At 40.3% G+C, this 288358-nt stretch overlaps 7 protein-coding genes across 18 annotated transcripts in view; 6 read left to right on the top strand and 1 right to left on the bottom strand.

The window, feature by feature from the left end:
- The window catches only part of cdh24a (cadherin 24, type 2a), a 62048-nt gene extending 28081 nt beyond the window's left edge, over positions 1 to 33967 (top strand). Inside the window, exons 3-14 of the mRNA XM_088348935.1 lie at positions 4765 to 5059; positions 7512 to 7631; positions 8602 to 8769; positions 16127 to 16308; positions 22514 to 22770; positions 22853 to 22989; positions 23125 to 23246; positions 23334 to 23451; positions 27581 to 27892; positions 29044 to 29230; positions 29306 to 29684; positions 32139 to 33967. Coding sequence (XP_088205061.1) covers positions 4765 to 5059; positions 7512 to 7631; positions 8602 to 8769; positions 16127 to 16308; positions 22514 to 22770; positions 22853 to 22989; positions 23125 to 23246; positions 23334 to 23451; positions 27581 to 27892; positions 29044 to 29230; positions 29306 to 29684; positions 32139 to 32819 — 2958 coding nt within the window. The 3' untranslated portion in view covers positions 32820 to 33967. The remainder of the gene's footprint in view (positions 1 to 4764; positions 5060 to 7511; positions 7632 to 8601; positions 8770 to 16126; positions 16309 to 22513; positions 22771 to 22852; positions 22990 to 23124; positions 23247 to 23333; positions 23452 to 27580; positions 27893 to 29043; positions 29231 to 29305; positions 29685 to 32138) is intronic.
- A 6906-nt stretch (positions 33968 to 40873) lies between these two features.
- On the bottom strand, positions 40874 to 51378 carry cltrn (collectrin, amino acid transport regulator). The gene is made up of 6 exons (XM_088349446.1): positions 51075 to 51378; positions 47714 to 47772; positions 47512 to 47597; positions 43990 to 44106; positions 43641 to 43835; positions 40874 to 42841 (listed from the first exon to the last, which is right to left on the bottom strand). Exons 1-6 carry the CDS (start codon positions 51139 to 51141, stop codon positions 42694 to 42696), a joined length of 672 nt encoding a protein of 223 aa, XP_088205572.1. The 5' UTR covers positions 51142 to 51378; the 3' UTR covers positions 40874 to 42693.
- A 3972-nt stretch (positions 51379 to 55350) lies between these two features.
- reps2 (RALBP1 associated Eps domain containing 2) lies at positions 55351 to 91328 on the top strand. 4 transcript variants are annotated; one of them, XM_088350287.1, is made up of 18 exons: positions 55351 to 55661; positions 64787 to 64910; positions 66504 to 66631; positions 70015 to 70126; positions 73049 to 73168; positions 73240 to 73303; positions 76318 to 76480; positions 77753 to 77806; positions 78115 to 78145; positions 78242 to 78316; positions 78435 to 78483; positions 78564 to 78703; positions 78781 to 78842; positions 80402 to 80461; positions 84961 to 85047; positions 85122 to 85237; positions 87977 to 88094; positions 90382 to 91328. In XM_088350287.1, the coding sequence occupies exons 1-18, from the start codon at positions 55455 to 55457 to the stop codon at positions 90448 to 90450; spliced, it is 1779 nt and encodes a 592-aa protein (XP_088206413.1). In that variant the 5' UTR covers positions 55351 to 55454; the 3' UTR covers positions 90451 to 91328. The 4 variants fall into 4 exon arrangements, with proteins under 4 accessions (XP_088206413.1, XP_088206414.1, XP_088206415.1 ...); XM_088350288.1 differs by having other exon boundaries at positions 55352 to 55661; positions 70018 to 70126; XM_088350289.1 differs by having other exon boundaries at positions 55352 to 55661; positions 87977 to 88082.
- Positions 91329 to 98569: 7241 nt separating this feature from the next.
- On the top strand, positions 98570 to 187538 carry LOC148354936 (actin remodeling regulator NHS-like). 3 transcript variants are annotated; one of them, XM_088349978.1, is made up of 9 exons: positions 98570 to 99013; positions 160741 to 160887; positions 163898 to 164010; positions 169522 to 169720; positions 173751 to 173885; positions 175227 to 177428; positions 178104 to 178169; positions 181113 to 181215; positions 185255 to 187538. In XM_088349978.1, the coding sequence occupies exons 1-9, from the start codon at positions 98710 to 98712 to the stop codon at positions 185817 to 185819; spliced, it is 3834 nt and encodes a 1277-aa protein (XP_088206104.1). In that variant the 5' UTR covers positions 98570 to 98709; the 3' UTR covers positions 185820 to 187538. The 3 variants fall into 3 exon arrangements, with proteins under 3 accessions (XP_088206104.1, XP_088206106.1, XP_088206105.1); XM_088349980.1 differs by lacking the exon at positions 178104 to 178169 and adding an exon at positions 164495 to 164557; XM_088349979.1 differs by lacking the exon at positions 178104 to 178169.
- Positions 187539 to 194079: 6541 nt separating this feature from the next.
- Positions 194080 to 204255, top strand: rai2 (retinoic acid induced 2). Of its 2 annotated transcripts, XM_088350266.1 has the most exons (3): positions 194080 to 194254; positions 197240 to 197349; positions 201436 to 204255. In XM_088350266.1, exon 3 carries the CDS (start codon positions 201480 to 201482, stop codon positions 202860 to 202862), a length of 1383 nt encoding a protein of 460 aa, XP_088206392.1. In that variant the 5' UTR covers positions 194080 to 194254; positions 197240 to 197349; positions 201436 to 201479; the 3' UTR covers positions 202863 to 204255. The 2 variants fall into 2 exon arrangements, with proteins under 2 accessions (XP_088206392.1, XP_088206391.1); XM_088350265.1 differs by lacking the exon at positions 197240 to 197349.
- A 7596-nt stretch (positions 204256 to 211851) lies between these two features.
- Positions 211852 to 232683, top strand: LOC148354934 (sex comb on midleg-like protein 2). Its single transcript, XM_088349950.1, has 15 exons — positions 211852 to 211992; positions 213581 to 213681; positions 213788 to 213847; positions 213970 to 214040; positions 215531 to 215765; positions 216789 to 216877; positions 216954 to 217197; positions 217812 to 218083; positions 219276 to 219375; positions 219452 to 219655; positions 220631 to 220795; positions 221847 to 221975; positions 225703 to 225909; positions 226135 to 226295; positions 230112 to 232683. The coding sequence occupies exons 2-15, from the start codon at positions 213660 to 213662 to the stop codon at positions 230235 to 230237; spliced, it is 2085 nt and encodes a 694-aa protein (XP_088206076.1). The 5' UTR covers positions 211852 to 211992; positions 213581 to 213659; the 3' UTR covers positions 230238 to 232683.
- Positions 232684 to 238221: 5538 nt separating this feature from the next.
- LOC148354933 (cyclin-dependent kinase-like 5) lies at positions 238222 to 286470 on the top strand. 6 transcript variants are annotated; one of them, XM_088349050.1, is made up of 18 exons: positions 238222 to 238368; positions 247354 to 247509; positions 251818 to 251852; positions 260928 to 260973; positions 261548 to 261684; positions 261767 to 261887; positions 264102 to 264161; positions 267159 to 267249; positions 267441 to 267630; positions 268246 to 268326; positions 268389 to 268552; positions 270044 to 271031; positions 272104 to 272199; positions 273569 to 273677; positions 274960 to 275065; positions 275145 to 275250; positions 282609 to 282746; positions 284013 to 286470. In XM_088349050.1, the coding sequence occupies exons 2-18, from the start codon at positions 247473 to 247475 to the stop codon at positions 284334 to 284336; spliced, it is 2829 nt and encodes a 942-aa protein (XP_088205176.1). In that variant the 5' UTR covers positions 238222 to 238368; positions 247354 to 247472; the 3' UTR covers positions 284337 to 286470. The 6 variants fall into 6 exon arrangements, with proteins under 6 accessions (XP_088205176.1, XP_088205175.1, XP_088205174.1 ...); XM_088349049.1 differs by having other exon boundaries at positions 274942 to 275065; positions 282612 to 282746; XM_088349048.1 differs by having other exon boundaries at positions 274942 to 275065.
- Positions 286471 to 288358: the final 1888 nt, after the last annotated feature.

The raw sequence follows: 288358 nt of genomic DNA, 5'->3' as shown, positions 1-288358 counted from the left end.
AATATTTCTGTAATAATAAAATAAATGTATTTTATATATATATATATATATATATATATATATATATATAAAATCTCTTTTGCATTCCTCCAATGGTAATAAACTTTTCAGGAGTCCAAATACGCAAAATAATCCACTTTATTGGTTTAAAATAAATGTAAAATTTAAATACCTGTAAGTAAAAAAAGTCATCTAAGTTACATTTTCAAGCTCTACTGGAAAATAACCTTTTTGATTTTAAGGCTCATTATTTTCATTTTTGTCCAGAACGGAATCAGGACCCAATTGCGTAACGTTTTATTGAAAGAAAGGGGAAGGGCTGCGCCCACCATCCGGTGTTTGTTGGACGCGGAAAAAAGAGTTGCTCTTGCACTCGGATTGTGATCCGAGTACGGAAGTGGATCTTCCGTATCGAGCGATGGCGGTGTAAGGGACGGAAAACAGGTCGGTATCCGGGACAGGGAGAGCAAAAATGTGGTCGGGGTCGGAAATGAGTCGTAAGCCAGGACGGGAGAGTAGACGTGGTCGGGATCAAAACAGGTCGTAGCCGGAGACAAACAGGAGACAGGCAGGAGCAAAAACGGGACAGGCGGGAGTCAGGGTCAAAAAAGGCTTGCCTTGTATAAACAGAGGTTCGCAGACGGACTGACAACAGGGGATGACAGGACTGGGTTTGAATAGGGACAGGGAGCCAATCAGGGCTTGCAGCGGTTGGCGCCAATTGAGCAGGCATAAGTGAATCACATCGGTAATCATGCCAATAAATTAGACGAGCAAGTTATGAAATAGAGCTACCTTGGAAAAAAAGTCCCCCTATAGGGACACTGTGTATTTTTTAGCGAATTGTAATTCTACAAAAAACTTTCTTCATTAGAATAATAAGCAAAAATACATGAATCATCACAGAAGCATGCATTTTATAAATAGTCATAGTTCGATACTTTTCTATATAGTTTACAAATTACAAGGCTCACCTAGAGCGACCTGACATAATTGCTTTGCATCTTGCTGCTACAGGTGCCCCCAAACCTTGAGAAAAGGTGGATCCCAAAAAAAATCGTGTTCAATTATTACATAGTGTACCTTTTAGGGCCCGGTCACACAGCCATTTGCATCTCTATCGAGGCTGAATCACGGCCAGATATTTCTGCCTGTGAAGCGGACGCTGTTGGACGCTTTGAGATCGCCATACAGACGAGATACAGCAGTGCTTTGCACGCAGTCGGAAATTCACACGCGGTTGGCAGCGCGAAAAAGTTTTGTGCTGCTCAAAACTTTAGGGCCCGGTCACCCAGCCTTTCACGGGCGTATCGAGGCTGAATCACGGCCAGAAATTTCTGCCCGTGAAGCAGACGCTGTTGGACGCTTTGAGATCGCCATATAGACGAGATACAGCAGTGCTTTACACGCGGTCGGAAATTCACACGCGGTTGGCCGCGCGAAAAAGTTTTGTGCTGCTCAAAACTTTAGACCACGTGTTAACCGCGGGCGGCGCACGAGGTAATGACGCGGAAATGACGCGGAACGACGTGCTATGGCCGCGGCCAGGGCGTGGTTACACATGGGTAGGACGCGAAATTTCAACGGGTAATCGTGGGTGGAGCACGGTCATAGCATGTTCTGCGCCTGTATCGCGGTGTTATTACGTGAAATTAGCGTGTCACGCGTGTGACGGTCAAATGCCTTTCTCCGCGTATATTCAGCGCGATTTGCCGAGCACACGTCAGTTGTGCTCGAGACGTCAAGGGGTGAACATGGATCCCCGTCACCGTAGTGACCTCGTCTTAATCCATTTTTATTTCTTTTCATTTCATAACAAGATAATAAAATAAAAATGAAAAACTATTACAATAATAACATATTGGCTTCTTCTTCGGTGCCATAGCTTGAAATCTTGATCTTCACGGGACTGTGTCTTGAGCAGTTATTATTTCTACAGCCCGGTGTTATGCCGAGAAATGCATCCCTGCTGAGATTTGCATCCCCTCGCTACTACAACCACTTTTACCTCGTTTTATCTCTTTTTTAGGGAATGTAATGGCGAACATATAACCAAATCCACTTCGTCTTGCATTTGTTGGGAATGTAATACAACATAAACCATTCCGTCTTTGTTTTTGTTGTGAACGTAATCGAACGGTAATGCACACCATATATAAATCACTTTTGAGAACTGTTATGCACTCTACCGTAAAGCTTATTATGCAGAAATAAGCTTTATGGTAGAGTGCATAACAGTTTCAATACGAGCGATTTGAATAGAAAAAGGCAAAATAAACATGTTACCTGCTCAAAAGTGATTTGTATACGGCGTGCATTACCGTTCGATTACATTCACAACAAATACAAAGACGGAATGGTTTAAGTTGTATTACATTCCCAACAAATGCAAGACGAAGTGGTTTTGGTTATATGTTCGCCATTAAATTCCCTAAAAGTGATATAAAAGTGAAATAAAACGAGGTAAAAGTGGTTGTTGTAGCGAAGGGATGAAAATCTCGGCAAGGATGCATTTCTCGGCATAACGCCGGCTCGGCAGCTTTTATACCCGTGGTCCACACGAGAAAATGACGCGGAAATGACGCGATGAGGAAGCGGAACAGTCGCCGGCGTCTGTTTTGAGGGCATACCACCGATGAACAGCGGGTTGGCCAATTTTGCGCATTTTCCATCGCGGGAAACCACGGGCAAAAAAAAATTAATACCCGCGATACAGACGCAAACGGCTGTGTGACCGGGCCCTTAAATAAACAGAAACCCCAGTTTTCTTCCTAAAGAATACTGCTTCCTTTTTTTGTACAGTTTGCATTGGAAACGATCAGCAACCTGCCGGTTTTCACCACTATTTCTCACCGAACCCTCAGACAGTTCACTTTGCCTTACGTCCAGTCTTGTTCCGTACAGGGAACACAGATGATAAATGTCATCCACAGGATGCAGGAAAAAGCTAGCAGATGGATGTTTGCAACTTTGTTGTCGGTTACACGCGGGATCCCTGGGTGGGGTCCACATTGCAGAGACCTCCTCCGGCTTGTGTTTGTGTGGAGTTAACGAGCAGCGTGCATCAGTACACTTCCATTAGTTTCGCCCGTATGCACTTGCACACTCAGACACCTGGTACCATCGGGTTCTCATTGAGCGACTGAGCATGTCACACTTAACATAAATCAGGTTGGATGTGCGCTACGAGCTCCGCATGACATATCGCTGTCCTATTCGTAACGATCATACCGTGTCATGTAAGCCATTTTTATGACTGCTTTTACATTTATACATTTACATACAGTCGCCCTTTAACAGCAATAAAAATGACACAAATGTCAGATGCATGATGAATATTGATGAAAAGATTTCAAGAAGCGCATTTATTTTCTGTCAAGAACCCGCTTGGCATAGTGCCGAAGCACAGTGCAGAAACACAGATTAATATGGATTTGGACAAGGTTCGGTAAAAGGAAAGTCAGGTAACAAAGCAACATAATCTATGACACATGAGGTAACAATTGTGATCCAAGAGGCAAACAACGGGTCAGCGTTCAAGTAAACCCAAGCAGCCAAGTTAATCAGGCAGCGCTCGTGAGCCAGAAGGGCAGGCATGTCAAAGTTGCCCTTTCCCCCCAATTGGCACCTTCCGTTTGGCACCAGCTGCGGCTCGTTGCCCGATTGGCTTTCCTCCTATTTAAGCTCAGTGCTCTCACTCACCCGTGGTCAGTCCGTCAACAAACATCTGCACCCGCAAGACGTGTGTTTTGACTCTGTCTGGTATCCTGCTTGTGTATCCTGTCCGGTATCGATCCCGTCTGTCTCGTCCTGTTTGATATCTGACTCCAGTCTCCGGTATCAGGTATCGATCCCTTCTATCTCGTCCTGTTTGTTATCTGACTCAAGTCTCCAGTGTCTGGTATCGATTACGTCTGTCTCGTCCTGTCTGATACCTTGCTACGATCTCCAGTATCAGGTATCGTTTCCGTCTATCTCGTCCTGTTTGATATCGGACTCCAGTCTCCAGTGTCTGGTATCGATCCCATCTGTCTCGTTCTGTCTGATACTTTACTACAATCTCCAGTTTCGGGTATCGTTTCCGTCTATCTTGTCCTGTTTGATATCGGACTCCAGTCTCCAGTGTCTGGTATCGATCCCATCTGTCTCGTTATGTCTGATATCTGTCTCCAGTCTCCTGTATCTGATATTGATCCTGTCTGTCCCGTCCTGTCCGGTATCGATCCCGTCTGTCCGGTATCTGTTTGTGTATCTGGTATGAATGCTGCCTCTCCCGGCCTGTCGGGTATCGACCCCGTCTGTCTGGTATCGATCTCGTCGGCCTCTGGCTTCCTGGTTGTTCCACTCCTTACTTCTTCCGCCCAGTGATCGCCAAATTACTGGTGTTTGTGTTAACGTGCATGACTGCCCCATACCTGCAAAATAAAGCTTGTGTGGAAAACCTTACGCAACTGGGTCCTCCTTCTGTTCTGGTTCTGACAAGGCAGGGATGGTCAAATAATTCACATTGTCCGTTTAACAGGGAAAATTCTGCTATGGTTTTAAAATAACTCCAAGACTGTTAGAGTGTTTGCAGACAGAATCCTGACCTGACTTCAATGAAAGAGCAAATGATGATTTCCACAACATTAGACCCGATTGTGATTTGCATAAAACGTGTCCGTAACACAATAGAAATGTTATGTGACCATTTTAATCTTTTATTTGGACTTGCCTTGAATGAGCCCTCGGTGCTAAAGCTGTTTGTTTTTCTCCGCTTACCAGTTGCACACAGACATGGACCGAGGGGACGGTCACACCAAGTACACGCTGGAGGGCGAAGGGGTTGGTTCGGTCTTCGTCATCGACAGCCGCACTGGCAACATCCACGTCACCAAGTCTCTAGACCGGGAGGAAAAGGACCAGTACCGTCTGACCGCCACCGCTACCGACCGGCTGACGGGCCGAGCCCTCGAGCCGTCCTCGCAGTTTATAATCAGGGTGCAGGACATCAATGACAACCCGCCCATCTTCCCCGCCGAGCCCTACATTGCCACCGTGCCCGAAATGGCCCACATTGGTAGGATTCACCCAAGTCTGTTTCTATTTTCCGGAACAATAGTGAAATAAACAAGTGCATTAACATGTTGCTGCGATAAAATTCCTGAAATAATTTGATAAACACCCATCTTTCCATACATTTTTTGGAAAGTCTTGTGCGCTTGTTTAGGGTGGTGATGGCCCTGGGGAAGAAACTGTCCCAGAGCCTGTTAGTCCTTGTTTTAAAGGACCTATAGCGCCTACTATGGGTAAAAGGAGGTTACCGGGGTGAGAGGAGTAGATTTTTCCTTCGCTGCGGTATCGCAATCTGGCAATGTCATCCAAACAGGGCAGAGACCAGCCAATACTGTTCTGGGCTGTGTTGATAAGGGTATTCTTTCTACTTACATCACATACAAAGATTGTCATGTTGTTTGAATTTCTTTGAGATAATCATCATTTTAATTTGTTTTTGTTTCAGTCAAAAATCTACTAACAGTATAAATAGTACAAATAGTACATGGTTTTGTTTTCAAGAAACATGAGATCTTCATATCCAAAATGTGTACAATCTTATGAAGTACTATAATATTTCCTGTTACATTTTCTGCCAATGTGGCTCCTTTAGTGTATTTACTTTTAAGAGTAGTTTTTTATTTTTTAATATACTGTGGTAAAATGTATTTATCATAAACATATATCTGACACCATGCAAACCTGCTAAGGATATGTCTTAGTTATTGGAAAAAATAATACCTAATATGAGCAAAACAATCCGTCATCTGTTATATCAAACACATTTGCTCATTTTAAGTAGTATTTTCTAGGGTAGTATTTCATTTTCCTTATTTTATTCCCCCAAAAAGTTTATAATATGGTAAAATAAAAAATATAAATTAAAATCAAACATATTATTTGCCATCATAAATGTCACAGTTGCCATGGTGCCCAATTGGCCCCGCCCACGTGCTGCCAGCTGCGGCTCATTGACAGACTTTGGCTTTCCTTCTATATAAGCTCAGTGCTCTCACTCACTTTTGGTCAGTCCGTCAACGAACCTCTGCCCCGCAAGACGTGGGTTTTGACTCTGTTCGGTTTCCTGTTGGTATTTCCTGTCCGGTATGGTTCCCGTTTATTTTGTCCTGTTTATTATCGGTTTCCAGTTTCGTTCCCGTCTAGTTTGTCCAGTTTCATTTCGATATCCTGTTTTGATATCAATCCTGTCTGTCCCGTCCTGTCCGATATCTGCTCGCGCAATTGGTATCGATCTCATCGGCCTCTGGCTTGCTGTCATTCCACGCCAGACTGCTGCCTAACGTGCCTGACTCCCCATTTCCCGTAAAATAAAAGGCTTGTGTGAGAAACCTCACGCATTTGGGTCCTGATCCTGTTCCAGTTCATGACGATGTGTACCAACCAAATTTGATCATTTTAGGTTTCAATTTATATACATACTATTTTTTTGTTTTTTTCATTTTTTTCAAAAAACAAGTTTTAAAAAAAGACCAATATCAATTGAAATGAGCAAGCCTATTTGCCATCTGATAAATCAAACAAAGTTGCTTATTTTAGGCATCATTGAAAACTAATTTAAAACATGGTAAAAAAAAGATCAATGTGGAAAATGTTTTTTTTATTGTTTATATTTATTTGTTTTCATATTTTCCTTTTTCTTGACTGAAACAAATGAGCTGCCTTTCATTTAATTGATGGGCCAAATTACCTACTTTTGTATAAATGTGTAGGTCCTGACACAAGTTCTGTTTTCGTAACAATATTTTAATCACAAATATAATAAATATAAATATAATATTGCAGAGAGGCTAAAGGAAAGCATGCACTCGTGTTCTACCGTGATCTCGGGGTGTCTTCATTGACCACCTAAATTCGTACGGAGAAAGTTCAGATCACAATTCTATTTTTTTTGTGTGGTTTCAAATTTCAAATTCCTATTCAAGGCAGGGATAGTATTTTTCCCCAGGGCTCGGAATAACAATAGAATACTTCAAAGTGTATTAAAATGATTAAATGAATCAATCAAGCAAAGACAAATATCTCGAAACACCATTCGTGAGTTACCTCACACCAAAACCCTAAGGAGTTAGGCGATGGTTACATCTTTGAAATGCACCACCAGGGCTTCCCGATTTTATATTCTCTGGAAAAAACCTTTGTGAGGATTGGCATATTCTTGCATACCACACAAAACAATGACCAAAGACTGTCTTCGGGGGGCCATAATCTTTCCCAGATTATTTCCCAGAAATCCATCCAATGATCCAGCAAACATAATGTAGCCGCATTGACGTCCGCTTTTGCATAATCCACTTCCCCGCTGTTCATAAAGACTCAAAACGTAAATGCTCCAAACAATCTGTCGGCAGGTGTGGAATGCTCTCTTCGCATACCCAAACATCATTTTTTCCGTTTTTATCGTTCGCATGCGGCGGCACATTCAAGTTCATCCCGTAATAATACAGTTGAACTGGCAGGTACGTCTATCATCCAAGTGACGGCCAGGGATGCCGACGACCCCACGTATGGCAACAGCGCCCAACTGGTTTACGCCGTCACCGACGGGCAAGATTACTTCTCTGTGGACCCTCAAACAGGTCAGGAGGGGTCCGTTTGGCTTTTGGGGTCATTAAAGTGTTTTTGGGGTGTTTTTTACTTAAAAATAACTCAAAGCATGGGTGTGTGTTATACATGAGGTTTTATGGTAGTGTATTACTGTATTTGTACAATGGTTGATCTATCAAACTGGATAAAAAAACCAGGTCATGGCAGTGATAGCGCCAAATCCTAACCACTGGACCATTGTTTCTTAACTTGTGGGTCAGGACCTAAAAGTGGGTCGCAGACTCGTTTTCAGTGAATCTCGGGCCTTGTTGTTGTCAAAATAATGCTAAGAAGAAGAAAAGACAGAGGGTAAATTCCACTCCTTAACAGTAGATGGCAGTCAATTTGCTCGATTTAGAGGGACCACATCTTATTTTATTGTGATTTTGCTGTTTTTTTTTACATTTTCCGCCCATAATAATAGATCCCCAAGAAGTCAGTGATAGGGGAAAGGAAAAGTGGAAAACATCGACGACAAATGATTTTAATCATAGCCCAATGTTTTTAACAATGTGTTACTGCAAGTAAAAGTAGTGTGATGATGAGATTATATATTTACTTTTCCTATGTATCCCGCATCCCTGGTGATCTGGTGGTTGGGATTCAACGCTCTCACCGCTGCGATCCGGTTTCTATTTCTTTTGCTTTCAATGTCGCGCAAATGTGGTCAGCAATATTTTTCGACTGATTGGTCAAATACTGTAGTAACGTACTGTAAGACCTTGTATTCGATGAAACATTTTTCTTCTAAATTAAAGCCTGGTACTGGTCCGCCGTCCAGGGGTTGCTGACCACTATTTTAGACCGCTCATCATATTGTCATTACGATTTGATGATGTTCCACAAGCATTGTTTCTTTTTGTTATCTCAGCTGACAGTTTGACATTAATTTTGAGTGACAGTGGAACGCTGATTAGGCTCTTTTGTCTCCCGTCCCCTGTTGCCCCTCTCTCATTTTTTCAGGCATCCTGAGAACCGCCAAGCCAAACATGGACCGGGAGACCCAAGAGGAGTATGTGGTGGTCCTCCAGGCTAGGGACATGGGTGGCCACCTGGGGGGACTTTCAGGGACCACCACGGTCACCGTCAGGCTGAGCGATGTCAACGACAACCCGCCTCACTTCAGACGCAGTCAGTAGTAAAAGGAATTGATTTGGGCTGGTCCAGGGGTGTCAACATGCAGCCCCCGGCCGGGTCAAGTCCGCAATTGGGTTATAATCCGGCATACGACTCAACACAGAAAGAAGCGCAAGATAAAAAAATGAGCTGTGATTTTAAACATGTCCACTGGATAACGCCAAAGCCAGACGCCACTCATAAAGCAACTGTAGCTGTATTCTTTGTCTCTGTCGCTTTCTTTCTTCTCTCTGTTTCTTTCTGTCCTTGTTTCTTTTTCTCTCTCATTCCTTCATTCTATGTTTCTCCTCTTGCTCTCTATTATTTTCTTTGTCTCTAGTTCTTTTTTTTTCTGCTTCTCTCTTTCTCTTTTTGTGTGTCTCTCTTTCTCAATTTCATGTTGTCTCTCTCTTTCTGTTTCTTTCCCTCATCTATCTTGTCTTTCTCTTTCTTTCTTTTTCTATTCATTTTATCTATTTTCTCCCTCTCAATCTCTCTTTCTCTCTCCCACCTCTATTTTGTCTCTCTTTCTTTCTTTAGTTCCCCCACTCGCTCTCTGTCTGTCTGTCTGTCTGTCTGTCTCTGTTTCTGTCTCCGTCTCGGTCTCTCTCTCTCTCTCTATCTCTCTCTCTTTCTTTATCTCACCCCCTCTCCCTTATTCTATTTAATTCTCCTTTTTCTTTCTTTTTTCCCTCACTCTCTCTCATTATATATTTCTCTCTCTCGCTGTTTCTTTCTTTCTTTTTCTTTAACCTACTATTTCGGTCCCTGCGGGAGTGCTTTTTTAACCATTTGGCTCCTGAGCCGAAACTAGTTTGACACCCCTGGGCAGGTCAAAATGTTAATAATGTTTTTTGTCTCTTGTTGAGTTAAATTGTCTTTAATGTCATTGATAACAACGTAGTGAACATTGTTTGTTACAAGAATAGAAATGGCACTTCGGGATAAACATTTAAAAGGGCAAGTAAGAGACAAGTAAGATAAAATAACCTCAGGATAAATAGGCAAAATATTTGCAAGTTCTAATAATAGTGCAAAGAAAAAAGTAGTTCATCGTATCAAAAGTACGAAGAAACGTATTGCAATTCAGCAGCAACAGAATATCCCAAATAAGTCGATAAATAACTTATGGATACCTATATTTCAATGCAACTCGCAAGATCAATATGTTTTTACAGTTTTGCTCATATGTTTAGGCCGTACGTACAGCCCTCCAATTGTTTTCTCTCCCAACGCTTTCCGGATCCCCTAACTATCCACAGAGCACTTGTTGATGACCAGCATTTTTTTTCCGCTCTACTGAGTTTCCTCAGAGTCCAAATCAATTGATGAATATCTTTTCAATGTAATGAGCTGCTAAAATGCTTCACAGTTTGTTTTGGTAGACGTCAACCCCGTTGTATGAATGACAGCATGCATCAGCCTATCGTAATTGCATAGACAGTGATGCCCACCCAACACACAAAGCCCTCCATAACCTGCCCCTGTGATAGCATTTGCCGTGTGTTGTCTGCTGCAGAACACAACACACGATAAGTTAATGTCAATGACAAAAGAGACAATTCAATTCAAAATCTGAAAAGTATTGAAACAGTGAAAGTAAACTGCGATACAGCGAGGGTTTACTGTACTCTGGGTATGTAGAAACTTGCTAAATACACATTTTCATCTGCATTTCAGAGGCTTCAAGTATTATTACAATATCAATACTAGTTTCTTTAGCTCGTCTATGGCTGTTAAGCCAGCAGACATAAGGTAAAAGTTATCCTTTGGATGAACACACAAAGTGCAATTCAATTGGACACTAAAATCTTTCTGCCCTAAATTTATTTTATGGTTTCTAGCGCACCTGCAGCAAAGTGACACTTGTCCTTTCAGAAACGCAGTTTGCTGTCCGTCTTTCAGCCCACGACGGGCACAAGAGCAAAATGGCACGTCGGCCCCCTCCCCTGTGCTGCGCTCTTAATATTTCACATTAAAGTTCAACGCTTTGCGCTCCAGCGGGCAGCCAAATCTGCGGTAGGACCAGCGAGACGTATGCGGCACTCGGTATATCATCTTTCGGCACACGCCGGGCGGCCATTTGTCATCTCGTTTAAAGACGCCGCTGCCGGCTCGTCCCTGTGATATATTTTCCCGTCGCACGTTGCTTTATAGAAGCTGTTTAATATTAACGTGCCGCCAGTGTGTTATTTATTCACTTTTAATCTGACTGCTATGACCCCCCCACACCCGCCTCCAACCCTCTGTCCTTTGCCAGTAGCAAAGCCGAGCCCGGGGTCATTAATTTCTCTTAGAGAGATAATTAAACCAAATGTACCCGTTTGGGACGCCGTCTGAATGTGAAGGGTGTGTGTGTGTTTTTTTTCTCCCCTTCCATTTTATGTGTGTTGTTTTTCTTTTGAAACTTCATTATGATACAGCGCAGCCTATTTGCGTCATTAACCATCACCAAGGACGCTGGCTTTGATTAAATCGAAGCCAAGGTGTGTGACTTTGCGGGCGAACCATGAGATAAACCAGCAACAGGCCACAAAACTGTTTTAAAATGACAAATATTGCTGTGCCTTAACCCGAGAGTTTGACTTTCTCTATGGCAAAGCTTGTAACTCAAAATAGACCCATCTCGAATCATTTTCACATGATTGAAACTGGCCCTAAAAACTCAAACAAATATTTCTGTGAAGCGCTTCAAGTACGAAATATGCTATGGCATTGTGCTTTAGAAAGATGATAAAAGTTTTTCCAAGTGGACACTCCCCAGTGTTGTCACGATTCTGTCACTTGCCTGCTAATTGCCCTCACCGACGCTCACTCTGCCACTCGTTTCCTAAGTGTCCCTATCCCTATTTAAGCTCTTCATTCTTGGTCACCCTTTGTCAGTCGGTCAGCGAACCCCAGCACATGCAAGGCAAGCACTTTTTGACTATCGCTCCCGTTTTGATTCCCACCTGTTCCTGTTTCCCGCCTGATTCCGTCCCCTGTTTTCGGTATCGATCACCTGTCCTTGGCTTCCTGATCATCTCCTGTTACCTGACTTGCTTCCGATCCCCGACCACGCTTCGTTCTCCTGTCCCAGCTACGTGAGTTGCTTCCGATCCCTGAACACACTTCGTTCTCCTGTCCCGGCTACCCGACTTGCTTCCAATCCTCGACCACGCTTCGTTCTCCTGTCTTGCCACCTGTCACCGGCCGCGAGGGCTTCCTGCTCCTCCTACCTAGCGAGCAGATTGCTGTATTTTTCATCTCGCCCTGACTTTCCTGATAACTTAATAAAGCATTGTGTGAAATGTTTCACATTTGGGTCCACTGCTTCTTCCAGTCGTAACTAGTGTAGTGTCTATTACATTTATGACCTAAAAAGCTACAAGATTTTTTAGTTTTCCTCCTTGCACTTTTGGCACATTTCTGTTTACTTCAGTAGACTACGCATTCTAAACTCGGAAGCAGAACAACAGAGCCAGCCTTCAGATCAGCAATCCCAAACTGTTCTAAACGCCTTTCTCTGAGCCCTTTCTTGATAAGAAATCTCAAAGGTTACTAAAGCAACCGCCCCTCAAGAGCAGAAATAAAAGAACATTGACATGATTTGCCGATAGTGCCAATGAAATGTTTATAGTAGCCAAACTAACAAACTGGCATCCTATGCAATATCTTTTGCAGCGCTTCATTTCCATTTTCTCCTAAATTTCCCTCTTTTATCCTCTTACTATCCTAAGCAAAATTTGGTAGTCAATGAGTTATTTTAACAAATAATCGTGTGAACGATTAAATGAAAGGTGCGAGTTTATTCTTTTTTAAACTCGTCTAGCCTTATGGGAACACCACATACATTTTAAGATACTTATATAAGGAAAACTGATTAAAAAAAACATTTTTAGGTTATCTGAAGGATTAGCTACACAACTATTTTGAATTAATTATATTTTTTACTGTTTTTGATAGTTCACCATACTTTAATCAAGAGACACACTTGGATTTATAGATGTGTTTCTACTAATAACCTAAAGAGGAAAATTAAGTGGAACACAAAATCAAACAAGAATAAGATAATGAAACCAATAAAGATAGAAGTTGGGATGACAAACTGGTACATTTGTGTGACAAGATCTGCTTGTGCGTTTAAGCAGATAAAGTTTTAACATTGTGGAATCCAGCTGGGGGAGAAAGGGGAAGGAAAGGACAGGAGGGGGGGGGGGGCTTCCCCCAATGCAAATCAGAATGCTGAACTTCTCTTCCTACTTTCATTAAAATACGGGTTGTGCGACGCAACGGGCAAAACAAACGCAGTTCCATCAAGGTTTTTACTATAATAAAACACATATAAACAGATCAATCAGAATGTCTGGACTTGTGAGTAGAGAACAAGTGCACGGCTTTGACAAAAACTATCATAACTCATTAGGAAATTCACACCAGTCCTTTGAATCTTGCAGGTGGTTTGATAAGACTCAAGGCAAGACTGAAGGCCTACCCCACAACATTAATTCAAAACATCACTTTGAATAGGGCTGGGGAAACTTTTTAAGTCATGGCCCGGATTGGAGTCTAAGATTTGGCACACTCTCGAATCTGATACCTGGCCAATACATAATGAAAAATATAATGTAGGTCTAGCCACGGGCAGCACAGCGGTGCAGTGGTTAGCGCGTGTGCTGCACAGTTTTGAGGTCATTAGATGTGGAGTTTGCATGTTCTCTCCGTGCTTGCGTGGCTTTCCTCCGGGCACTCCGGTTTCCTCCAACATTCCAAAAACATGCATGTTAGGTTAATTGGCCGGTCAAAATTGTCCTTAGGTGTGAATGAGCGAGTGAGTTGTCTGTCTCTGTGTCTCCCGCGACTGGCTGCCAACCAGTTCAGGGTGTCCCCTGCCCACTCCCCGAAGACAGCTGGGATGGGCTCCAGCACCCCCGCGACCCTACTGAGGATAAGCGGTGCAGATAATGGATGGATGGATGGATGGATGGATGGGTCTAGCCACTTGCATTTCTGAATAAATATACATGCAGACATCTACCTCTACATGTATATAGTATGTGTCATTTTATATTTGTTTATAAATGGTATTTTATAAAACACTCAGAAAATAATTAAGTAATATGTTGTTTACCTTATTTTAAAGACTACTTTTGATAATACGGATTGAAAAACTAAGAATAGGGCCTGCTCAGAGTTTATTTTCTTGCATGAAATATGATACATATTTTCATTAGAAAAAATACATTCTTAAAAAAAATAGCAAGTACAGAAAAATGTAGCCAGCTATTTGAATGATGGCCTTGAGTACAACACACATTATTGCTTCATGAAAGATACAGTACTTATTTTTTATGGGGGCACACGAAGAGACCCTGGAGACAAAAGTGGCAGAAAATCAAAACATTTTTATTAGTAGTAGAGTACTTTATTTACTGATATAAATATTGTCTTTATATTGTTAAGGTTTTTGTTTGGCGGGCCACATTAATAAGCCTGACTTGTCGCAGTTTGCTCAACCCTGACTTAGAATAATGTTGAGACTTTGTAACGATTAGGTAAATTGATACATTGAGAGGTCAAGTGGATAAAACAAGAAGTAAATAAGTAAATAACTATATTCATAGATGATCATAAGGAGCAATTATTACCAATCAATGATTAACTTGTTTGAAACATTGAGGTGATTATTAAGATAATGAGACGAATATAAATCAGTGTTCATTTTACCTCTGAAAAGTGATGGGTCCCGGGGACTCGCATGCTCAAAAATCGATGGGTCCCAACAGAGGGCTATGGGTCTCCAAAATTTTGTGTTATCGGGGTTGAAATTTTAAATCAGCAACAAATATATAATATAAATCTATATATTCATTCAGTTTTAATCATCACAGTTTATTGGTAATACAAATCAGTTATCACTTCAAGATTTTTCAGTTCACAAAAATATTGTACATTACACAAAATAATATAGCTGAAATAAGTAGATTAATCTATATTTTCATTCAGTTTTAATCATCACAGTTAATTGGTAATACAAAGCAATTATCACTTCAGATTTTTCAGTTCATATATTTTTCGTGGTTCGCTGTCCCGCCACAGTTGTAATGCTTTCTCAAGGTCCAATCCATTATCATCCTCCTCATAGCGTAACCAGGAATATAATTTAGTCAATTTTGGCAGAAAAGTCCTTTTCTTGCGAGAAGTATTCTTTTGTTTATTTTCTTTCGTCGAATCGTTCGCTTCAACACACGTGTTTTCCTGCCTTCGCGATCTTCCGAAGAATTTCTCCAACGTTTTTTCGTGCCGAAATTATTGCCGTTGTTATCACTTTCTGCATTATGTTTCGACTTAATACTGACACTGAAGAAATTACCAATTTTGTGTTGATTTTACCTAACCTTCACCTTCCCTCAACGACAACCACCACAACAATGACGTAATTTTGAAGCAACGAGATCTCGTTTGCCGAGATCGGCGTGCAGATGAGAACTCAAAACGCGAAACCAAAACAACAATGGCGGATCTGCCTGACGAAAGTTTGGAATGCGGTAAATCTTTGTTAAAAAAAAGGAATCGGATAATAATGACAATTTTGTGCCGAAAAAGTTGCGGCCCGGGGACGCACGTTGATTTGACACTATGCGTCCCCAACAAAAATGATGCGTCTAGGACGCAGGGACGTGGGCAAAGGAGAACACTGATAAATGCAATTATGACGGTATATGCAGTGACACATACTGCAGCATGGCAGTGCAGTGGTTAGCACGTGTGCGGCACAGTTCTGAGGTAATGAGATCGAAATTTCCGGTAAAGTGTTTGCATGTTCTCCCCATGCTTGCGTGGGTTTCCTCCGGGCACTCACTCTGGTTTCCTCCCACGTTCCTAAAACATGCATGTCAGGTTAATTGGCTGGGCCAAATTGTCCCTTAGTGTGAATGAGCGAGTGAGTTGTCTGTCTCTGTGTGCCCTGTAACTGGCTGGCAACCAGGTTAGAGCGTTCTGTGCCTACTGCTTGAAGATAGCTGGGATGGGCTCCAGCACGCCCGCGAACCGACTGAAGATAAGTGGTGCAGATAATGAATGGATGGATGGATGCAGTGACACATTTGATATTACAACAGAGTTTACATCACAGAATCTCTTTTTATTCTGTATGGTTCACTCACACAGTTACCTCAATGTTGTGAGACTGCCTCTTATTTTTTAGTCGTTTGAACAGTTACCACCCCACAATGTTGCGGCAGAGTTGATAATAATTCTTTTGGGATGAGCCATGATGGATCCATAATAATGTTTGTGATGATTGTCATCTTGCCCTCGCTCTCCCCTGGTGTGTCATCATCATTAACGTCTCATTAAATGTCGCTATTTTGTTTGTTTTGCTCTCTGGCAGGTGCGTGGTCATTCTCCGTTTCAGAGCTGGCGGCACCGGGCGTGGAAGTGGGCCGTCTCACAGCCACAGACGCTGATGTGGGCGACAACGCACTGCTGGAGTTTACCATCATGGACGCAGAGGAAGCGCAAACGTTCAACGTCAGCGCCAGGGAGCGAGAAGCCATCATCGTGCTCAATAAAGTGAGCTGGCTTTAGTTGCTACTGTCAGGATATCTTTCAGGACAGCGCGCTAGCAAAATTCAGACTGTTGTCCTTATAAGGACAGAGTTCGTCACTAGGAAAGGAATGCGGTAAGGCGACCGTGTCCAGAGCACCAGAGGCAAAAGAGTCCAAGCAGTCAAGTCGACAGTCCAAAGATCATCAGGCGTGTAGCGTTTTTATCATGTGTATAGGAGGAAACAGTTTTATGATTTCTTTCTGCAGATTGCAGTTACCCCACTTTACCAAAATAAGACGCCAAAGGTCCACCCTATACCATAACCACCAGTCACACTAATTCAGTTGCGGTTCATAGATTTGACAATATATTACTAAATCTGTCAAAGACTCAAACATTGAATGATAAAAACACAATTAAATGTATTCAGACTATAGTCAATAATTAAACATGTCAACAAGATGGATTTAGATTGGATTTAGATGGCTTTTTTGGAGTGTTTGAAAAAGTTTTGGGTATATTGAGGAAAATGAAAATTCCTAATGAAAGAAATGAGCAGACATTCTATGACGAGTTATAAGCATTTGACCCAAGTTATGTTTTTTTTCTGTTGCGTTCAAATACCTTGAGAGAAAGAAAGAGAGAAACGTGCGTGCTTCGGTTTGGGGTCAACTGGAGCTTTCGTCTTCAAAAGAGAAAAAGGCGTAGTTGCTTCTGTGCATTTTTTTTATGCCCATTGACATGATTGTTGGCATTTGCAGTCCTGCTGTCATGGGAAAGAGACCAAGACTGTGCTCGCCGCCTGCTTTTAAAGCAACCTTGTGACATCAGTGACACCCAGAAGTGTGTTGTTTGAACCTCCATTGTAACTTACCCTTAAAGCAAAAGACTTGAAGCTTTTTTATTGAAAACAAAGCTCTCATCTGGAGGGCGTCACTGCGATAAAGGTGCTTGGAATGTGACAAGAAAGTCAACAGACTAGCAAGGAACCAAGGGGGACAGAGCGCTAATAAAGACAACAGCTGTGAAGAGGGAAACAGAACCCAGAAGTGAGTGAGAAAGCAAAAGAGAGCTAAAGAGTTGGAGAGAGAGGACACACCGAGAAGCAAAACTAAGAGTTCAGGATCGTGACAGCTACTGCCCTTTGCAAAATACAGTCAGTAGAAGGCCGTCCCAAAGCATTGTGTGATGCAGGCTCAATGGTTTATTTGTCACAAAAGGTTTTGCACATCCCTACTCATGTTGCTCATCACACAAATGTCTTTTAGCAATAATTGACCGAAATTATCGTTGAGGCAGAGGAAAAATCGTCTGAAGGCACGTTTTATGTTTGGCCATTAAAAGTGTCTGCGTCACTCCGTCTGTGATCCGTGGAATCGAGTATTAAAATTAGCAGGTAAGTGCGTCTCTGTGCTCAGGGAGCCTCCTAACGACATTGGCAGATAATGACCGTACAGCCCATGTTAAATTAAGTGTGCAAATCAAGTCCCTAATGAGAATTAAGCCACCTCATTAGAGCCATACGGAGAGATAAAAGAAAATTCAAATTTAGGTAAAAGTATCTGCTAAACATTTTTAACATCCATAGTAATTAGCATCAATCTTCCCATAAACCTTGTGTGATATAACAAGCAGTAAGTCACCAATATTAGAGTAACATAAAAACCTTGTTCATATGTATTCGCACCAATGAGTGTTGATTTTACAATTTTCATTTTGTTACTTCGCGTTTTTTTGCACAGAATGGACGTTGCTCGTAAAATTGCCGTCTTCCATGTAAACACGGTTTTAAAAAAAATAAAGTTATATGACGGCAGCACGGTGGCGCAGTGGTTAGCGCATGTGCGGCACAGTTCATGTCATTGGAACCTCCTGCGTGGGTTCAAATCCAGCTCCAGACTTCCTGTGCAGAGTTTGTATGTTCTCCCCGTGCTTGCGTGGGTTTCCTCCAGGCACTCCGGTTTCCTCCCACATTCCAAAAACATGCATTTCAGGTGAATTGGCCGGTCCAAATTGTCCCTGTGTGCCCTGTGACTGGCTGGCAACCAGTTCAGGGTGTCCCCTGCCCACTGCCCGATGATTGCTGGGATGGGCTCCAGCACCCCCGCGACCCTACTGAGGAAAGCGGTGCAGCCAATGAGATGAGATGAGATAGGAAGTTATATGACTTGCAAACATATTACCACTCTTATATTGTTAAAGGGACACTGTGTAATATTTAAACTCAGAATGGCCAAACCACCCCAATTTTCTTCATTTACTTGCCAAGCCTTTTTGAGTTTTTTTTTTTTGGTACACATCGCAGCAAGATGGCGTACAATCATTTGCTGTCCTGCACTTTCCGGACATCTTCAACATCTTACCTAGTGTTCACTAATCTGTGTACAGTAATGCTAATTGTGATTCACCCTGGTCAATCCTGGAAAAGGGATGACCATCCTGTGCAGTCCTTTGAGACATTTTTGTGATTAAGGGCTATATAAATAAATGTGACTTGACTTGACTTGACTTAAAATCCCTTAGGTGAGGCTCATGTGATATACTGTTAAAGGGACACTAAGTAATATTTAAACTCAAAATCTGTATGTATTTGCCAAGCCTTTTCAAGGTTTTTGGTTACTCGTAGCAGCAAGATGGAGTACAATTACGTAAGATCCCCAAGGTGAGGCTCATGTTATATAAAAGGAATGCAAATATATTGATCTACAAGTATTTTTAAGAATGCATGTTAATGTGTAAGTTCGAGTACTTTTGCATGTTATTAGTTGTGATTGCTTCAGCAAGGCACGACTACATTGCCAAGTGCTGTAAGCACAGGGCAATGTAGTTGTGCTTGCGAGATATTATTCTTATTATATCTATCTTCTTCCGCCCAAATTCCGTGGGGAACTCCTCCCAGAGCTTTGGGAGTAGCCCAACGATCCATATACCAAAAATTCCGGCCCGATCAGGACTCTCGTGCGACAAGATGGATAAGCGATACGAGACCAAAAAAATTCCCCGCCCGGAATAATGGGTTTTGAGAATCTCCCATCCGGAATACATGGGCCCATACAAATCAATGGGTAGCCATGGCAACCAGGGCTTTCCTGAGGGTAGTCATGGTAATCAGGGACTGTCCAGAGTGGCTTGAGGGGGCCCGACCCACATTACCTTTAACCATGGGTAAATTGTGAATTCCAAAGAGTGGATGCTCGTGAGAGGATGCTAACAGCTATGTGCGCCGCTAGCAAGTATTAGCGATGAGAGGTTGAAGCTATGCTTACTCATGCTAGCTCTAGAAACTATTGGTGACGAGTTGGGCCAGCTCACGTATTAGCGCAAGCTAGCTGTGAACGCTATCAGCAATAGGTTGGGCTGGCACAGCCAGCCCAAGTATTAGCGCAAGCTAGCTGTAAACACTGTGGGCAATGCTAACTTTTTCATGCCCAAAAATTTTGGGAATGGATATATTGTAACAACTTCATATTTACAAATTATGCTAATGGATTCATGTTAATGAGTTACGCTAATGGGTACATACTAAAGAGTGATGCTAACAGCTAAATACTAACTTCTTTTTGCTAAAGAATTTTGGGAATGGAAATATTTTAACGACTTCATATTTTCAATTTATGATAATGGGTACATGTTGATGAGTTATGCTAACGGATACATGCTAAAAAGTGATGCTATCAGCTAAATGCTAACTCCTTCATGTTAAAAAATGTTGGTAATGGCTATATTTTAGCGACTTTATATTTACAAATTATAATAATGGCTTCATGTTGATGAGTTATGCTAATGGGTACATGCTAAAAAGTAATGCTAATGGTTAAATGCTAACTTTTCAATGCTAAAAATTTTTGGTAATGGCAATATTGCTAGGACATCATATTTACAAATTGTGCTAATGGACTCGTGTTGATGAGTTATGCTAATGGGTACATGCTATAAAGTGATGCTAACGGCTAAATGCTAAGTGCTTCATGTAAAAAAGTTTTGGTGATGGCTTTTTATTAACAACTTCATATTTACTAATTATGCTAATGGGTACATGTTGATGAGTTATGCTAATGGATACAGGCTTAAAAGTGATGCTAATGGTTAAATGCTAACTGCTTCATGCTAAAAATTTATGCTGATGGCCACATGCTAACGAATCAGCAAAATGAATAGGCTCAATGGATTCCGGGTGGAACAATTCAAATCGAACGGCCCATTCTATTTGAACATGTATATTTTAGATGTTTTCAAGTGTATTAACAGTGTTATTACTATGTTATTACCAAGAATGTAATTTTTAGACCTCTACGAGGCATATCATTGTTGCTAACGATTATGGGCCAATCTGAAATTAAATTGCCAGTACCGGGGGGGGGGTGTGGGGGGGCGGAGTCCCCCCACAGAACCAAGTTAAAAATTACAAATACATCTCTCTGAGTTAAAAGCGTTATGCTAACTCATAATGCTAACAACTCAACGCTACCGGTTCTCTATCAACATCTGCCAAATCAATCACAACTCTTACAATTGCCGCGGGAATTGTCTAGTGTTTACTTAAAATCCCGCTGAATAAAACTTTAACTCGCTTCTCCTTCAAGGTTTTTTAGAGTACCATGACGAATTATACATCAAAAATTCCCGCTCGACCGGGAGTAACATTTTGTCTTCTGGGTTACCTATATCCGTCACCACGACGACAACACTGACGATTTAAAAACCCAGAATTTCCCATTCAATTTGAATGGGACCATCTCAAATCATCTTTCCAAAACCGGGGTTGGTTGGGTGGGCAGAGACTCCCGCACAGAATCAAGTAAAAATGTACAAATACATCTCTCCCAGTTAAAAACTTTATGTTTGATCCCCGTATCATCTTCCAGATCAATCACAACTCTTAAAATTGAGTTTAAATTAATGTTGTCCTTTTTTTGATTGAGTATGTTTTTTTGGAACAGTAGGAGACGCTAAATATTAAACATTGTCCCTTTAAATTGAAGCTGGAGATTTTGCTTTCAGGGTGTCAGGTACAACACTCAATCTACGGTAGCTCTCACTAGTTATCTGTATTCTAACCAGGGCTGCACCTAACGACTATTTTAATAATTGAATAATCACTGACATTTGAAACGATTAGTCAAAATAATCGGATCATTATTCTTTGTGTTTCTTACGTTTAGCAAGATGATGATTTAGTTACGTGGCAACTGATAATAAACAAAAAAAAAATTGGTACGATGAAAAAAAAGACATCTTATTAAACACACTGCGGATTCGTACGTAAAAAAATCTAGAACCAATTAGGCACAGTGCTCAGTCAGTAGAAACCCATGAAAAACCCTTGTCCCTCCTTTTAGGGACAGTCAAAAAAATAATAAATTATAATCTATTAAACATTGTTGTATACCTGTAAAAAGAAAATGTTGTGAGGGTCAAACAGAGTTCCCGAATATTTGATCTTACATTACACAGTCCAGCGTTTTCCGAATTGCTCAGTCCAGCGTTTTTCCGAATTGCTCAGTCCACAATTAGTAGATTTGGGAGTCCACAATTGAAAGGATACTCCAAATAATAATAAATAATATGCTCTATAAAGATAAATAAAGTGAGGTTTAACTTACTTTTGGAAGATGAGCTTCAACAGTTAGGCGACTTCTCCTCCGTGGTAAAAAGTAGGCGAAAAAAAGCGGTTCAACCATTTTCTCAACCGCATTAAACTTTCTTATTCCACTTTTGTTTCAAAAGAAACTGCTCCCCTCTTCTTCACACCAACAAGTTCGTAGCACGCTGGAGCTAGTATAGACATAGTATAGATAGTAGAGAATATTTAAACACGAACTAGGAAGAAGAAGCAGATTTTTTTTCTTCCGGGTGGATGCTGGGTGACCTCTCACAGCGCTACACCCCGAAAGAACCACTACAGTAATGTCCTGTACTCGGAAAAAGGTGCACACAATACAACATCTAACTTACAGCAATGTCCAGATATTTTTCGAAATCCCCCAAAAAATGTTCGTATGTAGCGTTTTACGTAAGCCGAAAGGTCGGAAATAGGGGAGTGTCTGTAGTTTCAGCCCTTTTGGTCACTTTGAGTGTCCTTAATTTGTAATCTTTGTTTTGCTTTGTGGTACTCGTTTTCGGTTACCCTACACAATACAGTGCCATCTAGTGGTCAAATATTACAAACTGTCTCTATCAAAAAGTCCCAGTCCTACTTATGGAAAAAAAAAACTGTCTTGTCTTTAGCTGCTGGACTACGAGACCCGCAATTCTTACTCGTTCACGGTGGAGGTGGCGAATCCCTTGGTAGACCCCCGCCACCTGAAAGACGGCCCCTTCAAGGACCAGGCCATGGTCCGGGTGATGGTCCTGAATGCGGACGAGCCGCCTCGCTTCTCCCAAGCCCGCTACCACCTGGATGTGTCTGAGAATTGCCCACCCGTCTGCTCTGTAGGACGTGTTCACGCTGTGGATCCCGACACCGGGCAGAGTGGCAACATCAGGTGTTAATTACGGCTCCATCACGACACCCCCGTGGCACGCCCCTGCCCGTTTACTCTTTTGTTGTTTTTCCCACCCCCGCAGGTACTCCATCGATCCTCAGTCGGACCCGGAGGCCCTGTTCCGCATTGCCTCCGACACAGGATTCATCAGCACCGTGATGGAGCTGGACCGCGAGCAGGAGCAGTGGCACAACATCACAGTCATTGCCACACAAAGGGGTGCGTTTCTTCAGAGAGCGGGGGCTCCGTCCCTCGTATATCAGCTCGAGCGCCGTCTGCAAAGTGCACGGTGGAATAATGGAACTCTGGGGATGACTTGATGAACATTTATAGCTTTTTTCCATTTGTGTTTAGACAACCCCAATCTTGTGTCAAGGGTGGTGGTTGCCATAGAAACTCTAGACCAAAACGACAATGCGCCAGAGTTGGATAGACAATACACCACTTCGGTTTGTGACTCCACCGCCCCGGGACAGGTCTGTTCCATGTCTTTTTCCGTAAAATCCATCTGCTAGCACCCGCGTACTGTCACACGCGAGTCACAGTCCGTCAACACCCGGCAGGTTGTTCAGGTTCTACGTGCTGTCGACCGGGACGCGGGGGGCCAGGACGCTCCGGTCCACTTTAGTATCGCACCCGGATCAAGTTCCGCCCTCAATCTCTCCATAAAGGACAGCGGCGGTAAGACTTGATTGTCTAACACTCGTAAGGGGCTTCTCTCCATAGGGGAAATCTATTTTTTTAATACCTGTTTTGACTTATGAACAAAAATAGTTTAAATGGGAGACCTTTGTAGTGTGTCCAAATGACCACCAATTTAGTTATCATGAGTTAAGCTGTTTTGGGAAACCTGCAGTTGTGGTTGGTCACTTAAGACATTGGTGCTCCATTAAAAGGTAATTGTCTACTATTTAGTAAGTTGCTTCCAGGAGATGTTTCTTTCAAGTTGTACTATTTAGTGCCTCCCAGAAAAAAAAAACTTTATTCGTTAAAAAAAATGATATGGGTTCAAATAAAGAGCAAAATACATGAACTATTGTACAAGCATGCATTTTTTAAACTACGTGTTGGTTTACACAACATGACGTTCACCGAGACGGAGCTGACATTGTTGTCGACCATCTTGATGTTACTGGTACCGCCAAAAAACAAAATCATGCACAAGGCTAGGCAAAAGAAGTAGAACAATGGTGCAGTTGGGTTATTTTGAGTATCCATGTTTGTATTTTTTTGGTGTGCTTGGTAGCACTCGCTTTTGGTTGCAAAACACAATACAAGACATGAAGTAGTCAAATTTAGACAAATCTGTGTTCATTTTCAGTTGAAAGTTATGGATAAAAAGAAATAAATTAATCAATAAACAAATGAAAATGTATATGCAGTATTCAAAGTCAAGGAATAGAGAATATATATGTAATGAATAGAAATTTAAAATAACTCTAAGATAAGCATTGGGTTGCCTTAAAACAGGGGTCGGGAACCTATGGCTCTTTTCATGAATACGTATGGCTCTCAGATAAAACCGGAATTCAGCCATCACTTTATATATTTTTTAGATAATTGGTTTACCGTCCAAGATATAAGATGAAGGTCACATGTGCAAAAACAAGACTTTACTGACTGGTGAAAGGGTTCAGTCCAGTATGTATATGACACAATTTTAACTAGTTTACGGTCAAAGTGCCACACCAACAGACCTCATTAAACAATCTATTTTGAATGTTGAGACACTTATTGATTAAAAGCCACATAACAAACTTTAAATACCCAGAGGCTTTAGCAAAGCACCTAGAGCAATTTAATTCTCGCCCAGCGCCGTCTGCACTAAAAGTACATAAATTGGTATCCTCGATTAAATTTTCAAAAAAAAAAAGGAAAATATAATACTCTCATCTCATCTCATTAGCCGTACCGCTTATCCTCATTAGGGTCGCGGGGGGGCTGGAGCCCATCCCAGCCATCTGCGGGCAGTGGAGTATAATACATCAAAATATAATACTGATAAACAAAATAATCGACAAGTACTCTCATAAAGTCTTGATTTTCATTATGGGGCCTGATACTTTCAAGTTATAATATCTAGTCCAAAAATAAGAACAACAATCTTATTATAAACCAAAATTAATGGCAAATAATCTATAATTACTAAAATTGTCTTATCATTTTTTGGGGGTAAATTGGTATCATCACTAATAAAAAAATGAATGAAAAATGAATCAGGAAATATACTGTAAATTGAAAGCTGACCAGGATCTTTAGCGTTGAAGCTGAGTTACTGTTTTAGGTAGTTTCACCTTTTAAAACAAAGGTCTGAAAGACGATGCCTGAGGTTGAGTTGCGGCCCGCATGAGTATACACCTAGGCCCCGGCCGTAATTTGTACGTTTGGTATAGGAGTTTGATATGGATTAGCTCTACGGTAAGGAACTGGTTGCCGCTGTTGAAATGAAGCTTAAAGGCAAGTGGATTCATCTTGCTTGTAACTTTAGGTGAGTTTCTGGCTTTGAGACTGTGTCAAACAGTGTTTTATTTGCTTGAGCATGGTTATAAAATACAGCTGTATTTGCTTTGTCATCAGAGGTCACAAGAGTTAAATGTTACATTAAATTATTTTGCAATAAGCCAAGTTGAGGGCAGTTCATGTTTAGGAAAATTCATGGTTAAAAACACAAATTCAAATCCGAATGATGATCATTTAACTTTCTACGTATGTAGTTTTTCTCATTTGCAGTATTGTTTTATTAATGACTGACTTTTCTTTAATAATGAATCTTGATACGGGCAGCATAGCGGCGCAGTGGTTAGCGCGTGTGCAGTACAGTTCTGAGGTCATGAGATCGAACCTTCCTGTGTGAAGTTTGCATGTTCTCCCCGTGCTGGCGTGGCTTTCCTCCGGGCACTCCCTTTTTTTTCACATTCCAAAAACATGTCAGGTTAATTGGCCGGTCCAAATTGTCCCTAGGTGAGAATGAGCGAGTGAGTTGTCTGTCTCTAGGTGCCCTGCGACAGGCTGGCAACCAGTTCAGGGTGTCCCCTGCCCACTGCCCAAAGATAGCTGGGATGGGCTCCGGCACCACCGCGACCCTACTAAGGATAAGCGGTGCAGACAATGGATGGATGGAATCTTGATTACTTTTTATTAAAAGAGCTTATTTTGTGTTAAAATGCGGCCTGATGATCGCAGCAAGGCTTTAAGGCTAGGACCTTGGCTTGGCCTTTTGGCTGAGATTAAGAGTCCCGGCTCCTAGGCTTTGCAGCGTATTATGAACTGACCGATAACGTATGATGGATAATGAATAAAGTAGACAAAACAATAACCCTTAAAAAAATCGACACAGAATTTATTTTAGGATGTGTATATGTTAAAATGTTAAAGCAGTTTTAGGGAAAGGCTTAAATGCTATGTAAGCTTATATTTGAGTAATGTATTTTCCGGACTATTAGTCACACCTGGAGTTTTAGTCGCATTTTGGGGGAAAATGTGTTTGATAAAATCCAACACTAAAAACATACATGTCATTGTGAAAAGAAAAACAGGCTGAATAAGTGTTTGGTATATTAACGTTTTGTCACGGTTGCCCATGGTGCCCAACTATGCCCGTTTGGCGCCAGCTGCGGATCGTTGACTGATTGGCTTCTCTCCTATTTAAGCTCAGTGCTCTCACTCACCCTTTGTCAGTCCGATCACGAACCTCTGCACCCGAAAAACGTGTGTTTTCTTGTTCGGTTTCCTGCTTGTGTTTCCTGTCCTGTTTAATATCTATCTCCAGTATCGTTCCCGGCTATTTTGTTCTGTTTGATATAGATCTCCAGTGTCTGGTAGCGTTCCTGTCGAGTTTGTCCTGTTTGATTTCGATCTCCAGTGTCTGGTATCGTTTCTGCCTATCTCGTCCTGCTTGTTATCGGACTCCAATCTCCAGTGCCTGATATAAATCCTGTCTGTCCCGTCCTGTACGGTATCGACCCCATCTGTCGGATATCTGCTCGTGCAATTGGTATTGATCTCGTCGGCCTCTGGCTTCCTATCATTCCCTGCCAGACTGCTGCCTAACGTGCCTGACTCCCCATTTCCCGTAAAATAAAAGGCTTGTGTGAGAAACGTCACGCATCTGGGTCCTCCTCCTATTCCGGTTCTTGACACGTTACATGACTGACATACCTGCTAATGTCAATAACGACGTAACATATTAAGAGTTATTTGGAAAATGTAGCATAAAGAGCATGCTTACCAAACTATTAGCTTCACTCCAAATCACTAGATCCAAATATTCATCCATGGTGTCACTTTTAACAACCCCCCGCCCAATTTGGGAGGTAGACGATGCGGCACTTCCTCTTTCACATCGCTTATGTGAGACTTGTTGTCACCTCCGCTTTTTTCCAGTACCTTAAAAGTTTCTCGCTAACTCAAAACTTTTTTTCTGCTGCTCGATTACCATTTTTGGCTGCATATTTCACTATTTTCAGTTTGTAATCTGCAGAATATGATTTTATTTTCGGTGCAGTTGTATTTCAGCTCTTCTCAGTTATTTTTATGTGTTACCAGCAATGTTGAAATTATCAACACAGGTCTAGAGCGCGTGCTAACAATTTGACACGTAAGGTTTAGTGTGAAAATATGTAATAATGTGTTAATAGTTTCACACATAAGTCGCACCCCCAGCCAAACTATGAAATAAACTGCGACTTTTAGCTTGAAAAATATGATAGTCGAAGTCATTTTGGTTAGGCTGGTCTTTCTTTTTCAAATGTGAATATATTCAACTATCTCTGCTTTAAATTGCCCAACCCGTTATGGTTGTTCTCCTCAGGCGTGACGGCGAGCCTGGTGTTGCAGTCGCCCTTGGAGCCGTCAACCGGCTACTCGACGTCCTTAGTCAGCCTGTATGTGCCGGTGGTGCTACGGGACGGCGGTTCGGGTCTGGCCAACACGGCCACGGTCACCGTGACCGTCTGTCCGTGCCTGCGGGGCGGCATGCGTACGGAGGAGCGTAGCCCCCGTACGCGAGGCCGGCGCTGGGAGCGCCGCGCCGTTTGTCGCTCGGCGCCGTCCGCGTCACCCTCCGTCGTTTTCACCCTGGTCATTCTCATGGCGGGGCTGGCCTGTATCACCACTCTGCTGGGTAGGTCGTGGTTCAGGGACACGCAATCCTTTCTTTCGCATTCATGTTTTTGTCTTCAGGAAAATGTTTACTTAAAAAAAGAAATCTGCATAAATCATCTCAAAGATCAAAAGTTTAAACTATATTGTCCACTCTATATAAGGCAAAAACACATTATGCATTTTGATTTTGCAAGGAGAGCCAGGAAAAGTGCCCTCAGATAAGAAAAATCAATCCCTTCCCAAAGCTCTCTTTCGAGCACTTTTTTTTTTAAATTAAATCTTCAAAAACAGACCCACCCTAATGGGTGTGGTATTCAAAGAGCGGGACAATTTAGACCAGCCAATTAACCAGACATGCATGTTTTTGGAATGTGGGAGGAAACTGGAGTGCCTGGAGGAAACCAACACAAGCGCAGGGAGAACATGCAAACTCTGCACAGGAAGGCTGGTAGCTAGATTTGATCCCATGACCTCAGAACTGTGCCGCGGACGCGCTACCCACTCATCCGATGTGCCGCCCTGAACTATCATATACATTTTATTTATTTTTTTAAATACTCGTACGTTAAAAAAAATTGCATTTATTCAACATTATGTAAGCCTCACCTATAGGTATCAATCTATTTACTCAGGGGCCACCAGAGCTAGGGCCTGGGTGAGGTAGAACCAAACTGGGTTTTCCACAAGAAAATCTCTAATAAAAACATTCTACTGTTCTCAAATATCGTTTAAATATTTTCCAGACATAATCCAAATATAAGAATATCAGGATTTACATAAAAATGAATCAATCCGTCATAAATCTATAATAAACATAAACTTTCAAAGTTGAGAGGCTGTCCTTCCGCTATCATTCCGAGGGCCGTAAATGGCATTCAGGCCGTGAGTTTGAGACCCCTGCCTTATATGGAGCTAGCATAATAGTAGGCCAATTTTCTGCATCGGGTACCTGAAAACACAACACATGCGCTAATTGGGTTCCAGTGTGTAAAAGAAATACACATTTCTCGACCAATGATTTTTTTGTCTAAAAAATAATATTGGTATGATATGCCTAGTATTCAAACCAATATTTGTTTTTTAATGAATAAAAGTTTTTGTACCACAAGGAGCCACTAAATAGTACACACTGTCCCTTTAAAAATAATATGTGTCTGCTTTGCCCGCCAGTGGTGTGTGCACTGTCCCTGTCACTGAGCCATCAGAAACGGGACGCCCAGTCATCTTTGGAGGACGACGACATCCGGGAGAACATAATTTCTTACGACGACGAAGGCGGTGGCGAGGCGGACACGGCCGCCTTTGACATGGCAGCCCTGCAAAGCATGCACCGTTTGCAGAACGTGCACAGAAACATGTGAGTCTTGGGGCAGAACTTGAACTCGGGTTTGCAGATAAAGCATTTGTACTCGGTTGCTTCCTGCCTGTGCAGATGGTACACGCAACAGAGCGCGCCACCACCACGGACCAGAACCTACAGTATGACGCGTAACCCCTACCCGGGCACGGATCCCGACCAGCGACCTGGTTCAGCCCCCCTTTACGGCCGGTTGTGCTACAACATCCACACGCTGCCCGCTCTCCGAGACTACTATTATCAGACCGGGCCTCTGAAAGGAGCCGTGCAGCATCCTCTGATGGGCCTGCGCCAGCCCTCTACCACACCCGTGATCCTGACCCAGCCGACACAGCAGTTCCCTCCCGAGGCTGGAAGAACCAGCATATTGGCGGCACAAACACTTAGCAGGTTGATGAGCAGGACGGAAGACGGAACAAAGATTCATGACGCACAGAAGCAGGACAATGTTAAGGTAAAATTTGGGATGTTTGAGAATTGATCCCACCTATTGCTTTATTATATACCTTAATCTGACGTAGCAGTTTGATTTTAAGACAATCGACAGTTGTCAGAGCGAATTATTCTGTGGCTGTTTTACAGATTGGTGAGCCATTAATTCATACCTGAGCTACAAGGCACCATGGCCACACGAACCGTTGTAGTTTTTTTATTACAGAACACATAAAAATCTGACATTTTTTTCAACTGCGTTTATCCATGCACATAGTTGGACATTATTTATTATGATACTTTAACATTATATACTTGTTTCGTCAATTCTATGCATGCGAAGTACAGGCTTAATAATATATGTTATCAAGTAGAGATTTAACTCCTACTGCGCTCTTTGTTGTATGTTCATATTGATTTCTTTGCTAAAACTCGCACAGCATGTTTTTGCAAGAAATCTAAAACGATCAGGAACAGTTGGAGGTGAAATAACAAAACATCACTTCTTGATCTGTTCAAAATAAACATCCATTGGCCCTCTGCCCTCTGGGCTTGGCTCTTTGTATCAAAATGTCCGTTTAAATCATAAAAACTGAAAACAGTTCCTTTCATGACTTTTTCAATGGGCGGTATGTGATAAATTCAGCCATTGGTTGAAAGGAAGACACTTTACCACGTGGACCGACAATAACCCACTTACATACATTTTGACCAAACCAAGACTTGATGCGTGTGAACAGCGGTGGGTAGCGAAGCTAGCTGCATACAATTTTGACCTGAAGTACATTCCCGGACCAAAGAACATCGTAGCCGACGCTCTGAGCCTTGAGCCATTTGTACGGTCATGTGTGGGTCATCGCCTTGTTACCGAGCCCTATACTTCGCTCTTGGACCAAGTCAACAGGGTGAACAACAGTACTGTGCAAGAGGTGTTCAGAGTATCCAACAATTGTCACGCTGTTGTAGACGAGAGTGCTGGGACATCAGACGAGTCAGTAAAAAGGGCAATTCCATCAGGCTCCAATGGTTCTGTGACATCAGAAGAGGTTGCTGCTGTCTTCAGTGCTCAGTCCACTGGTGGCGTGGGTCAAGTGATGGGAACAGACGCCAACTTCAATCTTCTGCAGAAGGGAGATCAGTCAACGGCACTCCCACAGAGTCAGCTTGTTGGTTTACAAGAACAGGACAACACAATAAGCAGGACCATGTAGAAATGTTTAAATCTAAACTTAAAACTCACTTCTACTCCATTGCATACGAATAACCTACTCCTCTTGTCGGTTGAAAATAGTTTGTGTAATATAGTGTAACAATCTGTGAAGCCCTTTGAGACTCTTCGTGATTTAGGGCTATACAAATAAAAATGACTTGACTTGACTTGACTTCCTTCAAAGCTTGTATCAATCTCTCCATTGTATTGACAATTGCTCGCACTCTTGGTTATGTTTGCCTCTTATATCTAACTAACAGCATTTTAATTCAGGTTCTGACATAGCAGCTTGATGATTGTGTCCCAAAAAAGTGTGAAACGATGTTGTACTGTGCTTTGGTTCCGTTCACACTGGATAAGAAAGATGCTATGGGATATATATATATCAGCGGCACATGGATGTCCACAGTAGAATCAAACCCCTTGTTTTGTTAGCAAAAAAAAAAAAAAAAAACACAGATTGGAGGTTAACACAGCAAACTCATTCGATTTGCTGTTTCTTGATATTCAATGCTTACCGGAAAATATCCACAATTGGCAGATTTGTGTTTTTTCATACAGATTTTCTTTACCAAACATGGTTAAAATGCATAAAAAACATACTTTGTATAGCAAAAACATGCTCATTGAATAGTATGTTATTTGAGTCAGATCTTATAATATATTTATGTGGTCATTCATCTACTTATTTACATTAATTTACAAATCGATTTGCTCCAAAAAGTAGTATAGTATCACATTTCTACACAGACTTATTCTTCCATTTTCTTAAATTAAATAAAATGTACTTTTTCCACCCCAGACATTCTTTAAATTATTTTTTATTATATTCACACTGATATTTTTCTAAAGTTAAACATTGAGAAAACTATTTCCTTTTGACATAGCATTAAATACATTTTTAAATGGCTCTAAACGCATATACCGCTCTTTTCAAATGCTCCTAGCAAATGCAGCAGATATCTTTCCTCTTATTGAATAGGGCTGCAGCTATTTCCTATTTTGCTAGATACCAATTGCCATTATAATATAAGTGATAAATACCGAGAACGTTTTTAATACAGAGGAAAAACAAATTGGACTTGACTTGAGCTACCATCTGAGTTTTGTTTTTAAATCATCAGCATATACAACTACATTTGAAAAGGTGTAGTTTGTATGCTTTGGCACTATCTGATCAGTCATAATTCTAGCCTCCACTTCAGCAAAGTTGGTTGCTAATTCTGGCGTCCACAATGTTGACTTGGTGTTCTGGTTTTCCCGCAGATAACCCCAACAGAGGTACAGTCGGCTCCAATGAGCGGGCCAGCTAGTCTGAGCTGCTCTGACCCCACTGGTTCTTCCTGCCAGAGTCCCAGCAGCTCATCCGCTAACCAGACTCTCATCAGCACCGGCGCCACAAGCTGCACCGTAGAGGACACGGACACAGACTATTCGCTACCTTCCATTTCCGAGCGGAGTTACCCCAACTCCAAGCTTCCCGTTTTTCCCATGATGGACACTTACAGTATTGTGGGGTCAATGAATGGAACAGCGGTGGCAACAACAGTACCGAGGGCAGTTCCTGAGAAACACCAACCCTTAGGAATGGAGGACCTGCTCAACTTCCGGTTGAACCGGGTGACGGCCGACCAATCGCAGCCTCCCTACGACTCACTGCAGACTTACGAGTTTGAGGGCCGTGACTCCAGGGCCGAATCGCTGAGCTCGCTAGGAAGCGACAACGAGAAGGACGGTGACCGGGGGGAGAACGGAAAAGACCCAACGGTGGGAGGAATGGAGGAGCTTAATGTCAAGTTCCAGCGATTGGTGGCGCTTATAAGGGAGAGGAAGGGCGTAAGGGAGCAAGAGGTGGGCGAGGATCCCATCCAGACTACCCAGATCCAGCCAGCTCCTTCTCAAACCAGCCAAGGCCAAAAGAAAACTGTGCTGAAGTGGGACTTTTAAAGGATTTTTTTTTTATTTCTGTGAAAAGCATATGGCGAAGTCTAAAGGCTGGACATACGAAAAAGCAAAATAGCTTTGGAGCCAAGTGTTACTGGTTTTGTGCTTTTCAACATAGTACAGTGGTACCTCTTATAAGAGCACCTCTAAATACCGGTATATCGGTATACGAGTTTTAATTAAAACAAAAATCTTGCTTGCAATATGAACAAAAATATTGTTCATGAGCAGTCCCAGAGGCTACCACTAGAGACCGTGAAGACTGCTTACGGCTTGTGACGGCTCACTACCAGCATCAGTTCATTCCAGTTTGCAAATGCAAACGACTACAGGCAAGAATAAAAAATGTGCTGTAAAATGTTTTGTGCGTATATTAATTCAAAATTAATCATAATTTTAAGTGTTCAGTTAGTGCTTACGTATTATCAACAGTCTCCATCTCATACTGGTCAACCTCTGCCAACTGCTCCCCCGCTCATAATAAACTCGCATTTTATTTCATTAATATTGTTTATCTAATTACTTTATTTTTTGATTTTTATTTACTATTTGAACGTGTTGAAGTGATCAGGAAGATGTGTTTTATAACTGTTTATAGCTTTGATGGTTTTAGGAAAATTTGTTTGTTACAAAAACAATTTGAGCACCATAACGAACGTATTAAGCTCATATAAAGAGGTATCACTGTATATTACCGCAAAAATGATGCCTGATGCAATGGAAATGAAGGTGTTAGTGGGAGAGGTGAAATATCATTACTGAGGAATTTGAGTCATTTTTGCAAAGCCAGCAACCACAGAGTGCTCAGATGCAAAATGATGCAAAGTTCACGTCGAGTTTCATCATAAATGATACGGCTTGACTCCTTTTTATGATTGGCATAATGTCTGCCCTTAGATTGCTGCTGAATTAGAGGATGGAGCTCAATCATCTTCATTTCTGGCATTTAAAACATGATGCACGAGCCGTAAAAGTTTTTCAAAAGTCGAAATAAGTCAGTGTCTCTTTTGTATAAAACTTTGGGAAACTAGAGCCAAACTCCCTCTGCTAGCCTGGAAACCTGATGGGCACAGCATGAATGGATGGATGGATGGATGGATGGATGGATGGATGGATGGATGGATGGATGGATGGATGGATGGATGGATGGATGGATGGATGGATGGATGGACGGATGGACGGACGGATGGACGGATGGGCGGACAGATGGGCGGGCAGATGGGCTGGCAGATGGATGGACCAGTTAAAAGGTGATGGGATAAATGTTCAGATGAACAGATGGACTTATGGTTGGATGGATGGATGGATGGATGGATGGATAAATGGATGAATGGATGGAAGGATGGGTGGACAGACGTGAGAACCGGCTAAAAGATAATAAAATTCATGTTCAGATGTAGAGATGGACCAATGGTCGGATGAATGGAGTCTGGGATTCCTAGACACTTCACTGGCATCTTAGTGTCATTTCACACCCACCGTAATTGTATACGCACAAAAAATGTTTCACTATACACAGTGGCTATTTAATAATGCACTTGTGCTTTCAACACCAAACTTATGAAAAATTCACTTTCATTGAAATATTAATTTCAAGCACAGTCTCATGTCTGCGTTGTTGGAAAAAAAGAGGCCCTCATGCAATATTGAGCAGAGTATGATACGGCATCAGGCCAATGAGACGGGTGTAATTGGATGTCGCCAAGAAGGCCTGTTGTGTTGTTTCATTTTGTCCGAGTTCTAACAAGCAACATCTTGTGCAAATAAACAACAACTCTGCTGTGGCGGATTCTGGCTCCGAGTCATGGAACTTCAAATCCAACTTTTTCAATTCATGTTTGTGAGGCTAGCTTACCTACTGGTCAGCATATTTATTGTTTGACATGCTTATTACCTTGCTTACCTTGCAACAAGTCTGCCTTTCTTGCAACCCATCTTATCCGATGGTCTGGGAGAAAGAAAGAAAATGCACTCTGCAACTCTTTGTGGAGAATAAAGATAATGCCTTTTTTCATATTTTTTAGCTCACCTTTGCAATGAAAAAAGAAAATAATGCATATGAAAAATAATTCTCAACACATTGACAGTTTAGGTGTTATATTTCCTTAATTTACTCTGTTCTTACCTTTTTATTTAGTTTTATTATTATTATTATCATTATTATTATTATTATTATTGTATTATTATTATTATTATTATTATTATTAATACTCAGTTTTTAAGAGGCATTGTGTAATACTTGCAAACATTTTGACTCATTTCCAGGATTGTCATTCTTAGTTTACCATACTTTTAACTTTTTTTAATTTTTAACGTTTTTCATTACAACCTTAAGAACAATACACAGATAGGCAAAGATTTAGCTCGTTTTAAATCTTGTTTTTCATTATTTCATTTTACAAAAACAAACACATCTTTAAATGAGCAAAATGATCATGTTGATATCAGAATGTTGATTTTCAACTTTTTTTTATAATTTTTACTCTAAAGCCAAGGTAAATACAGTATACCTAAATTTTCTAAAAAAAAGGCACAAGCCTTTTTTTCATATGATAAATAACAGAGCGTAGAATTTGAACACTAGATGTTGCTGCATTGTGTCATGCAACTGTAACCGAGTGCTAAAATGCACAAGGAAGAATACAGACTACGGAGACTAAAAGTGACCAAATTGCACAATTTTTTCTCAGTTTTTATCCAAGCCTTTCACAAGCTTTTTGTTTTTTCGGGCAGCCGTAGGAGCAAGATGGCCGACAATCGTGTCAGCCCCCTCCAAGTGAGACTCATGTCATGTGAAGTAAATGCTAATTTTACGAGTACTTAAAAAAAATCACGTTCATATAGAAGTTCTTGTTTTATTGCTTATCATTTAAATACTTTTTAACAAATAAAAAAAATAACAGCTAGAGGGCACTAAATCAGGGGTTTCAAACTCAATTTTCTAGTAAGCCAGCACAGAATGTGTCTGGCTAACGTTGGGCCCAAAATAAGCCCTTAAAAAATACATCAAGAATGAAATGAAAGCTGAGTGAAGATATAAAACAGAGAAATCAACAAATCAAATAGGAATAACTTAAACTATGCGTGTACAAAAAATGAATCATTATTCAAATTCTTCACTTTCTCAACACTAACTTTTGTGAACATGGCCTCTTGCATTCCATGACAATTAAATCCTGTGACTTATGACGACAAAACACATGCATATACTGCCAAGTTGTGTTTTATAACCATGCTTAGGCAGATAAAACATTTTTACCGCACGTGGCTCAAAGGCAGAAACTCACTGAAAGTTACATGCAAGGAGGATCCCCTTTCTTTTAAGCTTCAGTTCAACGGCAGTCACAATCTTCATGGAGGATCCACATCAAACTCTTATATTATACGTAAACTCTTCTATGTATTTAGGTGGAGGCCTCACAATATCCTCGTGTTGGCTGCAACTTGCCCTCTCGTTGCTTGTTTGAGACCTTTCCACTAAATTATATAAGCTGTCCTTTTAAATAATTCCTTACTTAATAATAAAATTGAGGTTTTTTTTTTTTTTTATATTTTACCTTTTTTTTAAGTTCAGAATTTATATTTGTTATAACAATACATATAATCATTATTATTTTTTTCTATTTTGCAATGTAGAGTCCCCTGGGTTGACTTGTAACTGGTCTGCACATCCCTTTTAGGAGTTTGGATTAAAGGAAATACCTTAAGCTTTAGCCCGACACAAGCCCGACCAGAAATTCGGGCTGAGTCTGGCTTAACTTGTCAATTGCTACATCCCAGCCAGGCTCTGCTCTCGCTGACTTTTTCTTGTATTTAAATTATCCACCCATCAGCGTTCTTTGTTTCTTTTTTTTTTTTTTGCGCAGTGGAGGATCAGCTCGGCGAGGCGCTCCGCGAGGGCCCCGCGATGCGCTCAGCGGCACACTCCACACTGCACAGGAGGGGGACTGAATCCATTGCGCAGATCCACACAAGACATAGTAAAAGAAACCAATAACAATGACAGGTGGCTAACTTTTTTTTTTTTTTTTTTTTTTTTTTTTTAAGGCAGCGAGAGAAAAGCCTGGCCCACTACTCATAATTAAAATATGAACATTCGGGTTTCCTTCGGGCTCAAATCAGTCGGTCTGGCTGGATTTTTTTATGCCTGATCTTACCTTTATTTGTTATATATTAAACATTGCATCATGATAAATTACTTCTCAGGAAACTAGATCCACCATTAATACAACCTAAAACATGTACAACTAAACGTATTACTATCTTTAATATTCTATCTCTAAAGTACAACTGTACCTACCTCTTGTTCAGGACTCTCATAGGCCAGAATAAGCAGAATGAAACAAGTATTAGAGTAAGTTCTTGCCTGGAAAAGATGTGCAAATTTTTTGATCAAACATCTGCGTTACCCTAATGAGTTTTCTCAACAGCAGAAACACTGAAGACATGTGACTCGTTTCTGCAGCTGCTTGGAAAGAAACCCGTTTGTTTTTCCTCCGGCTTTCGGGCCAACTGTCAGGATAAAAGCTCACATTCTCACTTCTAATGTAATTATTCTTCCCCGCCGCAAAGGGACTCGGCGTCTCTTCATCAAGCGCAAATGCGGGGCGTTCAAAGCAAATTGGAGAGTTCCCGGTGGCATACAAGAAGAATTAAGGTGGAGAGCTGCCAGGTTTTTAAGTGTGGCTACATTTCTACTGTAGGTTCACCTTAGGTGTTTTTTATTTGTATTTGTTTGTAAATGAGTAGAGGTAAAATATACATATGAAGAGACATTTGCAGCTCATTTCCATTACGGTAATCGTTCCAGGGGGTTATGTTCCAAAATTAACTTGTGATAGGTGAAATCCGGGAAGCAGAAACCTTCCTATTTTTACAATTATTATAAAATTGAATACTCTATTATACACTGAAACCAAACAACAACCATTTTTTACAGGCTCAGGCGTTTGTATAACAACTAAAAGTATTGTATCAAGCAATGTTTCCAAACTGGTTTCTAAACAGACCCGTTTTCAGTGGGTCGCGGGCTTTGGCCCTGGCAAAATAATGCCAAGAGGACAAAAATGGAGGGTCGATTACACAGTAAAGGACGATAATGCCCTGCTCGACCTTTATCCTTTTCAGGCAATCGCCCCCATCTTTAAGAGGAACCACATCACATTTTTGTGATTTGGTTAGTTTAATTTCCCTTCTATGCTCATTATTATGGGTCTTATGAAAGTTAGAGATAAGGGGAAGGAAAAGTGGAAAATATAGACAAGTATTAAGTCGAAGAAGGAAATGATTGCGAAATACGAGTGTCTGCCCCTGAACCACTGCTTGAAGGTACAGTAAAAGGTTTAAAAATGTGATATTTACAGGTTTTTTTTACCAGTGTATCGATCGTTATTATCTACATGATTGAGTGTCAGAACCCGAACAGACGGTGGACCCAGATGCGTAACGTTTTCACACAAGCTTTATTTTAAGGGAACGGGGCAGTCATGCGCGGGAACACAAACGCAGCGATTCGGCGATCGCTGGGCTGAAGAGATCGAAACTGGACAGACAGTATCTATACTAGATACATGATATACGAGCAGATACCGGACAGGGCGCTATAGACGGCATCGATACTGGATACTGGGTACACGAGCAAGATACTGGACAGGACGGGACAGACGGAAAAGATACCGGATACTGGTAAAAAGAGCAGGATACCGGACAGGACAAGACAGACGGGATCGATATTGGATACACGAGCAAGATACCGGACAGGACGGGACAGACGGGATCGATACCGGATACTGGAGCAAGATACCGGACAGGATGGGACAGACGGGATCGATACACGAGCAAGATACTGGACAGGGCAAGACAGACAGAATCGACACCAGATACTGGAGCAAGATATCGGACAGGATGGGATAGACAGGTTCGTTACCGGATACTGGAGCAAGATACCGGACAGAGTCAAAATACAAGTCTCGCAAGTGCAGAGGTTCATTGACGGACTGACAAGAAGTGAATTAGAGCACTGAGTTTAAATATGAGGGAAGCGAATCAGGCACCGAGCAGCAGCTGGCGCCATATGCGCTGGCCCAAGTGAGGGCAATGGGCAACCGTGACATTGAGTGATTATTGCTGTTCAGGTTTATGTTTTAATAATATTTGGGGTAAGAACTTCTTTTAGTATGTGGGTATTGTGTTAACTTCTTGTAGTATGTGTCTATTTTAAAGCAGGTTTAGGGCTAATATACAAATATAAGTGGCATTTAAAGTTGTTATGGTTTTTCTGATTATTTTGTTTTTCGAAAACAAAAAAAAAGGAAAAGGTTGAATATATTTTACTACCTCTGTTTTAAACGGCACAATCCTTTCATTCAATATATTTTGGTAAAAAAGTTTGGGTCGCTGCCTGTCATCAGAGTGGAATGGTGCGTCCTCAAGTCGACCATTTGTGAACCACTGCCAATTGTGAACCACTGCTATAAATATAATTATTTATTCTTTGATTTTTCCTAATAGCAATAAGACTGTTTCGCCAATCAGAATGCAGAACACCATGCCCAATGCAAATCTATAAAGTAGCCAAAGTGTAAAAAGTAAACTGCATTATTCAAGCAAGGTATATTAGTTTAGCTTCAACTGCACAGTAAAACATTAAAAGGCCATATTTGGTCAGACAACCAGAAAGGGAATGATATTTTTGGCCTTTGTCCCCTCAAAGTTTGCATTAAATGCATGTCACTCTGTTTGGAGCGTCAAGGATCTTGAGGGTTGCGCCACATTTCTAATGAGATCATAATCTCGTGTTGTGTTCATCCTGGTTGAGATGGGTCACCTCCCTCGCTGTCACTTCCCAATCTGGCACGTCACAGAGATAAAAGGCAAAGAGTCGGGTGGCAGGGGTGGTGGGGGGATATGATTCTCAAACGGATCGTTTCATTCTGACACAACATTGAAGCCTTTTAAATAATTTACGTCGTCTCCTCGTTTCTGTCATCATGATGCAAACGCTGCTTTGCTCTTGCATTCGAACAATACTATTGTGATTTTTCCTGACCAATTGCTGAAGTATCATATCAAATTGTTGACAAATGTAAAAGCAAAAAGATGCACCTACATTGATTCAAAACACAACGAGTTTAACATGATAATAACTATGATAAACAGAAGTAAAAACAACAATATACAATGGCCTTTGTGGAAGAGTGGCAAGAAGGAAGCCATTTTTTAAAGATATCCATAAAAAGTGTTGTTAAAAGTTTTCCACAAGCCACCTGGGAGACACACCAAACATGGAAACAGGTGCTCTGGTCAGATGAGACCAAAATCAAACTTTTTGGCAACAATGCAAAATTGGCACAAAAGCAGCACAGCTCATCACCCTCAACACACCATTCCCACAGTCAAACATGGTGGTGGCAGCATCATGGTTTGGGCCTGCTTTTCTTCAGCAGGGGACAGGGAAGATGGTTAAAATTGATGGGAAGATGGATGGAGCCAAATACAGGACCATTCTGGAAGAAAATCTGATGGAGGTCCGCAAAAGACCTGAGACTGGGACGGAGATTTGTCTTCCAACAAGACAATGATCTAAAACATAAAGCAAAAGCTACAATGGAATGGTTCACCAAAAAACATATCAAGGTGTTAGAATGGCCAAGTCAAAGTCCAGACCTCAATCCAATTGAGAATCTGCGGAAAGAACTGAAAACTGCTGTTCACAAACGCTTTACATCCAACCTCACTGAGCTCGAGCTGTTTTGCAAAGAGGAATGGGCAAAAATATCAAAAATACATACCCCAAGCGACTTGCAGCTGCAATCGCAGCAAAAGGTGGCGCGACAATGTATTCATTCAATGGGGCTGAATAATTTTGCACACCCACTTTTTCGGGGTTTTTTTTGTTAAAAAAGTTTAAAATATCCAATAAAGAGTGTTTCACTTCATGATTCTGTCCCACTTATTGTTGATTCTTCACAAGAAATTACAGTTTTATATTTTTATGTTTGAAGTCTGAAACGTGGCAAAAAGTGACAGAAAAAAAAGTGAGTTCAAAGGGGCCAAATAGTTTCGCAAGCCACTGTAACCGGATGAAAACGCTAATATTGAAGTTCCAATTTTACTTGAATGAGATGAGTATAACCTCCTTTGTCTGAGTGAACATGATATCATGACATGCAAGAAGGCGTGTGTCTGCTGAGGCACGATCAGATTTACAAATGAATAAACCTACATTATATTCATCATTTTATCAGCGGAGCAAAAAAGCGATATACAATATAATCCGTAGCACGGGAAAACAAACGTTTTATTGTCTTATATTAACTTTTAAATGAAGTCGATGCGCTGCTCCTTCTGAATAAATGCATCAATAGATAGCTTATCCTCCATTATGAAAAACAAAACGAAATAAATATTACTGTGAGGTTTGACGTGCTCTTAGTATGCTAATACTATCACTAATTCTATTTTTGTGGTTTAGATGTGCACTATATTTCAATCCTTGGTCTCACGATTGCCCCCCTGCCACGAGGCAGGAGTATTGAGTGCCTCACTTGGTTTCTGCAGATACTCAGCACAGTCATATGTTACAATACTGTAACATACGTTCAATACCGTCTCAGTCGGATGCGGAAAATATAATTCATGCGTTTGGTACCTCCCGTCTCGATTACTGTAATGCACTACTCTCTGTTCTCCCGAAGTCTAGAATCAAGTCTCTTCAGCTGGTACAAAATGCCGCAGCGAGGCTTTTAACTGGGACAAAAAAGTCCGATCACATAACACCAATTTTGGCTAACCTGCATTGGCTCCCAGTTAGCCTAAGATGTGATTTCAAGGTTCTCTTAGTATTACATGGACTTGCTCCCTCTTATCTTTCAGATCCGGTCTAAAGCCTACGATCTGAGAGTGCCGGTCTTCTGGTGATCCCAAGAGCAAAGAAGTGTTCTGCTGGCTCGAGAGCGTTCTCCATCCGGGCACCGGTGCTGTGGAATGCTCTTCCCCCTGAGATCCGATCTGCAACCTCAGTGGAAATGTTTAAATCTAAGCTTAAAACTCACTTCTACTCCATAGCATATGAATAACCTACTCTTCTCGTCGGCTGAAAAATAGTCTGTAATATAGTGTAATAATCTGTGAAGCCCTTTGAGACTCTTTGTGATTTAGTGCTATACAAATAAAAATGACTAAACTTGACTTGACATAGTGCTTGCTCCTTTTGAGTAAAAGCTTCAATAGATAGTTAATCTAAATAGTTAACTAAAAAGTAAAATGGATGGCCTGACTTGTTTGGGGCTGAGTTGTGCGTAAAATCGAAATACTTGGTCTCTCTGTTGCCCCAAGCCATGAGGCAAGACAATTGCATGCCTCACCGAGGATCTGCAGACACGTAGTAGAGTGATACAAATTGTATTAATGATTTTCATAGGAATGAATGTGAAAAATCTGCGATTTTGAAGAAGAAAATCCAAAAGATGTGAAGTGAGAAAGTACTTAAATACAGAAAAAATATAAACATTTTATATTTTTTAATGTATTTTATATTTATACTTTCATGATGGCAGGTAAGGCACAGCTTTACCTGCTTCACCTGACTTCACGTCACTGTTACACACTGTCCCTTTTGTTGTCCTTCCTCTTCCTCATAACTTCTCACCCCACCGTTTATCAGCTCCCAAAGAAGGAGCAGCCCTGATTAACTTGAAAGTCGTGGCTCATTTGCCTGTCTATTAATGAAGATAATAAAACACATTATCAGTGATAGAAGTATTAGCGGTTCTAAAAATGGAAGATTTTAGAGCCGCGGTGAACTGGAGAAAAAAAAAAACTATATATTATATCCGATTGTTTTCCAAGTGTATTGCGCGTTTCGCTATTTGGTCAACTACATCTGCGTGACTCCCTCTTCGTCTGAAAAGGCCACGTTGGAGATGCCGGCCTGATCCCGGCCGGCTCTGCCGTTTAGCGCTTTTGGCGGCTCCAAGTCTCCGTCTTCGTTCTCGGCAATGTCCTCAAACGGCTCCTTCTTCTTTCTGAGGGGTATAAAGGAACTTTTTTTCTCATTTTTTTAATTCAGGAGAGAGAGAGAGACAGAGAGAGAGAGAGAGAGAGAGAGAGAGAGAGAGAGAGAGAGAGGGAGAGAGAGAGAGACATAAAGAGATACACAAAATGTGTGAAATACAGAAAGAGAAAGAGAGAGAAAAGGACACACAGAGAGAGGACACAGAGAGAAAGACAAAGAGAGAGAGCGAGAGAAAGACAGAGACAAAACTGAAAGAAAGAGTAAAGAGAAACGAAAGAGAGGGAGAGAAAGAAAGACGGAGTTTGTGAGAGAGAAAGACAGAGAATGAGAGAGATAAAAAGGGAGAAACAGGGAGAGAAAGGTAGTGATAGAAACAAAGAAAGAAATAGAGAGAGACAAAGAGAGAAAGAGAGTAAGAGAGAGGGGGTTACTAGTCAGAAAGATGAATAGATGAATAGAAAAAGAGAGAAAGGAAAAAGAAAAAGGAGGGATAGAGAATAAAAAGAGATAGAGAAGAAGAAAGAGTAAATGGGTAAATGGGTAGGTACGTAGGTAGGTAGGTAAGTAGGTAAGTAGGTAGGTAGGATGGTCGGTAGGAAGTTAGGTAGGAATGCAAGGTAGGTCGGTAGGTAGGTAGGTAGCCAGGTGGGTAGGTAGGTAGGTAGGTAGGTAGGTAGATAGCCAGGTGGGTAGGTAGGTAGGTAGGTAGGTAGGTAGGTAGGTAGGTAGGTAGGTAGGTAGGTGGGTAGGTAGGTAGGTTGATACGTAGGTAAATATTCTGAGGCAATTTCATGTAAACCTTGACTTACCGCCTCTTCTGTAGCGTTGAGGAAATGACCAGGACGATGAAGCCGGCCCCGACGGCGCCCATCACGACCCCGAAGGCAATGAGCCATTGAGGCGTGGTGGGCAGCACAGGGGCCACCAGGGTGGGCTCAATGCCCAGGAACTCCAGAGTGCGGTCCGTCAGCAGAAAGGCACTGTTAATGCGCTGCCGAGACTTCCTGAGAGTCAATAAGTGAATCGACAGCTCATTGAGTGACATATGGTCGATAACAGTTTTTAGGAGTGAAGGATCGTTTAAAGACTCTTCTCGTTGCAATCACATTCGAAAGCGGGTCGATTGGGAAAGTGGGTCGATCGGTAGAAGGAGGTCACCTGACTGCCAGCTCCACTTGGTCTCGGTCCACCAAGCGGTTTGGGTCTTTTGGCCAAGTGACCACGAACCAGAAGGACACTCGAGGTGTCTCCTCACAGACCACGATGTTAGACACTCTGAGAAAAAAAACACATTTAAAACGTCAAAATTCATAGCAAAAAATTCAAAGTGAGGACCATAATACCGCTTTACATGAGCACCTCTAAACAAGAGAATATCGGTTTACGAGTTACACACATACAATCACATCAGGACTAGCTTGTCCCAGTTTGCCAATGCAGGTATTTTTCTATGTTTATTTAAAGCTACAGTGTCTTTAATCATAAGTGTATTGTAATTGCTTACGATCATCATCAGTCACTACAGTAGTTGGAATTGATCCTTGGACCGCTGCACAGTGGTGCTACGGTACTAGACATTCAGCTGCCGTGCCGCCCATAAATCATAGATTATTGTTGTCATTAATTATTTCATACAGAGACATTCGCTCGTTTCGCGAGCAATTCGAGTTACGAGCATGATCCTGGAATGAATTAAGCTTGTATGAAGAGGTTCCATTGTACTTTACATTGCTCCTATTAGGTGCGCTTTGGCCACTTGAGGGCAGTATACCAGCTAAACTTAATTGTTGTATTTGCATAAGGAGTCCTCATTCCTCATTTATAGATTTTTACAAGGCTTCCTAAAGAGGCAGTGTGTAATATTTAATGACTCTTGGTGGTATTAAAAACCTTCATTCAGTTAAAAAAAACATGGATTTGAATAATAGGCAAAACACATGAGCTATGGTAATTTTTATAAATATTTAGAGGTCAAGAAATTTGGATTTCTTCTACATAGGGGATCTCATACTTAGTAGTTGCCGCCATGTTTGTCTGCCATTCTGTTGCTACGCTGTGCTCATTGACACAGTTTGCCTTGGACCAGGTTCTCCAACCTTTTTCGAGCGGATAGCTATTTTTTCTTACTTATTAGCAAAAAGGGCAGCCAGTTTTATATGCATTTCTAAAAAATAAAGACTCGGTTTTATATGTTGTTACTATTTTATCACCAGGTTAATTGTGGAAAGTGGGGTCAAATAAACTCTGTCAACCACTGAATAAATTTAAGGGCTTAAACCTTAGTTTCAAACCCTAACTCTAGCCCCAACCTTATTTCAGAACCCTATAATTGGTTTAAAACCTTAATTTGCAGACCAAACATTTTCTCCTAACCCTAGCCCTATACTTAACTCTAGCTGGAATCCTAAACTCGACCCTGTTTTAAACTGTAACCGTAGCTCTAAACCTATTTTTGAAACCAACATACAGTTTAACACCCTAATAGGGAGCGCCAACCCTAGTTCCTCACCCTAAACCTATACCTGAATCTCATGGTAATCCTATTTTGGAAAAATAAAATTAAGTTTAAAACCCTTATTCGAAGTCTAAACACTAGCTCCTAAGCCTAGCCCAACACATAACCAAAGAAACATGGCAACAATTTCAAGCATGTACAAGCACTTCACCTAAAATGTTTCAAACCCAGCACTGGTGAGAGTTTTTCTGAACAGGTTTTCGGGCATCTCAGCTGTCCTCTGGGGGAACCACTTTGGAGACCCCTGCCTTAGACAATACAGTGTCATCTAGTGGTCAAATATTACAGAATGTACGGTACCTTTAAATCTACGTTACATATATGCGTCTTTTTTTACCTTAGTGTTGATTTAAAATGTTAAAAAACTTTATCAGCCTTAGTATATATATTTTAAAATATTTTTTAAGTTTTGCCATTGAGTAACAGAATAGACGTAACGACGTTATGTAATCATGAATTTAAAAATATGTAATTGTTTTCCGTTACAGTTACATGAGCAAAAACATAATCAAATTACTGATATATTTTGTAAAAATAAGGATTACTTTGCAGGAATATAGTTTTATTTAAAAGCCGTTTTATGTTGCACACTACAGGGGACAATATTGAAGTGTGGTTTGTCTTTTTATTCTCCGCCTGACTACCAAACATGAATGTTGCAAAGCTAACAGAAACATGCCGCGTAATTAGAGTGTAACTAACGAAATAACATCAACAAACAAATATGAACAAATGAAATAGAATGAAATACATTGATGAATGCAATTTAATGCCTGGAAGCATGTGCCTTCTTTCACAGCATCCTTTCAAGGATCTATCACTCACTTGCACTCATTCATGTGCATCTTGGATTTACATAATGCACTCATAGATGAATTGTGTCTATCAGAATTTCAATAACTAACAGTAGAGGCAGTGAGAGGGGAAAAGAAGTCCCAGGGTGTGTTGGAAATGTAGAAGCTGAACCATGTGTGTTTCAAACAATATTGGTCTTGATGTGCTCTTATGTGAACTAAAGGTAAATTTGGGCCTAACATATCCAGCCCGACCCGACCCGTGGGTTTATAAGCCCAAACCAGCCCGAACCCCGAGCGATTACCTTGATTTGAGGGGCCCGAAGTAAACCGAAGCTTTATTTCAGCACCGTAGTGAGCGCTTCGGTTGAAGAACGCAGCTTCAGGCTTACTTTGGGCCTAGTCTCTTTAAATCAATTGCGCACTTAAGTGCAGCTCCACAATGAAGACTTTGGTGCCGAAATGTGTATATCTGATGTAATGGCACCAAAAAGAAAATAGTGTTCTGCAGATTACAACATCCCAAAAGTGAAATATCTGGCCAAAAAGCAGAACATTTGTAAAGCTTGTAAGCTATTGGCGAGAAACAAAAATTACGTCTGACGTAAGGGAGGTGGAAAGAGGAAGTGGCGCACCTTTTACCGTGGCACCGAGAATGAAAACTTCTCTGGATTTTCCGATTTGGAGTTAAACTGATAGTTTGGTAGGTATGTTCTTTTTTAATAGAGTTATCTGAATAACATAACTTCGGCACCAAAGTGCGAATTTAGGCGCCGAACGGCAGCGTCGAAGTGTGTTACTCAGGTAAAAGTACTCTGACTTCGGAAAAATATGACTCAAATTGAGGTAAAAAGCAGTCATCTAAATAATTGCTTGAGTAAAAGTCAGTGCAAGCTGTGCAGATCCTGCACAAAGAGGGGACAAGCCTGACTTACTGATTTACACAAGATCTTACATATATTGTGAACTAAAACAAAGCATATCTCATCCGCCAAGTGAAAGATACAATATACAGTACTATGCTATCTAGTTAAAATGTGAGCACTTTTTTCTTGGACTACAAGCTACAACCTGATCTTGGTTTCCTCAATTTCATTTTCAAGGTTACATTGTTCATTCATCTCAAACAAAACACAGTCATTTTGTTTATATCTATTTTTTTTGTATTTGGTATTGCAGTCATCCAGAAGTAATCCAAAGTAATCCCGTCACATTACTTTAATACTATAGGATTCGGACTATGTTACTGATTGCATTCTTCAACAGTTAATATGTGACTGTATTGGATTTTTAAAAGTAATCCTCCTAACTCTGCTATATCAATGAAGGTCACATGTGAAGGTTGTAAGTAGCAAAAATCGTCTCCCTTACTGAAAGTCGTGCTCGTCCAAGTGATTCCTCATGGCAAACGCCAAGGTGGCTCGGAAGAGGAACATTTCATTTTGGTTCCAGACGTACTGCAATAAACAAAAACAAAAAAGACAGAATGGCATCAAATGGCTGCGGAGGGTCACCAGATGGGCCCCATCGCCATGGCAACAGAGGATGTTATCTTCCATTAGCAAGCACTCACGGCATCCTCTCCCAAAGCCGTTTGGATGCTCAGACGAACTTTGTGGCCGTTTGACGATTCTGTGATGAAGAAAAAATAATTTGGAAATCGTTAGCTGAGCTACATGTAGATAGTTATTTGATCCGTTTAGAGTAGGGGTCTCCAACATTGTGCCTGCAGGCACCAGGGTGCCCTCTAAGGGCAGATGATGTGCCTGCGGACCTGAAAATAGCTCACCAGAGCTGGGTCGTTGTGATTTCCCCCAAAAATGTTTTAGTGGTTTACTGAGTCTATCTAACCCTGTTTTCAATTATTAACCTGGTAATAACATGGTAACAACATAGTAATAACATAATGAATTGTTACTTTAGAAAGGCATATCAGACTGGTTGCGTAATTAGTAACAAAAAGTAGCTGTCAGCTTGGAAAGGGTTGGAGACCCCAGGTTTAGAGGTGCAAAAACAAGTCCAGGAATCGACAATAGATCCATTATTAAATTCATCGCCAAATAGTTGTTTCATCAATTAATCTGTTGGAATTTTGGGAGATTCAAGCCGAACCCTTTCACTTCAAAAAGGTCTTTAATAAGAGCCCAAACATAATTTTTATATGATGTTGTTTGCTGAGCAAGGATCCTTACAAATTAAAAAGAAAATCACGTTATAACAAAATGTAATATTCACCAAATTTAGATTTACACTTGAAATAACTAAAAGGTGATTCATTTTGTCAAGTGGCTGCATGAAATTAATTTACTTAGCGCTAAATATTTTCTATATTATATAAGGGGTATATACAGTCAACATTTTCAAACGTTCAACGAAACACGAAAAATACTTTCATTTTTGTTTTGAAAATAATTAATTTTTTCTTTGACTTCAACAGATTTCAAACAAATCAATTTTATAGATATTGTACTGTAAGCACTTTGATCATTTTAGTCATTTAGTTAAGTATTTTATAAGGTTAAAAAAAATAATAATTGTCCCCTTTCAGGATAAAAAAAAAAAAAAAGGACCTTCAAGCACAATTATTGACAGTCTGCCATGTGACACACATTTGTTGACTTTAAGGGACATTGTGTATTATTTATCACCCCCTAATGGTTAAAAAACACAACAATGATTTGAAAAATCGGCAAACATACATGTTTTGAACTATCGTATAAATGTGTCTTTTTTAAAATACTCATAGGTCAAGAAATTTGCAGTTATTTCATATATCCAGAGACTCACTTAGAGGGAATTGACATAATTGTCCTTCAACTAGCTGCTAAGGGTACCCCCTCACATAAAAACCTTGTTAAAGGCTGGGCAAAAAAAAGAGAATTAAAATGGTGAGGATTGAACACTTTGAGCCTCCGTAGTTGTACCATTAGGCCACCAGTAGTACAGTTAACATATGAAAAGGCAATTATTTTCATCTCAATGTCACACTTTTTTACTCAGGGTGCCAGATACAAATGTCAATTCTTCCTGAAATATAAAAATACTGTTCAGGTAAAATAGCACAACAAGGAAAAAACTTCTTTGGTGTATCTGATAATGAATTGGACTCAGTGTTTACTTCTTTAAGTATGAGTTTTTGTTGACTCAATTTTGGCACCATGAAAATATTGTGGTCATAAGATAAGACCTATTGCACAGAGGCCAAACTAACTTTGTCTGTGGGGCCTGGTCCAGACTTTTCTATTCATAAAGAATGTCCATCCACCTGTTATCTGCACCGCTTATCCCCAGTAGGGTTGCGGGGGTGCTGGAGCCCATCCCAGCTATCTTTGGGCAGTAGGCACGGGACACCCTGAACTGGTTGCCTGACAGTCGCAGGGCACACAGAGACAGACAACTCACTCACTCCTTTTCACCTAGGGACAATTTGGACCGGCCAATTAACCTGACATGCATGTGGGAGGAATGTGGGAGGAAACCGGAGAGCCCAGAGGAAATCCACGCACGCATGGGGACAACATGCAAACTCCACACAGCTGGAATTGAACCCTGACTATGGGGCTGCGTGCTAACCACCCACCCACCGTGCTGCCCATGTTCTAAACACCAATCATTTAAACACAAAAAATGTCTGAAGCAAATTTTCCCGTTTGGCATTGAATATGTTGTCTGGTTTATTTTATCAGTTGAGTGAATGAAGTTTTACACCTGAACCAACTCACCACACTATACAAACTCGACACTGCTCTTTGGGACCGCAGAGAGCACTTGGTATGCATTTATGTAAAAATAATAACTTTTGATGTAAGTGACCTATGGCAGGGGTCTGCAAACTTGAAAAGTTGAAAATGTGTGCTGGTCGACTATTCAGCCTGACATTCTTCGAACAATCTTTAATTCACCCTCTGTGAAAGGTTTGCACTGCTTGCCGATCGGCGTCGCGACCTCGCAGCTCACCTTTGTAGCATTTTCATTTGACTCGCAGGGTCTTGAAAAAAAGTGCTGCAGTTAAATATGTTTCACTTGCTTCACCAGCGATCCTAAATAGCTTTAAAGCCACAGAGTATAAAATTTCACTACTAAATGGCACAGTATTGTTTATCCATCCATCCATTATCTGCACTGCTTATCCTCAGTAGGGTCACGGGGGTGCTGGAGCCCATCCTAGCTATCTTAGGGCAGTGGGCAGGGGAGACCCTGAACTGGTTGCCAGCCAGTCACAGGGCACACAGAGACAGGCAACTCACTCGCTCATTCAGACCTAGGGACAATTTATAACATTTAACCTAGCCAATTAACCTGAAACACATGTTTTTCGAATGTGGGAGAAACCGGAGTGCCCGGAGGAAACCCACGCAGGCACGGGGAGAACATGCAAACTCCACACAGGAAGGTTCGATCTCATTACCTCAGAACTGTGCCGCACACGTGCTACCTACTGCATCGCCCTGCTGCCCCAGTATTGTCTAATGCGGACAAAAACCAGTGGCACAGAGCAGCAAGATCCCAGACAAACATGGCGGCGACCGTTGTATAGGGAATTTACTATAAAAGAAGATCACATTTCTCCACCTGTGTTTTTTTTTTGATAAGAATTAAGTCAAGTCAAGTCATTTTTATTTGTAGAGCCCTTAATCACAAAGAGTCTCAAAGGGCTTCACAGGTTATTACACATGAGGAGTTTAGGTTATTCATGTGCTGACTGTCCCTTTAAGTGAAATGGAAAAAGGAAAAGTCAACCAGCCAGACACTCTGGGTGCTCGGCACCCCCAATGCTCTGAACCTAAAATTGCTCCTGGACAGCAAGACCAAGTTTAGCATTTCACGGCCGGCCGACATAAAAACTGCCGCAAGCTCACAAAATTTTGACCAACTCAACTTGTAAAATAGAAAGACATAAAAACTCCAGTCAAAAAAAAGAGTTTTTTTCCTACCTGGCGCGCAGAGGCGCTGAGCCGACGAAAGCGCCAAGGACAGCAGAAAAATGACCTTTCCTGACATTTTCCCAAGTCGCACTCGAGTCTTGTGTTTAAGCCACCTGAATTCACCTGCCTACCCTCTTTTCCAGTCTGGGCAAAGCGTTAAATGCGGAAAAATGTGTTTTTTCAGACTTCGGCGTGGGAGAACCGACCTCCCCGGTGGCAAGAAGAAGAAAAAAACTGCCTTTGAGTCTTGTTTACTAAGAGCAGAACAATGCGAGAGCAACTCGGTGCCAGCCGTGCACTCAATGTTCTGACCTGACGCGTGCAGCGGACGTAATAAGAACTAGATTTTTTTTTTCTTTTTTTTTCTTTTTTTTTCTTTTCTTACACATGCGTTGCTGCCGTGTCCTCGTAAACGCTCCTTGAGCAAAGGTGAACTACTTTGGCCGGGAAATTGCCGTGCAAAGCTGTGCCAAATGGGATGCGCGCTTTCGGTTAATCATCCATTACACCACCGGTTAATTGTTGAAAGGCCATTGAGGCCTGAAGCTGAAAAGATCAGTAAATACCTGGGACAAAAATAACTCCGATTGGAGGAAAAACAAGGAAAGATAACAATTTGTATCAATTCGATTTAACATTTCTGGTCAACAAATGAGCCGTTTTTCGTTAAAAACATTTAAGTTAAAGTGAAACTGTCGTATTTGACCACAAGATGTCACTGTGTTGTGTAGTGCAACCAAAGAAGAGTACTGTAGTCCCTTGGTTATTACGGTTAGTGAGAGCCCTGACCAATGTTCCCTCTAATTTTCCACGGGTATGAGCGTTCACTCAAAGTCGGTGAGCAACAGCAATCCCAAGTGTGGCAACTAAGTCATTATCAAACATGTCCAAAACTTGACATCACGTTACATTTGGCTGAGTTTCCGGCAATGCAAAAAAAAATTCACTTTTGAATTAATTGACTAATGTATTATAGGGCCTACAAACGTCATTTGTTTTTCCAACAATTCTTTCACAAGATTTCCATTTCTTTTTTTCCTGGTATTTTTGGTTGCATAATACTAACATTTTAGGGGCCTTATTTAGTCAGTTGCACGATACACATATGTATTTAATCGCATTTTTGAGTGGAAGTACAATGTTGGCAACAAGATTGACTTGGTATAATTGGAAATTATTTGAATGCAAGACAAACTTTTTCTTCTTTGTCCCTGTTTTTTTTTCTAATTTTATTTAATTCCTTTAAAAAAAATCTCATTGTGTTTATTTTTTCCTGGCTGTTACTTTTTCTTTTTGTTCTCTATTTACTTTTTTACTTATTTTCTTTCTTTTCTTTTTTTCTGGCTTTTTTTCTGAAATGTTCCTTCTTTTTTTCTCTTCCTTTTGTTTCTTTTTCCTCAGCTTTACACTACTTCTTCATTTCGGTATTGTTTTCTTTTTTTCTATTCCCGCTTCCTTTAAGTCATTCTGTGCATAACTTTACATAATATTTGGTCATATAGGGATGAAAGAAGCAAAAACAACCTGAAGAGCCATTTACGACCCGAAAGAGCCGGTTCCTTTGAGTGAGCTGAGCCGGAGAAGCCGGTTCTATAACAACTACTGACTTTAGTCAACTTTGTTCTACTTCGACCTTGACTTCAAAATATTGCATTTAGAACACAACGTCAGGGGAACCCTTGAATTTTTACCTTCATGCACTGTAATTTTGACTTAATTCGCTTTTTTCGATTTCGCTTTTTTTTTTGTATTTTGAGCCCTCAGTTTCCCAATAAAACAGTTAACCGGCGAGATACTATGTAGACTAGACTACGCGACAATAGAATGAGTAATATAAATTGTCACGAAAATTAATTTGAACATATTTACATGGGGTGAGAGTATGGCAATATTCTTGCTACTCATGACATTGTCATTTTTGGCATTTCATATCACTCAGTTGAAAAAGAACAACATTTCGTGCGGGTCGAGTACCCGAGTAGGAGCAAACCAATTTCAAAAGGCTGTCATATTGTCATTCGAGCCATTGTGAGGCTGTTAATCATTGTCAACAAATGAAAGAGGCCACATTTGCGTCCAACAAACATAACAACAAAACAGCAAAACGGGCTTCCTTCTTGCGTACACATGGTACATCTTTTCTCTCATTACTTGTTTTTATAGCAGCCAGATTGTGCAAGACGACCACTATAAAATCATATTTACAATCAAGCTGACACCCGCTTAAACTTTGAGATCCCTCGTGACCAAAAACAATAAACAGCAATGAATAGTGTCTAGTGTTTTTCCATTCGATTTTAGTGAAGTCAGTGACATCATAAGTAAGTTATTGTCGAAATAAAAGGAGGACGGGCCTGCAGTTTCTTCACTGAACGCATGAGAGCAGCAGTCTTTTACAGAAGACTCAGGACAAAATCATCATCACATCCATATGCCTTTGGCCTTTATCAGTTGCAGATTCTGATGATGCACAATTTAAGGGACAATGTGTATATTTAGTGCCTCCTAGTGGTTGAAAAAACTTTAATTCAGTAAAAAAAAAAAACATTGATTTGAATACTGGGCACAAATACATAAACGTTTATACCAATAAGTTCTATTAAATAATCATAAATCGACAACTTATATTTCTCTTACATGGTGTAATCCCTACCTAAGGTCGCTGCCATATTTGTCTTGCAACTTGCTGCTTCGCTGTGCTCAAATAATACACACTTAGGCCTTACGCATAAATCATCATTTAAAGTGGAGGATAATTCTATTTTTTGTGTGAGTATCCAAAAAGAGAAAATAAAATACAGTGCTTTTGTTATGATAGATTAATTAATTAATTGATTGGTTGATTGATTGATTCATCCATTCATTCATTCAATCATTGATCCATTTGATAGCTAATCTGTTAGAAAGTAAAATGCATGAATTGTTATGTAACATTTGAGTGCTTTGGTCATGTTTTGGTAAACACTCCGATTTTTTAAAGGGACATTGTGTATAATTTTAGCACCTAGCATTAAAAAATAATAATAATTCTAATCATAATAATAAAAGATACAAATAGTAAGCAAAGTTACATGAAATATCGTAGTAACGTGCATTTTTAGAAATATTCTTAGGTCTGGAAATTTAGATTTTTTTCTACATAATATGAGGTTCACCTGTAGAAGCTAACATGATGGTCCAGGACATTTTGCCTCTACTGGTAGCCCCCAAAACTGAAAACCTTAAAAAAAACCTTGGCCAGAAAATGAGAAGCAAGATGGTGCGGTTTGGTCTCTGAGTCTTGGCAGATTTTTTTCTTGCAACTTTGGTTGCACTCATCAATACAGCAACATGTAAGGGTTAAACGTAACATAGTGTCTTTTTAAACCAGGGGTCCCAAACTTTCTGCCCAGGGGCCATTTCCGGACCCTGGGATGATATTTTTAGGCCCCCACCTTGATATGGATTTTTGTATATTCAACTCACTCAAGTTATGGGTTCATTCATTACTAGTTTATTCTCACAGGATTTTCTCCATTGCAGAATTTTAAAATGTTGGAATTGTTGGCATTTTCTATCTTCATTACCACCACAATTTTTTTTTTTTTCCTTTATAATTCCGTTCGTTTAATCCAAGTTGGTGTGCATCATCATCTACTTCCCAATTTGAAATGAAGTAAGTCCATCTATTTTCTGCACCGCTTATCCTCACTCGCAGGGGTGCTGGAGCCCATCCCAGCTATCCTCGGGCAGAGGGAAGGGGACACCCTGAACTGGTTGCCAGCCAGTTGCAGGGCACACAGGGACAGAAAACCATTCACTCGGCCATTCACACCTAGGGACAATGTGAACTAGCTATTTACCCTGACATGCATGTTTTTGGAATGTGGGAGGAAACCTAGAGGAAAACCTACACAAGCACGGGGAGAACATGCAAACTCCACACGGGGAGGCTGCTGTAGTCGGTATTGAATCCTAGACCTCTGCACCATGGAGTTGCGAGCCAACCACCCATTCACCATTCTGCCCATGGAGTAATTCATTTTATTAAATGATTCCATCGTCCTTTTTTTGAAGATCTTATTATTGTGTGTAAACAAGAAAAAAAATCTTTGATAACAGTAGAATTCCTTGACTGGATATTTTCTTGTGGAAAGGCTGTTTTGGCCTAATCTCACCCAGACCTGAACTCCAACGTCCCCCAAATAAATGAAGTTCCACACCCCCCGGATTACAAAATCGGTCTAAGAACAAAAAAATGGGTTGCAGCGTCCCCTGCGGCTGTAGTGGGGCACTGCAGCTTTATTTCATCATGCTGGCCAACAGGCGGTGATTGATCGTCAGCTTGACTTGTATGCAGCATGAAGTCTCGGTTGTAGCCCGGCTGTGTTGGTGGTCAGGAGCCGGCAAATGGAGCAGGAAGGCGGCGGCTGGGACGACGGTCCAGTGGCTGCAGCGGTATTTACCGGAGGCGTGATTCCGGTGCAAGAGCACGAACAACGGTTCTATTCGAGTCTGCACGGGCTGTGCCTGGATCCCTCCAGGAAGCAGCTATCCTCCTCCAAGGTAGCAGAACTCTTCAAGGCGTCCCAGCTGCCTCCAGACGTGCTGCACAAGGTGAGCTCGCATTTGGAGGGTGGTGGGGGGGGGGGGGGGGGGGGGGGGGACCTCCGTGCAGAGAGGCACTCCTCAAACCTCAAAAACGGCGCTTCCAACCGCTTACCTTGAAGAAAAATGGTAACTCGGATATTCTGCAAAAAGGTTCTGTTAGAAGCATTGTAGTGAAATTATTAGGAAAATATTCTTTGGACAATTCCTACTTTATATATTGTGTTTATTACTTTAAAGGCGGGGTGCGTGGTTTGAGGTGTCCCTGAAAAGTTGAGGGGTAAATATTTTCTCGATTATTTATGTGTTAACAATGCCAAAACTGGGCTCCTTATGCTTCATTTTCCACTGTGCCTCTCTACTTTTATCTTACTTTCAGCAAAGTTGTTCGGGGCAGAACCCATTAGGCAGGAGGAATAAGGGGTAGGGAGGATGCTGGAGTGTCAAGTCATGATCATCCCTGAAAATGGTGAAAGTAAACAAATGTGCTTCAAATACAGTTTAAAAGCCAACTCAAACCCGCCAAAAGATGTATAGTTTATTCGAGCGGGTCTTAGAAATGCACGTTCTTGCATGTTAACGAGATGACTGTGGCTGCAATGATGACACAAGACTCCCAAAGCGACCCAACTCCACACAGTGTTCACCTAATGCTTTTATCAATCCAACAATTTCCATGTGTGTACTTCAAACAATATATCGCAAAAATATATTCAGTCCCATTGTAATTGTAAAATTTTCATGTGTCACTCCATATATCCGGTCAGGGTTGTATATTTCTTTATTTGTCACCTGTTATTTCAGTCATATCTCCATACCTGGCAACTTAAGCCAATAACTCCCTCATAATGATTGCAATTACCCTTATTGAGCGATATTAAACGTTACAAACACAACGCGGCACCTTTTTACTCACAGCAAGCCAGATTATGTAGAATACTGCGAGATTATTAGCAATCTACGATGACGTTGGCTTCTGCTACTAGTGACCGATACAATCCAGTTTGCAGCCTAAATGGGCAAAGCAGTATCAGTTGAAAAAACATATATATCATTTTTTTCTAATTTGCCGTAAATCGTATAAGACACGAGAAAAATGTATAAATTAATAGATTGGTAACTTCTTTATCTTTTTTTTAGATATCGTTAATTAACTTCTTCATTTATTCATTTATTAGGTCATAATGATTTGACTTTTTAATTTATAAATTTATTCAGTCGATATTATTTAGGTTCTCCATCGTTTCAGTTGAGTTTTATTTTGTAGCTCGAAAAGGGATGTTTAAATGGAAAAAATTCCCCTTACACTTTATTTATGTTTCATTTCCCTCAAAGCTTAGATTTTTCGGATAACGATATCAATGAAAGAGTGTTTGACCGCCATTTGCTATTTCCTTAAAGTTTCGTTTTGACTCATGGACTATTCTTTCAGTATAAAAGTAATTGACAGCCATTTTGAATGTGCACTCACACACACTTACAGCCGTTGTTCTGTACCTCATTTGTGCCCAGAATATTCTGCTATAAAAACATCAACTTGATTTGCCTTAAAACTTAGATATAAATGCACACACGGGGTAAGGTAAAAGCGGATTCCTCTTCATAACATAAATGTTAGATATTCATTTCCCCTCAATACCAATTCATAAATAAACCATCCAAATCTATGGCAAAAGTTTAAAGGGCCAGTGTGTGTGATATTTTTGCACCATGAGATGGAAAAAAAAACGTTAATTTCAATATTGTTTCCCCTAAAGTATATTCTATCACCGCAACAGATATAGTATAATAAAAGGTTAAGCAAAATCACATTTTATTATACTAGCTGACTTCTACTACAGAATCTTCAAGAAGAACATTTGCCCCCAAAATAAAGTGTTGCCTGCATGAGTTTTTTTTGTGCCTGCAGGTGATCTTGATCACCACATTTTCTCTCCCTTTTTCTTTGCTCTTGCTAGCTTGTACTAGTTCCCACTGCAAGCCGATCTGGTTAGCTTTCCCAGCTAAATCTTCTATGCTGCTTCAGCTAATCTCTCAACAGAGTTCTTTTCAGCCTTTCGTGCTCACCACGCAAGGTAGCTTAAGCTAAATGTGATGTTTGATCACTGTATTTGGTTATACCTTTTATCACGCACCATAAAACAGCTTAGAATTGCTATCAGGCTAGCCATTGTACAGAGTGTTTGAAAACATTTTATAGCTTTTGAGATGTAGATATCAGAGAAAGTACATGAAAAGACAAATTAACTTAAGGGTAATAATTTTGAAGATCCTAAGGTTTATGATTCGAAATAGGAGTGAAAAATCCAAAAGCATGTGGATTATGTGAATGATTTCACAAATATTCAGTACGTTGGTAATCCAGCGCTTTCCAAACATGCTAGAGCATATCTTGGTTAACAGTCTGTACCAGGTTACTTTTTTCATTATATATAAAGACTATATGCTTGTGGGTTAGTACAGGGAAATGCATTCATTTATAATAGTTAATTACTTATATTCATTCCATGTCCCAAAAGCTAGTTTTTGTAGCCGGGGATCGGCACCCCAAGGACCCTGTCGGTCGTGGTGAAGAGGAAGCTGAGCCGAAAGGCAAAGCTCTCGATTTACTGGTCGATCTACATTTCTATCTTCACCTGTGGTCATGAACTGTGGGTTATGACAGATAGAATATGATCTCTGATACAAGTGGCTGAAATGAGTTTCCTCCGCAGGGTTGCTGGGCTCTCCCTTAGATATAAGGTGAGGAGTTCAGTCATCCGGGACGGACTCAATGTAGAGCCACTGCTCCTCCGCATGGAGAGGAGCCAGTTCACGTGGCTCGGCCATCTGATAAGAATGTCTCTTGGGCGCCTCCCTTGGGAGGTGTTCCGGGCATGTCCCCCCAGGCAGGAGGCCCCGGGCACGACAAGACACGCTGGAGAGACTATGTCTCTAGGCTGGTCTGGGAGCGCCTCAGGAACCAAGCAGATGAGCTGGATGAAGTGGCTGGGGATAAAGAGTTCTGGGCTTCCCAGCTGTCGCTCTCGCAACCCAATCCCAGAATAAGTGGAAGATAATGGATGGATGGATGGATGGATACTTATATTCAAATTATACCACATGTTTCGAAACACTGTATTTTGTTAATACAGTATACTCATTTTTTTAAACTAAATTCCTCTGATTGTATTTTTGACTGATTGGTAGCATTTTTTTTCTCATAAAGGCTTTGCTAGGTGAAGCGTGTCGTCACTGTTTTTGGAGTTTTTTAGCTAAGGCATCAGGATGCATGAACACATTTGTACGCTATTATGTCGTTAGGCTTCCTCCTGCACGGTATTTTGGCACGGAGCTTATGCGGCTTCCTTCCTGCTTTCTGCAGTCCGAAAGTTGATTGACAGCGGGCCAGTCGGGCCTCAGACAGGAAGCGTGCTACTTGACTCTTGCTCTCCCAATTGCAAATGCGGCTTTTCCGTCACAGTTTTTCCATTTTGGCGACCTGCACGATGACTTTAAAGTGACTGTTTGTATTATTTGACCACTGGATGTCGTATTGAGTAGCGCAATCAAAAACAGGTGGAAAATCACAAGAGGAATACAAACTACGGAGACTCAAAGTGACCATACTGCACCATTTTCTTCTCCTTTACTGGGCCGCCCTTTCAAACGGTTTGGGGATTTGGGGGCTACCCATAGCAGCAAGATGGCAGACTGACAGATTCATTAATGCAACATTCTTCTTGCAAGTTTTTACAATTACATGTTTATATAATAGTTAATGTATTTTCGCCTATCTTTAAATCTATTTTTTTTAGTGGAAGGAATTAATAAATCTTTTCAGCACTGAGAGGCACTAAACCAGGGGTTTAACTCATTTATTTCGGCGGCCACGTTGTAAATTAACGTCATAAAAAGATTGCCTTACCCGAAAGGCTACGGGTCTTTTGGTAGGCAAACAATTAAATTATGATTCAGGGTTGTAAAATTTGATTATAAAACAATTATTGAGCTTCTTTGTCCTCAATATCGTTTTCCTTCACTAAGATTTAACGTTGTGTAGTTTTTATAAACGTGCATTAGAAAAAAAATAAAAAAGCAAAACAACAATTGAATTAATTTCCCTTTAATTTTGATTTAACTGGAAAGTGATAAAAATATCACACAAATACTTATTTAATTGATTTGATTTAATGATTTAAAAGTCATTCGGCTTTTCATTTCTTCATTATAATATTCGCCTGAATATGGTAACTTCGGTGTTGGATTTAAATGAAGGAATGAATGAATAGATGAATAAATAAATTAATGAATGATGGTTTCGAACATGATAAAACTGTCACGGTTGCCATGGCGCACAATTGGCCCCACTGTGCTGCAGCTGCGGCTCGTTGACAGATTGGCTTCCCTTCTATTTAAGCTCAGTGCTCTCACTCACCCATGGTCAGTCCGTCAACGAACCTCTGCTCCCGCAAGACGTGGGTTTTGTCTCTGTCCGGTTCCCTGTTGGTATTTCCTGTCCGGTATTGTTCCTGTCTATTTTGTCCTGTTTAATATTGGTCTCCAGTTTTGATATCAACCCTGTCTTTTCAGTCCTGTCCGGTATCGACCCCATCTGTGTGATATCTGCTCGTGCAATTGGTATCGATCTTGTCGGCCTTTGGCTTCCTGTCATTCCATGCCAGACTGTTGCCTTACGTCTTCCGCCCAATGATCGCCGGATCACTGGCGTTTGGGTTAACCTGCATGACTGCCCCATTTTCCGTAAAATAAAAGGTTGTGTGAGAAACATCACGCATTTGGGTTCTCCTCCAGTTCCGGTCCAAGTAAAAAAAAAAAAACAAAAACCATGTTGATGTTTATGTCCGAAAAATAATAGGAAGACGCATATACCTATTTAATCCTTTCCCCAGACTTTCCTAACAATTGTGTCTTACAGCTAGATCTCTTGTGTACCGTATTTATATGTAACAAACACCTCATGAATATACATATTTACATTAGTTCTGTGGATGCAGAGTCACTTCATCATCATTGTCATCACCATTACTATTTTTACCTTTATCAATATCATCCTTGCTGTCTCCATACATTTTCAGCATACTATAGTATTATAGTAACTATAATTTTCAACGTGTGTGTTGTCCATCATACAAAGTATATTTGGACCTGCTGATGTAGGGCGTGCACCCCCAGGTAGCAGGGCCACCCATTGCTAAGCGTCCTGATCTGTTCATTAAAAAGATAAGGCATGGGAGCTTGAGCCAGATGCCTCCAGCATCAAGCTCCCACTTGTCTGCCCTAACTATGATATGTTCAGAACATGTCTGTTTTGTATTCTTATGTGATTATATAACCCTTTATTTAGGTTTTGTTTGGTTTTCACCATCATCACCAACATTTTGAGTCACCTCATTGTTTTGTTTATAAACGAGATAAACCAATACATTGGTGATCATAGTGAAAAGCAAACAATTAACAATTCATATCTATACAAAGGCGCTAATGCTTCCTTAAATTTCAGCAAAGACACCCACGAAGGTTTTTTTTTTTAATGTCCTTTTTTTTTACATTTTTCGTATTGACTCTTATTTGAAGTAAAACAACAACAGAATGGGGTTCTTCAACGTTATCTTGTTGATTAATGGTAGTCAACAAATAGAGTTTTAAGAATGGCACATAGATTTTGTGACATCTTATGGACATATTTTAAACTGAAAGTCATTGTTCGATGCTTATGTTTCTCTTGGGCTTCTCTCAGAATTGTTTTGTCGACAACATAATAAAGTTTGACATACATGTGTTAAATTTTACACACCATTTAGCGGTCAATTTTTTTCAGTTAATTTCAATCCATTTCCCAATTTTGCACAAGACAAAAATGACGGTCCACTGCTTATTCTGCATAGAATTAAGCAATTCTGATACAATTCGAAGTCTCCGTCGCATGATTTAAAGCACCACCCCGGATTTGGGCATCATGACCTGTTGTGTAAATCCAGTCTTAAAGTCTTCAGCGACAAATCCCACTTCCCGAATCACATTCCAGTTGAGAGGATGAACTTTATTAACCTTTCATGAGCGGACATAATGAAGTTATTGTGACCCTGTAGCCGGACAGAGCAGTGGCTTGGTGGGCTCCATGTTGTCTGTATCCTAATCATGTTAGAAAACAGGTTGTGGAAATTGTTTTTGTTGATGGCGTTAGCTCTGGTAATAGCTTGGTCTTCAGGTAAAAAGTGTTGTGTTTCAAATGAAAATTACACTAGTGCCTCTGTAAGTTATATCATACGCAGCGGCAATTATTAAATAATGGTAATGTTTTTTTAAATAGATTATACAGATCGTTTGTAACATTAGTCGTTCTTTTTTAAATTCTCATATTATAATATTATCAAATTTTAAAAGAAAACTATTACGGATTTGGGTGAACTTCTTTGATGTCCGTTTAAAAATGACAATGTTTTTTTTCTCCTTTTTGTTAATTTTTCCTGTATTGTGTCGTGCAACTGAAAAGTAAAAAAACAAGGGAAATACAAAAAACTCAAAAGTGACCAAGCGGCACCATTTGTCTTTTCATTTTTTGGTCTTTCGTGAATTTTTTGGTCTTTAAGATGGCGGACAATCATGTCAGCTCCCTCTAGGTGAGTCTCAAGTTATCTAAAATAAAATAGTAATTCCTCAATCTACTCGTTTATTATAAAATGCAGATTTGTGTGATAGTTTATGTATTTTTTGCATAGTATTCAAATCAATCAGCTCTTTAATGTATTATGGTTTTTATTAAACACTTGCGAGTGCTTAATAAGGGCTGCAGTAGCTCAGGAGGTAGAGCGGTCGTCTTGGGATCAAGGGATCCCAGTTCGAATCCCGGCTTGTCCGTGTTACATGTCGAAGTGTCCTTGGGTAAGACACTGAACCCCTAATACCCCCAATAAGCAGGTTAGCGCCTTACATGGCTGCAAGGCCGCTATTGGGAAATGTGGAGCACATTGTAAAGCGCTTTGGGAAGTCATTGACTTGAAAAGCGCTATATAAATGCAGATCATTTCATTTCATTTCAAAATACAGAATGTCCCTTTATTATCTGTCTGAAAATCACAAGGTTTTCTTTTTTTTCTTCCAAAATTGAATTCTTCAGAAAAGTATAATTTGAAAATCACAATTTGAGAATCTTAAAATTCCACCATGTCTTTTAATTTGTGATGTTTGATTTGGCGCCAACCGACTGTCCTGTCAATCCCCTGTTGTCAGTCCGTCTGCGAATCTCCGTGTATACTAGGCAAGCCTTTTTTTGACCCTAACTCACGCCTGTCCTGTTTTTTTGCTCCTGTTTGTCTCCCGCTACGACAGGGGTCTAACGCGGTCCTGGAGAGCCGCACGTCCTGCATGTTTTGGAGATTTCTCTGCTCCAACACAGGTGACCCCAATTTTCAGCTTGTTAGCAGGCTTTGTGAGAGCTTCATAACAACCCAGGTGATTTGAATCACCTGTATTGGAGGAGAGAAACCACCAAAACATGCAGGACGTGCGGCTCTCCAGGACCCGGTTAACCACCCCTGCGCTACGACCTGTTTTGATCCCGACCACGTCTGCTCTCCCGTCTCGACTTACGACCCGTTTTTGATCCCGACCACGTCTGCTCTCTCGTCCTGACTTACAACTTGTTTCCGACCCCTACCACGTCTTGCTCTCCCAGTCCTGGCTACCGACCAGTTTTCCGCGTATGTACTGGGAGGTCATGCATCCAAGTGTTAAGTACTCACCAAAAAAAAAAATCAAATTCAACCCCCTAAGGCAGCAAGTTCACGTATGACGGAAAACACACACCACATCGCAGTCAATTGTCACCATAAGCACCAATGAGAATTATTACTATTATAGTAGATACTGTTCGTATATAGCAGGGGTCGGGAACCTATGGCTCGCGAGCCATATATGGCTCTTTCTATGAGTATCTGTGGCTCAGAGACCAATTTGATTGCATGCAAAATTTCTCCATCTTGTTCAAAACCGAAGGTGTCTATCCTAATCAGGTACACGTAAAGCCAAACAAAAGCTAAAATTAAAGGTAACACTTCGCAGTATATATAGGGCACGTTTTTCACTACAATTTACAGTCAAGGTGTCACACAAAAAAAGCGGAAAAAAAAAACTCGTTTTGGCTGTACAACGCTAAAGAATCCTTTATTTAAAAGTTCACTAAATAATCTGTGTTCAGTGTTCAGATACTTTATGATGAATCCACAGAACTGTAAATACGCCAAAACACCGGAAGAGAACTTAGTCATTTGATTGGGTGAGTGGGAGGGATGGGTGGAGCTATGCAAAATGTACAAGCATTCCCTCCCATCTCTCGCCAAAGGTAAGCACATAAGGCTCCCTATTCTCAGAATGTTGTGACGTTTTTACAAAATAAATGCTTGCATCTGGTTTTGAAACCAATATGTATGAAAAAAAAGGTCAAAAGGAGTTTAACCGATCTTGAGTAATTGCAAGAAAGAGACAAGTTTAAAGTGGTCTGTTTGTTGAATTTGGGACAGGGGCTCTGGCATTATTCTCTTTTCATAATTTTTATCAAATCATCAAAAATAAATGTGCTGAAGACAGCTTTTGTCTGGGGCGCCGGTTTAGCAATTTAGTAAATTTGTCTCATAATTTATGGTGTGGCTCTTTCCCAAAATAAAATTAATATTTTTTGCTTTTATGGCTCTTTGAGTCAAAAAGGTTCCCGACCCCTGGTATATAGTATGCTGAGAATGGATGGAGACAGTAATTGTAATGACGGTGAAGGTGGTGTCGGCTATTATAATGATGATAATGACGGAGTGACTGTGTATCCACAAAACTTATGTAAATATGTATATTTCTGAGGTGATTGTTATATGTAAATAGACAGTAAAAGACACAATTATTAAGGATGTGGGGTAGGATCAAATAAGCATATGCTTTTTCCTATTCCTTTTTGACATTGTTTTTGTTTTTTGACTTTTTTTTTTTTGTTTTGTTTTCTCGTGTTGGAACTAAAGTTTCATTCATTCATTTGAAAAAAAATGCATAGAAATTGCAATACTGGTCTGGAAAATCGCAATTAGGTTTTTAACAAAACCGTGCATCCCTAGCTAGTAACGTGGATTTTTTCGTCTTGTTGGCAGGTGACGGAAGTGTGTGGCGCCAAGCGTGCCGGCTATTTCGGCACCGCTCAGTTCTACACGGCGCTCAAGCTGCTGGCCGCAGCCCAGGCTGGTCTACCCGTCCACCTGCGTAGCACGGCCACCAGTAAGTCTTTTTGGTAGATCAAGAGATTACTTACTACTTTAAGCATAATCTGGAGGCGGAACCTGGTTACACAACTTAGAGGCGCTCCGGTTGATCAGGGCTGTCACCAATTAGTTTAAAAACGCAATTGAAGGCATTGGTTGGCCAGTCACACTTCAACTTCAAATTTACTGTCAGCTATACTATCTGAACAACATACAGCACAGATGAATTTACTTCTTCTTCCCCACATGCAAATATACAATAGATTCAGCACAATACAAATAAAAAGTAGCAGCAAGGTCAAATAAAGGGAAAAGCATGCGTTTAAGAACATATAATGTTTCGAATAGAATGTAGAGATCCCTCGGTTCCATCCATCCATCCATTATCTGCACCGCTTATCCTCAGTAGGGTCGCGGGGGTGCTGGAGCCAATCCCAGCTATCTTCGGGCAGTGGGCAGGGGACACCCTGAACTGGTTGCCAGTTGCCAGAGACATACAATTCACTCGCTCATTCACATCTAGGGACAATTTGGACCGGCCAATTAACCTGACATGCATGTTTTTGGAATGTGGGAGGAAATCGGAGTGCCCGAAGGAAACCCACGCAAGCATGGGGAGAACAAGCAAACTCCACACAGAAAAATTCAATCTCATGACTTCAGAACTGTGCCGCACACGCGCTAACCACTGCGCTGCCGTGCTGCCCGATCCCTCGGTCGTCGCGGTTAATGTTTTGTGGGGCTAGCAGCACGATGACTGACAGTAATGTCAGCACCCTCAAGTAATATTTAATTTCAAACTTGTTAAGGACACCTCAAACTAAGCTTTATTACTTCACTTTTTTAAATATTTTTGAAAATTACAAAAATATAAGGTCAAGGTTTTTAGATAGTCATTAATGTCGTCAGTAAAAAAGGCATATATAACTAGGATTTTGTACCTACTGTCTGTCTCAGGGTTTCCGCAGATCTTTGAAAAGTCTTAAAAGGCATTGAATTCATTATTCTAAAAATAAGGCCTTAATTGGCATTAAAATGTCTTAAATCTATTTTTCAAAGTTTAAAAATTGTGAACACACTAATAAGATTTATTTAATTTATAATTTATTAATTTACCGATTTACTTTCGTGGCAACATCGCGTGACCACAATACCAAAACTATCAAATCGGTGATGTGGTTTCAGTCGGGCCTTTCAGGGCAGATGCATCTCTTGGGTCTACCCACAGTACACATAGCAACTTCAGACAGAGCAATTACTTTGGACCATGGGAGGGAGTCAATTTAATTAGAAGTGGCTACCAACAAACGTTTTTGGCCATGGCTATAAGCAGTGCTATGTGTACGAGGCACGATGTATTGTGTGCAAGGAATATTTGTGTCTTTTATAATTGGTTTCAATTTTGTTTTTTGTGGACTTGGTCTTAAATTTGATTTCAAAAGGCATTGAAAAATATTAAAAGGTCTTACTTGCCGTAAGCTCTAGGAACCCTGGTGTCTGTGCACCCTATGATGTCACTACTATTACATGGTGGTTTTCAAAAACTCAAAGTGCAGCCAACTCTCAGACACAAATACTAAGTCTTCCTATTTTTTTTTGTATGTTGCAGATCTACCTCTTCCTAGATTTGTGGGGATCAAAGTTGAACCAGAGATGAGATACGCCGCCAATGTGCCTGGGGGCATGGAGGCCCAAATTGAAAAGGTCCGAAATTTGGACCTGGGTATTGAGCAGAAGGTAATTTGAATTCCTTGCAGCACAGTCTTATGATCACAGCTCTGTTTTTATACAAGAATTTTCATTTAAACTACACCCTCCAATATTGAGATTTTATGAATCTGAAGTTATTAGCTGAATTGGTTCTTTTAATTTTTTTGTAACAGTTGTATACAGAGGTCATTTGGCCTTGACCATAGATTCCGTTAAACAATTTCACACATAAATTATGACAAAGTGAGGTAGATATTAATGACTGTAAGGATAAACTATTATAAATGGAAAAACTCAAGAAATTAAAAAAAAACATCTAGTGACAAATTTTAGTATTACAGCAGTACATAATCAAGTTTTTAAGTAGCTGTAACAAAGTAAACATAACTAATTACTTCCGAACTTTGACTGTTACACGTGTCAGTGGTTTTATCCGATTTTTTCCATGCTCAGCCATAAAACGGCATAGTTCTAGCATGTCAGCCAATTTTTGCGTCAAAAACAAAGATTAACAACACAAATGGGATTCCCTGTTGGCAAGACCATGAAAGCAAAAAGCGTTTCCGTTTGTAGCGGTTAGACGAGGACAAAATGTTTCGCTTGTGAAGCGTTGCGAAAACGGTTTGAGTGTTAATAAGCTGTCGTGACTTCACATGGATTCGTACCTTGCAAATAGATGTCATGCTATACGATTTTATTTTCAATCCGAAGGTATTAAGAAATGAATGTGTATTCCTTTTTTTGCTTTCCTTAGATACCCGAATTCTAAAACATACAAAATGTGAGAAAATGTTTTTTGCATTATATCTGTACATATGTCATTAGTATATTCCAATTATTTTCAGAGATAGTGCATTTTATAGACACTCGTCTTTGACTTCCTGAACTCTGAAGAACACCAGCACCCTCGCAAGACAATCACCATTTGGTTTTCATGTTATTTAGTGAGTTTTGGTAGTTTTTGTGGAGAATGCCGCAGGTGGGTGCGCAATGGTACAATAAATGGGGAGCAGCCAAAATGAGGCAAACTGTCAAAAAGAGCTAACAGGGACTAAACCAGTCGGGACACGGCAGGCCAGCCGGCGTCTAAAAAAGGTCAACCGGGACTGATCGGCAGAAAAAAGGAGGCTGGCTGACCAAAAGCATTCCGTAGGCAGCCAGGATAACAGGGAACAAACAACCAAAAATTACCACGGCAACAAACACGGCAGGCTAGCCGGGTGCTATAAATGACCAAAAAGGACCGATCGGTGGAAAAAATGGGAGTGTAGCTGACCAAAAACACGCAGTAAGCAGCCATGATTAGTGTGAGCCAACTGCGAAAAACTACCACAAACCTTACCACGAACCAACACGAACCCAGCCTGTAGATAGATAAAACAATGAGCTCTGCAGGCTGGCCGCCCAGCTAGCTGACTGCTAATAGGGCTAACCTAAACCAGAAAAAACTGGAAGCTTTTGGGAGCCCGCTCAGTAATGGGTAACCATATGGACAATATTATATTAATTGCAAGACACGCAGTGAAAAACACTAAATGAAAAGTCACAATCAAATACTTAAAAAGAGGCGAAGGTAAAAAAGGAACGCACACTGTACAAGATGGCAGGTAAAATTACCCTTTGATGATCAAAGCGCGCAACTTGGACAAAACAGTCAAAAGTCCTCTAGCGACACGCTAAGCAAAGTTCCAATTACTCCAAGCGGAATTGGGTGCTTTGCATTCACTAATTACTACACTTGCCCTTTTGTTTTTTAACGGGATGTGCTTTGTTTGTGTTCTCATTGTCATCCAATGACGTCACAGCTCTAAGGAATGTGAGGTCAAACTGTTTACTTTGAAATTTAATTTCTCCATATTAAAGGCGCGTGGAATATTTTGGAACATATCTCCATGATTGTGGGGAGAAGCACTACACGTTCTGTGCCCAATTGAAAAAAAGGGTTTTTGTAATCCTTTTAAGAGATATCTTATTTTGTTTCATTGAAGGTTTACTTACTCACTCATGCACATTGGTTCGTTTCTATGATGACTAAAGCTGAGTTTGGACATTGTTGCAAAAACTTGAAACATGGCACATGGCACAATCAACTGTCAAAAAAAGACACATTGTAGATCTTTATCTTGCAAATTGGAAAGTACAGTATCTTTAGAAAGCGAGCAATGATTACAAAGACCCTAAACAACCCTAACCCTAATGACAAGAAGTTTCACAAAGTGTAGGAATACTTAAAATATAACAATCCTTGCACGAAGACAAGTGAATGGGTTTCTAACACTTTCAGTTCCGTTTTACAATAAGTATTTTTAACCTAGTTAGTAAAATCACTTAACAAAATGCTCATATTTCTTTAGTTTTACCTCTACGCATTTTAGTCACTTAGGGTTGACATGTATGTCTTACTGATTCAGACCCTTTAAGGCTAGACTTTCATTTTTACATTTATTTAAATAGTGTTTCTCATTTGACCATCAGATGTCCCTGTATCGTTTAGTCCAACCGAAAACGAGCAGTACAAAGCACGAGTAAGATACCAAACTACGGAGATTCAAAGAGACCAAACCGCACCTTTTTTTGCCATTTTTATGCTGTTTTTCAAAAGGTTGTTTTTTTGGGGGGTATTGTAAGCAGCAAGATGGCGGATGTGTATTACTCCAATTGATATTGTTGGGTTTTTTTGTTTTTTTTTTAAATGAAAATGGCTTTTTCTTACCACTAGAAGACGCTGCTGTCACTGTCTTGTACCACGGACAGACTGAAGAGATATTTTCTTCCTCATGCCATGAGGCTCTTTAACTCCACCAGGCAGAGTAAAGGCCCACATTAAACCACACCCCCTACATTGCATATTACCGAATTTTATTGCAATATGTATTCGGTGTAGCACTATCTAGATACTCTATAGAACACGCTACAGTGGGTATAAGCCTGTCACATTCGGTATTTGTATATTGTATTCTTCTTGCTTTATTATTGTATTGTTTCTCAGCACAGGGATGCTGCTGGAAATGTGAATTTCCCCGCGGGGATGAATAAAGTATCTATCTATCTATCTCTCTATCCATCTATCTATCTATCTATCTATCTATCTATCTATCTATCTATCTATCTATCTATCTATCTATCTATCTATCTATCTATCTATCTATCTATCTATCTATCTATCTATCTATCTATCTATCTATCTATCTATCTATCTATCTATCTATCTATCTATCTATCTATCTATCTATCCATCTAAATAATACACAATGCCTCTCTAATAAAATCCCCAAAGAAAATGATAATGATTATATGATTTTTAGGGAGAAATACGTTCTTTGGGTTTTTTGGGGTGTAGTTCTTGAAGATGAGTTTCAAAAATATGACTTTATATTCAAGTTTGTGAATTTATGTTGTTTCTGTTTGAGAAGGAGGTGCCAGCGCCACTGCCAGCTAGCTCGCCGCCTCGATCCCCATTGGCATATAACACCTACCAGCACTCCACACCGAAAGAAAGACAGATGGCTGAATCTTACATGGGTAAGCGAAGTTCTTATAAATTTTACATTGGCTCCGACTAAGGGCGTTGGTTTGGTCTTGGCATTGGAGGGGAAATTGAGCATTTAATTATATTTTATATATTTTGAGTGATTATGTGATATTTGGTGGGGACACAACAATAATTTCTCTACATTGGTAGAGACATAGTGCCTTTTTTAGTGATCTGATAATACAAGGTTTGTACGGGATACTTATTTTCTAATGTTGTGTTTTCAAGGTATGGAAAATGCTTGAATTTTGGGTGAAGTGCCTGTAAATGCCCAAAATTGTTGCCATGTTTCTCGACAGACTGACTTCATAGACCATAAAATACATGAATAAAAGAAAAAACAAGTTTGCTTCAAATGTCATTGACACACTTAATCTGGTGGCTTCGCTTTGCCATTGCATTTTGTCTTTCTTAGTGATTAATTGGAGCTGACATTTGTTTTATGGTGTTGTCCTATGAGGCACAATCGCCCTCTACGGGTCACACCAAAGACGGCAGGTGCATCGTACACCTCAACAGGGCAATGTGTTTAAGTGCAAGGATTATGTATTGATTATAGCAGTGTCTGAACAAACGCTTGCCCAGACGCCCGGGGCATGCATCTTTTACGTCGGGCGTACAACATTCAAAGCGTCTCCGTACGGGTGGCCGAAAACTTTTTCAAGAAAAAAAAAAGCGTTATTTTTTTATTTCAAATCAAATAAAACGTTTGCTTTATTACGATTTCGAAATCTTTGTTCGGTTTGGAAATTTCGGAATTTCTGTTCGTTTGGCAATTTGCATAGCCAATCAGAAGCCTGCATTAAATAACTTCGTGCTTCCGGATTTTCCCGAGCGTTATAAGGTTGTGCATTTGCATATCATTTTCCAAAGTAGACGTACAGAGAACACAAGAAAAAATGGATAATTGGTTAGGAATTAAGCCAAAAGCTCAGCCCCAGAAGAAATATTCAAAAGGAGCTAACAAGATTTATGACGCTACAAAACCTAAACGTACATTCAAAGCGGAATTCACTTGGCTTGAAGCAGACGCTTGAAGAATTGCATTGATGAAGATGAGAACATACTAATGGCAGATGGAAAACACTATGTCATGTACATGCAATGAATGTTATAAGTAGATTTATAATAAACTTGATTTTAAAGAGTTGTTCTGTTATATATTCTGATTATCAATCTTTATTACGTTGCAACAATTGTATTTTTTTTGTATTAGTCCTCTTATTGTGTTTCAAGTTGTGAAAAATGGGGCAGGCAACTTTATGGCTAGGCAGGCAACTTTTCAGAGTTGCAAAAAATGGAGTGAGAATTTTCCAGTGGTAAATTGTAATGGGAATAACTTCCTGCAACTGAAAATGTAGGTTACAATTATGTCTACCCAATACCTATATGGAGAGAGATTAGTCCCAAAAATATCTACACACATTATTATCAGATCCACAAATCTATTGTCATTCACTTAAGATCTAAAAATCATGTTGTTTTAAATGTACCCCCAAGGTTGGAAATCGCATATGTGAATAGTAAATTTATTTGTGGATCTGCAAAATACTTTGGTACATTGGTACACTTATGGTACTGGAGAAATTGGCATTAAAAGTCCATTAAAATCATCGCTCCATGTCGGTTTGGACCACATCCCATTCGTCCATTCCAAAACGATGCCCTTGGCTCCAGGGAGTGTAATTTGGTAATTTAATCTATTGATAACTTTCTGTTTACTTTTTGTTGATTTATTTGATCCCCGTTAAGATTGCAATCAATCGAATAATCCTCTGACGCTGTACAAAATCATTAATCAAACGTTAAAGCTCCAGAGTGTAATATTTAATGGCACTGTATCGTCTAATGTGAACGAAAACCAGTGCCACAGGGCCCAGCGTGGCAGCAAGTCACTGGACAATTATGACGGCAACCCAAGGTAGGGATTCCACTATGTAAAAGAAATACAAATTTGTCGACCTAAGATTTTTTAATAAACATTAACATCGATATGGTAGTTGATTTTCATTTTGACCTATTATTTAAATCATTGTTTTTTTATTTAACTACATTTTTTTAAAAGTACCATTGGGAGGCACAAAATCGGGGGTGTCGAACTCATTTTAACTCTGGGGCCACACGATAGAACAAACATTTTCTTGGGGGACGGACTAGTAGATTAGAGAGGAAGTGAAAGAGAGAGAAGTCAAGTAAAGTCATGTTTATTTGTATAGCCTTTAATCACAAAGAGTCTCAAAGGGCTGCACGGACCACAGATTATTGCAAACCACAGACTATTATTATACCATCCCCTGATCTAAAACCTTCATGAGGGCAATGAAAAACTCAAAAACCTCAACATGGGGAAAATGAAGAAACCTTCCAGAAACAAATAAGAGATTAAGAGGGAGAGAAAAAGAGAGGGTGGAGCAAACAAAGAGAGAGAGAGAGAGAAAGAGACCGTGACAAAACAAAAAGAAATTAAAAAAAATAATAATAAGAGGGGGAAAGAGAGAGTTACAAAAAAATCCAAAGAGAAGTAAAAAGAGAGAACTAGAGAAGGAGGGAAAGAGGGAAGGGGAAAGCATAAGAGAGTGAGAGGAGAGAAACAGAGAGAGTAAATGGAAAAAGGAAGAGAGAGAAAGAGGCAAAGTGGAACAAAGAAAGAGAAAAAGAGAGAAAGAGAGAGTGAAAGAGAAAGATAGGTAGGGAGATAGATAGAGAGAAATACAAGTACAACATTTGTGAGAGGCACCTGGCTTTGGTAACATCAAGTGGAGATATTTCAACCTGCACCTCGTTTTTCTCTTGCGCTTCCCTCAGCGTTGTCTCACGGGCCGGATATAATCCCTTAGCGGGCCTGATCCGGCCCGCGGGTTGCCTGTTTGACACCCCTGCATTAAATACTACACACCGCCCCTTTACCACAGTCAGGGGAGACGAACAGGAGTGTGACGATGATGACCCCTGGAGGATTACAGAGGAACAGCGGGAGTATTACACTCACCAGTTTAAAAGTCTGCAACCTGACTTGGGGTCTCTCATTCTGGGTATACAGTATAATCATTATATTTATTAAAATGTAAATGGACTTTACTTACTTCTATTTTTTTTTTCTCAGGTGCCGTGGCAAAGAACTTTTTCACAAAATCGAAGCTTCCTATTCCGGAACTGTCACACATTTGGCAGGTTTAATTACTAACTGTAATAATAATTTCAACATTTATAGAAATGCATACATTAGTAAGAGCCAGGTTTTAATTTACACAGCAATGCTTTAATCAGGCACGGTGGCGCAGTGGTTAGCGCGTGTGCGGCACAGTTCTGAGGCCATGAGATCAAACCTCTTGTGTGGAGTTTGCATGTTCTCCGCGTGCTTGCGTGGACACTCCGGTTTCCTCCCACATTCCAAAAAATTGGCTGGTCCAAATTGTCCCTAGGTGTGAATGAGCAAGTAAATGGTTGTCCGTCCCTGTGTGCCCTGCGACTAGCTGGCAACCAGTTCAGGGTGTCCCCTGCCCAATGCCCAAAGACAGCTGGGATGGGCTCCAGCACCCCCGCGACCCTACTGAGGATAAGCGGTGCAGATAATGGATGGATGGATAGATGGATGGATGTTTTAATCAGAATAAAACCAGAGAGTCGTTGGCCATGTTATCAATGCCACATGGTGAATTGTTTTATTTTCCTTTATCCCAAATTATGATAAGGTTGACTTAAAAATGGTACACCATGATTTCCTCACTGCCACATTTTACTAGGTTCTTTGATTTTGGTGCAAATCATGACGAAATGCTTGAAGATGTCTGCTGCACATTCTACATCAGGCGTGGACAATCATTTTGAGTCGCAAGCCGCATTGGCTTAAAAGATTTGGCCAAAAAGGCTGGGAAGAATATAATTATTGATTTTATTTTTTGTATCTATTGATAAAGTCTCGAATCAGATACATGAGTGAAAAAATAATGTAGGCCAGTCCCTTTTTTGGCATTTAAAACCTCCATCCATCCATAATCTGCACTGCTTATCCTCAGTGAGGTCGCGAGGGTGCTGGAGCCCATCCCAGCCATCCTCGGGCAGTGGGCAGGGGACACCCTGAACTGGTTGCCAACCAGTCACAGCATTTATACAATATTTTTTTCAATTTCTTTCACATTCCATTCAGGCGAAAATAACAATGACCCAAGATCAGAGTAGCAGCAATGATATGCATTTATAAATAAACAAACATGCACATATTTACTTGTAAATGTTATGTTTTCCTTATTTTTTGTATTTAAATAAACCACAAAATTGGTTTTGAAACGCTCATAATTGACCCCTTAACGTTTCTGGAAAATTCGCCCTAGAATCCCAATCCAAGACTCACACAAAGTAAATTGAATCTTTTGGTCTCTTTAAAAAGGTAAGACTCTAAAGTTTGGTCTCAAAATGAAATAATTACTACTTACAACGAATAATCTGAGCTGGAACTCACATAAATATAAGGTTTAGCCTATATAAGCCTGGTTTTCGCCTTATTTTTTGTTTTTTGCAACCAAATTCCTGATGAGTGTAGCATGGGCGTCTTAGCTGGAAAACAGATGAGACAATGGCTTGAAGTCTTACTCTGTACCTAGTCAAATTTGATCACAATCTGAAAGCAGTAAACATTGTATTTTAAACATTTTTCTATGGGTAGGTTTAGGCGATTCCAAAAGTGGCTATTTGGAGACAACAAGTGCTCAACTCAAAAATATATTTTACCGTGTACAGACACCGCCTTGTATAAGTAACCTGTATTGTTTTGTAAAAAAGCGTTCCGACCAATTTCTCAACCGCATCAAGCTTTCATATTCCACTTTCATTACAAAAGAAACAACTCGCCTCTTCTTTACACTTTACACCATTTATACGGAATGAAGACACGAGATATTAAACAATAAAAACGTCAAAGTTCTCAAAATTGGAGAGATACATTACATGTGGTATGTTAACACACGAACTAGGAAGTAGAAACCAGATTTCTTCTTCCGGGTGGAGGCTGGGGGACCTCTCACAGCGCCACGTGGCGGAAAGAAGCACTACAGTGCTGTCCTGCACTCTGAAAAAGGTGCACAAAATACAAAATCTAACTTACAGCAACGTCCGGATATTTTTCGACATCCCCAAAAAATGTTCGTATCTACCGTTTTGCACAAGTCGAATGATCGTAAGTAGGAGAGCGTCTGTATTTGACGTTGGCCAATTCTTAGGCATTGTGAAAAAGAGTTGTAAATGTTTGGTTTTACTCTCCGTGTCTCTATCACTATCGTGCACACTTTACTTAATGATACGTCAAAATGGATCCTGAGATGCATTTACGCAAGTTTCCATTTCTAATTTGAAAACTATTAAAACAAATTATATATTTATGTTGGGAATTTTATTGACTAATCCACGTGTCAGTCATCATTTAATTCGGTTACTACTCGCTAAAGATATTCGAAACTAAAATAAAAAAAGTGATCTTGTTTTTATCAATATAGACCTTTTTAGGCTATTGTGGTACTGTGAAATAAAGCCTGCTATTGGCCAAGAGTGGTGTCAATCAAAAGGGAGAGGCGAACGGCCATATTGGGAATAATTTTACAAGTCTGTTTATTTGCAAACGGAAGTTATGTGGTGAGACGGAACAGATTACGACAAGGAGCTTGCTCTGGGAAAGAAATGTTTGTAAGCGGATTTTTAAAAATCATTTTTTCTGTGGGCATTTTTGTGTGTTTTGGAGTAAGTATTTTACACGGTTAGATTCACTGGACGATCCTGGAAGTAGCGACTCCATGTTTGCCTTTTTTATGCATTTTAAGACGAGTACGATGTACCAAAAAATTTGTACGGAAAAACGCAAATTATTCAATCGCATGCGTCTGCCGCCTGGGAATTTCCCATCATGCATCATTCCGAAAAAGAAGATGGTGTACGATTATTTTCTATTTTGTACGGGAAAATACGAAAGTTTGTATGGGCATGGAGCCGTGGAGGTTGACAGGTATGAGCTACTAAGGCAGCCTAGAAGACGTTTTAATTGTGTGTTCTCAGTAGTATATTTTCGACTAAGTTACATTCCATTGTTTGGTCTTAAATTTTTATTTATTCAGCATAAAAATGAATTGTCTACAATTGAGACTTTCTCCACTTTAAAGTTTCTCAACCTTTCCCAAATATTTGTCTGTCATAGGCAACTGAGCGATGTGGACCGGGACGGAGCATTAACCTTCTCGGAGTTCTGCGCAGCTTTTCACCTTATCGTGGCCCGCAAGAACGGCTACCCACTTCCCGAGAGCCTTCCGCCTGGCCTTCATCCCGGATTCCCCCAGTTGGATAACAACACAGTACCTCAGGTAGGAGAGGATGAGTTATAATAATTTGTTTGTAAATCCAAATTCCAATAAAGTTGGTCTGTTTAACTGTAAACTAATAAAGGCTGCAGAACAATAAAGACCGGTTAATGCCTTGCAATACAGTGAATTACCTGTATTCAACCATAATCAGTTCAGCAACATGTTTGGGTTTCTTTTGGGTTTGTTTAAGTTCCGATTTTTCGTTCGAATACCAATTCATTCAAATACAGAGCAGTTTTAGTACGGAGTCATTATAAGCGAATCTGTTTTGGTATACTAGTGTTATTATTGTTGCATCAATGGCTATTTGAATAATGGAGGAGTCGCTAAAGCACTGGCAGGTATCTTTTTTTATCCTCTGCGACGAATGTCTGATGTTACAGTGATGCAGATTACAGACCTTGCCCTACTTACGATCGTTTGTAAGTTGAATTTGTTCGGAAGTTGATTCAGTGTTATATTTTGTATGTTTAAGGTTTATATATTTATGTTTAAGGCTTGTATAAGTAACCTGTATTGTTTTGCACTAAAAAATAAACATTTCATAACATAACATGCTCTATAAAGATAAATAAAGTTGAGCTTAACTTACTTTTGGAAGGTGCACTTCAAAAAGTTCTCTTCCATGGTAAAAAGTGGCCGAAAAAAAGTCTTCCGATTATTTTCTCAACGGCATCAAGCTTTCTTATTTCACTTTAATTTCAAAAGAAATAGCTCCGCTCTTCTTTACACCAACTATTAAACAATAAAAATGTTCTTAGCACACTGGAGATACAGTATGGAATGTTTACACTTGAACTAGGAAGAGGAAATGGATTTCTTCTTCGGGATGGATGCTGGGTGCCCTCTCACAGCGGCAGTAGCAGCGGAAAGAAGCAGTAATGCCCTCTACTGGGAAAAAGGTGCACACAATACAAAACCTAACTTACTGCAGTGTCCCAATATTTTTCGACATCCCGAAAAAAAATGTTCAAATGTTCGTATCTACCGTTTTTCGTAAGTGGAACGGTCGTAAGTAGGTGAGCGTCTCGTACTTGATTGTTTTACTGGCTTAATGTATGTCTATCTGGGTTTACAATAGTGTTAGGCGAACATATTCATTTTTAAATATTTTTTATTTTATCGACGATCATGATGTGTTTCAGCTATCCCAAAAAATGAATGCAATGGAGATGGGTATCAGACAAGCATTGGTTCACTGTTGATTTGATCACGTGTTGTTGTTGTATTTGTCTAAAGTAAAAATGTTTTGTGTTTGTTTGTTTTCCTCAGCATGAACAGCTCCTGATTGTCCTTGAGGACGGCGAAAAAGGGCTCCGTCGTTCGGTAAACCCACATGCATTGGTTGTCCTTTGATGTGCAGTGTCTCGTCTTTCCCAGAAGGGGGTGGTAATAACATTAATATAACCAATAGGCGATGATTCGCTTTGCGTGGGTGGGTGCCACTTTCAATCAATGTCTTGTTGAATACTACTTACACTTTAATACTCTCCTTTGCGGTGTACATTCTTAAAAACTATTGCACTGATTTTTATAGTATTTCTCAATAGGCTGTACCGACTAAAATTTTGAGAACAACATTATGACCTTTACTGTATTTCCTGACATTTCTGTTGACATTTGTTGTGTCTTAGGAAACCAAAGATGATACCTGTAAAAAACAAGGTACTGTTTTCACCTTAAGAATTAATAATATAAAATAGGCCAAATCGCTCACAACCTTTGCAATAGATGATATAACTGACAATTTTAATGTCACAGAATGTAGTTTCAGAAATGTGGAGACCTTAAAAGAAGGAGCCACTCTTCAGTTACCTACTTTTTCCTGCAGGACAGGTAATGCAAATTAAGGATTTTATCTGAAAGTTAAAAACAACATCGTTTTTTTAGATTGTTAAAGTTTCAGTTTGGCCCATGTTTAGAAATGTATCAACCAAATGTTTTCCTCCGACAGAGTCGTCTCAGGATCTTGACCCACAAAACAAGACGAAAACCCGGCCAAGGTTCGGCAACTGTATAACCGTATTTATGGTCAATGCTAGTTTCAAAATGCTTGATGTGCGGTCACGATTTTCATTTGCAGGTCTTTCTCGAGCACCTCCATTGAAGACGCCATTAGGAAGGCTGAGGTGCCTCCCACGCCCCCACCTCGACCTCAGAAGAAAAGCCACTCGAGGGCCTCTTCGCTGGATCTAAACAAGCTCTTCCAGCAGGGGGCGCCAGGTTCGTATCACTATTTCCAACTTCTAAAGAGTGTCTTTCTGTTTTTTTTAATGGCATCTATCGCTTGATTTACAAAGGAGTGAAAAGTGGATGGTTAGCCCCGCCCCCAGCTCTCCCACCCAGACCATCCACCTTGCAGGTTTGATTCAAACCATGTGAATTTAAGAAATTCAAAATATGTAGAAACCTCGATTCACGGGTTTAAAGTGCGTAATTTTGAAAGTTTTACTTGTGGCTGCTGCCTTTGTCTGCACGTTCATGATGCACGTGCAAGTACGTGCGTGTTGACAGACTCTACCTCGATGGAAAATTAAAACAAAAACTAGGCTGTTGGACAGGTATCTTAGGGCACCAAATTCAAGGATTTTTTTTTTCCACATAATAAATGCAAGAGGTAGACTGGATTACCCAACCAAGCGTGCATTGATTTGGTCAAATACCTAAAGGTTACCTAACAACATTTTGAATAATTGTGGATATATTCGGCCAATTAGCAGAATTAACTGCGTTACAAGGCCAATTGGAATCAAGCACGGGCATTTGATGGATATTTCCTCCCTGTAAAATAAGGTACCGGGTACTTGCTATTATTGTTATGAAATCACTTTATTTTTTGGTCATTTTTGTTCAGTGCCGTTGGGTTGCACCAAAAGTAATCAACTTAGTAATGTACTTGTGGCAGGCCTCTTCTTATTTTCAGCATTTTTGATGTTTGTTTTGGAAGTTGGTTGTGTATTTTTCTATACAGTGTAGAATGCTGCACTAACAAATTGGGGCAAGTATGGTGTCATTGTCTACAACTTCCCAATGTCTCCCATACCCCCTACCTTATGTCTTCTGCCCCGAACAGCCTTGATAAAAAGTAAGATAAAAGAAGATGGGAGTGGTGGTAAAGAAGCATAATCGCTCTTTGAACACAGCTGGACATTATGAGAACATACTCAATAGAGAAAATATTTGGTTTTTAACTTTTTTAAGGAAGCTTCAAACGATTGACCTCACCTTAAGGTCACAATCATCATATAGTTCAAATCACTCTAAAAAATGTTTTTCTTTTAAAATATAAATTCAATGTTTTTTTTGTTTTTTGTTTTTTTAAGAAAAACGCAAAAAAATGTTGCTGTGCTTGTAAGTCAAGGTACTATTGTTTTTCTAGTCATATTATACATTTATAATATAATTGACCTCAACACCTTTAAGATAAGTTCGCAAAAAACACTGAACTTGGTGCACGACGGCGCAGTGGTTAGCGCATGTGCGGCACAGTTCTGAGGTCATGAAATTGAACCTTACTGTGTGGAGTTTGCATGTTCTCCCCGTGCTTGCGTGGGTTTCCTCCGGGCACTCCGGTTTCCTCCCACATTCCAAAAAAACATGCATTTCAGGTTTATTGGCCTGTCCAAATTGTCCCGTCTCTGTGTGCCCTGCGACTGGCTGGCAACCAGTTCAGGATGTCCCCTGCCCACTGCCCGAAAATGGCTGGGATGGGCTCCAGCACCCTCGCGACCCTACTAAGGATGAGCGGTGGAGATAATGGATGGATGGATGGATGAACTTGGTACATATTAGATTAACTTCTTATCTTTTTTATCAGTGCTGTGAATTTCATAGTTGCTGGTAAGAGTCGCTGTAGTTTTTCCCTTTTTAAATTGCATAAAAGTAGTGACTCCTCATCAGTTTGTTTCTTCTTTGTTTCAGGTTCTTCCAGCCAAAGTTCAGCAGCCCAACTTTGCTGACTTCAGCTGCTTCAGAAAAGAGGTGAACAGGAATCAGGGTTGGCACATTGTGGCCAGCAATTTTCTTGTTTTGTTTACATAATTCAAACATAATCTTACTCTTAATATAACTTGATCCACATAGTCCTATTAAGCATCAGAGCGAAAAAAGCGCTTTCAACCCCTGTTCCGGCCGGCTCCTGTGGGACGAAATCTTTCCGAGTAGTGTTTGAAGTCGCAGGGCTCTTGCTCAACCTGAGCTAACATCACATTTTATTAGCACTGGCTTTGACCCTTTTTATTCCCATTTGCCACCGGGAAAGCCTTCATTAAAAATTAGCAGCCCTTTAATATGTTATGTATTAACAGTGTCTTTAGAAATTTCTTCCCTTATGCGTTGAATCTTCTTATGAAAGAAGACCATAAAGTCATGGGCTGAATGGGTAGAACTATCTGGGATAATCTGTTGCCTCGTTAGCATTGCTACAGTGTCGAAAAGGATTTTGGGGTTATTCTTTTGTGCCGCAATCACCTTCGAAAAATAGGCTGATTTTGCAGAGGCAAGGGCTGCTTTATACTTTAACAAGTTGTCACACCGAGTTTGAGGATTTTTTCAGAAATTCGCGCAACACCGGATCCTTTTGTATCTCTTGTGGGATATCAAAGGTGGTATGAGAAGTGCCCAAAAATTCGAAATTTAGACGCACTGACTCGTCAATATCATTATTAAAATATTCTTTTGGAATCAGATTTTTTGGACCTAATTTTTAAAATAAATACATTTTATCTAAGAAGTCCAAGATGATTATTATTATCCACTTATGTCGAGTAGGTGATTGACCAGATATGCTAGCAATGTTTTTATTTAAATCACTGTATCCTAAGCTAAATATTATTTCAGCTCTCCATTTTGCTTAGTGTCTGCTATTTAGCACCTCCTAGTGGTAAAAAATACTTCAGTCATTTGATTTACATGTAAATAATAAACACATATGTCAAGTCATGTTTATTTGTATAGCCCTTAATCACAAGGAGTCTTAAAGGGCTGCACAGACCACAGACTATTATTACACCATTCCCTGATCTAAAGCCTACATGCGGGCAAGGAAAAACTCAAAAACCTCAAACGTTTTCCTTGTGTTGGTTTTAGACCAGGGGATGGTGTAATAAAAGTCTGTAATAATAGTCTGCGGTTTGTAATAACCTGTGCAGCCCTTTGAGACTCTTTGTGATTAAGGGTTATACAAATAAAAATGACTTGACTTGACTTGAGAAGGGACTGCACATGAGGTAATCCCCCTTCCAGGATGACCAGGCTGCACCGGATTTTGCAATAACAAATAATACACATATATTGTCAACATTGAATATAGATCATTTATAAGCTATTCAATAGAAGTGTGTGTTTTAAGCCTAGATTTAAACAGTTCCACAGAGGTTGCAGATCGAATCTCATTGGGCAGAGCATTCCACAGCACCGGGGCCTGAACGGAGAACGCTCTTGAACCTGCGGATCTCTTCTTGGCTCTTATGATCACTAGTAGACAAACATTTTCAGAGAGAAGGCACCATCATCTAAACATGTATTTTTGAAAATGGAAGAAAGCAATTGGAAGAAAAACGATGCTTTATGGGTCACTTAGAGTCACCATAGTTTGTTTTCTTCCTTGTGCTTTTTAGCTCTTTTTTGTTGCACTACACAATAGAACTATATCTAGTGGTCAAATAATACACACTGTCTCTCTAATTTAAATCATTAATAAATTATTAATGAATTTGCCCTGTCATATTTGAGATTATTATATATTAAGAAAATATTTTCCAGAGTGAAACCTTATTGCAACCATTGAAACCTACCTTCAAAATGGCCAATTTTAAAGAGAGGTGAATAATGTTTTTTGACCAAATACTTTTGCATTTCCTTACTTTAGATTGATCAGTATTTTGAAAGATGAAAGTCAAGATTATCCCCCATTCCATTAGGCTATTATGATATTTTAATTGGTCTGCATTTGTATAGCGTGTTTCAAGTCAATGTAGACCCCCAAAGCGCTTTACAATGTGCTTCACACTTTTCCCTTTTACACACTCACACACCAATAGCATCATCAGCCATGCAAGGCAACGACCTGCTATCGGGGGCAATAGGGATTCAGTGTCTTGCCCAAAGACACTTTGACATATAAAACAAATCTTACCTCATCTTAAATGTATTTTAAATGATAATTCTGAAAATAATTGGCAATAACTTTGTTGAATTATTGGTCAATCCATTTTTTGTTTGGTATTTGGTGTTTAATATTTGGTCTGGTGGCATCTGTCCACAAGTAGTCTTAATGGCTTAACCATTCTTTACAGATCCGCCCTAGTTTTTCATATCTTAGAATTAGTGAACAGAGTTTAAAACAACATCAGACGTGGCACTTCAGAATGAACATGTAATGAGACTTAAAATGGAAACATTGTTGTGAACATTGTTTGCAATGAGATTAGATATGGCACTCCTGGATGAACGCGTAAAAAAGACATGAAAGTGAAAAATACGATAAAAGAATATAAGGATAAATAGGCAAACATATTTATAAGTTAGTGCTTGGAGTATTAATAATACAGACGCTGCCCGACCTACGAACGAGTTAGGTTCCGGACAATCGTTCGTAAAATGAATTTGTTTGTAAGTTGCTTCAGTGCTATATTTTTTATGTTTAAGACTTGTATAAGTATGCTGTATTGTTTTGTACTAAAAAACAAATATTTAATGATAATGATACGCTCTATAAAAATAGATTAAGTGAGGTTTTACTTACTTTTGGGGCTTGCGCTTCAAGAGGTCCTCCTCCGTGGTAAAAAGTGGCCGAAAAAAGCGTTCTGACCATTGTCCTCAACCGCATCAAGCTTTCTTATTCCACTTTCGTTTGAAAAGAAACGGCTCGCCTCTTCCTTAGACTTTACACCAACAATATTGATTGGATGCATGAGATGTTAAACTGTTAAATGTAGGGGATCGTCTGTAGTGAAATGAAAAGTTGTCTAATAATTTATAGCTGCAACATAAATCACCAAATAAGATGAGAAATAAGATATGAGTACCCGATTTCCTATAGGCAAGATATAAAATTATTCACAGTCATGCGTCCTTGTTTAGGGTGATGATGGCCCTGGTGAAGATACTTCTGAGATGGTTAGGCCTTCTCTTAAAGGACCTGTGGCACCAACCATAGAGCAACACGTCAAAAAGGTGGTGGTCAGGTTGAGACGCCTGCACTCCAGCAAACAAAAATGGTTCCCAAGCTTTTGCAGACTGGCGCCCCCTTGGCTCCCCAGTGTATTACTAGCACTAGATGCACCTTCTTCGTCTTTTACTTGTAAACCTTTTTGACATGCTGGTATTTTATTATGTGATCATTTTTAAGGTGCTGGTAAAAATTACTCGTGTTTCTCTGCAACGGGCGTTTTCTTCTGTTCCACGTCCGCTTCGTCAAAACCAAAATAGGTCCAAACAAGTGATGTACCGCCTTTCTTCGGTGCAAGATTAGTTTCCTTCACGTTAGTTGACTGTGCGACAATGTTTACGGAGTTCACCATAACACTCAATGAGCTCACACGGTGGGTGTGGCATGCTTGCAAACTTTGAATCGCATTTATTGGCTTGTGCTATTATAAAAACTTGCCTCTGATTGGTCGTCGCTTTTAAAACTCGAACAGTAACAATTGTGGTTGGCCAAAACTCCATCACTCACTACAAAACGTTAAAAAAAAAACGCAGTGCTTTTCGGTTTCACAACCGCACTACGTTCAAACTTCTTAATTTGACTTCGGACTGCCGCCCCCCTACTGCCCCCCTAACGCCTTCTTCTTCCTCACCGCCCCCCAGACCTTTCCACCGCCCAATTTTGAAACCACTGCTTTAAAATATTTTCTCTGAGTCCATTGGTGCAGCAATTGGGAGCTAATTCCATTCCACACTTTTTCCATCCTCTGGTACAATCAGCGTCTGCACCGTGTGCCTGTTGAAGTCATCAGTGTCAGTGAGAAGCCATCTAAGTGTGACACAGCATCGAGGTCAGCTGATGCTTTCTTCAGACACCAGCGAGTTCAATCCGCCCGATCTCGGTGGATGAGGAAGAAACTGAGCTCATGAGAACTAATCTTTCCATCTATGAGAAGAAATTCACATGCAGAGGTCTTTCGGTTGAGACTAAAGCGCTTAAGGGTAGCAATTAGGGCTTACGTCACGCTTTTTGAGATAAAGGTTAAAGCTCTGGATCTGAAGCACCTTTCTTAAATGTTTGAACAGCTTTTTTAAATCTTTAATCTTCTTTCAATAGTGCTAGTTCTTTTCAGGGTTGCAGAAGTGTTGGAACTTATCCTAGCTGTCTTTGGGCTGGACTAAATACAAATAGTAATTATAATTTCCCATTCAACCAACTCATTTACCGGATGCCGGATAAAAAAAATGTTATTTTCATGTTAAAGCTGTGAGTGGCAGTCAACGACTTTACAATCAAGTCGTGTTTTTTTTCGGTTTGGTACATTTTGTAGGAGGAGAAGACTGCAAAAGCAGAAGAACTAGCCCTACGCTCAGGATATAATCAAATGGCCGAGGACTTGTCCAACACCTCTCAACAGGTTGAAAAACATTCAACAGGTTTACTTAACGCCGTGTGTGAGATTCATTATAGCTGTGAAACATTTGTGCGCAGGAGCTAAGTCAGACTCATGTGCTGCAGAAGCCCAGTCGAAGGAAGTCACGGCCAGATGGTCACATTGTGGAGTTTTTGGCGCCACCTACTGGCAGTTATATGAAAGCCACTCAAAAGTGAGTATAGACGCTCCCCTACTTACGACCATTTGACTTACAAAAAACTGTAGACACAAACATTCTTTTTTCGGGATTTCAAAAAATATCCGAACATTGCTGTAAGTTAGATTTTGCATTGTGTGCACCTTTTTCCGAGTAGAGGTCAGTACTGTAGTGCTTCTTTCCGCCGCGTGGCCCTGTGAGAGGTCACCCAGCATCCAGCCCGACGAAGAAATCTGGCTTCTACTTCCTAGTTGGTGTGTAAACATACTACGTGTACTGTAGCTTTAGTGCACTAAGAACTTTCACATTTTAATTGTTTAATATCTCGTGCATCCATTCAATATGGTTGGTTTAAAGTGTAAAGGAGAGACGAGCTGCTTCTTTTGAAATTAAAGTGGAATAAGAAACATTGATGCGGTTGAGAAAACGGTTGGATCGCTTTTTCTCGCTTACTTCTTACCACGGAGGAGGAAGTCACCTAACTCTTGAAGCTTATCTCCCAAAAGTAAGTTTAAATTTACTTAATTTATCTTTATAGAGCATGTTATTTTATAATATTTTTATTTTTTTAGTACACAACTATACAGGTTACTTATACTAGCCTTAAACATACTTATAATAAACCTTGATATAGAAAATATAGCAATGAAAAACTTACGAACAAATTCAACTTACGAACGATCGTCCGCATCGTTCGTAAGTATGGCACGGTTGTCAAGGTCATTTTAGCTGAGGAGCCACATCGTAGAAAATCACAGGGGCCAGACTTGTAAATGAATGGCATAAAAACGTTGCCTTAGCGCTATAGCTTGGGATCTTTCAGAGGCTCACAATTAAAATACGATTATGATCCAGGGGTATAAGATTCGATTCTTGATGCTTTTTCCTCAATATTTGTTTTCCTTTACTAAGCTTTATTCTCTTGCTGTTTTTATCAACTCTGTATTTGTAACAAAATAATTAAAATAATTTCTACCAAAGTTTGTTTAACTCGGGGAAACTCATCCAAACTACGAATTGACAAAAAATAGCACACCAACACATGTTGTGTACAAATGATTTTAATTGATTTAATGATAGTGAAATCTCTATCTGGTAGTTTATTATTATTATTATTATTATTATTTTATGAAAATGTTTACCTGAATTTTGGGGTCTTTGCTGTAAGACTTGATATATATTATAGCAGGGGTGTCAAACAGGTGGCCCGTGGGCCGGATCAGGCCCACTTTTGGATTAGATCCGGCCCGCGAGACAACGCTGAGGGAAGCGCAAGAGACAAACGAGCTGCAGGTTGAAATATGTCCATTCGATGTTGACAAAGCCAGCTGCCTCTCACAAACGCTGTACTTGTATTTATTTCTTAATCTCTCTCTCACTCTCTTTCTCTTCCTTTTTCTGTTACTCTCTATCCCTCTCTCTTTCACTCTCTGTCTCTCTTTTTCTCTGTTCCTCTTTGTCTATTTTTCTCTCTCTGTCTTTTTACCTTCTTTTGCTCTCTTCCTTTTTTCCCTTTCTCTCCTTCTCTCACTCTCTTTTGCTTTCCCCTTCTATCTTTCTCCCCTTCTCACTTTCCCTCTTTCTCTTTTCTCTCCTCTTTCTATTTCTCTTTGAATTTCTTTCTTTCTCCCTCTTTCTTTCCCCCTCTCTCATTATTTATCTTTTTATCTCTTGTTTCTCATATTCTCTCTTTCCACCCCTCTCTCTCTTTTCTCTCTCTCTCTCTCTCTCTCTCTCTCTCTCTCTCACACGTTCTCTCTTTCCTTTTCCCACCCTCTCTCTTTTTCTTTTGATCTGTTTCTCTTATTTCTTTCTCTCTAATCTACTAGTCCGGCCCTGAGAGAATGTTTGTTCTTTTGTACCGGTAATCAAGATGCTAAGCAATAAATTCCAATCACTGGGGATAAAAAGTGTAGTTTAGTAGGATATATTGCGGTTAAGAGAGGCATCCATGCACTACACTTGAGTGCAAACGTATTGCCTTGATCAGCGAGTCCATTACTTTTTAAAAATATATTATCGGTTTCTTGAAATGCTCTCTGGTTGACAAATGGTATAGCCAGCAATTACAGCTACCTTTCGTGGTCTGCTTTTGAAGTGTCACTTGGCTTTGGCGACATCCAGTGGGCATATTTTAAAAAGTGCAGGTCATTGATGAGATGCGGCTCATTTTTTCTCTTGTGCTTCTCTCAGCATTGTCTCGCGGCTCAGTTTAAATCCATCGGCTGGCCTGATACAGCTTGTGGGCTGTATGTTTGACAGCCATGAAGTAGGACTTTTTAAAGCAGGCTGCACAATGCAGCTTTAAAGTCTTTTTTTATAATTTAAAAAAACAAATACGGCAATAAGTGTCCAACTGCAAAAATCTATTAGAATTTCATCATAAATTGAACAATTAACAGCCCAAATAGACCCTGGATATTTTATTTGACATGAAAATATACGTTACTATATATTGAGTCCTGAAGCCGAGTTAACTGCGAGCTGTTTATGAGCCTCACAGTTTTTAGTTATTAGGGCCCACTCGCTCCAAGCGACCATAACATATGCACTTGCGTCTCCAGACAGCTCATTAAAAATGTCGTTTTTCACGGTATGAAATCATCACTTTAAATCGTTATTTTCCCCCATCTGGAAGTCAAATCCCGCACAGAGACAGACGCTCAAACAAACACAGATTGAGGGTTTATATGTTACTTATTTGCACATCTCAATTTGTTGTTTGCACTGGATTATGTTTTTTTTCTGTCACAGAACGCAGTCTAGGCAGAAGAAGCAGATCCAGATGGCAATCCGCAAAAACAAGGAAACCAACGCGGTGTTGACACGACTCAACAGTGAGCTTCAGCAGCAGCTCAAAGTGAGCAGAAATGTATCCTCATTTATTTTTCATCACTAGATAACGATGCTCGAGAAAAATGACTGTTTTGTTGTCGGTGAAGATGGGGATTCCATTCGAGGTTATAAAAGTGCATAGGTTTCTGCCTTTTAGCCATGATGATTAAACACAGCTGATTTTTTCACTTTGAAACATTTTTCGGCCAAACGGAATAAAGCCTGTCTAACGCTCCATCATGTCGGTCACAAAAACACAAAAGGTGTTCGGCGCTGTTGCCTCACCAACATGGGGCCAAATGGAGGTTAAAGTCAACAACTGAACAGTCTCCATTGAAAGGCGTAGTGTTATATAAATTGAATTGTTTTTATTGTCCCTGAAAGTGAATGTTAAGATTGTAGTAGAATGAAGAAAAGAGCACACTCTTGAGTTGGAGAATTAGGTTTTTGAGAGCTCCTTCCATCGGAGGTGCATTTTTCTAGGATCGACTCGAGGAAGAACCCGCTCCTCCCTTAGCAAAAGGCTCGTTTATTGTAAAACACAAGAAGGAAACTACCTATCTAATTGGTTTATATTAACACAGGAAATAAATTTGATTGGTTTGGACAGGAATCACATATTTAATTGCAGTGTAAAATGTTGGTCACTAGATGGCTCGGAGTATAATAAATGAGCAATAGGGATAGTGAAACTTTGTAAACACAATGCGTCTCTGTAAGAAGAATGGAATTTGGGAGGCAAGGCCATCTTAATTTGAGTCAAAGCCATATCTGATTAACCAGCTAGCAAGCCTCATAGTGGCCTTCAAGTTGTAACCTTTTTAATCAGAGGCATATTCCCTTAGGATCCTGAGAACTTATCCTCCTGACCTTGAAGCTGTTCTCGAAATCGTAAAACCACAAACTTATTGAGCACTATAAAAATATAAACGTATAAAGATATAATAGTATAAAAGGAGCATTTAGACCATAATTTCTCTTACAGTGAACATTGTTTGCAACAAGATGGTATACATGGCACTCCAGCGTAAACACGTTATATAGACTTGAAAGAGAAATATGATAAAGGAATGTCAGGATGAATAAGTTAGTGCATCGTAACATTAGTGCAATGAAAAGTAGCTCAATAACATTCATTAGCAACAAAAAATACAAAATTAATTTTATAAATAAGTGTCATGATTTCTCATTGTACTCACCTGTGCCCGCTCGTTTGGCGCCAGCTTCTCCTAGTTGCTTGATTGATTCCCCTCCTATTAATACCCAGTACCCCAGTCACTCCTTGTCAGTCCGTGAGCGAACCTCTGCATAGACAAGGCAAGCACTTTGACTCTGGCTCCCGTCAGTCCCGTTTTTCAGCCGTATACCACTCGTCTGTTCCTGATTCCCCGTTTGTCTCCGGTTAACGACCCATTTTTGACCATCGACCACGTTCTCATCTCCCGCTCCGGCTATCGACCCGTGCTCTGATCTTCTGTCCCGGCAAATCACTTCTGCATTCCGATCACGTTCCGATCCCGTGACCTGCTCGCTCCTCCTATCCAGCGATCACTAGATCGCTGGCGTTTGTTGCAATAACTTTTTATTTTTTATTTTGACTGGGTTAAAGAAGCGTTAAGCTTAAGCTGAGGTAAAGCTTAAAAGCATTCATCTTTTACAGCGCTTGCAAGCGCTTACCTCAAGACTTATAGCAGCTTTAGAGCGTTCATTGCTTTTATTTTTAATGCACACACAACTGCACTTAATTCATTTTTGCCCAAAAATTACATTTTAGTGCAGTAACAAAATACGAAATTGCAATTTAGTCAGTAACCCCTGCGGTCATTGCACCTGTCACGCGCCCGCCATTTCTCCCGAAAACAATCCAGCGTGAGAACGTCAAAGCTTGCGTAAAAGCGACTTCAGCAGCGTTTGACAAGGTTGGAACGACATAAACTACCTCATGCGGCCTCAGGGCCCAATCCCGCAGCATTCAGCTAGACACGCTTGGAATTTCAGGGAATAGCAAGTGTGCGTCTTTATATAGAGATGCGGCCCTGCGAGGGATACCAACGCCGGCCGCCGGCATTCTCAACTGTCCGCTTGAAAATGGGTGACAGCTCGTGATTCAAATTCAACAAATAACTTGTCGGAAACAAGAGAGCGCCAGAAGATGACCTGCGCCAAGGCTTTGTCACCTGTTCGAATGAGGAGTGAGGAGTGAGAGGTTCAAAGTGCAAGCTAAGGAGCGGTTGCAGATTTATTTATTAGCTTGGCATTTGACCAAATAATAAAATAAACAAAAATCAGGAGGTCATTTGATCTACTCTTCCTTTTTGTTACAGGTGATCCACCACCAGAGGGTCACTTTGGAGACGCAGCTCGACCTTTTGCGCCCTGTTGCCTCGACGTGACCAAGTGGCTGTTCAGAAACTGCAAAAAGTGACCGCAGTCCCTCAATAATGTTTTTGCAAAAAAGTCGCGTACTGTAGCTCGGTTTTAATACTTTGACCCAGATCTGGCTTCTGTCGCAAACATTTGTTTTTCTCAAATTTCTACGTTCAACATTGTTTACTTGTCGTTTGTCCACTTAAAATCCTACTGAACAGATCATTTAGCAAATTGGACTTCTGAATCACATTTTGGGTTGCGTTTCATTGATAATAGCTTAAGATTCAGTGTGGACTGCTACAAACCATAAAAAGTCTTGTTGATTTTGCGAATAGTTCACTAACAACATCAGCAAATCCATTGTTTTAGAACATATAAGGTAAGTTATGGCTATTGCCTGACTTGTATGACTACAGTACTTCTGTAGGGACACTTTGATGCGCCATCCAGTGTAAAGCACATTTAGTAAGTATTTTTCTACTGATATGTGTACAGAAAGTACTGTGAATTTGGAGAGGTTATAGATCTATAAAATGAACTGGGAGAGTGTGCCAATATTTTCATCGGAAACCGTATAATGTTTTAATTTCAATTTCTTTATCACATGTTTATGTAAGAACATATTTGCATTTACAAACCGTTACTATGCATGTATCTGCCAAACTATGCCCGGAATTAGCATGAAGAAAAAAAGTTGTCATAACCTGTAGAAAACTCGAATGTGAAGGCAACAAAAGTGCTATGACATTTCTAGGTGCTGCTTTGTACTGTCCTACACTGTCGTCTCATAAATTTATTGTATGCACAAATGAGATTATGCATGGGCTGCATGCTTATCGTGTCATGATGCTCGCGGTGTCTTTCATATCGAGTGATTAAAAGTAGCTTATTTTTCACTTTTGTCAAGTCTGTTTTATTGTTTTTTTAAAATGACATTATAAATGATTTAGTGGTGTCTAGTGGTAAAAAAAAACTAAAAAAGCAACATTGACTTGAATAACATGAACAATGAAAGATGCATGTTTTATACTTGTAGGTTCATACATTTTGTTTATTTTACTTAACATGAGCTTAATGTGGGAGGAAACCCGAGTGCCTGGAGGAAATCCCAGCAAACACGGGGACAACATGCAAACTCCACTCAGGAAGGTTTGATCTCATGACCTCAGAACTGTGCCGCGGACGCGCTAACCACTCAGCCGCTTTACCCCTGTGAAAATAAAACCCTAATAATTGAAGGACATATTTTTTTCACCGCATGTCAGAACCAACATTCAGTTTGCGAGACAAGAAGGGTAAAACTAGCGCTGGGTTGAGCAGTTCTGTGAAAGTTTTTCATTAAGATAAAAAAAGACAACGAACAAAGCTTTAATGGTTTCACATTTATGCTCTCAAAATGTCTGACAAGCATTTATATACAAAAGGGACAGAACACAGAGGGTAGTGGAAAATTCCCAAAGCGCTAGTTTCACACCCGTCCTTCGTCCACACTGAATACTGCAGGTGGCTTGGTGAGACCCTAGGTCTCACTCCCAACAGTAAATCCAAACACCATTTAGAACAATGTAGAGATTGTATAACGACTTAATAAATTTATATTTTGTGAGAAAAGTGAATAAAACAAGAAGTGAATAAGTACATTTGAATACATGGATAATCATAGGGTGCATTTGATATCACTAAATGGCAAACTTGCCAAACACAAAGAATATAACTGGAAAACCCATATAATTATGTCAGTAGATGTTGTCCTGATTACTGATTTGAATCACCTGTGCCCGCTCCTTTGGCGCCAACTGCCTCAGACTCTGATCGGCTCCCTGTCCAGATTCAAACCCACTCCTATCCGTCCTGTTTTGTCAGTCCGTCTGCGAACCTCAGCGTATACTAGGCAAGCCTTTTTCGACACTAACTTCCATCGAGCCCGTTTTTGCCCCTGTCTGTCTCTGGCTACGACTCGTTTTGATTCTGACCATGTCCGTTCACCTGACCCGACTTACGACTTGTTTCTGACCGTGACCACGTTTTTGCTCTTCTGTCCCGGCTATCGACCTGTTTTTCCGTCCTTGACACCGCCATCACTCACTACAGAAGATCCACTTCTGTGTTTGGATCCCAAACTGTGTAGCAGAGGGACTTGCTTCCCGCGCCTAGCGTACGCCGGATCGTGGGCATAGCCCTTCCCCTTTCCTTTAATAAAACGTGTGAGAAACGTAATGCAATTGGGTCCTGTTTCCGTTCTGGTACTGACAGATGTAGTGGAAACATTTCAATATTACAGCTTTACAAATCCAAAATCAACTCATTCTTCCAGCTGGATATTTAAACTTAATTTGGTTGCAACTGTTAATTATCAGAGGTAGTTGTACTGCTCAGTCGAGTATCAAATCCTGGTCAGTCCCATTAGACCACTTTTTAAAACTCAGGACTCCATTAAATCAATTAACACAAAATGGCTCGCATTCTGACAGCTAATTTTTTTTCCAGCTCTATCCCGTTCGTTTGGAACCCTGACTGATGACAAATCAGGCGTCTTCACGGCTCAGTGGGTGGCTTCCCTTTTGTCAGAGATGGGGGGGGGATATAACCCTTTGCAGAGATAGTATCTGTTTTTAACACCATTTTAGAACCGCTGCTAAAAATTGGAACCCTATATTGAAACTCAATTTGATCGTCTTGAGTATAGGCACATCACCCAAAGAAAGAAGGCCAAGAACATTCTTTTTTTAATTCGAGTTGACATCCATCACATGGAGAGACGCTTCACGCTTGGGTGCTTGCTTTAGAACGCCTCATTGTCCACTATGAGTGCAACACATCACGCAGGGAAGGAATGATGGTAAGGTTGCTCAAAGGCGACTCGTCTTAGCATCGTACTTTACAAGTCGAACGTGATAGCTAGGAGTAGCGTTTAGCACGTTTAACGAGCAAGTTTGAGAGTTGTGGCTCCTTGATCCGTCATGGTTTTTACTCTACATTTGGAACAAAAATTTCCTCCCATCCGGGTCAGCATACATTTATCCATCAACTTTCAAATTTCTGTTGACTTTACAGTGACCAACCAATTGCGAAGTTCCACCAGCATTTTGGCGTGATGGCGTCTTTAACAGCAGTCAGCTGGACTATAAATATCACCTCAAAGTGTGTGCTTGGCATTGCACCAGAACAGCTGGGCTGAAATGTGACGCCCATTTGTCAGCTTAAACCATATACGGGATGCAGCACGGCTGATGGATTTGTCATCTTAGTTACTTCTTTGACTTTTGTTTTTCCAATGGGTTGGTTAATTTTAATTAGGCTTGAATGCACTTCCTCCAAAAGATTAACTCTAGGTCTTTTTTATTGGTCTAAGCATTATTATCATTTATCTTTATTTTTCAATTTTTTTGAGGACATTTGTGAAGCGTGAGATAATAAAGGTAATAACAAATATAACAGTGGCCCCTCTACATACGACATGAATTCATTCTCAGAGCAAGGTCGTATACAATATCTCTTATCTCAAACACATTTTCTCCATACGAAATAACTGAAAACCAATTAATCCGTTTTCAGCCTCCCAAAATTGTTCACGGGAACCCTAGATAACTCTGAAATACATCATCCTGATCCATAACAACACATTCAAATAATAATTGAACATACACGTACAATGATAAAATAGATAAGATGATATTAACAAAATAAAATGCAAGTTCATATTCGAACCAAGGAGGTGGTTGCTAACAAAACCGTATGCGTGATGGAGGAGGGTTGAGGTAGCACGAGAGACTGTTGATGATACATAAGCAATGTGATATAAAAGAAACGCAACAATAGGTCTGTATCGAGGGAAACATATGTTTACAGGGACGAGCTTATGCTGTGGTGAGCGGTCTTGAGCATTCGACCCTCTAGTGGTAGTGTCTGGAAATTGTTGTTGCGCTAAGAGGATCCAAATGCAGAATCATGTGCCAGATTGTATCATCTTTAATGAAGAGAAGGAAGCAACACAGAATGCTCCATAAAGGAAGGGAATGGAAAACTGGGAACAAAAAGACAGTCCATAAAACAGGCGGCGGGAATAATTATGAAGTCTTATTAAAAAGCAGTGAGGCGTTAAGGGCTTTCTTGAGGGCAGTTCAGGTGGGATTTTCATTCAACGATCTGACAGTTAGTGTCTTTCACGTTACCCATAAATACCACAGTACCAGGTGTGCCCAGTTAGGCCATCAGTGTCATAGCGCTCTCTGGCTGGCGGTGGCTAGCTGCTACATACATTTTCAAAACTTTTGTTTTTAATTTCATATGTCTGGCAAGATTTGTACTTAAAAGACGTCTCATATTTCAAATTTTTCGTACCTAGAGTAGCTTGTATGTAGATTGGCCACTGTATTTAAGAATAGGTGCGTTTATTGAAAAAAAAAAAACAAGATCACAAAATTTAGTTACGATTTATCCCATTAAAAACATTTTGCTCCTTATTAGCTGTTTAAGTCCCTGATGAGATATTTCTATAGAATGAATAAATTAATGAATTAACGAATTGATCAATGAACGAATGAATCAATTAATTAATTAATTTACTGAACAATTATTATTCATGGGCGTAACCATCCCATTTTTTGGGGGTTCTCACGCACTCCCCAATTTAACCCAAGCACCCCACAAAATTACAGCATTTCAAAACTTTCTTTTCCTTAACAAAGGACAGGATAGGCTTAAATGTGATGAAAAACACTAGATATTTTTTTTCTTTAAAAAAATTAAAAAATGTGAATAACGCAGCGTCAGAAATACTAAACTGCCTTGAAGTGGTTCACTCCATTCGATTCCTAGCACCGCACTTGCCTCCCTGGTCCTCTTTCGCCCAGCTAGTCTCACTTGCAGCAAAGCGGCGGAGTCTGTGGAGGCTTCTGTGTATTACAGTGTATACAGTGGTTATGTTTACGACTTTGTTATCCGGATGTGTGTGTGTGTACTCTCTAAGAAAGAAATGAGTAAAAACTGGACATGGTGTCATATTAGTGTTTCTGCTAACCACAATGTGTAATGTGATGGGAAGTGATACTCATGATTAGTGTTGAATGATTCTAAATCACTTTAGGTAAAATAGAAAAATGTTTAAACTAGCCAGACTGTCTGGATGCTCAGCAGCCTCAAAGGTCTGAGCCTAAAATCGCCCCAGGAATGAATGAATTAATTCTGATTTAAACGTGATGTCCTTTTCCTATGATCTCATTGTGGAAGTAACTCTTTTTGTATCAAAAGTCAAAGCAAAAAAAAAGAAAATTAAAAATGCAAAGAAAAAGCAAAACATGCTAATGAGTCCCTCGCTACACAGTGAGCCAAGCACTCAGATTATCGTCTTTTGTCCATCATAGCATGACAACATGGCGTCTCTCTGCAAAGCGTAATGGTGGCCTTTGTCCCGAACAGGGCTTTGCAAAGGTTGCACTACTGGGCTAGCGCTAGCAGCAGACGCGAGCGCAGTGACAGGAAGAGCTTTGGTCCGTCAGCCGGTCGGGATTTAGATAAAACACGTATTCAGCACATCTGAATGAAGAGGCCGCGACGGAAGATTAACCTCCACATGCGCGCACACGCCCGCTACAGCATTGACGCGTGTGTTGAGATCCTGCTGCTATTGTTAACAATTTTTAAGTCGGGGTTATTTTAATACATAGGCGTGTTTTATTATCCAAACTTGATGTCACACATCAGTGGAGAGCATTCTGGCACATGGTGTCATGGTGAGGTATGGAGACATAATAAACATATGGAGAGTCATCAACACAGCCCAGAAAATCATCGGCTGCTCTCTGCCCAGTCTGAAGGACATCACTGGCTTCCAATACCGCTGCAGAGCCAGCAACATTATTAAGAACTCCTTTCACCCTGGCCACCACCTCTTGACCCTGTGGTAAGCGCCACAAGTCCCTGAAAACAAGGACTAAGAGGCACAGAGACAGTTTCTTCCCCAAGGCCATCACCACACTAAACAATCACACAAGACTATATATATATACATATATTGTCATGATTAGTGATGCGAGGCACCTGTGCCCGTTCCTTGGCGCCAACAGTCCTGGGTGCTGATTGGTTCCCTGCCACTGTTTAAACCCCCAGGTCCCCGATTGCCGGCGTCAGACCGTCTGTGAACCTTCAGCTCCCGCTAAGGCAAGCCTTCCGACCCTGACTCCCTCCTGTTTTTGGTTCTGGTACGTTTCCCGGCGTCGACCTTTTTCTGTTTGACCACATCTTTGCTCCTCCACCCCGGCAACCCGACCTATTTTCCTGCCTTCGACACCGCTATCGCTCGCCACAGAAGTGCCACTTCCGCGTTCTGAGCGATCTGCTCCCCGCAACCAACGATCACTGGGTTGTGGGTGCCAGCCTTCGTCTCCTTCTCAATAAGACTAAGAAACTAATGCAATTGGGTTCTGTCTCCGTTTCTGGTGCCTGACATAAATATATATATATATATATATTATATACAGTATATATATATATATATATATATATATATATATATATATATATATATATATATATATATATATATATATATATATATATATATATATAGCTTATGCACATAAAAATAGGTACTCATATCTTATCCATCCATCCATCAATTATCTGCACCGCTTATCCTCAGTAGGGTCGCTGGGGTGCTGGAGCCCATTCCAGCTATCTTCGGGCAGTGCCAGTCAGTCGCAGGTCACAAAGAGACAGACAACTGACTCGCTTATTCACACCTAGGGACAATTTGGACCAACCAATTAACCTGAAATGCATGTTTTTGGAATGCGGTAGAAAACCAGAGTGCCCGGAGGAAACCCACACAAGCACGGGGAGAACATGCAAACTCCACACAGGAGGTTCGATCTCATGACAACAGAACTGTGCTGCACACGCGCTAACCATTGCGCCGCCGTGCTGCTCATATCTTATTTATCGACTTATTTTGGAATTATATTGCTGCTTATAGTCATTGCACTACTTGTATATTGCACTATTGCTCTGATAAACTAATACCTTAGGACTGCCCCAAGCACTACCTTGTAAATATTTCCATCCATTATCTCCATCGCTTATCATTGGTTGGGTCGCAGGGGTGCCGGAACCTATCCGAGCTATCCTAGGGCAGTGGGTAGGGGACACTGTCAACTGGTGGTCAGCCAGTCACAGGGCACACAGAAAATCACTCGCTTATTCACGCCTAGGGAAAATTCCGACCAGCCAATTAACCTGACATGCATGTTTTTAGGATGCAGGAGGAAACTGGAGTGCACGGAGGAAACCCACGCTGGCACGGGGAGAACATGCAAATTCCGCACAGGAAGTTTGGTAGCTGGATTTGATCCCATGACCTTAAAACTGTGCCGCAGACGCGCTAACCACTCATCCGCTGTGCCACCAAAATATATTATACACATTGTAAAAACAATAAGTATGTCACGTGTAACTGTGAGGTACACATTTATCTTATTTCATGACAGAGGGTGGATAGTGAGACCAAGTATTCTGATTTGGCGTACACCTCAGCTCAGACAATAGACTTCGTGGTAGTACAGCAAGTCGATTCGTCCAGGATTTTTTTCCCATTGCTTGGACTTCATTTTAAAATTAGGAGTACCTAACTATCCATACTTGTATTCAAACAGAGAGCATTCATAATTAAAGGTAAGACAATAAATGGTATTTTTCTATGCTAAAGCAAATGAAGGTTCATTTATTTGTAAATCTGACTGTGCCTCACCAGACGCAGACCTCATCACACGTCACAGATGTCCGTCCGTCCGCCCGCCCATCTGTCTTTCTGTCTTTCTGTCTGTCTGTCTTGTTGTTTTATTAATGAGTAATTCGGCCCCCCGCCATTCTCCCATCTAGAAATCAAAAATCAGATCCGATGATGTTTGTTTTTGAAAGCTAATATCAAAGACAACAACTTTCGCCGATACACTTTGGCTTGTTTTCCCAGTGTCGGTGAAAGCACCGCGGTAGTCCCATTGTACAGTCCATAATTCCCGGTCCACGCGCTCCTTTGGCTCCGCTCCGTCTTTTACCGCCGCCTCCACTTTTAGTTTTTTTAAAAAACACCTCTCGTTACTGTGGAGCTGTTGTGTTGGGGAGGGGAAGAAAAAAGAGAAACAGAAAGTCAGGCAGTCGGCATCGGTGGCAGCCAGACGAGCGGAGTGTCCCAGTCCGCCCACCCAGATGCAACAATTATGGGGTGCATCTGAAGTGTGGGCCGAGGGGTGGTTCGTCGCACTGTTGCCGGACTTAGGCTAAGCGACATGCCGTTCTTCAAGCGGCTGGTGGAGCCGCGGTCCCTGTGCCGCTTTGAGACGGGCGAGGAGGAGGTTGATGGGGAAGAGAGTACGGCGACCACCGGATTCCACGACCTGTTGTCCGTCAGCCATGTGGCGCTGGCCCGGACCCTGCGCCAACTTTCCGACCTGGCCAAGCACGCCTGCTCCGTCTTCCACGAACTGGAGGGCGACCTGGCCGCCACCGGGCACCGGCTCTGCGGGCTGCAGAGGAAAGTTGGATGCCTTCTGGAGACTTGCGGGGAGTTGGACCCCAAACAGGAGCCAGTCCGTGAGTACACACCTTTTACTACTTCTACTACAACTTCTATCATCAGCTACTACTACGTTACTATAACAACAACACCAACAACTATCAACACCATAACTTCCCACTTTTACCGTAAAGACCACATCCTTATCATCCATTTAAAATAACTGTGTGTGCTGAAAAGTTGTTTTATATCTTTAACCTTTCGGGTTTATCAGACAAAATTAGATGTATACATGCCATAAATATATTCACATTTCTGTTATATTTGTATTTGCACATAAAATAAAAAAATGCTTATTTGTATCTTGACCAAGACTAAAATACACCAATACAGTCTTGGTTTCATCATGTCATTTAACCCTTGTGTTGTCTTCATTTTAAGGACCATCTTTGTACTTTTTTGTACCCGAAGACAACAGGAGGGTTTGACTTTAATTTTACCGGGAGCTCAGTTAATCTGAGCCAAGATAATTCATTTTGGCATTATTACTCCATTTTTTCCATAGTGCATGTGCATGATGGGCCATTAGTACTCTCCACCATAGATCTTTATAGAAGTGTGCCAATTCTTGGATTTTTTTCTCAACTTCTAGCTGACACAAGTAGTCAGGAAACCAGAAGAGTTAAAAGGCAGATGTAGCAGTGTGATACCTCCCATTCTCATCAACTCAGCATTCTGAGAAAAGGCACAAAAGAATTAGAGGCTGGAGTAGTTCATATAATGTGATACTATGAAAGTAATAAAAACATCTTAAACGGTGCGTTAAAAATCTATGTAAATCAACTAATAAGTCTTACACCCGAATCCGTTAGAGACTTGCAGTAAGTAATTTTGTTCAAACAGTGGTAATGTGTCCACTTGGGCTGCACAATTTAAAAAAAAAAAATAAAAAAATAAAACAATAACTAATTGCAATCTTCAGACCCTAAAGATGTGACATGCAAACTTACCTTGAGACGACGTCTTTAGTGACTGAGAATATACGACTAACAATATGATAACTGTAGATCTACAAATAAAAACATAATTGCAGTTGAATAAAAGGTATTTATTGTTATTACACAGAAATAAAACAGAATTGGAAGGTTACTCCTTTCAGTGTAAGACAGCGATTTGGAGAGCGGATGGCTAGCTACATGCAAGTGACAGGTAACTGCGACTTCTGCAAGGTCTTTGTGATGATTAAAATACAAGAGTCACAAATGTAGCAGTTTTCCATGATTGGTAGCTCCATGTCTTCCGTTTCTTTGGTAATGGATCAGGCATTTGTGACTAGCCACGTTCGACAGTCGTGGCTTAAGAGCTGCGAGCCTAGCTGTTAGCTTTCCCTTCTAACGCCATGTCAATTCCCGGACCCGTTAAAATCCAGGGAGCACCCGCTGGTGATCAGCTTTTTTTGAGCTCTTCGTGACTTTCCGATCTAATTGATCCATTAATTTTCAACGTAACGAGACGCTAAAGTTATGAGCTGTTGTGTTTTTTTGGTGGCCAGTTGTGCGCCTGGCTGCTTGACTGAGCTCTTAGATCAGTCATACACACACGTCTTGCAAATTTTGCCTCGCCTTTATTCGCTGGTGCCATTTAAACCTGCTTCTGATTGGCCGGCAGTCTCAAACCCCAAAATGTGAGAATTCTTGTTGGCCCACAATCCATCACTAAGACATCAAACTGGATCCATAAATCCTTAAAAAATGCATTGTTTTTTGCTTACACTTAATTGTGCAGCCCTAATGTCTACCATACCCTTATTTCTTACCCTGACAAACAACCACATATACTTCAATGTTAAAAATTTGCAATATTGAAATGTGCATAGCAGTTTCACTAAACTTTTTTGTCTAAGTGCTGTACAGGGATACTGAGATTTGTTGTTCAAAAACAAGAAGACACTGAGTGTCTCTGTCCTTGATTGTGAACGCACCTCACAGAAATTGAAATATACAATTCATTGAAATAATGAGGACGTATTTTTAGAAATAATGCTTTTTACGATAGTAGTTGTGATGTTTGTAAGAGTATTAGCTCTTTCTAATGACGTGAGATAACAGCCCGTTGTGATCTACTACTGTCATAAGTGTGCATGCACTAAAGTGTGCACACAAAAAGGATACTAGTGCTGAAGGGTGTGTGACTTTTTGTAGAGGCGTGTTCAGTCTATGGCTGACCGGCTCTTGTTTGTGGCATTCTTGCAAGTAAACAGTTTGAACTCTGTGTGGCTGCTGGTTAAGAATTCATGACCCAGATAACACAGCATGTGGTCATGCCTGGCTCTTTTAAAACCAATTCCTCCCCTACTAGTGACAGTAAGGGGGTGGGGGTTGTGTTAGAGGAGAGTTTATTTATGTATGCTGGACCCCCTAATACCTCCTGCCCCCAACACACACAGCAGGAAACACTCTTCCATCTCCTACTTTTAGTTAAGAAGACACACATGCACCTGAAATTCCAGGAACTTGCCGGTTCCTGGATGTCTCGGAATCACCGATTACCTCCCAGTCCCCCCGGGCAAGTAGGATCTTCATTTGATTGATCCCTAGAAACAAAGGTGGCCTAAGTAAATAGTATGAAGCACAGATATCTGGCTAAAACAATACTTTGGTAAATGTACTGTTGTGCTTAAGGAAATCTACTCTAGGTCGTACTTAATTACACAAGCAAATATTTGGAGCCACAATTAGGAAAAAAGTTATTTCCCTCTCTAGAAAAATCCTGATTGACTTGGCTATTATGCTCTGTTTAAATAAAACATGTTTCTGTAGCCTTACCAACGTTCAGACATTGACTTATGTATTACAATTAATCAATAATTTCACATTAGTTTTTCTGCTTTGGCTGCTAAAAAACAAACTTTTTACAAATCAATACCATTTTGCTCTATATTTTAAACATCATCATCTTGAAGACGTAAACAGCGTGTTTTACAAAGTCAAGAAATACATAGTTTTTCCAAACATGGTTTAAAATCATATGGTCACCATAAAATTAATACTTAATTCAAATAGATGCCTGAAATTATGACCTATGATCTGCAACCGAGAACATGCACCGTAGAACTCGGACTATATGGCGCACCTAATTATGAGCCGCACCCAGTACATTTTAAATAAAAATCAATTTTGTACATACATAAGCTGCACCTGACTATAAGCTGCATTTGCCCACGTTGAAGCAATTAAAAAAGAAATACGGTACACAGAATGTGTATTAATAACATACGGTACCTTAACCCCTCAACGTTCTGACTGCCCGTTGCTGGGCCGCTAGACGTTTGATTAAAAAAAAACATGTCTGTACAATGTCACCAGTCACTGAAATACGTCATGCCACATATCATTGGAAAGCTTAAACTCTTGGGATTCATGTCAAAGTATTCTCACCAGAAAAACATCACAATCAGTCTGAAACAGGATACCCAAAAACTATAAAGCCGCCAATATTCATCCCCATGTCCCCTGGCTGTCTTCTACTTCTTTTGAATGTCTGTGAAAGCACAATAATGCAAACAGATAAATGGTAATCCCTGAAACATATCTGCTTTGTTGGATGTTGCTTCTTGTAATACATTCGTTTTGCCATATTACTTCTGTTTACAAATAAACAGACTCTTAAAATGATTCAGAATATGGTAGTTAGGCCTCCCTGATTGACGCATTTTCCATGATGAGGGTCTTTCATGCTATTTTAATTCATGCACAAACCGCAAAGTTACATTAAGCTTGCGTCTTCCTTGATACTTATATTCCACGCGTCTCTTTCTTACCTTTACTGCTTGGGCGTTTCAAAGTATCGATACTTTGATGAGCATCAATACTTACATTACATATCCAAATGCAACATTAATATCTCATAGTATCAATATTACTGATTTTATCTGGTTCGTTTTCTGTCTTTCTGTTATTCATGTTGGTAAAATAAAGTCAAGTCATGTTTATTTGTATAGCCCTTAATCACAAGGAGTCTCAAAAGGCTGCACAGACCATACATTATTGCAAACCACAGACTATTATGACACCATCCCCTGACCTAAAACCTACATGAAGGCAAGGAAAAACTCAAAAATCTCAGGTTGAGGAAAATGAAGAAACCTTGAGAAGGGACTGCACATGAGGTCATCCCCCTTCCAGGATGACCAGGCTGCAATGGATGTTGTAATAACAATTAATACTCATATATCGTCAACAGGAAATATAGGTCATTCATATGTCACAGAATAGAAGTGTGTTTTAAGCCGAGATTTAAATAGTTCCACCGAGATTGCAGATCGAATATCAGGGGGCAGGGCATTCCACAACATTGTGGCCCGAATGGAGAATGCTTTCGAACCTGCAGTTTTCTTCTTGACTCTTGGGATCACTAGTGGACCAGCATTTTCAGAGCGAAGGCTCCGGACCGGAACATAGGGGGAAATTCAATCTGACAGATATGAGGGAGAAAGTCCATGCATGAATTTGTATAATACCAACAGAACCTTAAAATCACATCTTAAGCTAACAGCGAGCCAATGCAGGTTAGCTAAAAATCGGGGTAATGTGATCAAAATTTCTTGTCCTAAATAAATGTAATAAAAACAAAACAAAAAAGTTGTTATTTTTATTTTTTAAAGCCTGCATTTTCAACAATTCAATAGATAGTGGAGCATTTCTCTGTCTATCCATATAATCTTTTGATTTTTTTTTGCCCATGCTACTTGCCACCAGTTCCAAATACAAAGTTTGGAGTTCCCTATCCAAACAGTCCCTGTGGTCAAAATGTAAACTTGAATCGGGCAAGCTCTGGCATGCCCCTTGCAGACCCTTGCACGTGTTTGCGTCCTTCGTTTGCCTCCAAGTGAATTTTTTCATCACAATTTTAGGACAATTATACTGATATCAATATTTTGTAAGTTGGCTTACAACATAAATGTGGGATCAAGCAAATGTAAATATGTGAGTGTGAAATTGGACACCCTTTTCTGTTGCCTTGAGCAAATGTTGCATGAGAACCTTTCCGCCATTCTCGCCAAGCATTTTTGGTTGTCGGACTTCCTCTTGGCTTTTTTGTGCTTCCTTTGTTTTTATTATCAGGTTTGCAGATTAAGTCAGCAACTTGATCAAAAACAAATCACAGACGTGACAGCAAAAGGGCTAACGCTCAGTGCCACATGTTGTCGCTTACGTGTCAGCCTAACACATAAATGCCTAAAAAAAGTCGCCTAATTAACCTGAATTGTTCCTTTTACATTAATGGTGTTGTGTGCGTGTGTTTGTGGTGGGTAGGGGGAGTGTTGGTGGGTGTTAAGGTTTTATATCCTCAAAAACAGGGCTGTGCCTCATCTGCATGACAATTGGTGTAAATCAGGACACTGGGGTCAGGGGGCTTTTAGGACTGCTCTTATTTATCAACATAGTTAAAAAGAAAAGGCGATCTATCTATCTACCTTGGTCATATCCCTCAAGAGGGGTGACCGACAGCAAGACAAACACACACAAAAAACAAAGAAAATAAAAAAGGGAAAAAGTAGCAAAAAAACACACACAAAAATCTTTGGACCATGGCCAACCCAAATGCTCAAACACCCAAACAGGTTAAGCACCCCGGCACCCAAGTTGGTCATGCTTTCGTCCCTCCAGATGAAACGGGACACAAGAAAGCGGCCATGTTACTCGGGTTAGGGTGACACAACACAATCTTCTGTTAAACAACAGGGCCCGACAGTTTTCACTGGTTTACCCCTGCCGCATCATACAGGTGTCCTGCCCATCCCTTAGAACGCGTCTAAACATCCCACTATCTTTTTACAACACATCTCCATTCATTCCTATCACCAACAAGAGCTCTAGCTTCCACTATATTTAGACCTCATTGCTGCAGTGCACTCATAACATCATCCATCCCCGTCAATAACGGCCTTCCTCTTGGTCTCCTTCCATTTAAAAAAAGACAGTTTTGTCATTATTGTCTGGAATAAAGTCCTTCAATTATTGCTTTTTGACACAGACGAATTATACGTGAACACATTTGTCGTACACAATATTTATGTTTCCTGGTAATGAAAAAAAAACCCACATAGCATCAACTCACGGGATATTGACAGCTTTTTATTGTGGTTTGGATTTCATTCTGCTAAATTCTAATATACTTGAATGCAAGGGCATCACGGCGGATGAGTGGTTAGAGCGTGTGCGGCACAGTTCTAAGGTCATGAGATCGAACCTCCTGTGTTGAGTTTGCATGTTCTCCCCGTGCTTGCGTGGGTTTCCTCCGGGCACTCCGGTTTCCTCCCACATTCCAAAAACATGCATGTTAGGTTAACTGGCCGGTCCAAATGGTCCCTAGGTGTGAATAAGCGAGCGAATTGTCTGTCCCTGTGTGCCCTGCGACTGGCTGGCAACCAGTTCAGGGTGTCCCCTGCCCGCTGCCCGAAGATAACTGGGATAGGCTCCAGCACCCCCGCGACCCTACTGAAGATAAGTGGTGCAGATACTGGATGGATGGATGGACTTGAATGCAACAATGCTAGCTGTGTTTCCATTTCCTTTGTTATCGTTCAAATTTACTAATTACTCCTTTCCGAAAATGTTTGATTTTAGTTGATTTGACTAGTGATTATTATAATGCAGATCTTGATTCCATTGTGCCAATCGTAAGTTTAGAATCCTCCAAATACCAAATGCATCAATTATTGCATTTGTTCTAGCAATGAGATAACCTGATACTTTATAATCTGTTTTTCAAGATGAACTTCCTTATTTTCTCCTTTGGTCATTCTTTGCCATTCTTCTTGTTTTACATCCTGAATGTTTAAAAGTGACCGCAAAAGGCTCTCCAAAAATGTCTTACTGTACATTTGCCTTTAATGAACGTAGGACTGGGATCAAGCAAATGTTTCCCTTGAGGAAACACCAAAACGCTTCTACTCTGAACGATCTCCGGGAAGGCGTCTGGCAAACGTCCAATCAGGCACGTGTTTGGACAGATCCAGGAACGTGGCACTGGCCAGACGGCGTTCGGCCGGCCATCCCGGGGTTTAAGTTACGCGGCTTCTCCCAAACTCAGCACATGGCTGGCAGCTCAACACATTCCAGTCCCAAAACTGAGCGTCTTCTCGAGTGGGCCATAGATCAAGAGACGTTAAGAGTTTAGCATTCCGAACAGTCCTAAAAGCTGAGTATTTTTTTTTTTAATAATAATAATAATTAGGAATTATGAGTGCCAATTAGTTCATATGTATGTTTCTATGTTTTGGATCATGTGCTTTCCAGAAAATCAATAGATTTGAGACAGTCTGTATGATTCAGTATGCTTTGGATCATTGATGCATAGCTCTTTGACATTGGAGAATGTTTATAATGTGGTGTTCAATGATGTTAATAGTGAAATTTCATGCCCCCGAGATAATCATTGGAAATGTTTGTTTTCCGAAGATATGTTGACATATGTATGGTATACTTTGGATAATTACATTTTGATATGAAGTGGCAGACAAATGTCATGTCAAGTGGTATGCTTTGGATCCTAGGGTATTACATTATTTTCCATAAATCCATGTCATGCTTTGCATCATGAGTTGTGACTCATAGTGTGGCATGCCTACAAATAGATCATGACTGATTGTTTTGGTAAAATGTAATTATAGACTACATTTTAAAAATGTGTTTAAAAATGGTTTAATGCGGTTTTCAATTGTAAAATGTACCTAGTCTTACAAAAGATCAAATAAGTATTGTACCGACAAAAGATGTAATGCAACTTGGGAGTGCTATTTTTTGTAAGTGTGGCTGTAGTCCTAATTTTTGGACCTTTTTGTTACATTCTCGCGGTTGTGGTAAAAATAACGGGCGTGGCTCAACCTTGGTGGAGATTTTGGAACACGCATGTTGTGTGTTACGCAACAGTATCGTACAGTTTTCCACTGGTTTGAGCGAGCGTGCCGCTTCATTGATTCCGCTGTGCAGTCGCGACATTCCCTCGCGTCTTTTCCGGGATGATACAGACGAGGAGCTTGGCTCATCGTTTATACGCTGCCTGGAAAAGCGCATCAGCCGCTCTTAAATTTTTATCATGTCTGATTGACCTGGCTTGGGTCTTGGCGTGGCTTTGAGATTCCAAATGAGGTTATGCACATCATTTACAGTGTAAGGAGGAGAATATGATCTGGTATGCAAAAGTCTTTCTTTAGATCGATTGGTAGATAATGTTGCTGTGATATGTTTGAAAAGCCCCCAGGAAATAGTTGTGGTATACTTTAGATTATATACTGTTTCCTCTGATTGATCAATTTTAGAAGTATAATGTGGAATTTTGACATTCCCTTTTAAAGACAGAGTGATAAACGATTGAGCCTAAGATGTGGTATGCTTTGGATCACAACTGTTCCTTTCCAGATGTAAGCGACAAATTATACTGTAAGTTATGGTTATTGAAATGTTCTTTTCCATACATTGATATATACATTCTTCTTATGATGCAGTATGCTTTGGATTATACATGTTCTTTTTATTGTTTGTTTGGGATGGTGAGATGTTTCTTTCTATATAGATAAATATTATTTATTTAATTCCTAATGTGATTTGCCTTGGGTAAGCTGGTCTTTATTTCTTGACAGTAAAAGTGTGTAGATATGAATTGATGCTCCTTACAATTAATATTAAGATTTTGGGCGGACAGTATGAATTGTTTGTGTTATGATTAAACACTTATTGTCATAGACAGTGTTTGGCTTATGACTTGTTATGCTTAGGGTCCCGAGTTGGCTTTTCATTCACCCATCAATAAACATATCTATACATATATACTATATGATATGTTTTAGGGAATTAAGTGAATGCATACAGCCACTATAAGGAGTATGTCAGTAGAAATGTGGATTGAACGTCAAAAAATGAAATCAAGGCACGACATCTGAATCAACCTTTTGGAGTTATAGAGCAAATTGTCCTGTGAAGATAAAGTATATTCACAAGTATGTGTTTCACTTATGCTAAAAATGGCTTTGCTTACACACAAGCGGTGCAAACGCTCCCCTTGCGCCTGTGACGACATCTTAGAAGCTTTTTGTCTTTCATTATCTCAGACATTTTTCTGCAGGTCCGGACAACCTGCCGTTCAAATAGTGGCCCTGCTAATTATAGTGCGCCTTACAAAGGCTCGCCTTCCCCCCGGCCTGCCTTTCGTTTTACTTCTCAGACGTTGACATGGGCCCAGACAGCCTTCATTCTTGTTTTTATTATTACAATATTTTACATATTATTGATGTCATGTCTACTCCTTTGTGATTCTGACAACATTGTGACAGTGCAGCTTCAGTGTTTTTCAGTCAATTGTATTTCACTGATAGGTATTGTAAGACAACATTTTGAGTGATGACCCCTTTAGTATACTATTACCACATTTCGGCAAAACATGCCAAGCAGCAGTGGAATCACCTGAAATCTAGTTAAGAAGCTCAAATGGGCAAAGAAGGGCCCCATCTAGCATTGTAATGCATGGTGAATGTTTTGTTTGCTTGTTTTCTCATGTAAAAGTTTTGCATTTTCTGAAGGCTTAACATAACTCGAACATTATTCTCAATTGTAGTTGTTTATGTTGCTTTAGATTATATGTTTGCATTACGTTGGCATGACTTTGTTTTAGACAAAAGTTCATGGCCCGGTTGATACTTGTTTGTTTGAAATCAGAAATTGTGTGAGGGGTTTTACAGAGACCGATACATAATATTTATTTACGTTATGATGTTTAAATGGGTAATGATTCCTTGTTTTGGATATTTTTGGGGGGGGAATGTTGTGTTTTTTTTTTTGTAAATTTTGAAAGAGAAATATGAACAGTTAGAGGTGAACATCATTTTGTTCTTTTTATTCTCCAAGATATCAACAGCAAGTGTGAGAAAATCCATATAAAAACATTGTATGTTTTTTGTTTAAGTTCAAAGTGTATGAAGGTGGGTCTGGGGCGGAACGTAGGTTCATGTGCCAAAGAAACCCTTTGACCTCCTGAAGTGTTTGCTACTGAAGCGTTCCTGTCAAGTCAAGCATCCCCCCAAAATATTGACTGAGAAACCCCTGAGGTTTCTACTTCAAGGACTTTGCTTATGCGCACGCTCCCAAAATTTGCAAAGTGGTCTTTTTGTGTGATCGGAGTGAGATACCTCTACAGGGCCTGAGAGTGTTCTTCGAAAAGCCAAGGTTCAATAATTGACTTGTGCCGTGGTGGGGATTGGTAGAGAAATGTGCGATTGATTACACTTAACATTCCTGCGGCAGAACCCTCCGCTGGAGCAAGTGCTTCTGAGATGGAGCCTGAACCTGAAATCCCTCTGAGAGCCTTTATTGTATATGTTTGGCTGTGTAGGCTAACATCAGCGTTTTAAAGCTCTCTGGGCCTCTCCTTAGGAATGCAGGTGGGAAGAAAGGTCTTTGTTCTTCTAAAGAAAGCACTAAAAGAAAAAAACAAACAAAAACCAAACCAGCATGGGATGAGAAACCTAGCATAACTATATTATCCTTGAACCGACCTCTGGCGACTCCATTAAACTCAAACATGCTTTTTTAATGTATTGACTCTGGAATCGTTGTACATGAGACGACCTTTTTCTTGTTTAATCATCAGCTGAGTGAGTCTCTCTTTAATTGATTTAAAAATCCAAAATAAATATGGTACAAAAGTAAGAAAAGTTATCACCTTTGCGATTGAACCAATCCAAAGCCGATCATAATTCCAAGCAACCGGAGGACAAAGGTAAAATGTCAAGGAAGTCATGATCCTATACACCCAAAATCTTAATCAGTCACTAACTTGGAAATGTATCTGAATTTATCAACATTTTGCTGAACATTTAAATGAAAGTCTTAAATTTTGAAAATGCAAGATTTAGAAATTAACTTAAATCCCTAAAAAACAATGAAAAATTAGAAGCGAATAACTCTCAATTTGGCCAAACATATTGACAAACAATTTCACATGTGATACATTACTCTTGATAAATATATTACCAAGGAGGGAATAGTCCAAAGTGTGTGCATTCTAGCACCTCCGAAAATGGACGCAAAGAGGCTGAAAAAAAGCTGTACCGAGTCTTCCTCTCTCAACACTCAAATATGTACCTGAACTTCCAATCCTTACATAGACAGTCTCCAAAAGTTGTAAAAAAGTCACTCATGTGGGCAGTTCCTACACTTTTAGCCTTGAACCAACACAAGAAATGTATTCACCCCTGTTAAAAACTTTGCAGGTGCTTTGGATGCGCCGAGGGCAGAATGATTGATGATAAAAGCTTCCCCCCCCCCTCCGGCGTGTCCGGCAGATCCAGGTTCACATTCCAGTAAGATCGCAGTCTAAACACCTGCGAAGTGAAGGCCATGTATTCACACGGGCTTCCTTCCTGTTGAAAACGCCGTGGTGGCATGTTTGCTTGCATCCAGCGCCCACCCGGCTTGTTCAACAGAATCTCTCTCAAACTTTTGAGGATCAGAAATTGAAGACGCATAGCACTGATTGATGTCATAACCTTGAAAGGAAGTACCATGCTGCATCTTTATCTGTAGATGCCTAGGTGCGATTATCTCCAATTTCCGCCTAATCTTTCGTGACAGATAAGAGTCATAAAACTCAACCCTTTTTTAAAAGTCACCTTAAGCATTTTTTGTGATCATCTCAAGGAAGGTTTTAGTATTATTGCTTAAAAGACATTCTCCCTGCAGGTGGCTTAATTTTGCTCTCGGCTGCAGGCGGCAAAAGAATTAATAAAAATAAAATAAATAAATAAAAACAAGAGCAACAGGGCCCACAATAGTTTTATTACCGAACTAAGCTGTCAATATTTTCCTCAGTCGCCACGGAAAAGAATGTGGGTGTGAAACATCATAAATGGTGCGCAGATGAGCAAGGCCAAACAAGAGCAGGATTTACAAAAGAGGCCGCAGACAAAACGCTGTGCCAGGTTACCCTGCTGTGAGACGAAAACGTTTAATTTTCAGACTAAACCAAGTACAGTGGTCGTATTTAACGTCTGTTTCCCACTTTTCTGACTGGACAGAATAAGGACTATTGTTCTGCACGTTTTCTTTTTAATTGTAGTCTATTTCTACCTTTCCTGGAATTTGTACTTATATTCTTCGACTGGTTTCATGTTTTAATTTTATATTATGGCCTATTTCTTGCATTTATCAACAGGTAGAAATTCTTGTTCTACCTTTGGACTATGTTTAAAAGAGCCGACAGAATTTTGAACTTTTTAACTCGTGGCTGCCAACTCCTTGCTTTTGTCATTATTGCAGGCTCTTTCAGCCGTACATTTAGTAGATGCGTATGTATAACCTCTGTTTTTTTCTTCTTTATTGGGGTTTGTATTGATGTTGGGACATTATTTGAAGAAGGCCTCTTCTTACTTCCACCATTTTAATGCTTCACTAACTACAAAAATAAAAACTTCTTTCTAGCACTCCCCCCATTCTTGATGTTCTCCGCCCCAAACAGCTTTGCTAAAAGTAAAATAAGAGCAGATTGGCGCGTTAGCAAATGAAGCATAAGGGCACTTTCAACTTCGTTGGGCATTGTTAACACATACTTGATGGAGAAAATATCCAACTTGAACTTTTTAAAGAACCCCTCAAACAATGCACTCCTTCTTCACGTTATAATTTTGTTTTATTTTTTTGTTGCTCTATCAACCAGATCCCGATATTTTACTGTAATTGTTCAACTCGCAAGATTGTTTCTTCTTCATCCACATTTGTTTTCCTTGTTTTACATTTACTGTACAGACGCTCACCTACTTATGACCATTTGACTTAAGTAAAACGGTAGATACAAACATTATTTTCGGAATGTCGAAAAATATTCTGACATTGCTGTAAGTTAGATTTTGTTTTGTGTACACCTTTTACAGGGTACAGGATCTTACTGCAGTGCTTCTTTCCACCGCTATTGGCATGTGGCACTGTCAGAGGTCACCCCGCATCCACCCGGAAGTAAAAAAAAAGCTTCCTCTTCTTAGTTCGTGTGTAAACATTCTATACTGTATTTCCAGCGCGCTCAGAACTTTGACACTTTTATTGTTTAGTATCTCGTCCATCCATTCAATATGGTTGGTGTAAAGTGTAAAGAAGAGGCGAGCCGTTTCTTTTGAAATGAAAGTGGAATAAAAAAAGCTTGATGTGGTTGAGAGAATGGTCGGAACGTTTCGGCCACTTCCTCTTGAAGTGCATCTAAGGGCCCGGTCACACAGCCGTTTGCGTCTGAATCCCGGCCAGAAATTTCTGCCCGTGAAGCAGACGATGTTAGACGCTTTGAGATCGCCATATAGACGAGATACAGCAATGCTTTACACGCGGTCGGAAATTCACACGTGGTTGGCCGCGCGAAAAAGTTTTGCGCTGCTCAAAACTTTAGACCACGTGTTAACCGCAGGCGGCACACGAGGTAATGACGCGGAAATGACGCGGAACGACGTGCTCTGGCCGCGGCCAGGGCGTGGTTACACATGGGTAGGACGCGAAATTTCAGCGGGTAATCGTGGGTGGAGCACGGTCATAGCATGTTCTGCGCCTGTATCGCGGTGTTATTACGTGAAATTAGCGTGTTACGCGTGTGACGGTCAAACGCCGTTCTCCACGTATATACAGCGCGATTTGCCGAGCACACGTCAGTTGTGCTCGAGACGTCAAGGGGTGGACATGGATCCCCGTCACCGTAGTGACCTCGTCTTAATCCATTTTTATTTCTTGACATTTCTTTTCATTCATAACAAGATAATAAAATAAAAATGAAAAACTATTACAATAATAACATATTGTCTTCTTCGGTGCCATAGCTTGAAATCTTGATCTTCACGGGACTGTGTCTTGAGCGGTTATGATTTCTACAGCCGGGTGTTATGCCGAGAAATGCATCCCTGCCGAGATTTGCATCCCTTCGCTACTACAACCACTTTTACCTCGTTTGATCTCACTTTTATCTCACTTTTAGGGAATGTAATGGCGAACATATAACCAAATCCACTTCGTCTTGCATTTGTTGGGAATGTTATACAACATAAACCATTCCGTCTTTGTTTTTGTTGTGAACGTAATCGAACGGTAATGCACACTGTATATAAATCACTTTTGAGAACTGTTATACACTCTACCGTAAAGCTTATTATGCAGAAATAAGCTTTATGGTAGAGTGCATAACAGTTTCAATACGAGCGATTTGAATAGAAAAAGGCAAAATAAACATGTTACCTGCTCAAAAGTGATTTGTATACAGCGTGCGTTCGATTACATTCACAACAAATACAAAAGATGGAATGGTTTAAGTTGTATTACATTCCCAACAGTTGTATTACATTCCCAACAAATGCAAGACGAAGTGGTTTTGGTTATATGTTCGCCATTAAATTCCCTAAAAGTGATATAAAAGTGAGATAAAACGAGGTAAAAGTGGTTGTAGTAGCGACGGGATGCAAATCTCGGCAAGGATGCATTTCTCAGCATAACGCCGGCTCGGCAGCTTTTATACCCGTGGTCCACACGAGAAAAAAACGCGGAAATGACGCGATGAGGAAGCGGAACAGTCGCCGGCGTCTGTTTTGCGGGCATACCACCGATGAACAGCGGGTTGGCCAATTTTGCGCATTTTCCATCGCGGGCAGCCACGGGCAAAAAAAACACGCAAAATTTTACCCGCGATATAGACGCAAACGGCTGTGTGACCGGGCCCTTACAAAGGTAAGATAAACTCAACTTTATTTATCTTTAGAGAGCATATTATTTTATAAAATATTTAATTTTTAGTACAAAACAATACCGGTTACTTATACAAACCATAAACATACAAAATATAGCACTGAAGCAACTTACGAACAAATTCAATTTCTGAACGATCGTCCCGAACCTCTTTCGTAAGTAGGGCAGTGTGTGTAGGTTGTTGGATTGTATGGCAATTTTTTTTTCATATATTTGTTGATGAAGTTGTCGAGAGGTCGACCACCTTTGGGATGAATTCATCAACAAATATATGAAAATAGAAAACTTGTAGTTTTACTTAGCACCTTAACTTCAAAAGATTGAAGAGAAAATCCCTCTTAACCGTTAAGAAACTGAAAACGGGAACTAGAGTGGCTCAACTCTGGTACTGGGAACGACTCGGACACACCAGTGAAAACACTTTCCAAAGTAAAATGAAAGCTTTGTCCCTGGGCAGTTGAACAACTGGGAAGGAAATATGTCCAAAAAGTGTAACAACAGTACAAAATCTGGGCAGCTGTACAACTTTCAAACTGACCTTAAATTCAAAAGAACTTATGGTCTGACAAAGAAACAATGGTCGAGAATCTGTGAAGTCGAGCAATTCTAAATTCGACCTTTTGTTCAAATTAACTGGCTAATCGAGTTTCAATCGTGATCACAAACAGGCACACTTTTTCTATACACTTCCCTTGAAGTTTTCCCCGCTGCTACCGGCTTATCAAAGCTTAACCATGATCTTGTTGAAGTCATTGACTTGACAGTTTAATGACGTGGCCTCTCGCCCTGGCGTTTGACGCCCTGCTGACCTGTCAGCTATTCACCGTTTTGTCAAAAGCCAAATCCACTCTAATTGCCCGCTTCGCAAGATGGAGGACATCCATGTTTGCTTTTTAGTGTATTGAGAGGAGGGGAGTGAGCAATCTTTCGAGGTCATGGGTCAAGTCATTGTGCCCTACAAACACCACCCCCTACCTCTTCATCAAGGCCAAAAAAAAAGCTTCACATATATCCTGATAAACACAGCCCCTTAAAACAAATGGCAGGTTCAAATTTGATAACAAACGGTTTCAATAATACTATAAAGCAGGGGTTGGGAACCTTTTTGACCCAAAGAGCCGTAAAAGAAAAATTTATAAAACAACTTTTTGAGAGAGCCACGCCATATATTTTAAGACAAAATTAAACAGAACCCCAAAAAGCTAATTTTTCAGCACATTTTTTTTCACTGTATGTCATTTGATGATTTGTTCAAATCTATAAAATAATAATAATGCCAGAGCTTGTGTCCCATATCAATATAAATATACCCCTTAAAATGTGTCTTCCGCCCTCAGTTACTTAACAGTGTTGAGGCTCATTTTGTTTTTGTCCTAAATAATAGTTTCAAAGGAGGGGGGGATTTTTTAAGGGGTATTGTTCTATTTTCTTTATTACTTATCCATTATCCGTTATCGGTCAGTTCATAATACGCTACAAAGCCAAGGTGCCGGTACACTTACTCTCAGCCAAAAGGCCGAGCTAAGGTCCTAGCCTCAAAGCCTTGCTGGAAGTTGAAGCAAAATTATTTAATAAAAATGTCACCAAATACTGCAAAAGATAATGAGTTGGTCTTATTTACCTTCAGCACAGACTGCACTTAGCGAGGGATAGAAGGGAGTGCCTTGCGCTCTGTGCAAAGATTCAAGATTCAAAGTGATTATTGTCATAAGCACTGTAAAGAACCACGATTCCCTGCACAATGAAAATCTTACTTTGCTGTCTACACAATTTTCAGCATAATAAAACTAAGAAACTATATACATGTATACATAAAATAATATTATGAACATTTGAAAAAAAAACAATTTTTAAGATTAACTCAAGATGAGTTAAGGCAATAAAATAAAAATAATATAATAATATAAATAAGATAAAACACAGTTGAAAGTGACTCTACTGCTCACCCAATCAAATTACTTTAAGGGGTTTGATGACATTTTATTTATTTACAGTTTTATCCTTTGGTTTTCATCATAAAGTATCTCAACATGGAATAGTTTCATGACCTTCCATTTAAGGGGTTTCTTAGTGACTTACTGCCAAAACGCGGTACTTCGGTTTGTAAACTGTAGTTGAAAATGTGCCCTACAAATACTAGACTGAACCATTGATCTTATTAGTGTTGTACCAAAATCAGGATGAAGTGTCTCGACTTTGGAACGCCAAAGAGAAATGAAAAGAGCCATATAGGCTCGCAAGCCGTATGCTGCTGTGCCCTGCTATAAAGTGTGCCTTGTGGATAGGATCCTGCACTTTTACCGCTCCGATCTGGGTTTGAATCCTGTTGCATACACCCATCCATCCATTATCTGCACCGCTTATCCTCAGTAGGGTCGCGGGGGTGCTGGAGCCTATCCCAGCTATCTTCGGGCAGCGGGTAGGGGACACCCTGAACTGGTTGCCAGCCAGTTGCTGGGCACATAGAGACGGACAACTTACTCATTCACACCAAGGGACAATTCTAACCGGCCAATTAACCTGACATGCATGTTTTTGGAATGTGGGAGGAAACCGGAGTGCCCGGAGGAAACCCACGCAAGCACGGGTAGAACATGCAAACTCCACACAGGTGGTTTGATCTCATGACCTCAGAACTGTGCCGCACACGCACTAACCACTCATCCGCCGTGCTGCCTGTTGCATACAATGTTACGCAATTGTGAACAACCATCATTGTCCCAGGCGGCCTTGTGGTTAGGATTCGGTGCTCTTACCATTGCAATCGAGTTTGATCCCCACTGTCACCATTGTCATAAAATTGTGAACAACAATAAAATGTATTTACTGATCAATAATTGCCCAAATATTGTAACGCATCCAATTTTGTTCGCATATAAGGCGCATGTTAACAATTTTGGTTAATTTGTGGTATTTTGGGTGCGCCTTGTAGTCTGGAAATAATGTAGATGATAAGATTGTCCACCTAATTAATAACCAAAACAAATGTCATTTGGTCTCCTCGAACCTAAATGTGTGATTTTCCGGCCTGAGTCCTTGAGAGTCTTTTGTGGTTGTCCTCATGCAAGACATTCCCACCAAAACTCAAAGTGATTTGCAGGTGGTCACGAAAGAATTATACTCAAAACCCTATTCAGTAGTAACTGGACAGGAATACCTTGCACCGACAATAAACATTATTTGCTTTGTGACTTTATCTGGGGCTGGTTCTTAATTTTCCCGGTCCTGCGATGGTTGTTATCAGTCGCATGTTCCTGTTCTACCTCACTTGTCAAGCCAACACGAGTGGGAGTCGAGTAGTGTTTATGTAGCCGCGTCTCAAAACCTCATAGGAACGTTTGCAGCCTCGCTCTGCTTCTCGTCACCGCAGTAGGCCGCCGGAAGCCTTTGAAAGTTTCGTGCTTCCAAGGCTTCACGCGGTTCACAATTTTGATGGCTCACCATTAAACACAAGAATTCAGCTCTGGCACTTTCTAGATTCACGTTTTTGTAATCAGTAGAACAAGTTGTACCTAGAGACGACAGAGTTGATTGGCTTGTCTATTGTAAGCCAAATCACAGTCTAACTATAGGAAAGACACGGAAAACCAGTCATTTTTGCAACATGGTGGCAACATTTTAAAGGTGATTTTGGATATTTCTTATAAATAAATATTGCTGCTAGGTCTAATTGTTTGCAAAGTTCATGTTTTTATACCAGACAAATGCATGATGCTAATCTTCAATGTAAAACGAGTAGCGCCCCGGTGCTATATTTTCTGAGCAAATAACACATTTGAAATATTGCTGAGGAATGCAGAAATAAGAAGGTTGGTTTGTTTTTTTGGTTCATAATGACAAACGTTTAAGGTCATTTTGACCACTTCCTGGTGTCCTTGGTATCTTGATCATGATTGCTACCAACTGAACCAATTTTAATTGATAACTATTCATGCTACATTGTGCATTAGATTAGTAATAGCATGTGGGCAGAGCAAAAAGGCAATGTGACCTTTAATTATTTAAAAGTATTGTGTGGAATTTTAATGTGTTACTTTCTACCTGACAACTCCTGGCTTAATGTCATGATCGTAGCCCATTTATCAAGTATGTGCAGTTCTTAGACACTCTCCAATAAACTTTTCGTTTTTCATCATTGTTGGGGTTTGGGTTGGCGTTTGGACTGTTTTTGAAACAGGCCTTTTCTTACTTTCGCCATATTCATGCTACACTAAGAATGAATGTGGTAACGAGCATGAATCACTTCCCCTACCCCGTTCTCTGCTTTCTAATGTGTTGCGCGTCACAAACACCTCTGATAAAGGTAACATAGAAATAGATGGCCTCGGTGGAAAAAATATCAAAGGCTTTTTGAACTCGGCCGGCCATTGTTAACACATACTTAATAGAAAAAAATAATCTATTTTAAACTTTTTAAGATAAGGCCTTGGTTTTACCTCCAGGCAACAGGTGTATAAGTGTCCTTTGTGATTAAACCCACAGAAAAAAAGGCTCCTGTAAGAACCCATTGCCAAACAGGCAGTTTTACATCTTGTTGATTTGGAGTCTTGTGGAGATTTCTCCTAATTGATCAAATATTAACTTAGTATACTAGATCTCATACAGATGATGATGAATTTCCTGCTTGCGGACGCAATAAAAGTTGGGGATTAACCTGAGGTCACCATGAGAGTACGCCATTTGGGTTTGTTGTGCAGCCAAGCGCACGCAAGGAGGCCGCGGCGCCAACCACTTGGGCTTTTGTTGCTTCCTTTCACCCTCCTCTTTCATCTTTTATTCTGTTGGCCCCCTCGGGCATGCAAGTTCTTTTTCCTCTGACCGGCATGCATGCTTTCGGGTCGCTCTTCTTTCTCTGGCTATCCCACGACCCCCCCGTTTTTGGGATTGGGCCAGGCTCAATCACAGGACTGAAAATAATGGATGACCTGCTCACTATTATGTTCGCTGTTAGCCAAATGCCTTGTGGTCTGACAATCACTTTAGAGTTAATATTTGATAAGACGTCTGAGGAATAAATGGACAAAAATATTGCCTGCCGTGTTTTGGGAAACAAAACACCCCTGGTGTCCTGAGAGCAATCAAATGTTTACTTTCAGTTTCTGTGATCTGAGGCAAATTTCACAGAATGTTAAGATCCAGTTACCGGCGCAAAGGTCGCCCTCGCAGGGAACTTCCACTTCTGACATTCGAGCATCGAACAAGACGTCTTATTGTTCCTCCCAAAGAACGTTTAGAATGGACTTTGACTCTATAGATTCTAATGGCCGTTGAATTTACTGTCTCACTGTGGCAAACAAGGTTTATAGCCTCAATTTTCCGCAGGGCTTTTGAGATTATTCTGTCAGCCTGTTTTGGCAATCTGACTAAAGGGGCTTTTTCCCCTCTGTTGGTCGAAATCATGACAAATCTTTCTAAATATATTGTCCCTAAGTTGGAATGTTTGGATATTTTCTGAAATATATCCCAAAAAAGTAAGATAAAAGGGTCAATTTAGTGTTTATATGCTGCTTATCCATTTTACGCTGGACAACCGAAGGAAATGCTGGCCAGTAAATAGGTTTTAGGGAGTGGATCTTTTTTAAGTTCTATTCTATCATGTCCATCCTGTCGATTGCTCGGTCTCGGGAGTTACATGCAAAGTTTTTCAGGTGTCTTCGGGACGTTTTTGGCATACATAAAAAGCACGCTTTTGAAATAAGTTGATTTTTGAATGTTGCCCCAAAAACATAAATACATTTTTTTTCCTTCCAATATTGAATGGTGAATCGACTTAAATTGTATACTACTTTTAATATCATATCGTAGTGCTTAAAGTTTTATTTTCTGATCCACATGTCAGATATAGGACGTACGTCTAATTTTTCATTAAAGAAAATCGGTATTAAATCTTTTTTCACTTTTTCTCAGCTCATCAGACTAAAAACCCACACGGTGGCCGGCAGGTGGCATGGTGCGGCGCAACGGGTGAAAGGCGGCATCGGTTTATGTATATCTTTCAGGACAAGTTTCTGTATTCTCTCTAACATTTGACTCTGGTACCATTAATAAATATAATGTCATCAAGAGATAAAATCCAATGCCTTTTGTATTTCATGTTGTAGTTTCTGTGATTTGGCACTCTCTCTGCTGCGACCCGGGTTTGATTCTTGTCGCATTGCATGATCAATCCTTGCAGGAATATGTAGTGTAAACCACTTGCATAATGCGCACCCAAACTTTGAGTTCTTTTTTTAGGTAAAAAAAAAAGGTCCCAGAAAAGTACGGTGTATATTACATTCAATGAGGCTTTTCACTTTACCAGCTTGCGTCTGTCAATAAAACTCCCTATAATGAGGTTTCTTTGGCTTAATTCTGTCCAAAACAGTACCTCAAGCAGGTATTTGAAATCAATGTGGCCAACTTTCTGTTAATTGCACAAAATAGGTTGAATTTCAAAATCGACATTTCCTTCACCTTGTCTCTGGGCGAAACTATTGTCAGGGGTGAATTTTCCTAAGCTTCCACACGAAATTCCCAAGGAATCATGTGCCGAATGAGTTTTGTGGGTACTATTTATACCTAGATTTTCAAAATGTGAAGCACGCTTCAATATACAACTTAGGAAAATATCAAATAATCGCCGCAATTCCTAAAGGGCTAAAACCAAACTTTCTCTGTATTTCTGTGAAATTGGGGGCCAAAGCCATCCTTCTCTGCCGGTAATGTTTACCCTGCAGCCAAGTGAGGAATAAATCCTGTGGGACAGGAAGAAGTTATTCCGGTAGAGTTATGAAGAAGGCTTTGGGCGACAGCGAAAAGCAAGGGAATCATCAACTATTACTAAAGAACAAAGGTGACTTCAATCCCAAACTAGTAGCTGAATAATCCTTTGATGGCACAGCACAAGGTGTATTACCCCCCTTGAAAAAAAGGTTTCCCCTCATAATCTCTAGTATTAGATCTGCACGATTGAGGTGCAATTTTAGTTGCTGTAAAACCCTGTAGAGTTTCATCTTATAAGAAAATCCAAAAAGGTAAATGTGAGAGAGCAAAGTTGCGTCACTGGACTAATGGAAGGTCATTGTGCTTAGTCTGAATGGGAAAAAGAGATGCCTTCCCACCACTCTGTGAGGAAAGTACCTGAAGTTTCAGCCGAGCAGGCGGGGCCTTCATCTGTTGGCCCCCAACCTACAGCTGGCTTTCATTATACAATTTCACTTTCTGTGCACACAAATATAGTACGACCCCCAAAGTTTAAGCCCTCAAACAAAACTTGGAATTTGACCATCAAGTTATAAGGAGGGGGGCAGGGTAGGGTTTTTTTTTTTTAGTCGGTTCATTTGAAACCTTGGGGAGTTAAGTTATTACATTTTCAACTTTTATGGTGAGCCATCAAGCTTCACTGCCTGACTCTGCCCACAAGTAATGAAGAATTTAAATTATTCCCTATTTAAGATTAAGCGTCCATCTTGATGGCATAGAGTCCAAATTTGGTTCTTTTTTTGGGGGGGTGAAGTCCAACTCTAAAAGCTGCGGGATCAAAGGAAAGTGGTACCTTGTGTCTTTCTCAGGGACGGCTTACAGATAACTTTTTAAACTACCCAAAAAGGACTAAATGTCATGATGCTCAATGGAACTGACTATAAGGCCTAACTTGAAACGGTAATGATTCCCAAAGCGCTGCTAGTGTAACCAGCTTTTGTTAATGACTTCTACTGTTCTGCCAGAGTAAAACCAGATGTCCATGACTATTTCCAATGTATTGCCAGAACATATTAAGATTGTTGCAGTGTTTTATACACTGATATAAGAATTGCTACCAGAGTAAGCAGATAGTGGAAGGAGTTACGTATATCGTTCTGCCAAAGCATACGCTCTGTTACTTAAGTAACACCAGACATTACTTCCGACTGTTTTTCATAACAAAACCAAGCATCTTGTCCATATTATTTCATTTCTACAAATCTTGACTGGTCTGCCAATGTTCAGCCCATTGGTTGCTTCTTTGGCCCATTTACTGAATACATGTTCTGCCAGAAAGTCACTTCCACGTTCAAAATGTCTTTCGACGGGGGAATGTGCACACTTAAGAGCTCCTGATTTCAACATGTGTGGTCAGCTTTGGTGTGGTTTCTGTGTCTATCCCGTTGTTGGGAGCATTCTTTGTGTATTTAGCATGTGTCATTCCTGAAGGCTTTTTGCTTGTAATCTGATCAGCCGAGCCGGATTTTACTCCACCAGAACTACCTCGATGCTGGCAAAAGAGAGTCCAAAAAAACAAACTTGACTCTCATCAGGCAAGGCAGACCAGGCCAACCTTGGCGGATTTCTCTGTATGTGCCAGCTGGCTTGAGGTTTTCGCGTTGAAAGTTAGTGTGCGTCTTGTAACTTTACCTCTCCATTTACGGACATAAAGCTCTCTCCTTCTCTTGTTTTCACCTTCAATGTAAATGGGAGGCTTACCTGCTGTGATAGGGGCCAAAATTTTTGCTGAGCAGTTGAAGTTGTAAACGTCGTTTGAATGAGCCGCTGGCTTGTAATTCTTCCCATTCACGTTTGTGTCTGGAGTGTTACCTTGGAAGCATTTGGTTTGAAAAAAGAAATGTTCTATTTGGTGAAAGAAATGTGGCCTCCCATTTGGATTATTTGACTCTCAAGAGTTTTTCGAGTGTGTCCCGGTCTTTTATAGCTTCACCGTTTGCATACTGTCTAGCAAAATGCCAAGGTGGCATCATCTCGTTTAGTGGTTGTCAACTGGTCTGACTTCAGGACCTATCTTTACACCCGAATGAATAGCTCTGGCCCAAATCAATACAACATTTCAACTTCCCAAATGTATCAAATGAAAGGATTGTGCGGTTTAAAGCAAACATAGAATATTTTCACATTTTTTCAAAAAACGAAATGACCTACAAAACCAAAACGACTTCAAGTACAGTATAAACGTCATATAAGCCTACATCCCATATAAGCCTACATCCCATATAAGCAACCCTCTGAAACTGCTTTAACCCCTTAACGTGAACTGTTGAGAAGCAAATGCGTGTCTGTACGATGTCACTGAAATACGTCATGCCACATATCATTGGAAACCTTAAACTCTGGGAAACATTTCAAAATGTTTTGATCACAGAAATATCATGATCAGTCTTAAACAAGATACCAAAAAACTGTAAAGACAGGAGAGCTCACCAAAAACTTCTCCTGGTAGTCAGCTAATGAGATAATTCTCTGCAAACATGGGCCCGTTAGTGAATCCAACCGTGTAAAAAATTTACTCCAAAACACGCAATATTGCCTAAAAGCATTTCTGCATTGTTGGATGTTCCTTTTTGCAATCCGTTTGTTTTGCCCTATAAATTCTGTTTACAAGTAAACAGACTCGGAAAACAATTTCCAATATGGCCGTTAGCCTCTGACCTTCCGATTGGCACCACTCTAGTCCAAATGCAGAGTTTTTTTCACGCTACCAGCCCACATTGATAAAACAAACATTGCCTTCTTTAGCTATGAATATCTTTGGCCAATAGTGACCGATTCAAATGATTCTTGATACAATTAAATTCTAAAAAGAATGATAATCAGATGTGCCACTCATGATTTACTTTTACGCACCATTATCACTCGCCAGTGTGCACAATAGTGATAAGAGATACGGAAAGAGAAGTCAAACATTTACAACTTTTTCAAAATGTGTAAAAAAATGCCCAAAGTAAAATACACAGTTGCAGAGGTTTTAGTGCTGTAATCTGGTCGTCTCCAAATGGCCACTTTTGGAAACGCCCATACCTACGATTAAAAAATGTTTTTCAGATTGCGATCAAATTTGACAAAGTGCTAGGTAATGTTTCAAGCTATTGTCTTCCCTGCTTTCTAGCTAAGATGCCCATGCTACATTTATTTGCAGGCATTTGATTGCGTATAAATAAATTGCAGTTATTATTTTATTTTGAGACGAAACATAAGTGGGTTATCCTTTAAAAGAGACTAAAACTGTCCATATTCTGCAAACGGTGAGAGAACAGCATTCAATTTACTTTGGATTGGGATTTTAGGTGAATTTTACAGGAATTTTAAGGGGTTAAAATAGCCACACCATGGGATTCCCAACACGGTATTAACTCCATGAATTTGGAAAAGTTACACCCAGAGCATCTGACTACAAAAATAGCCCTGTAAGATTCCAGTTTTATTAATGTTATTATATACTTTAGCTCCTTAATTCTCACAAAAGCAGGTTCAATATACCCACTGACTTAATCTTTGACAAGGCAGCAACGAAAATTCCCTAAAACAAAACACATGTGACCACGATCCAGGAGATCCAGGTTGTATTTTCACTATGTTTGAAACACAGCCTCTCTGTTATTCCAGATTTAGAGGCATCACAAATACCCAAGCGCATACCAAGAAGGATTATTCGGGGTGCTTGGACGGCGAAAGCAATTTCCCCGCCTTGGCTCGGGCCCTCTCCCTCGCATGTTAGTGTGCGCTTGTGGATATCCCGTCCGGTGCCACTGCCATCTGTGACTCTGCAGATGGCTTTGCCGGCTAAAGTGGGCCATGGTTGGGATGGGGACCCCATCTCCTGTGTGGGATGGGACAATGGAGATTATCAGTGTCTGATCTCCTTTGCTTTAAACACTGAGGATGGAGGAGGGGCTTCGGATATGCATCGCAAAGTCAATAAATCACAAGACTGATGAAGGATTGTGAAGTTGACATCAGGCACCAGTGACTGAAATTAAGTAAATATTCTGGTTTAGGTCAGATTCAGAATTCCCATTTTTGAAACGTTCTAGTGTACTCGTTTACGTTCAAAGTTACTCTAGAATATGTATTCCGATGTAAAGCATTTTTTGCTTATTACTTTTGAAAGTTAATAAGAAATCTCATTTATTTAAATCACCCTGCTAAGAGAGTAATAGGGTCTGAGCTTGCAGATTTTGTGATGTAGGTGGGGCGATACGTTTATTTTGTTTTTAATATCAAACACCTGCAAAGCAGATTGCACAGGGTACCAGTTTCTAATTCTGACTATTATTACGGATTGTTGTTCATTGTTTTGACTATTATCAACAGTTTGAACCATTATCATTATCGGCCAAACCTCTTGCAGTTCTCTGAGTACCACACCCTTTAAGGCCAAATCTGCTTGTAACCCAGGAGATTTAATAAAAACTAATGGTTTAAGGGAGGGCCTTTAGAACAGATTGGAATTTATTATCTCAAGTTTCAGGACTCTCCAGTTCAAAATCCGTTGATGTCTTCACTCCTTATTTTGTGTGTCTATTAAACTATAAACTTATCAGGTGGCAACATAAGATGACTGCCACTCTTTAAAGTTGCTAAGAAACTAAATGTGTCCAAATTGGGCATGCTCAGAAAGTTTTGCTCAAAGGAGATAATATTATTTAAATTGTTTAGAGCAGATCAGAAAAGGTGGAATGCAGAAGCAGTATTCAGTTTTTTCACATTATTGTATGGCCTTTCAAAATCCATGAATGAATACATGTCTTTTTTCATATTCTCACATTGTAGTTGCCTAGCTTGCAACATCAGCTAATGTTTAATGATTATTGTAAGGTAATAAAAGAAAGGGTGTGAGAGTACGTTTTTATTAGCTTCATTTCATTTCCTTTTTTGGTGCTCGTCTTAGGTTTCTTAGTGGTTGCGAAATATACTTCTCCCACAAGGAATCTTTTGTTCAACCTGTTTAGCTGCTTCAACTAATTGTTTGCCAACGATACGCTTAACACTCATGTTATGTTCGGAATTGGCACCACTAACTGTTGTTAGCGTGTCAATTTTGACCTGGGATCTAACTCAGTCTTTGACCACCAAAAAGAAAGGGGTACGGCTCAGTATAGTTAATCGATAGATAGATAGATAGATAGATAGATAGATAGATAGATAGATAGATAGATAGATAGATAGATAGATAGATAGATAGATAGATAGATAGATAGATAGATAGATAGATAGATAGATAGATAGATAGATAGATAGATAGATAGATAGATAGATAGATAGATAGATAGATAGATAGATAGATAGATAGATAGATAGATAGATAGATAGATAGATAGATAGATAGATAGATAGATAGATAGATAGATAGATAGATAGATAGATAGATAGATAGATAGATAGATAGATAGATAGATAGATAGATAGATAGATAGATAGATGTCTAGATAGATAGATAGATGTCTAGATAGATAGATAGATAGATACTTTAGTCATCCCCGAAGGGAAATTCACATTTCCAGCAGCATCCCTGAGCTGACAACAATAAAATAATAAAGCAAAAAGAATACAATATACAAATACCCAGTGTGACGTGCAAATGCCCACTGTAGCATGTTATATAGAATAACTAAATAGTGCTACACAGAATACATATTGCAATAAGATTCGGTAATATGCAATGGAGGTGGTGTGGTTTACTGTGGGCTTTTACTCTGCAGGGTAGAGGTAAAGAGCCTCATGGCATGAGGAAGAAAATATCTCTTCAGTCTGTCCGTAGTACAAGACAGTGACAGCAGACAACATCCTTACAAGCATTATATGCACCCATAACCATATATTCTCATTGTAATTTAATTTTATGGCCCCTTAGACCCATCAGTTATTACATTTTATAACCTTGAAACGGGTCATCGGAGACACTAAAAATTTCATATTCCTGAGTCAGAGCCATTTCAAATGTAAAAAAAAAATCCATATACATTTTACGGGAGGAATTTTTAAAAATGTAATTGTTGTGTTTTTAGTAGGGCTTTGTAAGTTAACTGTTAATAGGCTTCTATAAATGTCACTGAGTTGAATTTACCTTTTTGAACTGGAATGTATTCAGTTGCTTTTCAAGTTGCATTTTCACATTGAAATGTTTTCTGATGGTGTACAGCATGACCAATATAGAATTCAGAAGAGGAAAATGAAAAAAAGAGCAGCAATCTTCTACATAGCAATAAAAAGGCCCACATGTGCGGTCTTAAACGTGCAGGCTTCTTCTCGACTTATCCACTGGCCAGCATTCAGTCCCGTGGCGTCTTTTCTCTTTTTCTCCCTCCACTTTTCTTTCAACCTTAGGAACAGACCAAGGCGCTCAGCGGTGGAATTGATTTACCGTTGCGGTTAATTCATCTTTATCTGTGGAACACATAGTAATTTATGACCACACCTTGTCAAAGGGAGGCCAACTGTCTGTTTTACCGGCAAATATTAGACAAAGTGAGAGGCTCTGCAGGAAGAATTTACTGGCAGCAGCATTAGGCTAATAAATTGTATTAATATCTCTTTCACTTTCTCTCTCTCTATAAACAATCATTTATGGATCATTGGAGGATAATCTAAAGTTTTACATTTCTTAAAACGGGAAATTTTTAGGCCATTTTTAATGCTTAATACCAAACATTTTCTTAAATGTGTACTTTGTTTTGTCTTGCTAGCAAAAGAATAGCTCACAAACAAAACTAACACACTTAAAATGTTGCAATAGAAAAATACTCATGGATATGTATACAGTATTGTTTATCCTCTGTATGGTTTGTTTGCTGGTCGTATGGATCCCTTAACCACCAGGGTTATAGGGGCACCATCTCCTGTGGTGGCACCGATGCCTCTCCAGGCCAACATATGTTTCCACCCGGTCTCGACCTTTCGTGTCATACGCGAATGTGCTAACCCACTGTATAGAAGAAGATAAAAGATAGGATATCACTGTACTTCACTGTAAATCATGAGTGCTATCTTACACGACCCAAAACGTGGGAAGGGGTGCTTTTGTTGGCTGATAAAAATGATTTGTAATGCAAGCATTTTGGGTCACAATTTAACTTGTATCTTAAGAAACCACTGTATCTCCAATTTTGGGTACGTGTTTAACATTTATTCAAAGTCCTTAGATTACTTGAAAATATAATTAAGGTACAATATGTATTGGCCAAAAAAGACTCGAGAATCATTTCCCCATGGTTACACTTCAATTGTGTCTTGAGACAACAACAGCTTTCACATATATTGAGCATTTTTGCATATTTTTTTGCGTGCAATTTTATAAACTTTCCTTCCGTTGTAGTCCAAGACTACAAACACTGTATTACTCCCACTTATGGCATATTTGCAGCTGGAAAGAGCATCTGGTCTGCATCATTGCATTAAAATACCGATCGCTTGTATATTTTTACAATTGTTCGCCACAGTAGGATTGGCACCCTCGACCCCGAGGGGCTCTCGCCGACGAGCAACAGAACCCCCTCATGGTGCGCACCTTTATACTTTGCAGATTGAGATCCAGAAAGCAGCTGGCCGCGCCCTGCCTGAGAAACAAGAGTATTTGGGGTTAATTTATTTGAGGCATAATGCCGTGAATGATATAATCTGCATTTATTGCATCATTAGTCTCACATACTCCAACATCGAAAGTGAACCCAGGTCTCGACGCTGTACTAGACCACAAAAACTCAAACTATAAATCATTAAAAAAAAAGATTTTTTGGGAAATATCACATTTATTTGAATATAAGGCACATTTTCTAACCTATTAAAGAACTCAAAAGCGTGGGTGCGCATTATAAACGAGAGCTGCGTTGACATAATAGTGTTACTGTAATCGTGCAATGATTTATTAGTTGAAGATATCGCTGGCTAATATGGCAAAACATTCGATGCAACCATATTTCTCAACCCACAAAACACCTAAAATCTATTTAACACAGTAACATTATCCAAATCACAGCCTGCTGCAGGCGGGCACGAGGGGAAAGAAACTATCTGGGTTGGCGCGGCAGGACTCAACAGTTAGACGGCACTGAGGTGACCCCGTGACACTACCCGCCTATTGTGCCCCCCTGCCCTGGCATTTGTGCTTGTATGAGCTGTAATAATAATAACGAGGCAGAGAACCCCAGCGTAAACATGACGTCACACAATACTGCCGCTGGGGCATACCATTGCACTCAAAAGAATCTCACACTCATACCCGGCCGCCTCGTCAAAATGTTTTCCGCTTGCAGTGCTTAGTTTGAGCCGAGAAAAAGTCAAACAAAATGATATGCCGATTTTAAGTAACAAAATATGGGTGTGTGTTCTACACGTGTGCGAACTATACAGACGCTGCCCGTCCTACGAACGAGTTAGGTTCTGGATGGTCGTTCGTAAGTTGAATTTGTTCGTAAGTTGCTTCAGTGCTATATTTTGTATGTTTATGGTTTATATATAAGTATGTTTAAGGCTTGTATAAGTAACCTGTATTGTTTTGTACCAAAAAATAAACATTTTATAAAATAATATGCTCTATGAAAACAAATAAAGTTATGCTCTACAAAGATAAAAAAAAAGTGAGGTTTTACTTACTTTTGGAAGATGCGCTTCCGTGGTAAAAAGTGGCCGAAAAAAAGGGTTCTGATCGTTTTCTCAAACGCATCAAGCCTTCTTATTCCACTTTCGTTTCAAAAGAAAAGGCTCGCCTCTTCCTTACACTTTACACCAACCACATTGAATGCATGCACGGGATATTAAACAATAAAAACGTCAAAGTTCTTAGCACGCTAAAGATACTGTACAGTGTGTTTGCATTACACACAAACCAGGAAGTAGAAACCGCATTTCTTATTTGGGGTGGATGTTGTGTGACCTCTCACAGCGCCACGCGGCGGGAAGAAGCACTACAGTACAGTCCTTTACTTGGAAAAAGGTGCACACAATACAAAATCTAACTTGCAGCAATGTCCGGATATTTTTCGACATCCCGAAAAAATGATCGTAGGTGCCGGAATCCGTAAGTCAAATGTACGTAAGTTGGGAGGCGTCTGTACTTAAATAAATACGTTTTTTCCATTGGTGAATGGTAATATTCCACCTTTCAAACATGGTTATTCCATATCCGCAATTTGCCTTTTTGTCGTCAAAACATGGTTTTGTTCATGCCATTATTCTTTGGACAAGATTAAAGAAATATGTACTTAGTGCTGTCTGGCATAATGACAGTTCGGCACCTACAGAATGACATATTTCTAATTTTTGCCGACAAAACGGGGTTGTACTGCTTGCAAACGCACACAGTAGAACATTAGTGACTCGGGAAAGTACAGCAATTTCCAACATACTAGTTTTGTTAAGCCTTGTTAGCACCAATGTGTAATTAACCGAGTTTATTATCAGAAGAGATGAGAAAGCATTCCTTATTTGTTAAGATTATTGGTGTTTGTTAACACTGCTCGAGACCGAAACATACACTCCACGTACGTCATGACGGTTGTGTTTACAACCGCGGGAGTTTGCTTTTGCACGTGGGCACATAATGAAACCATCCCTTCCCACACAAAAACATGAAAGTACTCGATGGTCAAAAATGTTCTACGAGCACGGTAACCATCTTGAAAACATTATATCTCCGCATCTGGACTTACAAAGTATGACGATGGAGGGGCGGGATGTTAACGTGCAACTGACAGTTGACATGCTTTGAAGTCCATATTGAATGTACCGTTTGTGACATATGCGTTTCTTTATAGTAGACACTTAATATTTATTTTAAGTACTTATTGGAAACCACTGCAGTTGGCTACAAACCAGGTTTTAAAGTTTTTCAAAGTTAGCTGGGGGAGGAAGGATCAATATATTAAATTAGATTGAAACGTGAACTGATTATATTCACCCCCAAAAATGTTTTTTGTACACATAGCAATACCTTTATTCAATTTGTCAAAAAATAATAACGCATTAGGTCAAACAGGAAATGATTAAACTTTGGTCATCATCAGCAAATTTGCTTTGTTAGTTTTTGTTGCTGCGGTCATAGCACCTGGCTAACGTTGGTCACAGTCTGGAAGGAATCCGACCGGGAATGCCATCCGTTGGCTAATCAGACCTCGGAGTTGCCCGTTTTGAATCAGTACACCAAATGCAGATGTAAACCCAAGACAATATTCCCTTTAAGCTGTGCGCTTGCGCAGATGAACACTGCCCAGACCTTCTTAGCGCACAAGAAAAGCAATACTGCTCCATAAAAATCAGGATTTGAATTTATGAAATTATTTCACGAGCAAATTCCGAGCGATTTACAATGCATGAAGGCAAAAACAATGCAGGTTCCCTCTGTCGTGTTTTATGCACAGTCTTTTAGTCGATTTCAGCACGAGATTGAGAAAAATCAAGCAAGTGTGTGTGGGGTTGAGTTATTGCGAGAGAGGGAGAGGCAGCTGGGTGGGGTGTGTGGATGAGTGGGTTTCAGGGGGGTTGTATCCAGTGTTCCCTCTAAGCTACGCGTGTGCGCAATTGCGCACTGCTCGCGCAATTGCGCACTGCTCGCGCAATTGCGCACTGCTCGCGCATTCTCAGCGCACAAGAAAATCTAGCCAGCGCACAAAAATGAGGGCTCAAAATTACAAATTAAGACGCGACTTAAGTCAAAGTTACAGTGTATGAAGGTAAAAATACACGGGTTCCCCTGACGTTGTGTCCTTAACACGGTATTTTGATGTCGAGTCGAAGTAGAACGAAGTTAAGTAAAGTTAGTTGAGTTTGTCGAGAACTGGGTTCTTAGGCTCGGCTCTCTTTCCTAAACGGCTCCTCAGGTTCTTTTTGCTTCTTTAATCCCAACATGACCAAATATTATGTAAAGTTATGCACAAAATGACTTGAAAGGAAGGGGGAATAGAACAAAAAAGAAAAAAATACCATAATGAAAAAGTAGTGAAAAGCTGAGAAAAAAAGAAAAGAAAGAAATGTTGGAAAAAAGTAAATAGAGAACAAAAAGAAAAAAGTAACAGCTCGGAAGAAATAAACACAATGAGATTTTTTTAAAGGAATTTTTCAAAAAGTAGAAAAAAAACACGGGAAAAAAAAGAAAGTTTGTTTTGCATTCAAATAATTTCCAATTATATCATGTGAATCTTGTTGCCAACATTGTACTTCCAATAAAAAATGTGATTAAGTACAGTTCTGTATATTACAACCGACTAAATAAGCCCCCCAAAATGTTAATATTATGCGACAAAATATATCAGGAAATAAAAATAAATGGATATCTTGTGAAAGAACTGTAAGAACAAACGACGTTTGTAGGCCGTACAACCTTTGCATTAGTACATGAGTCAATTCATTCAAAAGAGAAAAATAATTTTGCATTGCCGGAAACTCAGCAAAATGGAACTTGATGTCAAGTTTTGGACATCAAACTTGGGATTATGGTTGCTCACTTTTGTTTCAAGCGTTGCTCACTGACTTTGTGTGAACGCTCACACCCGTGGGAAATTAGAGGGAACGTTGGTTGTATCAGTTTTCTATTTTCTTAAAAAAAGTATTATTGTATCATTTTTGTTATCACTAAGACATTGAAATATAGAGAGACAAGTGTGGTTTACTTTATGTATCGCCTGCGCAGTTAGACAACCTAGCTACGAGACCTTTCTTACTAACGTGACTATGTCAATGCTGTTGTGAAAGTCCCCGTCATTTTTTAGAAGCGGGTCTTTTGGCTCGGCTCACTAAAAAGAGCTGGCCCTAGGCACCCAATCGGCTTTTTAGATTGTTTTATTTTGTATTATTGTTCCATTTCAGACATTATCTGCCATGTTTTTGCTCATTATGGTCTTGGGGGTGCTGGAGCCAATGCCAGCTATCCTCAGGGCACACCCTGAACTGGTTGCCAGCCAGTCGCAGGGCACACAGAGACATACAACCATTCACACGGTCATTCACACCTAGGGACAATTAACCTGACATGCATGTTTTGGAATGTGGGAGGAAACCCACGCAAGCATGGGAGAGCATGCAAAGCACAGGGAGGCTGGTAGCTAGATTTGAACCCATGACCTCAGAACTGTGCTGCAAACACGCTAACCAGTCAGCCGTTGTGCCGCCCTCCCATTATCCATATATTACTAATTATTATGTCACATCATGCACAAAATGACTTAAAAAGGGAAAAAATAAAGCATAAGACAGGAGAAAACTAGATTGAAATGAAACATCAAAAACAAGTAAAAAGCCAGGAAAAAAAGAGAAACAACGGTAAATAATGAAAGAAAAGGGAAAGTAGAGAACAAAAGAAGAAAATAGGCAAGAAAAATAAGGACAAATCTAGGAATAAAGAAACAAAATATTAAGGATTAACAAACAAAAGAAGAAGAAGATTAAAGAAAAAAGGGTAAAAAAATAAAGAAGAAGAAAAAGCTGGAAATTGTCGGAACCAGAACAGATGGTAGACCCAAACGTGTAACGTCTCACACAAAGCTTTATTGGAGAAAAGAGGAAGTCAGGTGCGGGGAAAACAAACAACAGCGATCCAGTGCTTGCTGGGAAGAAAGAGCAAGGAGCTCACGGGATCGGAGCATGGTCGGAATGCGGAAACGAGTGAAGTTGCCGGGACGGGTGATCGGAGCGTGGTTGATGTGCAAAAACGGATCAAGTAGCCGGAGCGGGAGATTGGCGCGTAGTTGGTGGGCAAAAACGGGTGAAGGAGCTGGAGCGGGAGATCGGAGCATGGTCGGTGGGCAAAAACAGGTCAAGTAACCGAAGACGATCAGGAAGACAGGGACAGACTAGCAGCATACAGGTGAGGACGGGACAGATGAGAGCCACAGTCAAATAGTGCTTGCCTTGCGTACGCGGAGGTTCACTGACAGACTGACCAGGAGTGAATGGAGTACTGAGTTTAAATAGGATGGGAACCAATCAGGCAACGAGGAATGGCTGGAGCCTAACGAGCGGGCACAGGTGAGGGCAATGGGTAATCGTGACAGAAATAGAACATGTTTTTTTGTGATCTCTTTGCTCATCTGTCACATTCAAATAATTTGCAAATGATCTGAATGTAACGTCAATCTGTGCTTGACATCCTTCTACTTCTACTAAAAAGGTGTGATTAAATACAGTCTGTATTGTGCAACCAACTAAATACATCCACAAAATGTTAGTATTATGTAACAAAAAATACTTTCTTAAAAAGGGAAAATGTTATGTAGTTGTTGTAAAAACAACTGACATTTGGTCTGTGCAAAATTTACAATATTACATTAAACTTTTTTTTTTTTTCAAATTTGAAAAACTAACTAGTGTTGCTAAAAGGCCAGCTGCCCGATGATTGCTGGGATGGCTTAGGTTTTAGGTTTTAATAGTGATTTGGTTGCCACATGCAGGATTTATGTTGCTCACCATTATTCCAAGTGACACTCACAGTCTTTGCATGATTGTTCAGACCTGTGGAAACTTAGAGGGAACATTGCCCAAGACCCAACCTGACTAAGGAGGAATAAATACAAGGTACTCAGTTTTTTTTTTTTTTTTTTTTTTTTTTTTTTTTTTTTCCCGGACGTCGCACAGTTAGTGCGTTCATTTTCGCGCCCAGGCTGGTAACAAGTGTTGAGCTGGAGCCTCATTTCCTTGCGTCAACAAAGCACGGAGGGAACGCTGAGGGATGTGTCTGCTCCAGCATTACTCATTGTTTGCAAATGTATGCAATGTGGCGAACAAGCACAACGTGCCATTTAGAAGCTCACAAACACAACACGTCAGTCGGACGCCCGATGACAGAACAAAACGTCGGCTCCAAAGCACTGAAGAAAAATACATTTTTGCACCTATTTCACGAGAGACTCTCCAACTCAATGGTCTAAATGATCTATTTAAGGCTTTTGTTTTTATGTAACTGGTTAAAGTGTTTAATTAAAATAGTTTGCCCTTATAATCCTGGTTTTAATAAAGATTACTTCTTCATACAAGCTTGATTCGTTCAAGGATCCTGCTTTTAGTTCAAAGTACTCGCGTAACGAGCGAATTTCTGGGGTATGAAACAATTCAAAACTACTTGGCCGGTACAGACCTCGCGAAACGATCAGAGAGAATCGTGAATTGCTATAAAACACATCTTCCTGATAACTAAAACCACATTCAAATAGCAATCAAACAGAAAAAATGCAGTAATATAATGAATAATACATTCATCCATCCATTATCTGCACTGCTTACCAGTGATCCTAAAGAGCTTTGAAGCCACAGAGTATAAAATGTCACTACTAAATGGCACAATATTGTTTATCCATCCAGCCATCCATTATCTGCACCACTTATCCTTAGTTGGGTCGTGGGGGTGCCGGAGCCCCTCCCAGCTATCTTCGGGCAGGGGGCACCCTGAACTGGTTGCCAGCAGGTCACAGGGCACATAGAGACAGACAATTCTCTCGCTCATTCACCCCTAGGGACAATTTAGACTGACCAATTAACCTAACATGCATGTTTTTGGTATGTGGGAGGAAACTGGAGTGCCCGGAGGAAACCCACGCAAGCACGGGGAGAACATGCAAACTCAAAACAGGAAGGTTCGATCCATGACCCAAAAAACTGTGCCACACACGCGCTAAACACTGCGCCGCCGTGCTGGCCTCTGAATAATACAATATTTATGAAATAAAATGCAACTTTATTATGAGGTAGTCTCCGTAACAAAGGTGTGTGTTTGGTATGGAGGTATAGGAGTAGGCGCGGGACTTGAGGGTGCAGTGACAGTGCACAACTTTTGATGATGATGACACATACACACAAACATTTTTACAACATACTGATTTTATTTTATTTTAATGTAGCGAAGCGCTGCAAAAACTCTTCCGCTGCTTTGTGACCTGCACTCGCTGTTTTCTCATTCCAAACCACAGTCACAAAGCCAGTCGTCTTCTTGAATTTATCAGACCAGCCAGGGGCATTGAAATCCATTCCAGTTGTACTAAATGCTGCTTCAAGTTGTAGGGCTTTGGAATTAGACAGTGACTTTTGCTCCCCGTGTTGCTATCTTTTGCTAACTCTTTGTCGCATATCCACTAAAACAAGTCCATCTCGGCATGAAGAGTGGTTTGCAATTTTGAAAAACGGTCACACTGCTGGTCGATTTTATCGCCTTGATGGCATATCTCTGTTTCAATAGCTTACTGATAGGAGATGCTGACTGTGTGTGGTCCCGAGCAGTCTCTTGATTTAGCCTGTGCTCGTAGCTTGGATTTCCCTTCACACGTAAGTTTTTGTTTAAGAAAAAACAAACTCTCATATTGAAATTCTTGTGTTTAGAGGTGCTCAAATAAAGAGAATACCTCTGTACTACATATAGTGTAATTGTGTGTACTCGAAAAGGCCAACGTGACTGAGCTGGTCATATCGTCACCGTGTTGCCAGATGTCAGGGATGTCATCCTTCTGCATTGACATTATAATATGTAGTAGCTACATATTGGGCGTGACTGTTGTTATTGTATTGGTTAAGTGTCACCTGACCCTTTTTATGTGGGTCGCCACCCCTAATCTGCGGTCCTCACTGTCACTGCTGCTCGGCTGTACAAAAAACAAGCATACGTGCATTCGCTCCTCATTAAAATTCAGTCTCGGGCCACGCCTACCCCTGCTGACATCTGGACCAGTGTCATCGCTGTTATTTTGTGTGCACGTATATCCCACATGCTCTACTAGATTCCCAAGCGGTTATTTGCTGAGATCTGCAGCCACAATTTAAAAATATAAATTTTTGTCATCTTGAATTTGATTAATTCTTCACACATTGAAACTGCTGTCAGTCAGTCTGTTTTGTGAATGGCAGGACTATTTTACTAGCTTGTGATGTGGCGGTGGAAAAGTTTAAATGAAATATTTTATGTTGGCCCACATAGTCTTTCAGTAGGCCGAGTGTGAAGATCAAAGACACAATGCCTCATGTGTTTCTGTTCAGGGTCTCATCTCCTGGGGCCCAAAGCACGGCTGAAGGTAGATTTGACTACTTTGGGAAAATAAAGCCTGTTACATGGGAGCGACTGGTTATGGTTTCCTAAGAGTGGCTAGCAAGCTGGCGGTTCTTCACTTTTGGGTGCAATGGCAATTTATGATCTGTTCTTTTCTTTTTTAATGTTGGTAAAACGGTCATCATAATCATCAATTGAAAATAAAAAAAGAAATTATGCTATAAAATCAATCGGTTTTGGATTCTATATATAAAGAAAGTCCCATCAGATTCTGTGACTGCAAAATGTCCCCCGAATGCAATCGATATATTAAAGATTAATCAGAAATTTTACTTTATACATACTTTGAATTCTAGAAATCCCTTGTTATTTTTCAAGGTTCCCAGTTACCTAACATCCTGGGTCGTCTGTAAGTACAGCCTGGCAGCGCCCATCCCTCTCCAGGTCATTTTTTGGGTTGGGGTTTGCTCACCCTCATGAAACAGAGTATTTGTTTCCATTGTTACCGGTATTAGGGAAAGCCTTTTGATCTAACTCAGATACAGCACCTTTCTCACCTGGTCACCGCTGTTGTCAGTGTAAAGCATCCTCCCACTCTTCAGAGATGAGCCGGACCTCAGCATTGACGGGAGGCAGCACATGTATTTTTGCTTGTTATATGATGTATACTGTTTAATTTAAATTATTGAAAAATTTTACACCACAAGGGGTCACTCTATAATTCACACTGATAATATTTAGTGCCTCCTAGTGGTACAAAAAAACGTTCTATCCATCCATTATCTGCACCGCTTATTCTTAGTAGGCTCGCTGGGATACTGGAGCACATCCTCAAATAATCAGTGACATATCTGTTAGTTTATAAAAAAAGTTAAAAAGCTTAATGTTGACTGCAGTATATAATAAATTTGTACCGAAAAAAATTAAAATCACCATTTCACCAGATGATGGCGGTAGCCCTTTGGCAATCTTGCCCTTGGTTTTCTGTGAAAATTTTAGCCCACCCCATTTCCGACACAGTGACTGTAAACACAAAAAAGGAAAGTTGAGTGTGAGGGTCGCCACTTCCAGGACAAGTGGAAATTGTAGTCTAATTTTCCAAGGGCTGGAGGCTGTATTTAAAGAAAATAATATCAAGAGGCACTGCCAGACAAAACATGCCGACTACAAAAGCTAACTGGAAACAAACGCTGTGAAAAGATGAAGCAACTGGAGTCTGTTTTAACTGCACAGCAGTCCTTAATGAGACCCTGCGAGTCAAACGGAAATGCTACAAAAGCAAGCTATGAGGTACCGACGCTGATCACCAAGCAAGGTAAACCTTTCATGGAGGGTGAATTTATTAAAGACTGTTCAAAGAATCCAAGGCTGCATAGTCGCCCAGTTTATGTCAAGTTAAGTCATGTTTTGTTATATAGCACTTAATCACAAGAAGTCTCAAGGGGCTGCACAGACAAAACACCATTTTAGACTACAGGCTATTATTACACCATCCCTTGATCTAAGACCTACATGAGGGCAAGGAAAAACTACAAACCTCAGCTTGAGGAAAATTAAACGGACTGCACATAAGGGAATCCATGTTCCAGGAACACATTTTTAGCTTACCCAATCCAGCCCGCTTTATGAAAAGTTTAGTCAACCCGGCTGTAAGGTAACCCCAACGCTTTATCTAGGTAACTCTTCCAACACTAGTGCATTTAAAAGGCCTCAATTGTATGAAACTAGAGAGCTGTATGTAATGAGGAGGAAGCCATTTGATAAAATATTAAATAATGACTTGTTTTACTTAGGATAGTGATAGTGTTAGTTGTTTTGACACTCCCTGTAAAAACAAATGACCATTGATTGAATCCAAAAAGTTACTGAAGTCATTACTGTGGCATAAGCATCATCCGTCTGGAATTATGAAACGGAAACAACAGCAAATGTTTCGCATTTGACCTCGCAGGCAAAATGTTTCCACCGCACCAGGCTCAAAGTGTGAAGTTGGACACGCCCCCATGCTGTCTCTCCCTACATCTAATGACGTGATTGCAGCGCGTTAAAGCGCACGCCGTGGCGTTTGCGTCCCGTAAACGCCATCAATTGACCGACAAATTGTGGCCATAATAGCAGCCAGCTTGCAACGACGCCGATGGTGCTACTTTCCTGAAAACCTGTCTTTGGTTAACTCTGCCTGGTGGGGTAGACTCCCGGAAAGACAGAAAGTGTGGTCAGGATTCGTAGATTGGAGTGTGTGTGGTGTTGCCAAAAGTGTGTATTTGTGTGTGTTTTATTTAATCATAACTCGCCTGCTCCCGCCTGTTTATTCAACAAATTACATCCCTAAAGGGGGAAGGCCAATAAAAAGAGTGGGGGAAGGCAATGACTTACCCCATCCTTTCCCCCCAACCCGCTGAGATCCCTCCTTCTGTCAGACGAAGCTGTGGGCCACCATTGGCCGGCAGCCCACACTCGTATCCAATAGCATCCGACCCACTCCAGGTTTGTTTTCATTCAAAAAACATGTTTCAAACCATCCAATCGTGCTGTTTTTGTTGTTAGGGGATTTTTGCCCTTCCCCTGCAACAAGCAGGCGGCACGTGAACCCCCTTACGTAACGAGGACAGAGAAGGATAGCGATGACTTCACAGGCTCTCGGCGAAGCGTGTCCGCCTTCCAGCTGAGGGATTTTATTCTTGGAAGTTGCAGCGGCGCGTGTAACTGGAGAACAACGCGGGCTGGAAGAGGGGCTGGGATGGGGTGGGGGGGGGGGGTATTATGTCCTAATTGATGAACATACTGGTCTATGTTGGTCTTGTAACATCATCTTGTTGGAGGATTCCTTACAAGTTCAAAGACAAACAGGGAGAAACTCTCTGAGTAAACATTTTAAAATATCATGGTTCACGTTTTTGTTTGACAGAAAAAAGACTTACTTGTCTCATCCCTGATTTGATATTCTCAATCCCCTTTATCCCTTCCTTTCCTCTACAGTTTCTACTTTTTAAATGCACTGAACCAAAAGTGAGATTTAGACAATGTCAAATGACAGTTTCCGGGTTTCAGAACCCTCTGAACCAGGGGTTGGGAACCTTAATGTCTCAAAGAAGAACCTTGAAAGCAAAATATTTCAAATACTTTTTTTTGTTTGAGAGTTATCCCATCTATTTTCAGACAAAATTTAACAAAACTGCTGATTCCACTCTCCAGACAAAAGGTAAATCTTCAGAACATTTTATTTCACTCGGTGACGTTGTAATAAGAATCAATAAAATAATAATAATGCCAAAGCCTCCATCTCATATCAACAAATGTAATATTTTAAATGTGTCTCTCTCCCGCAGTGACTTAAGATAGTTGAAGCTTATTTTGACTGTCATTTTTGTTTGGAAGCAAGGTGCGAGCGGAGTTCTTTTGTAAAAAATGTGACAAATTACTCCAAACGACAGCTATGTGACCGCCCACCCAATCAAATTGCGCTGGGTGCTTGGCTGGCGTTTCCGGGTGTTTACAGTTTGTTCTGTGGGTTTTCATCACAAAGTGTCTCAACATTGAACATACATGGTTTGTTGAGCTCATACAGGACTCCATGAAGACGTATAGCCAAAACGGGGTCTGTCGGTGTCACACTGTAACTGTAAACTGTAATTGGGACTCTGCCCTATATATTCTAGACCGAGCCATGTACTTTCTGTGTTGCTCTGCTTCACATATGCAGTCGCTGCCCTACTTAGGAACAAAATAGGTTCCTGACAATTGCTCGTAAATTGAATTTGTTCGTGAGTTGGTTCAGTGCTATATTTTGTATGTTTAAGGTTTATATAAGTATGTTTAAGGCTTGTATAAGTATACTGTATTGTTTTGTACTAAAAATTAAACATTCATAAAATAATATGCTCTATGAAAACCAATAAAGTTAAGTATAACTTACTTTTGGAAGATGGGCTTCAAGAGGGCCTCATCCATGGTAGAGAGTGGACGAAAAAGAAGAGTTCCGACCATTTCCTCAACCGCACCAAGCTTTCTTATTCCATTTTCGTTTCAAAAGAAAGGGGTCGCCTCTTCTTTACACTTAACACCAACCACATTGAATGGATGCACGAGATATCAAACACTAAAAGCGTCAAAGTTCTAGCGCGCTAAAGATACAGTACACCTAGTCTGTTTACACACGAACTAGGAAGTAGAAGCCTGATTTCTTCTTCAGGGTGGATGATGGGTGACCTCTTACAGCGCCACGCGGCGAAAAGAAGCACTACAGTACTGCCCTGTACTCGGAAAAAGTGGCGCACAATACAAAATCCAACTTACAGCAATGTCTGGATATTTTTCGACATCCTCTAAAAATTATATTAGCATCTACCGTTTATCGTAAATTGAATGGTCGTAAGTGGGGGAGCTTCCGTACCAAAATTGGAACAATACAGATATGAACAACATGACTGTATTTTATCTCCAAGCCAAGTTTACTCCTGAAAAGAGCCATATATGGCTCGCGAGTTCCCGGCCCTTGGTATAAACAGAGGGCAGTGCTGTGCTGCCGTTTAAAGTTTGAACCATGACCTGCTTTGCTGAGCTCCGTGTGAAAGCCATCTACAGATAAATGCCTGTCCCTCAATCACATCTCAGATGTCATTGTTTTGCTGGAAATATCATGCTTTGATGTGTTCCGTTTGAAAGCGCTTGAATGCCTGTTCAGCTAGGACTTTCTTGCCGTTTTATATGCTTAATCTATTGAGACGTTTGAAGATGCTAAGAGAGTAATGAAGAAATTCCACTCGGCCTTCAGAAGATGCCCCCTCGTTGAATATCCCACCCAAGGCATTTTTTTCTTTCCTCAATGTTTGAAGGCTTAGAGCGTGGACTACAGAGGGGGCGTGTGCCCAGAACATAAGCCAGGAGGGATGTCCATATATGGTCACAAGGTGCCAGAGGATAGACTGTGAGGCGCAAAATGAAAGTAAACAGCAGCGGGAGGTTGACAATGCAGATCCGCTCAACTGTCAAACAGGGAAGATAATGTTACTGCTGTTAAGTGTTTTTGTCATAATTTATTTTGTGGGTAATTGTTAAAAAAAATAGGTGACCTTTTTAATGATTTAATTTTTTATCATTTTCATTATTTTTACCAATTTCTCCACCAAAATACCGTATTTTCCGCACTATAAGGCGCACCTAAAAGTCTTATTTTTTTTTCAAAAGCTGACCATGCGCCTTACAATACAGTGCGCCTTATATATGGCTCAATATTAAACCGCAAGGTCTCGCAACTTACGCAACAGCCGCCGACTCGATTTTTCCCCCGAACGTGGAGTAGTTCGCGGTGTATGCTGGGATTTATATACCGGCGTTTCATTGGCTAACCAATGTGTCAATCATCATTTGAATCGATCGCTATTGGCTAAAGTTTTTCGGAGCCTCGGATTGGCTAGAGGGACAAAACAAACCCTGCAATTGGCCGAAAAAGATGTGTCAATCATCCGTTAAATCGATCGCTTTTGGCTGAAGTTATTCGAAGCCTCGGATAGGCTAGAGGGCCAAAACAAACCCTGCAATTGGCCGAAAAAGATGACTGAATAGCAAGCTTGCTAAAGTATGCCATAAAGAAACATGTTTCATTAGTCTGTATTTGTAAACATTTTACTCTCCTGGAGTTTACTACACTCACGGTTGTAAGAAGACCATGATTGCGTATCATTATTGAACGTGAGAACTTAGGTGAGCTATGCAGCTTTATATTTTCCCGGTATCTTGTTTTAGAACGATCTTGATGTTGCTGTGATGAGTTGAGTGTATTAAACTCAATTCCAAGTGTTTATTGTCATATGCACAGTAAAGTTGCGAGCGGAAAAGAAAATAGAAACTAAGGAATGGTTGGCATTTCTTGAATCCCAAGACTTTAACCTTCCGAATGATATTTGAAATGATGCATTTGAGTGACATCGTACAGACACCGCATCCGCACGTGTCTACGACACGTATTTGCTTCTTTGCAAGCTTTGGGAATGTTAAGGGGGTAATCAGTTTGACTGAATCATCTGACTGTTTTGTCACCGTTCCCATTGTAGCGCCTTATAATCCGGTGCGCCTTATCTATGGAAGATATAGGACCAAAAACTATATATGATCAGATTTACGAGCGGCTGCCTTTGCCGCAGGGATGTCGAACTTTTGGACTAGCGTGACGTCATCCACTCCGCTACAAGCACCCCTAGGGCATCATGTTAATCTGTTCATAAACAACGGGGTAGACTGCTGGAAGTGTGAATTTCCCTACGGGGATGAATAAAGTATCTATCTATCCATCTATCTCTATCTATTTATTTATTTGGTATCATACTTTTATTGTAGTCTCTTTTTTTGGTGTTTTATTTTCAAGATTGTAGTAATTATTTTCATGAGGTAGAAATAATCAGCTCAATCAAATTTTAGGAGTTTTGGTAATTTTGTATTACCAATTCCTTACTAAAAACACGCCCCAATCACCGTGCCATGATCCAGCACGCCACTGTTTGACCCAGGGCCACAACGGACGATGGGACTGGAGAATGCCCACACACACCTCCAATCATCCACACCTGACTCTTAAGGACCCAGTATAAATAGACTGCACCTATCACTCTCTTTCTCCGGTCATCAACAATATTACCATTTCACTGATTTCCAGTTCCATCCTAATTTATGAGGTTAGTTTTTTGTTTCTAGTTTGGACACTTGTGACCACTTGTTCATTATTTTCATCTTTATTGTCTAATTACTTTTGGATTACTCCAACACCAAATATGCTAATAAAAAGACAAAAGGAACTAAATATGAATAAAATTATGACTCACAACACGTGGTAAGCTTTCTCTCCTCGCTTGATCTCTTTGATCTCCGGTAAAACTAACATAAAATGCGACAGAAACAAAATGAAAATAAATCCGAACAGCTTGCCAACATCATTTCCATGTATTCCGTTACTCCCCAAGCCTGCACAAAATTTAGTAATTTTATTTATATTTAGTTTCTTTTGTCTTTTATTAGCATATTTGGTATTGGAGTAATCCAAAAGTAATTGAAAGTAATCGAGTTAAAGTTACCCTACCCAACCCTGGACGCAACATAAATAACAAATAGCAGCATTGGTAGAAAAGTGTATGCGTATAAAATATATATAAAGTTTAGAATAAAAAATGTGCAAAGCATAGCCGGAAATTTAAATAGAGCAGTTTTGCATTTATTTGGCAGAAGGAAAAAGGGGTGGGAGGAGGTACGCTAAAAAGAGAGTTCAAAGCCCTGACAGCCTAATAGAAGTAGTTGTCCTTGAGCGTGCTGATTCTGGCTCTGAGACTCTGCAGATTTTTTCCTGATGGCAACAGGTTGAAGAGGTTCTGTGATGGGTCAGGTCACCTGCAATCCTGGTGACTGTGTTGGAGGCGGGAGTTGTAGATGTCCACTAGGGGCGTGAGGAGGACACCAATGACCTCTCACCCTCTTCACAGCATCATTGATCGTGATTGGGTCATGCTCAGTGTGCACACTCCTGAAATTGACAACAATTTCCTTGGTCTTCTACACTTCTACCTTTTGTTAATAAATAAAACCATATTTTGAGCACCCTGCCATGGTTACTGCTTCACTGATTTTGGGTATACCCACCAAAACGTAACACATAATTATCAAAAGCTAGTTGGCATTTCAGCTCCTCACTAGGGTGTTGTGATTAGTTTGAAAGGCAGCTGAGTGAAACGTGAGCCTTCTGGGAATGAAGCTCATCGAGTATAGAAACACAATACTTTGCAAAATGCAATGCAGCTGCTAACATCCTATTGGCTGCCTGGCAGCTCCTGGGCTTCCTGGGTGACTTTTAAATATTTGGGCAGGGAGCCAGCGAGGATGCCCGAGGTGACGTTTAAAGCAAATATTCAGTATTTTCTAGTATAAGAGTCGCTTTTTGTTCACAGGGTTTGCTTTTTAACAGCAAGAGTGAACCTCTTTAAGGGGAATGTGAGTGGCCTTTTCCCGATTATCACATACATAGCAGTAAAATAAAATGCCATACATTGTCAGGGTGGAATTTATGGGGTGCAAATTACAAAGAATAGGAGCCCCAAAATTGACCCCTGCGGCACAGCACAGTAGAGCACAGCACAGTTGGGAGTAACTGAGACTAACACACTCACTAACGGACAATAAAAGGAACATTTATTAATTGTGTTGTTGGTGGACGGCTACATTAGCTTCGTTTTCCCATCTCAAAAGTCTCACAGGTGTGCCGAACGAACGAGCGCACCACGTTTGTTATGATAAAGTTTTCCTGAAACGGATCCATTGTTTCACGCAAACATGCTCAGACGGGAAATATATGAAGCGTTTCCACTCGGGAGACGCCGGAGAGGCCGATAACAGTCCGCCTGTGCTGAGGGCCGTTTATTATCATGGAGAAATGTTTTTGCTGTGTGATTTATTTGGGAGAACCAGCCTCGGTGGGACTTTCCTGGTGAGAACAGCACATCTGCTGGAATCAGGGTGACTTTGTTTTTCTTTTTACCCCCCTTTTTACAATTTTCTACTCGTGCTGTTGGTATGAAGGATAAGCATAGTGTAAAACCCCCATTTAATTTCGTTGATACACATAACTTTTGAAAATGTTCTCTCTTCTACAATGAGAACAAGCACAGCATTGTATTTGTTTATTTATTTATTTATTTTTAATTTCAAAAACTGATTAGGGACTCAAGCAAAATGCGTAAAGTCTAAAAGCAACCGTCTGTTAAATGCTAAAATGTAATACGGTAAACTAAGAAGAGGCGACATAGCTTTAACGCTAATGCTAATTCTATAAAAATAAATGCTCGACTCATTTACTGTAATAACTGTTGATCTTTTATTCATCAGCGAGGTTGAATTTCATCATCTTCGACATTGTGGCTGTCAGCAATGTGACCATCTTTGTCTGGGATCAATGACTTTTTAACTGTGTTTGCACATTTCGTCAATGTGGCCGTGTTTTCGTACGTCACTCTGGTTGACACTAATGCTGATTTGTCACCTCGTCCGTCTTGGACGTTTGTTTTTTCTTTGTCTTAGTAACACTGGAGGTTCATTTCCCATGTCTTGCCCTCGGTTTAAGTCCGTTCAAGATTCTGACATGTGAATTCTGAGTAACCGAAACAAATCCGGTTCATACTTTAACTATGCCGGGCATGATAGCTTATTTTATGTCTTGATTTGAGTTTTAGTTCATTTTACATGAATGGCCTTCTCTTTGACATGTCATTGGTAAACGGCAAGTGTTTTACTAGTTATAATGAAGGTTACATATACAATACATATGTTTCATGTTTTTATTTTTTCTCAATTCAAGTTTTTGGTTTTCTTTTTGGGAGGATCAATATTTTTTAGGAAAGGACAACAGCTTTTTTTTTTTTCAGGAAGTGTATTTACTTTAAAAAGTACATAAATAAATAAACTGAAAACAACACAATAAGTTATCCTATATTTTTTGGATAAAAGTGTTTTTTCCTTAATCAAAATAAAAACAACAACAAAAGCAATATAGTTTACCTCAAGGTCAATAGTAGACGCTGCCCGACTTACGAACGAGATAGGTCACGGACGATTGTTCGTAAGTTGGATTTTTTTTTAAGTTGCTTCAGTGCTATATTTTGTATGGAATGTATGTTTGTTTATATAAGTATGTTTAGGCTTGTACAAGTAACCTTTACTGTTTTGTACAAAAAATAATAATTTCATAAAATAATATGCTCTATAAACATAAATAAAGTTAGTGTAACTTTCTTTTGGAAGATGTGCTTCAAGAGGTCCTCCTCCGTGGTCAAAAGTGGCAGAAAAAAAGCGTTCCGACCATTTTGTCAACCGCATCAAGCTTTCTTATGCCACTTTTATTTCAAAAGAAATGGCTCGCCTCTTCTTTACATTTTACACCAAGCATATTAAATGGATGCACGCGATATTAAACAATAAAAACTTCAAAGTTCTGAGCACGCTAGAGTTATAGTACACGTAGTATGTTAACACACAAACTAGGAAGTAGAAGCCGGATTTCTTTTTCGGGGTGTATGCTCTGTGACCTCTCACAGAGCCAACACAGGCCTGTAGCAAAGGAAGGAAGCACTACAATACTGTCCTCTCGGAAAAAAGGTGCACACAATAAAAATACTCACTTACAGTACTGTCCGGATATTTTTTGTAAAAAAATGTTCGTATCTAACGTTTTACGTCTGTATGCTAATCGTGTACTGATTTCAAATTGTTTGCTTTCATTTTTGAGCGTGCATAAAAAATGTTTTTTGATTTAGGGGAATTAATAATATGGGGGGGGGGGGGGGGTGGGGGGGCATGTGGGGGGTGTTTCGTCATTTATTCTCTGCTTTCTTTTATGGAATTGCAGTTTAGTTAAAATTGAACTGTAGCGCTTGTGATTTGAGGGCATACACGATTTGCGACCTAGAGCATGACCTGCATTGTGTTTGTTCACATAAGACACTTAATATTGATCTCTATCTCCTGAAGAGAATAATTAAAGCAAATTTATGATTTTCTTTGATCCCTTCATACATAACTAAGTCTCTGAATGAATGATTGTCATTGATAACAACATATTGTACATTGTTAACAACAAGATTAGATGTGGCACTCTGGGATTAACATGTTATTAAGACTTGAAAAAGAAAGATAAAGATAGTAGAAAAAAAGGATGTTAGGATAAAAAGGCAAAACTATTTCCAAGACACTGCTAGGATACATGCCCAAGTTGTAAGTGCGTCAGAACTGTAGTGCAATAAAAAGTTTTGCAAAAACATTTAGGAGAGACATAATTCCAAAATAACTCAAGATATAAGATATCTCTAACCATTTATTTATACGTATGTTAGATGTATATTTTTGACACTTTTGTTCTCTTGTTTAAGTTGGTGATAGCCCTGCAAAAGAAACTGTTAGCCTGTTGTCATGATTACTGATGTGACTTACCTGTGCCCGCTCATTTGGCGCCAACTGCCGCGGATTCTGATTGGCTCCCTGTCAGTATTTGAACCCAGTCCTGTCTGTCCCCAGTTGTCAGTCCGTCTGCCAACCTCAGTGAATAGCCTTTTTCTACTCTGACTCCCAACTGTCCCGTTTTTGCTCCCCTCTGTCTCAGGCTACGACCTGTTTTGATCCTGACCACGTCTGCTCTTTCGTCCCGGCTTACGACCTCTTTTTGTCCCCGACTACGTCTACTCTCCCGTTCTGGCTTATGAATAGGTTTCCGACCCCGACTACGCCTGGCTCTCGCAGTCCCGGCTACCGACCCGTTTTTCCGTCCCTCGCTACGGAAGATCCACTTCCGTGTTCAGATCATAATCCGAATACAAGAGTGACTTACTTCGCGCATCCAGCGAACACCGGATTGTGGGCGCAGCCCTTCTTCTTTCCTTCAATAAAACTTGTGAGAAACGTAACACAATTGGGTCCTGTTTCCGTTCTGGACCTGACACCTGTTAGTCCTTATTTTGAGGGACCTGTAGCCTACAAATAATTTTACTTTAAAATTAATCCAAAAATCCTGTTTCCATGTTTGGACGAAAGATTACCATTAGGGGCGTGCCTACTTGTGCCGGTATGGCATGTTGTACAAAACTCCTCATTTCTTGCGTTGACTCGGCTTTGGCAACTGTCATGATGCCGACACACAGACACACACTCGGCAAGTGCTAATTCGGGATTCAATGCGTACAAGCTTTATTACTATATATTGTTACCAAACTAAAGAAAAGACTTAAACCGGTTCTGAGTTGTACCAGTTTATCTGAGGACGTAGCCCATTTTCGCAGCACTATGTCAAAATATGATTTCTGTCCTTGCAGTCATCGTCTACTTGTCAAGACTTTTTCCCCATCGTGCCGTGAGATTTTTGCGCCGCTGAAAAATACTTTCCCACAAGCAGGTCAGCGGCATGACATGACCGCCGCCCGTTTTCATTTATAGCATCTGCGTTACTCTAGCTAAAAGGTTGCTGGTCATTGTGTCTCTTCCAACCGCAGGGACATCCTTTTTTTCATCGCGGGCTCACATTTTCTTTGCTTTGGCTTCCACGCTCTGTCTGCTGGCCCTGCACAAAGCAGAGGCAGACGTTTATATAAGGACTTCTCTGTCTGTCCACTTGAGTACACGTGTTGACTTCAGGGTCATTTGTCAAATGTTTCCGATAGACAAGGAAAAAATTGTGACCCCTCAGCCGTTTTAGGTATCCTGATAAATAAACTTCTTTAGGGTTGACATTTTTCTTCTTTCCATGACAGAAAACATTGCAAGATCACAGGGAGTTGCACTTTTTAAATACCTTACCTTAATAACATTTGTTCAGACGATATGTCAAGAACCAGAACAGGATCAAGACCCAAACTTGTGAGGTTCTCACACAAGCCTTTTATTTTATGGGAAATGGTGAGTCATGCACGTTAGGCAGCGGTCTGGCGTGGAAAGACAGGAAGAGAGACCGACGACATCGATTCCAATTGAACGAGTTGATATCGGACAGATGGGGTCGATACCGGACAGGACAGGACAGACAGGATAGATAATGAATCAGGATATCGAAAATAAACATGAAAAACTAGACGGGAACAAAAACTGGAGAAGATAATAAACAGGACATAAATAGACGGAAACAAAACTGAAAACCGAAATTAAACAGGACAAATTAAACAGGAACAATACCGTACAGGCGGCAGTGGCTCAGGAGGTAGAGCGTTCCTCTTGGGATCAAGAGATCCCAGTTCAAATCCCGGCTCCTTCGTGTTACATGTCGAAGTGTCCTTGGGTAAGACACTGAACCCCCAATACCCCCAATAAGCAGGTTAGCGCCATACATGGCTGCACGGCCGCTATTGGGAAATGTGAAGCACACTGTCAAGCGCTTTGGGAAGTCATTGACTTGAAAAGCGCTATAGAAATGCAGATCATTTCATTTCATAACAGGACCGAGTCAAAACCCACGTCTTGTGGGGCAAAGGTTCGTTGACAGGCTGACAAAGGAAGCCTGAGAGCGATGAGCTTAAAATAGACAGAAAGCCAATCCCTAAACGAGCCGCAGCAGGCGCCGCATGGGTGGGGTCAATTGGGCGCCATGGCAACCGTGACACTCTCCAGGTGATATAGAGACCAATGTTGAGTTTGTATAATGTGGTGAGTTATTACAGAGGTAAAGCTGCAATGACTAAACTGTTAGAATAAACCAGTTACCACATTCAATGCCAAACACAAAAATCTCTTCTTCCCATTTGTCGGCAAATGAATGTGTTGTGTTGTCATCCATGATTATAATATGCAGGGTAGGATACTCTTGTAGACAAAATAATACAGCATACTACTGAAAATCAAAGCCAAAAATATGGACTTGACTTTCTTTTACTTATCCAGCAAGCGTGAGAACAGAGTCTGGATCAGCACCAGAGCCAAACTAAGTTCACATACCGGCCCTACATTGTATGTTTCTGCTTACATACATAAAAATAGGGCAGAATAGAGGTCTGTGATATGTTTCATGGTGGACTACATGTACTGTCCATGCAAGCAGGTGTGAATTCTTCAGTCCCGCGGGAGCATATTTCGGAAACGAAGGCTGCCAATCATTACAGACTTGCAGAGAGCAACCCCGGTCCAAATCCCGGGCGGGCCTCAAAAGTTTATTGCAGGAGATGAAGTGCCTGTTTGGAGAGGCTGGAATGGCCTTACCCTGCCCTCACCTGATTCTTTGATGTGGGAGAGGAGGTGGGCGGCGTGACCTCTGAAATGTGATGCCGAAACCTGGGAAAATTGACTGTGAGAGGGTTCTGACGCCAGTGCAAAGCTACAATCAAGCACTTAGCTTCCTCTAAACAAGGTATTTAATCACCTGCTTGACAGGTTGAAGGAGTCAATGGACTGATTAAAAAAGGTTTATCTTTTTAGCTTCAAATTACTTTAAACCTTCAGAATCATAGTCCCCTAGGCCTGCAAAGATTAGTCAACGTTATCAACAAAAATCAATAATGTAGGCGACAATGAATTCCAATGTCGATTATTGTAGCCAGACACGCTTTTCCAAGAGAGTGACGCATATCTGCATTAGTATAATCTTTATAGAGTCGCTCGTGTGCAATAGCGTCTCTGTCTCGAGCGATAACTTAAACATACAGAAATAGCGGTGTCAACATCAAAACTACCAAATATTTTAAGGTTTTGGAGCATTTTAGCCTGGATACGGTAAAAAAAAAGGCTACTAGCAGAGTTTGCAGTAAAGACCTTGCGTATCATGGCAGTAGCTTGGTGATGGACGCCGGCCAGTTGAACGAGATGGAGTCTGACTCACCTCGGTAAGATTCAAGTAAAGTTCAAGCCAAACAAGACAAGACAATCGTATCGGAAATTAAATGCATGAAGTCTGTAGAACAAACGTCACTTGATAAAACCCTTTAAAACAACGAACGTCAGTTGTTAAAACTGATTCCAAACAGAGGAGAATTGTCAAGCCCTTTTGTCACAAACTTTGCAGTTGACCACCAAATATACTTCACAAAATGCACATCATATTTGTTTTATTCACTGTACTACTGCTCCTATTGAGCCTGTTTTTTGATTGCGGGGATAAAAACAATGTTTACTTGATTTAAATTCATTATGCACTTACCTGAGTCTAAAAAATGGATAGAGGTTTATTTTTGGTTCTCTCTCTGTACTGACCAAGCTCTGTGCCGAATTGGTTCAAGATTTTTATTTGATTTTTGTATGAATTGCTACATTTCAAATTTAACTCGTTATAGGATGAATCCGTAAAGTTAAAACCTCTTATTGTTTTACAATTATCATACAATTAGATACTCTATTATACACTGAAACCAAAGAACAAACCCTCTTTAAAGGCTTAAGCATTTGTTTAACAGATCAAAGTTTCTCTATTATTTTATTTTTACGAATAAATACTTTACCATCATATGATAATTAGCAAGGAGACTGTTCAGCCAATGAGCATGGAGAACACACTGCTCTATGAAAATCCATACAGTAGCGAAACCGTGACAAGTAGTGAGTGATATTTTTTTTTCATTGAATTATTATAACTTAGGCCAGTACTACGTTATATTTGTTTGTTTTACCTATCCATCTGTAATTCTCTTCAAGGTATGAATTAATTGTTTTACCCTGGATTGCCAAATTTAACCTCATTGCATACAATGTTTACAATGTATCAATCACAATCAAGATATATCAATATAATGATCACAATGGTTTAACCCTCACAGCATAATAAATTAGTCAATGAATCTTGGTATAATCAGAATAGTAATATAAAATCACACCCACACAAAAAAGTTTGACCATCTGAGACTCTTTTATTGGCTCTCTCACCAAACTTAGCTCAAGCCACCCACAGGAAACGAGGAGGTCTTGTGAATGGAGTGCCTCAGGGCTCGTATATTGTCCCTTTCTTTTTCCTGGTAATCAATTTCACAAGCCCGTAGTCAAATTTATGGCATAGGAAATGTGTTCCGTTACGACCGCCAATCGCCCACTAAAGCCGCATGGAGGCATTAACATGACTTTAAGTTTTGTCGAATACACTGACGGGCTTGTAAATATCCGCACCCGAGTCGTATACCATGCAGATGGGCTGCAGGGTGTATGTACACCCTTTTTATGCAAATTATCTTGCCACATAGTCCGAACCGCATGACATCATTGTATCAGATATGCACGCCTATTACTTTTTGGGGAGATTTCCGTACACAATCATCTACCTTCACTTGACTGGGTGTGAGCTCAAAGCGGATTAGAGGGCCAACGGGGTATTTTTGTTATCATTCCACCAGACTCTGCTGCTCTTTACATTTTACTAATCAGACCTCGGAAAGACTTTTGCTAGCTTTTCGGCGATATGGGAAGCGAGTCCTGATGAAAATCTTTAAGCTCTGACCGTTTAGCGCTGCCAATGAGTCACTTTTCGTCGGCTTCAGTCTTGACATTTAAGCACAGGATGATGTCACATCAGCCAGGAAAAATACTCAAAGCTAAGAACAAGCTAAGTAGTACAATGCTGAAAGTTCAAGTAAAAAAATTGTTTAAAAATAAAATTATTATCTTTTTGAGTATATTTTCTTTTTCCACTGACTGATGTTTTTTTCTTATTTTAAATTTGACTACCTTTTATGATTTACTTTAAGATATACTTTAAAGACAGCTTAAACTTAACTTTTTTATGATTTGCCATAAGAATTATATAAAAGAGAGTTTTGCTACATTATTTAACATATTTCATCATTTATTAGAATATGTATTTCTATTAAGATAAGAAAATCTTGTCAGATAAACGGCTATTCTTTTTATTATAAATGAAAAAATGGTTAAGCACGTAGCAATGCGTCATATAAAGATTTATCAAAATTATTATTAGATTTTTATTATTTTTTGTTGATTATTTATTCAATTATTTAAATAGGAAAATAACTAATTACGATAAGATAATAATTGTTTTTGAAATAGATTAGTTTCATTAAAAATAACCCTTGAAAAGAAGGGTACAATAAGCAAAATTGTATTTTAAGTAAAAACAATATGTCCAGCATAAAAAAAATATGCTTTTTGTTTGTGTGTTTGTTGCAATGCAAAACGTGGATAAACACAGAAGATAAAACCATTCAAATATTTGATATTTCACCATAAACATTTCAACTAAAACTATTTTATAAATAAATACATATAGCAGTGTTAACGCTGAATATAGCACCTACTTTAATGACAATGTCGTTTCTTGGCACCAATATGTTGTAAGAGCTTTAACTCACTGCCCCTGCATAAGATAAAGCCCATAATACTGGATTGATGAGTTTAATAAAGGAAGGAAGGAAATGTTTGTTGTTTTATCCTAATATAGCCTCAAATCAGTTAAATTTAAATTTAGCTCAGCTCAGTTATACGGTGATTTATTCTCTACAGACCAGGCTAACAACCAGGCTAACATCTGCAGAGATAATTCTGGTACTTGTGAAAAATAAAGTTTTATAGTATTCCCATGGTCTTTCTTGATATGATGCATTATTTTAATTCTCCTGCATTACAGTTTTACATACAGGTAATATTTTCAACTCTTGAAAGTCTGTTGACTATAAAATTGCAGCAGTCATTTTACAGTCATTCAAGTAGTAAATTTATTGCTGTTAGGCCATGTGTTTTATTGCTACGCCAATGAAGAATGCTTGTCTAAGGGGCGGACACGTGGGCCTTTGGAGATGACCATCTCATTTAGAGGTTCAGATTCTCTGGTAATGGGCTGAGATATTTACGGGACCAGAAATACAGCACCAGACAGTCTCTCCTCTAGTCTCCTTATATCTCCTATGCTGGGGTCATAGCCTGCCTTGGTGGGCCACTGCTAATGCCAGTTGTGTATTCCTTTTTTTGTTTTACTGCTACAAATCATACAAGACAGACACATTATGTATTCCCATCATTTGTTCACCGTCATCCAAACAAGTCAATCAACAGCTTGCAGATTGTTCTTATATATATTTTATATTGTTCTTTATGGAGGATCAATGTAAAGCAATAAACAGATAACACGGACACACTGGGATACTTCTTTGCACTTAGAAAATTCCCGGAGTAGCATTTACTTTCACTTGCCACATTTAAAACAGAATGTAAACATTTCTGTGGTCCTGCTTGGGAAGTAACATTTTTAGTCCTTTAATCATTATTATGGAATTTGTAGGAAGGCAGGGTGTGAAAGAAATTTTTTGTAATACTTTCATAGTAAGCTGGTCCGCAATAATCTCCCTGGCTTTCTTCCTTTTCCTAATAACGTGATCTTTTTATTTTATAATATCTTTCACATCTTCAGAAAACTCCATGAGGAGCTGTTGTTCAGCGGCCGTCAGAATCAATGCGCAACATGTTTCTATTTTCCGATCTGTGATTCTTAGATTGAGCTTATTCATAATTATCACAACTATCTACATAGCCGTGCCTTTTCATCCCGCTCTGCAAAAGTGCGACCGGCTTAACCGTCAGTTGACCATCAGTTTTTCTGGAGCCGCATGCTCTTTGACACTCCCTAGTGGCTCTTTGGCCCATCTTCAAAAATAATTGATGGAAAATTATGTTGTTTCTGTAAGAGGAAAAACATGACACAAACATTTTTAACGTTTTCTAATATAGATATAACAATATACAGTATAATCATACAGTTAGTAATGCCTTCGTTCTAAGGCTTATATAAATGTTTACATTTCTTGTAACTCCAAACTTGTTTTTCTCTTTTTTGGGTCCAATATGGCTCTTACATCATTTTGCGTTTCCATCTCCTGGGTTGAACCAGGATGCACTGGCCAGAAAAGATCAAGTTGCACATATTCAGTTAGCCTGGATTTCTTTATTCCTCTTTTGTGCAATAACCCCCCGGGAAAACAGTGGAAATGATGATAATTATAATAATAACAACAACAAATATTTCGACTTGTGTTACTAATCATTGTTTAGAGATGGTTGTAGATTTGAGATTTGAGGAATATCGTTTTGGTAGAAGAAAAAATAAAGGAAGTTAATTAAATTAACTCAATCCATGCGGCGAGTCTCTATATTTTTACAAGAAAAGCCCTTTCTTGGTCATGTTTTTGTTGTTTTAAAATTGGACCTTCGACTGAAGCAATTTTAACATTAATACCAATCTTTATCTTCATGATTGTCCCTGCTGAAAAATTCACATCTGAAAGTTTTCGCTTTGATATTGAAAGGCAAACAATAGATAAATTGCGCACAAGTAATCATCACCGATGAAGCCTTTGGTGGTCCTCCATTGCGGTGCGAGCACCGTTTTGGATTAACTCCTGCAAACAGATTAGGGAGGGCGAGGTCAGAGGGGGAGCGGCAGCAGATGTTGCAGCATTGTTGAGCTCGGGGGAGGTCGCACGGGACGAGCACAGGATGGGCAGGGTGGGAGGTGCATTGGAGTTCAAAGCCTGACTCCGACCTCAAGGTAATTGCGCACCTTTCTTTTTTTCTACTCAACTCCCGAGACGACTCCCCGCTGCGTGCGTATATGCCTAGCACAGCTCGTCTTTTTCCCGGCATGCCGGCGCCCGGTAAAAAATGTCGGTGCGCGCCGGTGTCGGGGGGTTTGGCCCCGCTCCCATCGGGGAAAATTACAAGGCTGAGGTGCAGCCTGACGTCCCGCCTCCTCCTCCAGGCCCTTATCTTCCTCAATGCCAGGCAAATGAGGAAGAGGAGCCAAGATCATCTCAGGACGGGGCTTGAGATTATAGCTCATGTGGGTGTCAAACAACTACTGTTGGCAACATAAAGTCATTACCGTGTTTACCAGCACACCTAAAAACACGAATTATTCCAGAAATGTAAAAGTGCGTCCTATAACCCGGTGCTCCTGGATAAGATTAGAAATGCATACAGTATTGTTCGTGTGCATTACTACACGAGGTTTTATGGCATACTACCGTATTTGTGCAGTGATTTATCAATTGATGAACATTGCTGTCTTCAATCGCAAAAATGAATATGCAACGCCAATCGGTAAAAGCGCCGGACCGCCAGTGATTCCGATGACTTATGAAAAGCTATTCGATTTTATATCATTATAACAGTATTTTTACTCACAGTGCCAGAAACTAATGTTAAAGAATGGAGAAAGTCTCCTGAAAGTCCGATTCATCATCAGGGGCGGGAACCTATGGCCCGCAAGCTATATATGGCTCTTTTCATGAGTACATACATAGAAGTTGTGCAACAATTTATTGTAGATTTACAGAGATCTTATAATTGCATGTGCATAGCTGAGGCAATAACCATTAAAAGGAGGGTGTGTTCCAATATATATATATATATATAGGATACAATTTTCTCTACAGTTAACGGTAAAGGTGTGACACCCACATGCCACGTTTTGGCTGTAAATCGCTAACTAATCCTGTATATGGAAGCTCACTCAGCATATAATGTTCATAATTTAGAAAATTTTAGAATGAAAAGCAAGAGAACAAACTGAAAACACCCAGAAGCTCTGGCAAAGCATTTAGAGCACTTTGTTTGGGTGAGCGGTAGGAATTGTTGGAACTATACATAGGATAGGACACATTCAATCTTTCTCCTTGCCCAGAGCCGTCTGCACTAAAGGTAAACACATTGGTATCCTCGTTTGCAGTATTTTGTGACATTTTTATGAAATAACTTTGCTCGCATTTGGTTTTGAAAACATTATTTAGAAAACATGTCAAAATGAGCCTCAACACTCTTCACTTGCGGGGGGAGGCACATTTTAAGTGATATATTTATATTGCCATGGGACACAGGCTCTGGCATGACTATTATTTCATAAATTTGATCAACTTATCAAACGTCACATTCTAAAAGTGAAAAAATGTGCTTTAGTCTGTAGAGTGGGTTTGGTGGTTTTGTTGTAGTTTGTCGTAAAATATATTGTGTGGCTCTCTTAAAAAAAATTAAATATATTTGCTTTTATGGGTCTTTGGGGCGGGCGGCACGGTAGATGAGTGGTTAGCAGTTCTGAGGTCATGGGTTCAAATCCAGCTACCAGCCTTCCTGTGCGAATTTTGCATTTTCTCCCCTTGCTTGCGTGGCTTTTCTCAGGGCCTTCATGTTTCCTCCCACATTCCAAAAACATGCAAGTCAGGTTAATTGTCCCTCTGTGCTAATGTGCAAGTGAGTTGTCTGTCTCCGTGTGCCTTTCGATTGTCTGGCATCCAGTTCAGGGTGTCCCCTGCCCACTGCCCGAAGATGGCTGGAATGGGCTCTAGCACCCCCGCAACCCTACTGAGGATAAGCGGTGCAGATAATGGATGGATGAGTGGCTCTTTGGGTCAAAAAGGTTCCTGACTCCTGAGATACACCAAAGAGTTGTTCCCCTTCTCGTGCTTTTTTTGTGTTTCTTTATTTCTTTAAGGGCAACTTTCTGTTTTTTATACACCCTAATGTTAGTTTTTGTCACTGCGGGAAAAACGTATTGTGATAATGAGATAAAAATTAAGGCCTTTTCATATGTCATTCCTATCACTCGTGGTCTTGTGTTTAGGTTTTGGTGCTCTCGCTGTCGTGGCCCGAATGTGATTCCCATTGCATACAATGTTTGTTGATTCTGGTCTGCGACACTTATCAACTGATCAATAATTGCACTAATTTGGTGAGCCTTATAGGCCGGAAAATACGGCTACTTCAATTCAACTCAATGAGAACAAAGCACTTACTTTTGACTGGATGACCAAGATGTCAGTACGCTGATATGCTGTTGTTGTTTTTTTGCAGCTAAAAACAGCTGACCGTAAAAGCTAGCAAAAATATTTCAGGACGTCACACTCTTTTCACCGTTGATAACATTGGATTTTTAGGACCATAATGGAAGTGAAAAACACTGCTCATGTCGAAAATCACTTGTGCGGGCATGAGCGAGAGTCAAAAGGTCAACTCCCGGCAGGGAGGCCAGATGTGCTGTTACAACAACATTAACCACGTGAGCAGTCATGTGCAAAAGCCAACAAAAAAACAACATCACGCTGACGCCTGTTTATGTTGTCTTGTGCAGTAGCCGCACTGTCCAGAGGGTGGCAGCAGCATCATTTTAGTGCAGGGGTCTCCAGTGTGGTGCACGCAGGCACCAGGTAGTCCCTTAAGATCACCTGAGTACCCCACGGACTGGTTCTGAAAATATATCATGGGTTATTGTGATTTTCCAGGAAATTTGATTTCTAACTGGCATGATGATAAGGGGTTGACTGAGCCTGTTTTAACCTCTAATAATTAAAACCTGGAAATAACACAATACAAATACAAGTACCGTATTTTCCGCACTATAAGGCGCACCTAAAAGTCTTAATTTTTTTCAAAAGCTGACCATGCGCCTTATAATACAGTGCGCCTTATATATGGCTCAATATTAAATTTGCAAGGTCTCGCAACTTACGCAACAGCCGCCGACTCGATTTTCCCCCGAAGGCGAAGTCGTTCGCGGTGTATGCTGGGATTTATATACCGGCGTTTCATTGGCTAACCAATGTGTCAATCATCATTTGAATCGATCGCTATTGGCTAAAGTTATTCGGAGCCTCGGATTGGCTAGAGGGCCAAAACAAACCCTGCAATTGGCCGAAAAAGATGTGTCAATCATCCGTTAAATCGATCGCTATTGGCTGAGGTTATTCGGAGCCTCGGATACGCTAGAGGGCCAAAACAAACCCTGCAATTGGCCGAAAAAGATGACTGAATGGCAAGCTTGCTAATCTACGCCATAAAGAAACATGTTTCATTAGTCTGTATTTATAAATATTTTACTCTCCTGGATTTACTACACTCACGGTTGTAAGAAGACCATGATTGCGTATCATTATTGAACGTGAGAACTTAGGTGAGCTATGCGGCTTTATATTTTCCCGGTATCTTGTTTTAGAACGATCTTGATGTTGCTGTGATGAGTTGAGTGAATTAAACTCAATTCCAAGTGTTTATTGTCATATGCACAGTAAAGTTGCGAGCGAAAAAGAAAATAGAAACTAAGGAATGGTTGGCATTTCTTGAATTCCAAGACTTTAACCTTCCGAATGATATTTGAAATGACGCATTTAAGTGACATCGTACGGAAACCGCATCCGCACGTGTCCACGACACGTATTTGCTTCTTTGCAAGCTTTGGGAATGTTAAGGGGGTAATCAGTTGGACTGAATCATCTGACTGTTTTGTCGACGTTCCCATTGTAGCGCCTTATAATCCGGTGCGCCTTATCTATGGAAGATATAGGACCAAAAACTATTTTTTGGGGGTGCGCCCTATAACCCGGTGCGCCCTATAGTGCGGAAAATACGGTACCATTCTAGCAATTAGATGCAAATTGGTAGCCTTTTGTGCTACTCAGTACCAAAAAGTATCTCTTAGCTTAAAAAATGTTGGGGACCTCTGTTTTAGTGGGTCAAAAAGTATGGAGGACCAATTCTGCCGTATGTAGAAAAATGTGTAATAAATACAAACGATGCAATTTATTCATTATTAGTAGTTTTTTTTCATGAATTTTGTTGTGAATCTGATCGTGTATATTTTAACAACAGAATGTTATTCAAATAAGGAGGCTGCTTAGTTGCCTGAAATTTTCACGTATTGTTTCATTCGTGATGAAGATAGGCATTGCAGTTGATTGGTGCACTTGTCCATCCACCAATAAGTAAAAATTTCAGCCAGTTTGACCCGCCCCCTATTTGAATAACATTTTGTTGCGTTAAAATACAAAAAAAAAACACAAAAAATACACGACTACATATTCACCAAAATACATGATAAAATACAAGAAAAAATACATAAAAAATAAAAGACACAACAAAATACATGACAAATTATATGACAAAATACACACAAATAATACATGATAAAATACGGGACACAATATGCATCAAAATAACCGACAAAGTACACCAAAAATACATGAGGAAGTAAGTAACTGACAAAATACCCGAGAAAATAAATGACCAAATATACAATAAAATACTGATGAATAACATAAAAAATACACGAAAAATTCATGACTAAAAGCATGACAAAATACACGAAAAAAAATATGCCGTAATGTATTAAAAATATGTATATTTGAACAAATTGTGTTGATTCATATACCGTATTCAGGTATCATGTGAATTATTTATGTGTTCATTTCTAAGTATTGAGAACCCAAATGCGTGACGTTTCTCACTCAAGCCTTTTATTTTAAATGAGGAGTCATGCACGTTAGGCTGCAGTATGGCGTGGACTTACAGGAAGTCAGATACCGATGAGATCGATACCAATTGCCCGAGCAGATATCGGACAGATGTCGTCGATAACGGACAGGACGGGACAGACAGGATTGATATCGAAACAGGATATCAAAATTAAACAGGACAAACTAGACGGGAATGAAAACTGGAGAGAATAATAAACAGGACGAAAATAGACGGGAACGATACCGGACAGGAAACGCAGGCAGGAAACCGGACAGAGTCAAAACCCACGTCTTGCGGGGCAGAGGTTCGTTGATAGACTGACAAAGGGAGAGTGAGTGCATTGAGCTTAAATAGAAGTGAAACCAATCTGTCAACGAGCCGCAGCTGGTGCCACACGGGCGGGGCCAATTGGGCGCCATGGCAACCGTGAGAATATTTGTAGGTATTTAACTTTTCTACATTTACTTCTACAATAGATAGGATCGGTCCTCCATACGAAAGTAGTTCCTGATGTCGTTGTAAATCAGGCAATCCATCAACTTATTTTTAATTGTTTTTCTTTCATTGAAAATCTCCGGTGTAGAAGATGACCTAATATTCGTATTCTTATTCTTTTCAGCCGTGTCGGACTTGGACGTGGAGAGTAAGCTGACGTGTCACTTCCGGGCGCCCTGGCACAAGCAGAGAAACATCCTACGCCCGGCCACACGCCCGCCATGTCTGCAAGACATGCACAAGGAAGCCCATCTCTGGCAAATGCGCGCAGGTAACAACCATACACTAATACTAAACAGTCTATCCCAACCTTCAGACATTTTGGTTTTAAATGGACACTGAAAAGATCTTTCGCCATTGTTGTATCATACACCAGGAATTATTATGTATTTCTTTCACTTTCCGTAACTTCTTAAAAAAAATGTCTTGTTCATAGTAAATAGAAGTTTGCACTTTATTCTAGTGTAGTTCATGGCAATGATGTTTTAAAAATATTTTTTTCGAGTCGATGTTATAAAGTTGCATTTTTCCCCCTTTGAAGTGAAATTAGCCTTCTTTTCTTAAAATGTTAATTATAGGCTTCTGGCACCTGAATAATCCCAACTTTTCATTTAATGTTTATATAAGGTTCGTCTTTTGTACCGTTGGGATTTAAAGACCCATAAGAAAATATTATTGCAGTCATATTATGTTCGTCACGTACAATTATATTCCCTTGATTGTATGTGCGATTCAACATATTTGGCGCGTAGCATTAGCTCAGGAGGTAGTGCGCTCGTCTTGGGATCAAAAGGTTGTAGGTTCGATTCCTGGCTCTTACATGTTGAATGAATCTCTAATGCCTCTTATAGCAGGTAATTGCCTTGCATGCCTGATTCTGCTATCAGTTAGTTAGTGTGTAAAAGGGAAACATGTGATGAAAATTGTTAAGTACTTTGACTTGAAAAGCCCTAAATAAATGCAGACAATTTACATTTATACATTGCCCTGAGTTTTGCCCCACTCCCCTGCTTTAGGGTGGTTCTTTCCAAAAATGGTGAGCAACCGCCTCTTGACTAGCTGATCTTTAATGCCACCTAGCGGGCACAGTGACTACTGCAGTCTTTATCCCAAAATGTGGGAAAACTTTAAAACTCCGTTGATATATTGAAGATTAAAAATAATGTTCTAATTAAAATGTTCTGCGTACATTTAAATGTTATTTTCCCATTTTTCTTGTTAATCATGTTTCAACAAACATCTCGTGAAAAAGAACACCTAGAAAGGATCACTGGTTAAAACTAAATATTTATCAAAGACCCATTCCCAAAACATCTGCGTATGCTTTTGTAAATTTAATTTCTGTAATTATAAAAAGTTTATTCACATTTTTTTTTATGCTGTATTCTGATTTTGTGGCCTTGGGGTTAGGGCACCCCAGGACTGGGAGGTTGCTGGTTCGAGCCTCGGCTGGGTCATACCTAAGACTTACAACATTGGTACTCATTGCCTCCCTACTTGGCGCTCTGCATTAGGGGTTGGAATTGGGGGGTTTGGTCGCCCCAACGAGATGTTCCAACACATCAGTTGGGTTGAGCGAGGGGGCTGGGAATCCCCTCTTCTGTATCAATCTCCCAGAAAGAGTCAAAAATGTGAATGTTTTATTGACTCTAGCCACTTCCTACTAGGGGGTAATACTGTAATACTTTTGGTTTCAAGTGTATTTATTTTAGAATTTATTAATGTGCAATGTATTTTTCTTAAGTTTTAAAAACATTTTGCTTTTTTTATTTATGGTTTTAATTTGTGTGTGTGTACATCCTGTCATTACACAACAGTGATCGATTTTTTTTTTTTAAAGGTGGGGTGCGGAATTTGAAAACTTAAGGCTGTAATCATGACTTTAAGCCACAGGATGGAAGCAGAGTAACACATGATTTGCGTGCATTTCTTAGACATGCTCGGATAAATTCGTCTTGATTTTCATCTTTTTGGGGAATTGTTCTGCCCTAAAAAGGCCTGATAAACAGGTGAACTCAGTTGTGCATTATTATTATTATTATTACTACTTCTTAGAGAAAATATTTAATTTTAAACTTTTTATGGACACCTTAAATGACGCACCCTACTTTTAAATATTTAATCTCATGTTTTGTTTCATGGCCAAGTATTTCATGCTTTGTATTTCAAATAGGTAGTGTTATAATTTTATATTTTCAATCATTAAATTCCAAATGACAAAACCAAAATTTAAACAGATGACACAATCTTTTATAGAAAAATTGTGGAATATTTAACCACCGGATAATGTTGTAAATGGTGTAGTGCAACTGAAAACAAGTGCTACAAAGCACAAGTAAATATAAATGGTAAATGTTAAATGGACTGCATTTATATAATGCTTTACCATTTACTGAGGACATCCAAAGTGCCATCCTATCGGAGGCATTGGGGGTTCCGTGCCTTGCCCAAGGACATTTCAACATTTTGACCCAAAGGAGCTGGGAATAGAACCTGCGATCTCTTTGGTGGCAAACCAACTGCTCTACCTCTCGTGCACCCCTGACTCTCGTGCTTCTCTTTTTCTCGTTATGTTTACAATTTTAAGCAAATCCAGTAGTTTTGTGGTGCACAAAGGCATGGAAGGCAAGGAAGAATACAAACTACGGTGATTCAAAATGACCAAGCTGCACCTTTTTTTTTCTAGTTACTTGCACAACATAGTGCAACTTCTCAAGCGAGAATAAGGGTTTTGGTTTTGGAGTGTCAACTCCCGTTAGCTCAAGCTCATCCATCCATCCATTATCTGCACCGCCTCCCCTCCGTAAGGTCGCGGGGATGCTGGAGCCCATCTTTGGGCAGGGGACACCCTGAACTGGTTGCCAGCCAGTCACAGGGCACACGGAGACCGACAACTCACTCGTTCATTCACACCTAGGGACAATTCGGACCGACCAATTAACCTGACACGCATGTTTTTGGAATGTGGGATGATACCGGAGTGCCCGGAGGAAACCCCCGCAAGCACGGGGAGCACATGCAAGCTCTACACAGGGGGTTCGATCTCATGACCTCAGAACTGTGCCGCACACGCGCTAACCACTGCGCCGCTGTGGTGCCCTAGTTGAAGCTCATGATTTGTAAAATTAATTCAAATTTCTTAACCTACAAATATTAAATGAAATACAAGTTTACATATTAGATTATGTGTTTTTGCTCATTATTCAAATCATTTCATATTATTCTTTAACTTGAAAAGATAAACAAAAAACAAGTTGTTTTCATGTCTTTGTCTTTGGCAGAAGGTCAGAGGCGGAGAGTGAGCGTGTCCATCTCGGCCCTGCCGCCTATGCCCATGTACCCATCCACGCCCGGGTCCACCAGAGAAGCCAGGAATGGGTTACGCTTGACGGCGGTGAGAAGAATTACCACTACAACTCCCACTCCTAACAATCACAGAAACACAAACACACCCACCATAAACCTGCTCAGTTCGCCATTTGTGTCCTGTCATCTCCCTTTGTTGATGGATGTGTCTGTGTTAGTGCTCCCCCTGCTGGCCTAAAACAGTGTACCATTAGCAAAACAATCCTGCCTTGACGTAAACGTTTGATTTGGAACTCCAAACGCTCGATACTGAAATCATCTTTCCTACCCTTGAGAACAGAAATGCCATGAATTAATTCAAGTGACTAAAATAAACTTTTTCATGGAAAAGTCACAGTTACAAGTTACTGTTAAAAAAGCTAGAAAGTGATGCTGACTTTCTTCATTAAGAATAGGAAACAATTCACAAAACCAGCAAGGCTCGCCTGTCTTGTCACGTTTGATACATGCTTCTTATTTATTTTCTTTCTTTGTACTTTTTTGTTGTCATTGTCATTGTTGGTTTCATTCAGCTCCCCAGTTCCCGCCCGCCCTCTCCCACCGAATGTTGCCACTTCTCCCCCTGGAACAGAAAGGTAACACAGTACACCTCCCTACCCGTGCACCCCTGACTCACTCGCCTCTCACTTTCTCGTTATGTTCACAATTTCGGGTAAATCCAGCAGTTTTGTGGTGCACAAAGGCATGCCGCCCACTTCCTGTCCACTCAGCTGTCCCTTCTCCTCCTCCTCCTCCTCCTCCTTTTTTCAATCTCGTACAATCGGCCGCAGTTGCTCCCCGTCTGACTCTTTTTAAGTCGGGAGAAGTTTCCAAGGAGATCTTTTGTTGCGTTTGAGTTTTTGTGTGCGGGTGTTGTCGGGAAGCACAAAAAGGGGGCAGGGCTGGCATCCAAGTGTGTGTGGGGGCGTGATGTATTGGGGAGCAAGAAGCTCTTGGACCTTTTGGGAATGGCTCGAGGTAAGTACTTGCAAATGTGAGGAAATAATTCTTCCAGTTGGTTAAATTGAATTGAATGGTCTTTATTGTCATTGATATCAACATAGTGTACAATGAGATAAGACATGGCACTCCAGGGTAAACATGTATTAAAGACTTTCAATAGAAAAATAAGATAAAAGACTATCAGGTTAAATAGTCAAATATATTCACTAAGTAGTGCTTAGAGGCTAACCTAAGTTCTATTAATATAGCGCAATGAAAAGTGTGTGCATCGATAGTGCTATAAAAGGTAGTGCAATAACATTATGCAGCAACAAAACAAATCCCAAATAAGCCCCAAGATAGCTTTTTTTACAGGTCTGTGCACTCATTTAGCGTGGTGATGGCCCTGGGGAAAAAAACTGTCTCTTAACATGTTAGTCCTTGTTTTAAGGGACCTGTTACGCCTACCAGAGGGTACCAGCTAAAAGTGGTGGCGGCCAGGGTGAGAAAAGTCTTTTATAATGTCGATGGCTCTGCTGCGGTATCACAAGCCGGCAATGTCTTCTGGGCAGTGTTGATTACTTTCCGTATGTTTTTCTTGTTCGTTGCCAAATGGCACCTAACAATTTATTTATTTATTTAAAACAACTGACACATTTGTCTTTATTTCTGAAATTGAGTCTAAAAGTGTGCCTCTTTTCTATTATTTTAACATTTTTGAAATATTTAGCGATAATTGTTAATTATATTTGGATAATATTTTTTATTTTTTCAGGATTCAAGATTGTCTTTATTGTCAATAACATAAATATGCCACTCCACATTTTCTTTACAACCCTGCTGATAAAAGAAGTTTAAAATAGGATACAATAAAAAGCAAATGTGTATATAAAAATATATATTTTTATGCATTTTAATCATGTGTATTAATTACAGTTTTTACACAATACAGTATTTAATTAAGTATTTTTCACATTTTTTCATATAATACTTGTTTGTATTAATATTCATTTTCTGTCTTTAAATTATGCATTCATTTTTTACGTTACATTTTTTGATAAAACGCCTCAACTGACACATTGATGTCGATACCGTTTTAGTCAAATAGTTTTACTCTTTTTCAATAATTGTAGTTTTAGTTTTCTACTGAAACTGTGTATTTTTTACTTATTTATACTATTTTCATGCATGCTGTTAATATTTATTAATTTTGTGTTTTTTTTTTCAATGCTGTATTAAAAAAAATGTGTTTTTCACAGTATTTTACTTTAATAATTGTTACTATTCTAATTCTGTCTTTAGTTTTTTTCCTGCATATTTGATGCTATGTTTACATTTAATTCTTAAATGTTAAGATTTTGGGCGGCATGCTTGGCGCGTCCACGGCACACTTCTAAGGTCATGGGTCTAAATCCAGCTACCGGCCCTCCTGTGTGGAGTTTGCATGTTCTTCCCGTACTCTCATGGGTTCTTTCCCACATTCCAAAAACATACATGTCAGGTTAATTGGCCGGTCGAAATTGTCCCTAGGTGTGAGTGAGCGAGTGAGTGGTCTGTCTGTGCCCTGCGACTGACTGGCAACCAGTGCAGGATGTCCCCTGCCCATTGCCCGAAGATTGCTGGGATGGGCTCCAGCCCCCCCGTGACCTTACTGAAGATAAGATGTGCAGTTAATGGATGGAGGGATGTTTAGATTTTTATTCTGATACAATTTTTTTCACTTCTGGTGGGAAAATATTCAAGTACAGCCTCTTGACTCTTTTGAATTGAGGAGAGATGGAGGGGAGGGGAAGGTTTTTTTTGTCCCAGATGGTCTTGGCGTGACCAAGACATTCCTTAGCTGCATGTTGCCATGCTGAATGCGCATTTGCGGCTTGTTAGCGTGTCAACAAGAAAACAGGACGTCTTCCACACTCGTATTAAGTTCTGGCCAACAGACTGCCAAAGCTCTAATTTTTGTTTCTGCGCATTTGATTCATGCATGAAAAATTTCAAATAGACACAGCCCTTTGTTACGATTCTAGATGAAAAAAAAATCTCCAGGGCAGGATGAAAACAGAAATCAACTGGAGACAGTTGAAAAAACATGAAAAGAGGAGTGAACTTTTGTGCTAAACACAGCTCTTTTTAACATTGTCGTTAAAATTACAATTGTCTTTATTGTCGTGGATAACAACTCAATACAACGAGATTAAATGTGGCACTCAAGGATAAACACGTAATAAAATACTATAAAGATAAAGAAACAAGTCAAAGATAATGTCGATATAAATAGGCAAAAATGTTTGTAAGGTAGTGCTTGAAGACTGGCCAAAGTTGAACAACAGTGCAATAAAATAGTGCTTGAGTTGTTGTAAGCGCTTTACATACTATACCTTTCCTCAGTTTTGTTTTTATGATAAATGTTCTGGTGAATTGAAATACCTTTTTTAGTATTACATGTACATTATTAGTATTACAGTAAAGATACTAGGTTTGTTTTTAAGCTAATATTTTGATTTGCGTTAGTTAAACAGCGTTTGTGTAGTTTTTTTGTTTTGTTTACATATTCAACAAAATAATCTCAAGTATTATTTTTGACCAGATTATTGTACTGATTGTACTTTGTCTTTAATGGTACATTTGAAGTTTGTGAATTTTTGTCAGGCCTTAAAGCAGGGGTGTCATACTTTTCACCAAGGACCACATCAATGTTATGGCTGTCCTAAAAAGGGCTGGATTCAATTAATAAACATAACAAAATGTAATTGGTATGTAAAATATATGCAAGTCCTCCTTTTGTCATGAACTGGAACAGGATCAGGTCCCAAATGCTTGACGTTTTTCACACAAGCCTTTTATTTTACGGGAAATGGGGAGTCATGCACGTTAGGCAGCAGTCTGGCGTGGAATGACAGGAAGCCAGAGGCCGACAAGATCGATACCAATTGCCCGGGTAGATATCGGACAGATGGGGTCGATACCGGACAGGAAGGGACAGACAGGATTGATGTCAAAACAGGATATCGTAATATAAACAGGACAAACTAGACGGGAACAAAACTGTAGATCGATATTAAACAGGACAAAACTAGACGGGAACGAAACTTGAGATCGATATTAAACAGGACAAAATAAACGGACAGGAATTACCATCAGGAAACTGGACCGAGTCAAAACCCACGTCTTGCGGGGCAGAGGTTCGTTGACAGACTGACAAAGGAAGAGTGAGAGCACTGAGCTTAAATAGATGAAAAACCAATCTGTCAATGAGCCGCAGCTTGCGGCATATGGGCGGGGCCAATTGGGCGCCATGGCAACCGTGAAACCTTTTGTGTAAAGTAACTCTTAATGTATTATTCAAGTCACAAACATTACAGTTGCTGGGGAAAAAAATCACTACACATCTATAATTTGTCACCAACTAAGTATAACAAAATAACTTTAATTTTTATTTCTCAATTTCACTCATTGGCATTGATATGGAGAGACTAGTGTGTAGTGGCACTGAGCCATTACTTCACAGGAATCATATTTGATAGGCATTTTGGTAAATGTAGTTTTGGGTGAAAGCACTCTTCTAATCCGTTTATTTTTTGACGCTCAGATATTTGATCCTGGTTGTAAAAAAAAAAATGTGTGCACTGCACGAAAGAGGTCTAAATATAATGTAAGCAAGAGCTCTTGTTGGTGATAGGAATGAGTGGAGAGGTGTTGTGAAAGGATAGTGGGATGTTTGGACGCGTTCTAAGGGAGGGGCAGGGCACCCGTATGATGCGACAGGGGTAAACCAGTGAAAGCTGTCAGGCCCTGCTGTTGAACAGAAAAGTGTGTTTTGTCACACTAACCCGAGTTAGATGGCCGCTTTCTTGTGTCCTGTTTCATCTGGAGGGACGAAAGCATGACCAACTTGGGTTCCGAGGTGTTTAACTTGTTTGGGTGTGTGGGCATTTGGGTTGGCCATGGTCTATAACATTTTGTGTGTGTTTTTGCTACTTTTTCCCTTTTTTATTTTCTTTTTTTTGTATGTGTTTGCCTTGCTGTCGGTCACCCCTCTCGAGAGATATGACCAGGGTAGATAGAGAGATAGATAGAAAAAAAAAACAATCATGAACTATTATAAAAACAAGAATTGTTTAAAATTCTTGTCAGTGGAAAAATATGTATGCAATTTACGTAAACTGAGGCTCACCTACAGTGAGCTGACATACTTGTCTGCCATTTTGATGGTACAGGTATCCCCAAAAGCCAAAAACTTTGTGAAAGGATGGACAAAAAAGTTAAAAGAAAAATGCTGAGGTTTGATCTCTTAAGAGTTTCTTAACTTTATGTTCTTCCTTGTGTTTTGTAGCACTTGTTTTCGGTTGCTTTACACAATATCGCAACTTCTAGTTGGCGAATATCACACAGTGTCCCTTTAACCCGTTGCGGCCGTATTTGTACTGTTCAGCTTGAATAGTAGCATTAGAAAATCCCGACAGTATGTGACAGTGAAAAGGGATTTAGCCTCCTCTGTTTTAGTTTCTTCCGAATTCTTCTTTCTGCCGAGCATGCTCTCATTTTCCATGTTTTATTTGAACTTACTCATGAACACAGAGCTCAAAAACGTTCTTGACGTGCTGATTATGTGTTGGCTTAGACGGCTTCCCCTGATCCGGACTCGCCGTTGCTGGTGTCCCCCGGCCACCGCTGCAGGCAGCAGCCTGTCCCCAACACTCCGAGTACCTTGGATAAGCAAACAAACTGGTCGCGGGCGCTGCCGCTGCCAACACCCGAGGAACAGATGAAATGCCACTCTCGGGTGGTCGCTTCATCTGTCATCCCCATTAATGTCACCGGTAAGTCTTCATTTTGCTCTGTTGAAAGTGAAGAGAGTTGGCCATTGTCCCTATTATTTCTTTTTGTGAGTAAAGTAATTTATCGGATAGCGAGGACGCGAACCGCCCACCGCAAAAAGTGAAACTCCACAAAGTAGCGTCGCACCTTTCCAAAAGCCCCCAAGGTTTAAACTTAACTTGATTTAAAGTCTTTACCGGCTGAGAGTATATGACTACAGATCTACAAATAAAAAGACAGAACACAGAATTGCAGTTAAATGAATGGTCTTCATTGTCCTTATACAAAAGTAAAACAAAGGAGAGCCCTCTAAGTGTAAGAAAGTGATGTCAGGAGCGGCCGGCTAGCTGCATGCTAGCATCAGGGATAACCGGTTGCGCTAGGTCTCTGCAATGATTAAAAGACAACTGTCCTGTATGTAGTGGTTTCCCACGAGTTGTAGCTCCAGGTCATCCGTTTCATTGGTAATTGATCTGGCGTTAATGAGATAGAGGCTCGGCAGGGGTGGCTTAAGAGGGTTGTAAACCTGGCCATAGCCGTAGGCCAGACCTGCAGCCTCGCTATTGCCTTTAACTTATAGATTTGCTGTCTGCTTTGAATACAATGCACAGTATGTTTATATCAAATGCAATGAAGACAATTCAATTCAAAATCCACAAAGCAGTAAACCAGCGATAACCAAAGCACAAAGTAGGGAGGGGTCTCTGTGCTACAGAACCACTACTTAGCTGGACATAAGTGTCTATGAGCTGGCTCTTTGAAGTGAATGACGGGACAGGGATTACAATATAATTTTGTGAGAGCTAGTTGTGTGGACAGTCTAGGAGGGTCTTGGGGCAAAATTTGTATATTTAAAACCGAAACACAACGACCTGGTGCATTTTAGAGCAAAATCATGCTTCTAAATCTATGATAAATGTGTGCCTTTGTAAACTATTGAATCATAAATAAACTAGTTATAAAAGGCAATGACACAGGAAACAAGTCAGGTAGGCTACAGGCAGGGCGCCTGTCCACCAAAACATTTTCCTGTTTGAAACAAACCTTCCTAATTGCTTGCAACAAGAGAGCCACATTTTTACGCTTCGTCGAAACTGTTGGCAGTGCGACGAGGTGCTGGGGCAGGTTTTTTGCGCAGAATGCTTGGCGCTAAACCTTTTCATCTTGTTGCAGAGAGTTAAAAGAAAGTTCAACTTACACACTAGACAATGTATATTATTGAATATCTCTCTGTGTACCGTCTTTCTTTTTAAATATCTCATGTTTTAATGTGGGCACACGCGGCTTATATTCAGGTGCGGCTTATAGTCAGGTGGGCCTTATCGTCCGAATTTTACGATATACATTCTGTGCTTTGTGTTACATTGTAATATATGGATTAAGGCAACAAAAAAAATCTGAAGAGGCGTCTGGGAGCCAAAAGCGCTAACTCTTTTTCAGTGAGCTGGAATTCCTATCACTAGCGTAAAATAGCGAGGCTAAATTTCCCATGTTGGCTTACACTGCAGATTCTGTTGATAATTATGCCACGTGTTCTGCGTCCCAAACATAATGCGGTGTCCCCTACCCGACCCAATATACAAAAAAAAAAAAACCTCCTCACACTTCTACAATTAACTGCAGAGACGGAGGATGAAGGGCCGATCAGTCCGAGCTTTTGTGCGAGCTCTCGAGCGCTCGGGGCTCAGCTTTGTGGCGCCACAAAGCGGCGCCGTGGCGTGACACCAATGCCAATTAGCCGCCTCCGAATGCGGGCCGAATGTTGACTCCCACTCGCTAAGCTGGGGGATAATGGACATTGTTAGCAAAATCGGGTGATTGCTATGGAGTTGGATCTCATGATTGCAATCATGACTGAGGGGGGAGATGGGGAGGAAAAGGAACTACTGTGTTGAATCATTTCAAATCATAAGTGGTAAATGGGTTAAAACTTTCATCTTGTTTATAATAAATTGTTTTACCCAATGCGGTTAGGCACTCTAAAACTTTTGCCCACCCTGCTTTAAATTATAATGAAGGACTTTTCTTATTATATGTCTGCCTTCTTTTTCATTTTTATTGTTATCGTTGATATGAGCCCCTTTACCCCTTCTTTTTCATTGATTAATTTAAATTTGATTTGTTGTTGCTGTTCTTAATATTTTAATATTCTGCATGATTTTCTAATGCTCAAATGGCGACTTATTGCAATGCATTCGGTAAATGCATTTTAGGGATGTGCTATTGCAAGTATTATGTGACGCATCAGCTCTGATACCGACTTTTTTTAAGATGCTTGTAATTGCACTTATGGGTTATAATAGTATCAACTGCCCTTCTTGTTGCTGTTTTACAATTGAAAACGAAAAATTAGTTAAACAATTCAATGTCAACAACTACTTTTTATTATAAGCATACTTTTATTTTTGTAATGAAATGTATTTCTTGAAATTACTAGGTATTGTGAGCAGCACGGCAGCGCAGTGGTTAGCGCATGTGCAGCACAGTTCTGAGGTCATGGGATCAAACCTTCCTGTGTGGAGTTTGCATGTTCTCCCCGTGCTTGCGTGGGTTTCCTCCAGGCACTCTGGTTTCCTCCCACATTTCAAAAACATACATGTCAGGTTAAATGGCCGGGCCAAATTGTCCCCACGTGTGAATGAGTAAGTGAGTTGTATGTCTACGTGTGCCCTGCAACTGGCTGGCAACCAGTTCAGGGTGTCCCCGGCCCACTGCCCGGGCTCCAGCACTGCCGCAACCCTATTAAGGATAAGCAGTGCAGATAATGGATGGGTGGATGGATTACATATTGTTTTCGTGGGAAGGAAATATTTTGTTTACTTCTGATTAGAGGTAAGCGTGGTACTCAAAAAAATACAGCCTGACCTCAGGTAAATTAGCCCGAGCCCAACCAATTCACTTGATTTGAGGGAGCTCGAAGCAAACAAGAATTTTCATATTTTATCTGTGAGGACTCGGGAGAAGGAGTGACTGGGCCGACACTGCTCACCACCGCGCGCCTGCTTTTCTGTGTCCCACAGTCCGCCATGCGAACTTGCGACGAGAATGCCTGGTGCGCTGCGTGGATCTTCCTCAAAGAAAAAGGCAGAATTTTTTTTTGTATCTGCCGGCATTATTGTGTTTTTTGGAGTAAATCTTTTACATGATTGGATTCACTGGACTCTCACGAATGTAACCACACCATATCTATGGGAATCTTGTCATGAGTAGAATTTCACAGCAATTTAGCGTGAGTTATACCGGCTTCATTGTATTTACAGTGTATTTTGAAATGACACACTCAAGTGACTGGTGACACCGTGAAGACACATTTCTGACGGCGCACTGCCATTGGAGTTAAAGAGACATTGCATATTATTTAGAGCCTCTTCGTGGAAAAAAAATCCTTTCTTAAAAAATGCATTGATTTGAATAAAAAAATACTTGTGGATCGAGTAATGTATATTCAACATAACATGAAGCTCACCTAGTGGTAGCTGACATGATCTCCACCATCTTGCTGCTAAACTTTCTGTTTGACTTGACTTGAAATGACAAGAATAATTAGTCCGGTTTGGTCACTCTTGGTCTTTGCAGTGTGTATTCTTCTTTGTGCTTTGTAGCACTCATTTTTAGCTTTACGTGTTACAGTGATGTCTGGTGTTCAGTTATTACTCGCATGTTGGTTTACGATCAGGTAATGGTGTAATTGTAATCCTGTGCAGTCCTTTGATACATTTTTGTGATTAAGGGCTATATAAATAAATTTGACTTGACTTGACTTGACTACACAGTGTCCCTTTAAGCATCCGTGTCAGCCAGAAATGTTCTTTGCTGCTTAACATTATGAGGAAAAAGCAAATATGTGAGACATGATGTCGATCAGAAAGCAAATCCAGTCCCCTTCACACATATATCGTTTTTTTTTTGCGTGGAAATTTTGCAACCTCATCTCCTTTTTTAAATAGACAGCGTGGGAGTGCAACCCCCTCAACAAAGTCCCCTCACACATCTTCTTCGGCCCCCACCCCCTTCCTCTTTGTGTGTTCGTAGGCGTGGGCTTCGACAGAGACGCCAGTGTGCGCTGCTCCCTGGTTCACTCGCAGTCACTTCTCCAGCGCAGGAGAAAGCTAAGGAGGCGTAGGACAGTTGCCGGCGTGCCTCGACACCTGCAGGACTTCGCTGGAGGTACGCTTGAGAACTCATCAAAATGGTTATCACTTCATTTATCAAATAAGTTGTGGGGAATTTTGAAATGGTTTACTCACTGCCGCCATCTCCTGGCTTGTGTCATCAGTGCAGCCTCTGTCAAGCTCCTTATATAGCGCGGGAAAGTTCATGAATTTCTTAGACAAACCTGAATAAACTCTTCTTTTTCAATCTTCTTGGGGTTTCGGTTGGCATTGGATTCAGACTGTATTTGAAACAGGCATTTTCTTACTTTTACCCTTTTCATGCTACACTAACAAATAGAGACAAAAAAAAACGCAAGGCTGAGCATGACTTCAGTACTTCACTCCTACCTAATGCTTTTTGAACTAACTCGGCCATTGTTAACACATAATGTTTTTAATAGAGAACATGTTCAACTTTTTAAGGACACCTCAAACGACACTCCCACCTCTAACAAATTTCGTATCTAATTTTTTTGTAAAGCTATAAAGGGAAAGCAATGTCCAAGATGAATTTTAAATAGGTAGTAATTAATCTCATGGTTAGCAAAAACGTTCTCATAATTGACAGCCAGGGAAATTGGTGTAAGAGCTAGTAATAAAAGAATAACAGCACCTTAAATGAGCAAATTTATTGTTTTTCTTGTATATTTGATTTTTTTGCTCAGTTAAAGCATTTTTTTTGTTTTTCATTAAAATTTATTTCAAATTCCTTTAATAATAAATAAAAACCTATCTGCCTGAATACTTTTTTTCTGGGTTTTGAGGTGAAATTAAAAAATCATGATGAATTATTAAAAGTATACTTTTTGACAAAGTATGCAGGGTTTAATTGTGCCTCAATGGTGTATTATATTTATTATGCTAATCGCGATTGATTTTTTAGTTTTTATGATGTGTTTAAACATTGAAGAGTCATATGATAATTTTTATTTACGTCTAGTCTTTTTTTATGAATACTTGTCATATTACTTAATAGAATCTTACAGACACTACAAATGTCAAACTATTATTATATATTATACAAACTATTAATAATGTAAAATTTGTATTTGTATTTTGGGGAAATTATGCAGGGTTTTGCTGTTCTTTGATGTATTGTATGTATGATTATCAAATTTGAGATTTCAGTTTTTTTAAAATCGTAATAGATAATAGTATCTTACTGAAGTTATAAATGGGATGTTTCATTCACATTCTTTATTAATTTTTTTTAAATAATTTGGACCTTCATCATTTTTACATTGAAAAATATTAGTTATTTTACTTATTATTGTTGTTAGATTTTACTTGATTTAATGGGAACTAATGTCCTAATTGTTTTTTCCTTACTTCCCTCCTTAAAACTTCTATTCAGACTCGGACGACTCACCCAGCTCCCGCGAACGCAGCGTGATTGTCCATGTCAGCCCGTCCAACGAAGACTTGGCGAGCCACCTGCTCACCAGAGATTCGGGTTGCCAGACCGAAGACTTCCTGGTCTTGGGGGCACCTTCCAGCAGGCGAATCCGAGCCCAGCGTGGCCACCAGGGGCCGGTGTTGTGTCTTTCCCAGTCAGCAGGCGACATCCTCGCCCTGCGGGATAGCTCAGGGGACACATTTGCCGCCAACCTCCGAACACGTAGCCTCCCTCGGGACGGCAGCCGGGCGAGGCAGGAAGATGATGAGAATGAGGCGGAGCTCTCCGCCTACAACGATGAGGAGGAGTTGGTCCTGAAAAACGAAGAGGACCTCTCGGCCGGCAGGTCCGCGTCAGAGCAGCTGATGGGGACACCGGAGCGGAGCTGGGCGGAACGCGCTCGCTCTCATCTGCCCCGTATGGCGGACATGGGAAGCTGCGACATGTCGTCCAGCTCAGACACTTTCGGCAGTCCTGCACACTCCGTGTCAGCCGCTGGTGTTCTGGCGGGTTCTTCAGACCACAAGGACGAGCACCAGTCCTCTAGCGGGAACTGGAGCGGCAGCAGCTCTACATGCCCTTCGCAGACCTCAGAAACGGTGGCCCTGGGGACGTCCCCGCTGGCCCGCTGCGACTCAGAGCTCTCCCTAAACGCCGCTGGCGTGGACCACCCTGGCTTCCCGCTGGATTCCTTTACTGAACTCCGGAGCCAAAGGGTGGGTTCCTTCTCTTCCGCAGCCATGGACATCTTAGAGGAAGCCGGCACACCCGAGGAAAGCGAGTGGAACTACTCACACCCAAACAGTGATCGGCGGACTTTGGACATTAGTCCTGATCCAGGCAGGGAGGCCGAAAGCAGCCTGGGCTGCCCAAGCTTCGCCAGCATGGCCACATGCGAGAGCAGTTTCTCTGACAAGCCACCGTCGGAAAAAGCTGACACCGTGTCTCACTACTCTGAGGACACAGAAGGTTACTACACCTCAATGCACTTTGACTGCGGGCTAAAGGGCAGCAAGAGCTTCACGTACGTCTACTCGGACCATGCTTCCTTGGGGCGGCAGTGTCTGTCTTTGAGAAAACCCAAATCCAAACCGTGCCCACCCAGGCGCAGCTCGTCGCTCCGGACTATACACGACCAGGCCGGCATCTCACTCCTCGAGGACTCTAAACCGCTACTCTCCAAAGAGAAAAAACTGCAGTTGGCTTTGTCTGGTTCCTCAGGCTGTATCACAAAAGGACTCTGGGAGGTGGAAGGATCTTGCGAACCCGATTTAGCCATATTTGTCTCAACTGAGGCACGGTCCTTTAAAGATGAGGGTGCGGTCCAGGCAGACTACGCGGACCTGTGGCTACTGAACGATCTGAAATCCGACCCTTACCGGTCTTTGTCAAACTCCAGCACAGCCACCGGCACCACAGTGGTGGAGTGCGTAAAGTCGCAAGACGGATCCGAATCGCAGGCCTCCCAATCAGGCTCTGGATCCACCACGCCCTCGCTGACACCAGCCGAGGGCGAGATGAAACTGGCGAGCCTTGCGAGCCCCTCCAGCGGCTACTCCAGCCAGTCTGAGACCCCAACGTCCGTCTTCCCTGCTGCCTTCTTCCCAGGCCCTCAGTCGCCATGCAGCGCCAAGCGTAAACCCAAAGTACCTGAAAGGAAGTCATCGCTCGCCTGCAAGTCGGATCTTGAGTTCCAACAGGATTTGAGTGCTTCTGACTGTGTCGACGCTGACCGCGTGCAGACTCAAAAAGCCGAGATACCAAACGGACCTTGCCAGAGGATCACTCCTGCCGCAATGCACACCATCCAGCTGTGTTCCATCAACAAGGGAGAGGATGCCAACCTGGCTGACCACAATGGTCCCTCCATAAGCTCTGACAGTGGCGTAGCCTCATTAGCTGACAATTTCAAGCTGGCGGTTTCCTCCGATGAGGACCTTGTCAACGGTGACACAACTGCAGAGTCGTCGTCGCCACCACCCAAAGAGCGAGCCGAAGGAGAGGCCGATTCTCCTCTTTTGGAATGCGAGAATGGTCTCTGCCCCTCGACGTCAACTTCGCCCAACCGACTGGAGATTGATGAAGGAACCCAAGATGGAGATTCAGCTGGGGAGCCACAAGGAAAAAAAGAATTCATCACAGATGAGGGCCTGAGCAAAGGTATTTTCTTTGACCTGTTTTTTTCGTTGTAAAATAACAAATGCTTGAAATTATTTTTTGAAACATACTACTTTTTCCTCAATCATACAACATCTTTAGCCAGGAAAATGTATACATATTTTAATAGATAAAAAAATGCATTATGTAGTGATTCCCCATTTTCCATGGGGGTTAGGTTCCAAAATAGCTGTGAATCAGTGAAATGTAAACCTTCATTTTTTAGACCATTTTTACACAATTAAATACCCGTTGTATACTAAAACCAAATGAGAAACTCTTTTAACAGGCTCAAACACCTGTTTAACAAATACAGTACTGTATTTAAGTTTTTAAGTGTTTTATTTTACTCTTTTTACCGCAAAAGGTAAACCATGTTAGAGTGAGGGCTATAAACACATATTTTTGTACAAATAACACTCTATTTTACTATAAAATTTAAGAAATATCTTAACGTGTTTTACCAACGAAATCCAATAAGAACGTCGTTCCATTCGTTTCCATTTTTTTAATTAAAAAAACATTCTCAAATAAACAGTGTGGACTATTTGACCACCAGATGTTGCTGTATTATTTACTGGACGTGAAAATGAATGCTAAAAAGCACAAGGAAGAATACAAATTACGCAGACATAAAGTTACCACAAACCACCATTTTTCTTCTCATTTTTCGCCCAGCCTTGAGCGAGGTGTTTGTGACCCCATCACAGCAAGATGGCGAACAATTATGTGAGCTTCCTCTAGGTAAGGATCATGTTATGTTAAAAAATGCAATTTTCTTGAACTATAATTATTTTAAAAATGAAAAATATATAGGTCATGCATTTTTCTTTATTTTTTTAAAGCAGTGTATATTTTTTATGAATGAGTGTTTTAGTACCACTAGGAGGCGTTAGATATTACATACTGTCCGTTTAAATTTCCCCCAGCCAATGGTAAAACATTCCGAAACAATCAAAATCTGACTCAAATAAGGTTTTTTTCCCCTTTAAAGTCTATATAAAAACATAGTAGAGTGATACCTTTACTTACAAATGTAATTCATTCTGGGAGAAGCTTTGTCTCCTCAAAACTTTGTAAGTAGAGACACATTTTGAATTTAAAAGCGCTAATCCGATCCAAGCCCCGAAAAAGTACTGTATGATATTTTTTATTAAATAATAAAAGAGCATCAGAACATCAAACAGATAAATGTTGAAATTAGAAACATAAAACGAGAGGCACATCATGTAAAAATCTATTTATCTATCTATCTCGGGGTGACTGACAGCAAGACAACACATACAAAAATCAAGAAAACAAAAGAAAATTAAAAAAAATAAAAAGGGAAAAAGTAGCAAAAAAGCACACACAATTTTTTGGGGACCATGGCCAACCCAAATTCCCAAACACCCAAACAAGTTAAGCGCCTCGACATCCAAGATGATCATGCTTTCGTCCTTCCAGATGAAACGGGACACAAGAAAGCGACCATGTCACTCGGGTCAGGGTGACACAACACACTCTTCTTTTCAACAGCAGGGCCCAACAGCTTTCACTGGTTTACCCCTGCCGCATCATACGGGTGCCCTGCCCATCCCCTAGAACGCATCCAAACATCCCACTATCCTTTCACAACACGTCTCCACTCATCCATATCACCAACAAGAGCTCTAGCTTCCATTATATTTGGACCTCTTTCCCGCAGAGCACTCATAACACTATCCATCCACATCAATCGCAGCCTTCCTCTTGGTCTCCTTCCATTTACTTCTGTTCTGTAGATCCCTTTAAACATTCGCTCCTCCTCCATCCTATCCATGTGTCCAAACCAACCGAGTACTCTCTTATCCACACGCTTGCTCAGTTCCACGACTACTCCAGTTCTGTCTCTCACAATTTCATTTCTCAATCTATCCAACCTTGTTACTCCTACAATACTCCTCAAACACTTCATCTCAAAAACATTTAATTTCCTTTCAAATCTGCATTCAGGCTCCAAGTTTCTGCACCATACAACACAGTCGGCACAATCACACTCTCAAACAGTCCCCTTTTAACATTCATACTCATACTTTTGTTGCTCATCACTGTCCTCAGAGCACCCAAAACCTTGCTTCCTTGATTCACTCTGTGCAATACCTCTCATTCCATTCCACCAACTGCAGCCACATCACAACCCAAGTACCTAAAACTTCTTCCAGCACCTGTCCATGCAACCTTATTTCTAAGGCCATGTTAAATAACGTCATGTAAAAATAACAAAGAATAAAGAACATAAAAATATTTTCTTGTAGTTTCTTGAAAAAGGTATCCATGACGTCCGCTTTTGCCGGCTTTTGACTCAGTCGGAAATGCCCAAGGCAGACATCATCCATACCTGTCCACCTCCAAGGCTCCATGCCCTTACAAACTGTCGTATTTTCCCTTACAAAATACAAAATAATCTTACACCATATTTTTTTTTCAAACATGTTTATGTAGTTTAACATGTTATATTGTACATGTGTTTAATTAACATTTTGTTGTGAGATACTGAGTTGCTCGACATGAATGAGGTTTATTATAAAAAAAAGTTCAAAGATTAAGTAGCTTGGACGTTCACTGTAGAAGGCAAAAATACATGCAAATATAATTAAGTAGAATAATACATTTTCTTATTCAAATTATTAATTCATTTTCTGCATTAAATTATTGTTGGTAATATACCAATTAAAGAGATAACCACAAACCTGTCTTTTTTCATGTTCTCCTTTTATACTTCCTTTTTTCCTGAGCTTCTTTATACAACATAATAATTCGTAATATAATGCATTAAAGCAAGTGAGCCATTTGAGAGCCGGCTCTCTTTAAAGAGTTGAGCCGAAAAAGCCGGTTCTCTAAAAAGAGACGAACTTCCTTTCACTAAACAACTATCACATGAATTCCACATGTTGAATGATGCATGATGGCAAATCCCCTAGGCGGCAGACGCATGCGCACAGTAGCATCATACCGCTCGCTTCGTTTGCAACAAAAAACAATACAGAGATAGAGGCTGCCGCGGCGATTTCGTTTGACTTGATTGATTTGCCGTTTCGTGATAGTCGGTGTATCCATAATTGACAAATTTGCGTTTTTCTGTACAGAATTTCTTGTACGTCGTACACGTCTTAAAATGCATAATAAACGTACTTTGTACGGCAAAAACGTACAGGTTGACAGGTATGATCATCCATCCATCCATTCTCTGCACCGCTTATCCTCCGTAGGGTCGCTGGGAGGCAGACATCTTAATGAACGATAACACTTTTTCCGGGTGATTCCTTTCAACAATTTCCGAGATTTCATGGAGTTTTTGTTTTTAATTTGGGCTGATTGAATGATAGCTGCGTCCTCTTTCCCGCCTTTCCCAAACCCATCCTTGTGTCTAAACTCTGAATTGTGGCGGTGACATGAAAAGCATGCTGGGATGCACACAGCCCGTTTGTTTATGTTCGAGAAACTCTGGGAGCGGCAAATGGCATACTTGGTGACCTGAAACTTCTGTATGTGGAGACATTTGTAAATAGAAGTACCACTGTACGTTAATACTGTGAAGAAAAACACGAACTGTTACATTATTTACAATACACTCGTGTATTTCTCACAAGCATATTTTAGAATAATATCGTACATAATTTATTATTTTTGGGAGGCTCAAATGTGACTTAAAATATGCTTGAGCAGATTCAGGAACCGCGGGTGATGAAGCGCACAATGAGGAGGACGGCGTCTTCCTGTCGCCCACCAGAAGTCGAACCACAGATGACCTGTTCGCTGCCATCCACAGGTGAGCCACAGGCGAAATTGTCAGCCTCTTCCAAACACGGCTCTAGTTATAGTTGGACAGAAGTAATAATAGTCTGTGGTTTGCAATAGTCTGCGGTCTGTGCAGACGTTTGAGACTCCTTGTGATTAAGGGCTATACACATACACATGACTTGACAAGTATGATAAAATAACGTCATAATAGCATTAAAAAATGTTGTATTTGTGGAAAAAATATTGTCACCATTCCACATTTCTTTAAGACGTAAATGACTCTTAGCCTGGAACAGTATGATTTAAATCTCCAAGAATTTCAGACCCAAAGCCATGTAAATCAGGGGGTGGGCAGATATCTTAAGTTGTGGGCAACATTGGGTTAAAAAAAAGGACCGAGAGGAAAAATAAGGATTGATATTATTTTTTGTATCAACCAAGAGTCTCAAATTTTATATTTTCGCTATACGTGGAGGAACATAATAATTGATAAGCTTATAGTTAAGGATTTTGAACTTGTTAGATAAAGAAAAGAGAATCTCAACTTTAGATAAGAAATCCCCCCGTTTTAAAACCCCTCCGTTGGGGCCTAAAGGATGTCCAAACCAAAGACCAGCAAGAAGATTGGCCAATCTTGACAATAATGTAAACAGTGCATAATGATATAACAACAAACAGCATTGAGGTATAACAGTCAAAATAACTAACTGACATCCTATGCAATCTCATTTGAAGGTGTCCAAAATTAAAAACTGAATGAACTTAGTATCACCCACCTAACAAAATACACAAGCTTAGGATTTATTATTCCTAGCATCGTAATTGAAAGAACATTATTTTTTATTGACTGTAAAAAGTTAAAGGAAACATTTTGATTTGCATAATAACCTCCCTGCGTCTTGGTTCACAACTTCACATCAGAATATACAGTGCATCCGGAAAGTATTCACAGCGCTTCACTTTTTCCACATTTTGTTATGTTACAGCCTGATTCCAAATTGTATTAATTTAATCTCTTTTCTCAAAATTCTACACAAAATACTCCATTATGACAATGTGAAAAAGTATTTTTTTTTACTTTTTTTGAATTTATTAAAAATAGAAAACTAAGAAATCACATTTACATAAGTATTCACAGCTTTTGCTTAATACTTTGTTGATCCACCTTTGGCAGCAAATACAGCCTCAAGTCTTTTTGAATATGATCCCACAAGTTTAGCACCCCTATCTTTAGGCAGTTTTGCCCATTCTTCTTTGCAATAAGTCTCAAGCTCAATCAGGTTGGATCGGAGACGTTTGTGCACAGCCATTTTCAGATCTCTCCAGAGATGTTCGATCGGATTCAAGTCTGGACTCTGGCTGGGCCACTCCAGGACATTCACGGAGTGGTTCTGAAGCCAATCTTTTGAGATCTTGGCTGTGTGCTTTGGGTCGTTGTCCTGCTGAAAAATAAACCTTCGCCCCAGCCTGAGGTCAAGAGTGCTCTCGAGCAGGTTTTCATCCAGGATATCTCTATATATTGCTGCATTCATTTTTCCTTCTATCCTGACTAGTCTGCCAGTTCCTGCTGCTGAAAAACATCCCCACAGCATGATGCTGCCACCACCATGCTTCACTGTAGGGATGGTATTGGCCTGGTGATGAGCGGTGCCTGGTTTCCTCCAAACATGGTGCCTGGCATTCACACCAAAGTGTTCAATCTTTGTCTCTTTAGACCAGAGAATTTTGTTTCTCATTGTCTGAGAGTCATTCAGGTTCTTTTTGGCAAATTCCAGACGGGCTTCCATGTTACTTTTACTCAGGAGTGGCTTTCGTCTGGCCACTCAACCATAAAGGCCTGATTGGTGGATTGCTGCAGAGATGGTTGTCCTTCTGGAAGGCTCTCCTCTCTCCACAGAGGAACGCTGGAGCTTTGACAGAGTGACCATCGGGTTCTTGGTCACCTCCCTGACTAAGGCCCTCCTTCCCCGATCGCTCAGTTTAGAAGGCTGGCCAGCTCTAGGAAGAGTCCTGGTGGTTCCAAATGTCTTCCATTTACGAATAATGGAGGCCACTGTGCTCATTGGGACCTTCAAAGCAGCAGAAATTTTTCTGTATCCTTCCCCAGATTTGTGCTTCAAGACAATCCTGTCTCGCAGGTCTACAGGCAGTTATTTTGACTTCATGCTTGGTGTTTGTGCTCTGACATGCACACTCAACTGTGGGACCTTATATAGACAGGTGTGTGCCTTTCCAAATCATGTCCAATCAACTGAATTTACTTCAGGTGGACTCCAATTAAGCTGTAGAAAGATCTCAAGGGTGATCAGTGGAAAAAAGATGGACCTGAGCTCAATTTTGAGTTTCATGGCAAAGGCTGTGAATACTTATGTAAATGTGATTTCTTAGTTTTCTATTTTTAATAAATTCAAAAAAAGTAAGAAAAAAACTTTTTCACATTGTCATAATGAAGTATTTTGTGTAGAATTTTTAGATAAGAGATTAAATTAATACAATTTGGAATGAGGCTGTAACATAACAAAATGTGGAAAAAGTGAAGCGCTGTGAATACTTTCCGGATGCACTGTATGTACTGTGTCAAGGCCAGAACAGAAGGAGGACCCAGGTGCATAAAGTTACTCACAAATTTATTGAATTGTAGAGGAAAGTGAGCGCCAGCGATCCGGTGCTCGCTGGACGCGGGAAGCAAGCCGCTCACGGGATCGGAGCGTGTTCCGAATGCGGAAGTGAATCTTCCGGAGCGGGAGATTGTAACATAGTTAGACGGAAAAACAGGTCGTAAGCCGGGACGGGAGATCAGAACGTGGTCGGGGTCAAAAAACGGGTCGTTAGCCAGGACAGGCGATCAAAACATGGTTGATGTCAAAAACAGGTCGTAGCAGGAGACAAACGGGGAAATCAGGATCGGAAGAGTGGAAAACGAGTGACAATACGGGACCGACGGGAGTCAGAGTCCAAAATGCTTGCCTTGTGAAAACAGACGTTCGCTGACGCACTGACAAAGGGAGAGTGAAAGCACTGAGCTTAAAAAGGAGGGGGAACCAATCAGGTAACTAGCAGCAGCTGGCCCCAAACATAATATTTTACTTTAGATTAGATTAGATTTAGATTACATAAATAGATGTAGGCCTATACATTTTTTCCCATATCATGGCTGCCATTTCAAAGACATATTTCTATTTTTTGGGAAAAAAAAATTCACAGTGGAAGTGGAAGGTTGGTCACAGGCTCTAATCAGGCCCTCCTCAATGTCCATTCATTCATTTTCTGCGCAGCGGGGATGCTGGAGCCCATTCCAGCTGACTTTTTGGGCAGTGGGCAAGGGACATCCTGAACTGTTGGCCAAACAGTTGCAGGGCACACAGAGACAGACATCTCACTCCCTCACTCACACCAAAATTTGAACCGACCAATAAAACTAACATGCACATTTTTGAAATGTGGGAGGAAACCGGAGTGCCCAGCAAACCCATGCAGGCAAAAGTCAAGTCAAGTCAAGTCAAGTCAAGTCAAGTCAAATTTATTTATATAGCCCTTAATCACAAAAATGTCTCAAAGGACTGTACAGGATTACTGTTACAAAATTACACAATTACCTGATCTTAAACCAGCATGCAAAAGGAGAACATGCAAACTCCATACGGGGAGGCTGTGGGAATTGAGCCCTGGCCGTGCCACTCTTTTGTTTCATGTCCAATCCCGTTTCACGGGAAAATACCCATTTGTCTCAGATTTTACACATTTTGTTGTTAGAGAGTAAGGAAAAGGATGGGGGGAACTGTAAAAGATATATCATGATTCAAACGATGTCATACTGTAATTTCTAAATGGACTAACAGATGCTTGTTATAATGATTGATAGAAACAGCTTCCAAACTCATTTTAGGGACGGGTCTCTTATAAGCCTTTGGCTTTAACCTGTCATCCCTTTCTTCTTTTCAGGTGATTTGTTCATTTTCTGATGATGTTTTGTTTTTTGCGGGCCGGATGAAACGGGCTGCATGTGGCCTGCGGTCTGTTGTTTGCCCACCCCTGGTCTAAGTGGAACTGTCTTATTTTTTAATCAGGTCGAAGAGAAAAGTGTTGGGCAGAAAGGACTCCAGTGAGCTGTCTGTGAGGAACAGCCCATCGTCTTTCAACAGCACGCCACCGCTCCCTAGTGGTTCCCCGTGTCCGGCCGCCTCACCCTCACCGGCAGCATCCCCTGGGGGCGCTCATAAAGTCCCCGGCCCCATTTACAGGAACATCAAAAAATCCAGCACCTCCAACGAGGAGTTCAAGCTGCTTCTGCTGAAAAAGGGCAGCCGCTCGGAGTCAAGTTACCGCATGTCGGCCACTGAGATCCTCAAGAGCCCCGTTACCCCGAAAAGTCTCACGGCTGCTGAGGACGAAAACGAGGCGGGCGAGGTGGCGAGGTCGCCGGACGTGGAGGGTTTCTTCTCACCCAAATCTTGGACCTCGCCCCAATCCAGGCTGGGTCGCGCTAGGGTCCCGCCGGCGGCTAACAGCAGTCGTTACGCAGCACGCGCCCGCTTTTACTCTGCGCCCATGCAGGCCATATCCGAGGGCGAGGCCGAGAACTCAGACGGGAGCCCCCACGACGATGAGACGGTCGCGCCTCGCTTCGCCTGAAACAAACCTCACTGCCTTCATTCGCTCCTTTCCATGCCGGAATAGGATTTTCACGGTTCCACCAAAACAAACCACTTTGTTTCAATTGGTCAAAAAACCTACTGTATTTTCCTCACTGTAAGGCGCACCCCCAAAAGTATTCTTTTGTCGTCACGTGACGTCATGTGAAAATAGCTTTATTGACATTTTTTTTTTTTTTAACTTTAAAACCGTTCAATTTTAAAAACAATAGTTAATTGGTCATATGTGAGATCACCAATTAATAAGTATTGATACCGCATAATGAGTTTGTTAAAACAATCGCTAGTTGATGAATTCAAACGATTTTCTGTGCGATAATGGCCCTACTGTTTGCTGATTTCTCAGGCGATTAATGGCCTTACCAACATCTGATGAATTTATAGAAAACATTAACGAGACAATACTGGATTTTAAAACGATATCATATGCGATAATGGCCTTAGAGTACGTCAGTACGGCCATTATCGCAGAAAAGGGTTGTCATTGGTTAAGGCCATTATCGCATGCCAACAGTTAAATAATGGAATTTCGAATATGAATAATTCCAAAATCGAAAAGTTGATAAAAATATGAATAACTGAGACAGTCTTTCTACCTCCCATGCATAAAACAAAAACATCAGTAGTGACATTTCGCGTGAGGTTAGCAATATATCTTTCAAAAATGGGGCGCAAGGGACTATTAGCACATTGTATTAAAACTACAGAGAGCTACCGGTATGCATTGTATACACTTACTAAAATATTAGTGCTGTGCTTGATTGTTTGAAAAATGACGCTGACCTAAATCGCAAAACATTATATGCAAAGGGCATCGAACCCAGGTGGCGGGAGTGAGAGCACCAAATACAGATGACAGATGTAATGGCATTCGATTTCATCTCATTACCGCTTCAATTTAAGTCACGTTACCAAAGACGAATGTTAAACAAGAGAAAAAAGAATGTTGTCCTGAAAAAATATGAATAGACGCTAAAAAGGATGAAGAGGGAAACAACTCTGCTGTATCTAATGATGAATCTGACTTATTTACGTTTATTCACGTTTTATTTAGCTTTCAGGGCAAATTTATGTTTTTCCATTCTCCAACATTCATTTTTGGTACTGAGAACAAAAACTATATCATGAGATCGAATCCACTGCCATTACATCTGCCATCTCTATCAATAGTGGACCAGTGGTTAAGTGTTGACACGCTCACGATAGCATCCCGGGTTTGATTCCAGTTGCTTTTGTATGTTTGTGATTTTGATCAGTGATGTTTTTCGATTGATCAATCTTTGCACAGATATGGTAGTATACCGTAAAATCTCGTATAGTAAGTAAGTGTAAATACTGTACGCATTTCCAGTAATTCGCCCACTGGGTTGTTGGTGTTTTTGGTGCGCCCTATAGATTGGAAAATATGGCGCTTGGAGGGAAATTGTCTTCAGAAAATGACAATTAATATTAATTAACAACAAATATTCGTTTTCCAGGATTGCATTTTCAAGGAAAAATTTGAAATGAGATTTTGGGTCTTCGTATTTTTAAGTCATAAGTCACAAACAGAAATATACTAGTGAGTTTCCAAGGGTTATAGTTTTTAAATACCAAAATGTGGATGTATTTTATTATGACAAAAAGAAAAGCATCCTGAATATTTTCAAAAATATTTTTTTACTACAGAATTTTCGGCACAATTTTTTTTTTTTTTTTTTTTTTTTTTTTTTTTGACAAAGCTATGTTTTTCCAGAAACCAAGTTGACCATCTCCCCACAAGATTTCGAGTACAATATTTTAAAAGGGAGAGAAAAAACAAATAATGAAAAAAACACAATTTAAATAAATAAAATGTGTGTATTCGAAGCAATTTTTTTGAATATGTGAAGGAACAAAAACAAGTTGTTGGGGACGAACTAAAAGCACAATATTATTTTCCCTCAAATTAATGGATACAATATTTTTATGAGAAATAAATTTTGCTATGAAACGTTTTGTACATTTTTAGCATAAATGGTCATGTTTTGTATATTGTCTAGTAGTATTTAGCAAAACAAAAAGTATTAGAAATTTGAAAACAAGGTCCGCTTTTTGATAACAAAAAAATCAATTATTTGAAAAAGTGGATACATTGAGCTCATCTTTTCAACAAACAAAATTTTTAAGAAAAAAATACTCTTTTGGAAAACATTTTAACATTTTCAAGATTTTTTAGCTATTTTTTTACAATAACTTCCCAGCTAATAGTCATGCAACAAAAAAGTACAAATATTTTTTGCCAAACTGTCAACTATTTTAAAGAGACAGTGTGTACTACTTAGTGCCTCCTTGTGGTACCCAAAAATATTCAGTTGAAAAAAATATTAATTTGAATACTAGGCAAAAATACATGAACTATCATACCAATGTTAATTTTAATGATGAAATAAAAATATCATAGGTCTAAAAAATTTTATTTTTTTTTACATAGTGGAAACCCTACCTAGAAGTCGCTGCCATGTGTATCCGGCATCTTGGCGCTATGCTGGGCTCACGGCATTGATTTTCATCAGCATTAGACAATACAGTGCCATCTAGTGGTTAAATATTACACACTGGAGCTTTAAGAATAACAAAACAAAAATCATGGATTAAAAAAAAATGAATTTCAAGATGCTGTACTGTTAATATATACAATACATATCCATCCATCCGTTATCTGCACCGCTTATCCTCAGTAGGGACGCGGGGGTGCTGGAGCCCATCCCAGCCATCTCTGGACAGCGGGCAGAACATACACACAGTGAAGAAAATAAGTATTTGAACACCCGTCTAGTTTGCGATTTCTCCTCCTTAGAAATCAAGGAGGGGTCTAAAATTTTCATCATAGGTGCATGTGCACTGTGAGAAAGATAAAATAAAAAGAAAAATCCAGAAATCACAATGCATGGATTTAAATATATATTTTATATATATATATATATATATATATATATATATATATATATATATATATATATATATATATATGTGTGTTTTTACTAATAACACTTTTTTCACTAAGAACATATTTATGCTGTAGTGCATTGGGAACATTTTCTCGTGTTTTGTGTGATTTTTCAGGACAGCATTTTCCTTTTTGATCAGTCTTTTTCCCACATAAACGTGCATCTTTTATAAATACTCTTAGGTCAAGGAATTTTATTTCACATAACACGAGCCTCACCTAGAAGGAGCTGACGTATTTGCCCGTCATCTTGCTGCTACGGGTACCTAAAAACGTCAAAAAGGCTGGGCCAAAAAAGAATAAGAGTTAAAATGGTGCAGTTTGTTCACTTTGATTGCCCGTAGGCTGTATTCTTTCTTGTGCTTTGTGGCACTCTTTTTCGGTTGCAATACATAATACAGTAATGTCTAGTGGACAAATATTACACAGTGTCCCTTTGAGGATTCATATTTTCAATTACTAGACAAACACCTGAAATAAACATGTTTTTTTAATTAAAAAATGAAAAATATTTTTTGGTTTTATAGAAAATATTTTTTTTTTTTTCTTTGAGGTTAAAAATAATTCAAACCAAACCGTGTGTGGCAATTTTACTGAACCATAAGAAAAAATACTGCAGTATGGTCACTTTGAGTTTCTGCATTTTGTATTCTTCCTCATTCTTTCGAGTACTCATTTTTTGGTTGCACTACAAAATACAGTGACATCTAGTGGTCTCATAAATCACACTGTCCCTTTGATTGTGTTGTATAATTTTTTTCTATTCTCAGTTTCTCTCAAATATTCACGTACGTATTCTATGAATATACCAAAAGTTGGACCCTTTTGACAAATAAATTGAAACGATTAGACTTTTCCCCGACGTTTTTTTGTCAATATGCATTACGAAGGGGAACAATCAGAAAAGCTGATGGAAAGTGCAGAGGTGGAAAATCGACGGGATGAGCAAAGGACTTGAAAGACGGTCAGCATGTTTTCCTTGCTTTGAAAAAATGCGTTTTGTTTTTTGGGTTTGGTTGACTTGGTGTGTTTTTTAAGAATGTTTGAAAACGGTTGAGTAAGTGTTTGTATGTCGGAGTCAGGTTGTATTCTAATGTAGTGAGCCCCTCCCCCTGTGTCAAGCCCCGCCCCCATCACTTGACTCTATCAAATAATCTATTTTATCCAGATCTTTATTGTTCTATACCACAACTATGAAAAGCCACAGTGTGCGTCATTTTTAGACACACTTTGCCTCCTCTAAAAAAAGAAACTATATGCAAATGTTACTCCAAACCATCTGCTTGGCCTTAAAACCCTTCGACTTGTTTTGTGAATACAAATACACACAAAAATGTTATTGTTGCTGAGACGCTAACAGGGTACGTGAAAAATTAGGCATTCCAACTTTTGCTTTTTTTAAAGCACTGATAAAGTGATTTTTGTGACCTTTCTCTGTTTTTTTTTTTTTTTTGCTGTACTTTGTTTTTCATCAGCGACAAAGATGCATTTTTTGGTGGACTACAACACCACTCTGCGGATATATTTCGTTTTTGTACAAAAGTGTATAATTTCATTGCGCGTTGAGTGAACAGTGTACAAAAAATGTGTTTACATGAACTGTGTACATTTTTGACCTCTGGGGAAAAATACTTTTTGTCTTGTATTTATTTTGTTAGTAAACGAAGAGTGTAGTCTACAAAAGGAGAAATAAATGTGACTGCTTGGAAAAAAGTTGATGCATAACTTTTTTTAAAATAGTAATTATATTTATCGTGTTTTTGACACTACAAGGTGCACCGGATTATAGGGGATACCAACCAAAAAATAGTCTTTTGTGATACATTTTTTATATAAAAGGCAAATGGATTTAAAACTACAGTGGGGGTTGCATAGAAAATACATCTAAATTAAATTAATTTATTTCATAGAAGATAAATTACCATGACATTGGGTTTGACCACAGAGAAATGCTACAAAAATACAGCAATGAAAATACTACAAAAATACTACAGACATACTACTATGGAAATAATACAAAATACTACAAAAATGCTACACAATACTACTATGGAAACGCTATAAATATACAACAAAAATGCTACGCCATAAAAATACTGCTATGGAAATATTACAAACATACTACAGAAATGTTACAAAAATACTATTAAGGAAATTACACAAAAATCAGCCCTTTGAGACTTCTTGTGATTAAGGGCTATACAAATAATCATGACTTGACTTAAAATTGATTATCGCAACAAACAACATGTCAACCACAAGAGCGCACTAGAAGATCATTCTATTTGTTTCTCAAAGGCAGAACAATTGCTGTATACAATATCATTTAAAAACACTTCTACAAGAGTACGTCATTTTGTACAAAAAGTGACCACAATCTTTGAATGTTGCCATCAAAGTTCTGTGAAAAAAAAAATTAACAAACCAACCACAAGAGGGCACTAGAAGACCACTATGTGTTTCTCAAAGGCAGAACAGTTATTGTATACAGTATCATATAAAAAACACTTCAACAAGAGTATGTAATTTTGTACAAAAAGTTACCACAATCTTTGAATGTTTCCATCAAAGTCCTGCGAATAATTAACATATTAACCACAAGGTGGCACTAGAGGGGCACTAGAAGACCAGTCTGTGTTTCTCAAAGCAGAAAGGTTACTAAATGCTGTATCATATACAGTGGAACCTCGGTTTTCGAACGCCTCTCAGTTCGAACAAATCGGAGTGCGACCAAAAATTTCGAGAAATTCTTGCTTTGCTGTTCGGTCAAAAAATCGGAGTTTAAACGCTGGTAATGCGTGAGTGCGTACGCTAGGGTGCGATGCTGAGCGGCGTACGGGTGTAGATCGCTCTTTTCCTGACCAACTGTTATCGCGTGCGGATGTGCTTTGTTTTGCTTTCGCTTTTAATATAGGTGTACGAAGTGTTTTAGCCCCTAATTATGCCTCTGAAAAAAGTCAGTGCAAGCAGCAAAGTTGCTACAGGGGAAAAAAGAAAAGTAATGCGTACAACTATTGCATTTAAGAAAGAGATAATAGCTCCACCGTCCACCTGCGCCTTCTGCTGACCACCACAAAGGTAAGAAATCCTATTCATAATTCTTTTCTTTATCCTTTTTTTTCAATTTTTACACGTTCATGTTAGCGTAATCTTTCGTACGGAAGATTACGATAACGCGAACGTACGATTAGCCTGGGTAAGCTTCATGTTTACGTTAAACATTCAGGGTGTTGGAACGGAGCCCAACATTCAGGGTGTTGGAACGGAGCCCCGTTTTCCAATGAACCGCTCACCACTTGTTGTGGAGACCCGGGTGCTAAATGACTTGTAAACGACCTGATTTTTTTTATTTTTACATGTTTATGTTAGCGTAATATTTCGTACGGAAGATTACGATAACGCGAACGTACGATTAGCCTGGGTTAGCTTTGTTCACGTTGAACATTCGAGGTAAACATTCAGGGTGTTGTAACGGACCCCAACTTTCAGGGTGTTGGAACGGAGCTCCCTTTCCGATGAACCGCTCACCACTTGTTGTGGAGACCCGGGTGCCAAATGACTTGTAAACGACCTGATTTTTTTTTTATATACGTTCATGTTAGTGAAATCTTTCGTACGGAAGATTACGATAACACGAACGTACGATTAGCCTGGGTTAGCTTCATGTTTACGTTAAACATTCGGGGTAAACATTCAGGATGTTGGAACGGATTAAAACGATTTACATTATTTTTAATGGGAAAAATGATTTCGGTGATCGAACAAATCGGTTTTTGAACAGGGTTCTGGAATGGATTATGGTCGAAAACAGAGGTTCCACTGTATTTGGAACTGCATTTCCAACTTTATCCACCGTGTTACTGGTAAATAATGCACACTATTATTTTTCTAGCCAATTCGGGGTTTATAGATGCGCCTTATACTCCAGAAAGTATGGTATTAAGAGGATTTTCATTTTCATTGGTGCATATGAGGGGGTCATATTTCTAATTATAAGTTTTGCAGAAAGCCATCCAGAAATGTTGATACTGATACTAGTAAATGTGCCCTCAGGGTAAGAAGCAATTACTTCAAATCTTTCGGGAGGGGGCAGGGAGACGCAACAAAATACGCAACCGCAGCAAAATCTCCCATCTGGGCGTTTTTTGGGGGGGCGGGTAGACTCATTATAGTGCATTAAAGTACCTCCCAATGGAACAATATAGATGCACCCCCTACTTTTCCCTGGTGGGCCTAAAGGCTGAGCCCGAGGCTGCTGCAGACTGATAGGGACCTTGGGGGATCCCTGCATATTTTATCCTCCCTCACGACTCCCCCAGCCCCCAACCATCCAGATTTATATATATATATATATATATATATATATATATATATATATATATATATATATATATATATATATATATATATATATATATATATATATATATATATATGAATGTTTTAAAGCAGGAGTCTCAAACTCGCAGAATGGTAGTTTGAAGCCCTCACCCTTTACAAGAAAGTTTAATGTAAGTGCAGTGAATGATTCATTTATTACCGAATAATTTGTTTTTATTTTATTTTCATTTGTCATGTTTTTATTCTTGGAGGTTATTTTTTTGTAATGAAAACGATATTTGAGAACAGTGCAATGTTTTCATCGTAAGCTTCTTTCATGGAAAAAACTATTTGATCCTCACCTGGACCCAAGCTCCAGCAACCCCCAAGTATAATGGGATTGGGACTGCTATTTTATAGGGATAGTTTGTTCTCTTTGACCAGTAAATGTCACCGTGCAACCAAAAATGAGTGCTAAAAAGCACAAGGGAGGATGCAAACTATGGAGACTTAAGGTGACTAAAATGCATCATTTTATGTCTTGTGCTTTGGTCACTTTGAGTCTCTGTAGTTTGAATTCCCTGTGCTTTGTTGCACTTGTTTTCAGTCGCACTAGTCAGTACAGCTATTGCTAGTGGTCAAATTTATTACACAGTGTCCCTTTAAAAAGTGCTATGTCCCCACCAATGTCAAGACAAAATCTGCACCCTTGAATGGATGGAAGAAATGTCACATATTCCATTTATGATTTCACTTTTATTTGTATGGAGATGTTACAACGCAATGGCATTAGGTAAGAAGCATCTATTTACATATATCAATTCCGTGAGTCCATAAAAACAACACCGAAATATTCGTTTTAATAAAATCCAATATCAATTGCCAAAGGGGCGTGGCCATTGTGGATCCTGCGCGCGCAACTCCGACGTGGCGTCACTTAGCCACTGGAAAGAAGAAGGGAGACAGGCAATGACGAGATAAATCCTCCTCTTTTTCTCTAGAATCTGTTTGAATTACAAATACATCTTATTTTGCAACCCTCCAAAATTACGAGGCGACTCTTTACTGGCTGGACTCCAACGGCTTATTTTTGTTTATTTGTGTCGCTCTCTTGTAATGTGATTGAGGTGAGTACATTTGATTAACATTTAACTGATGGAGCGACGTTACGGGGAGGAGGCGAATGATGTAGGCTGGGCTTTTATCTTTAAAATGTAATTAAAATATACAATGCTGTGCCTTTATAGCTTCGAGTTCTGATTTGACTGGTTTGGTTGTTGTGCTTGTACGAAGCGTTCGTGGGTATTTAGCGCAATGTTAGCTAGCAGGTTAGCGGGCTAGCTTGAGGTTGTCCGTCTTCTGTTCTTATGGCAACCGATGCGCGCCTCCGTCACGCGCGCCCCTGTGTTTGCGCTCCTAACCTTGACGCCTAGATACCATTATTGTTGTTTGTTGAAAAATATTTAGAGCTTCAAGTTCGTATTTGACATAAAAAAATGATAGTGGCAGATTTATTTGAATCACGAAATAAACTAGCTCACTTACACTTCTTTTATCTCATACTTGTCAACCTCAGGCAATTTACCTATGGCTAAGCCCCGCCCTCAAACGTGATAAGCCAATCACAGTGCGCGTAGTAAACCCATAAACTCGGACATTTCCTCGTCCATAGAAATACATTGCAGTTCGTTCGTTTTTCTTCGGTTTTGTGTTTTTGTCTTACATTTTAAACTAACAAATGGTCAAACTATGTGCATGGGGTACATGCAAATCTGATATGAGGTACCCTGAGAAACTAGGTGATGGTGGGATTTTTTTACCCTTTCCAAAGCCACATTTAAATCAAGACAAGTGTCTGGTTTGGATAAAGCTATGTGGTTGTCCACAGCACCAACTCAACGTAAAAAACGTGAATAATAATCTCTACATCTGTTCTTCTGCAAGTCAACATAGTATTTCAAGCAATATAAAATTATAACGTTAACATCTAAAACGTTAACTCTTGGAGGTGTTAGACCTCATGCCACTTTGTTTCCTGTTAGCTCAGTGTACTTTGGTAATAATGCATGAGTGAAAAAAAATGTATCTAGGCCAACACAGAGCTTCAAGCTAGGTTTAGAGTAATAAAAGCTAGTAGCATTAACAGAGCCTATTTTACAAGTCATGACAAGTTAGGTTAATTAGTTAAAATGATCTGAAATGATCTGCATTTATATAGCACTTTTCAAGTCAATTACTTCCCAAAGCGCTTTACATTGTGCTTCACATTTCCCAATAGCGGCCGTGATCTGTGCAGCCATGTAAGGCGCTAACCTGCTTATTGGGGGTATTGGGGGTTCAGTGTCTTACCCAAGGACACTTCGGCATGTAACACGGACAAGCCGGGATTCAAACTGGGATCCCTTAATCCTAAAACGATCGCTCTACCTCCTGAGCTATTGCCGCCCCAATTAGTTAAAGGGGAATCACATTTCTTACCCTGCTGTGCATGAACAATGCTGATCTTCTATCTTGTTGTTTAAGACTGTGATGATAACAAGTTGAGGTTTATCATTTTGCATTGTGACCTGTATATTTTTGCCTAAAGCTGAAGCTTTTCATTGACCTTCTCAACAATGAAATTGTTTATATATCCCTCCAATGCATAAATCATACCATGTTGGTGACTTGGAGATGATATGTGATCTTTCTGACTGCCTCCTAGTGGAACAAAAAAACTTTCATTCAGTAAAAAAACATTGATTTGAATACTAAGCAAAAATACATGCACTATCATACCAATGTAAATGTTTCTAAAAAAAAAAATCATAGGTCGAGTAATTTGTATTTCTTTTACATAGCTGAATGCCATTTTTATCAGGCCATCTGGTGGGCAATTGTTACACAATGTGGCTTTAAGCGACCATAATCTTACAAACACAAAGCAACACCTATTTACTCACAGCAAGACATACTATGTAGAATTAAAACAAATAATATTTTTTAAAAAGTTTGTTTAATTTACCAAATAAACAACACAAACAATTATTTTAGCATATTTCTTAGTTCCTTCCTCAGTTGCAGTAAATTTAGTGTTGCCTATTACATTAAGCAGTGCGCGATTTCGCACACTTAAACTGTTCTACAGCTGATTTTACTAAGTTTAATTTGCAACATAAATATCAGAGTATCAGTTCCCATTGTCTTAGAAAAAAGAAAGCCTGCACTCAAATAGTTTATTTCAAAACTTTGGCATAATTTCAACAAATAATGTTTTTTTAGCTTTTACTGATGCGTACATTTTTAAATGAAATATTATTTTAAAAAATTAAATTAGTTTAAATAATTATTAGAGCTATAGTTAAACTGGCGTACAAGCTTATTTCCAAATAGATAGATAGATAGATAGATAGATAGATAGATAGATAGATAGATAGATAGATAGATAGATAGATAGATAGATAGATAGATAGATAGATAGATAGATAGATAGATAGATAGATAGATAGATAGATAGATAGATACTTTATTCATCCCCGAAGGGAAATTCACATTTCCAGCAGCATCCCTGAGCTGAGAACAGTACAATAATAAAGCCAAAAGAATGCAATATACAAAGCCAAAATAATGCAATATACAAATACCCAGTGTGACGTGCAAATGCCCACTGTAGCGTGTTATATAGAGTAACTAAATAGTGCTACACAGAATACATATTGCAGTAAGATTCGGTAATATCCAATGTAGGTGGTGTGGTTTAATGTGGGCCTTTACTCTGCCGGGTGGAGTTAAAGAGCCTCATGGCATGAGGAAGAAAAGATCTCTTCAGTCTGTCCGTAGTACAAGACAGTGACAGCAGTCTGTCGCTGAAACTGCTCTTCTGTCTGGAGATAATGCTGTGTAGTGGATGCGATGGATTGTCCATGATTGACTTCAGCTTTTTCAGTGCTCGTCTCTCAGCTACTGTTGTTAGGCTGTCCAGCTCTTTGCCCACAACAGAGCTCGCTTTCCTAGCCAGTTTATTGAGACGAGAGGCATCCTTCTTCTTGACGCTGCCTCCCCAACACGCTGCCGCATAGAAGAGGGCGCTTGCCACTACTGTCTCGTAGAATATTTTCAGGAGCTTTTTGCAGATGTTGAAGGAGGCCAGCCTTCTGAGGAAGTAAAGTCGGCTTTGCCCTTTCCTACATAGAGCTTCTGTGTTGGCAGACCAGTCCAGTTTGTTGTCCAGCTGCACACCCAGGTATTTATGTTTATGAGTAGTTTTTGTATGAAGAGCAAAGAAACAGAATCAAAAAAATACTACATCTAGAGTAATGTGTTTTGGTCCTCTTGGGTAATCAGCCTTGAGAAGTTTCACTCCATGTGGCCAAATGTCATGGATAATGAAAGAACTCCCAAGTCATACTATCTTGCAGAAAGAGAAATGGGGGCTGTCGATATTAAAATATAAACGCAGTATCGCTTCCTGGCCTCAAGCAGAGCATGTTTGGTACTACGTCACCCATTTGCATGTTGTGTTGTTACCCCTCCACCCATGAATAATTGACACATGTGTCATCAGATCTTCCAGTAACTCCAGATGAATGGAGCTCGACAGACTACTAGTAAGCAGTATTGGGCGTGTTACTAAAAAAAAACGAAAACAATGACAATTCAAGAAGAAATTCCATTACTGACAACAAAAAGAAGCGCACTACTCTGATAGTAACTATCTAGTTACTAATTACAATATATTCTTGTCAGGACCAGAATGGAAATGGGACTCAATTGCGTAGCGTACCACAGGTTTTATTGAAGGAAAGAGGAAGGGCTGCGCCCATGATCCGGTGTTCTCTGGACACGGGAAGCAAGACGCTCTTGTATTCGGATTGTGATCCGAACACGGAAGTGGATCTTCCGTAGCACGTGATGGCGGTATCAGGGACGGAAAAATTGGTCGGTAGCCGGGACTGGGAGAGCAAGGCGTGGTCGGTGTTGGAAATGAGTCGTAAGCCAGAACGGGAGAGTAGACGTAGTCGAGGACAAAAAGAGGTCGTAAGCCGGGACTGGAGAGTAGACGGGAGCAAAAACGGGACAGGTGGGAGTCAGGGTCGAAAAAGGCTTGCCTAGTATACACTGAGGTTCGCGGACGTACTGACAACAGGGGACTGACAGGACTGGGTTCAAATAGTTTCAGGGAGCCAATCAGAACCCGCAGCGGTTGGCGCCAAATGAGCGGGCACAGGTGAATCACATCGGTAATCATGACAATTCTAGAATTGGACCCCCTAAAACTGCTTTAAAATAGTCACATTATAAAATAAATAGTAGAAAACATGTACACTGACATGTTTAAGCAGTGACCCTTTGTTTCTTAACTTGAGCCATCTTGAGAGCTTGCAACAAAAATTTAGCCGATTTACCCTTTTTTTTCCCCTTGGCTTACAACACCCTCGAAGTTTTAGCCCAATGCCTGTGTACTGTCCATACGTTTTCTTGTTGTTCCAGGCGTGATGTAATGCAAGAATAAAACACTAAAATTAATCACACTTTTACTGTAAATTTGTGCTCACGTTTGTCCTTTCTATTTATCTTTGGTTAGTTATTCCAGTATAAGCCACGCCCCCTACCCGTGCACTGTCTACCATTCGCTACGGGTGACACAAAACCAAATTTTCGCAGATAAGCTTAATCCCTGATATCAGTATTTTATTTTATAGTTGTTCTATGTAAATTAGAAGTGAATACATATGGCCGGGAGGGAAGGGTTTTAATATGAGAAAAAATTCAGCATTCTAGCTAGTACTCTGTGTTTGAGACGGCACCACCATAACTCAGGGTTTGTACGGGTGCTTTAAATCCTTGATAATGCTTGAATTTTAATGTTATGTTTTTTTTTAATTCAGGAAAATGCTTGAATTGTGGGTAAAGTGCTTGAAAAAGATTGAAATTCTTGCCATTACCGTGTTTCTTGGCAGTCTGCCTCTATTGACCACGCAATAAATGAAGAACATTTTTCGAAAAGTGCACAAAATGAAGCCAAGACGACTGCTCAGGTGCCTTGTAATTATGCCGTTGTCCTATGAAGCATTACTGTCCCCTATTGGTTTCACCACATAGGACAGCACTATTTAGAAATTCGGCTCTTTCAGCTCCCTTACCACTCCTCAGATTTTTTTGATGGTATATTATCAATAATACATTATCCACCAAATGATTGAGTAATTACTAATTGCATGGAGCGGCACGCCCGCTGATTGATTAGCGTGTCCCTAACAAAGTTCTGAGGTCATAGGTTCAAATCCAGCTACCGGCCTTCCTGTGCGGAGTTGGCATGTTCTCCCATTGCTTGCGTGGGTTTTCCATGGACACTGTGGTTTCCTCCCACTTTCCAAAAACATGCATTTCAGGTTAATTGCTCTGTCCAGGGTGTCCCCTGCCCACTTCCCGAAGATAGCTGGGATGGGCTCCAGCACCCCCGCGACCCTTCTGAGGATAAGCGGTGCAGATGATGGATGGATAATAATTGCATATGTTTTGCAAATGCATTTTAGTTGTTTGCACACCTAAAATGAACAACAACATAAAATAAAAATTGAAAATATTAATACTTAAGTGCTGTAAATAAATTACAAAATGCAAAAAAAAAAGTATTTATAATTCTATTTAATTCAATTTGGACACAGATCCTCTAAAAAAACTGCAATTAAAATATAGATTGAAATTAGTAAAACAAAAAGCAAAAGATTAGCAGTCTCTATGATTGAATCCACTCTGCTTCAGAGCAATTACTATGATAGTCCAAACTTGGCTTTTTTTTTTTTTTGCTTTTTATACTTACATTATTATTTTTTGTCTCAGGTATTGGACTTTTAATACCCAACAACTTTAGAGCCCTTTCTGTGTTTGTAAACCAGTGACATAACCAAGCTGCGCATGCATTGTTGAAGCAGAATGGCAGAATTTATGTCAGTTTGTACCAGCCCATTGACACATAAAAAACGTAGATCATAGCTAGGAACAGCTCAAAATAGCACAAAGTATGAGCTAGCAGCAAGAAAAAGCCTTTATTTTAGTCATCAATGTAAAAAATAAAAAGGCAAAACAATATTTTGATTGCCGCTAGATTTCTTCCTTAAAGGCACCGTAAAATTAAAAAATTGGCTTTGAAAGTGTTTGAAAAGTGCTTGAATTTGGCATTGAAAAGGGTGTAGGAACCCTGATAACTGTATCAGTTGTGTTTTGTAAGAATATATAAACACCCTTGAGGCGTTACCACTGGCGGTATGAGGGATGTATGTGTCAATGTAATTAAAGCAAGATTACTCAAAATCAGAGGACACTATAAGAAAATATCATGTGAAGTAGAGGGGATAGTCTTGAAACATTCAGATTATCTGAATAAGTAGGGTCACGGGGGTGCTGGAGCCCATCCCAGACATCTTCAGATAGTGGGCAGGGGATATCGTGAACTGTTTGCCAGCCGGAGGGCACACAGAGATGGACAACTCACTCATTCACACCTAGAGACAATTTGGTTCGGCCAGTTAATCTGCTCCGCATAGTTTAGGAATGTGGGAGGACACCAGAGTGCCTGGAGGTATCCCAAACAGGCACGGGGAGAACATGCAAACTCTGCACGGGTAGGCTGCAGTAGCTGTAATTTAACACCGGTCCTCTGCACGGTGGGGCTCCGCGCAAACAACCAGGCTGCCGTGCCGCATTAGTCATGCTATCATACTGAATTCTGTGTAACACATCAAAAGTGCTTTTTAGTAAAAATATTATTTTGAAGATTGTAATTTGACAGTTGTTGGTTGGTTGGATTCACTAACCACTAGGGCTGTAGGGGCACCATTTCCTGTGATGTGTCTTGGGCAAGTACAGCCTGGTGTTTCCCATCCCCTCTCCAGGCCACCCTAAAGTACAATACTTGTATTTGTTCTTAAGAATGTTCTTTTCACACCACATTTTTGTCGTCCACGTAAAGGCAACAAAATATAATAGAAGTAAAGTAGATCGGGGTCTTAATACTTTAGGGTGATACAGCAGCACAAAAGTTATTTATTAAAAAAAAAAACCTTATAAAGTACAGTACTTTTATTCCTGAGTCTGTAAATTGGGTTTGTTCTTTGGTTTTAATGTGTAATGGAGTAAATAAATAAATAAATAAATAAATAAATAAAGGTTTCTTGCGGGTTTTGACAATCGAGGGACCTTTTTGGAATTAAATCCTCGCAATGAATGAAAGATTACTGTAAATGCCTTCCAGGAACGTGCGTTAGTCCCAATACTGCTCGTAAGTTACTGAAGGAGAATGTTAAACCTTATGTGTTTTATGTTTCAGGTTTTCCTGAATGGACAATGTCGGAGTGTAGCCACTAGCGCTGCATGAAGACTAGAATACTTGGAATTATGGAAGCATCTAATGAATTGTCCCAGGACAACATGGCGGGTGAAGCAGAAATTTCAGAAAAGGAGGATAAAGGCTTAATCCCACCTGCTCCCCAGGTGTTAAAGAAGCCAGACCTGGCAGAGATGCCCGGCTCAGTAGATGCTGTTGCACCGCCCAGTGACGTGGCTGTCAAAATGGCCACCACAGTCCTGCACCCCGTGTGTTTAGGAGAGAACCCGCTTATGCTCCCTATCCACCTCCAGATGGCGGCGCCCTCTGGGCCACAACTGGATCCGATGGGGGCGGCGCCTTACCTGCTGACAGCCTCCAATCAAGTTTCCCTTCCGCTGGTCTTGGAACCTGCCGTGATCCCGCCCAACAACATCCTGTGTCCAAATTCGTTGTCTTTTGTTGAGCAGAAGTCGGCAGCGATTCCCACTCAGGATACCAACCTGCTCTCCCTTCTGCAAAATCCTGCTTTCGCTGCAATCCTGCAGGATCTTTTCCCACCACAGACCTCTCCAGGGACCTGCCAATCACCGGGGTCAGCATTCTTTCCACCTGCTTACCCAGCTCCTTTAGCCCCACTCGTTCCCCCTAACACTCTGCTGGTCCCGTACCCTGTTGTCATACCGCTGCCGGTTCCTTTGCCAATCCCTCTACCTGTTCCAGTTCCCCAGACAGAGGACTCTAAAAGTAATCTACCCAAAGCCGTCTACATGGAAACCAAAAACACTCAGACCCCTCTGGACATGGATTTGGCACAGAAAAGTTTTTCCCCTCAAGTCCTAGATCTATCCATGCGAGGGCCCTGCCCTTTAGAACCTAAACAGGAATACCTCAGTCCACAGCACCAAGACAGCGTGCTGGACTTGTCGGTGCCCAAGTCCAGGAAACACCACCACGGCCCCGGACGGTCTCTGGAACGCAGCGCAAGCCTTGACTCGAAGATCCTCGGTCGTCTGACGTCTCTGAATTTCAATCGCCAGCACAAGTGGACGGTGGATGGTACTGCAGGTGGGTCTACCTCTGTGCCGTCGCCCAACTTGGAAATTGTCAGCACCTCACAGACGCCCAAGGTCATTGTCTCTGTCAAAGACGCAATCCCGACCATCCTGTGCGGGAAGATCAAGGGTTTGTCAGGGGTGTCCACCAAGAACTTCTCCATTAAACAGGACCAGGGGAAGCGGATGCCACAGCAGATTTTTGGGGTCCCGCACCCACTGCCTCCCCCGTCATCCCAAAACGGTCCTGAGGCGGCACAGAGGAATGCGTCTGGTAAAGGCCGAGCCGTCAAGCTGAAGAAAGTCAGCTCGCAGGAGATCCACTTCCTGCCTATCAAGAAGCAAAGACTGGCAGCACTTCTACCCAGGAAGTAAGCGACAACTGAGACATGAGCTCAACTATCACTGCAATTTTTAAAAGGAGGGTTTTATCCACATTCACTCAAGGGCTTCTTCTGCTTATATACAATTGACTCTACAAATGCATTCTCTCAGTACTTTCTAACCGTTATTTCTACATTTTTGTTATAAGTCTTAAGATATTGGACTGAAACTCAAAGATGAACTTGGAATACAATTTAATGAACCTCCTCTCAACGTGTGTGCATGTATACAATGGTGCAATGTTTTACTACTATTTGTACAACTCCTACAAACAATATGGAAACAATGCTTAATGCAACGTAATGCATTTTTATCTTTCTATTCCAAACATTTGGGTAGCGCTTTCGGGTTATTCGCTGTTCACAATGACAAATCGGTTGGATCCTTAGCTATTCTGTTGTCAAGTTAATGCTAAACCATCCTTGTGTTAAGTTTACAGTTTAATAGACACTCAAAATAAGAAAAGAAGGCATCAGTGGATTTTGATTTTGCTAGGATAACAGGAAAGAGTCCGGACCTCAGATGAATAGTTCCAACCTGTTCTAAAAGCCCCCAAACCCAACCTCTGAGCCCTTTTTACTAAATCTCCTAGAGTGTGTGGATTCATAGAACACCAACATAATTGTCCGAAAGATAAAATGAAGTAAGCAGTATGTAATAGTCAAAATAACAAACTAGAATCTTATGAAATCTCCTTTCCAGGTGTCATAATTTTTAGCTGAACGAAATTGTCACCTTGTAATCAATTACTGTTATTAATAAAAAAAAACATTTTGGGTTAAAAGTAATCCAAACCTAAATATTTTTAAGTTTTTCAAATACTTTTTTTATTTACAATAAAAACAAACAAATATTTTTTTGCAGCTGGACTGATGGAAATTTATTCATGTACCATTGCAATTTAAACAGTGTTGTTGACCTTTGTGCACAACTTTTCTTTTCGTTATTACCATTTTGTGTCGATTCCTGGTTGCTAGATTGTGTGCATTTGTATGTGTGTGACGATTTGTATCAGTGTTAATTTGTTTACTTTACCGAGTGCACTTTGTGGTAGTAATTTAGTGAAAAAGCAGAAGGAGAAAAAGGTGACAGGGTTCTGACCTGTTAAATGATGAACAAATGAAAGCCTTATGCACACGCTTCATATTTATTATTATTTATACTGAACATGTTTTGTGTTTGTATTGTATTTGTTATATTGCTTATTTATTGTTTGTAAAAAATATTTTTATCCAGCGCATTAAAAAAAAATCATGGGAGTCAATCGCATTCGCGGGCCCCAATGGCACACAGTGAGATCCATTTTCAATTAATTTTAATTTAAATTGTGCACACAAATCATTGTTTGCTTTGGAAAACGTTTAATAAAGTTATTTACAGTCAATGTGCAGTGTCAGAAATAACGTCTGCCCGGACGCCCGTGACGTGCATCTTTTACGTCGGGCGTACAACTTACAAAACCTTATCTTCCCGGGTGGCCGACAACATTTTCAAGAAAAAAAGAAAAAAAAAAAATTCAAATCAAACGTTTGCTTTATTCCGATTTCGAAATCTTCATTCGGTTTGGGAATCTCGGCTCATTTGGCTGCCGAGTATGCAAATTGCCTATCAGAAGCCTGCATCGAATAACTTCGAGCGTTATAAGGTCGTGCATTTTCATATCATTTTCCAAAGTAGACGCACAGAGAACACAAGAAAAATGGATAAGTGGTTAGGAATCAAGCCAAAACCTCAGCCCCAGAAGAAAGATTCAAAAGAAGCTAACACAATGGATGATGAAACGTAAACGTACATTAAAAGCATCATGGAAAGAGGAGTTCACGTGGCTTTTAGCAGACGATGCAACGCAAACATTGGACGAATGAAGATGAGTTAATACAGGTACATAGTGATGGCAGATGGAAAACAGCGATGTCATATACATGCAATGAATATGATATGTAGATTTATAATAAACTTAAATTTAAAGTGTTCTGTTATATATTCTGATTATCAATCCTTAATACTTTGCAACAATGTTGTTGTTTTTTTTGCGATTAGTCGTCTTATTGCGTTTCATGTTGTGAAAAAAATGGGGCAGGCATTTTTATGGCTGAGCAGGCAACTTTTCAGAGTTGTCTGCCCCGGTGTCCGTTAACTTTTTGTCATATGAGTTTCAGACACTTTCGATGTGTCTTTTTATTTTTTTCCTTAGCAAGTTTTGAAAAACGTGTTATGTCTGTTTTCCTTTTTTTTTTAATTGAAGCAGATAAGTGCACCACCAGACACACCACAGAAAATAGTGCCCCTATGACCCGTGTGGGTAAAGGATACAACCAACCAACCAACCATTTCTATATAAAAATGTAGTTTATGTAGCAAGTTAACTGACATGGAAAATCATTTTTTTTTGTCTAGTGACAAAAAAAACTAACACACGTTGAGTTCCAACAATAACAATTGGGTCATGGTAAATCAGCGGTCGGGAACCATTTTGACCCAAAGAGCCATTAAAGCAAAATATACATTTTGTTTTGGAAGTCACACCATACTATATTTTAGGATAAACTTTAACAAAACCACTAAACCCTCTCTCCCAGGGCCGACCCAAGCTTTGATGGGGCCCTGAGCAAAATTAGATGGGGGTTAGGGATGGGGGCCACTTATTACATGATCATTTGCATACGTACTCTTACTCATTCCATGTACTATTCTGTCATTACTAATACGCTTCAAATACTTGATGTAAGAGCTTTCTATTGAAGTTAGATAGCAATCCACAGTGGCTAAGGCCACAAAAGCAGACAACAGATTTGCAAAAGTTGCAGAAACATTCTTTCAAGTGAATATTTGGAAGAGTGAGCAACTTCCCCTACTGGCCACACAGAAATTGATACAGTGGCTTGCGAAACTATTTGCCCCCCCTTGAACTCTGTGACCTGTTGCCACATTTCAGACTTCAAACATAAAGATATAAAACTGTAATTTCTTGTGAAAAATCAACAATAAGTGGGACACAATCATGAAGTGTAACACTTTATTGGATATTTTAAACTTTCTCTATCAGTTTTGCACATCGAGAAACTAATATTTTTGCCCATTCCTCCTTGCAAAACAGCTCGGGCTCAGTGAGGTTGGATGGAAAGTGTTTGTAAACAGCAGTTTTCATTTTTTTCCACAGATTCTCAATTGGAGTGAGGTCTGTTTTGGATCATTGTCTTGTTGGAAAACAAATCTCCGTCCCAGTCTCAGGTCTCTATCAGGTTTTCTTCCAGAATGGTCCTGTATTTGGCTCCATCCAGTTTCCCATCAATTTTAACCATCTTCCCTGTCCCTGCTGAAGAAAAGCAGGCCCAAACCATGATGCTGCCACCACCATGTTAAACTGTGGGGATGGTGTTTTGAGGGTGATGAGCTGTGCTGCTTTGCATATGACCAGAGCACCTTCTTCCACGTTTGGTGTGTCTCCCAGGTGGCTTGTGGCAAACTTTAAACAACACCTTTTTATGGATATCTTTAAGAAATGGCTTCCTTCTTGCCACTCTTCCATAAAGGCCAGATTTACTTTAAACAGACCTCTGATACTATCACAGTGCAGGTGCATGTATAGAAAGACTTGTTTACACACAGGTTGATTCCATTTATCATCGTTAGTCATTTAGATCAACATTTAATCATTCAGAGATCCTCACTTGAACTTCTGGACAGAGTTTGCTGCACTGAAAGTAAAGGGGCTGAATAATTTTGCACACCCACTATTTCGTTTTTTATTTGTTTGAAGTATGAAATAAGGCAAAATGTCACAAAGTTCAAGTGGGCCAAATAGCTTTGCAAGCCACTGGACATAAATCACCCAAGGGAAGCCAGGGATATTTTACCTATGGTTTATAATCTGAATGGTACACAATTCAACGGCGAAAGCGTTCGATTCACAATAAATATTCAAAGTGATATAGTACAAAGTGGGATACTGAAAGCCATCTAAAAGTAACACAATAATCCAAGTATTTACTTCAAACACAATCTGGGTTTTAAATAAATAACAGATGTACTGAATTAAAACTGAAATAAATAGTGAAACAAGTGTATAATTGCACAGATGTACAGAAAGGATTTATTGGTCTTGAATCAACTGCAACAACTATTTGACTAAAACTGAATTAAACTCAAATACTTGTTTTTCAGAAAATTAATTTTTAAAACATCGCATAAATACTTAAATGATTATGTAAATGTGCAGAAGTACCTGGAATAAGGTAAGACATCGGGTTTATAGACTGTAGTTGAACAAACATACATCTGAAAACCCTGTTAAAATGTGCAAGGCCTTTGAGGTACAAATGGACAGAGGAAAACAATGTTTAGGTTTGGGGTTTTTTCCTTGCCCTCATGTAGGTTTTAGATCAGGGGATGCTGTCATAATAGGCTGTGGTTTGCAATAATCTGTGGTCTGTGCAGCCCTTTGAGACTCTTTGTGATTAAGGGCTATACAAATAAACATGACTTGACTTGACTTTTTTGCTCCTTTATATTCTCCCTCAACATTATCTACTCCTCAGAACTTGTGTTTCTTGGCTTTTCAAAAAGCAAAGTAATTTATGACATCACTGTAAGAAATCTGTTGGCCAACACTGCTGTTTCTACCGATTTCACAAAAAAATAGTTGTATCTATTCAAGTATGTATAAGTTAACTGCTCTGGAGGGCCCCCTAGCGGTCGCGAGGCCCTAAGCAGCCGCTTAGCTCGCTCATTCTTTCTCCAGACAAAAGCTTACTCCTAAGCACAATTGTTTTCGCAGTGTGAAGTTTAATGATTTGACAAGATCTATGAAATAATTATAATGCAAGAGCCCATGTCCCATACCAACAAATATACCATTTAAAATGTGTCCCTCTCTCGCTGTTACTGCAGATAATTAACGATAAGTAATGTAGTCATGTACTTAGGGGGAGTGTGCTACGTGTGCAGAGATCCACCCACGCCAACTGCTCACCCAATCCAATTGCTCTGGGTACTCCACTTGCGTTTTTGGGTGTTTACTGTTTGTTGTGTGGGTTTTCTTCACAAAGTGTCTCAACGGTGAGCATACATTGTTTAATGAGCTTCCAAACAGGATGCCATAGAGAAGTGCAGCCAAAAAGGCATGACTGTGAACTAGTAAAAAGTGTGCCCTATATATTTTGGACAAAACCAAAGGTTTTAGTTGATTTGGCTTTGCATACACACAAACTGAAAAAGTAGAGAGAAGAATGTATTGGCCTTGATTTTATCTCCAAGCTAGATGTACTCACAAAAAGCCACATCTGGCTCACGGCGAGCCGTACGTCCCGAATCCTGTTGTAAGTCTTCGCAACTTAAAAAGACAGTGTGTATTATTTGACCAACAGATGTCACTGACTGTGTAGTGCAAACAAAAATGAGTGTTAAAAAGCACAAGGATGAATAAAAAATTATGGAGACTCTGACAATTAGGCACACATGTTCCTTTCTTTGTTTTTGCCTACCCTGCCACAAGGTTTTTCTTTTTGGGGGTACCCATAGCAGCAAGTTGGCAGCTAATCTTTTCAGCTCCCTCTATGTGAGCCTCATGTTATGCAAAATAAATACTTATTTCTCTACAATAGTATTTAAAAAAAATCATGTTTATATGCTTGTTATTCAAACCGATATTGTGGTTTTTTTTGGATGAATTAAGTTTTGAACACTAGGAGACGCTAAATATTAAAGAATGTATTTTAACGATGACAAAAACCTTAATGTTAATCAAAGAAAAAGTAAGAGACATCAGCACACAAATTCTATTACATGTGTGAGTGTGTGTATAGAAGAGTTTCTTGACCAAACTACAAAATAGAAATGTAATTTGATAATGATCACATTAAAAAATCTAAATATGTTGAGGAAAATTGATATTTTGACCCACATCATCAGTGATGCTGTGATAATTTAAAACCTAAAGTATTTTTTAGCATAAATACACCGTGTTGTGAAAATTGGGTTGATATTTAATAGTGTTTATAACATTTCAACGTGTTACAGCACATGCATTACAACACACAGCATATTTTGGTATCAAATGAGGCATGTAAATGTGTCAGGCTTATATAAGAACACGTCTTTTGGAAATCAATTAAATGTCTAGTCAATCCAGAGCATTCCACAGTTTAGGGGCCGAATGGAGAACACTCTTAAACCTGCAGATTTCTTCTTGGATCTTGGGATCACAAGTAGACCAGCATTTTCCGAGCAAAGGCTCTGGGCAGGAAAATGGGGGATGGGGGTGGGGGGTGTGGGGGGGTGTAGGGGGGGATTAAATTTGCCCATGAAAGTCCATGCATCCATCTATTATCAGCAGTAGAGTCGCAGGGGTGCTGGAGCCCATCCCAGCCATCTTTTGGGAAGTAGGGACAACCTGAACTGGTTGCCAGGCAGTCATAGGGCACACAAAGGCAGATAACTCACTCGCTCATTCACACCTAGGGACAATTTGGACCGGCTATTTAACCTGTCATGCACGTTTTTGGAATGCGGGAGGAAACCGGAGTGCTTGGAGGAAATTTAGGCCATCACGGTGAGAACATGCAAACTCCGTTTAGGAAGGCTAGTCGCTAAATTTGAGGTCCTTGCATAATTTTGTATAATACCAACATTACCTTAACATAAATGTAGGAATAAAATGATAGATTTGGAATCAAATACTGTTACGTAAAATTAGGCATGAGCGAACTAAGCGGCTGCTTAGGGTTCCGCGACCACTAGGGGACCTCAAAGAGTGGTTAACTTTTTTGTTGTCAACCTTGTCCCCATGGTCACTTTGGTGTGTCTACAAAAAAAAAACTTCTACAGAAATACTACAAAAGCACTACAAAACTAAATATCAAATACGGTGCTTAAAAACTGGAACTTCAGATATTATTTTGCTTTCATTCGGAAAAGAAAAAAATAGTACAGAAATACTACAAAAATATTGTGGTACAAAATACTACAGAAATACTACCCCAAAATTACTGCAAAAACACAATGACAGTAATATTACAAAATTACTAAAGAAATATTACAAAAACAATCCTATGGAATACTACAAAAAAGTACAAAACTATTACTAAAATACTGCTTTAGAAATACATCAAAAATACGTCAACAGAAATACTACAAAAATACCAATTCGTAATACTATAATACAAAACACTACCAGAAACATATTACTACAGAAATACTGCTACAAAGGTATTACAACAGAAAGACTTTAAAAATACAACTAGAATGATACTACAAAAATCCTTCCGTGGAAATTCGACAGAAATACTACCAAAATAAAACTACAGAAAGACGACAGATGTACATAAAAAAATTCTACAATAGAACAACTAAAAATACAACAGAAATAGTACAAAAACATGAAAAAAATGATAATATAATATTTCTACAAAACACCATCAACATTAAAGCCAAGTCAAGTCAAGTCAAGTCATTTTTATTTGTATAGCCCTTAATCACGATTAGTCTCTAAGGGCTTCACAAGTTTTTACATATAAGAAGTTTAGGTTATTCGTATGCTATAGAGTAGAAGTGAGTTTTAACTTTTAAGCTTAGATTTAAACATTTCCACTGAGGTTGCAGATCGGATCTCAGGGGGAAGAGCATTCCACAACACCGGTGTCCGGATGGAGTCCAATAAAGTACTGTAATACTACAAAAATACTACACACTTACAACAAATAATCTACTATCGTAATACAACAAAAATACTACAGAAATACGAATAATTTACTACTATGGAAAAACTACCAAGAAAACTACTGCTGAAATAGTACAAAACTACAGTAATACTACAAAAAAATTACTGAACTTCAACAAAAATCCGACTAAATACTAAAAAAAAGGGGCTTCGGTACCCCTGCGACCCCACTGTGCAGGTAATGGATGGATCTTTTTCCAAGATCGGGCCCTAGGCCCAAAATTTTGGACCCAATGCAGCCCTCGACTCCAAATAGTTGCCCATCCTTGTATTAGAACATGGAATAGTAGGCATGCAAATGATCAAGTAATAAGGGGCCCCAAATCTAATTTTGCCTAGGTTTGAACAAATTTATTGACACTAATATTAAAATAAAACAATCATGACAATCACAACAGCAATCAAGCACAATCATAATATTATGTTCCAATATGATGTTATTACCAGCAAACACATAGTGAGGATTTGAAAAACCCTTCTCGAAAAACCTATTAGCAATCAAACATATTCACAATTTCATTAAATGACATCTTTGTTAGTGTCAATAGATCACCAACAACAGAAAACAATTATGACCAACACAACAGCAATCATGCATATTCACAATATTATATTCCAATATGACGATTTTAACAACAAACACAATGTGAGGTTTGAACAACCTTTCTCGAAAAACTCAATAGCAATCAAGCATATTCACAATTTCATTATATAACATCTTTGTTAGTGTCAATAGATCCGTCCAGGCCAAAGTTGATTGTCCTTGGTCTGAAAAAATCCACCGACTCCAACAGCAGCAAAAACAAAACCGACATCAATTAAACAATTTCAGAGTTATTTTCTTTCAACAGTAGTTAACCAGCGTGTAAAAGGCAATACTATTGTGCAAGGGCGTAGCTCTGCCATCCCACCCTCCCAAACAGCACTCTTACAGTCCTCTTTTTGGGTCTTCTCCAGGCCGTTGCTGCCGGGACTCCCACAGTGTAGCTTCCGCTGCTGTCGGGACTCCCACAGTGGGTCCTCTCAGGCCGTTGCTGCCGGGACTTCTATGAAAATACCTCAGCGGGACAACACCGGTTCCCGTAACTCTCCGGAATGCCAAATTCACAACTTCCCGACACTTTCACAACATGATTGGATGATGATAACACAAATATATTTTGATTGGCTGTCTTCCCGACAATTGCCAAACTCTCATTGGCCGCCGTTTACCCCTTATCCAATCAAATCCTCGTGTCGATCGTGAGCGTCCGATCTTTTAGCACACGTTACATGCGTGTCATTCGCACACGCACACAAAACAGTGGAGGGAAAAAATGGCAGCTGGCGATTAGGAGGAAGAAAAACAAGTGCTTAAATATTTCTCATTTTATTTATTTATTTTTCCCAAGAAAGTCGGCGCAGGTAAGTTTTTTTTCGCTGCTTACGGAATGAAACGGGTTTAGAGAAGCTATCACTTGAGGGGTGAAAAGAAGAGTTAGTTACATTTATCGGGACAAAGGTGAGGAGGATATTGCCCTCCTTCGTGGAAAAAGGGAGGAAAAAAACGAAAGAAAAGCTAGCTAACCTTGTTAGCACTCGCGGCTAACTTGTCAATAAGAGGGCTCTGGCTATTACCTAGCACAGTAATGTACTGTACTGGATGGCGTAATGTTCGTACGTCATCGCTGTGTCCGTAAGACCCTCCCGAGGCGAATTAAGTTTATATATGTTTTTTTTCTAAAGCTATATACTTATTTATTTTTAGTTTGTGCCGTATGTACAATTTGTATTTCCTTATTACATAACTTAGAGCATTGGAAGCGATTGTAATGTTGCATAATTGTATTGAGTATTGTATACTGCACTAGACGCTTCACAGTCTTTACCATAGCTTGTCTGTGACCCAATCAAATATTTGCAAATGAACGAAAATTAATAAGCACACATGCATACACACAACCTTTACTTTCATTTTGAGTCCGATTTTTTACTCTCGTTTTATTGCTGTAATTACAAATGCCATAAGCAATTTTTCATCAATTAACGACGGAATAAATGAAATTAAGTTAATTTTATAAATAAAAAGAAACCTGGAAGTTGGGAGTGAAACAAAACAAACATTTCTGTGGATTTTCACACACAAGCAAAGAACTTTTACTTTCATTTTGAATGTTTTCTTTTTTCACTCGTCTCATTGCTATATTTATTGACAAAATCAAATGCAAACATAAAAAACGGCGACTGTGCAAATTTGGATTGATAAACAACCAGATAAATGAAAATGAGTTCATTTTCTGAACACAAAGAAACCAGAGGGTTGGGTGTACAATAAAACAACAATTCATGATAATAACTTTAGCAAAAGTAAAATGGGCTAATAAGAAAATATTCATGTTAAAATAATATATAGAAAATAGTGTAATTGTACAATAATAAATGAGAATTAAAGAATGGATTTTTTTAAAGTAAAAGTAGTCTCCAATTGCAATACTGTAATCATTTTCCAAACATAACCGTGTCAAAATTAAGGCTTTGAGATTTTCAAGAAATAATTGTTTTTTTTTAAAAGGATACATCTTGTTTCCCGCAAAAGCATTTTCCCTAATAAAGCTGTAATATTACCAAAAACTAGTATAATCATAGCCTTAAATTGACAGTCACACATAAAAAAATCTAAAAGCATTAAGATATAATTAAGGAATACGGAGCAAGTTTTTATTTTTCATACACAGTTTTAAATTATGTATAACAGGTTTAATTTTACCATTTTATATGTGCATGGTTTTCAAGAGTGAAGCTGTAATATTGTAGCAGGTTTTATTTTTTTTTCGTTTCACAAACTCACATTTGTAATCGGAAATAATACGCAAACTGATTAGAGCTATGACTGATGATATTCGCACGTTTCACGTCGATAAAACAATTAACTTCTGAAACCTTAATTGTGATGCATTTTTTTCAAGGATGCATTGATTACAATTGTATTCTACTTTCTGAAATACTTTTAAAGAAACAAAAAAGCTTGGGAGCTGAAGAAGCAGCTTAGCGGCCCCATATCAAGTGTCACCATTGGACACCTGGCTGACAACATGGGAAAAACACAGATAAAAGGCAAGCAACAAGACACAATTAAAATATATTTGATGTGACAAGCACACAACTGACTAAAAGTCCTGCCTTTGATTTCATATTCGTTTTTTTTTTATTTTTAATTTAGATCAAAAGGATGGCAAAAAAGATAAACAAACAATGGGGACAACACCAGAAGTTACCAAAGGCAAGTAATTGTTTTCAATTTAAAGAAAAAATAAATTTTGTAACCACACCAACAGTGTTTTGTTTAACACAAATAGTAATTAATAATTTTAAGGTTGACCTCAAATATGTTTTTTTCTTTAGAGTCTTTCACCTGGGATGACTATCTAAAAGAGACGTCATCGACGCCGGCACCAAAAAGTTGTTTTCGTCAGGTATGGTTTTGTCATTTTGGTTGAATTGTAACAGTTTTTTTTTTTTTTTTTTTTTTGAATATTTTTTTTTTCTTAGTGATCTCATTCTCATTTTTTTCTACATTTCTAAATACTTGTTTATATGGTCCATATTCTTAGCTGTTATTCATTATTCATTGTCTTACTGCTGTAAAAAAAGTAATTTCCCCAATGTGGGACGGATAAAGGATTATCTTATCTTATGTGTCCCGCCAAAGTTTTTAATTTGTGTTGCTTTAACAGTTTGAAGTGTCACAAAACATTATAAAATCTGTCGTCTTTACTGTTTGTGATTTTGGAAAACAAGCCAACTTTCTGTAGCCAAATACTTAAGATTAAAAAAGAACTCTAGAGACAAACTTTTTTTTTCCTGGAAAAGAACAAAGTCCTCCTATGTAGGAGCTCTTGTTCTTCTCCTGAGATAGAATACAAAAATCTACAACTCTTCAAAGATGATTTAAAAAATGAGAGACAGATTGGGGAATTCTTCTTTTAAAGATAAAAAGAAACTTTCCATACCTTATGCAGTGTCTGAAACTCATGACAAAAAGTTACCGGACACTAGGGCAGACAACTCTGAAAAGTTGCCAGCCATAAAGTTGCCTGCCCCATTTTTCACAATTTGAAACATAATAAGACGACTAATCGCAAAAAAAAGCCATTATTGCAAAGTATTACGGATTTATAATCAGAATATATAACAGAACAACAGTTTAAAATTAAGTGTATTATAAATCTACTTATAACATTCATTGCATGTATATGACATTGCTGTTTTCCATCTGCCATCAGTATGTTCCTGTATTTACTCATCTTCATTCATGCAATGTTTGCATTGGGTCGTCTGGTACAAGCCACGTGAACTCCTCTTTCCACAATGCTTTTAATGTACATTTACGTTTTGTAGCATCATAAATTTTGTTAGCTGATTTTCAATCTTTCTTCTGGGGCTGAGATTTTGGCTTGATTCCCAACCACTTATCAATGTTTCTTGTGTTCTCTGTGCGTCTACTTTGGAAAATTATATGCAAATGCACGACCTTAGAGTGCTCGGGTAAGTCCGGAAGCACGAAGTTATTCGATGCAGGCTTCTGATTGGCTGCCGAGTATGCAAATTTCAAAAAGAACCTAACAACATTTTGAAATCGGAATAATACAAACTTTTGTTTGAAAAAAAAAAATCGTGTTTTTTTTTTTTTTTCTTCTTTTTTTTCTTTCTTTTTCTTGAAAAAGTTGTCGGCCACCCAGGCGGAGACGTTTTGTAAGTTGTCCGCCAGACGTAAAAGATGCACGCCCCAGGCGTCTGGGCAGACGTTATTTCAGACACTGCCTTATGGCTTTTTCATCTTTTAGGCGATAATGTAAAACAACATCTTCCACTTCAATCAATTGGGGACTGCTGTTTAGGTTAGCAACAGGGTAGTGATGCGGTTCTTCACATCCCGCCTCTTTATTTTTCCGTATGAAATCAGGCTCTCGTACCACCGTCCAACGACTTCAAGGTGGGAATGAAGCTGGAGGCCCATGATCCACGCAACTCAACCTCTGTGTGCATTGCTACAGTCATGGGCATGACTGGCGTTCGCCTGCGCCTTCGCCTGGATGGGAGCGACAACAGCAACGACTTTTGGCGCCTGGTGGACTCCAATGACATCCAGCCTATTGGCACGTGCGAGAAAAACGGAGACATGCTGCAGCCGCCACTGGGTAAGAATGGTGTCCTCCGCAACTGAGATGACTTTGGGGCATTATAGTTCACAAATGTTGTCATGAAAAGTTTTAAAATTCAAAAACACAGTGTAAACTTTATCTGTAATGGCCATGATCTACATTTTTGGGATGCACAGGTCCCACTGATAATGGTTTAAAGAACTTATTTTACTTTGAGATCAAAAACTCTTTTACAAGAGCCTGACCAAGAAACAACTGCATCACACAAAATAAGACAGAATGCAAATACAAACAAATCAAATCAGGTTTATTTGTAGAGCTCTTAATCACAAAGAGTCTCAAAGGGCTGCGCAGACCACAGATGATTTTAAACCACAGACTATTATGACACCACCCGCTGATCTAAAACCTACATGAGGGCAAGGAAAAACTCAATAAAGTCAACATGAGGAAAATGAAGAAACCTTGAGAAGGGATTGCACATGAGGTAATCCCCCTTCCAGTATGACCAGGCTGCAATGGATGTTGCAATAACAAATAATAAACAGATATTGTCAACATAAAATATAGGCTATTCATATGCTATAGAATAGAAGTGTGTTTTAAGCTTAGATTTAAACATTTCCACTGAGGTTGCAGATCGAATCTCAGGGGGAAGAGCATTCCACAGCACTGGAGAACGCTCCCGAACCTGCGGATCTCTTCTTGGCTCTTGGGATCACTAGTCGAGCAGCATTTTCAGACCAAAGGCTCCGGACAGGGACATAGGGGGAAATTAAATCTGAAAGATATGAGGGAGCAACCTAAGAAATAAAAAAAAATCTAAATCAAATTAGTCAATAAGATCTGGGAATTCTTTGGACAACAATTCTTGGGATTAATCTGGACAGAAAAAAATGCTTGATTGTTAATGTCTCTTTGAACAATAGCTATTTATTTGCAGCTTAAAACTGCTCTGTAAGAACAAAATCAAGTTTTTTTAATAATGTTTAAAATCTTAGTTGGTTTTTACTTTAAAAACAATCAACTTAAGTCAAATCTTGTTTTTGTTTTCTTCAGGATTTCGCATGAATGCTTCCTCGTGGCCAATGTTCCTGCTAAAAACTTTAAATGGAGCAGAGATGGCTCCTGGAACTGCCTTCATGAAGGTTTCCTTACCGCGACGGGTATCAGCAATCAATCACTCCAATTCAGTTGTCGTAATGATATCATTCTTATTTTCAGGAGCCCCAACGCCCCCCACAAAACGGCTTCAAAGCGGGCATGAAGCTGGAGGCGGTGGATAAGAAGAACCCACACCTCATCTGCCCCGCTACCATCGGCGAAGTGACTGGCGACGAGGTTTTTGTCACATTCGATGGGTGGAGGGGTGCCTTCGACTACTGGTGCAAATATGATTCGCGGGACATCTTTCCTGTTGGTTGGTGCTCTCTGACCAAGCACAGCTTACAGCCCCCTGGGAACAGCGGTAAGGATCCCTTTTTTGCTGATTCAGCCTTATACAGATTCTAAAAGAAAGAACTATTGCATTTTCTGGAATAAATGATGAATCCAAGAAAAAAACATATTGGCAAGAAATTTGAAAGTGTGCCATTTTGTTTATCATTTGTACCACTGGTGGTCTATTAGTAAAAGGTAGGCACCCGCACTGCCAGTATTCAAGTTTAATTCCCATTGCATCCAATTTTTTGCGATCGAATGATCAATCATTGCATTCATATTTGCCATAAATGTATAAGGAGCCAAATACACATGGCAGCTTTTACTATAGTCTCCTTTTCATGTGCAGTTGCTCCCATTGTAGTCTTAATTTCATGCACCTTATACATGACAGAAGACTTTTTGGTGGGGTGCCTTATTATGCAGAAAGTATAAACAATTTGATAACACAACAAAGCACATCAGGACAAGACAATGTGGAGGAGAACAGGGAGAAACAAAAAACAAACAAATAGACATGACATGAATGGGAATATGGAGAAAATAGAAAACCTGACCAACATGGAACAAATCTATGTAAAAATCAGGTCAGCGTGAATAAAATACAGGGCATCAAACTAATGGTTTCGTGATTCATTGCAGTCACCCTGACAAAGACCCCGCCTACCTCAACCTCATCACCTTCCAAGCCCAGCAGGCGCTCCTTGCAGGCCCCTTACAGACTCCCTAACCCGCTGCCCCAGCTGCCTGTCAGGAAGGGAGTCCGTGGGCGTCGCCCCAAGAGCGAGACTCTTGCCCTTCTCAAAGCAGTGGCTGAAGCCGCCACAGCCCCCAAGAATGGTAGCGGCGTTGTACGGGACGTAGAGCTCGCGCGCCGGCCACAAAGGAAAAGAGGCCCGAAACCCGGAGGCAAGGTGAGCTAGTTGGACACTCTACATCAAAGGACCAAATTGACCATAAATTTAATCTCAAATAAATGTGAATGTAGAATTATGTTTTGGTTGGTTAGTGCAGCAGCACGGCGCTGCAGTGGTTAGCGCGTGTGTGGCACAGTTCTGAGGTCATGAGATCGAACCTCCTCTGTGGAGTTTGCATGTTCTCCGCGTGCTTGCGTGGGTGTCCTCCGGGCACGCCGGTTCCTCCCACATTCTAAAAACATGCATGTTAGGTTCATTGGCCGGTCCAAATTGTCCCTTGTTGTGATTGAGCGACCAAATTGTCTGTCCCTGTGTGCCCTGCGACTAGCTTGCAACCAGTTCAGGGTGTCTCCTGCCCACTGCCCGAGGATGGCTGGGATGGGCTCCAGCACCCCCGCGACACTACTGGGGATAAGTGGTGCAGATAATGGATGGATAGGTAGTGCAGTGTTTATCAACCAAATGAAACATCAAGCCATTAAATTATCATGTTGCCCAAATTAGCAAGTAAAAGTTTTTAAAATTTGTGGCTTACGGGGCACTACAGGTTATTTTTTTCCCCATGTTTTTTTTACCTGTTGCACTGTAAATTTTATTTGTTTAACATAAAAATAGCAACAATAATACTTAAAATTTGCAAACATTACCAGCCATTGGAACATTTGTTTTTAATATATGCTAACATTGTTTTGATAAATTAAGAAAATCATAATTGTAATCAGCAAAATTATTTGCAGGGTTTTTACTTTATTTGATGTATTATTATTTTTGCAGTGCAATCTTAAACAGTTTAATCATACAAAATACAAATAACTACTTTCCTCTATTACCTTATGATTACCTATACCTATATATATTATATATTACCTATATGATTATCATATAAAAGTGGGGAAAAAAGAAATGTGCTGCCACCTACTGATATGGGGGAATGATATAGCCCTTTGAGAATCCTTGTGATTAAGGGCTATACAAATAAACATGACTTGTCTTGACTTTTAGTCGCTCAGTTGATCACTGGAAGAAAGCAAACTCAATGGCCTGCCTTTTTGCAGAAATAAAATTGGGTAGTTTCCCATTGCACACTTGTGTATCCCCCGGCAAACAAGTTGGAAAAATCTTGGTTAGTGTACTGCGCTTGAGTATTTCAACATTATAGTACACTTGTGTACCTTTCTGTGTGTTTTAGCGAAAAGCCAAGATTCTGCAAAGCTTTTCGCATCCAGGTGGACCCGCTATTCAGATTCAGCCTGGCAGCCCCGCTAGCCTGCCCACTGTGGTATCAACAGGTGCTCATATCACGTCTATGGTTGCCGTTGGTTGCAATACAGTATATTCTTACGTTTCTTTGCTTTTCCATGCCAGCGTGTGTGTATGTCAACAAACACGGCAACTGTGGCCCACACCTGGACCGCAAGCAAATTCAGCATCTTCCAGACCATTTTGGCCCAGCACCCGTTAACTCCGTCCTCCAACAAGTTGTACAGTCCTGTTTAGACTGCGCATACAAGCCCCAGGTTTTGCTCGGAGCTTTGGAAACGCACTCGGGAGTCGGGAAGGTAGTCAGAGGTAACGCACACAACATCATGATCACTTGAAAGACACAGACCCGCAAAAAGTTTAACTTTAGACGATTCAAGTTTGTTGATCATGTTTCATCCTACATTGGCAAAATAATCTCAATATATGTTGAGGGCACAATTAATGTTGTCCAAAAATTATGTTTGGTGATTTGAGAGGTTTTATTTAGGCCAAATTAGTAGTTTTAAATACATAGTGGCATCCATAGAAAATCATGTAGTATTTTGTGGGGCTCAGTTCCTAGCGTAATTTGGATATTCGCAATAGGACTTGGTCCCGCCCACATAACGTGATGCGTATCTGTATATTTAGTTTTCCTTTTTTGTGTTGGACTAAGATCAGGGAATGCCATTTATCAGTCAACTATGAGCATGCAAAGCCATTTGAGATCATTTAGTAGGCTGAACAAATACATCCATCCATCCATTAGCTGCACCGCTTATACTCAGTAGGGTCACGGGTGTGCTGGAGCCTATCCCAGCCGTTTTCAGGTTGTGGGCAGGGGACACCCTGTGCTTGACCCTAGTGGCAGGGCACACAGAGACGGACAACTCACTCGCTCATTCACACCCAGGGACAGATTGAACCGGCAAATTAACCTCACATGCATGTTTTTGGAATGTGGGAGGAAACTGGAGGGCAAGCACGGGTAGAACATGCAAACCCCGCACAGGAAGGCTGGTAGCTTATTTTGTTCCCATGACCTCAGAAATGTGCCGCAGACACGCCGCCACTATAAAAATACATTTTACATGATATCTTCTGTTTTCTCAAATAGTTGTGCCATCCAATTGCATAAAAATTTGATCTACCTTCAACTTTTTTTATGCATTCATCCCAGTTTATTTATTATTGTTTACTCGCTTTGTCGCTTACCAAAACAGCAGCATGAACCAAGAAGATATACAGTCTGGGAGCTGAAGTGTTCTCTGGATAGTGTTAAACTGAACTTGTCATCCCCAGTGAGAACGGACCGAGGTGTCCGTATGGTCAAGCTGCCGTCGGCCTCCAGCGCCGCCTTTGTGTTGCGCTTTTTGGAAACGGTGTGCCGCCATCTGCAATGCGACAACTTGTTCAGTAGCAAGCCATTCACCCACTTTGCTGGTTCCTATGACAGTACCAAGTCAGGTAAATACATTACATACATACTTTCTCCTCATGAAAAGCACACAATAGTCCAATGATAAGTATCCACAATGGAAGACGTTTTGTGCAATGTTTTCCAGACCTCTTACCGCAAAACAAAAGACTGCTATTTTTCGTCACAAAGACAAAACTAGTTTTAGGTGCAGAAGAAAACACAAAAAGTTATATTTTGCCCCTACCAAACGCCAAAGGCCAGAGGCTAAATGAACCATAGTTACATTAGTAACTTCGTTTTGTGATGATGCTGCCTTTTGGTTTCAAATAATAATTCAATAAAAATAATTGTTTTCATTGAATTACAAATATGTTTTCTTTGACAAAAGAAAGAGATAATGAATCAATTCCATCAGTCTTTTTCAGAAAAAAATCTATTTCATTGTGGAATGGGGATGGATCTGAGTAACTGAATTACGGGCTTGTAGAAATTAGTTCAATAAAACATTATCGTATATTATGGATATAAGGTTCCCGAGGATTTTTAAAAAGTTTCAAAAAGCATTGTATTCATTATTCTAAAAAAGGCCTTAATTGGCATTAAAATGTCTTTAATCCAAATTTTATAAGTCTTAAAAAATGTGATCATTGATCTAAATATAGTTAAAAAGATTTGTCAATTGTTTTTTAAATAGTAATTTACCGATTTTCTTTTGTGGCAACATTGCGTGACCACAATAACGGATGGTGATATGGTTTCAATCAGGTCTTTCACTCTGCCCCTAATACACATGGCAACTTTAGACAGATATTTTTACTTTGGACCTGGGTTAGTGCAAAATTAACGGGAAATTGCTGTCCGACGTTTTTCGCCATGGTAAAAAAATGCCAAGTAATGTGTATAAGGCGGAATGTATTGTGCGCAACAAATATTTGTGTTTTTTGTTTGTTTAAATTGTAATTTCTTTTGTCCACTTGATTTTAAATTTGATTTCAAGAGGCATTAAAAAAGTAGTAAAAAGTCTTATATTTAACTTGCTTTAATCTGTACAAACCCTGGGATAAATCCTACAAGTTATCATGTTGTATCTACTTCCAGTTAAAGAGGAGGCGATGGACCTTCCTGCGGTGGCCCGGCCAAGCAAAAGAAGCCTGGCAGGGGTTTCGCCTCCTTATGCTGCGCCGCTCTCGCCCAAACATTTACGCACGGATGCCCATCCTTCGGAAGGTAGTTGTGAACCCTCTTTCATGACACTATTATTTCTTCTTGGGACAAAAGCAGACAACCATGAAACATCATTTTACCCATGCTGCTTTAATAAAAATGTAGGATTTATATTTATATGATTCATCAAGTGCTCTGATTAGGAGTATGAGGTAAATCTTTATAAATACCTTTAAATATTTTTTTCATTGTGGGAATTGACATAAATGACTATACCTGCACGGCTCGCATGGACATGATAAAGAGGCCACGACCCGCAGATGTTTGTTCTTTCAAGGCGTACAGTTTCTTCTGAGCCTTTGCAGGATGCTCTTGTTCTCATTAATTCTTCTCATGATTATTTGTATAGCCCTTCATCACAAAACGTCTCAAAGTGCTGTACAGTCTCCAGCAGGCAGTAATAGCAACGTAATATGATTTTTTTTTTTTTTTTTATTCTTTTTGACAGAGCCACACCATATAGTTTAAGACAAAATTAAACAAAAACGGCAGACCCACCATCCAGACATTTATTTCACTCTGTGACTTGAGGTGATTTGATAAAATTTAAGAAAATATAGTTATGCAAGACCCTGTGTCCCATCTCAACAAATATACCACTTTAAACTTGTCTACCTACCGCAGTTACTTAAGATCGTTGAGGCTCATTTTTACTTTATTTTTGTTAATAATCATTACAGAACAATGTGCAAGATGTCACAAAATACTGCAAATTAAAAGTTTCCAGCTCTACAATATTTCCATTTAGCGCACTAGACACATTGCGAGAGAGAGAAGGAAGTGTGCAGTGTGTTAAGAGATCCGCCCACCCTTACCGCTTACCCAAACAAATTGTTCTATATACTTTGCTGTTGCTTTGTGAAGTTTTGTGGGTTTTCATCTCAAAGTGTCTCCACAGTGAACATACATTATGTAATGAACTTCCACGTAATGGATTCCTTAGCGACCTGCAACAAAAACAGGGTGTGTTGGTGTGACACCTTGCCTGTAAACTGTAGTGAAGTCTGTGCCCTTTATATACTGGACCAAACTAGTTCAAGTATTACAATAGGTTTGCATGTGCCTTACTCTGGTAAGTGCATACAATAATTGTAACAGATGAAATTTAAATCATTATAGTTGTATCTCCGTGCTCTATGTACTCATGAAAAGAGTCTTCTGACCCCTGAACTACAGACTAAGTGAAAAAATATTGTTCCACTGGCTATTTCTAGGTATTCTTAAATACCTCTTGATCAGGGGTCGCAACCTATGACATGCGTGCCACTGCTGGCACGGTGAGGGGTTAACCAGTGTCGCGCAAGCGGACGGCAAAATAATAATAATAATAATGATAATGATAATAATGATTATATTTTAAAAATGCGCATTTTTACCCGATATTTAGACATTTTCAGTTGCGCGCCGTGTTATTTAGAGGCTTTACATTAGCGCCCCTCCGCCTCTGCTTTGTGTGTCAGTGTGTGTTTGCGTGGCGCCTCGCAGAGGAGAGATCTGTGTTTTAACCCAGCCAATGAAACACACATGCGCGCGATAAATAAACGAATCATGACGGCGAAAACATCTCGTTCTTTCCAGCCAGCGTGGACAGACAAATGGGGCTTTGTGCAAAAAGACCATGCTTTTTTTCTGCATTATGCCTCGAGAGCGTTGTACCTCGCACAGCAAGTCTTAAACCTCATTACGAGACGAAACATGAACATGAATTCAAGGATGAGTCTGACAAGGCGGAGACATTAAAACGCGCTGTGTCAAGGTACGGAAAATAACACCACCACTGAAGCAAGGTAGCACATTGCTCATTGCATCACTCGGCACAGAAAACCATTTACTGAGGGCGAATATTTTAAAGAACCCTGTGTGTGCGTGTATGCGTGCGCGCGGGTGCCTTCTGCTTTGCTGCTGTTATTTCAAGTTTTGATATCATTGATGAATAGTATGGTAGCGGTCCATAACACTTGTTTTTTGATTGTAATTCATTGTTTATGAAAAATGGTTACCGTAAATTCCGGACTATAAGCCGCTACTTTTTCCCCAAATGTTCAGCCCTGCGGCTTATTCAGTGAAGCGGCTAATTTATGGAATTTTTCTAACGGCCACCAGCAGCGCAGGAGTTTAAAAGGTAAGATTAAGACCAGTTGAATATGTGCGCCAAGAAAGACTGCAATCTCTAAATTTTAGCATATATTTTCTGTAAAGTCAAGTTATGTTCCGATACTGAGGAAGATGCCATTGATAGTGACAGTTGTAAGAAGGAAGTTCAAGACGATTTACCGTGAAATTCTCATGTACGGGGTGCTTTTTTTTCACAGGTATGTTTGATACATTGCGAGCGTGATCATACTAGCGTGTTGGTACCTTTCAAAGGCACGGTTTGTGATGAAAGTTATATTATTATTATTATTAAAGCTTTGAAAACTCTCTCGGTGTACCGTCTTTCTTTGTAAATATGTGTAACCATGTATAATATGTATTTGCAACTTTATATTTTTGTAATGTATTTATTTTAGAGATTTATTCTGTTATGTGTTCTACGGACGAATCAAAAATAAGGGGCGGAGAAAACGCGGCCTGATGGGAAATGTGGTAAAGCTGAGTTACCGGTAGATCTGTCTGTTGTTGCAGCGGACAATAGTGGATATATATTTTTCCCACCCTTAACTTTGGAAATATACATTTTGTTTCCTTGGATTACTTTCAACGGGACCCCGACTTTAAAAGTGAATCATACCTTAATTACCGGTATCATTTGCTAATTGTGATGTCAATTGTGGTTTTGAATTTGAATACTATTTATGAAGTTACAATCGTGTACTATCTATGTAGTTACTATTGTGGAACTTATCGGGAACGGTGCATTCACACTGATCGCTGCTTGGCTCTGTGGCTAGGACCTTGACTCAGCCTCTTGGCTGAGAGCAAGTGTTTCAGCCCCTTGGCTTTGTAGCGTATTATGATTTGACCGATAACGGATAATGGATAATTGATAAAGAATATAGATCAATAAACCTTACAAAATCCCCCCACCCCTACAATTGTGGAATTTACAGTGTGGCCCGGGTTTAACTTGTGATTGTGTCGCAAGTTTGAGTATGGGCGCCCGCGGCTTGTACATGGGTGCGGCTTGTATAAGAACAAAAAGTGGTGGGTGCGGCTTATGGTCTGGAATTTACGGTAATTCTGGTGCATTCTTGTGGTAAAAAGTTGAAGTCATGGATGGCTACAGGCCTTTCCACTTGTTATTCACATTCAATTATTTAGTTGATTGATGAACAAGAATAGTGGAAGATAAATTGGTCAGTTATACGATTGAAATATATATCCATGTTGTATATTTGGACTGGTGTAAAATTACAGCTCTGTTGGATATTAAAAAAATGTTGTGCGAGTCATTAATCTTGGTGTGGCACACTGATTTACAAGGTAATTTGAAAGTGGCACTCCACACCAAAAAGGTTGCTGACCCCTGCTTTAGATGTAATTATGCTAGGCTAAATTTATTTAGCTAACATTGTTTACATCACTAAAAAGTCATAGTGATAATTTGCCACATTATCTTAGAGCATAGTGAATAATCTTCAATAAAAATGTGTTAAATAAAAAAATAATAATACAATACATCCACGAAGCATGCTGAAATGGGGATGTTGTTTTTTAAAGCAAAGTTTGAGCTTTTAACAACTGATTTTAATTACCAAATTCATTATACGTTTTTTTTTTCCTGTTCCAGCTGAGACCCTGCCAAATGAAGACAACGCCTTGATGAAAGCAGAGCACTACATGGGGTCCGCTTCCAACTCCATGACACCTCGGTCACAAATGGCCCGCAGTTGTTCGGAGTATCTGTCCTCACCGTCTGGTCCTGCACCCGTGATGCGCCGACTTGCTTCTAATCCCTCCGAGTTGGCGTCAACGCAGTTGCTTAGGAGAGTTGAAGGTGCGTGGATCAAAGTTCTTCAGTTTGTTCTACCTTCTTTAATATATATATATTTTTTACATATGTAACATTTTTAATGATTGAAAAGCAAAACCCTAAAAGTGGCTGCTGATATTTTTAAGTTATTGTCCATTCAAAAAAAAGAAAGAAAAAAAAAAAAGCATATTGACAACTTAATCCAATGCCTTGATTGTGTCACCGCTAAATCTTCCCATGGGGCTGCAGCCAGCTCCACCACTGGTCCAGAAAGCAGCGCCACGGAGAAAGAGAGCTGGCACATGCCGGCTAAAAACCCGGTTTCCTGGTCCGTTGATGAGGTCATGCAGTTTGTGAGGGAGGCAGATCCTGCGACATTGGCACCGCATGCAGAATTGTTTCGGAAACATGTAAGTTACTATTTTCGACCCATTTTCAATATGTAAAGTCAAGTCACATTTATCTGTGTAGCCCTTTAAAAAAGTCTCAAATGGCTTAACAGACCACCATTACAACACCCCCTGATCTGAAACCTACATGAGGGCAAGGAAAAACTCAATAGCCTCAAGATGAGTAAAATTAAGAAACCTTGAGAAGGTGCCGCACAAAAGGTTATAGGATGACCAGGTTGCAGTTGATGTTGCATAGGTCTTCAACAGACAATACACAGTCATCATTAACATTAAATATAGGTCAAGTCCCATCTATTTGTAAAGGACTGCACAGGCCACAGTTACACTATCCCCTGAAATCGAGATACGGGCAAGGAAAAACTCAAAACCTCACCTTGAAAAAGGGCCGCAACTAAGGATTATTCTAATAATTGATTGATCTTACGATAATTTTTTCGATAAATCGAAATCAATTAATCGAATTTTAAAAAAACACAATCATTTTTTCTTTATTCAAATATTGACATTTTTTGTACAAATAAAAAATAGTGCTCAAAACAGAATATTCTACAAAATTAAACATGAAAGAATCTGTGTTTGTCAAATAATAAACCGAATACATACAAATGTATGCTTTACACCTGCATTAATCTATACATATTTTATATATATATATATATATATATATATATATATATATAAGATGTACTGGTATATATATATATATTTAAACATATTATATATACGCACCTTAAAGTCGCATCTTAAGCAGACTAGGAGCCAATGCATGTTAGCCAATATAGGAGTGATATAGTCAAACTTTATTGTCTCGGTTAAAACTTTTAGAGACCAGAGAGCAATACATTACAGTAATCAAGCCAAGAAGTAATAAACGCATGAATTATTATCCTAGCATCTGATTGTGACAGCTTTGGCTGAATCTTTGCAATATTGCGAAGGTAGAAAAAGCTATCCTAGTCACGCAAACACACACTGACACACTGTATTTGAAACGACAGATTAGGCCGGTCCAAATTGTCCCTAGGTGTGAATGAGCGAGCGAGTTGTCTGTCTCTGTGTGCCCTGCGATTGGCTGGCAACCAGTTCAGGGTGTCCCCTGCCCACTGCCCGATGATTGCTGGGATGGGCTCCAGCACCCCAGCGACCCTACTGAGGATAAGCGGTGCAGCTAATGAGATGAGATGAGATGCGATAACATCGAGATTTTTCACCGAGTCACTTTGGCCAAATTCCTCAGTATAATAACAGAATGTCCAATTGACCCCTTCCTGCCGAAAAATCTCGACCGACGCAGCAGGTAGTAGATCGGGGGTCGCCAACGTGGTGCCCCCTAAGGAGGATTAAGGTACCCATGGAACTGTTCTGAAAATATCGCAAAATGTTCTGGGTCATTGTGATTTTCTAGTAAAATGATTTTTGGGTTTTACTGAGTCTATATAACCCAATTTTTAAAAATTAACTTGGTAACAACATAGCAGTAACATGATACATAATTGATAATAACATGATAGTTATTTTAGAAATTCAAATTAATAAATACAAGTTCATTAGATTCATGGACAAAAAAATATATTCAAGTGTTGCTAATTCTTTTTAAGCAATTAAGAGAATAGAATAAGAATCTGCTCGTGTATTAAAAATATTGGTATTGTTATTTATTTTACAGGAAATGCAACAAAATAAATTCCAATTCATGGGTTTTAGAAAGTAAATGAGCAAAAAATGTGCAGATTTTTTAAGCTTCACACATTTTTCGGTAATTAGCAAGCTATATAGCTGTTTTTTTACATCTATCTAGCTCACAATTTGTCTTTTTTTGCTAGTTATCAGGCGAAGGTTTGGCCTCATTTATAATTAGCCATCTCACATTTTTCAGCTTTCTTTCTGGCTATTTAGTTGGCTCTTTTAGCTAGCTAGCTATCCTCCATTTCAGTTTTTTACCTGTAAACCTTTCTAGCTAACTATCAAGCTACCTTTTAGCTATTTAGCAAACCGTCTGGCTATGTTGCTAGTTTAGAAATTCAAATCAAACTGAGTGCCCTTTTCACTAATTAGTAACAAAAAGTAGCTCTCGGGTGGAAAAGGGTTGGAGGCCCCTGTTCTAGATGAGCTGCGTACATCAGGTCTAAGTGCCATTACGACGACTTGGTACGCATGCGCCGTGCAACATTCAGGCTCGTCCTTCTCCCTCAAGAGCAAGAAAACAATAGTATGAGGTCAACATCACTCATGAGGTATAGAATATAGGTCTGACTTAACCCTAGATTTAAACATATCCACTGAGGTTGCAGAGTGTATATCAGAGGGCAAAACATTACACAGCACTGGGGCCCGAATGGAGAACGCTTTCCAACCTGTAGATATTTCTTAGATCTTTGCTCTTGGCATCGTGAGTAGACCAACAGTTTCCAAACGTAGGCTCTGAGCAAGAACACAAGAGGCAACGATATAAGAAAGATAAGAGAGGGCGAGTCCATGCAAAGTCTTTGTATCCAAGCAACAGAATATTAAAATCACATTTTAAACTGACAGGGTACCAGTGCAGGTTAGCATAATTGGGGTAATATGATCAAATATTCTTGTCCCAGTTAAAATCATCGCTGGAGCATTTTGCACCAGCTGCAAACTTTTGATGCTAGACAACGGGAGACCAGAGAGTAATGCATTACAGTAATTGAGACGGTTGATACAAGCGCATGCATTCTAATTTCGTCATCACACTAAGACAGTCTTTGCAATGTTTTGAATATGGAAAAATAACTTTTCTAGTAATGTTCTTAACATGTAACTGAAACGATAGATAATGGACAAATGTAATACCTTAATTTTTAAATTCAGAATTTTAAGATTTGTTTCCATAGGAATTGTGTGGCTTTGCAGTGGCTCCAAAATGTGTTTTATTATATTCTAAAAAGACAACTGTAACTGTAAGACTCCTTCATTTTCGGTTGCCTGCGCTCTAGACCAGGGGTCAGGAACCTTTTTAACCCAAAGAACCATAAAAGTAATATATTTTTGTTATTATTCTTTTTGGGTTTTGTTTGAGCTTTTGAGAGAGAGCCATACGCATATATTTTAGACAAAAGCAAATTTTTAAGCAAATTTTATTTGACATTCGATGATTTGATCAAATTTATGAAATAATAATTCCAGAGCCTGTGTCCCAATATCAATATAAATATACCACTTAGTTTGTCTGCCTAATGCAGTGTTGAGGCTCATTTTGACTGTTTTTTTGTCCTAAACAAATGGTCTCAAAACAATGAGCGAGCAAAGTTGTTATGTCAAAATGTCACAAAATACTGCAAACAAGAATACCACAGACAGTGCTGGGCCGAGTAAGGAGTGCGTGTACTATGTGCATAGATCCACCAATCCTAACGCTCACCCAATCAAATAGCTCTGAGGGCTTTAGTGGCATTTTTGGGTGTTAAAGTTTGTTATTTTGGGGTTTCTATCATAAAGTATGTCAACAGTGATCGTTTAATGACCTTTCATATAAAGGATTCCTTAGCGACGTACAGCCAAGACAGACTCTGTTGATGTGTTGATGTGACACTTTGACTGTAAACTGTAGTTGAAACTGTATCCTATTTGACTGAGCCACCTTGAGAACACTGTTGCTTTGGCTCCGCATGACAAAATCCGGCTTCGCACATCTCTAAACATGAAAAGCTCAGAGAAGATTTGAGTGAGGGAGTTTTTTTTCCTCTGACCCCGATGTACTCTTTAAAAGAGCCACATATGGCTCGCGTGCCATAGATTCCCGACCCCTGCTCTAGGCACTAACTGCGCCCGTGTGTACTTTCTCAGGAAATTGACGGCAAGGCACTGTTGCTGCTGCGGAGCGACATGATCATGAAGTACATGGGCCTGAAGCTGGGGCCCGCCCTCAAGCTGTGCCACCACATCGAGAGGCTGAAGCAGGGCAAGATGTGACTGGCGCAACAAGAGGACCTCCAGCCTCTCTAGCGTTTACCTTCTCCTGCTTTTGGCTCCCCCAAAGTCAGTGAATGTTGCTCCTCCACAGTGTTCTTATGAATCTTTATAGACCGAACGTGAAGAATGTCTCCCAAAACATGTTACACACAATTATTTCTGTGTCATGTTTGAAGGATGAACACCGTTATTCACTATATTGGACGGATAGATTTGGGATAGGAATCCAGCCTGCAAAAAGAAAAAGTCATAATTGACACATTTCATAAGTTTTGACTTGCATATCAATTTTAGAGGTCCTGTTTCATTCAGCTGATTTGTTTCAATGGAGGTTATTTGTTACATAGCAATGCTAATGTAATGCATTTCCTATTTTGAAAAAAAGTCTGAACTATTTTAGTAGGTGTTTTTAAAATAGTTAACAGTCCTGCAGCAAATGAGGCAACCTGGACTGTACAAATAACCCGTGCACTGCCCCGTATTTTTGGGGTTTTGGGGAGGATCTTAATGTTTTAGACCAAAATAATGATATCCCGGATAAACAGCTAAAAGGAGTTTTCTATGCTGGGTGGCTGGGCTCTCCTATGGAGATAAAGTGAGAAGCTCAGTCATCCGGGTGGGACTCAGTGTAGAGCCGCTGCTCCTTCCCATTGAGAGGAGCCAGTTGAGTTGGCTCAGGCATCTGACAAGGATGCGTCCTGGAGGCCTCCTTCCTGAGGTATTCCCGGCATGTCCCACCATCAGGAGGCGCCGGGGACAATCTAGGACATGCTGGAGAGTCTATGTCTCTAGCTTGGCCTGGGAACACCTCGGGATCCAAGCAGATGAGCTGGATAAAGTGGCTGGGGATAGAGAATTCTGGGTTTCCCAGCTGAAGCTGTTGCTCCGGCGACCCAATCCCGGAAAATGGATTGACGGAGCTAAAATGTTATTTAAAAACATATTGTAAAGCAATTATTGCAAGAGCATAGTTTTGTCATGGATCGAGATCACGTGCCCCCACCGATATATAGGGCTTGTACGGTTGCTTGAAATCCATGAGAATGATTGGATTTTAATGTTGTTTTTAAGGTTTGAAAAGTGCTTGAATTTTGTGTAAAGTGCTCATAAATGCTTGAAATTTATGCCATGTTTTCAACGAGTCTGCTTGAAATTCAAACTGACACTGCTCACCGGTGGCTTTACTTTGCCATTGCATTTCTTTTCTTCTTCCCTCGTGATTAACTCTAGCTGGCATTAGTTTGCACGGCATTGTCCTATGAAGCGTCATTGCCCCCTATGGGTCGTGCCAAAGAGGACAGGTGCATGCTACACCTAAAGTTACTATGAAATGTGCATTAGTGCAAGGATTATGTATCAATTATGGGCATTTTTCCTGGGCCATGCAAAAATAATGGTGGTATATTCCAGTGGTAAATTGTAATGTAAAGAACTTCCTTCAACTGAAAATTATACGCTACATATTAATGTAATTTTTACCAATACCTATATAGGGAAATATTTGTCTCAGAAACGCATACAGACGCTGCCATACTTACGGTTTATATAAGTATGTTTAGGGCTTGTGTAAGTGACCTGGATTGTTTCGTACCCAAAAAATAAAAATAATTATAAAATAATATGCTCCATAAAGATAAGTTAAGTTACTTTTGGAAGATGAGCTTCAAGAGTTAGACGACTCAAAGTTTCTTGGCGCGCTAGACATGGAGTAAAATATGTTTACACACGAACTAGGAAGAGGCAGCGGATTTCCTTTTTGGAGTGGATACCGGGTGACCTCTCACAGCGCCACACGCCGGTAGCAGCGGAAAGAAGCACTACAGTAATGTTCTCTACAATACAAAATCTAACTTACAGCAATGTCTGGATAATTTTCGACATCCCATAAAGTCGAATGGTCGTAAGTAGGGGAGTGTTTGTATATGCAATTTAGCTAAAATCTATAGGTCATATGTCTTGGTAGATCCACACGCAAGATTAAAAATTGCATACTGTTTGTAAATCTTAGATATATTTTTGGCTCTGCAAAATACAATATTCACACCGGATTTTTTTCTTTTAATGACCCTGGAGAAATTGGAAAATTGCCTTTTGAAAGTCCTTAAAAATGTCCATGAAAAAAGGTGTTCTGACCCTGATATATCCTTGTTTTGTCCCCACCAGTAGTATTTCCTCACGCGCTATGGCCGCACCAATGCCAAGACAAAACCCACGCCTTTGAAGTATTGAGTATTTGGTCCCACAATTTATTCACATTTTTTTGTTTACTATTATTGGGTAATTGTACAAAGCGTCAAAGCAGTGTTGGCAAATGTTAAGTTGCTGCTCCTTTGAGTTACATTAACATAGGAATGTCTTTTAACAAAAAAGAAGCAATAATAAATGGAAAAGTGGCCAAGTTGTAAAACCCCTGATGTCAACAATGTACTTCCCACATGCTCATGTACAAAAGTCAATTCCATTGAAGTTGGGAAAAAGTTTAAAATGTCAGTAAAATTAGAATAGAATGACTTGCAAACCTTTTCTAACCCATATTTAAATGAATACACCACAAAGACAAGATTATCCATGTTCAAACTCATAAACTTTATTTCCATAAGCAAATAATGATAAACTTAGAATTTTATAATTGCAACAAGTGCCAAAGTAGTTGGGAAAGGGGCTTCTTCACCATTGTGTTACATCACCTTTCCTTTTAATAACACTCAATAAACGTTTAGGAAGTGAGGAGACTAGTTGTTGAATCGTTGATAGTGGAATCCTTTCCCATTCTTGCTTTATGTACAGCTTCAGCTGTTCAACAGTCCGGGGTCTCCTTTGTCTTATTCTGCGCTTTATAATGCGCCACACATTTTCAATGGGAGACAGGTCAGGACTGCAGGCAGGCCAGTCAAGCACCCGCACCCTCTTACTACGAAGCCACGCTGTCGTGAGACGTGCAGTGTGTGGCTTGGCATTATCCTGCTGGAAGAAGCAAGGGCGCCCATGGTAAAGATTCTGTTTGGATGGCAACATACTTTGTTCCAAAACCTGAATGTACTTTTCTGCATTAATGGTGCCTTCACAGATGTGCAGGTTACCCATTCCTTGGCCACTCATGCACCCCCATACCATCACAGATGCTGGCTTTTGCACTTTGCGTGCATAACAGTCTGGGTGGTTCTGTTCTTCTTTGGACCGGAGGACACGACGTCCACAATTTCCAAACACAATTTGGAAAACTGACTCATCAGACCACAGAACACTTTTCCACTTTGTATCAGTCCATTTTAGATGGGCTCGGGCCCAGAGAACCCTGCGGCGTTTCTGGATGTTGTTGATGAATGGCTTACGCTTTGCAACATAAAGTTTTAACCCACACTTACGGATATAGCGTCGAACTGTATTGACTGACAGTGGTTTTCCAAAGTGTTCCTGAGCCCATGTGGTGATGTCCTTTACACATTGATGTCGGTTCTTAATGCAGTACCGCTTGAGGGCTCGGAGGTCATGGGCATTCAATAATGGTTTACGGCCATGCCGTTTACGCACAGTGATTTCTCCAGATTCCCTGAACCTTTTCACAATATTATGGACTGTAGATGATGATATCCCTAAATTCCTTGCAATTGTACTTTGAGGAATGTTGTTTTTAAACTGTTCAACAATTTGCTCACGCAGTTGTTCACAAAGAGGTGAACCTCGCCCCATCCTTGCATGTGAATGACTTAGCTTGTTCGGGTCTCCCTTTTTTATACCCAGTAACAACTCTCACCTGTTGCTAATTCATCTGTTCACCTGCAAATAGTTGGTTGATTTCCATTCATCCACTTTCTGAGTAGTTATTGACACCTGTCCCAACTATTTTGGCACGTGTTGCTGTCATCAAATTACAGAGTTGATGATTTTCTCCCAAAACAATAAAGTTTATGAGTGAAGACAATAAATATGTTGTCTTTGCTGTGCATTCATTTAAATATGGGTTGAAAAGAATTTGCAATTTACTTGGATCAATTTTTATTTGCAATTAACACACTTTCCCAACTTCATTGGAATTGAGTTTTGTATTAAGGCGACATAAGGACTTAATATCTGACATGCACTTTTCCTGGGTTTAACTACAAAAAGTGTGCCGCCCAATGTACATGTTGTAAATCCTATTTTTTTAGGCTTTATGTATCGTGAAATGTAGAATACTGTCCCAATGCAGCGCTTTTACAAGCAATATCTCTCAGGTCCTTGCTTTTTTAGTGACCCCTTTCTTTTGAAACACGTGGACGTTTGCAAAATTGTAATTTCGGAATCTCTTTTTCCACCGATCATAAAGTATTTCATTAAATGGTAAATAGTCTGCATTTATATAGTGCTTCTTAAGTCAATGAAGGTCTCCCAAAGCGCTTTGCAATGTGCTTCACACTTACCCATTCACACACACACACTCACACGCCATTAGGGAGTCAGCCATGCAAGGCCCCTACCTGCTTAATGGGGGCATTAGGGATTCAGTGTCTTGCCCAAGGACACTTCGACATATAACACGGAGGAGCCGGGAATCGAACCTGCGACCTCTTCTTTTATTTGCTACTTTGTGTCTAGGCCAAAGCCATGTTCACTGGTAAAATGTTGCTTGATTTTGCGCCAAGCAACAATGCTAAAATGAAAGTGGAGTTTCTACTTCAGTCCGCCCTTTGTTAAATTGGGAAAAAGTGTTTTCTTCCGATTTTAGTATTTAGAGTAAACCAAACATAAGGACAGTAAATAGAAATATCGGTGGGTATGTAAAAATAAACTTTCGGAAATGCAAAACAAAAAAAGCATGTTTCACTGTCCTTTTGCGTTCGGGTGTTTTTTCTTTTCTTGACGCTATAAAACATTTCCTGAAAGTATCCATGTTTTGTCCACTTATGAGAAACGCTGTTCTGACTTTGAACTGGATAAATGTCTATTATTCACGCTGCTGTTTGATTTATTTTTCACACCGCAATGCAAGCAATAATACAACAATTTTGTTTGTGTTTATTCGGGTTAAACTACAACACATCCCGAAACAAATCTAATGGAACTGAAAAATAGAAAAGGGTGAGGAAACCCATAGCAGAAATACTTTATCTATACAGATACTATTAAGGGATTATAGAATACCTTAAGCTACAGACACCAAAGATTACTGTGCATGATGTTTTGCATCACTTTTGCAAGTGTTTAATTGATAAAAAAAAGTTATATCTAGATTATTATATCAGATTGACGTAGCTTTGATATGCTTTGGGTACCAACAATCAATCTCCCTTTGTTAGTCCATCAACGAACCTCTGCCCTGCAAGACGTGGGTTCTGACTCGGTCCTGTTTCCTCTTGGTATTCCTGTCCGGTATTTTTCCCGTTTATTTTGTCCTGTTAATATTCTCTCCAGGTTTCATTCCCGTCTAGTTTGTCCTGTTTAATTTCGATATCCTGTTTTAATATCAATCCTGTCTGTCCTGTCCTGTCTGGTATCGACCCCATCTGTCCGATACCTGAACGGACAATTGTTATCCATTTCGTCGGTCTCTGGTTTCCTGTCTTTCCACGCCAGACTGCTGCCTAACATGCATGACTCCCCATTTCCTGTAAAATAAAAGCTTGTGTGAGAAACGTCACGCAGTTGGGTCATGATCCTGTGCTGGTTCTTGACACAATCAGATCATCAAATTATCTTATCAACAAAAAATACATTTAATATAAAAGTACATTAGAATAAGCATTGTAAATTCAAGTGCTTTAATAAACAATTAAACAAAAATGGTATAAATCAAATAAATATATTAAGAACATGTAGCACCAAGTAGTAGCATAACTATATGCATTTGTGTGTGAAGCTAAATTTATATGCACTGTGCATTCAGCACTGTAAAAAAGCCTTCCTATTTATGTATTTTATGTAAAAAAAAAATGTAAGCTTGAATCAAAGACACTAGTTGGTTGAGGAACGTAATAATACATTTTACTTCAAAGCAGCTTTCAGGACACCCAAGTTCCCTGTACACAGAATATCAGACAACAATAAAACAAGCAAGTAATAAATACCAAATAAAAGCAAAGTAAAGTTAGAATTCAGGAAACTGACCGCTACATGTTTCCTCAAGTTCGATGTTAAATTCTTGAATGCAAAAATCTCCATTTGTTTCGGCAAACAAAGGAGACATTGCATATTGTAGCTGGTGTTTGGCACCCTTTTTAAGGGGAGTCTGCTTTTGATGCGAGGTCAGGGGTGCTCTTCCTTCCTCTTCTGTGTTTTCATAGTCTGTATTGATAAGCGACATTTTCCATCTGTTTCAACCGTAAACAATTTATAAAGTGAATATGGTCACGTGACTAGGCTGCTAAATTTGATTGGTTAACCGTCTCCGTCATAATAAATATTACCTGGAGGGGATTTATTAAGTCACTAAGTAACGACTTCAATGTTGCCTAATGTAGTGGAGTAGAATTTTTTTCTTCACAAATTTACTCAAGTAAAGGTATAGGGATTTAAAAATAAGAAGTACAAAATTTCCCCAAACTTACTAAATGTAATGGAGTAAAGGTACTTCGTTACTACCCACCTTTGGTTTCTTTCCAGGTATTTATTAAACATCCTTGTTAAAATTTTTATCATGAGAACATACTTCCTTAAGACTAATAGAAATGTACATACTACAAACACTACTGCTTCACACATTAAGTCAAGTCATGTTTATTTGTGACGCCCTTAATCACAGAGTCTCAAAGGGCTGCACAGACCACAGATTATTGCAAACCACAGACTATTATGACACCATCCCCTGATCTAAAACCTACATTAGGGCAAGTAGTACACAGATATTACCATAAAATATAGGTTATTTATATGCTATAGAATAGAAGTGTGTTTTAAGCTTAGATTTAAACATTTCCACTGAGGTTGCAGATCGAATCTCAGTCGGAAGAGCATTCCACAGCACCGGGACTCGAATGGAGAAGGCTCTCGAACCTGCGGATCTCTTCTTGGCTCCTGGGATCACTAGTAGACCAGCATTTTCAGAGCGAAGGCTCCAGACCGGAACATAGGGGGAAATTAAATCTGAAAGATTTGAGGGAGCAAGTCCATGCATGATTTTCTATACTACCAACAGAACCTTAAAATCACCTATTAAGCTAACAGGGAGCCAACACAGGTTAGCTAAAATAGGGGTAATGTGATCAAACTTTCTCGTCTTAGTTGAAAGCCTCGCTGCAGCATTTTGTACCTAAAGGCTCTTGATTTTGGACTTTGGGAGACCAGAGAGTAGTGCATTACAGTCATCGAGACAGGAGGCAACAAACGCGTGAATTATAATCTCCGCATCCGACTAGCCCTTAAAAACTTTTACTGATTATAAAACCAAAACAACAACCACGATGCACGTTCAGATAAACTATTCCCTTTTTAGGCTTGGCATTTGGACTAACAGAAGCAGCCTATTTCTTACTTTCATGATTTTCCTGCTACACTGACAAACCCGTGGGGATGAGCATGACGTCACTCTCCAGCATTCCCCTCCGCCCCCATTCCTCAAAGCGAATATATTCCGCCCTGAACAGCTTTGCTAAAAGTAAAATAAAAGCAGATAGGCGTGGTGGAAAATACATAATACGGCCTCTTTTAAATCAGTTGGACATTAACTCATAATAATATATATTATTATTTAACTTTCAACTTTTTTAGGTAAACCTCTAACGATGCACCCCACCTTTAAATATTTGATCGATAGAAAGAATGATGGATATTTCTTCAACTGGACGTTCCCATTATTCCCCCCCTTGCTTGCCCTGAACGTGGCGTGTGATACTGTGAATTATGTAATTGAGAAATTAGAACAATACCCCCTTCGCTCGAAACACACTATCAGCGCCGCATCGAGGAGAAGCGTTTTGTGATTGGCCAGTTGACTCAAAGGCGTCACTCACTTAAAGCGTGTTGTCGCTGTAATTGGGTGTGTTTTGCTGCCACTCAACTACGTTGCCGGGGCGACAGGTAGCTAGCAGCTTGTCAGAAGCGCACTTTAGCCAGTCAATTGCTGGATTGGAAGCTGCTCACTTGTCAGTGGAAAGAGCTCGCCCGCTAGCGAATGGATGGATGGGCCCATTTGGACCATTGACCCGCTTCTGACCGAGTGAGTACTTTTGTTTGTCTTTTTGATTCGGCGTAAACGCGGGGGAGAAGGGGGTGTTGGCAGTAAACGGCGCTTGACTGTTTACGTAGGGACAAAAACATCATTCACTTGTTTTTTATCTTCACATTGCATTAGAAACCAAAACCGAGTCCGTTTTAACTGTGTGTTTTACTCAAAGGCGTCTGATATTGATGTTGCGTTCCACTAGTTGGCTTTTTCAGGTGGGAGTTGAATCCCACGCGTGCGCAAACGCACTTTCACCGACCATGCTTCTTAAGCAGAGGCTCGGGGGTCCTCTCATTTGGGTCCGATTGCCTGACTAAGTGCGTACATCTTCAAACTAGCTTAATTCGTTCCAGGGTCAAGCTGGTAGCTTGAATAGTTCGTATTGCTTGTGCATTAAGAACGTTTTCCCGTTTTGAAATAATTAAAATCTAATTGGTCTCTTCCCATCCTCCCAAACCATCCAAGTGAACCCAAAATAGTAATAAAACACATCTTCCTGATCACTAAAACACATTCAAATAGTAATCAAACATAACAAATACAGTAATAATATGAATAAGATGATATTAAGGAAATCGAATGCAAGTTCTTAAACATGGAGGCAGTGGCTGTAACGAAGGTGTGCGCGTGTCGCGGAGAAAGGCGAGAAGTTGGGGGGCGTTTGCAAAGAGGAGTGACGGAGATCGTATCCCTGTCAACTTTTATGTTTCCCCCGTATTTTACATATTTTTTTAAAACAATATAATGTATATTCTGTACGAGGCTTTTTAGTACCGGGGAAAAACATCTCGTCTTGCCCATTTCGGACCTAATCTGGGTCGTCTCGGTCACTGGTTGCTGACGACAACATCGTCGTAGACTGCTGTTATTGTTGCGGTATTTATACATAGTCTGTCTTGCTGTGAGTCAATAGGTGCCGTGTTGTGTTTGTAAGGGTTATTACCGTTTTATAAGGGTAATTTCAACCTTTAATAGGGGACCAATTGGATGAGGTTGACAGGTATGCAATTGCCTGACTAAATGTTGTAACATATAAAGGGACAGTGTGCATTATTGGACCACTAGCTAAGTGCATCTGAAAACGAGTGCTGAAAAGCACAAAGAAAAATAGAAACTATGGAGACTTGAATTGACCAAAACGCATTATTTTCTACCCTGCCTTTTGTGAGGTTTTTGGTTTGTTTGGGGTACTCGTAGCAGCAAAATGTGCCCCGACGGATCACCACCTTATCGTGGTGGGGCACTTTGTGCGTCTCAATGACCCCTAGAGCTATGTCGGCGGGAGTCTCGTACTCCTGGCAGGGTTACCCAAGCCGAACAGGTCGAAGGGTAGAGTTCAGACTAAGAGTGATCCCAAAAGCTGGTGGCGGCACGCTTTGAGGCGGTTTCCCACAGACCTGGATCCCGGCAGCCGCCTGCAGTTGTAGGAAGATGCCGGTCGTCTAGGGTCTCCCTTGCCACTGGAACCGTCTTCTCTACAATCAAGATAGTGGCGTTGGGGAAAGCGCACCCCTTACGCCACTTTAAAAACCATCATTGCGCAGGTATCTTCTTTTACCTGAGTCCCCGATCACAAAAGTCTGGCGGCGATGGAGTATCCAGTGACGGGAGCAGGTTTGAATGAGCTGGAAGCTCTTAGCTGGACCTCTGCACGTCAGCGGCACAGGGCAAGGGTCGTTAGCAGCTGGGATTGAGTGGCAGCTGTTTCCGGCAGACCCCTGTGCGTCTGAGCAGCACTATTTAGTGGCCGCACTGCTCACCCCAATTGGGGAAAGGCCTAGAAAAGGTGGCCTAAAGATTGCCCACTCAGCACAGTACCCGGACAGGAAACCGCGCCTGTCGGGACATTCCACTATGCGGTCGAAAAACAATAGCATTTAGAATTGCAGCATGGAACATAAGGACACTCCTGGATACCAGTCTGGACAGACCACAGCGCAGAACAGCACTCATTGCCAACGAGCTGAAGCGATATAATGTGGATGTGGCAGCGCTCAGCGAGACCAGACTCCTTGAGGAAGGCTCACTCAATGAAGAGGGGGAGGGTTATACATTCTTTTGGAAGGGATACCCCATGGGCGGACACCATCTTCACGGAGTTGGTTTTGCAATTAAGAACACCCTACTGCTGAAGCTCACAGAGTCACCAGTGGGTGTCAGTGAAAGACTAATGACTCTTCGCATCCCACTTGCAAAATGCAGACATGTCACATTAGTTAGTGCCTATGCACCAACACTGCCATCGAATGATGAAGAGAAGGATCGCTTCTACCAGGAACTCGATGACATCCTCAGTCACATCCCGAGGAATGACAAAATCATGCTGCTTGGTGATTTCAATGCAAGAGTCGGAAAGAACTTGCAAAACTGGGATGGTGTGATAGGTGCCCATGGCATTGGAAAAGTTAATATCAATGGCATGAGACTTCTTAGTCTGTGCGCGGAACATAACCTTACCATCACAAACACCATCTTCCAACAAAAGAATAAATATAAGGCATCCTGGATGCATCCCAGGTCCAAACACTGGCATCTGATCGACTACGCGATCGTGAGGAGGGCTGACCTGAAGGACGTGCTCATTACAAGAGCTATGCGTGGGGCAGACTGTTGGACCGACCACCGCATGATTCTGACAAAGGTCAGAATGCATGTCCGGCCCCTAGCACGTCAGGGTGGTTCAAAGAGGAAGACACTCAACTGTGCCAAACTCTCCAGTAGCGACACCCTTGACAACTTCCGTTGCTCTCTAGCAGAGAGGCTGGCAAACATTGAGCAGCTGGTCATGTCAGAGGCTGGGATGGATGAGAAGTGGACCTATATATCTACCACCCTCTTTGACACTGCAGCCCAAACCGTTGGTTTTAAAACTAAAAAACACCAGGACTGGTTTGACCAGAATGCCGGAGAGATCTCAACCCTCCTGGACAGAATGCACAAGGCACACAGAGCCACCCTGAACAACCCACAATCTCAATTCCATAAAAAGCTATGGCAAGGCCTTCGTTCCGAGGCCCAGAGAACGCTCAGAAAACTGCAAAATGAGTGGTGGATCTCAAAAGCCAATGAAATCCAGTCTCACGCTGATAGAAGCGATATGCACAGTTTCTATGATGCAGTAAAAACCATCTATGGCCCCAGACACTGCTCACTGGCACCTGTTAGATCTGCTGATGGAACATCTCTAATCAAGGATCAGGCTATGATAGTGGAGCGGTGGGCTGAGCATTTCAACACCCTGCTCAACCAGCCCACCACAGTGGAACCAACTGTCCTTTCAGAACTCCCTGAACATCCTACATTGCCAGACCTCGACCTCCCGCCAACTTTCAATGAAATCTTGCATGCAGTCAAAACCCTGAAAAACAATAAATCCCCTGGACCTGACAACATCCCAGCTGAACTTCTCAAGGTAGGAGGCTACCTCTGTACACGGACACTGTTTCAATATATTTCAGAGGTGTGGAGACGAGAGTGTGTCCCGCAACTGTGGAAAGATGCGAACATTGTGACCATCTTTAAGAATAAAGGAGATAAATCCATCTGCTCCAACAGTAGGGGTATCTCTTTGTTGGCCACTGCTGGAAAGGTCCTTGCCAAGGTCATGCTTCGCAGACTCATCTCTAAAATATCGGAACGCGTCATCCCAGAGTCACAGTGTGGTTTTCGAAAGGACAGAGGAACAGTCGACATGATCTTTGTGACACGTCAGCTCCAAGAGAAATGCCGGGAGCAGCACAAGGACTTGTTCATCGCCTTTGTCGATCTTTCAAAGGCATTTGACACAGTGAACAGGGACCTACTGTGGCAAGTCCTGAAGAGATTTGGGTGTCCACCCAAGTTTCTCACCATTCTTGCACAGTTCCATTCAGGGATGACGGCCAGAGTGGTAGTTGGAAGACACAGCTCAGAGCCCTTTGGCGTCGAAACTGGAGTGAGGCAAGGCTGTGTGCTGGCTCCAGTTCTCTTCAACATCTTCCTCGTCTGTGTTACAACACTGCTACGTAGAAGGATGGAGGAGCAGGCTGGAGTTACCATCAACTTCAGGGCTGATGGTAACCTGTTTAACATCAGGAGGCTACAGGCAACTACCAAACTGACTTCAGAGACCATCATTGAGCTACAGTATGCTGATGACTGTGCCCTGGTTGCCCATACACCGGAGGCTCTGCAAAACATTCTCTCGGCAGCTGTAACTGCATACACCAGAATGGGACTGACGATCAACACCCAGAAGACAGAGGTACTCTGTCAGTCCAGTGCTGACCTCTTACCAAACCCAATAACCCTCACAGCAGCAGGGCAACACCTGCTCATGGTGCCCACCTTTAAATATCTGGGGAGCATAGTGTCTGACACCTGCTCATTGGATGATGAGATCCAGAGCCGTCTCAAGCAAGCATCAGCATCTTTCGGTCGACTAAGGATAAGGGTCTTTCAAAATAACAACCTTAGACTCCACACCAAAATGCTGGTCTACAGAGCTGTATGCATCACGACATTACTGTATGGATGTGAGGCATGGACTATCTACAGCCGCCATCTGAAGAGCCTCGAGACCTTCCATGTAAGATGTCTTCAGAAGATCCTTGGCATCACATGGAGGGACAGAGTGCCGCACACAGAGGTGTTGGAGAGGGCAGGCAGCTGCAGCATGGAATCCATTATGGCCCAACGCCAACTTAGGTGGCTGGGGCATGTTGTTCGAATGCCCAGCCACAGACTGCCACGCCGTGTCCTCTATGGTCAGTTACATCTAGGCCAACGCAGTGCTGGTGGGCAGAAGAAGCGGTTCAAAGACCAAATGAAGAACATCCTGAAGAGATGTCGGATAAACCCCTCCTCACTGGAGGAACTTGCTTCCTGCCGAGACCTCTGGCGCTCCCACTGCTCACATGGAGTGGATTACATGGAGGAACAGCGCATGCAACACCGTGCAGCAAAGCGTGCAAAGAGACATGCTCGCCAGGCCACCCCTGCTCCCCCCAGCACCCCCTTCACATGCTCTGTCTGTAACCGCATCTGTGGATCCAGGATCGGACTCTTCAAACATCAGCAGACTCACAATTAAAAGAAGATGGTCATCATCGAATCGATGGACAACCCCAAGCAAGCAAAGCAGCAAAATGGTTGACAATTATGTCAGCTACCTTAAGATGATGCTCATGTTATGTAAAATACAAGCTAGTTTCTCAACCAACAAGTATTTTGACAAATGGCTGTCTGTTTTGCATATTACTAAAATCAATATATATTTATTTACCACTTAGAGGTGCTAAATAAGACACACTTTGGCTTAAAGGCAGGGGTGCTCACACTTTTTCTGCGTGTGAGCTACGGAAAAAATGAGAAAGTCAATGATCTAAACCCCACAACAAATGCAAAACATCCAGTTATTTTCAAATATATTGGGGATCCTTTGTGGTATACTAAATATATACAGTATGTATAATATAATATATCTATTTTCTGCGCCGCATATTCTCCCTAAGATCATGGGAGGGTGCTGGAGCCCATCCCAGCTGTCTTCGGGCAGTGGACAGGGGACACCATGAACTGGTTGCCAGCTAGTCACAGGGCACACAGAGACATGCAACTCACTTTCTGATTCACACTCCGGACATTTTGAAGTGGCCAATTGACCTGAATTGCATGCCTTTGAAATGTGGGAAAAAAAAACAAAGTGCCTGGAAGACACCTACTCAGGCATAGGGAGAACATGCAAACTCCACACAGGAGGGCTGGTAACTGGATTTAGACCCACGACATCAGAACTGTGCGCCAACCACTCAGCTGCCAAGCCGTCCTATCTACGTATGTATCTGTCTGTCTGCATATAGTTAAGAAAATAAGTATTCGAACACCCTGCTCTTTTGCTATTTCACCCACTTAGAAATCATGGAGGGGTAGGTCCACTGCGAGAGGGATAAACTAAAAAGAAAAATCCAGAAATTACAATGCATATTCGTTTAACAATTTATTTGTGTGATACAGCTGCAAATAAGCATTTGAACACCTGTGTATCATCTAAAATTCTGACCCCGAAAGACTTGCTAGTCCGCCCATTAGAAGTCCACTTAGACTCCATGTATCATCCTGAATCAGATGCACCTGTTTGAGGTCGTTAGCAGCATAAAAACACCTGTCCACCCCATACAATCAGTAAGACTTTAACTTGTAACATAGCGAAGACCAAAGAGCTGTCCAAAGCGACATAGCAGGGTGTTCAAATACTTATTTTCTTGACTGATATATATACAATTACTTTTTTAAACAACATGTTTATGTGCAGTAAAAAAAAAAATCAGTATTTAACTGCCATTATATTAGATTTAATTCAAAGATTCAGATGCCGTAGTTGTTGCCTAGGGTGCCACCTACTTAAATTGAATAAACGCTCCATCCAAACGTACGTCCATATGATTAAAAGAATATCAGATGAACAAGTACAATTCAAACTACCATCCCTTTCTAACTTCTGCCATCAAGGAAATGTGGTCAGACCCGATCCCCCAAAACATTTTTCATTGCACCTTTTGAGCCATTTTTGATTAAGTGATGTTGGTTTTGTGAAGGGAAAAAGGTTAAAAGTAGCAAATATTTTCATCTCCGCGCACAAACTACTGTCATCTTCACCACGCATGACTCACTGTGTTGATAGCAAGAGCGCCAAGAATCCACACAAAGATCCACAGCGCTGTCGTTCTCGGGCCCTAGAGGAGGAAGCGAGTAGACAATTGGTGGGTAGATTTGGGGGAAAGCTTGAAAAGATCCTTGTTTTGATAAGCCCCGCCCCTTTACTTACTCGGACAAAGATTCAACTTTCTTTGGAGAGCGCTGTGGCATGTGTCACAGGAGGAGACATTTAACAGGATGCAATTGATGCTTTTTGGGCCCCCAAGTCACTAAAAGAGCCTGAAGTATGCATTAGAGGGTTATGTAAATGATTTAATTGTTGTAAAGGTTGATGAAATACTTCAACTTCATGCATTATTATACAGGTCACAATGTAAACGTGAAAACAGATGCTGCCTGACATACGGACGAGTTAGTTTCCAGACGATCGTTCGTAAGTTGAATTTGTTCTTAAGTCGCTCCAGTGCTATATTTTGTATGTTTAAGGTTTGTATAAGTATGTTTGAGGCTTGTATGAGTAACTTGTATTGTTTTGTACTAAAATATAAACATTTCATAAAATAATATGCTTTATAGAGTGAGATTTAACATACTTTCGGGAGATGCGCTTCAAGAGGTCCACCTCTGTGGTAAAAAGTGGCCGAAAAAAAGGGTACCAACCATTTTCTCAACCGCATCAAGATTTCTTATTCAACGTTAATTTCAAAAGAAATGGCTTGCTTTTTTATTTCCTGATTCAATATACAAAAAATTGCTCTACGGGGCGCTTTGATCACTGATTGACTGAACGAGAAGGGGGGACATGATGGTACGGCACAGCCTTGGGTCATTGTGGACATAAGATAAAGGCTGAAGCACCCGAGTCGGCGAGATAGTTTGACTTTTGAGGGTTGATCTCGGTTGAGCTAAACTGACAGAAAGCCTGACTTGGACAGCTCTGCCTGTCCCGTGCTCCTTTATGTTAAATTTTGCTTTATGCACATATAAGCCAACCCCTTGATATCAAAATTGTTAATTGTATTTTATAATTCTAAATCCATGTTCTGCCTCTGTAATGCATGATAGTAGTGCATGCAATTTAGGTGGCAACAGGAACTAATTTAGACCAAGGGTCTCCAACATGGTGCCCACGGCCTGTTCTGAAAAATAGTTTGCCAGTGCTGGGTCGTTACGTTTTCAAGTCAAATGATTTTTTTATTTGGTTGAGTCTATTTAACCTTACTTCCAACAAATACACCTGGTAATAACAAAATACGACGTCACAGTGGTTAGCGCCTGTGCGGCATAGTTCTAAGGTCTTGGGAACCCCCTGTGTGGGTTCAAATCCAGCTACCGGACTTCCTGTGTGGCGTTTGTATGTTCTCCCCGTGTGTGCGTGGGTTTCCTCTGGGCACTCCGGTTTCCTCCCACATTCCAAAGACATGCATTTCAGGTGGATTGGCCGGTCCAAATTGTCCCTAGGTGTGAATGAGCGAGCGAGTTGTCTGTCCCTGTGTGCCCTGCGATTGGCTGGCAACCAGTCCCCCGTGACCCTACTGAAGATAAGCGGTGCAGCTGATGAGATGAGATGTCTAATTAGGATTCCTTTGCGCTAATTAATAACAAAAAGTAACTCCTGGCTTGAAAAAGGTTAGAGATTCCTGATTTAGACAGTCACTGTTCTGCCTCTGTAATTTATGTTTATCGTGCACATCATTTAAGTTTGACCATCAGTTGGCCACACAACAATTGTTTGGACCGTCACATTTTGCACACAAGAAGACCCTTATCAGAAGTTATTCAGTTTTAGTTATTCAAGAAAACATGTGACGTGTGTGCTGTTTGACAATCTTCATCAAAAAGCAATAGTTTATCACTGTCATTTGTTATGAAATTACATTTTGAAGATATCATTAAAAAAGCAAGCAAACTCATTCCATGGCTCATGAAGAGAGTTTGGCTTGTGTTTTATCTATGTTTAACACTTAATGCAAATCAACACATTGAGGAAACGGTATAATTGGACTTATCTGCGATTGTGTATACAACAGTTTCAATGGGTCGCATTAAAATGATTGTCTGCCTTGCCATTTTGTCTGAAGTAATGGAAACTACTGTTAAAAATGTCTGTAAACATAGTGCTTAGCTATTGTCTGAAAGTACACAGCCTGTGGACATCCTTATCCCCATGGGCAGGATTTTCACTACATAAACGGTGTGAGTATAACACAAATCTGAAGCTCACTTGTAAAGAAAAAAAAATCTTGTGAGGGGTCATTAAAGGGTTTACATGCAAACCAAAGGTCTATTATATAAAATATTGCACCGACTTACTCCTGAGTGATGTTTGCACTTGGATTGCAGATGACGGCCATGCGGCGAGGGGCGCCGCATTGGACGAGAGCCAGCGGCCCGCCACGCCCCCCTCTGTCCCAGAGCCACCAAACCATGACCTCGTGAAGACCTGTGACGTCGGTGATGTCATGAATAAATTTGAGGTCCTTGGGATTGTGGGTGAAGGTGAGTCTCTGTGCAACGGTAAATCATTTTAGAGTCAGCAACTGTTTGCAGAGGAAACATTTCACCATTTTTAAAAATAATATGCTTTAAAAGAGTTTAGTTCTGCTCATTCGGAATTCAGGTTTATAGTATAGTATTATATATAGTGTAGAATATATAGTGGTAAACGGATTCCAGTTGGTTGTAGCTTTCTAATAGCACAGACCGATTTCTCAAAGTCAGACGAGTTTGTGTCGTAGTTTTAATGACATGTGTGGCGTCTGTTGGCGTGAGTTCAAGGAGGAAATTTACAACTGTTTAAAAAAAAAAGTCTGTCATTGAACTTGAGCTGTGCGGTGAGTCCAACAGAGAGCAATGCGAATAGATTTTTCCTCCGTGGAGTTAAGGTCAGTCAATTGTTGTTGAGGGCTCACGCGGACATGCCATGCACACTGCTCACCATTTATGTAATTAAACCGCTTCTGTGAGCCCTTGTGCAGGAGGATAATGTTGTTAAATTTTTCATTGAGCGCATACACCTTTTTGCTCGATTGTCAAATTGATCATCAAACTTTGTTGCCACATTCCATCTGTTGGTTCTGGGCACATTGGGATGCATTAGTTTGAGGACATCATCACACCTATAAAACTCTGGCCAAACATAAGGCTGATATCTGGAGCCAGCAAACAGTTGGTGCTCCTTGAGCTGACGATCTCCTGAGAGGACCGGATGGATGAAGCTCAGGAGAGGAAGCGGGCAAAGTACGCCAATCTCATGGCTGAATGCCAGAGAAATGGGTGGTTGGCCCGCTGCAAGCCTATTAAAGTGCATTAAAGTGTCTTTACTCCGTCTCTCAGGACTACTTGGGTTTTGTGGACTGCACAGGCAAAGAACTATCAATAACATTCGGGGTGCAGCTGAAAAAGCTTCATGCTGAAATGTCCCAAATATATGGATGTGCAATAGTATATAGTAAATACTATATAGTAGTGCAAGAGGAGCATCTGGGATATAGTTGCAAAATGGCAGTCAGGTAAACATATATACAGTACACACAGTACTTTGCATAGTGCAGTAGTGCAGAGGAAAACAGATGTGCAATTTTTGGTTGTTTTTAATTGCATCACAGAAAAGAAATAGTTTTATCCCAAAATGGTAGTTTTCTTGGACATTCCTTTATGTTTTAGACACGTTAGAATAAAAAAAAGTGCAATCCCTTGCAAAAACATAAAGCTGTAATATTGCCTGAGTTTCCAGCTTTTTGATCACATGCTGTGGTCCATAGCCATTATTCATCCAATTAAGACATGTTGTGGATTAGTCCCCCACACGTACCTGTTTCTGTTTCAATTTTATATGCTGAAACTTAGCTTTGTTGATATCGTCTTGTAGGGTCTGAAATTTAAAACCCGCCATCTAGATTCCAAGCCGAGCCAGCAGAGAAGTGCCTAGCAAAGCTGAGCTCATTTGCTTGCTCACTTGGATGGTCCATCCCGAAGTGATCGCCCCCGGGGGGCTGAGCGAAGGACTGCCAGGGTTGATATCGTCACATGAGCGGCCACTTGCCAAAAGGCCGTGTCCTACTTCCTTAGCCACCTGTCCCTTTACCATTGCTAGACTCATTCGGGCAGCGTTTAATTGCCCTTGAATACCTTTTATGGTAGACTGTACAAAAATACAGGAAGACAGTCTGAAATCCTCAAAATGAATTTAAATGACAGAAACATAAATGACCACAATTTTGTCACTGTTACCCACCAACATGTCCCTATTTTAATGCTAGACTTTTATGAAACCCACAAAAGTCATTTAAGATTAACTTAACACACTTCCAATAATTAACCTGTTAATGACACAGTAAGAATATAGTAATAACATGAGCTGTTACTTTTAAGATGCAAATCAAACTGGGTGCCCTTTGCAATAATTTGTTGCAAAAACTAGCTCTCATTTTGCAGAAAATATTTCCGTTCCCACAGAAAATATTCTGTATAGCTGATGTTATATTATTCATTATTTTTGTGTTCTGTACAGCCCTTTGAGACCTTTTGTGATTAGGGGCGATACAAATAAGTATGACTTGACTTGTATACTTTCAGAGCTGTCAGGAGCGGAACACATTAGGTTTAAGGTATGGGTGCTGGGGGAGTGTTTGAGAGTGACATCATGCTCATCCCTGCAGTTTTTTTCTAATTATATTTGTCACATGACAAAATAGCGAAAGTAAGAAAAGGCCTGCTTCTAGTATAATCCAAACGCCAACCCAAACCCCTAACAAAGAGGAAAAAAGAGTTTATTCAAGCGCATCTACGAAATGCACGTACTTGCATGTGCATCATGACTGAGTTTACTGAAGTTGGAATCATGAATTTAAGCCAGAATATGTTGGCAGAGAGTAACAAAGTTTCAAAATTCGTACAGCTCCTTTAAATTGTTCAAATCTTTTATGAGTTGAAGAAAGTATGAACAGGAGTCCACCATCACTCCCAGACAATAATTTGGTTTAAATAAGATTACAATGAATTGAAAAGATTCAAAAGAAGTTCAACCTTAATCCTCCCCAAAATTTGATTTGTAAAAATTACGACTAATACTAATTGTTTTTGTCTTTTTTGTGATATTTTTAGGAAAATGTGAACTAAAACAAAGAGCTCAATGCAAAATGTTTCTCTTTTCTCTTCTGGCCAAAATGTATGAGCATGACAAGCTATCACCACGTCATCATCGCTTGCCGTTGTATGAGAAAAGTATATTTTTTTGCCTGACTCTGTTGGCATGACAACAACACCAGCAGCAGCAGAAGAAAACACTTTCACATCCCTTTGCTGGCCAAAACATTAGGTACCTTTGCAAGGAGTAACAAAATGCGTGGAACCTAATGAGAATTAACTAATCTAAAATGTGAAGACGTTTTTATTCATAATTCAACATTTGTACATTGGGCGCAATAAGACACAGTGACTCCTTCAATAGAGCCCTGGATCGTAGACTGTGTGATCACTTTTTTGGTACTTCTTAGATGATGGAACTTCAGAGTTTCTAACATACGTTGTTCTTGTACTTGTGCTCAAAAGGGCTGTGACATTGCTGTTATCTGATTGGCGGACAGATGTGGGTGTTTCTTTTGAGGGATTTAACCATAATCCTTTGAAGTTTCTTTTCAGTCTTTTCGGTTATTTTTTAGTAAGCATAGAATGGCAAAAAGACTGATATGGAAATTTAAAAGTCTGATCATGATTATAACACTAAATAAAAACCCCCACACTGACCAGAAAATCATGTACACTTTTACCTTGTTTTTTTGCGGGTTTGCGTTCCCAAAAAGTCCTGCAATAGTCAAAATCCGGGAAGAAGATACATGTATTCATTTTCTTAGTTATCAGATATCAGTAACATGTAATATATATGACTGTTAAAAAAGAAATATCTACAAATAAAAACACAGACCATAGAATTGCAGTTGAATGAATTAACATATGTTTTTACTGTCATTTTACAATAGTATAATTAGGAGAAAGCGATGTAGATAGTGGTCGACTAGCTGAATGCTAGCATAGGGCATACTTGAAATGAGCTAGGTCTCTGTGATAATTAAAATACAACCAAGACAAATGCAGAGGATTGCCACAAGTTGTATCTCCACGTCATCCATTTTAAGGGTAGGGCACCTGGCATTGGTGAGATTGTGAGAGTTTTTACATAGCCGCAGGAGTAGGCCGAATCCGTGGCCCTGCTTTTACTTAATTTCCAGACGCCGCCTTCGTCTCTTCCCCGATCCATTACACAATCCACAGAGCACTTAGTGGTGTTTGTATTTCTTTGCACTCTTCTGACTTTTCGCAGAGTCTGATTTAATTGATGAATTTCTTATCAATGTGACTGTAAAATGCTGAAATACTATATGTCGCCCTGCTTTGCAGTTGGTTATTGGTTGGTGGACACATTGAATTGTGCGCCTGTTTGACTGACAGCATACACTAGCCTATCACTGCCGCGCACACAGACAATCACACCTATACAAAACAAACACACAGCCCTTTACAACCTGCCCGCGTCATAGCATTTGTGTGTTGTCTGCTGCAGAGCACAATGCACGATAAAAATCGGAACCGCGAAAAGTAAACCGCATTACTCTGCATTGCTTGCGGGTTTCTAATGTTTGTAATAATACTTTTACAAAGTTGGTAAATTTTCTTTATGGATTATTTAAATCTGTTATTTGGATCCTTGTTTTTGGCCAACGTGTGAATGGTAGTATTCAACTGATTAAAATTGGCAGCATATCAATTTATATTTGAAATGTCTCAATTGATTTTGTTTCCTTCTAGGTGCTTATGGAGTTGTTCTCAAGTGTAGACACAAGGTAAGATCATGCCTATCTATCAGTAACATTAAACCAAATGTATTGTATCGCATATTGAGCAGCAGTAAGTGGCTCAGCGACCCACACTGCCGCCTTTTGCCTTGTCATCTCGCTCCATTTAAGGAAAAGGACGAGCTGAACACAGAAGACGGGGGTGGGGGTGAGCAAAGAGAAATAGGCTGCCTCCTACTAATAACAGATCTGCAGTAAACACTTATATTTTTTGTCATCATTCTTGCATCTCTACAGTAGTGACCTCCACCCCGATAGCTCGCCAGACGAAAGCGCTTAGCCGCTCATTGATTAGCAATGAAAATTAAGCCTCCATCTGCAATCAGCCAGTCAATCACAATGAGGACTGGTATTATACAAATTGTGATTGAGACTTTGTATTCATTTTCGGGGCTGTAGAAAATCTGTAATAATGCCAGCTTTTACAGGTGCTGCACAATCAGCGCCCTGCACTACCCCTGTAATCAGAATAGGACTATATTCTTTCTCCAGAATTGCTGAAATCGCATATCAACTTTGCCCTTCTGAATGAAAAAGAATGTAATTTACAAATTTCATGTTGCTGAAAAAAAAACCTTTAGGATTGATTGTGAGTGCACTGATGGCAGTGTTTTGGTCTGTCACTGATTCCTGATTTTTTTTTAAAGATCCCGTCAATCTTGATTTTTGTCTTTTTTTCAATAACAGAGTCCATTTTCAAAACACATTCGCCTTTCAAACAAATAAGTAGCTCACTCATGGTTGGATGGTTGGATCCCATAACCACTAGGGTTGCAGGGGCACCATTTATTGTGGTGTGTACAAGCCTGTTGGCGCCCATCCCACTCCGGGCCAACATGTGTTTCCACCCGGTCTCGAACCAGGGACCTTTGCGTGTCCAGCGAATATGTCAGCCCCTGCACTACGAAAATACAACTCACACATAAACAAATATAAATGCTATTACACTACAATTACTAATACGGTTCACTTGTTTCTCTAATAAATTAAGAAAATGTATATCCCCAAATCTGTCCAAGATTGTAGATCGTTTTTATTTTTTAGGATTTCTTTTGCACATTTACATTTTTTTCAAAGAAGTAATACTATCTTTTATTTTGCTTATCTTAATAATTATTTTTTTCCTAAACATATTTTCTGTTCAATCTAAGAAGCAGCTTACACATACAAAAATAATTCTACTACAAGCAAAAAATAAATTATTATCCTATTTTCAGTAATTTTGCAACCTTCTGTAACTTGAAGATCAGTTTTATTTGTTTCTCTTGTCCAACCATTCATTTTCTTCAGCTTATCTGGGGTCGAGTCGCAGGGGAAACAGCCTAAGCAGGGAAGCCCAGACCCTCCTATCCCCAGTCACTTCATCCAGCTCATCCGGTTGTATCTCAAGGCATTCCCAGGCCAGGCTAGATACGTAGTCACTCCAGCGTCTTCTAGGTCATGCCCGAGCCACCTCAACTGGCTCCTCTCAATTAGGAGGAGCAGTGGCTCTACATTGAGTCCCTCCTAGATAACCAAGCTTCTCACCCTATCTCTAAGGGAGAGCCCAGCAACCCTGCGGAGGAAACCTATTTCAGCCGCTTCTAGTCATGACCTACAGTTCATGACGATAGGTAAGGGGAAGGATGTAGATCAACCGGTAAATCGAGAGCTTTGCTTTACAGCTAGGCTTCTTCTTCACCACGTGAGACCGGTAGAGGGTCCGCATGATGGCAGACGCTGCACCGATCAGTCTGATGACGTCCCCGTACCAGCCTACCCTCACTGGTAAACAAGACTGAGATAGTTGAACTCCTCTATTAGGATCTCATCCAAAACCCAGAAGAGCATTTCACGCTTATCCGGCTGAGAACCGTGGTCTCGGACTTGGAAGTGCTGATCTTCATCCCGGCCGCTTCACACTCGGCGGCGAAAGACTCCCGTGAGAGTTGGCGGTCATAGGCTTGAGGAAGCCAACAGCTCCACATCATCTGCAAAAAGGAAATATGCACTACTGATGCCTCTAACTGGACATCTACCCCGCCAATTCTGATCTAGACTTAGATGAATCAGTAGTGCGGACCAAACTCTGGAATCAGTCATACAGGGAGCCTGCATAAGACTGTGCGGTACCCCACACTCCCGAAGCACCACGCGGCAGAGCTCCCCCAGGAACAAATGCCTTCTCCAAGTCCACAAAATACATGTAGTCCAGATAGGCCAACTCCCATGTATTTTCTACTAAGGTTGCAAACATAATAATAATAATAATAAAAATAAGCAAAACAAGCTGACACATATATTTGCTCACTTTACTATTTTTTATTATTTTACTGGAAAAATAGATCAACATTTAATGAAATAATAAACTATATACTTTAAGTTAGCACATATTTCAGCCAATTAGTCATTTTTGTTTCTTTTGTAATGCAATCAGACCAATTAAAAAGGAGATTACATTAGTGAGAAACAAGAATACCAGAATTCATCCCAAGAATTGTCTTTCGTGCATAAGCCCATAAAATTGAGACTACTGTTTTCTGTTTCTGTCTTTCGCAACGTTATTGACGTACAGGAGAAGAGGTGAAGAGATGATTGCACCTAAATCTGTCAGAACCAGAACAAATGGTAGACCCATTGCGTAACGTTTGACACAAAAGTTTATTGGGATCTCGAGGAAACAAACGCCAGCGATCCGGTGATCGCTGGACAGTAGGAGCAAGGAGCTCACGGGATGGGAGCGTGAGTGGAATGCGGAAGTGATTCGCCGGGACGGAAGATTGGAGCGTGGTCAGGGGCAAAAACGGGTCGATAGCCGGAGCGGGAGATCAGAGCGTGGTCAAATGGACAAAACGGATTGATGGACGGAGACAAACGGGCAAATCAGGAACAGACGAGTAGGGACCGTCAAAGTGCTTGCCTTGCTTATGCAGAGGTTTGCTGACGAACTGACCAGGAGTTACTGGCGTACTGGGTATAAATAGGAGGGGAATCACTCATGCAACAAGCTGCAGCTGGCGCCAAACGAGCGGGCACAGGTAAAGGCATTGAGTAATCATGACAAAATCAGTGTTTCTGGCATCGTCAGTAAAAATAGTTTGATGATGAGTTCAACTCTAATACCCTTTCAAATGTCAACTTTACCACTGGTAGTCTAGTGATAGACTGTAGGCGCTCTCACCTCTACAACCTGGGTTCTAATCCTGATGTGTACAATTTATTGCGATTTTGCCCACTTTTACCATAACATCTCGTGTAGTAATGCTCACCTATAAATACTGTATGCGTCTCCATTCTTTTAAACCGTATTCTGCGCACTTTCAAATTTCAATTTGGGGTTTTTGGGTGCATCTTATAGCCCAGAAAATTCAGTATATCAAAATATATCAGCTCATCACATTCAAAATGAAGAAAATGGATCGACAGATAAATCGATACACGATAAAGTACAATTACTGCTTTTACACAAAGTAATAAATGGAGCTTCTGATGCTACCCCTGAAGACAGAAATACTTAATTTCCGAATTGCTTATTTTGGTTTTTCTAGTATCGGACAACAAGGTGCTAGATACAGCGTCGCTCTCACTCTGCAGGAAAGTCACTGATAGACGCCACCCGCATCTTTGATTTTGGCCAAATGCATAATGTGACGCGTGGGGCGAGGGCACAGCGGGAGGGGAAAACTGGCCGCTGATCAACGTGGATCGTCGCCATGTGGGAACTGTCTTTTCCGGAATGAATGAGTAGCGCGCAAATGCGGAACGAAAAACGCGGATTATGCCACTCGATGGCTTGCAGCTGCTCGTCGTTCACGCCCACCCCCAAATTAAAAGCACAATTTGTGTGTTTAGAGCACAATAGACGAGGCCAGAAATAGAATGTAGGGACATTTATACAGAAGAGCGACAGAGGAATGCTGTTTTATAGGGTGAAAACGGCTACTGTCAGTGTCAAGTTTGTGCCCTTTTTTGTGGCAGTTACACACTGCACCTTCAAGGGTAATCCAAAATTCTTTGCAATGCAAAATGTGAGGAAGTAGTACATGGTTTTTGCATAAAATCTATATAAAATGTATTGGTATATTCCAATTATTTTTAAAGATAATGTATTTTTAAGACGTATGTCTTGACTTTGTCATCCTAATCTGTGATGTCTTCTTAGGAACACCCATAACCTAGCAAGCCTGTCGCCATAATGTTTTATGTGGTAATTAGTTAAAGAGGTTCCGAGTGCTTTAAGCAAAGTTTTGGTAGTTTTTGTGCAGAATGCATAGGCATTGTGACGCAGGTGGATGCAGTAATGGTACCACAAAGAGGCTAGCAGCCAAAAAGGGGCTAACCGACAAAAAAATCCAAACAAATGTAAAGCCGCAAATAGAGGGCGAACCGGTACCCATCAACGAAAAACTCCCGCAACTTCCCCGGAAAAACGCGTGGCTGTCCAACCAAAGAACACGCCCTCAGCAGCAAGACTAACCAGGAACCATCGACGAAAGCAGCAATGGCTACGGCGATAAACACGAAGTTGGCTGGGAATTGGCCAAGAGACTTGGCACAACTGGCGTTAATGCCTAGTTAGCAGCACACGGCGGGCAGCCAAAAAGCACCAACCAGGAGCAAACAAAACAGGAAAGCCCTCGGCAGACAAAATTATATGAAAACACGAACCAAAAAGCACAAATGAGCGGTTTTCACTACAATTGCTGTCTGTTTCGGTGGTCGCCCCACATGTTGTGTTAATGGGATATGACGTTTTGAAAGTGTTTTGTCACTTCAATTATATCACAACTCTACAGAAAACAAGACAGATTGATCAACTTTGAGACAAAATTTTTCAATTTCCCTTAGTGCGTGGAATATTTTTCAAGAAAGCACAAAGCCTAATTGGAATTTATTTTTTGGGGGGGATACCTTTAATGGGCTAGAACTGATTAATTTGTGTTTGCATTGGTTTCAGCAAGATAAGATGACTTTAACAAATGTATTTAGAAATTGTCACTTTCTAGTAACATAGCAGCTTTAAACGTGCCGTTGTGCTAGTTATGTATGCTGGTTTTATTTCACATTTGGCAACACCTTGACTTTGAGTGTGAGTGGGCTGCACCAGCTGCCCTTTTATTGTTTATTTTAAGCCCTTAACAAATCCCACTGACAGCCACCCAGCACTGGCTAATGTGGGAGCGGAAAGCAGCCTAGGTGATGGATTGTTTACTATGAGCGACACTAACGATTAGGCGAAATTATCGTAGCAAGGAAGGAGGCGTTTTACTTTGATTAGCATCTGTATATTAATACCTATACGGGGATTTCAGTCTCTAAAAAACCTTCTGATTTTGTGAATTAATGTTAACGAGCGGTGATTTTGCATTACCAAAAGTGGTTCGCATAACAAATTTGTAGGGCTTAGCCATATGGCCCACAAAAATTCTCAATTTTACCTATCTGGTCCATTTTAACATTTAATTGTTTTAAAAACTATAAACTTAAACCTAGAGTTTTATTTCCTATGCAAACCACTCAGATTAGAAAACTAATTTTAAATCAGTTTTAACGCCTACTTAACATGGCTCTTGTAGAAAAATCACTTACCTCATCGAATGCCCAGATACTATATGTTACTAACTCTTTGAAAAGGAGGACCAGCTTTGAATGATTCAAATTCATCTCTTAAATCTCTTAATCTTTTCCTCCGATGTAGTTTTTTTCAAATTTTCCTAATAAAGATTACCTATTACTTTGCTGTCCCACCCTTAGATCAAATCTAAAAATATGGAGTTGCTTGATAAAAGGTGGGCAGCTATTAAGTACAGACTTGCCCAGATCTAGTATTGTCGATGCTTGTTTTAATGCCCCTATGATCCGTTTATAGTTTAGTAAACGCTCACAAAAAGGAGAGAAGACATCAATGAAGTTTGAGTCAAGTCAAGTCATGTTTATTTGTATAACCCTTATTCACAAAGAGTCTCAAAGGGCTGCACAGACTATTATGACACCATCACCTGATCTAAAACCTACATTAGGGGAAATAATACACAGATATTGTCAAACATAAAATATAGGTTATTCATATGCTATAGAATAGAAGTGTGTTTTAAGCTTGGATTTAAACATTTCCACTGAGGTTGCAGACCAAATCTCAGGGGGAAGAGCATTCCATAGCACCGGGGCCCGAATGGAGAACTCTCTAGAACCTGCGGATCTCTTCTTGGCTCTTGGGATCACTAGTGTACCAGCATTTTCAGAGCGAAGGCTCCGGACCGGAACATAGGGGGAAATTAAATCTGAAAGATCTGAGGGAGCAAGTCCATGTTTGATTTTGTATACTACCAACAGAACCTTAAAATCACATCTTAAGCTAACAGCGAGCCAATGCAGTTTAGCTAAAATCGGGGTAATGTGATCACTGAGCTTGCAAGGAGAACAGGACACGTCTGAACAAAAACCATCAGGTTGTCAAAGAACAGCAACATGATTGGCCAATAATGACAATGATGTAAACATTGCATGATAGTCAAAATAATCAACCTTGGCATCCTAAGCCATCTATTTTACAGGTGTCAAACAGTAACAACAGAACCACATTCTTCATTTTAAGCAAAGACAAAAAAAAAAAACGAATTGGAACAAACATTAGATTATTTACATATGTCCAAACCTTCAAAGTAGAATGGTAATCCTGCGTCTTATAAGCCTGTGTATGTAGCTCTTTCCTAGTAAAATAATTGCAATAATAATAATAATGATTTCAACAAAACACAGATGTTGCAATTGACAAAATATTTGGTGTTGTGAGTTTCTGAAAGAAATGAAAACCCTTAAACTCCAAGCTCGCAAAAGGAAGACAACTCCTTTTATCCCTCTTCTTTCAATAAGCACACATAATTTGCATGGCCTTTTTCAGTGTTTACAATTAACATAGACAACATGTTTCTTTCACAAAAAAATTACATTTTATGACAGATATAGGTCACAATAAGAGAGAAATATGAACAACTTGCTGTAGCCCTTCTGCTAGAGCACTCCAGTCAAGGTGACCCATTTAGTCCTCCGTTTTTCCTTCCCTGTCCCACATTTCCCTCCCGGGCCCACATAAATAACTGTGACCTTCAAAAAGGGGGCGGATGGATTATTAGACCTTAATTATTTTCCCTTTCCTACCACTCGACAGTCACGTTGAAGTTGGATCTGGTAAGAAATGAAGAGTACAAAAATAAAGGATAAGAGATTGTCTCTGATCAACATCAGATGTTCTCGCTGACTCACTCCGCGATGGCGGGTGTCATCTCCTCAAACGGCTAAACGGATTCCTTGACCGTTATGCAATCGTTTAATTTGTGGGACGGTAGTAATTGCTTGCATTTATGACTCTCTTACAGCATGGAGATGAGCACATCTGAAACGCAGGTCATTAGTATATGACATTGAGAACTTGATTACCACAACGTATGTCAACTACCGGCATTAAAATGACACCAAAGAGATTATGTTTGAACTGAAGTGTTTATGAATTTTAATAATTTAAATTTACGGTGTCATCTTTAACATTTATCGGGCCTAATATAAAAAAGTGTGTGTGTGTGCGTGTGCGTGTGTGTGCGTTGTCATGAACTAGAAAAGGATCAGGACCCAAATGCGTGACGTTTCTCACACAAGCCTTTTATTTGACGGGAAATGGGGCAGTCTTGCACGTTAGGCAGCAGTCTGGCGAGGAATGACAGGAAGCCAGAGGCCGATGAGATCGATACCAATTGCCCGAGCAGATATCGGACAGATGGGGTCAATACCGGACAGGACGAGACAGACAGGATTGATATCAAAACAGGATATCGAAATTAAACAGGACAAACTAGACGGGAACAAAACTGGAAACCGATATTAAACAGGACAAAATAAACGGGAACAATACCAGACAGGAAATACCAACAGGTTAAATCCCACGTCTTGCGGGGCAGAGGTTAGTTGACGGACTGACAAAGAGCGTGTAAGAGGACTGAGCTCAAATAGAAGGGAAGACAATCTCAACGGGCCGCAGCTGGCGCCACACGGGCGAGGCCAATTTGGCGCCATGGCAACCGTGACATATATGTTTGTGCGTGCGATTGTGTGTGTTTGATAATACATAAAGAGTCAGGACCTGCACACTGTCAATGTTTTACCCGTTTGTTTACAGTGGTACTCGTGCAGCGATAAGCCCATTCAAGGGTGCATTCCTGCATGCTGAGCTTGGATAAATAGTGAGCACACTTGTGTTTACCCTCTCTCCTCCTTTGACACACTATACCGGCAGTAATAGACTTACAGCATGACACCAAAAATCAGGGCTTTTCAATCAATTTCCTTTAGAACAGACACTGTTCAAATGCTAATTCCATTCAAAACTTGCACACAGTTAGAATAAATATCTTCAGAGAGTTAGCATTTTCAAAACGGCAGCAAATTTTACAGCCAACTTTGGGTCTCTTGGGGTGCATTAACTGAGCTTCTCTTAGGTCCCTATTTAAAAAATATATTATGAATCTCTCTTTGCTGTATTTTAAGGGTCAAGTTGTAAGCAGTCTTGGATCTCTCCTTTTTCCACCATGTTGTTGCTTTCAGCACAGCCCTAAGCACAAATGCCAGCAGGCCTCATATATAGGGCATGGAAAGAAGAGCAAGAGTCTTGGCCATTTGACAATTGAGAAGTCTTTCAGTGCCGATTTTGATTGAACACGGATAAATTAAGCCGACTCAGACTTAAACGGTGGTCTATTGGGAAAAAAAATTACAATCCAAAGTGTCTCGTAATGAACAGCAAAAAGTGTAACATGCCCTTTATTCCCAATTATGCTTCAATGATGACTTAAGCCAGAAGATGGTGTCGGCGAGTAATATATTTCCAAATTGGGGACATCACTTTTTAAGTAGGCTGACATTGACTGAGTCAATAAAATCCATTCCATCAAATTGATCTATATTTAAGCTTGCAGTACACAAATGAAGAGACCTAAAGAAAAAAAGAATAAGAAAATCGTCTTAGTTTTATTTCAAAGTGTACAGTTTTTCGACAATTGACTCTGATGGATATGCGTTTTATGTGTTTTTCAGGACACCAACGAAATAGTGGCTATAAAGAAATTCAAAGACAGTGAAGGTAAAAACACTTTCTTGCTAGTATTCCTTTTTTACATAGGCAACTTATTTTTTCCACCTTTCATTTGATAAACAATGTTACAGTCAAACCAAGACACAATAAATTAATGAAATAATTAGGATGAGAGCAGAATAAAGGGAAAATACCTGAGTTTGTCTTAGTCCTTTCCCTGTGACAACTCAGACATTTCACACAAATGATGCTTTATTAAACATTAGAATTAGATATATAATCTGATAAATGTATGTATCTACAATTGTTCTTTTCTAACATGAGTTTTAAACCAGACAACTTATTTTGCATATATGTATTACAATCATCCTATGTGAGCTTGTACTTCAGCTTTGTGATATTTTGATTATTATTTTACATTGTCCTACACATTTTTGCAATTCAAGCCTAAACACTTTTGTGTAAACCTACCAAACATACGAATCATTTAAATGTGGTTGTTAGAAAAATTAATAAAATGGATTTAGAAGCTCAAATATGCATTCTACTATGAAATCTGCATGCTTAGAAACTTCTTGGTCCATCTCAGAACGATTAATTTTCACCAATTTGTTTTGTTTAGAAAATGAAGAAGTCAAAGAGACAACACTGCGAGAGCTCAAGATGCTACGCACTCTCAAGCAGGAGAACATTGTGGAGCTCAAAGAGGCATTTAGGCGCAGAGGGAAGCTTTATCTGGTCTTTGAATATGTGGAAAAGGTCACCCGGCTTCCTTTTAATTTTTGGAAGCCTGACTCTTTGTCAAATGTGTATGTTTCTTCTTACTTTTCTCCTCCTGCAGAACATGCTGGAGCTGCTGGAGGAGCTGCCCAATGGCGTGCCCGCCGAGAAGGCACGGAGTTATATCTACCAGCTGATCAAGGCCATCCACTGGTGCCACAAGCATGACATCGTTCACCGGGGTAAACGTTTAACACAATCATCTCTTCAGTATCACATTTCATCACTTTATATGACGCGCTACAGTACTTGTGTCAAATGACAATCAAGGCAAATAAGATCCATAAAAAGAAAATGTCCTATTTTAAACTTCCACTTTGGGTTTATTTTTGTCAATTGATTTTGTCGGTTTGACCTTTGTATAATCCCTTATGATAGTTCTAGTCTGTTGTTTTTTTGTTATTCAATGGCTAATTTAACCTGCATTTTTTTAAAGGATTTGTATTTTTTTGATTTATAACTTCTTGCCCACACATATTTAAGTTAATGCCTTTTTAATTTCTGCACTTTCTGGGGAAAACAAAAATTTCCTTTTTTTTAAGGTACGTAGTTTGAGGTGTCCTTAAAAAGTTGAAAATGTAATATTTTCTCGATTAAGTATGGCTTAACAATGTCCAACAGAGTCCAAAGAGCATTTATATTTTATTTCAATGCACCATTCCACTTTTGTCTTACTTGTATCATCGGTGTTCTGGCCATGGAGCGCATTAGGCTGGAGAAAAAGAGGCTGGGGGATTTGATCTCACGCGCATGCTTGTGGTTTTCTTTTATGGATGAAAATGGTGAAAGCAAGAAAGTTAATGTTTCAAATACAGTCCAAAAGCCAAACCCCCCAAAAAGATGAAAAAAAGAAGACTTCATTTGAGCGCATCTAAGAGAAACACATACATGCACGCACCATACAAGCGGCTTGACAGAGGCTGCAATGTTGATTTCAGCCAGAAGATGGCATCAGCAAGTAGAACATGTTTAAGTTACGGACATCACGTTTAACCAACACAACCTTTGTTGGATTTACATGACGCTACCATTTTCTTAATTCATGCAACTTTTGCCTAATTGTGGTAGTTATTTTGTGTATTTACAATTTATGAGGGATTATTAAAATTGTTTATTTGCTTAAATTTGTCATTAAATGAATATCAATTCAATCTGTTGTAACTTTTAAGAGATTTACGTTTAATTTATCCTGCACAACTTGGAGATAAATGCCAATAGTTCCTCAAAATTGCATGGTTTTTCGGGAAATCAGATCATATCTTTCCAGGGATTTTAATGGGTAAGGGTTTCCTCTTTTACATGAAAACAGATAGTACTGGTTTCCCACATTAAAAAGATAAAGCATATATTTCCATGGATACCAGGAGCAGGAGAATCTAACTCTGATCCGACTCAGATACAGCATTTTCATTATCTGGTTGCCATTGTTGGGAAATGGACTGCATTTGTATAGCGCTTTTAATCAGTCACTCAAGACTTCCAAAGTGCTTCACAGGGTACTTAACACTTTACCCATTCACACACACACACACACACACACACACACACACACACACACACACACACACACACACACACACACACACACACACACACACACACACACACACACTAGGAATCGAAACTGCAACCTCTTGGGGCCCAAGACAACCACTCTACCTCCTGACCTACTGTCGCCCCTCTTATAGATTCAAAGCTCTTCAGAAATGAGCCAGACCTCGGCATTAATGGGCAGGAGCCTCAGGACATTCTTCTGTAATATTTACATTTTTTGAGGGATATACTGGTATGTTAGGCTTCTGTTTACATCAAGACCTCTGTGTTACATAACACAGAACAATGTAAACCCTTCAAAAGTGGAATTACTGACTCCACCCTGGAACTTTCACGAGTTGGAAAATACACAACTACGGTATATAAGCAATTTAAAACATTACTAGTAATGAAGTATTTTGACTTCAGTTGCTTGCCACCACTCCATGTCCTCAATAATACATGTTAAAAAGATGAACCTTCCACGTGGTGAGCTTTCGGTGGACAAGCAAAAAGCCAGATGGCATCCGGCCGTCCAAATGGCCGCTGGGATCTCCCCGCGCTCTCGTATGACTCCTTCTGCTTCTTTGGGTTTGTCCTCTATGAATAAGTAAGACTTTCCCCCCCCCCGTTTACAATCTGTGAAATTTCATGTTTCTTTAATTGCTGGATCTATATAGCTGCGATCTCTGAGGGGACTTGGACACACGCAAAAAATATAATACATGCTATACGCAGCAACCCAACAAATGATGTTGTTGTTCTAAAGCAAAGTAGACCTGTATTTCAATTACAATGTAAGTAAATATAAACAAAATCACTTGTAAATAATGGATTAACAGGAAACTTTAATCTGTGTACAGATATCAAGCCGGAGAACCTTCTCATCAGCTCAAATGACATACTGAAGTTGTGCGATTTTGGTGAGTTGGCAGCTGAGATTCATTTTCGTGCTGATGCTATATTTGGATGTATCCAGGACATCCGGTTATCTACCGTGGTCCACATTCGGCCCACTCTTTTTTTTCCTTTGCTTCTCTGGCGAGCCATTTAAGCATTTATTCCTCCGTTTTCAGATTCAGTTAAAAGCCCATGTTAATCGAACATCTTTTTACCTAGAGTAAGACAATATGGTGTACATGGACCTTAGATTAGGGTATGGGGGATACGGGATAACTCTCAAACTATTATCCATACGCTCCAGTTTATGAAGCTTGCTGCAGCGCAACAGGCTCTGTTGCTCTTTAATTCAAATTGGGAACCTAAACAAGCAAGTATGGAGGACTGAAAGCCAAAGAATCGTGCGGGAAATCTGCTGTTGGAGATGAGAAGATGTTTTTGCTCTGTAATAAATATACACCAAGCATAAGACAAAGGTGTAGGTTTTAAGGCTGGCTGATATGTCTTTGAAATTGAAACTTTGTTTTGAATCATCTCGTTTAGCTGTTTATTTCTGTTGTTCCCTCTGTTAATTAGTGGTTGATGCTTTTTCATTTTTTTTTGGGATGTGCCCAAATAAACTTCATGTATTCATTCATTCAACCCCATCAAAGAGAATATCTTTAATTGTTTTTCATCAATTGAGAATTCCTCTTAAAATACAGTATTTAAGATTAGTGTCCCGATGCACTGAAGTAGTTAAACATCACACAGTTTAACATGTCAGCTTGACTTAAAAAATGTTAGCAAAGTGATATTTTGTGTATTTCCTCCGCATGGAAAAAGCCAAATATGCTGCAAAAAATTGTTCCACTGGCACATAATGTGGCTATTTTTGCAAGTATTTTTTTTCTACATACTTAACATGTTTTTCTACTAAAGTAAAAATAACATATAAAGTAAGTAAAATTTTCTTCCTGGCAATTGGACAATTTTGATAATTTAATCATTATTTTAATTCTTTTTTAGTAAAAGTATTTTTTTATCCATCTTGTAAGTAGAAAACTAATAATTCAAACGGAAAGGTCATCTGCTAGTGGGACAAGACAGTTTTACTTGAAAACCTTATTATCTTATTTTTTCCCAAGATTCTGAAAGGATTTTTTTTGTGTTGAGGTTACCCAATATCCAATCATATTATGTTTTACAGGAATTTATATGTGAATTATGCATTCAGTTTCTGCTTACTTTTGACTGATGATACATTCTATGACTATCTGGTTTAGGTGGATTCTTAAAAGTAGAGGCCTACTTTTTAAATGTTTACTTCTTTGGGAAGGGGTGTTTTTTTATTACAGGATATTACACACCTCCTCGTAAACATTAGGCAGAATTCATGAAGTTTTAGCATACAAAAAGAGAATAAATGCAGTGCCTGCCTCCGCATGGAACGCCATCTACGTGTGACAATTCTAATCTATCCATCTATCTGTCCAGATCATATCCCTCAAGAGGGGTGACCGACAGCAAAACAAACACATACCAAAAAAAAGAAAATAAAAAGGGAAAAAGTAGCAAAAAACACACACAAAATATTTGGACCATGGCCAACCAAAATGCCCAAACACCCAAACAAGTTAAGAACCTCGACACCCAAGTTGGTCATGCTTTCGTCCCTCCAGATGAAACGGGACACAAGAAAGCGGCCATCTCACTCGGGTTAGGGTGACACAACACACTCTTCTGTTCAACAGCAGGGCCCGACAGTTTTCACTGGTTTACCCCTGCCGTATCATACAGATGCCCTGCCCATCCCTTAGAACACGTCTAAACATCCCACTATCCTTTTACATCACCTCTCCACTCAGTTCCATCACCAACACGAGTTTTAGCTTCCACTATACTCATAATACATCTTAAATCTCTGGGGAAAAAGCATTTTGTTTCGAAATGTTGAGTATCACATTGTACAATAGGAATTGCATCACTTGTGGCTTTCATATTTTTCTTTGAAAATCAAACTTTGTGGCAATGACGTTACGTCATTTGCTTTTAGTGACATTTTAGTGACTCTTTATCCTGTCAAAAAAATTGCTATTTGAATATTTGTATTTCTATGTTCAAATTATTTCTCTATCTAAATATCACTTAACTTAAAATGACTTAAGCAGAAACTGGCTTAGATATATCTCAAAACAGAAATACTCTCATCCCCAAAAAAAGTGAGTGTTAAAGAAATGACTACTGACCCGCAAATTTAAACTAATATACTGCAATCTCTCTTAGCTAGTCAGGTCCTAAGCCCGGCCCGAGGGCCAGTTACCACCCATGATCACATTTTTACTGCCTCGTGGCCTCTGTCATAAAATGAATCTTATATGGCCCGCCAGTAATGTTGACCACAGTATTAAATAAAATTGTCCCAAAGAAAACAAAACATTTCACCAGATGATGGCAGTTGCCCTTTGGCCACCTTGCCCTTGGCTTTCTGTGATAATTATAGCCCCCCCCACTTCCGACATGGCGATTGTAAATAAAAAAAAAAGGAAAGTTGACTGTGATAGCCGCCACTTTTAGGACAAGTGGAAATTGGAGTATTTTTTCACCAAAATCAGACACAACTGCGTCTGCCTAATTTGCCAAGAGACTGTGGCTGTTGTCAAATAATACAATATCAAGAGCCACTGCCAGACGAAACATGCTGACTACAAAAAGTTAACTAGAAGTCAGCTAGAAAAAGGCGAAGCAACTGGAATCTGTTTTTAAGTCACAGCAGTGCTTTTTCACAAGACCCTGTGAGTCAAATAAAATGCTACAAAGACGAGCTGGGTGGTCTCGACGCTGATTGCTAAGCAATGCAAACCTTTCCCATTGTGAATTAAATAATGTTGAAAGAATGCCAGGTGAATAGTCAGCCCTCACACATAATTAAGCTTACCAAATCTGCCCTACTTTCTTAAAAGTTTGGATACCCCTGCTCTATGCTCCTAGTCTCTGACCCATTTTATCTTTCCTCCACTCATCTTGTCTTTTTTTGCCAGGCTTCGCACGTAATCTCTCTGAAGGAACAGACGCCAACTACACGGAGTATGTCGCCACGAGATGGTACCGTTCTCCGGAGCTCCTGCTCGGGTATGGAAATACAAAGGAACGTAGCTGAGCATTGCAATACAAAAACCCTAAAAATCTGATCTCTGTGTCTTTAGCACTACTTATTATTATTATTTTTTAAATTGCCTCCATCCATCATGTAAAGTTACTGTAATAATTTGATCTGAATTGCAATGGAGTCCTTTCTTCATTACGTCTAAAACACTTTACAGGGCTCCGTATGGTAAGGCAGTGGACATGTGGTCGGTGGGCTGCATCCTGGGGGAGCTAAGTGACGGGCAGCCCCTCTTTCCAGGAGAGAGTGAAATCGACCAACTTTTCACCATTCAAAAGGTTCTGGGTCCTCTCCCACCAGAACAGATGAAGCTCTTCTACAGTAACCCTCGCTTCCACGGGCTACGGGTAAAAAAAAAACAAAGAAAAAACTGAGCACATGCCGTCTCGCCTCCGTCCCCCATCACTTGTCTTCTCTTCAACTTGCTCCTCACACACACTGCTGCTTTTTTCAACATTATTTTTCCTCTGGCTTTGCCTTGACTGATTGCATGGATGTGACTCACATCTCGCACCCTGGAAGCCAGCGTGTCCTTCCTTTTTCTTTTTGCATGCCCACGCCTCGGGACGCATAAGAACTACAAATTGCTCCATTTTGTCAAGTCCTGCTGGCACACTTCTGTATATACACTTTTGCACCAAGAGGTTTTGTCCTATGTAAGGTGTATACGTTATCAAATTTCATCTCAAGAGTACAGAAAGATCTGTAATGATACTATGCAAAACCATTATGATGCATTTCAGGTTAATTGGCCGGTCAAATTGTCCCTAGGTGTGAATGAGTAAGTGAGTTGTTTGTCCCCTACCCACTGCCCAAAGACAGCTGGGATGGAGTCCAGCACCCCCGCGACCCTACTGAGGATAAGCGGTGCAGATAATGGATGGATGGATGTTATACGGATATGTTTTTCCTTCCATGGATTCATAAAATGCGCTCATGTATGTTGTTGGTCTTCCCCTTAGTTTCCGACTGTGAACCACCCACAAACATTGGAACGTAGATACTTGGGAATTATCGGTGGAGCTCTGCTGGACCTGTTAAAGGTACTTTGTACGGTCACACTGTTGAGTCAGGAAAGACCTAGCATTGTCCACGTGCTTTTTAGAGTCTTCTTTTGCTCAACCCCAACGAGCGCTTCCTGACAGAGCAGGGTCTCAACCACCACACCTTCCAGAGCTTGAGGCTGGCGGAAAGGCCCGGACCGCCTACGCCTACACTAGTGCGGTCCTCTAAGAGGAAGCCCCACCATGGCGACACCACCCCCAGCAGGTCAGCCTCAGATCATTGCCTCCTTTTTGACTAATGAAGTCCCCCCCCAAAGTATATAGCGTGAAACCTCGTTTTCTGCAGGGATTGTGCTCTAAAAAGGTCCCGCCATAATCAAAACCTGCAAAGTAGAAACCTTTATTTATTTATTAAATACTTAATTATAGAATGAAACCCAAGAACAAACCCAATTTGTTTCACAAATAGAATCCTGTACTTTGTAAACCTTTTATTTAATAAATACATATAAATATACAGTACGTACATGTTAAGATGAATTATTTACTGTCAAATTATAATTTACACACTAAGGGGCGCTGATGATTCAGGAAACTAAATTTTTACTTCACATGACACTTTGTCACCCGCATGTGGATGTTATACACAGCTTTTTCTTTCTTTCAGCGGATCAAGAACTCCAACAACTTTGTTGGAGATTATTTCATTTTTCTTAGTCTTTTGATACATTATTGAAGCAGACCGTAAAGAGCCGGGCAGGGTGTCAAATTGCAGAACACATTGCTTGGTGAAAATACGCGAAGTAACAAAAACGCAATAAGTGCAGCGTAATGCAGCAAGGGATTACTGTATATATGAAATCGAAGTGGAAACAGGTAACCTTGTAGCCAATGCGGTTCACACATTGACTTATGGAAGGATTTCTCCTGCATTGACCAGATGATCCCTGAGTAAAATGTATCTACGCTTACAAAATAGCCACCAGAGAGTGCTAAACCTGTACAAAAACTATTTCGCCCTTTTAAACAGATTTGGTCATTTTTATTATTGTGGCCTGTGTTGCCATTTACGATTTTTTTCAATAATCGATTACTCGGTCGATTATTTTTTTTATTACTAAATTAATCCGATTAAAAAGACACTTTTAATGATCTGTCTATTCAAATATCGATGTTTTAGACGGATAGTACAAGTGTACTAAACAACAGAATATATATATATATATATATATATATATATATATATATATATATATTTTATAAAACGATAAAAGAATGCAAGTGTTTTTTAAATAGCTCAATAATGAACAAAAATACTTACAAATGTATGATATACACCTACAAATATGTAAGATACCTTTTTATAAAGTGCAAAAACAATTCTTTTGCATCAAAATACGGTCTCGATGTGCTCTCTGCTTGACCAAAGTAACCCCATAGATTTGGCGCTGGATCAAGAGGACGCAACAAATGTGATCTCGAGTAGCCCCCTGATGGAACAAAGTTGTACTACAAGCATGTTGCCTCAACACCCCAACTACACGACACTGTCATAAAGAAATTCAATAGACAATTTTCTGCATTGAATAAACATGCTGAGCGATGCATCAATCGTGCCACACAACAAGTTGCTGATGAAATTCATTGCCAACGACTTTGATAATCGATTTTACCAATTTGTTATTGCATGAGATTGCTATATTAGTCACATGCTTACATACTGTACTACTTTTTGCTGTGTTTTGACCATGGCCAGGAGTCACGGCCTAAAGAGTTCAGGCAGCCATCGCTCCAGCCTGCGGGACTGTTCAAGCTTACCCCGCCACGAGGATCTCCACCCAAACAGCAACAGCGAGACCGGCAATGGGAATAGTGGGGGATTCCTTAACGGCAACCTGCCGGCACCTATTAACCTCAGCCCTACGCTGCACCCCAAGAACTACCCATCCCATATGTTCAACCACTCAGCCTCGTGTGGCATTGACTTACCCCACCTGCTCAGCCCTGCTGAAGCTAACAAGGGAGACTTTGACGTGAGCCCCGGCCCCAAGGGCTCGGACGGCCCCGGAGCCAAGTATCTCAAGTCCAACTTCCGCTCTCAGCAGCACCGCCACTCCTTCGTGGAGGGCAAGACAAGTACCCTCCAGTCGGCGGAGAAGCACAGCCGCCACGGTTACATGGAGGCCCCTACGCCAAGGTTCGCTTACCTGAACCTGTCTAAGAGCCACGGAACACTAAGCGATGCCAAGTCGGTGGGCAACTTAAACGACGTCCACCTGTACGCCGACGAACCCGCCACCCGCTATTTCCCTTCCAGCTGCCTAGACTTAACCGCTCCAAGCAGCCCAGCGGTACGGCGCTCGGACCGACGGGGAAGCACGCGTGCCGAGCGTGAGAGTAACACCCTCGACTCGTCCTACCGGCGCTCATCTGCCCGCCGGAAGGACTCACCGGACAATCCGGACAAAAATGAGGGCGGGGATCGCAGCCACGCCCACTCTTTGGCTGCGCCGCACGAGTCCTACCCTCCGGGTTACAGCAGTCCCTTCTCATCACAGCAAAGACCGCACCGCCACTCCATGTACGTGCGGCGGGACCACCAGAGGACTCATGCGGGGGACGAGGGGCTGATGGTGGGGCAGGGGATTCCCACCCGGGCCAGCAGCTTGCAGTTGCTGTCACCGCAACTTCAGCACCGCACCCTGCCTCGACATTCTGCTTCCAGGGAGGAGGACATGAGCCGGGTGAGTCGCTTCTCTCCACTTAGGGGGGAGGGGGTTTAATAGATTAATGGCATAAAAACTGTGCCTTAGCTGAAGGGGTTGGGGGCTTTTCGGAGGCTCACATTAATTAGGATTCAGGGATGTAGGGTTTGAAGATAAAATGATTATTTTGGTTTTTTTTTTCCTCAGTATTTGTTTTCTTTCACTAAGATTTATTCCCTTGTAAGTGTTTATCAACCGTGCATATCAACCATGCATTTGTAAAAAAAAAGTAAAGCAACAATTTAATTCATTTCTACTACAGCTCATTTAAACTGGGCGGAACTCATGCAGACTGGAATAGGACAAAATAGCATACAACAATTATTTAAAATGAAGCTTTAATCATTATAAAGTCTTTCTACTTTTTTATGAAAATGTTTACCTGACTATAGGAACTTTGTTGATAGACTTCATATGCTAAATAACTTTTACAAAGGCACCCAGGTGCTTTTTTATTTTGTATTTCCTTAAACGGCGCATCCGTGACTTTTATTTTAAGTAGAATAACACCGTGTTGGGTAGCCGCAATATTATCAAAGCCTTGTCAAAAATACAGTCACAGTGGGTTCTTTGCAAGGGGTGCTTGGCATGGGCGACATCCAGTAGACATATTTTAAACTGCAGCGATTGTTTTTACGCAATCTTCTCTTATGATTCTCTCGCAGGCCAAATAAAATAATGCGCCTGTCATGAATTTGACACATGTGCTCTAATGTATCGTGTATGGATAAACACTTGGTGGAGCTAGAGCTCATGTCCCTCTGCCTTCTGTACAAAAAAATGCCCCTTTAAAATTGGCTTACAGTCCGCAGATGGACCATTCTCTAGTTTCACAATAATGCTTTCAAATATCCATTAAGTCCTATCACTATTTCTCTTGAGACTTGAGAGCCACTGTAATCTGGTTTGTGCTGCTGTAAGATGTGTGGTGGTTCAATGTACTGTATATGCTCCTTCAGACTTTTGCTTTGTCTTGTACGGCTTTGTGGTGTGTGTTGTGCGCTTCTCGTTGTTGACGTGAGGCCACTGCATCCGCGTGTGTTGTGTCCAGAATGATCAGGCCGCCACTGAGTCGGCTCCCCACAGCAGACCCCCAATCAGGGAATCCACTCGGGACAACTTTCTCTCGCAGAGGCAAAAAAACGAGGTCTAACCCTCTCTCTTGCTCTTGATCACTCGCTCATATGTGTATGTCTCTCTTTTTAGCTTTTCACCTCTCAATTCTATTCCATTTGCTTTCATTTTTTTCCTCTTTTTCTGTCTGTGTTGTTATAGCCATTGTTGGGCGGAGTAAATTGTTACTATTTACTTCATTTGAATAGTAATTACGTAATGCCCACGGATCACTGACAACCAAAGTAGCCTGTCACTCCGAAAGTAACTATCTGTGTATACTCACCTAAAACACCTAAAGCCTACCACCTAAAACTGCTTAAATATGGCCACATAATTAAAAAAATGGAAGAAAGTGAAGAAGAAGTGTGCTGTGTGCATATTTCCGCCCACTGCTACCGCTCACGTAATCAAAAAGCTCTGTGTGCTTGGCTGGCGTTTCTGGCTGTTGACAGTTTTTCGGCAGGTTTTCCTCATACATTGTCTCAACAGTGATTCCAAATTGTTGAATGAACTTCCATATAAAGTAACGTTTAGACAAAATGGGGTCTGTTGGTGTGACACCTTGACTGTAAACTGTAGTGCAGAGTATGCTCTTTATAGACTGGACCAAACCATTCACACTATTAGCTCCATGTCAGCTGAGCACGCACTTAACTCCTCTCCCTGCTTTTTAGATTTTGAATGCGATGGATCAGATTTGCATGAGTATCATTTTATCCCTATCCATTTGTACTCAAAAAAGGCCATACATAGCTCGCAAGCCATAGGTTCCTGACCCCTCCTGTATTAGCTACGCCCACCCTTGCCCCACGCACTGCCTACCATTCGCGACTCGTGACACACAGCAAAACTTATGCATTTGGGTTGACCCCCTCATTTCAGTATTGCATTTCATAGTTGTAAATACAGCTTAATGTGAGCATTTTTGGGAGAGAGAATATCAGTTGGAAGAAATTCTTGCACTCTGTGCTGGAGATGGTGGCTCTATAACTGAATTGACTTGTACATTGTTACGCCAAACAAATATGCCAACTGGTCTTTGGCTACATAATTAGAGGTGTGATGCTGTTGGAATAAAGGTTCATTAATCTGTCTTGAGTGACGGGGAGCAAGTAATGATTATAGAAGGCGTTGAAAATCGTGATCCAATTTTAATAATTAGCGGAGTAAAGCACAATGTTGTGGCGACGTTTGAGTTAAAAATTCGTAATAATAACGCTTTGTAGTGTAGAAACTTGTTACTCCCAAGAATGGTTATAAAAACCTCTCATTGTAAACTGCTCCTCAATCTGCCTGCTTTGCTGCTGTGCTAATTAGGGAATTACTGTAAATGTGTGTTTAGTTATCAACAGTATTAGTAGTAGCACTACTGCGGTGTGCTGACTGTTGCTATGTCCCAGGTGGGGCTGTACCATGAGCCCCAGGCTGAAGATGGTGGTGCCTCCTCCAAAGAAAACCGCAACATTTACAGCGAGTCCATGCCCCGCAAGGTCGGAAGCTTCTACCGAGGTGAGGAGTCCAGAAATCAGTTCAATATGACATGTGTTTTCCTTAAATAGATAACCCGATGTAGAACATGATGTAGTGTTACTTTAAATTTTGACATATCCCGTACTTTTACACTAATGAACACATACAGTCCTGCATTGTGCATGTAATGTGGTGTGATCTTTCCTTTCCTTTGGGGTAAAGTGATCCGTGGATGTGGTGTGTGTTAGATCCTAAAATTTTCATATGTCTGCACTGTACCTTTCGTTCTTTTTGTGTGATATTTTTTCAACCAAGTACCACTCATCAGACCAAAGCTCTTTGATTGAGGATATGAAAAAAATCATCCAAATTACCCATCCATCTATTATCTGCACAGCTTATCCTCAGTAGGGTCGCGGGGGTGTGGAGCCCATCCGAGCTATCTTCGGGCAGTGGGCAGGGGGCAGGGGACACACTGAACTGGTTGCCCGCCAGTCGCAGGGCATATTTGTTCATTAATTTTTTTGAATGTTCCTTTTGTTGACCTGCACAATAAATATATTTTCAGAAAAGTAATGATTCACTAATATTTAAAATACATATTTCCTGGATTAACATTCACTTTATCTTCAGTACTTACCGTATAGTTTCCTGAAATAATGAAAAAATTAACAATTACTTACATTTATTGAAATATGAATGTTTGTTTTTAATTGTATTTATAATGTCACCACAGTGTGCCCTCCGATCCCAAGGGGTTAGCATACTCCCAATTGTAGAACCATTGCTCTGGACCAGGGTTCTCCAGCATGGTGCCCAAGGGCACCAGGTAGCCCCCTAAGAAAACCCGACTAGCCCGCGGACAGGTTCTCAAAATAAATCACCAGTGATGGGTGTTTATGATTTTCTAGACAATTTTATTTCTAACTAACACGGTGTTTTATTGGTTGACCGGTTGACCCATTTTGACCCAACTTCTGATAATTATAACCTGTTCATAACATAGTATAAACATAATAATTACAGTAGCTATTTTAGAAATGCATATGTCAATTGTGTCAATATGTAAAAAAAAAAGTAGCTCTCAGGTTAAAAAAAGGCTGGTTACCCATTCTCTTGCTTCTCTTGGTGTTGCTTCCGATTTTAATAGCAGGACATTGTTGGCTATGGTGTGTGAGATGTTTTGGATGAGTTGTGCTTTTAAAGATAAATTGATGTTCGTCATCTTATGTAGATCGCTTCGGATCATCTTGTGTTTCGGCCTTAAAGGCAAGTGATGGTCTCTGTGGTGTTTGTTGAACAGTCCCTTCTCCTCGGCCAGACAATTCCTTTCACGACGGCCGCTCTCAGGGGCGAAGTTCGGGCATGACAGGCGACGCCGGCAGCCTGGCCAGCCACTCCAAACGCCAGACCGCTTTTGATCCCTGGTAAGTTCCCTGTCCTCCTCATTAAAGTCCACTACCGTGTTCTGACGATGCCTTGAATCGCCCACTCTCTCTCTCCAAGGACTGGCCCGGACACTGTGGTGTTGAATCCAACTGAGCCGTCCAAGGAGAAAGAGAAGCAAGGTTTCTTCAGAGCAATAAAGAAGAAGAAGAAAAAACCTCAGATGGTGAGTGGGTGACTCATTCCCACGCAGGTGAAAAGTGTTATTGGTGAGGTTAGTTCCTTTTTCAGATAACAATCCCCAATGGAGGTCATCCTGTCATCGACAAATGCATTTAGCTTGGATAAACAAAGCCATAGGAAGCTTCTATCTGCATATTATAACTTGCTGAAGTTTATCATGAAAATAAAAGAAAAACTACATAACTTTAACCACATTTAACGCATACATTTTGTCAATTATGCACCAATCAATCCTTAAGACAAAAACTTTCCTAAAACTAATATCTGTATAATAATGTAGAAACAAAGAAGTGTTTACTTTATTCTAGACATACAGTGCATCCGGAAAGTATTCACAGCGCTCCACTTTTTCCACATTTTGTTATGTTACAGCCTCATTCCAAATTGTATTAATTTAATCTCTTATCTCAAAATTCTACACAAAATACTCCATTATGACAATGTGAAAACGTTTTTTTTTTTTACTTTTTAAAAATTTATTAAAAATAGAAAACTAAGAAATCACATTTACATAAGTATTCACAGCGTTTGCTTAATACTTTGTTGATCCACTGTTGGCAGCAAATACAGCCTCAAGTCTTCTTGAATATGATCCCACAAGTTTAGCACACCTATCTTTAGGCAGTTTTGCCCATTCTTCTTTGCAATAAGTCTCAAGCTCAATCAGGTTGGATGGGAGACGTTTGTGCAAAGCCATTTTCAAATCTCTCCAGAGATGTTCGATCTGATTCAAGTCTGAACTCTGGCTGGGCCACTCCAGGACATTCACGGAGTGGTTCTGAAGCCATTCTTTTGAGATCTTGGCTGTGTGCTTTGGGTCGTTGTCCTGCTCAAAAATGAACCTTCGCCCCAGCCTGAGGTCAAGAGCGCTCTGGAGCAGGTTTTCATCCAGGATATCTCTATATATTGCTGCATTCCTTTTTCCTTCTATCCTGACTAGTCTGCCAGTTCCTGCTGCTGAAAAACATCCCCACAGCATGATGCTGCCACCACCATGCTTCACTGTAGGGATGGTATTGGCCTGGCGATGAGCGGTGCCTGGTTTCCTCCAAACATGGCGCCTGGCATTCACACCAAAGAGTTCAATCTTTGTCTCATCAGACCAGAGAATTTTGTTTCTCATGGTCTGAGAGTCATTCAGGTGCTTTTTGGCAAATTCCAGACGGGCTTCCATGTTCCTTTTACTAAGGAGTGGCTTTCGTCTGGCCACTCTACCATACAGTCCTGATTGGTGGATTGCTGCAGAGATGGTTGTCCTTCTGGAAGCTTCTCCTCTCTCCACAGAGGAACGCTGGAGCTCTGACAGAGTGACCATCGGGTTCTTGGTTACCTCCCTGACTAAGGCCCTTCTTCCCCGATCGCTCAGTTTAGAAGGTCGGCCAGCTCTAGGAAGAGTCCTGGTGGTTCCAAATGTCTTCCATTTACGAATAATGGAGGCCACTGTGCTCACTGGGACCTTCAAAGCAGCAGAAATTTTTCTGTATCCTTCCCCAGATTTGTGCCTCAAGACAATCCTGTCTCGCAGGTCTACAGACAGTTCTTTTGACTTCATGCTTGGTGTTTGTGCTCTGACATGCACACTCAACTGTGGGACTTTATATAGACAGGTGTGTGCCTTTCCAAATCATGTCCAATCAACTGAATTTACTGCAGGTGGAATCCTATTAAGCTGTAGAAAGATCTCAAGGATGATCAGTGGAAAAAAGATGCACCTGAGCTCAATTTTGAGCTTCATGGCAAAGGCTGTGAATACTTATGTAAATGTGATTTCTTAGTTTTCTTTTTTTAATAAATTCAAAAAAAGTTAAAAAAAAAAGTTTTCACATTGTCATAAAGGAGTATTTTGTGTAGAATTTTGAGATAAAAGATTAAATTAATACAATTTGGAATGAGGCTGTAACATAACAAAATGTGGAAAAAGTGAAGAGCTGTGAATACTTTCCGGATGCACTGTAAATTCCTTATTGTCTCTAAGTACTACCAAAATTACCTTGCGATTATATCACTTTAACTTTAACCGTATGATACTGCCAGGACCAGAACGGAAAAAAGACCCAATTGCGTAACTTTTACCACTAGTTTTATTGAAAGAAAGAGGAAGGGCTGCGCCCACGATCCGGTGTTCGCTGGACGCGGTAAGCAAGTCGCTCTCGCACTCGGACTGTGATCCGAACACGGAAGTGGATCTTCCGTAGCGGGCGATGGCGGTGTCAGGAACGGAAAAACTGGTCGGTTGTCGTGACTGGAGAGCAAAGCGTGGTCATCACAGTCCGAATCCGAGAGCGACTTGCTTCCCGCGCCCAGCGAACATCAGATCGTGGGCGCAGCCTTTCGTCTTTCTTTCAATAAAACTTGTGGTAAACGTCACGCAAATGGGTCCTGTTTCCGTTCTGGTCCTGACATTGTCGTGGTATTCTACACAGTCTGTCTTGCTGTCAGTAAATTGTTGTCACGTTGTGTTTGTCAAGTCAAGTCAAGTCAAATTTATTTATATAGCCGTTAATCACCAAAATATCTCAAAGGACTGCACAGGATTACAATGACACAATTACCTGATCTTAAACCAACATGCGGGCAAGGAACAACTCAAAACCTCAGCGTGAGGAAAAAGAGAAACCTTGAGAAAGGGACCTCACAAGTGATATCCCCCTTTCAGGATGACCAGGGTGAATTACATTTAGCATTACAGTACACAAAAATAGTAAACACTAGGTAACATGTTGAAAATTTGTCCGGAACGTGCATGGCAGCAGCGACGCCCCCAGCCTGTAAACTAGTCCAGAAAATCTATGACGGCCACGACGCAGCTTCCCATCTCTGCCAGCTGGTCCATGCAGGCGTTCACGTGCTTCAGGTCAAACGCTGGTCCGCTGACTCATCTTGTAAAGTTCATTGTCACTTAGTAAAGGAAATAACTATCATTAATAAGGGGTGCAATTGGCTAAGAATAACTAGTACGTTATTGCAAAGAAACATGAAATTAATTTTAGCCTGACAAATGAAACAAATGAATGTAACTAATTTGACATTTTAAAGATTCAAAACTTTAAACAGAGAGCATTGGCCAAATAGTTAAACTATGGTGTGCATACAGTTCTTTTTTTTTTTTTGTTACTAGTTAATTTTCCTACCGCAATTTTTGGACTGTAACCCATACCTGACTATAAGCTGCACCCAATACACTTTTAAAAGAAAAACATTTTGCACATACATAACCCACACCTGACTATAAGCCGCATGTGTCCACATAAAATCTTGAGATATTTACCAAAGAAAGATGGTACACAGAAAGAGTTTTCAAAGTTTTGTAACAAACACACACCAAAAACCCACTGAGACACAACAACACAAGTAACACAGCAAAAACAGCAGCATCACATGTAACATGGCGCGTTACTATATATTAAACTGCTTCTATGGTATTAATTGGCGGTTGTGACCTGCGTATTGTTCGACACTACCCTCACTCATATGTTTTTTGCTTGAGTGCCCCTGGTGTCAAGAACCGGAACAGGAGGAGGACCCAAATGCGGGACGTTTCTCACACGAGCTTTTTTTTTAACGGGAAATGGGGCAGTCATGCACGTTAACCCAAACGGCAATGATTCAACGATCGTAGGGCGGAAGACATAAGGCAGCAGTCTGGCCTGGAATGACAGGAAGCCAGAGGCCGACGAGATCGATACCAATTGCACGAGCAGATATCAGACAGATGGGGTCGATACGGGACAGAACGGGAAAGACTCGATTGATATCAAAACTGGATATTGAAATTAAACCTTACAAACTAGACGGGAACAAAACTGGAGAGCAATATTAAACAGGACAAAATAGACGGGTACAATACCGGACAGGAAACACAAGCAGGAAACCGGACAGAGTCTAAACCCACGTCTTGCGGGTGCAGAGGTTCGTTGACGGACTGACAAAGGTGATTGAGAGTACTGAGCTTAAATAGAAGGGAAGCCAATCCGTCAACGAGCCGCAGCTGGCGCCACACGAGCGGGGCTAATTGGGCGCCATGGCAACCGTGACACTTGGTGGTCGTTAGAACAAAAAAGTACATTAGCCACATCTCTGCAAGACCTAAAGGGTTAAAAATGTGTTACGAAAGTTGCATTTATAGTCTGTGAATTATAGTATTAATTTGAAAGGCATCTAGCTTGTTTAAAATAGATTTTTTTTGTTTATTAATATTGAGTCATAATTTGTTTACCTTATGCATTTCACACCAATGCCAAAATATCTTTTCAAAACTGGTCAGTGCGAGACAGGAGAAAAAAATGTGTTCTATCATTGTTACGGTTTTGTGATCTGTGACGTAAAACTTGCAGTTTATAAGCAGCTGGGGGAGTAGAAAGAGCTTTATGAGGATCTTCTTTGGCCTGCAGCTTTGTCGTCAAGCTGGGGGCGAGGAGGCAAATAGACGCAATCTGGCTAGCAGGAAGCAGCCGTGAATATTTTTAGATTCTCATTTTCTGCCAGTAGTTCGACACGCGCACGCACGCGGGGTGACACACACATTCGCGTACACTAAATGCTTTATCTTTTATTTCTAATCAGCCAAAATGAACTCTTGATCAGGGGTGGGCAACCTTTTCAGTCGCCGACAGGATTAGATTAAAAATATGGTGTAAAGAATGATTCAATCAGTTTTTTCGTATCTACCGATAGTCTTAGGTCCGTTACTTTGGCAGTACACAAAGAAGAAAAGATCATGGAAATCTATAAAATTCTTCTCAATTTCATCCATGAATAAAATTGCATGCATATATCTATATGTACATGTTGTATTTCATTTTAGAATGTTTACTATTTGATTAGGGCAGCACGGCGGCGCAGTGGTCAGCGCGTGTGCGGCACAGTTCTGAGGTCATGAGATCGAACCTCTTGTGTGGAGTTTGTGTGGAGTACTCCCGGTGCTTTCGTGGGCTTCCTCCGGGCACTCCGGGTTCCTCCCACATTCCAAAAACATACTTGTCGGGTTAATTGGCTAGTCCAAATTGTCCCTAGGTGTGAATGAGCGAGTGAATTGTCTGTCTTTGTATGCCCTGCGACTGACTGGCTACCGGTTCAGGGTGTCCAGCACCCCCGCGACCCTACTGAGGATAACCGGTGCAGATAATGGATGGATGGATGGATGGATACTATTAGACCATTCCATAAAATCAGTTTCGAAACACCCAGAATCAAAGAAAAACAATATATTCAGTCCTTGTTTTTAAGCACTAAATTTGACGTTGTGCGTTGAATACCTCAAAACTCAGTGGGGCTAGCTCAGAGGGTTATTTTCCTTGCGTGAAATTTGATAAATATCTTGCTAAAAAAAAAATGATATATGATTTTTTTTTAAAAATGCAAGTACAGAAAAGGTCTTGAGTGCAGTGCACATTAATGCTTTATGAAAAATATATTTTTTCATGGGGAGATACACAAAGAGACACAGGGTATAAGAGTGACGCCAAAATAATAATCCTTTATTAATTGTACTTCATTATATATTATCCTTGGAATTGATTAAAAAGCCCGACAGGCAGCATGCGGCCCGCAGGCCATACAAACAGCCCCTTTTTATTCTCCCAAAACGTGCAATTAGAACCATACACAGGGTAGGATATCAGGATCATACTAATATTTTATTCCTGCAGCCCAAATAATTAAAATTGGATGATTTAGTAACATTTTTCACTTCACAGCTCCTATTTAAGATCAACAAAAACATAGTACCAGAAAACATCCACAAATTATAACTTCGGAAATAGGGAAATTATCACTTAAGGGGCTGTAGTAAAGTAAAAATCCCAAAGGTGAGAACTACCAGGAAAAGTATGTTTGTGTCTGTCTGTGGAGTCAAACTTTAGAACAATTTACAAGACGAGATCAAATAATGTCCAACTATTTACGTTTTCAAATTTAAATACAAAAAAACATACAGCTACAGAGATGAAGAAAATGGGGTATGAGTGATACGAGAGATTGGAAATACTGCGTTTACAACTATGGTTAACTTTGTTGTTATTGTTGCTATTGTTATATCATAACTGCTATCATTAATATTATTGCTATTGTTATTATTATCATTGGTGCCGCAGTGATGTTTGGTGACTAGTGGCATTATGACGTTGATGGATGGGTACTACGATGATTAGTGTATAAAATATGTGACTATTTTTATTATTATAATTATTGATATCTGACCTATGTAATGTGTGTATCATTGAGATTGTGTTGTATTTAGACAAAAAAGATGATGATATATGGATTTTGTTATCTTAAAGACAAAGCTACTGAAGTGAAGGGTTTTGGAATTCATTGTTAAAAATGCAGCTAATAAAGCACTTGAAGAAAATATTACAACTTAAAATTGTTTTGGTTTTGTTGGTCAATCTGTCATTTTGAAAGAAAATGTGAATATATTCTATTATGTCTGTTTTAAATTACACATCAATTTTATTTTATTAGATACGTGGATTTTTTATTATTATTGCCAGGACCAGAACAGAAACAGGACCCACTTGCGTGACGTTTACGACAAGATTTATTGAAAAAGAGAGGAAGGGCTTTGCCCACGATCCGGTGTTCGCTGGGCGCGGGAAGCAAGTCGCTCTCGTACTTGGATTTTGATCCGAACGCAGAAGTGGATCTTCCGTAGCGAGCGATGGCGGTGTCAGGGGCGGAAAACTGGTCGGTTGCTGGGACTGGGAGAGCAAGACGTGGTCGGGTTCGGAAATGAGTTGTAAGCCGGGACGGGAAAGCAGACGTGGTCTGGATCAAAAACTGGTCGTAAGTCGGGACGGGAGATCAAAACAGGTCGTAGCGGGAGACAAACAGGAGCAAAAACGGGACAGGCGTGACTCAGGGTCAAGAAAGGCTTGCCTAGTATACACGGAGATTCGCAGACAGACTGAAAACAGGGGATTGATAGGACAGGGTTCAAATAGTGACAGGGAGCCAATCAGAACCCGCGGCGGTTGGCGCCAAATGAGCAGGCACAGCTCAATCGCATCGGTAATCATGACAATTATTTAGTGTCACAGGTTGTAATTAGGGTATGATGGTGAGTCCTGAAGTCAGACTTGTTGAGAACCACTGCTCTAGATGTCATTAAAAATGCATTAACGCAAATGTGTGGTAAAGTGTGTAAGGTTGGATAATTAAAGAAGCAAACTAGTCTTTCATTTCTTAATGAAAACCCGTAATGATGTTTTTTTTTACAAGTATCTATTTGATTTTAATTTATTCATGTATTTCTGATACCAAGCTGTTTTTCTCCATAAAAATTGAATCTAATCTGATTTTTTGTGATCTGACGATGCAAAATGACCATAAGCATTTGTCTAGCAGGTCCCCAGCGAAGAGGCGGTGCTGCAGAAGTCTTCCCGCTCCCACCAAAGTGGCCGCCACCGGAGCCGCGACAAAAGTCGGGAGCGCGAGCGAGACAAGGAATGGGCCGACAAGATGGCTGACTCACACTCACCGGTATATCCAGTCAGGATTTGTCTGTACACAATCTCTCTTATAAGATCACTAATGAGGTTATGTACAGCAGCCCTTGTACGTTCGAGATTTGTAGTTCTGCGGATTGATCTCGCGTCTAGAATTTCTTGCATCTGAAACAAATTTTCCTATAATAAATAACTGAAATCATGCAAATTAACCTTAAATTGCCAAAAAACGCTTTTTTCTAACCACTAAAAACACATTCAAATAGTTAATTAAACATAAAATACAGTGGTAACTCTGTATTTTAGCACCTCTAGACACAGAAACGAGATTTATTTGGAACAAAGGTGAAAATCATGAACAAACCAGTTATGAGCATTCCCAGACACCAACACTAGAGACCGCTCAAAACTGCTAGCTGCCAGCATCAGCTCGCTAAAAAAGAAACATCCAAAAGAAGTCGCAACTGGTCGTGCTGCAGCTCTTTTTAATGACACTAGGTGTCATCAACAGCCTATCGTCCTCCGTCACTTCTCCTGCACACGTCAAGTCATGTTTATTTGTTGCCAATATGAAATATAGGTCATTCATAAGCTACAGAATAGAAGTGCATTTAAAGCCTAGATTTAAACACTTCCACTGAGGTTACAGATTGAATCTCAGGAGGAAGAGCATTTCACAGCAACGGGGCCTGGATGGAGAACGCTTTTGAACCTGCGGTTTTCTTCTTGGCTCTTGGGATCACTAGTAGACCAGCATTTTCAGAGCAAAGGCTCTGGACCGGGACATGGGGGGAAATTAAATCTGAAAGGTATGAGGGAGCAAGTCCATAAATGATTTTGTATACTACCAACAGAACCATAAAATCACATCTTAAGCTAACAGTGAGCCATTGCAGGTTACACACACCTCCCCCCACTCCTACCGCACCATGCATATGCCTCCGCCATTGCGACTTCCCCTGTGGTAAGTGCTGATGATAAACTCACATTTCATTTCGTCAATATCATCTTATTTAATTACATGCAGAACAGCCCGGCGTTGCAGGCTGTGGTTTGTTAAATCGTGTGTGCATAAGAAACAATTGCATCAATACATACAGTACTTAGTGTATATCAGACAAGATTTTTTCCCGAAAGACACCCCGTATCCTGAATTTCTGATAACTAGCGATGTTCGTATGTTGAGCAGCCTCTGTATTACCAACTTTGAATCCTTTTGATTTTTATTCAATCTAATTTCAACCACTTGCTCCTATCAACAGCCTCTGATTCTGTCCCATTTTAATCTGTCCACTCACAGAGCCAACCGCTGAAGTCCTTGCGCAAACTCCTGCACCTTTCCTCGTCCTCATCCAATCAGGCAGCGGCCGCCGACCTGCGCTACCAGCCGTTGCCCAGCCCGGCCCCTGTTGCACAGGGCGGCTTCTCAGATGGGCGGGGCCATCCGGGTGTCAACACTCCTCAGATGAAGAGCAGGCAGTCGGCCTACCCACCTCAGATGGAGCCCGGCTGGCACTCTGGGAACCCGTACCCTGAACAGATGGGCCAAAACGGCCACGGCTTTGGACGCCCCACCAGATCCCGCATGGCCAACCTCAATGACCTGAAAGAGACAGCGCTGTAAACTTCCACTGCCGCAAAAGAAGAACTGTACTCTACTATATCGGAAATATATTACAAAAAATACCCCTTTCCCTTTTGTGTTGTTTTTACCAATACAATAATCCCCTGTTTTTGCTGGGGTTGCGCTCCAAAAAGGACCCACGAGAGTCATAATCTGCAAAGTACTTTACTCATTAATTAAATACTCTATTACAGTAATCCCTTGGTGTATCAAAGTTTACGTATCGCAATTTTGCTACTTTGCAGATTTTCATTGTGCTTTGTCAGTGTCTGAAATAACGTCTGCACGGGGCGTGCATCCTTTACGTCGGGCGTACAACTTACATAACGTCTCTGCTTGGGTGGCCGACAACTTTTTCAAGAAAGAAAAAAAACATATTTCGTTTGTATTTTTTGTTTTTGTCAATTCAAACGTTTGCTTTGTTCCGATTTCAAAATCTTCGTTCGGTTTGTAAATTTCGGAATTTCGGTTCGTTTGGCAATTTGCATACTCTGCAGCCAATGAGAAGCCTGCATCGAATAACTTTGTGCTTCTGGACTTTCCCGAGCATGCATTTGCATATCATTTTCCAAAGTAGGCGCACAGAGAACACAAGAAAAATGGAGAAGTGGTTTGGAATCAAGCCAAAACCTCAGCCCCAGAAAAAAAAAAATCAAAAGAAGCTAACAAAATTTATGACACTACAAAACATAAACATACATTAAAAGCATCGTGGGAAGAGGGGCTCATGTGGCTTGTAGCAGACGACGCAACGCAAACATTGCATGAATGAAGATGAGTAAATACAGGTACATACTGATGGCAGATGGAAAACAGCGATGTCATATACATGCAATGAATGTTGTGAGTAGATTTATAATAAACTTAATTTTAAAGTATTTTTCTGTCATATAATCTGATTATCAATCCTTAATACTTTGCAACAATTTTGTTTTTTTGCGATTAGTCGTCTTATTGTGTTTTAAGTTGTGAAAAATGGGGCAGGTAACTTTATGGCTGGGCAGGCAACTTTTCAGTTGTCTGCTCTGGTGTCCGGTAACTTTATGTCACGAGTTTAAGACACTGGCTTTGTGCTCTGAATTCTGATTGGTTAAACTGTAGCAAAACTGCGACACAGCGAAGGGTTACTTAATTAAAGTGTCTTTTCATTGTATTGCCAAACCAGTTAAAACACAAGAATGATATTCTCAATTCTGACAATAAAAGTGAGAGCACCTAAAGTGAGATGTTAAAAATTGGGCCCAGTTCGCCGTTTTCCTTAGGTCTCCCATGAAGAGATGCCATCTAATATTTGCACAGAAGTGAGAGGTCTGCAGTTTTTCTGATCAACTGAATCTACACACGTTGCAATGGAGTGAAAACTGAGCAGTGGAGTTTGAATGGATGTTAACATCAAGTACACGTATACACGCACAGTGCTCTGCTTGCAAGTTGGAGGTTAATGGCCTTTTGTGTCTTAATGTTTTTTTAAAGGCTTCCAATGTTTGAAAGACTTTATATGATGACTTCAATTGTATGGTATAATATATTTATATATGGATATATGGTATAATATATATCTATATATTCGTTTGAAATGAATGGAAAAGTTATAATTAGTTGTGAAAAGCATAGTATATTAAAGCAGATCCCGTCTGTACGGTAACGTTACGTGACATCAGTGTAATGCTACGTCAACACATAAGCTCAATTGACAATCTTTGGACAACTGCATTTTCCTCATTTTTAGCTCATTATTGTACAGTTACTTTGCTTTTTATTGTTGATGTAAAGGATAAAAATATATGTTTTTAAAGAATTCACCATGGAGGTGGCGACTATAAAAAACTCTTCTCAGCGACAAGATGTGTTTGAGGATGTGCGTGTATTATGTTAATACTAATACCGGGGCACACTTGTCGTCTGCTCATATTTTGCAGAGACACACATGTACACACACACTTAATTGTTTATGGCAGGCCAAAGAAAACACTTTAACATTTGAGATGTTGTGAAAAACACATCTGTAGCATAGTCCATTTTGCCCCCACTTGTACCCACCATCCCATTTGTAACAAACAAATGTGTGTTGTTCATGTTTACTCGTGTAAGATTTGATCTAAAATAAATTGCAACCTGGTTATTTCCCACATGACACACATATTTTTTTTCATGAATAGGAAATATTTGAGGGCAGCACAGCGGCACAGTGGTTAGCGCGTGTGCGTTGCAGTTCTGAGGTCATGAGATTGAACCTCCTGTGTAGAGTTTGCATGTTCCCCCCGTGCTTGCGTGAGTTTCCTCCGGGCACTCCGGTTTTCTCCCACATTCCAAAAACATGCATGTCAGGTTAATTGGTTGGTCCAAATTGTCCCTAGGTGTGAATAAGCGAGTGAGTTGTCTGTCCCCGTGTGCCCTCCGACTGCCTGGCAACCAGTTCAGGGTGTCCTCTGCCCACTGCCAGAAGACTGCTGGCATGGGCTCCGGCACCCCCGCAACCCTACTGAGGATAAGCGGTGCAGATAATGGATGGATAGATGTAAATATTTGAAAAATAATGAGTTTTTGTTTTGTAAAAGAAAATGAAGCAATATTTTGGATTATACTTGTTGTTAAGTTATTGTATAATACTTAAGTTTAAAAATGTATGATAGTATTTAAAAAGTTATCTTCATTTAATATGTTCATTAATTGAAACCAGGGATTTCAAACTCATTTTCTCGGGGGCCCTGCAGTTTAGGTCTGGGTGAGTATAGGCCATAACCTTTCCACAAGTAAAGGTTCCATAAAGGCATTTCACTCTTCTCAAGATTTTTTTACACAAACTAATAAGAATTAACTAGAAAAACGATCTGTAATAAATAAAGAAACAATACAGAAAAAAATAAATACTGAAGAAACTAAATATAGGGCAGCACGGCGGCGCAGTGGTTAGCGCGTGTGCGGCACAGTTCTGAGGTCATGGATCGAAACTCCTGTGCGGAGTTTGCATGTTCTCCTCGTGCTTGCGTGGGTTTCCTCCGGGCACTCCGGTTTCCTCCCACATTCCAAAAACATGCATTTCAGGTTAATTGGCTGGTCCAAATTGACCCTATGTGTGAATTAGCAAGTGAATTGTCTGTCCCTGTGTGCTCAGAGGCACACCATGAGTCATTTGCAAGTTGCATCCGCTGTTCTTTAAGCTTCAGTTCAACGGCGGTGACCATCTCCTCCCACATTGTTTTCACGTTTCATTTCAATTAAAACATTTTTTAATAAGATTGCAAAAAAATTAGATCGCAAAAAATGATTAATCAAATCAGTTAATTTATCTAAAGTTGTAGTCACTGCCATGATAAACTAGGAGGTAGCTAGCCAATCATATTCCGGAGAAGATGTACATCGATCTCAAAACATGAGCGTGTGAATTATAATCCCTAGCTTACTAAAGGCAACCTAGACACTAACTTTCGAACACTTATTATGTACTCTTGTTTGAATTGTTGTTAGCATGTGCTAGGGGTGCACATTACAAACAAACTCACCTGGTCCGTGAACACTGCATCACTGGTTAAGAGGGCACAGCAGCGCCTGTACTTCCTGCGGAGGATGAGGAGAGCCCACCTGCCCCCACCCTCCCTCATCACATTCTACAGGGGCACCATAGAGAGTATCCTGACCAGCTGTATCTCTGTGTGGTGTGGAGGCTGCAGCGCTACCGACTGGGGTAGTGTGAGGAGGGTAACGAGGACAGCAGAGAAAATAATTGGGACTACACTTCCCTCCATTCAGGACATTGGCCAGAAGCGCTGCCTATCCCATGCTAAGAACATTACCGGGGACCCCTCTCACCCCCATCATGGACTGTTCACACTGCTAGCCTCTGGGAAGAGGTTCTGCAGTGTGCGGTGCAGGACCACCAGGCTCCGCAATAGTCTAGTCCCACTGGCCATTAGACTGTTAAATGGTCAATCTAACATATAGTTAACTTAAATCTAAGCGGCTGCTAATCTGACTTTTTGCACTACTGGCAGTTTTTTATAGCTTGCCACTCATTGCACATT

This window comes from Urocampus carinirostris, chromosome 12 (assembly GCF_059441175.1).
Source record: "Urocampus carinirostris isolate Australia breed hairy pipefish chromosome 12, RoL_Ucar_1.0, whole genome shotgun sequence".
Taxonomy (NCBI): domain Eukaryota; kingdom Metazoa; phylum Chordata; class Actinopteri; order Syngnathiformes; family Syngnathidae; genus Urocampus; species Urocampus carinirostris.
The sequence above is the reverse complement of the archived record's forward strand: the minus strand, read 5'-3'. Positions and strand labels throughout refer to the sequence as shown.

What these genes read in the sequence shown, in the direction of transcription:
- cltrn (XM_088349446.1), bottom strand. Translation starts at nt 51,141, where the DNA reads ATGTCAGGAAAGGTCATTTTTCTGCTGTCCTTGGCGCTTTCGTCGGCT. An exon ending in TCAGCGCCTCTGCGCGCCAG is followed by an intron (nt 47,773 to 51,074) that starts GTAGGAAAAAAA and finishes TCTTCATCACAG; the next exon opens with AATCGTCAAACGGCCACAAA. An exon ending in CAAGTGGAGCTGGCAGTCAG is followed by an intron (nt 43,836 to 43,989) that starts GTGACCTCCTTC and finishes ATTGACTCTCAG; the next exon opens with GAAGTCTCGGCAGCGCATTA.
- reps2 (XM_088350287.1), top strand. Translation starts at nt 55,455, where the DNA reads ATGGAGCAGGAAGGCGGCGGCTGGGACGACGGTCCAGTGGCTGCAGCG. An exon ending in ATAACAACACAGTACCTCAG is followed by an intron (nt 76,481 to 77,752) that starts GTAGGAGAGGAT and finishes TGTTTTCCTCAG; the next exon opens with CATGAACAGCTCCTGATTGT. An exon ending in TATATGAAAGCCACTCAAAA is followed by an intron (nt 85,238 to 87,976) that starts GTGAGTATAGAC and finishes TTTCTGTCACAG; the next exon opens with AACGCAGTCTAGGCAGAAGA.
- LOC148354936 (XM_088349978.1), top strand. Translation starts at nt 98,710, where the DNA reads ATGCCGTTCTTCAAGCGGCTGGTGGAGCCGCGGTCCCTGTGCCGCTTT. An exon ending in CCTGCAGGACTTCGCTGGAG is followed by an intron (nt 173,886 to 175,226) that starts GTACGCTTGAGA and finishes ACTTCTATTCAG; the next exon opens with ACTCGGACGACTCACCCAGC. An exon ending in ATTATGTGAGCTTCCTCTAG is followed by an intron (nt 178,170 to 181,112) that starts GTAAGGATCATG and finishes ATGCTTGAGCAG; the next exon opens with ATTCAGGAACCGCGGGTGAT.
- rai2 (XM_088350265.1), top strand. Translation starts at nt 201,480, where the DNA reads ATGAAGACTAGAATACTTGGAATTATGGAAGCATCTAATGAATTGTCC.
- LOC148354934 (XM_088349950.1), top strand. Translation starts at nt 213,660, where the DNA reads ATGGGAAAAACACAGATAAAAG. An exon ending in GCCCGAAACCCGGAGGCAAG is followed by an intron (nt 218,084 to 219,275) that starts GTGAGCTAGTTG and finishes TGTGTGTTTTAG; the next exon opens with CGAAAAGCCAAGATTCTGCA. An exon ending in GCCCACTGTGGTATCAACAG is followed by an intron (nt 219,376 to 219,451) that starts GTGCTCATATCA and finishes TTTCCATGCCAG; the next exon opens with CGTGTGTGTATGTCAACAAA.
- LOC148354933 (XM_088349048.1), top strand. Translation starts at nt 247,473, where the DNA reads ATGAATAAATTTGAGGTCCTTGGGATTGTGGGTGAAG. An exon ending in TCTTTGAATATGTGGAAAAG is followed by an intron (nt 261,685 to 261,766) that starts GTCACCCGGCTT and finishes CTCCTCCTGCAG; the next exon opens with AACATGCTGGAGCTGCTGGA. An exon ending in ACTGAAGTTGTGCGATTTTG is followed by an intron (nt 264,162 to 267,158) that starts GTGAGTTGGCAG and finishes TTTTTTTGCCAG; the next exon opens with GCTTCGCACGTAATCTCTCT.